Raw genomic sequence first — 283144 nt, 5'->3', positions numbered from 1 at the left:
TTATTAGGAGTGGGTCAACCATGCTGTTTGTGTCTTCCTGATGTGATGCATCAGGAAGTATACAGTACCATTGATGCAGCATTCTTTTTTTTTAAAATTTATTTATTTATTTAATATTTATTTTTGGCTGTGTTGGGTCTTTGTTGCTGCGCGTGGGCTTTTCTCTAGTTGCGGTGAGCTGAGGGCTACTCTTCCTTGCGGTGCGTGGGCTTCTCATTGCGGTGGCTTCTCTTGTTGCGGAGCACTGGCTCTAGGCGCGTGGGCTTCAGTAGTTGTAGCACATGGGCTCAGTAGTTGTGGCTCACTGTCTCTAGAGCGCAGACTCAGTAGTTGAGGCGCATGGGCTTAGTTGCTCCATGGCACGTGGGATCTTCCCGGACCAGGGCTCGAGCCCTTGTCCCCTGCATTGGCAGGCGGATTCTTAACTACTGCGCCACCAGGGAAGTCCCGATGCAGCATTCTTACCAAAAAAAAAAAAAAAAGGTGAGCTAGAATATAATCTAGCTGTTAGCACTACCTTCCATTTGACAAAAAATATGAGGAACAAATTAAATGAAACTATGACTATGCAAAAAGAATGTGGGACATGCTATAGCCCAACTAATAGGCCTCTTCCATAAGCAAATGCATAAAAAGGGGTGAGACTGCTGAAGTTTAAAATAGACTTCTGAAATATAACAACCAAATGTAATGTGTAAACCATGTTTGTTCCTAATTCAAGCCAACTGAAACTTTTTTTTAAAACAGGGATATTTGAATATGGATGTGGTATTAAGTGACACAAAAGAATTGTTCATTTTTTTTAGTGTGACAATGGCATTGCAGTTATGTAAGAAATTGCCTGTTATAACGCACGCACACTGAAATATGTTGGCATAACTAGTATCTCCAGCACAACATTGAATAAAAGGGGTAAGAGCAGATATCATTGACTGGTTACCAATCTTAGGTGGAAAGTTTTTTCACTATTAAATGTAATGTCAGCTATATGTTTTTTGTATATGCCCTTTATCAGTTTGAGGAAATTCCCTTTTCTTCTTAGTTTTTTTTCTTTTTTTTTCCCCCTCCTTCTTCATGAATAGGTATTGAATTTTGTTAAATGATTTTTTTGCATCAATTGCGATGATCATATGTGTTTTACTTTTTGGTCAGTATAGTAAACTATATTGATTGATTTTCAAATATAAAGTCCACTGTATTCCTGGGATGAAATTCACTGAGAAGTGATGTATTATCCTTTTTATACATCACTGTATTCGCTTGGTCAAACGTTTTTATATGTAGGTTCATGAAGATTGACGGGGTGTAGTTTTTGCTGAGTCATACAGTAATTGTATATTTAACTTTATGAAAACTCAGTTATCTGTTTAAAAGGTTAAACATGAGAAAAAGTCTTTTATATTCATCCTCGCGTTTACCGTTTCCAGCGCTCTTCACTTTTTGTGTGTGTAAATCCAACTTTTCTTCCGTCTAAAGAATTTTTTTAAATATCTGCTTTAGTGAGAGCTGGCTACTATGAATTCTCCCCAACCTTTGTCTGAACAAAGTCTTTACTTTGCTTTCCTTTTTGAAAGGTGTTTTCGCTTGGGTATAGGATTCGAAGCTGACAGTTCTTTTTCAATACTTTAATACTGACGCGGGCTGGGGCCTTTGGCAAGTCCCGACGAGAGAACCACAGAGCCGACCTCTGGGGCCTGCAAGGTGGCGGGACACCCCTGAGGGCACCACCCCTGGGCCAAGACCTCATTTTAGGGACCCCAGGGCAGCTCACGAGCCAAGCCGAGGGAGGCGGGGAGCCGCGGGCGTGGGGGAGAGGGGCGCCGCGCAGCCTTTCGCCGTACTTCCCTTGCCCCGCCCTCCGCGCGCTCCGCCCCCAACGCCGGTGGGCGGGGCCCGACCCCCTCCTTAAAGCGGTGGCCCACTTCGCGCGCGCGCGCGCGCGTGCCGGGCCTCGTGCTACGCTCGGCTGCGCTTCACTGGGTTATCGCAGGTCCCCCGCCGCCGCAGTGTCCCGGTTGCTGTCGCCCCCGCCGGCAGCCTCTGTCCCCCCGGGCCGGCCAGGTACCGTGCTGGGTGCCATGGAGATGGGGCTGCCGTGCGCCTCTTCCGGGAGTGCGGCCACACCGAGATAGACACGGCCCTAGCGTACGTCCGAGAGCATCCTGGCCGGCCTGGGGCTGGGGCTGGGCGGTGGCGACTGCAGAGGTAACTCCTGGCACCCGGACCCCGTCCCCCTTACCTTCCCCGAGCCATGCACCGGCCGAGGTCAGGACCGACAGCTTCACCCTCTGCCGGGGCGCCGACCTCCACTGGCCACCCCGCAGCTCTGTGAACACCCCGCTCCTCAGGCTCCGTGCACATCTAGCCCCGGACAGCCGGACAGTGCTTTGTCTTGACTCTTTTCCTCTCCTTTTCCCTCCCCTCAGCAACGTCCCAACCCTGGTCTAGCCTGGAACGACTTGGCTAGCCCCTCTCGGAGGGACTGAAAACGGAGTCTGGCGCTGTGCAGCCCCTGCCCCCTTCCCCTTCCCCGCAGGTGCCCGGTGCGGTCCTGATCTGCAGGAATCCTGCCCTTATCTCCCTGGCACTTCCTGGCATAGTCCCAGATCAGGCTTTGGAACCGGCGGGGATCTGCTTCCTCGTTGCTCTGGGCGGTGGACTGCTCCGTGGAGCTCCGGGTGCGCCGTTCAGTTGGCAGTGCCTCCCGCTTCACCAGGGTGGCCGCGCCTGGGAGCCGCAGGAGCTATAGGCAGTAGCTGGGATGGGAGAGTGGTGGTGGTATGGTGTCTAACTGCCCTCTCTGTGCCAGCCTCCGTCCGAGGCCATAGAGGGGAAATTGACACTAACCCACTCCAGGGAGCTCAGAGTCTAGAGACGGCTGGGGAGCCCAGAAGAGGGACCACTTCCTGGGAGGGGACACTGAAGAACACTCGGAAAACTGAACGTCAGACCTTGAAGAACTGCTAGTTTTCCAGGGGGAGTAAGAGGAGAAAGGGCATTCCCGGCTGCGCGGGTGGGCACAGTGAGTGTGCAAAGTGTGTGCAAAGACAATGAGATTTGGCAGTGCTGAGGGTGTTGGAACAGGCAGACGTAGCTAAGTGGAGGGTTTGTGTATGGGGGCAGAGGGACATCTGTCATCAGTCTGATGCCATCTGAAGTGTTTATAACGTGCCTCACAGGGACATAGTGAGGGCTCAGCAATATTAGCTGTTACTGTTATTAGTAGTAGTAGTAGTATCATTAGCACCATGTACCATCTTTTACTTTGAGGCTCCGCAGAGTGAAATGATTCACAGCACAGATCTGAAACAAAACGAGAATATGCATGCATCTCATATGCTATCTAGATCACCTGATGCCTCTCTGTGACAACTCTGGTCTTCTTTCTTTCTTTCTTTTTTTTAATTTTAATTTTTATTGAAGTCTAGTTGCTCTACAATGTTGTTAGTTTCAGGTGTACAGCAAAGTGATTTAGTCATACATATACATATATATGTATAACTAAATATGTATATACATATTCTTTTTCAGATTCCTTTCCATTATAGGTTATTACAAGATCTTGAGTGTAGTTCCCTGTGCTATACAGTAGGTCCTTGCTGGTTATCTGTTTTATATATATTAGTGTGTATATGTTAATCTGAAACTCCTAATTTATTCCAGCCCCTTCCCCCTTTGGTAACCATAAGTTCGTTTTCTGTCTGTGAGTCTATTTCTGTTTTGTAAATAAGTTCATTTGTATCATTTTTTTTAGATTCCACATATAAGCGGTATCATATTTGTCTTTGTCTGACTTACTTTGCTTAGTATGATAGTCTCTGGGTCCATCCATGTTGCTGTAAATGGCATTATTTCATTCTTTTTTATGGCTGAGTAATATTCCATTGCATATATGTACCACATCTTCTTTATCCATTCATCAGTTGATGGACATTTAGGTTGGTCTTATTTCTGATTGCTTTTTCTTCTCCAACTCCTCCTTCTCTTCCCTCCTTCAGGCTGGAACTAGCTGGGCCAAAGTTCTTAAATCTCAGATCTGAAGTTAACATCAAGAAGGGGTGAGGGCTGAGGGGGTGAGATGGTAGAAGGGAAAATTCCAATGAGTAGCCCTCCAACCCTCCAGCCTGCTCTCTCCCATCTCAAGGGGTCTGGCCTGCTGAGGCGACTCTCCAAGTGTGAGCCGTGCAGAGAACCTTCCCCTCACCTATCACTCCAGCCACCTGGGATTCTTTTTTTTTTAATATAAATTTATTTATTTTATTTATTTATTTTTGGCTGCATTGGGTCTTTGTTGCTGTGCGCAGGCTTTCTCTAGTTGCGGCGAGTGGGGGCTGCTCTTCGTTGCAGTGCGTGGGCTTCTCATTGCGGTGGCTTCTCTTGTTGCGGAGCTTGGGCTCTAGGCACGCGGACTTCAGTAGTTGTGGCACGTGGGCTCAGTAGTTGTGGCTCACGGGCTCTAGACCACAGGCTCAGTAGTTGTGGCACACGGGCTTAGTTGCTCTGCAGCATGTGGGATCTTCCCGGACTAGGGCTCGAGCCCATGTCCCCTGCATTGGCAGGTGGCTTCTTGACCACTGAGCCACCAGGGAAGCTCCCACCTGGGATTCTTCATGGGGGCGGGGAGAAAAGTATTTGATTAACTCACTCCTGACTCACACAGGTGGCACAACACCAGCCTTTTCTCAATGGGTTATTTCTCTGATGGAAATATCTTGCCTTTCCTTCCCTGGGGCCCCAGTTGAGGCCTCTTGCTCTCTTTCCTGAATTCCTGCCGCAGTCTCCTTGCCATTTGCCCTGTTTCCAGACCTGTCCCTGAGGTTTTTGTCTGTGCTTCATTCAGAGTCATCTTTCAAAACTGCAAAGCTGACAACTTAGCTCGCTGGCTGAAAAGTGTTCAGAGTCTCCCCGTGGCCCCCTGAAGTCAGATTCTAAGGGGTGCACTCAGGGCCCTTTGTATCCATCTGGTCTGTGGCCCCTTCTCTTGCCTTGTGTCCCCCGTGGACCTGGTGTTCTAGATCCATGAGATCGCAGGCATGGCTCCTCACACGCCACGTTCTTGCCTCTGGGTGGCCCCAGACTGCCCTTGGAGATTCAGATCCTAAGAAAGCCTTCCCTGAACTCCCAGGGCTCCTCTCCCACCTTGTGCTTACCCCGGCCTCACTTACTCTGTAGTGGCCCCTTAGACTGTGCGCCTTTGAGGGCAGGGATCCAGTGCTGGCCTTCCTCATCCAGCCCTTAGCACCGGGCGTGGCACACCCAGCTGCCTGGTAAATAGTCATCGTAATAACATTAGCAGCTCATAATGAGCAAATCTATCAAAGTTCTGATCAATCCTTGGAACCTCCCGACAAGATATCACTCTCAATTTACAGTTGAGGGGATTGAGGCTCAGAGAGGTTAAATAACTTGGTTAGGGTCACAGAGCTCGAATTGGCAGAGCTGGGGTGTGAACCCAGGTCTGTCTCTTAACCATTACACTAGACCCTCTCCAGCGTTTGGTAAACTGACTTGGACTTCCATTTCTCTCCTCCCAAAGTGAAAATCACCACCAAGGCCAATCCAGTGGGTGAAAAGTCTCTGAAGCCTCACAGCCTCTGGTCCCAGCTAGAGACGTCACTGAAGCAGCTGTAGTGCCCCCGAGTGGACCTCTTTTACCTACACCTGCCGGACCACGGCACCCCCATGGAAGAGACGCTGCGTGCCTGCCACCAGCTGCACCAGGAGGTGAGGGCGGCCCCCCTGTTCCCCTCCTTGGCCTGTCATTGCCTAGGAGAGTGGAGGCTCGAGGGCTGTCCCAGAGCAGAGCTGGGGACAGACCCCACTCCCAGGGTCCCCAGCCAGTCTCTCCTTCCTGGTGTTCTGGGCTGCAGTGGGTTCTGACCTTGGCCTCTCCCCCGCAGGGCAAGTTTGTGGAGCTTCGCCTCTCCAACTATGCCGCCTGGGAAGTGGCCGAGATCTGTACCCTGTGCAAGAGCAACAACTGGATCCTGCCCACCGTGTACCAGGTGAGGCCAGGGCTGCAGAGGCCTCTGTCTCCTGGGTGCCTGCTGATCCTGGGTCCTCTTGGCTCCCCCCTCCCCGTGCCCTCTCCATAGCAGCCATTCCCCTGCTCTACAGGCTGATGGCTCCCAGGTACCCTCAGCCTGGCAAACAGGCGCCTGCTCTCTCCAGCTCTGGCTCCCGTTCCTGCCTGCTTCTCGCTCTGCAGTCAGCCTGGAACACTCCTCCCTGCTCTCCCTGGAAGGAGTGCCCAGGTCTCACTTAGATGCCTCTTCCTCTGGAAGCCTTTCCTGACAGCCCAGAGGAGCCTGAGATCTCAGGTCCTCCTTTTCTCCTCCTCATTCACTCAGCAAATGTTTGTGCACCTACTTGCTGCCAGGCACTGGTCACAGAACTTACTAGCGTATTATGATTGTCTCTTTTGTTGAGTATGTTTGTTAACACTCTACCTCACTATTAAATCTCTGAGCGCAGCAGCTTTGTCCTTTGGCTTGTGGATGGAAATCCAATATCCAGGCCACAGGTGTTGCTCAGAAATGTTGGCTGAAGGAATGAATTTTCCTTGGGCATGAGCCCTCTCCACCAGCGCCACTAAGTATCTGCCTAATTGTTAAGGTCTGAACTGAGGTTCTCCACCGGAAAATGTGGGGTCCCATGCGCCCTCTCCAGCTGGCCCTTCTGCCTGCAGGGCATGTACAACGCCACCACCCGGCAAGTGGAGACGGAGCTCTTCCCCTGCCTCAGGACTGAGGTCCTACGCCTAAAACCCTTTGGCTGGTATGGGGTATGGGCTGCTGTGGGGACGGGCTCGCCCCGGGGTGGAAGGGTCTTCCTGGCCATGTTTCTGCCTGTTCCTGACCCTGGGGATGCCTGGTCCCAGACCTGGGAAGCAGGGAGGGGTTTGACAGGAGGCTGGGCTGGGTCCTCCATCCCTCCTGGGTCCCCCACCATCACCCCCACTTCCGGTCCAGAGCAGCCTCTGGGAGCAGTGCCAAGGGATCTGATTACAGCCTTCCCGCAGGGGGCCTGCTGACTGGCAAGTACAAGTATGGGGACAAGGATGGGAAACAACCTGTGGGCCACTTCTTTGGGACCAATTGGGCAGAGATCTACAGGAATCGGTGAGCTGGGGATGGGCTGCATCAGGGTGGGAGGTGGCATGGGTCCCCTTAGTCTGCAATGGGGAGTCCCTGGGGCTGCTTCCTTGGGGGCCAGGCCCTCCCCCTGTGCTCAGACCTTTGCCCCTGGATTCCCACAAGCTTTACTGAGAAATTTACCCCTAAAATTTTGCCAGTGTCTCTGGGGAGTGATTGGGGGCCTGGATTGGGAATGCGTAGTGCTCTGGACCTTCCACCAGGTCTGTAAGACTATGTCTTTTCCCTGGGAAGAGCCTACCCCCTGCCCACAGCGGGAGAAGAAACCTTGGACTGGAACTTGGGATTCCTGGGGCTTGATGCTGGCCTGTCACCTGGGGCAACTGGGTCTAAGTTTTGTAAACTCTTGGCAATAACACTGTCATCAACGTCTAAAGTTATAGTTGAACATCTGTTGGGACTAGCCTTCTTCCCTTCCTTTTTTTCACTTTTGCAAGTTTGAAAAAGTTATTAAAGTTATACATGCCCACAGCTAGAAGCAAGCCCTTTCCAAGTCACACTCCTCCAAGGTGATGCTTTTTAACTCCTACAGCTTTCCTTCCCTCTGGCATTTACTGTGAGATCTCTGATGCATACACTTTACTGCTATTCCTTAATTTATCAAATTTAGACATTATCTGTGGACTGCTGGAAAGTTCCTAATCTTTCAAGATTTATAGAAGCTGAGTTTCCAAGGCTCCACTGCTAGTTTTGTTGAAATGGCCCAGGACTTTTTAAAATTAATTAATTAATTTATTTATTTTTGGCTGCGTTGGGTCTTCGTTGCTGCACGTGGGCTTTCTCTAGTTGCGGCGAGCGGCGGCTACTCTTCGTTGCGGTGTACAGGCTTCTCATTGCGGTGGCTTCTCTTGCTGTGGAGCACTGGCTGTAGGTGCGCAGGCTCAGTAGTTGTGGCTCATGGGCTCTAGAGCGCAGGCTCAATAGTTGTGGCACACGGGCTTAGTTGCTCCACGGCATGTGCGATCTTCCCGGACCAGGGATCGAACCCGTGTTCCCTGCATTGGCAGGCGGATTCTTAACCACTGCACCGCCAGGGAAGTCCCCTGCCAGGGTTTCTGATTGTCTGGCCAGGTTTAGGAGCCATTGCCCTAAGCAGTGTCTCAAGGAGCTTGTCACACCACCAGCGCCTAGGCCTCACCCCTGGAGGATCTTGGTTGATGGTTTTCACCTCCTCTGCTCTACTTAGTTGACAGAGCACTGCAGGTCCATTATCTCCTTTACATTTTGCACTCACCGTGTGGGGCTCGCTCGGGGTGTTTCCTCACTGAGCAGATAAGCAAAGGCAGGTGACTGAGCCAAGGCCAGAGCTAGGACTGGAGCCAGGACTTGTCCTGTTTGTGACCCGGGGCACAAAGGTGTGGTGCTGTAGACACTCCTGGGTCCTGATTTGGGGAGTTGTATCGTTTGTATCCGGTGAGGACGTTCAATGCAAGGATCCTTGCCCACTGCATCCCCGCTGCTCCTACCACTGGGCTGAAATCACCCCGGTGAGGGGCCCAGAAACCCACATGCATTCTGCTGCTCAGGGAAACGAAACCTCCATTTGAGATGTTGGTCCCTCAGTGCCTCAGGGACCAGTGTCCTGCAGGAATCCCAGTGTCCTGACCCGTGCCACCCTCTCCACCCACCCAGCTTCTGGAAGCACTACTTCGAGGCTGTTGCCTTGGTAGGGAAGGCCCTGCAGGCTGCGTATGGCACCAGCGCCCCCAGCATGACTTCAGCCACCCTCTGGTGGAGGTACCACCACTCCCAGCTCCAGGTAGGAAGGAGGAAGTAGAAGAGAGGGCTGCATGATTATCTTGTGATTTCTGGATTACTCCTTTTCCTCTTCTGAAATGTCTCCATGGCCCAGGTCTTTTGGGTGGAATTCCTGTTCTTAGAGAAGTTTATTAAGTGTGACATTACAAACACTACTGGCCCTAGTAAGTATAATTATCCCAACTTTATGTATGAGTAAACTGGCTCAGAGGCCACTTCACCTAACTGTGGCTACATGAGATAGGGCAGAAGCTATGTGCGATGCTGAAACCTACATTTTTTCAGCATTAGCATTTATCTGTCTCTGGCTGCCTGCTCTGCAGAGGCCAACTCTGTGTCCATGGCAGGGCTGCCCTCTCCCTGCCATCATGCTTTCCCAACAACTTCCCCCAACTTGGGCATCACGTACTAATGGTGCCTCTTTCTTGAGCCCCTGTTAAGTGCTAGGCCTGAAGCAAAGTACTTTATGAAATTTTAGGGAATTCCCTGGCGGTCCAGTGGCTCTGCGCTTCCACTGCAGGGGGCATGGATTCGATCCCTGGTTGGGGAAACCAAGATCCTGCATGCTGCAAGACACGGCCAAAAAAAGAAAAAAAAATCCCACAACCACCCTGCAAAGTAAAGGAAGCCTGAAGCTTAGGGAGGTCACATGACTAACCCAAGCCCGCCCAGCTGCTGAGCGGCAGAGGGGAACTCAGATCTGCCTGCATGCGTCTAGGGAAGCAGGGCTTTAGAGCTGTTTGAAGGCAATTTAAGTTCTGTGCAGAATAATATAAGGTATAGACTTTGGATTGCAGGTCTTGGCAGGGGCAGGGCGGGAGGGTGTGTGTGTGACTGGGGTCACTGTGGTGCACTAGTGTGTTGACGTCTGGCCGTCTCCCCTTGCAGGGCGTTCAGGGGGACGCGGTCATCCTGGGCATGTCCAGCTTGGAGCAGCTAGAACAGACCTTGGTGGCCGCTGAGGGAGAGCCCCTAGAGCCGGCCGTCATGCAGGCCTTTGATCAGGCCTGGCACTTGTCTGCCCACGAATGTCCCAGCTACTTCCGCTCGGCCTAGTCCTGACTTGGGGTGGCAAAGGACCCACTTCATCTGTCTCGTCTTTTATCCTCTCACCCAGTCAGTTTTGACTTTAAGCTGCTTTATGTAGCTAGTTCTTTCCTCACAGTCCCAGGTCACAGACTGTCTCCTATGTTCTTGTTAATACTCCCAGCTGCCTTCATCATGTAAAAAGGCCCGGGCTGCATCTACTCAGGCGTTTCCTGTCTGAATAAAGAGGCACTAACCTGGCTGGAGCCCAGGCCCACAGTGAACCTGGTGAATCTGTTTCCTCTGCAGCCTGCAGGCTGTTTCTCGTCCTCCCACAGGCTTGGTGAGAAGGGGGCAGGAGTAGGGATTAGTCTTCAAAGGGCAGAGGTGGTGGGAGGGTCTCCCAGCCTCCTGCCCTGAACCCAGTGTGACCTCTCAACATTGGGGCTGCAGGTGGCCCTCACGCTTCTACACGCGACAGAAAAAGAGGGCCATACACCACGAGGTAGATTTTCTCTCGTTCAGAATTACCTCATTAAATACTTATAGACAGAACAATCTGGGCAAAAACCTACCACCTGGAGCCACCACCCAGAAGACTAAAACCTCCCAGGATGCAGTGGAATGTTTTTTACATTCATTCAGTTTCGGCAGTGGCTTTATTCTTGCTTTAGCCAACACCTCCTGTCTCCTGGTCACCCCCAAGTTTCTCGGCCCTGGTTTTGGGGGTTGGGGGTGGGAAAGAGAATAGAGAGTAGGGGTAGGAGAGTGGCAGGCAGAGTGCCTGTTTTCCTCAAACAAATCCCAGTTTCAAGCCAGGGGCGCCAAGGGCCAGAGTAAAGGAGAAGGCGGTTCCTCTTGTGCTCCCAGGGCCGCCCAGCCAGTGGTCACACAGCAACCAGTGCTGGAAACTGGCTTGAGGTGAACTAAGAATCCTGGGGGTCCAAACCAAAGCCCAAACCCAAGGGTTTTTCCCTAGAAAAGTCCCTTTTGCAGAAGACACCCTGCTGACAAAGTTGCATCATTTATAGAAGAATAGTCTGTCCCTGTCACCCTCCCTTGTGTGCATCCACAGCAAAATACACGGCTGCTCCCCCGAGAGGGCAGCGGCAGCCCCACACGGTCCAGTCCAGACAAGACCTGGAGCAGGCCCGGAGGTCCCGTCCCAAGTGCACGTCAGCTGTCGTCGTCTTCCTCTGATTCTCCTTCCGACTCGGGCGCGCTCTCTGGCAAGTCATCTCCCATCTGCTGGAAACTTCCGGACTGCGCGTCCCACACGTACTTGATGGTCACCTTGAATTCGGCCATTTCGTACCCGAAAAGCTTCTGCCAGAGGGAAAGGGACCCAAAGGTCAAGAGGAGCGAGTGGGGTCAGAGGAGTCTGCGGCCCCTCCCGCTGCAGCTGCGGACGCCCGGGGCGGGGGGAACTCACCAGGACGCGGGCCTGCTCCGGGGTCAGCACATCGCCCTCCTTGCACACCTCGTGGTCGGACAGCAGGGTCACCACACCTGCAGAGAAGGGGGCCCCCAGGCAGTTACTCTGGCACAGCGGCCTGTGCAGGGCCGCCCCCAGGCTTCCAGCAGCACCGGGGCAGGGGTTCACCAGTGAGCATTCAGCCGCCCAGGAGGGTTTGTGTGGGGCAGCAGCTCCTCCTCCCTTCCGTGCCCCCTAACTGCTGTATTCTAGCTGTAAGTTGCTATGCACATTCACCCCAACTGTCAGGCGGGCGCTTAGTCCTGTTTTCACATGAGAAAACGGAGGCTGGAGGAAACTGGGGCTGAGGGGGGGAGTTGTCTGGCTTGGAAACCTGCGCTCTCGGCCGCTCAGCTGTGACCTCTCAGCTCTGGGGACGCCCCTGTACCTTTCTTGAGGGCCGTGGGCAGGCCCAGCTGCCTGAGCTGTGGCTCCATGGAGTGCGGGAACTGCTCCAGGGGCCCCGGGTCCAGGCTCACGGTGAAAGTGGCTTTGTTCCCAGCTCGGGCGTAGTCTACTTCCGTGTATTTCGTGAACCACCTGAGGGGAAAGAGAAGGGGCAGGAGGGCAGGTTTCCGCCTGGGCCTCGCCTCACGTCCCTTCCTCCTCAGCTCAGCCTGGAGCTCTGAGCCTGGGAGAACAGAGACTCAGTAACAGGATTCCAGGAACCAGGAACCAGGTTTTACTCGGTGCCTCTACTGTACAAAGTCCTGGGCTATTCCCTCCCCGGAGACCTCGCCGACCTTTCCCTTCCCACCGCTCCTCCAGAGCACTTACTCGTTCACTTCCTCCTTAGTGCGATTGGTGAAAAGGAGACCAACTTCACCCCTCAACTTCTTGCTGACCTACAGAACCAAAGTGGGGCGGGGTCGGTCACATTAGAGCAGCGGTTCTCAACTGGGGACGATTTTGCCGGCCCCGCCCCCCTCATCTGGCAACACCTGGAGACATTTTTGGTCACAGCTGGAGGGGGGCAGCACTACTCTCTGGGTCTGGAGGTTAAAGGAGAACCGAGCTTCAAGCCGACCCCGGGCCAGATGGCTGCAGTGTGCATCATGTGACGGCAGTGGAGAAGGCAGCCTGGCCTCGGCCCCTCCCTGTGAGGGCCAGAGACTCACTTGATGCAGATTGTCTTTGTACTCGTCAGACGGGCTTCGACCCAGGGCCACCATCATCACTTTGTTTTTGCCAAAGAACATCCTACAGAGAAAAAGAGGGGTCTGTGAAGGAAGCGCCCCGCCCTGCCCTCACTTCAGTGCAAACCAGCTTCAGTCCCTGGAGCCCAAGCCAAGGCCCAGGCTGTTTTGTAGCAGAAGGTGTGGCCAGAGGCTGCACTCTTCCACGCAGCCCTGCTCACTTTGTCGCCAGCCCAGGGTCCCTCTCATTATTTTCCTGCACAGACCCTGAAACTCACATTCTGTCTCAGCACTGTGAGTGCGTCTGGATATGTGGAAGAGGCCTGTTCAATGGTCTGAACCAGAATGGGTGGGATGTTCCTTAAGGGACCAGACCCCAGGGTTCAGGGAGCCCCTTCTCCTGGAGAGGTCACCGCTCAACCCGCCCCCCACCCCCCCAACGCGAGACAAACTTTAACAGTTAAAAAGCGCCCTTCAGCGGGATGGGGGCGTGGCACTCTGTCTTTATTAAGGTGCCACCTGTGACCGAGGTCACTAACTGCCCCTGTGCTTTGCAAGCAGCCTGGCCCCTCCGCACTCAGGCCCTTCTCCCACTGCCCACTCACCGGCTGTGCTTCCAGGCACTGCGGACGTCCTTCAGCTTGCTGTTCCTCATGTTGGCCACGGAGAAGACGAAGAGGTACTTGTATGTGTCCACACATTTCCGAAGCTGCAGGACAATTCATGGGGCTCTGGAGTCCAACGGGCAGCAGAGGTTGGGCAGTATTCTGGCCTCAAGTGGGAAAGAGACTGCTCCAGGTCTCTTACAACTGTGGATGTTTAGAGCCTCTAACCTGGTTGTTTCCTCCTTGCCTCTGCTACTGAAGCCAGGATACTAAGGACAGGGGCTGCCCTGACGCAAAGCAGGCATGACGGCAAAGTGCGGGGGAAGCTGAGCCATGGGTCAAGAGCCCACCGTCTCCCCAGGTTTCCGACGTACGGTGGCCACCAGTGCAACCGACCACTTCTCTTTGCTTTGTCCAGTAATTGCTGACGATCTAGAAGCTTAGCTACACTAGGAAGGCTCCTGCTATATGGAGACATGTAAAGTCTTGTCATTTAGGCATAAGGGGAGGCGGCTCATGAGCCCTGCGGTGCCCACGTTGTTGGCTGCAGCCACGATGAAGTGGTCTCAAGGAAAATGGCATCTTTGTGCCGGAGGAAACTCCGCTCTCACCCAGCCTGCAGCCTGATGCAGTGCAGACAGTGGCTTGGTGCGTTTACCCACACCTGGTAACTCCCTGGCTTTTCTGACATCGGGCAGACTAACAAACCTCTGCAAGCTTCAGTTACCGGACTGCAAAACAGCGATAACATCCCCTCGCATCTACCTCACAGGGGTGCTTCACATGTGAAACAGTGCCGTGCAGGGCAGAGGAAGGGCTCAATCAAGCTAGAAACCATCACTATGGGAGTTTTTATTGGTGCTGCTGCTGGAGGAAAAAGGGCTGGATCAGCACCTTGGCTTTTTTTTTTTTCCAAACAGTATGTTTCCCTGACAAACAGCCCTACACCCACGTTTATAAACTAAATACAAGGTCTGGAAAAATAAAAAGAACACGCTCTTACCTCTTCTATCAAGTTCTGTTTCAGTTCCAAGCCTTTCTTAGCGGTTTTGGTGAGGGAGACTAATACAAAGAAGAAAAAGGGGAGATGATGAGAGACAAATCTGGATGTCCTGGAGACTCTTTCTTCCCCCCTTTGGTAGCCCAGCTGGACCAAGCCAATCTGAGAAAAGGTAGCACGGCTTTTGTGGCCACCACTTCTGGCATGCAAGGCTACTCCCAGGTCCCCAGAGTGCCTACTTGCTACTGTTCCCGAGCCTGAAGGTCCCTTCCCACCTTTCCTGTTACTCAGACAAACCAGGTATTCCTTAGCTCCCCTGAGGAGAAGTGAAAACCCCCTACTGAGGTGTGTGGGCTCTGGGGGCCCTGCCTGTGGCTGAGCTAGCTGCTGGCTGAGGCGCGTCCCTGTGCTGCTGTGGTACACAGAGACCATCTGTGGCTGCTCTGGGCTGGGGACTGTATCTCCTCTGCTACACGCTGTCTTGCAGTTTGGACCCATGGATGCAGCAACGCCTCTTTGGGGAGGGACAAGCACCTCTTCTCTAACAACAGCTGGGGCCCAATTTGCCCCTTAACCAGAAGGGTTTGGCATTTGCCAGATCTGACCAGGGCTCCCTCACAGAACCCAATCATTCCACAAACGATTAACAGAGCATCAAATGCAAAGCCCTGGGTCCCAGGAGGAGGCCACTTCTTATTCATCCTGCCTGGCACTCAGTCAGTCCCTCTTCACGAAGCACACATCTAGAAAGGTAATCACACCATTCAGGGGCAAGTGCAGCACAGGAGGGCAAACAAAATACAGCTGTCCATTTTCCAGCATTTCCACTGCTACAACTGTGGACCTAGCCAGCACCATGCTCTCTTGGATTACTGCTAGTCTCGCTGCTTCCACCCCTGCACACTGCCCCCACCTTCCCTGTCTATTCTCAACAAAGCAACTAGGGTGATCTTTCTAAAGTAAAGGTGAACCCCATCATTCCTCTGCTCGAGCTCTCTCCTCCCGTTTCACCTGCATGTGAAAGCCAATTCCTTGCAAAGGTCTTTCAAGCCGCACACACTCTGCCCAATTCCCTCTCCCTCCTTTTCTGCTCTGGCCACGCTGGCCTCTTGCCCCAGAACATGTCAAACGTGCTCCCGCTTCAGGGCCTTTGCCCTTCGTGTTCCCTCTCCTGGGACCACCACCCTTCCAGGTAACTCCATGGGTTGCTTATTTACTTTCTTCAAGTTCCTGCTCATTTGTCATCTCAACAGAGACCTTCTCTGGCCACACTGCACAAAAGAATATCAACTTCTTTTTCTCTCACTCTTACTCCATGGGACTTATCACTATCTGAATTTACTGATTCGATTTTCGGTACCTTGGGAGGATATACTTCCCATAACTAAAATATTAAGCTTGATGAGGGCTCTAGACCTTCCTTGTTGTAACTGCTGTATCCTTCAACGCCTAGAGAGTGCCAGGCCCCTCTCTAATTTGGTGAGTGAATGTGCTAGAGAGCCGGAGTGAGAGAGACCCACCATAGTAGAGGTAGTCAGGAATACTCTTTTAGGAGGTATCCTACGAACTGCCAACTGAGAAGGAGCCAGCCATACGAAGACCGGAGCACAAGCATGCCAGACAGAAGCAACTTTAAGTACACAACACCATGCTTAGGGATCAGTCTGGGTTGAGGGAAAGGCGGTAGGGTGGGGGGAGCGCGGAGAGCTAAGACAGATGGACTGAGGTAGGAAAAGGTGGGCCAAGGCGAGATCGGGCGCAGCCTGGGTGTTCAGAGGCTGTTCACCGACCAGCCGGCCTCGGAGAAACTCTGGAGGCCTGGCAAAGCAGTCTCCGCTCCCTGACCCGACCCGGCTCCAGCCCCCACCCCCGTGCTTCCCCCGCGAAGCCCCTACCGCAGGCGACAGCCAGCCCGCGAATTCCTCACCGGGTCCCAAGACCCCCTTTGCCCACCTTTCTTGTCGCGCTTGGATTTGGGCATCGCGCTGCAGCCACGTGCGGCGGAAGACGGTGCTGCCTATTAGGACCTCGGCGGCGCTGGGGCCTCTGGGACGGCCGTCGGGGGCTGCCCTTGCGCGTGCCTGACCCAATCTGCGCTGAGGCCCGCCTCTCCCTGCCCGGCCACCGCCTGCGCTCTCGAGTCTCCAGAGCGACTTCCTGCGCGGGCGGGGGATCCCAGAGTCCTGGGCGCCCCACCGAGAGCTCCGCGTGCGGTTCCCAACTCTATGGTCCCGCGGAGGCGGAGCCTGCGGCCCAGTGCATGCCGGGCCGGCGGCGGGCCGAGCCCGGGCTGCCATCATGGCGGCGGCGGTGGAGGCTTCACGATTCTGGCTCTGGGCTGCCCTGCTCATCCCTGCGGCCGCGGTCTACGAAGACCAAGTGGGCAAGTTTGATTGGTGCGTACGTGGGGGACCTATTCGGGAAATATTTTCCCACTACTTGTCTTCTGTCTAAAAGGATGGGGGGTGGTTACCATGCAGCACGGCCGGCTGCATAACTTGAGGGGCCCAGGGGAAAATGAAATGTGAGACCCCTTGTTCAAAAATTAAGAGTTTTAAGGTGGCGACGGCAGAGCATTAAACCGAGAGTTGGAGGCCCTTCTGAGCCAGTCCCTGTGCGACTGTACAGGTCGCAAGCCCGTGAAGCGGGCTCTGCCATCCGGGCATGCCTGAGGTTTTGGTCACAGGTCACTCTTCTCCTCCTCCATCAGGCCCCATTTCTGTGACTGTCAGGTTTCTGATCTACTAGGTGTCAGACGTCGACAGCCCTCAGTGAACGCCGTCTTTCCCCACCCCTCTAGCCCAACCCTGTCATGGGCTCAGAACAGGACCACCCAAGACTCACATCAGCCTTGAGGTGCCATTCATTCTTTCCCTCACTCACTGGCTCACTCATTCACTCTTCTTTCATTCACTAACTTTCATTCATTCACTCACTTTTCATTCAGTCTCTTATTCAGTCACTCATTCACACATTCAGTCGCTCATTCACTCACTCATTCATTCACTCACCCACCCCTTCCTTAAGGCCATGGAGTTGGCTCACTTTTGCTTGAATGTCAATTTGCCACTTAAGCATTGTGCAATCTTGGGAAAATGACTTAACCACTCTGTGCCTTGGTTTCTTTATCTGTAAAATGGGTTTACTAGTAGTCCATTACCTCTTTCAGTAGTTGTAAGGATGAAAAAGACAATTCTTTTAAATTACTCAACACAGTGCCTGGCTCACTGAGTACAATCAGTTTGTTACCAATAATTACTATTGAGGGAACACTTTATCCTTCCAAGCCCAGCTCCTCTGTGAAGTCTTTTCTGTATCAGACAAATTAATTCGCATGTTTGTTGAGTGCCTGTTGTGGGTCAACAATCATTCTAGGTGCTGTGGACACAGAGATGGAAAGGAGCTCAGTCTAGGGGGGGGCAGATATATAAGTTATGTGATATAAGACAGTGTGACAAATGCAACATGAGTCACATTTTTAATGATGTGGGCAGATGCTCACAATATAATATGTACAGCTGACTCTTGAACAACGCAGGGGCTGAGGGTGCTGACCTTCCCTGTGGTCAAAAATTGAGCATAACCTATGGTAAGCCCTCTGTATCTGCAGTTCTACATCCGCAGATTCAACCAACCACAGACTGTGTAGTTTTGTAGTATTTACTGTAGAAAACAACCAGCGTACATGTGGACTTGGGCAGTTCAAACCTGTGTTGTACGAGGGTTAACTGTATATATTACATATGTACAGCATGTGATTCCAATTTAGCAGAATCCTAGGTATATCCAATTTATAAATTGAGAAGTAAACAGAAGGAAATACACCAAAATGTTGAAAAGTTTATGGTTGAAGAAAAAAAGTTCATGGATGGTGGTATTTTAGGCATTTTTTCTTCTTTTTTATACCTTTATGTTTTCTACCAGAAGCAGGCATTACTTTTATAGTCCAGATAAAAGATAACAGCATTTTAAAAAAGAGCATGGGATTTAGACTAAGAAGTTCTTAATTTTGCATTCTAGTTCCGATAGTAATTTGTTGACCTCAACGGACTTTGGTTTACTCACCTGTAAAATGAGAGTGATATTATTTGTCCTATGTACTTCATAAAGTGTTCAGTAACTACAGTGAGATTAAAATATGTGGAAATGCAGATAGAAACTGTCAAATGTCATATAAACCTTTCTCTCTATACTAGTGTAGTTTCTTCTTTTTAAAAATAATTAGGCCAAACAACATAACAAGGGAAATTCAGTGTAAATGTCAGGTGTTTAATTTGCTAGAGGTTGTAATTCATGAACAGCAATATGCAACACACCTCCTCTGTACTTGGTAGTATGCCTCAGGAAGCTAAGTACTTTCACTTTATGCTTAGATTAGAGTGTTGAAAGCGATGGGGTATATTCCAAGGAAAGTATGCGTAATGAGTCAGATGGATCCTGAACATAGCGTGGGCTAGAACAGGCTGCAGAGAACAAAGGCCTGACCCTGATCTATCAAGTTTTGTAAGAATATTTGCATAATTTTTCTCCAAAGGTCAATGAAAATAGAAGGAGAAGTTGGATTGTATGCTCTTCTCTCATGTGTAATGTGAGTGTCTAGTCTCACTATTAATGAGTACAGAGAGGACTGTAATTTTGTTCTAGTGGGATTTAGGCCAGGTGCTCTTTTGGGTGTTCCTTATCTTGAGATAAACAAGTGCTTGCATTTAGAAGGAAGACTGTTGTATTTCTCATCGATTAGGGTGTATTCTCTCTTCTTCTTCCCATTGCCTGGAAATCTTGCTTTTGGTCAGATCTCTTCGTTAACAAACATTTCTCATGCGTCCTGAGATAGTTATGATGGTGATAACCTCATGTATTTGTGCAGTTGTCTTTTTCCAGAGCGTTTTGTGCAGTGATGGTTTTGGCCCCTTCCATTTCCCTGTACTCTTTCCTTTAGGAGACAGCAGTATGTTGGGAAACTCAAGTTTGCCTCCTTGGAATTTTCCCCTGGATCCAAGAAGTTGGTTGTGGCCACAGAGAAGAATGTGATTGCAGCATTGAATTCTCGAACTGGGGAGATCTGTGAGTGAACTGTGTAGAGGGGTAGCTGGGGATGGCGTGGCTGCCTGTAGTAGATCCAGGATGCCCTGTGGCTTGTGAAGGCTGCGTGGCTGATTCCCCACTTGGGGACAAGTTGGCCAAAGGTTGCATCTCTTACTGGATCCTGATCATTTTTTTTTGTTTTTTTTTTGTTTTTTGGTCTTGTCAGCTTTGAATATTTGACGTATTCCTATAACTGGCCTTTGAGTTTATTTCCTCAGCCCAAGTCCTGACTGTTCTTAAATAAGATATTGCTGCAAAAAAGGCGTTATTCTATTTTGCACTAGTTTTGGATGTGCCCCTCCCCCCCATTACTTATGTTGCTTTTATGGATGTTTGTAGGCATTAAAATCATGGAAATGTAATTTACAGCCACTACTTTTCTTGTGAGTCGTATGGATTTTGTACATTTTGTCATTGTCCGTTCATATGTTTGATGGGGTGGTGGTGGGGATGGGAAGTGCGGAGACCTCAGATTGGGACATTAGGGGCTCCCCTCATTAACCAGTGAGTGGGAGTGGATCATTGCCAGTTAGCTGTAATCCTTCCCTCCCTTGAAGTAAAATTGGGCACTTCTGTGCAAACGAAGGCCTCTTCGGTCCTCTCCTGCCTCGCTTCTTGGATGCCTTGTTGTGGTTCATAGTAACGTCGACTCTCCTGTCTCTCAGTGTGGCGCCATGTTGACAAGGGCACAGTGGAAGGGGCAGTGGATGCCATGCTGCTCTGTGGACAGGGTAGGTAGAGTCCTGCTTTGTCCCTATGATGGCGTCGGCTCCCTCTCCTCTTTCCTTGGTTCCTTCCTTTGTTCAGGGTCTGGTAGTGAATGGAGTAGGGGTGTTCCCAACAGGAAAGGACCGGCATAGTTTCTGTTTGCACTTATACATTAGAGGTGAGGCCACTGCTCACAGACCCTAGGAGGCTACAGACAGAGCATCAGTTTGGGAGATGATCTCACGTGGTTTTTTCTCTTCCAGATGCAATCACCGTGTCCAATGGAGGCCGGATCATGCGCTCCTGGGAGACTAACATCGGGGGCCTGAACTGGGAGATTACCTTAGACAGTGGCAGGTAGGGGGGAAGAAGCTGAATTTCATCTTGGTTTGGTTAAAGGCTTTGCTGGAACACAGATCTGCATAGGTGGCAACTCTGGGCCTTTTGGCTTTTTTCCCAGGGGGAAAAACCACTGAAGAGCCAGAGAGCATCAAACCCCCAGTTTTTGATGTTCTTGAGGTTATGGGACACATGTGCTTACTCAGCCAGCATTTACTGAGCACCTGTTAGATGCAGAGCTCTGTGCTGGGTGCAGTGTTCATTCTTGTATTGACTGCTTTTCCTAATCTCACCATGACACAAGAGCTTTGCAGTGTTCTAGGTATAAGGACGTGATATAACACATCTAGTGTTTTAATTTTATGTTTAAGAACAGTTGGAGCTACTGTTACATCTTTGTTAAAGTTGTTTAAATTATAGGGTTTACTTGCATTAGCTTATACATCTTCTGGTAGTAATTCACTTGGTAAGTACTTGGGGAGCCCCCAGGCAGTGGGAACCCACTTGTGAATGTGAGATAGTTTCCGTCATCAAGGAACTCATCATCAGTTGGGTGAGGCGGGCATGCAGCCCGCTAATGACAGAAATCTCTGATGGCTGCCACGGTAGAGGGTAGGCCTGGTTGCTGTGAGGTCCCAGGGGAAGGAGGGAACAACCCTTAGGAGATTCACAGGGTTTTCAGGGAAACAGTACAGCCAAGTGGCTGAAAGTACCGTCTCTCAAGTCAGCTAGTGGAAAGCAGAGCCAAGATTAGGATCCAGATGGATTTGACCCCAAAACCTGTTTCATTACCTACCGAGCTGTGGTGGTTGTGTTCCAGATTGTCCAGCCTGAGGCTCAGGAGGCTCTGGGCAGCGCTCACCCCGTCCCTGTGCTCAGTTTCCAGGCGCTTGGGCTGGTAGGCCTGCAGGAGTCGGTGAGGTACATTGCGGTCCTGAAGAAGACCACTCTTGCCCTCCATCACCTCTCCAGTGGGCACCTAAAGTGGGTGGAACATCTCCCGGAAAGGTAAGGCTGCCTTCCCCCCAGGTGACGGCTACCTCCTGCTCTCTACAAGCCCGCCTTTCTCCTTGGGGCTTGAAGCGTTTGCTTTGACTCAGGCTTACCTTAAGTTGGCATCCTGTGTAGCGTGTTGGGCTCACTAGCTCTAGGCCTGAATTCCAAGGCTGTGGCTGCCTCTGGAGTTTCCTTTGCAGTGAGGAGAAAACTCTCCATCTGGGCATGAGAGCCAGTCAAGCAAGGGGAGTGGCTCATTCGCTCACTCACTTTGGCAGGGACCCCAAACTCAAATTCCTATGGGGGGACTTCCCTGGTGGCACATTGGTTAAGAGTATGCCTGCCAATGCAGGGGACGCAGGTTCGAGCCCTGCTCCGGGAAGATCCCACATGCCGCGGAGCAACTAAGCCCGTGCGCCACAACTACTGAAGCCCGTGCGCCTAGAGCCCGTGCTTCACAACAAGAGAAGCCACCGCAATGAGAAGCCCGTGCACCACAGCAAAGAGTAGCCCCCGCGCACCACAGCTAGAGAAAGCTTAGCGCAGCAACAAAGACCCAATGCAGCCAAAAAAAAACAAAAATTACTATGGGGCCAGGTGTATAGCAATCATGAGCAAAGCAGGCCCTGTGGGGATTATGGGGAGCTGCAGTGTGCCTGGCCTACCTCGAGGGGGCAGCCTTACTCAGCTGATTGGTGCCCTGTAGGAACGTAAGTAGGCCTAGTGTTACTATGTCTCACTTTTTAAGAAAAAACTAGAAATCTTGTTCTTACATGTTAAATCTCAGGTCTAAATGTTGACAATGAATGCAAATTTTTTTTAAAAAGCTGTGAGCCAAACAAAACCGATTTGCGACTGCTAGTTTGTGACATCCTTGTGGCCTGGTTTTGGAAGACCCCTGAGGATACCCCTGTCCTGTGGCTAAAGCTGTTTCTCCCTGCTTTTCCTTCCCTCTCTCAGTGACAGCATCCATTACCAGATGGTGTATTCCTACGGCTCTGGGGTAGTGTGGGCCCTTGGAGTTGTTCCCTTCAGCCATGTGAACATTGTCAAGTTTAACGTGGAAGATGGAGAGATTGTTCAGCAGGTATGGTCTGGCTCGAGGAGCCTCGTGAACTGTGGAGGGGAATAGAGTCCTTCTTTGCCCTGGGGACCAGGGAATTCGGCTGGGTGGATGCAAAAGCCATTCATGGTCCCTGATTCTGGGCACTTGGAGGCTGCCTTCGGCTCATCAAGCATTTATTTAAAGCCCTCACATTTGCACATGGTGCTATCCTGGGGTGGCTAAAAAAATTGCATAGATCTGTTCATTGCCTGCAAGTATCTTATAAGATAATACTGTAAGGTTGTAATAGGAAGCCATGTATGACAACTATAGCAGAGAAATGCTTATCCGAAATGTCAAGTATTAAAAAGGATCTAGTATATTTTTCAAATGACCAGAAAGCCAATCCTGATTGTCTCCAGCTTCGGAGCTCTGGGAGGCTGGGTGGGATGGGGAGAACTCCTTCGGAACCCACCAGGAAGAACCTCTGAGCTTAGGCCCCCCAGTGGGATCCAGTGCTGACGTAGCTTATGAGCTGAGAGGGAAATGTGAAAATCCCCATGAGCCTCCTGTTCTGATGTCTTTCCTGCAGGTCAGGGTGTCGACTCCCTGGCTGCAAAGTCTCACCAGAGCCTGCGGTGTGGTGGATGAGGCGGTCCTGGTATGCCCTGACCCGAGCTCACGGTCCCTCCAGACCTTGGCCCTGGAGACGGAGTGGGAGTTGAGGCAGATCCCGCTGCAGGTGAGAGGACGCGTCCCCTGGTGCGAGGCATTGCTTTTGCTGCTTAGAAAAGCCTTTCTCCCAGTGTCGCTGCTTCCTTCCTGAGGCTTGGCAGCCCTTGGGAGGTCAGGCCTCTGGCTGAACTGGTATGAGAAGAAATGGGCCACTCTCCTCTTTGGATAACCTGAATGGGAGCTTCTGGAGCCACATGCCGTGGCCTCGTTACCCTCACTGGCAAAGTGGGGCAGAGGCTACCAGCCTGGGACGATCAGTGACTTGTCTGCTTCTGGCTCTTATCCTTTTTCTTCTTGTCTCCCAGTCTCTTGACCTAGAATTTGCAAGTGAATTCCAACCCCGGGTCCTGCCTACACAGCCCAACCCAGTGGATCCTACTCGGGCCCAGTTCTTCCTGCAGCTGTCTCCAAGCCACTATGCGCTGCTGCACTACCACCACGGCGTCCTGAGTCTGCTCAAAAACTTCCCACAGGTAACTGGAGGCAGCAGGGTTTGCTAGGATTCAGGAGGATCTAGCTGAGATATGGATGCTAGAAATCCCTGCCTTTGAATCTGGAGATATTTGCTCAAGCAAGAAGACATCTTTCCATGAGTGGTTTGAGAGGGGTTAGCCTTAGAGCAGAATTGGAATTTTTTCTTTTTTTTTTCTGAGAGTTACAGAGGATTTTTAGAGTAAAACTGGTGCCTTCCTAAGTCCACAGGAGAGTGGGCACGTTAATCAGAGGTTGCCTATAGATACTAAGAGCAGCATGGGATGCAGGATTCACCTGTGCCTGTGTTGGAGGTCGGCGAGAGGGCTGTGTTCAGCTGTGGCTGCAATGGGGCCCCCCTGCTCTCAAATGCCCTGGCCGTTATGCTCCAAAGTTGGGAGTATTTTCAACTCCAAGGCCAAGGGTCCTTCCTGTGGAGGTGACTTAGAGAAGGCTGCTGGCTAGGACAGGCCCTATGTAGGATCTGACACCTTGCTTTATCCGCAGACTGCCCTAGTGAGCTTTGCCACGACCGGGGAGAAGACGGTGGCTGCAGTCATGACCTGTCGGAATGAGGCGGTGAGTATCGGGAATAACAGCACGTGGGGTTGTCCTTCCTTATCTTTGCTAGGAGCCCTGAGAACCAAAAGTCTGGGCATATTCACCTAGTCAGTTTGAACCCGGGGGCAGGAGGCTGTTGAGCAATATCTCACCTCATCTGTAGGGCTTTCTGCACACCTTTGTCCCCAGGAATGGGACGACCTCATGTTCATCTGGGACTGTTCAGGGTTGTGTAGGCTTTGTGGGCAGAAATGGGAAATGGGATTTGCCTTCTTCCAAGGGCTGAGAAGACATAGAAGTGAAAGCTTCATTTTGGTGACCAGGAAGTGACCCTTTGGCTGAATTTTCTCCTTTTTTCCTTCTCTTTTCCCTAGCAGAAGCCTAGCAGTTCTGAAGATGGGTCAACGGGGAGCTTTTCGGAGAAGTCTGGTCCACAGGTAGGGTGTGGCGTTGGGCAGCATGCCAGACCAGAGACACAGGAGGCCCCCCAGTGAAGCTGAGGGAGCAACCAGGGCTGTGAGCTGGTCTCCTGGAGTTCTCAGCCTCAAACGGGCTTTTCTAAGTTCAGTAAATTAAACCATGTTTCTCTTGATCATTTTTAGTTGGGAGATTAGAAAGTAGAATCCCTAGAATCTGTTCTTAACTACTTTCTCCTCTGGCCTCCATCTCTCCATGTCTTGTGGGGTCCTGGCTGGTGGAGTTGAGTGGTAGTCTGAGCAGTTGCACTGAAGCAGAGTGTGGGACCCTGGCCAGAGGCTCCAGTTTCTGCTGTGGCTTCCATCTCCTAAGTGTTTCCCAAGGGGGTTGTGATTTCCCTGCCTACAGTCTTACTAACTCTTTGGGAAGTCTCTGCTACACTGTACTGGCTTCCTTCTGGAACAAGTATGTGTAGTGATTACAATTTTTTTTATTTACTCAGACACCTTATTTCTGCCTTAAGACTTAGCTTTTCTATTTTATGTCCCTTTGCGTACGTTTCCTCTCCTGGCCTGGGTCCTTCTCCAGGGTATTTGCTCCCCCCCTCCCCCCCCGCCCAGATTCTTGGACTTCCTTTTGGGGGATCCCTGTAGTTGACCCTTGCTGTCTGTACCCTAGGACTCGCTGGCTTGCTTCAACCAGACCTACACCATTAACCTCTACTTAATGGAGACAGGTCGGCGGCTGCTCGACACCACCATCACCTTTAGCCTGGAACAGAACGGCACTCGGCCAGAGCGGGTGAGTCGGGGCTTGTGGGCTTCTCAGCCTGGGGCTTTCTTTTGTTGGGGTCACTTCACAGCGATGGGTCCCAGAGTAGGATTCTCTGGACGTGGACTCTAGTTCTACCTGAGCCACTGACTGTGAATAACAGTAAAAGCAGGTACCATTTAAGCCAAGTCGTCAGTGAGCCGGGCTCCGCGCTACGCTTTTTTACCTACACACTGCTTGATTTAACCCTCTCAGCAGCCATGTGGTTATTACTGCCCTCGTTTTATAAGCGAGGCAAGTGTGCCTGGTGAGATTCAGGACCCTATCCAGAGTCGCTGCCCGACATTGCCTCTGTGCACGTTCAGTGGTGTTCCTCAGCCTCTCTGGGCTGTGGCTTCTTCGTCTCTAAAACGGAAAGTCTAATCCGGGCCTCCTGCTCGCTTTGTGGGGTGTTTTCGGTGCAAGATGAATGATGTGGTAGCCGAGAAGTACTCAGGTTCCTTCATGGAGAGGGCCTGAGCTAGCGCCTAGCACTGTTGCTGTGTCAGCTCCTAAGAATACGTGATGTCTAATTGGAGTCCAGGTAAGAGCTGTATTGTTTGGACATCCAGTAATGCCGTGACCTAGACTTCTGACAACTCCTCATGCTTTGAATCTTGGGGTCTGGTGCTCTGAGAGGCATCTGGATTCTTGCTGACTGCAGTGGGCTTGACTGTTTGGTTTATAGATGTACATCCAGGTCTTCCTGAAGAAGGATGACTCCGTGGGCTACCGGGCCTTGGTACAGACGGAGGATCACCTGCTACTTTTCCTGCAGCAGCTGGGTGAGTGGACCTCATCAACCCATTTTTTTTTAGGCCTGTCCATGAGTTCCATTCAGACTCTTTATTTGGGGCTGTGAACAGGCTTCTGGGAAAGATTCAAGTGGAGTGTATCCTGAATATTTTTTTCCAGAGCCATATGTCACCTGCCTTTGAAAAATTCCTTAGCATTCTTGGGAGACAGAACTTCCCTCACTTGACCTCCTGATTCCAGCCCCTTGCCCTGCCATTTCTCTTTTTGGCACAAGAGGTGTGGTGGTCCCTGAGTCACCGAGAAGAGTCCCTTCAGGGGACGAGGGAGGTGGGCCTGACTTTTGTAACCTTGGTTTCTGCAGCAGGGAGGGTGGTGTTGTGGAGCCGCGAGGAGTCCCTGGCCGAGGCCGTGTGCCTGGAGATGGTGGACCTCCCCCTGACGGGGGCGCAGGCCGAGCTGGAAGGGGAATTTGGCAAGAAGGCAGGTATGAACTGAGGGGGCTGGGAAGCAGAGCTGCCGGTGCGGGTGCTCTGGGACTGGGCTTGGTAGTCGCACCACAGGAGATGCTGTCTCACGTGTCCCTGGCTTCCTGGACTCACCTGTTTTGCCGGTCTGTTCTGAACTAGCTCTGTGACCAGTTTCTGGTGTGTTTGTGGCCCTCTGGTTTATGTAGCCGTTCTTCTATCTGAAAGGAGTGACCTGTGACTTCCTCTAGGGAAAGATGCTGATGAAAAAGAATCTTAACTTAGTGTAGTAATAGCTACCCTTGTCTGGGTACCTAAGATCTGCCAGGCACCATGTCAGGCACTATATACCCATTGTCCCCAAAGCAACAGCCACACCTTTCCAGAGAGCGTGACCGGGCTGGTCAGTTACTGTGGTAATAGGCCAGTGCCCTCTGAGACCAGCCATGGTCCCAGCACCCAGGATGAACTCGGTTCACTCTCCTCTGATTGAGTCCTGTCCCCTCCTCCCTCCATCCGTTCGTCTAGCTAGCCAGGTGGTGTTTACTGAGGGCCTGCTCTGGGCCAGGCACCCTGCTAGGCACTGCAGGTTTCTTAAACCGAGGATTAATTTGACTTTACTATTTATTTCCGCTGCCTGGATCCAGCCATTCAAGGTAAAACCTGCTTCCTGCTGCCTTTTTGCTCATTGCCTGCCCACACGGCTAGCTTTTGGTTAATTATTTATTTTCCCTGACTTGCATGAATGAGGTATATGCCGTGTGTGTGTGGACTGCTATGCCTGTGACTCATCCTGTTTGCCTCTCACTTCCCTTCCTTGAGCTGAGGTTAATGGAAAAGCGGATAAGCAAAGGCACCGCTCCTTTTCAGGGAGCACTTACCCTGTACCCCACCCCTTGGGAAATCCTGTATGTACATCATGTGGTCTAATCTTGGCAACAGCCCGATGGGTTACTTGCCATTTTACAGATGAGGAGCCAGAGGCTAAAAGGTTAAGTACATTTCTCCAGGTCATCCAGGTGGTAAGAAGTGGAGCTGGGATTTTAATCCAGGTCTGCCAGACTCCAGGGGCCATGCTTTTTACCATGCTACCTTGCTCTGGGGACCAGTCTAGTCTCTGGAGGAGACTTGAGGGTGGTAGCCTCATGGATGGAGGAAGGGGTGGAGTGAAAGAGAGCCCTGGGAATGGGTTGAGAGTAGGTTAGATGGGTGCAGACTAAACCGTTGACAGTGTAGGCCTAAAGCAGCGGGAAATGGAGGTGCCTGTCCGTGACACACACACACCTGCACCCTGGTACCCCCGCACCCCGCCCTCTTCCGGCTTTGTCATGGCGCCCGGAAGCCTCCCTCTGGCCGTTCTACACGTGGGGTTGTGGTGGAGTCATTCACAGCATGGCTGCATCCTGCATGGCTGACCCCTGCCCTCTTAGTCTCCTATTCCAAGATTTCAGGCCGGTGAAGTGCTGAGAGCCAGGTGAGTAGGTTTTGGGTTCCTGCATGGCTGTGTCTGAGTGTGAGACCGTTGGCGTCGCCACAGGACCGCCCCTGGGGCTTGTGGCCTTTGGCGTGGATGACTCGAGTGCTCCACAGAGGGAGAGGGCCCTCCTTAGGAAGAGGAGGTGCCCCCTTGCTGGAAACACCTGGTCTGATGAGTGAGCCTCAGCTGCGTTACCTTTCCCTTGACACCAGACGGCTTATTGGGCATGTTCCTGAAACGCCTCTCGTCCCAGCTCATCCTGCTGCAGGCATGGACCTCCCACCTCTGGAAAATGTTTTACGATGCTCGGAAGCCCCGGAGTCAGATTAAGAATGAGATCAACATTGACACCCTGGCCAGGGATGAATTCAACCTGCAGAAGATGATGGTGATGGTGACGGCCTCAGGCAAGGTGAGAGGGGCTTAAGCCAAACCTTCTGAGGTTTCGGGAGTGGGGAACAAAAAGCCTTTGGAAGGGGATCGCGCCGGTTCTAGTTTTCAAGGATAGAACTAGTTTTGGGGTTTACCTTTCTAGTAGTGAGCCAGGTATTTATTTTGCAGCTTTTTGGCATTGAGAGCAGCTCTGGCACCATCCTGTGGAAACAGTATCTCCCCAGCGTCAAGCCAGACTCCTCCTTTAAACTGATGGTCCAGAGGACTACTGCCCATTTCCCCCACCCCCCGCAGTGCACCCTCCTGGTGAAGGACAAGGTGAGGCCGCTACCTCTCATCTGAGCCAACGTGGGTGTGGTTTTTGGTGTTTTGTAACTTAAGTTCCTCCTAGGCCTTTGGAATTCTCTGAGAGTTAAAGGCAGGTAGTCAGGGCTTAGAGCTCTGTTTCTTCCTTTTTTGCCTGAGTGGAGGACCTTCCGGGGCCCATGTGGAAGTGACTGTAGGGTAGGTGTGATGTCACCAGGTCACTAGTAAGCCAGCTCCGCTTCTTCCCAGACACGGGCGGCTGTCGGTACCTGGATGGCTGTTTGCTCTTCTCCAGGTGGTGGAGGGCAGGACACAAAACTGTTTATGTCTCTGACTCCCGGGAGCAGATGGCTTTTTGCAGATTCATTCTGCCATCATCAGAAAGGGGACTTGCGGGGAGGGTGGGATGAATTGGGAGATTGGGGCTGACATACATACACTATTGATACTATGTATAAAATAGATAACTAATGAGAACCTACTGTATAGCACAGGGAACTCTGCTTAATGCTCTGTGGTGACCTAAATGGGAAGGAAATCCGAAAAAGAGGGAATGTATGTATACGTATAGCTGATTCACTTTGCCGTACAGTAGAAACTAACACAACATTGTAAAGCAACTATATTCCAATAAAAATTAAAAAAAAAAAAAAGGGACTTGGTAGATAGTCTCTGGAATGGCTGCCATGGGGTTGCTGAGTTGGTCCTTGACTTTTTTGCTTATTCCTCAGTGTGACCCATTCTTGCTTAGCTTTGGGGCTAGAGGCAGTTAAACTTTTTTTTTTTTTTTTTTTTTAAATTAATTAATTAATTAATTATTTTGGCTGCATTGGGTCTTCGTTGCTGCACGCGGGCTTTCTCCAGTTGCGGCGAGCGGGGGCTACTCTTCGTTGCGGTGCGTGGGCTTTTTATTGCGGTGGCTTCTCTTGTCACGGGGCACGGACTCTAGGCACACGGGCTTCAGTAGTTATGGCACATGGGCTCAGTAGTTGTGGCTTGTGGGCTCTAGAGCACAGGCTCAGTAGTTGTGACACCTGGGCTTTGTTGCTCCGTGGCATGTGGGATCTTCCCAGACCAGGGCTCGAACCCGTGTCCCCTGCATTGGCAGGCTGATTCTTAACCACTGCACCACCAGGGAAGTCCCAGAGGCAGTTAAACTTTTATCCTTTTGACACATCAGCCTTCAGACATTTTCACCTTTAGCCAAGACTTTATTTTCCGCAAGGAGGGCAAAGACTAGGGAATCTGCCGTAGCTGAGCTCAAGTCCCAGCGTTCCAGGTTTACCCCTAGGACTTGCATTCTTTTCACGTTGCTGGAGGCTGACCGTTTGCTTGCCCATTTCAGGAGACGGGAATGAGTTCGCTCTATGTCTTCAATCCCATTTTTGGGAAGTGGAGTCAGGTGGCCCCCCCAGTGCTGAAGCGCCCCATCTTGCAATCATTGCTTCTCCCCATCATGGATCAAGACTATGCCAAGGTGCTGCTGTTGATAGATGATGAGTACAAGGTATGCCGTCTGCAGAGTGGCTGCAGAACTGCCCAGCCTATCAGGTGTGGGAGCGGGGTGCTCAGACAGCCGCTCGAGGGCCCCAGATGGGAGCCGTCTGCTGTCAGCACTCATTTGGGCTTGAAGGGCATCTCTAAGCGACTCGATTGCTCTTTCTGCACTTGTGAAAACTCGGACTCTTAACAGAACTCAATTTAAGCCCTGATTGAGTTTAGTAGACTTTAATTCTTTTAAGATTTGCTGTTTCTTTTCTTAAGGCCCTCTTTAACAGGAAACAGTAATGAGTCTGGAGAAACTGTGCTTAGAGATTCCTTTTCCCTTAACTCTTTCCTGGGGTTTTCAAGGTCACAGCTTTCCCGGCCACTCGGAATGTCTTGCGACAGCTCCATGAGCTCGCCCCTTCCATCTTCTTCTATTTGGTGGACGCGGACCAGGGACGGCTGTGTGGCTATCGACTTCGAAAGGTAGGAGGGGGCATCCTGGCAGGCCCCTTTGTGGGAGGGGTGTAGATGTTTCCTCGTTATTTGGCTAAGGAGTGAATTATGCTATTCATTGTGTTGTAAACTTAGAGAGCATAATCCTGATGTCAAAGGCAGTCATTTTCATCTATTCCATGGCAGGCGCGGTTCTAGCTGCCGTGGAAGGAGCAGCGCACAACAGTCTCTGCCCCCGTGGAGCTTTCATTCCTCATCCCTCTCCTATAGCAGGGAGAAGCGGCGTTTTCTCCATTCTTAGAAGGGCGGGAGGTGGGAATGGTGATTGAACAATAGTACTTTCTATATGAAGATGGTGTTATTGATCCACTCTTATTTTTTTCTTTTCATTTTTCTTTTTTTTTATTTTTGGCTGCGTTGGGTCCTCGTTGCTGTGCGCGGGCTTTCTCAAGTTGAGGCGAGCGGTGGCTACTCTTTGTTGCGATGCGGTGGCTTCTCTGTTGCAGAGCACGGGCTCTAGGCGGCATGGGCTTCAGTAGTTGTGGCACGTGGGCTCAGTAGTTGTGGCTTGCAGGCTCTAGAGCGCAGGCTCAGTAGTTGTGGCGCACGGGCTTAGTTGCTCCGTGGCATGTGGGATCTTCTCGGACCAGGGCTCGAACCCATGTCCCCTGCATTGGCAGGCGGATTCTTAACCACTGCGCCACCAGGGAAGTCCCTATTGATCCACTCTTGATTGAATGTGCGCTTTGAATTTTATTTCTAGAAATGGGATCGACTTACTCTGATCCTGACATACTTGAGTCCAGTGCTTGCAAACAGTGATTCACACTGGCTCTGAAGTCCAGCTCTGAGCTTCACAAGGGCTGGCCTTGGCTCCGATAGCAGGGCTGTGTAGAGGGGTAATTTGTGGCGTACTCCCCAGAGGGCCCTCCCATCTTGTCTGTAAGGCCTTTGGAGGGACACCACAGCATAGAGGTTAAGAGCTTGGACCTGGCTGCTTGTGCGGGAAACCTAGTTTTATTTATCACTTACCCATTTTGTGTCCTTGGGCAGATGACTTCTCTCTGATCCTGTTTTCTCGTCTGTAAAACAAAATGGTAATAGTACTGTATCAGAGGGTTGTTGTGAGGAGTTGGCGAGTTGTTGTTGGGGAGTTGGTTTATGTAAGTCACATAAAGCAGTGCCTGCTACACAGTAAATGCCATCCAAGTTTTACCTGCTGCTGTTTAAAAAATGCAGTGTCCTTTCCTGACATTCTGTAACAGCTAATCTTTAGCATAAATAGCATAGGAAATGGTCTGTCCAGAAAACGTGCTGTTTACCCTGTGGGTGAAAAAATACTGTCCTTCTGAGTTGATGAAAAGGGGACCTTGAAAGAGACAGTTCTTTTTGGATAGAAGGACATGACTTGGAGTGTGGGTGTCATCGTAAAGATGGTGGGGGGATGGCAAAGGAGGCAGAGCTCACATGGGAAGTCAGCCATGTGAGGGGTGGTCTTCCAGTCTCTGACCTCCAGTGGGCTCACTGGTGACCTTGCTCTCTGGGAAGGTTTTAGTGAATTCTAATGTTTTCACAGGTGTCCTTGGTAACGGAGCCTTATATGTTCTTAATAAAAATTTTTATTATTTCAAAAACATTTAAATTTCAAAAAAATTTAACACATGAGTACGTTCTCACAGTATAAGATTAAACTGATACAGAGGTACAGGAGCAAGATGTGAACGGGCCCTTTCAGGCCCATTGCCAGCTGCTTCCCTGGATGGAATGCCTTTCAGTGGCCTGCATGCCTTCCCCTGTCCTGTCTCTGCCTCTGTGTCTATAGTGCTGGATAAACAGCTTACAGACCACACAGACATGCGCTTCACGTATATTCTTTCTTACCTGAAATGGAATTGACCTATATTTAACTAATAGGAAATCTGCTTTTTTCACTTTGTGTGTCTTCTACCTCATTATTTTGTTAAACCCATATCTTATTAAAATATAATACTGAGAAAAGCGCAAAATCCCGAGGTTACTGCTCAGTGGCCCTTCACAAAAGGAACACACATGTGTACACGGCAGTCACATCAGGAAGCAGTTTAGCACCAGCGCCCTGGGAAGCCCTTGTGCCCCTTTCCAGTCACTACCCCCACCCCCTCACCCCCCAGGGCTCCGTGTAATTCCACAGTGTGGATGTGTAATAATGCATTTAACCACACAGTTTTATTGGTTTCTTTTGACTGTAAAGAACGTTTCTTGTAATATTTTGAGGTCCCCGCCAGCTTAGTAATTCACTGCTGGCTCTGTGTACAGGGAACTTAGATTTTAGTAATAAGTGGTAAATTTTCTTTGAATTATTCTTACTCAGATAAACAATGGGATACTATTAAATATTCCTCTCCTTTCTCACTGGCTTTAGTATCTTTCCGTTTTTTGACAAGAAGTAGGGTTTATTGGTGACGTGAGTGAGGAGGGGCTGCTCCAAGGCTCCCATGAGTGCAGGGCCCGCCATGTGTACAGGGCGCCACAGATTAGGGGTGTACTTGACCGCACAGCCATCCGGGAGGAGCTGCTTTTCAGCCACCAAGTCTTCAAATTCATCTCTATTACACTTAGTAAAGCCATGCTTCTTGGAGATGTGGATCTTCTGGCAGCCAGGGAACTTGAACTTGGCTCCATGTTGGGCCTCAGTCACATGTTCCTTGTTCTGCAGCTTGGTGCAGATGGATATGACGACTTGGCTGGCCACTGGGCCCTGGGGCTTTCCTAAGGCACCTCGCAGGGCTGTCTGGAGCCTAGACTGGGGACAGCATGAGGTCAGACATGAATGTCCACTGGAGAGGACCGTCTCCCAGGTCCCCTCGGGCAGCCCAGACAAGCACCTGGTGCCTCCACTGCCCAGGAGGCTGCTGTTTGCAGCCGAAGCACACTGGGCTTTACTAGTTTTCTTACTTGAGCTGAGAGTTCCAAACTTCTTCCCAAAGTAGATCCGTATTGCTGCCTCTCTGGGAGCTCTGATCCCTGTTCCCTCCCGCACAGAGGCCCCAGCTGAACTGCAGGACGTGTCTAGCCACAGCTGTCGCGGGTCTAAGGGTACCTTCCTGATGACCAGTGCTGGCTCTTTTGCCCCACCCCAGGATCTCACCACTGAGCTGAGTTGGGAGCTAACCATTCCCCCGGAGGTGCAGCGCATCGTCCAGGTGAAGGGGAAGCGCAGCAGCGAGCACGTTCACTCGCAGGGCCGAGTGATGGGGGACCGAAGCGTGCTCTACAAGGTACGGCCAGCCATCTGGCGTAGCATAGAGAAGCACGGGGTGTAATTCTGGCTCTGGGATTTGGTGGCTGTGGGACCTTGAGTGAGTCATTTAATCCCTCTGAGCCTTAATTTACTGTCTGTGAAATGGGCATGATATGCTCTTCTCCTAGGATTGTTGTGATGATCACATGAGGCACTCATGCTTAGCATAGTGCCAGGCATATATGGCCACTACCCAGTAGATGTTAGCTGTTATTTTTAGTGGTAGTACTGATAGACCTTTCTGGGGTTAAACCTTAGTCGATCCATCAGAAACTCCATCTCTGTGATCCAACACTCTAGTTAGTGGTGAGGGCGGGGAGACGGAGAGGTGACTAGTCGGTTGCAGAGCTGTCCTATGAGGGAATGTAATCATTGTGGTGACGAACATGAATTACAGCCTCTGGCAGAGCAGAGACTGAGTTGGAGGAGGAGGCGTAATAGAACAGGGCAACACGACCAAGGAACTCGACAGGGCAGCCGCTTCACTAAGCGTGAGGCAGAGCGCAAGCCTCCAGTTGGACGGTCCAGGTTCAGACTTGCTGTTCATCGTGGGAAACTTGCTTAGGCTTCTTGAACTTCCCTTTTTTTTTTTTTTAATTTGGCCATGCCACGCAGCTTGCGGGATCTTAGTTCCCTGACCAGGGATTGAACCCGCGCCCTCGGCAGTGAAAGCGCGGAGTCTTAACCACTGGACCACCAGGGAATTCCCAGGAGTAGGGCTTTTTGGATTCATATTTGTTGTGGAGATTTTTTGCCTGCTTTGTTGAGACTAGACTATAGCGGGCCGAGGAGGGGAGCAGGCAGACAGGCTGCTGTGATAATCCAGGTGAGGTGATGGCGGCTTCAGCTGGGTTGGTTGGGGGAGGTGAGATGGGATCAGATTCTGGATACTTGTGAAGGTAGAACCAATAGGATATGCTGATGGATGGGGTGCTTGTATCTGTGTTAGAGAGAAAGGAGTCAAGGACGACTCAGAGGTCCCAGGTGTAAGACACTGACACTCGGGAGGCCTTGTGGGGAGCAGGTTTTATCAGGGGTAGAACAGGAGTTCAGTTTGGGGCATGTCAAGTTTGAGATGAGACACCAAAGAAGTGATACTGATATGGCGGTCCGTTAATCAAGTCTGGAGTTCAGGGAGAGGTCTGGCTTGGATATGTAAACTCAGGCGATGCCAGCACCTGTAGATGGTGTGAAAGCCACAAGATTGGCTGAGATCACCATGAGAGCGAGTGTAGACAGAAACGTCCAGAGACTGGGGAGTGGAGGAGGGACCCACAGACGGGGCTGAGAAGGAGTGGCCGAGACAGGCAGAAGGAAAACCAGGGCACGGGTGTCCTGGACGCCAGGTAGAGAAGGTGTCTCAAGAAGGGAGTGATCACCTGTGTCACCTGGTACTAGTCGCTCAAGTCAGATAAGAACTGAGACCCATCCATTGGTGTGGTGGTAGGAGGGCACTGGTGGAGAGTCATCGTGTTGCTGGACCCATGTCCTTCCATCACTGATTGGGTCGGCCCGGGTTGTATCTTGAGTTACCGTTTGCTTGCCTGTGACTTGAGCAAGTTGCTTAACTACTTCAAGACATTTCATCTGTGAAACGTGGATAGTGACAGCTATTTACAGGGTTGTTTACGGGATTCAATGAAATGATGGAGGCAAAGTCCCTGGCGTGGCCCCCAGCCTCCAGCAGACACTGAACGAGTGCAGCAATGAGGCCCTCTAAACAGGAAGCTCTTCCAACCAGAAAACCCTCTTCCTCTGTCAGCCGGAGAGCTCTGGGCCTGCCTCCCCGCCGCTCATGATATGCCGCTGTGGTTCTGAAGGAGCTTTCCTCTCCGTCTCCCCAGAGCCTGAACCCCAACCTGCTGGCTGTGGTGACAGAGAGCACAGATGTTCACCACGAGCGCACCTTCATCGGCATCTTCCTTGTGGACGGCGTCACCGGGCGCATCATCCACTCCTCCGTGCAGAGGAAGGCCAAGGGCCCCGTCCACATCGTGCACGCAGAGAACTGGGTGGTGGTAAGGCGTGGCGTGTGAACTCAGGGCACCCCCAGGGGCCTGACGTAGCATGAGAGTACGTGGCTGGTCTCCCTGCAGTCTAAATCCTTTCCTTGCCTATTGTTCCAGAAACCAGTTGCTACTTTGCGTTTTCATAGAATTCAAAACTCCTGGCTGGCAGCAGTGGGTGCTGGGTAGGGGGTTGGGCTCAGGAATCAGACTGCCTGTTCTTCCATTTCCTGACTGTACAACCTTGAACTAGTTACTGAAGCTTTCTGTGTTGTATTATATATGAAATAGGGGTAACAACAGTCACCTTTATTTGAGTTTAGAACAACGCCTGGCATGTAGTAAGCGCTCAGATGTTAGCTATTATTCTTCTGACTTCTAAGAATCTTGAGAATTCCTTTGTCTTGTGGTGAACTTGGATAGTCTAGGTACAGCTACCCTGAAGGTTAGTAAACTTGGTAGCAGGAAGGAAGCTAGGGTGCTGGTTGTTTCTTTTCTTCCTGGATGTGCCTTTGTATGTATGTTCCCCTTTCCAGCTGAACCAGCAGCTGAGCCCCAAGCAGCCCCCTCCTCTTCTCTCTGCAGTACCAGTACTGGAACACCAAGGCCCGGCGCAACGAGTTCACCGCGCTGGAGCTCTACGAGGGCACCGAGCAGTACAACGCCACGGCCTTCAGCTCCCTGGACCGCCCGCAGCTGCCCCAGGTCCTCCAGCAGTCCTACATCTTCCCCTCCGCCATCAGTGCCATGGAGGCCACCATCACCGAGCGGGGCATCACCAGCCGACACCTGCTCAGTGAGTGGCCGGGTCCCTTCAGGCAGCCGCACTGAAGGATGGAGCCGGGATCAGTGAGGAGGGCTTTATATCCGCAGAAAAATTTCCCTAGTCTGGCTTTGCCGTCCGTAAAAGAGCTGACACATCCCTCCTTGTCCTTGTTTCTGATGAACCACTTTCATGTCTCTGTTCTGTTTTCACCTCGTTTGGAAAGTTGAGCCCTGATACCATACCCAACAGGTAGCCTGTGCAGATGGGCTGCAGAAACTGGCAAGGTATTAGGGTCTCATCTTCATTAGTTCAAGTTCAGGACTCAACTAGACAGGTCGCTCTGTCTAGTTGATTTTACCAAAGACATTTGGGACTGTCAGATTTGACAGGCACTTGGTATTACTATTTTACCCTCAAATATGAGGAAGGCAGACTGCTTGGTAATTTCCCGAGTTTAATTCCCACCATTCCTGAAACCGCTGGGATCTCATGTTGCCCGGTCCTCCGGCTGCCCTCCCCCCACCCCCATCCCCCACCAGCGTCACTGCTTCAGCTGCCCATAGGCTCCTGTTTGGCTGACAGCGAGGAGACCTGCTTAGCTGGGGCGGGTATTGCTGGAGGAAAGGAGGAGGATGAAGAGATCCAAGTGGGTTTCCATGCTCTTCTCTTTCATCATTTCCCAGTTCTTGAGTCTAGCTCTTTATTTTCTGATGTCTCAGGATGATATGTGAAGAAACTCGTATCTTGAAAAGTGGGAACCTTCATTCAGACCCAGATGTATTGGATTATTGTTTTTGGCCATTTAAGGGAGCCTCAGTGACCCATTTTTTTGGTTTTAAACTCTATTTCAGTTTTTGTGATAAGGACATTTTTGTAAGTAGCCCTAATCGGGGATCAGGTCAGTGTGAACACTCACTTCTGTTGACTTGTTTCTGTGTATGTAGTTGGGCTGCCTTCCGGAGCAATTCTTTCCCTTCCTAAGGCCTTGCTGGATCCCCGCCGGCCCGAGATCCCAACAGAACAAAGCAGGTGAGACCCTTGTGGGTAGTGCTGAAGGCTGTGACCTTAAGGAACTTGGCATCTTGATTACGTCTGGTCCTTGGTCTGCTATGCACTGTCCTGCTCTGCTGGGGATGTGGCAGTGAACACATCTGCCCTCATGGAGCTTGCATTCCGGTGGGGGCGACGAGGTGGATAATAAATAAGATAAACAAGTGAAATAATGCTGTATTAGTGTGCTTGTAAATGGCAAGGAGAAAAAAACTAAGAAGGGGTGGGGTCTAGGAAGGGTGTGGAGCGGTGCAACTTGAGAGGGTGGCCTGGGAAAGCCCCTCAGAAAAGGTGACATTTGAGAAAAGACTTGAGGGAGGTAAGAAGCTGGCCTTGTGGATGTCGAAGGAGAATGTTCCAGGCAGAGGGAACAGCCGTCACAAGTGCCCTGAGATCATGTCTGGTAAGTTACAGGGAGGGCTGGAGGCCACTGCGGCTGGAGCAGCCAATGGTGGGGACACTGGGAAATGAGGTGAGGGAGGTGCTGGGGCCTGGGTCACATGGGAAGCCAATAGCTGTCGGTGTTCGTTTTCTTTTTTTTGGCTGCATTGGGTCTTTGTTGCTGCGCGCGAGCTTTCTCTAGTTGCGGCGAGCAGGGGTTACTCTTCGTTGTGGTGCGTGGGCTTCTCATTGCAGTGGCTTCTCTTGTTGCGGAGCACGGGCTCTAGGCGCGTGGGCTCAGTAGTTGTGGCACGTGGGCTGAGTAGTTGTGGCATGCGGGCTCTAGAGCGCAGGCTCAGCAGTTGTGGCACACGGTCTTAGTTGCTCTGCAGCATGTGGGATTTTCCTGGACCAGGGCTTGAACCCGTGTCCCCTGCATTGGCAGGTGGATTCTTAACCACTGCGCCACCAGGGAAGTCCTAGTTTTCATTTTTGTGTTTCCAGCCATCATCTCTGCGTATTTTCTTGCCTCCATCCCGAATTCTCTTCCCGGAGGGGTGTGAGGAGCTGTGGGCAGGGCGAGGAGGCAGTAGATGTGTCTTTGGACGTAGGGAAGGGAGGACGGTTTGGAGCGGGGGGAGGTTAAAGCTGGTGGACTGAGGTACTCTGGAGTGAAGAGCAGGAACTGGCCTACTGGCTCGATGTTTTGGTTTTAAAATGGCCCTTTCTTCCTCTAGTGTGAAATACTGGTCATCTGTGGTTTCGGTTTTTTTTTATTTATTTATTTATTTATTTATGGCTGTGTTGGGTCTTCGTTTCTGTGCGAGGGCTTTCTCTAGTTGCGGCAAATGGGGGCCACTCTTCATCTCGGTGCGCGGTGCGGGGCCTCTCACTATCGCGGCCTCTCTTGTTGCGGAGCACAGGCTCCAGACGCGCAGGCTCAGTAATTGCGGCTCACAGGCTTAGTTGCTCCGCGGCATGTGGGATCTTCCCAGACCAGGGCTCGAACCGGTGTCCCCTGCATTGGCAGGCAGATTCTCAACCACTGCACCACCAGGGAAGCCCTGGTTTCGTTTTTTTTTAGATTCAAAACGAGGTAGGAATCCAGATCTGTCTTACTCTCCATACAGCTTTTTTTCTTGCAGCCCTTCCTAACATTCCCTGATGCACATAGACCTTGGAAGAAGATATGAGGCTGATACGTGGCCTGGAAGCCTCCCAGGGCTCAAGGCAGCCAGGAGATCCCCTTACAGCAGTTTTGAATGCTGATCCTGGTTGATGTTTTGCAGAGAGGAGAACCTGATCCCGTACTCTCCAGACGTACAGATCCACGCAGAGCGGTTCATCAACTATAACCAGACAGTTTCTCGAATGCGAGGTATCTATACAGCTCCCTCGGGCCTGGAGTCCACTTGTTTGGTGAGTAGAGCCCCAGCCCGGCCTGTGCCACCTCGTCCACAGCCACCCTGCGCGACACCTGCTCTTTCTTTCACCCTTGGGAAAACAGCTGAAGGGTCTGTTTCCTTTGTGACCGGAGTTTGTGGTTGTGGCGGATCACTGGTGCCTTTCTTACGGATTTCTCATTCCCTCTGCCTTCCAGGTTGTGGCCTACGGTTTGGACATTTACCAAACTCGAGTCTACCCATCCAAACAGTTTGATGTCCTGAAGGACGACTATGACTATGTGCTAATCAGCAGCGTCCTCTTTGGTCTGGTCTTTGCCACCATGATCACTAAGAGACTGGCACAGGTGAAACTCCTGAATCGTGCCTGGCGGTAAAGACCTGAGACCCACTACCAGAGAGCAGAGAGCCCAGGGGAGTGAGGGTCAGGCAAGAAGCTGCAGCTGCAGTTTGACAGGTCAGGGGAGGATGTGTGTTGGACACTCATCTCAGTTAAGAGCTCTTTGGAAGAAGATGGGCTCTCGTGGAGACTCCTTTTGGGATACGTCGCATGCAGAGTCATTGGTGGTGGATGGAGGCTGAACTCACTCTCTCAGCCGAGATCTCAAAGCATCCTGATGGACTTTCCCCCGGAGTCCCAAGGCCATCGCCGTTTCCCTTCTGTGCCCATCCATGAATGTTGTGTTTTTTTTAAGACCTCCAACAGATTTTTCTCTTTTGTGAGGCCTGTTTAAATTGATGTTGGTTTGCCTTCTGTTTCCCGGGTGTATCTGGAAAGCCTTCTGATTGTTTCCCTGCTCCTTGCTTCAAAGTCAGAAGTGAACGCTTATTGACAACTCCACCTTATAGGTGCATTTGCTGTTTTACACTGGGGAGAAAGAAGAGCCATCCTTAGCTGAAGTTTGAGGACTGATGCAGCCTCTCATGGCTTCTCTCCAAAGTAACTTTGGGTCGAGGAGTCTATGTGTGTGTCGAAACTTGCCTCTCGTTTCATGCTCCCATTCATCAATGGGCCACCCAGTCTTAGATTCAGTTTATTGAAAGCCAAGTGCATAATACCATCTTGGTTTGTTGGTCATTGTCGTCCAAGCTTTTTGCCTCAGATATGTCGGAGCTGAGGCCTTTTCAATACTACTGAATTGTCTGAACCTTGAAGAGATTTCAAGGGAGGAAGGCAAATCTCCCTGTTTCACAGTCCCTCATAATCTCTGATTTCGCCCACAAGCTGGTCTAGCCATCTTAGAACCTAGGTAGAGAAAGTTGGTCTTTTTTAAGAACCTCATTATTTTTAGTTATAAATTAATGTATGGGTTACTCTACTTCTCTTAAAATGAGCAGATTTTAAATCTTATCTTTAAAAAAAGAAGAGAGAAAAGGGTAGGGGTAGGAAACTGGCATCTTGTGGGTAGCATTGTTGATTGGCTGGGCTGTTGTCTCTGCTACAAACTAAAGATGTCCTAAAAATTTTCCCTTGTTCATGGATTTGGGGAATGATGGCGTTTTTCTTTACTGTGAAGAATGAAATGTACAGAGAGCCCTGTTGGGAGAGAGATACGTTTAAGTGTTTGAATAAAGTGAGTGACGAATGACATTGTTCAGGTCCTTTTTTGTGGCTTTGGAACATCATATTGAGGCTACTTCTGCATTGGAGGGGGACAGAAAGCTGTGCAGAAATGGAGTGAGTGCAGTATTTTAATTGGGAAACATGCCAATTTAATGTAAGTGTTGTGTTATTTAAAAAAAATTTTTTCTTTCTGTGGTCATATGCTGGTGGTAGAGAAGGAAGAGAAGTGAGAATAATTTTACTTTAAAATAAAATTGTGAAATTGATTTTTAATGAATGAATGAACATCTGAGTATCTCCAGAAAAAACAGGCATCTATTCATCCTGACTCAAGGCATACATATTTTGTTTAAAGTGATCTGAGAGATGGGAATAAGTACAACTTAAAAAAATTCTGCCCTAGTTTTGAGAAAACCTGGCTGGAATTTTGCCTGTCCTAAATAAATGTGTGCAAGCTGCATCATTAACTATTACCTTGCTGCCTGCTCTGCTTACACGGCCCAATAAGTCTGCTAGATTCTAGTTTTCATTTACCCATGTATGTGCCAGAATCTGAAAGAACAAGCTGATGGGAGGGAAGTTATCTGCCTTTTCATAAAAGTCCCTCTATTTCAGCTTTAATCATAACTATTTTACTGAAAGTTACCTCAAAGCAGGCAGTTAAAATAGCTAATGCTAACAGCATGGTCAGATCTAAGTCTTCTTAGTTCTCAACCTTTCTTAATCTCAAAGCAGCACTTGCTTCTGACCAGCTATGCTCAGCCTCTACCCATGGCCTTTGACACTGCTTCCTCTCAGATCTCTGATGTGTTTTCTTTCTTTCTTTTTTTTTTTAAAGACACCAATTGTACTTGAACATTTGTTACTTTTTTTTTTTTTTTAATTAATTAATTTATTTATTTATGGCTGTGTTGGGTCTTCGTTTCTGTGCAAGGGCCTTCTCCGGTTGTGGCAAGGGGGGGGCCGCTCCTCATCGCGGTGCGCGAGCCTCTCACCATCGTGGCCTCTCTCGTTGCGGAGCACAGGCTCCAGACACGCAGGCTCAGCAGTTGTGGCTCACGGGCCCAGTTGCTCCGCAGCACGCGGGATCTTCCCAGACCAGGGCTCGAACCCGTGTCCCCCGCATCAGCAGGCAGACTCCCAACCACTGCGCCACCAGGGAAGCCCCTTTCTTTTTTTTGGCCGCGCCGCCTGCAGTGGAAGCGAGAAGTCCTAACCACTGGACTGCCAGGAATTCCTGTCTGATGTGTTTTCTTGTCCTCGTCTTTTTCTGTGTGTATCCCTAGAGCCATGTGTTTTCCCCTGCCTTCATTAAATAGGTTAATTTGGGCGCCCCCTGGAGTGTTTCACTTAGAGAAGTAAGTTCTTCAGTAGTTTTTAATGTCATTTTTTTATTAGTTTGGTCAGCACACAAGATCTTTTGGTGTAAAATTTTGCCATTGAATAGTATTTAATGATTCTCAGTCCCTGTTGGGAATAATGTAGAATGGTTTGTGGCTATTGCTGTAATTTCTCCTTAGCATTTGACTCTGGACAGTAATCAGTAATTGGGGAACGTGCGTGAATTAAATATAGAATTGTGGTTAGAATGTTCGGGATCAGTAAGGGCCTTTTTAAATTTTGATAATTTTTTTGGAAGAGGGGTTTAAGAAATAATGTGTTATGCCCCACTGATCCTCTTAAAATTATAACCTATTGATTTAACACCACTTTAAAAGTGGTGATACCTGCTCCCCTTCTCCCAGCAAAGAAATTCAGTGAGCAGGCTAATGTGCAGTTAATACAGTTTTATATATATTCCATCTTTTCTTCAAGCTTCTCCCAAGTCAATCCCTAGATGAAGCCAGACCAGCAGAGAACTAGCTGTGCATCTAGGTTGAATTTGAGGGGACAGTATTTTGTCATAGCCTATCCTTAGGAATGGATTTTAGAACTTGGTGCTGCATTTATTCTGTTAAGGACATTGTTTATCATATTATGCAGAGCACCAAAGAGAAATTTCCCTCTTGTCTTGGTATCAGGAATAGTTGTATCTCTTAAGTCACTTTAAAAAATCTTCTTTTCCTTGATTTTAAATAGAAAATGTACATTATTAAAAAAAAAAAGTTAAAATTCAAAAATTAATATGGACTAGTTCTAATATTGATTACCCGTAAGGGCACTGATAGTCCAAGCTTAATGTTCTTGTATACATACTCTTTCCTTTTTTTTTTTTAATTTTTATTTCTTGGTCGTGCCACAAGGCTTGCGGGATCTTAGTTCCCTGACCAGGGATTGAACCCGGGCCATGGCAGTGAAAGCCCTGAGTCCTAACCATTGGACTTCCAGGGAATTCCCTATACATACTCTTCCTTAACGGCATCATGCTATTCTGCTACTTGTTTTTTCAACTGATGCATCTTTTTTTTTAAAATTAATTTATTTATTTTTATGGCTGTGTTGGGTCTTCGTTTCTGTGCGAGGGCTTTCTCTAGTTGTGGCAAGCGGGGGGCCACTCTTCATCGCGGTGCGCGGGCCTCTCACTATCACGTCCCCTCTTGTTGCGGAGCACAGGCTCCAGACGCGCAGGCTCAGTAGTTGTGGCTCACGGGCCTAGTTGCTCTGCGGCATGTGGGATCTTCCCAGACCAGGGCTCGAACCCGTGTCCCCTGCGTTGGCAGGCAGATTCTCAACCACTGTGCCACCAGGGAAGCCCTCAACTAATGCATCTTAAACATCATGTATTTGTAGAGATTCCCTAAATCCTTTGTGGAACAAAGTATGATAGAAAAAAAATACTGAAGTCCTAACATCTGTATTAGAGACTTCAATGCAAGTCACCTAACCTCTCTGAGTGTGTTTTACCATTTGTGTGAGGGCATAGATTACATGGTCTGTAAGGTCTTTCAGCTTGGAAATTTCAGATTTGTAATTTCACTTCCTTTATAAATTGCCTTTTCTGGTAAGAGCATATTATGTAAACTACAAGTATCAGGATTATCCCAAGACTTATTTATAGATTTCTGTTCATTTAAATTTTGTTTTAAAGTCATGAATCTGTCTTTCTCTATATTCTTTACTTGGAATGCTTTCTTCCCTTCTCAAAATCTGGTTTGTCTGAAATCTAAACTCCATAAAGCCTTCCCTGTTGATTTTGGCTACCAAGGACCTCCGAGTTTCCTGGCTACTAACCACACAATTTCCTGAATGATGTATCCTAGCATTTTATTACTTCAGTCATTTTGTGTCTCCCAGGGATTGTCAGACTGTCTTCTGAATTCTCCACAATCTTAAGCATGAAGCTGCTACTTGACAAATAGTTCCCCAAATGGTTATACCTTCTTCATAGAAGCCTTAGGACATTTGTCCCTAGTTTCTTAAGTTTCTACAGTGCCTTTGGTGACTCAGTAAGGAATTCTTACATTGACTGAAATGCCAAGAGATAGTCCTACCCACCTTTCCCTGGTGTGCCTGGAGCTCTGACAAACCCTGCTTTACTACTTAAAAGAAATGCTCATAAGATCAATATGGGAAATGAGCTTCGTGGTACCGTAATTTCCATTTTAAAAAGGAGGGGCTTCCCTGGTGGCGCAGTGGTTGAGAATCTGCCTGCCAATGCAGGGGACACGGGTTCGAGCCCTGGTCTGGGAAGACCCCACATGCCACGGAGAAACTAGGCCCATGAGCCACAATTACTGAGCCTGCGCGTCTGGAGCCTGTGCTCCGCAACAAGAGAGGCCGCGATAGTGAAGAGGCCCGCGCACCGCGATGAAGAGTGGCCCCCACTTGCCACAACTAGAGAAAGCCCTCGCACAGAAACGAAGACCCAACACACCCAAAAATAAATAAATAAATTAAATAAATAAACCCAAAGTTTAAAAAAAAAAAAAAAAGGAAAAGTATTGGGCTTCCCTGGTGGCGCAGTGGTTAGGAATCCACCTGCCAATGCAGGGGACACGGGTTCAAGCCCTGGTCCGGGAAGATCCCACATGCCGCAGAGCGGCTAGGCCCGTGCGCCACAACTGCTGAGCCTGCATGCCACAACTACTGAAGCCCGCGTGCCTACAGCCCGTGCTCCGCGACAAGAGAAGCCTCTGCAATGAGAGGCCCGTGCACCGCAACGAAGAGTAGCCCCCGCTACTAGAGAAAGCCCGCACGCAGCAACAAAGACCCAACGCAGCCAAAAATAAATAAATAAATAAATATTTTAAAAAAGGAAAGGTATCTTTTTGGTATTATATGTATATGTACTTATATAAACAAACAAAATAAAAGAACTTTGATTACTCAGACTCAAAGTCCAAATAGGTTTTGGAAAACACTATTCTTTATAACAACTGCCTTAACATTCAAAAATTGACAATTATCATTCCATAATTAAAACAAGGTAGACAACATTGTGCACTTTTATTTTTGTAAAATGTAAACTGAGAAGTACCATCTACCTTTCAATAATGGAGATACTGGTACTTTGTATGCATGAACTGCTTCCATTTTTGCTGCTAAGTTCTTTATTTTAAAAGATTATAGAAGTTAAAAAAAATTTAAACAATGCCAAAAAAATTAAGGCGAGTCTCCCCTTCAAAACCTTCCTCAACCCTCTATTTCCTGGAGGTAACCACTGAACAATTTGTTTTGCATCTCTCCAGACCACATAATGTTCTGCAACTTGATTTTATCATGTCACATATCATGGAGAGCTTTCCATATTAGGAATATAGATCTCCCACACCCTTTTTTTAGTGGCCACAGGGTTGAAATTCTTTTTTTTAATTTTTATTGGAGTATAGTTGATTTACAATGTCATGTTAGTATCAGGTGTACAGCAAAGTGAATCAGTTATACATATACATATATCCACTCTTCTTTAGATTCTTTTCCCATATAGGCCATTACAGAGTACTGAGTAGAGTTCCCTGTGTTATACAGTAGGTCCTTATTAGTAATCTATTTTATATTAGTGTATATATGTCAATCCCAATCTCCCAGTTTATCCCTCCCTGCCCCCCGCCTTACTTCCTGGTAACTGTAAGTTTGTTTTCTACATCTGTGTCTCGATTTCTGTTTTGTAAATAAGTTCACTTGTACCTTTTTTTTTTAGATTCCACACATAAGTGATATCATATGATATTTGTCTTTCTCTGTCTGACTTACTTCACTCAGTATGACAATCTCTAGGTCCATCTATGTTGCTGCAAATGGCATTATTTTGTTCTTTTTTATGGCTGAGTAATATTCCTCTGTATATATGTACCATATCTTCTTTATCCATTCCTCTGTTGATGGACATTTAGGTTGCTTCCATGTCCTGGCTATTGTAAATAGTGCTGCAATGAACATTGGGGTGCATGTATCTTTTCGAATTATGGTTTTCTCCGGATGTATGCCCAGGAGTGGGATTGCTGGATCATATGATAGCTCTATTTTTAGTTTTTAAGGAAGTGCCATACTGTTCTCCATAGTGGCTGTACCAATTTACATTCCCAGCAACAGTATAGGAGGGTTCCCTTTTCTCCACACCCTCTCCAGCATTTATTGTTTGTAGTTTTTTGATGATGGCCATTCTGACCAGTGTGAGGTGATACCTCATTATAGTTTTGATTTGCATTTCTCTAATAATTAGTGATGTTGAGCATCTTTTCATGTGCTTTTTGGCCATCCATACGTCTTCTTTGGAGAAATGTCTATTTAGATCTTAAGCCCATTGTTTTTTGTTTGTTTGTTTGTTTTTGGTTGTGCTTGCCCCATGGCTTGCCGGATCTTAGTTCCCCAACTAGGGATTGAACCCACAACCTTAGCAGTGAAAGCATGGAGTCCTAACCACTGAACCACCAGGGAATTCTGTTCTGCCCATTTTTTTTTTAAATAAGTTTATTTATTTATTTATTTTTGGCTGTGTTGGGTCTTTGTTGCTGTGCGCAGGCTTTCTCTAGTTGCGGCGAGTGGGGGCTACTCTTTGTTGCGGTGCGCGGTCTTCTCATTGTGGTGGCTTCTTTTGTTGCAGAGCACGGGCTCTAGGCACACAGGGTTCAGTAGTTGTGGCTCGCGGGCTCTAGAGCACAGGCTCAGTAGTTGTGGCGCACGGGCTTAGTTGCTCGGCAGCATGTGGGATCTTCCCGGGCCAGGGCTCGAACCCGTGTCCCCTGCATTGGCAGGTGGATTCTTAACCACTGCGCCACCAGGGAAGTCCCTGTTCTGCCCATTTTTTGATTGGGTTGTTTTTTTGATATTGAGCTGCATGAGCTGTTTGTATATTTTGGAGATTAATCCCTTGTCGGTTGCTTTGTTTGCAAATATTTTCTCCCATTCTGAGGGCTGTCTTTTCATTTTGTTTGTTTTCCTTTGCTGCGCAAAACCTTTTAAGTTTGATTAGGTCCCATTTGCTTATTTTGTTTTAATTTTCATTACTCTAGGAGGTGGATTGAAAAAGATCTTGCTGTGATTTCTGTCACAGCGTTCTGCCTATGTTTTCCTGTAAGAGTTTTATAGTATCCAGCCTTATATTTAGGTCTTTAATCCATTTTAAGTTTATTTTTGTGTATGGTGTTAGGGAGTGTTCTAATTTCATTCGTTTACCTGTAGCTGTCCAGTTTTCACAGCACCACTTACTGAAGAGACTGTCTTTTCTCTGAAATTCTTAAGTATTATTCCATTAGGGATTTATTTTTTTCAATAAATTTATTTTATTTATTTATTTATTTGGCTGCTTTGGGTCTTTGTTGCTGTGCATGGGCTTTCTCTAGTTGCTGTGAGCAGGGGATACTCTTTGTTGCGGTGCGTGGGCTTCTCATTGTGGTGGCTTCTCTTGTTGCGGAGCACGGGCTCCAGGCACGCAGGCTTCAGTAGTTGTGGCATACGGGCTCAGCAGCTGTGGCTCATGGGCTCTCGAGCGCAGGCTCAGTAGTTGTGGTGCATGGGCTTCGTTGCTCCACGGCATGTGGGATCTTCCTGGATCAGGGCTCGAACCCGTGTTCCCTGAATTGGCAGGCGGATTCTTAACTACTGCGCCACCAGGGAAGTCCCACCATTAGGGACTTTTTAAAAAAAAATTAATTTATTTATTTATTTTTGGGTGTGTTGGGTCTTCGTTTCTGTGCGAGGGCCCTCTCTAGTTGTGGCGAGCGGGGGCCACTCTTCATCGCGGTGCGCGGGCCTCTCACTGTCGCGGCCTCTCTTGTTGCGGAGCACAGGCTCCAGACGCATAGGCTCAGTAGTTGTGGCTCACGGGCCTAGTTGCTCCGCGGCATGTGGGGTCTTCCCAGACCAGGGCTCGAACCCGTGTCCCCTGCATTGGCAGGCAGATTCTCAACCACTGTGCCACCAGGGAAGCCCAAGGGACTTTTATGAGATCAGTTGAATACTCTTTCAGGTAAGTCTCTCTTGTATTATTTAGACCATCCTTCCAGTAAGGGTTTATAATAACATAAAGAATGTGTACACCCACCTCCTCATTTTTTAAGGAGTTTGGGTGTGATGTCAGTTGAGACTGACCTTCAACCAAGAAGCCATTTTCCCACCAGTCCTGAGGCTTATCTAAATTTCTGATCTCTGATACTGGGAATGTGCCTATTCCGGGAGAGACTGAGCCCATTTAGGAAGGTGTCTTTATAAAATAACCACAGACTCATATTGAAGCACACTTTTTTTTTTTGGCCACGCTGTGCGGCTTGTGGGATCTCAGTTCCCCAACCAGGGATTGAACCTGTGCCCCCTGCAGTGGCAGCGTGGAGTCCTAACCACTGGACCGCCAGGGAATTCCCTGAAGCATACTGTTGACTCTAACATGCAATCCGAAAGAATGAAAGTTAAGAAAGCAAAAATACATGTCCAAGGCACACTCATATAAGCCCATCATACTTCTTTATAGTTTTGGTGATATTGTACATCCCACGTGCTGTGATAAGATAACCTAGACTAGAAGACTGATGACCAGAATGCCAGCTTATTGATGACAGTGAAGACTGTAAATGCAAAGAGGAATAGACTACTTATGTCTGGTAATTGAAATATATATTCTCTCCTATGAAAAAGCCTGGAAAATAAGTCAAAGTGCTATTATAAGTTTACTTGGTTATTGTGGACTTAGAATAGGGGTTGTGATATCCTATGCATGGTTTTTATCATAGATATATATCTGCAAGAGAGACCAGAATATTCACTTTCGCTGATCAGGACAGCCCTTCCTCATGCCCCAATAGTGCTAACGCATACAGTATAACCATTGGATTCCACTCTTCCTAGACTTTATGTACATTACTTTCTTTCTGTTAAGTGCCTGCCATATGTCATTATACTCATGATATACTAACCATGTTTTCCTAATCACAAAGTATTTACAATTTTTTTATTTTAACTTTTTGTTTTGATACAGTTTCAGACTTAGAGAAAGATTACAAGAGTCCTAAGAATTCTGATACCCTTCACTCGGATTCCCCAAATGTTAACATTTTCCACCTATTTGCTTTATCTTCCCTTCCCATCTCTCAATGTAGCTCTGCAATAGAGTACATAAAGCAGCATGCATTGTTTTTTTTAAATTGAAGTATAATTTACAATGTTTCAGATGTACAGCAAAGTGATTCAGTTATTTTTATACCTGTATATATATACATATATATATACTTTTTTTTCAGATTCTTTTCCATTATAGTTTTATGAGATACTGAATATAGTTCCCTGTGCTATATAGTAAATCTTTATCTATTTTATCCACCACATTGATCTTTAAACCATCCAGTTCAGCTACGGCTGCTTAATTTTTTTCTTTCATTGTATTTCCTGTAACGTGACTATATCATTTCTTGCTTTTATCAGTTTTAAAATTTATTTTAGTTCCTTGCCCAGCCACTTGGGCTTAGAAGAGAACTAGTATTTTAAGTCCCTCAGGTAATAATTTATAAAAATTACTATGTTTTAGTTTCTATCTTATTTTCTGGGCCAAAGTATTAGAAGCTTATGTTTCATCTAGAAGTCTTTTTTACTCCATTTATCCTGTTTCTTTCTTTTGTTATCTAAATTTAGAATGTGGATGCCACTCCAAATCTTTGTAGCAACACAAGAACCTCCAATAGTGAAATTAATGTGGTATTTATAATGGAAGGTCATTACCCTAGAATGCATTCTTCAAATCTATAAGCCAGAAATATTAAAAATATATCAAAAAAATGTTTAGGTACAGGTGCAAATCTCCCTGTGATAGTCTGCATTTGCCTTTTTTACTCTCTTTCGTACAGCTGCAGCAGATGGAGGGGGATGAAGGAGAGCAGGGTCATTTGATCTTTTATTATTTTCTGAAGCCTCTCCAAGAGAACCTTTGCAGATCAATTTTGCCCTTTGGGTAAAATAAATGTCCCAAGAGCCACTATAAAATGCTTGGTCTCCAGCCTTCTCCTTAGGGTTCTTTCTGTATCTTGTAATATGGGGATAGTTACTGTGTTACGGAAAGTTTTTTTTGCCCTTTCATCTTTCATCTTTTTTGTTTAAGGAAACTGCTGTTTTATTAACCCCTGATATAAGACACTAAAGGAAAATCCCTACTGTTATCACTGAAGCCATGTTTTCCTCCAAGACTGGCCTTGACTTGACTGAATTTTATTTCTAATGTAACATAGCTCTTTTCTTACGAAGAGTCTAGATTGATCACCAGGTACCAATTTATTTATCAGCATTACACCGGGAATAAAAGGCGCTCCTCCAAACCATGGGGGAGAATTTCAGGGCTTTCAGGATTTTCAAAACGTCTCCACAGTTCTTGTGAACATTTTTTGATTTGGGTGGACTGTGTGCCACAGGGCCTGGAGCTTGAAGTCATCCACCAAGAACTCACACACAAGAGGGCCCTCCAGGCACGCATACCTTTGCTTAAGTCAAACTGCTTTTCCCTCTTTGATCTGGAACCCAGATCATTTTTTATCGGCAAAAATATAGACATTATCCTGTGGATAAAAGTTCACATTCTTTCAGTTCAGAGTAATGATTGTAAACTTGATCAAAGAACTCGGGAGGAGGATGGATGCACAGAGCAAGCAATCAGTTTTTTTTTTTTTTCATTTCATTCAAGTTGATATTACAGTAGTACATCATTATACCACATAGTAAGAGCATTGTTGTAAAGAATATTAAATAAGTAGCACTCAGCAAAACAAGACAATAAGGCAAGGCTAGGATTTGGAGTTTAGGAGAGTTAATATTTCCTAAATTGAAGTTAGAGAAGTCCAGGAAATTGATAATTCTTAGGATAGTCTTATAGGAATGTGTGCCTTTAAGAAGTTTTTTTTAAAAAATTCTTTTCCATTATGTTTTATTACAGGATATTGAATATAGTTCCCTGTGCTATACAGACCTTGTTGTTCATCCATTCTATATATAATCGTTTGCATCTGCTAATTCCATCCCTCTCCCATACATCCTCCCCCTTGGCAACCACAGATCTGTTCTCTATGTCTGTGAGTCTGTTTCTACTTTGTGGATAAGTTCATTTATGTAATATTTTAGATTCCACATATAAGTGATATCATATGGTATTTGGCTTTCTTTTTGACTTCCTTCACTTAGTATGATAATCTCTCAGTCCATCCATGTTGCTGCAAATGGCATTATTTCATTCTTTTTTATGGCTGAGTAGTATTCCATTGTATAAAGAAGTTTTATTATTATTATTTTCAATTTTATTTATTTATTTATTTTTGGTTGTGTTGGGTCTCCGTTGCTGCATGCTGGCTTTCTCTAGTTGTGTCGAGTGGGGGCTACTCTTCGTTGCGGTGAGTGGGCTTCTCATTGTGGTGGCTTCTCTTGTTGTGGAGCATGGGCTCTAGGTGCGTGGGCTTCAGTAGCTGTGGCTCGCGGGCTCAGTAGTTGTGGCTCACAGGCTCTAGAGCACAGGCTCAGTAGTTGTGGCGCACGGGCTTAGTTGCTCCACGGCATGTGGGATCTTCCTGGACCAGGGCTTGAACCCATGTCCCCTGCATTGGCAGGTGGATTCTTAACCACTGCGCCTGCCAATGCAGGGGACACTTCCTTCTTTATAGGGAAGTTCCTATAAAGAAGTTTTTAACAAAGAATTAGAAAATATAAAGAACAACCAAACAGAATTGAAGAATACAATAACTGAAATGAAAAATACGCTAGAAGGAGTCAATAGTAGACTAAATGAGGCAGAAGAACGGATCAGTGAGCTGGAAGACAGAGCAGTGGAAATCACTGCCGCTGAAGAGAAAAATGAAAAAAGACTGAAAACAAATGACGACAGTTTAAGAGACCTCTGGGACAACACCAAGTGTGCTAATGTTTGCCTTATAGGGGTCCCAGGAGGAGAAGAGAGAGAGAAAGGGCCTGAGAAAATATTTGAAGAGATAATAGCTGAAAAGGTCCCTAACCTGGGAAAGGAAACAGTCACCCAAGTCCAGGAAGTGCAGAGAGTCCCATACAGGATTAAGCCACAGAGGAACACACCAAGACACACTGTAACCAAAATGGCAAAAATTAAAGAGAGAATATTAAAAGCAACAAATAACATATAAGGGAACTCCCATAAGGCTATCAGCTGATTTTTCAGCAGAAACTCTGCAGGCCAGAAGGGAGTGGCACAATACTTAAAAGTAATGAAGGAGAAAAACCTATGACTAAGCATACTCTACCCAGCAAGGTCCTCATTCAGAATTTTTTTTCTTTTTTTCAGGATTTTATTTTATTTTCTCCAGGCCTTATTGAGATATAGACCCACAGCACTGGGTAAATGTAAGGTGTACAGCATAATGATTTGACTTAAAATCATCAAAAAGGGATTATCACAATAAGTTTAGTGGACATCCATCGTCTCATATAGATACAAAATGAAAGAAAAAATATGTGTTTTTCCTTGTGATGAGAACTCTTAGGATTTATTCTCGTAAGAACTTTCATATATAACATACAGCAGTGTTAACTATATTTATCATTCTGAACTGATTCGGATTTGATGGAGAAATCAAAAGCTTTACAGACAAGCAAAAGCTAAAAGAATTCAGCACCATCACATCAAACCAGCTTTACAAAAAATGCTAAAGGAACTTCTCTAGGCGGAAAAGAAAAGGCCACAACCAGAAACAAGAAAATTACCGGATGAAAAGTTTACATTCTTTCTTTGCTAGTAGAAAAAGGGGGGAATGGAACGTTACCTGGCAAATAGCAAAAAGCGATGCAAACACGAGCTGGTAACATTACTAATGATGGTAATCAAAACATAAAAGGGATTTCAGCGCGAAGAAAGGACTGGTGATTACAATAATAGCGAGAGGTGGTGTGAGAAGGAGAAAGAGTTTTGCAAACTGAAGCGCTATACTTTAACTGTTGGGAGTGGGGGGTGGTCATCAGGGAAGTGAAGCAGGTGAGCGTGATTATGCTTCCACAGCCTCTTCTCGTCCTTAGCTTTCTTGAGCCGGGGCCATTATATTCGCCGATGCAGGTCTACTTCGCTGCCTTGGTCTAGTCAACTGAAACCAATTCCCAAACTCACCTCTCCGGAGTGCCCGAAAGCCACAGACCTCCCACCTTCGGGAACGACTCCCAGCCCGCTAGCGCGAAGCTTAACGCTCCCGCCCTCACCCGAAGGACTACGTCCTGCGCAGGCGCATCCCCTCGTTCTCGTCCCCACGCCGCGTCACGCTCCCCCTGCGAGAGCAGAGGGAGGCTGTCCTCGCGCGCTGCGTATTTTGCCTGGCGACTGCGTCGCGCAGTCTGACGCACCGATTGCGTCACTTCCGCCCCCTCCCGTGAGGAGGCGCTGGGCAGGTGGCAAGCCCCCGGAGGGAGCCGCAGTAGTACGACGGAAGATGGCGACGAGCGGCGGCGAAGAGGCGGCGGCTGCGGCGCCGGCGCCCGGAGCCCCGGCAACGGAGGCAGACACGACCCCGGGCTGGGAGGTGGCGGTGCGGCCCTTGCTATCCGCGTCCTATTCCGCCTTCGAGATGAAGGAGTTGCCGCAGCTGGTGGCCTCAGTCATCGAGAGGTACCGGGCGGCGTCCCCGGTCGGGCGGGAGCCGGGAGGGGGAGGGGAGGTCGTGCCAGAGGATCTGGACCCGCTGCCCGGCTATCTGCTGAGGCTCTGGGACCGCGGCCCTGGCCCCGGCTTCGGGGCTCCCCGGCCCTGGGAGACGAAGGCTTGTCTGGTGTTCTTCCGCCAACCCGGGTAAATCCTGTGCCTCAATTTCCCTCACGAGCAGAACTTTTGAGGACACCCTCTCGGGAGGGCGTGGCCGGGCTGGTTTCGGAGTAATTTTGAGATGCATCGACCTCGTAGGGGAATGTTCCCAGGGCTGCCCCCATGTTAAGGTCAAAGCGCTGATGAGTTTGCATTTCTCGTCCGCGCTCATCCCCCTAGCCTGGGCCCTTGCGGAGCCCGGGGTTTAAATTGGAGAGCTACCACATAATTTAATAACGGTCTCCCTGGTGCTGTAAACTACTTGGGGGCACGTGCTGTTTCTGTGACTGAAGCCACTAGTTATCATTGATGACTTTCTTTTCAGGTTGCACTTATGGTGTATTGCTATCGTAACGGTCTTTGATTAAAAACATTTCAGTGTTATTCTGAGAGGTCATTTTCCCACTGGAACCGTATACTCGCCCTCTCTCTCAATAAAATATCTTTAGTTATCAACGGGACTGTTTATTGGTTTGCTGTTACATGAATTTTTCTTTCTGAGATTCTTAGATTGTGAGAATTGTGTGCATACAAGGCCAGTGATATCACGGTGCCTGCCTTTTCCTGTCTTACCTTGCTCAGAGCAGTCTTTCATTAGTTTAATGGTACACCTGCCTTTAAAGCCAGTCTCACTTTCATTTTTCTAGCCAAACCTGACTTCAGCAACTTTCTGCAATTGCTAACTGGGTCATTTTAGCTTCATGCCAACAAGAGTATACCTACATGTTATCCAGAAGGTTAGAAATTGCCATTTATTACTCAAGGGAGGCCCATGGTTTGACACATTGTCTATTATAGTGTTTATTGTTAGGTTTGTGATACTTTGGATGAGGTTTAAAAAATAAATTAGAATAAAATAATGGTTTGGTTTGGGAAGTTCACAGTTAACTTTACAGATGGATTTTCCTATCTAATTATTAAGCCAAGAAGGTTCAGAAGATGTAAACAAATATCAAAGATACTGCTCTCAAATTATGTAGTCTCTTTATAACTGTTTTAAACATTTGGATTAGTGGTATTTTTCCCGAATTACACTTGTCGTGTTACTTAGAGTGGTCAGTGTTCCACTTTTTAGAACATTTGCTTTTATGTTTTTATGGACATGAGCTGAGTAGGTAATAAAGACATTTGTTGACACCCTGGCCCATACATCCAGTATTAAGGGCCCAGGCCTTTTAAACTGTAATAGTTAAGCAACTGCCTCCAACCTGTGGTAGGAACCAAAACCAGATATGTCAAGGTACGTTTGAATTTTGCCAAATAAGTGATAGTGGCCCCTCTTGCACTCTGTATAGCTAAGATAATCAAGGGTTGCCTGCGTTTATAGACACTAATAAGACCTCTTTTCATGGTTTGGAAAAGAAATCCAAACTGATGGCTGTTTAGTAACACATATTTTTATTGGAAGGCAAGATCCTTGAAGTCTCTGTTCTGGTTTTTGTGGCTCAGTCAACTTTGGAAAGCCTGTTATGTGTCCGCTTCAGGCTCTCTGAGAGCAGTATGATCTGAAGGTTGTGCTTACTGTCTGAGAGGTCATTTTCCCACAGAAACAGTTTTCTCTCTCTCTCTCCCTCCCTCCTTCCCTCCCTCCCGCTCTCAATAAAATATTTTCAGACTCTTGCAAATGGGACTGTTTATTGGTTTGCTGTTACATGGTTCTGTAATTTCCAGAAGAAATTTCCAGAAGAAATATCTGGCTTACAAGTTCTTTACAGTTAGAACAACTGAACATATCAAGTGTTCAGTTTGGTGTAGAGCAGAGGTCAGCACATTTTTTCTGTAAAGGATCAGAGTAAGTTTAACTTGCAGGCCATACGGTGTGTACACTAGTCATCTCCGCCATTGTATGGCGAAAGCAGCCATACACATTACATAAATAAATGGGTGTGGCTGTGTTCCAGAATCTTATTTATGGGCACAAATGTGAATTTCATATGATACTTACATGTCACAAAATGTTCTTCTGATTTTTTTTTTTTTCCAGCCATAAAGACACATGTAAAAACCATTCTTAAATATGGGCTGAACAGAGATAGGTGACTGGCTGGATTTGACCTGCAGGCCAACCCCTGGTTTAGAGCACAAAAATTAATACCCTTCTATCAGTATTCTGTTTCTCAAAAGTTTTATTTGCTTTTTCAAAAAAAAAAAAAAAAAAAGGGTGTCAGAATTGTGGAATTATTTCTTGAACATCAAGTTATGGCCACTGAGTATAGAACCAGGTCAGAGCCAGCACTGTACAGATGCTGTGGCGTGCTTCGCTTTGCAGGTAATCAAAGGTTTAGGTGCCTCGGCTGCTACTTTACCTCTGTTGTTGCCGCTCCCAGACAGTCCCGTGTTTCTTTCTGTGGTTATGCCTTCCATGCTTTTCTTCCTTCCCTCCAGGGACCTTCTGTTTTTCTGTTGCAGTCTGCTACTCTCTGCTTCCCTTTTCTTTTTCAACTCTTTTTTTTTTTTTTTTTCTTTTTGATGTCCTGGCTCCATCATGTCAGCTCTTAACTTCCTGTCCGGTGGCCTGCTCATCCATTGAATTCCTCCCTTTTTGACCTTTGGGGACGATGACACATGCCCTGAGAGACTCCTCCGCCATTCTACTTTCTGCCTCTATTCTTTCATACTTTTATAGTTGGAATTGACCTTTGGGTTTGAAGAAAAGGTAGAAGAAATAATTCCTAGATCCAGACCCTGTTGTTTTTTTTTTGGCTGCCCCGCGAGGCTTGCAGGATCTTAGTTCCCCAACCAGGGATTGAACCCGGGCTCTTGGCAGTGAAAGTGCAAAGTACTAACCACTGGACTGCCAGGGAATTCCCTGGACCCTGTTTGTTAAGTTTGACTTTGTAACCAAACTGAAACAAAGGAGGGATTAGCATGGATAAATTGGGAAGCATACTCTCAAAAGTGTCCTTAGATTTTTAAAGGAGAAAGATACCTGAGTTTACTTAAAGGGGACTTCATCTTCATTTCTGCTGCTTGTTGGTAGCATGTCTTTTAGTAGTAAAGATTGAAAATCTTTTAAACACCATTACTTTTCTAGACCAGAAATGAAGCTAGAACTAGCTTAATGGAGCACATGCCATATGTGCTTAATTGCTTAAAGTGTAGTTGCTGAATGTAGCCTTATATACTACCCAATACAGAATTCCTTTTTTTTTTTTTTAATATTTATTTATTTATTTGGCTGGGTCTTAGTTGTGGCACGGCGCACCAGATCTTTTTAGTTGCGGCACAGCGCACCGGATCTTTTTAGTTGCCACATGCAGGATCTAGTTCCCCGACCAGGGATCTAACCCGGGCCCCCTGCATTGGGAGCGCGGAGTCTTACCCACTGGACCACCAGGGAAGTCCCCAGAATTCCTTTCTTAACTCTGTGCAGGATATGTTGGTGAGAATGGTTCTCACTGAATAATTTGACTGAGTCTTTGTAGATTAAAAAAAAAGAAAAAAAAGCCTTTTTCCCCTGAGCCAGTCCTTCCTAGGCTGTCCTGCCTTTCCTAGTGATAAGCCTCCTTGAGTCCCTGCCTCCCAGCTATTTGATAAAATTTAGGCTGAGGAGACCTACTTGGGAAGGCAGAAGCTGTTACAACATCCCCATTAGATAATGCACAGTCATTTTCTAAAAATCTCTTAAGGGAGAAAGGGGTGTACTAGTGCCATCATCAGCTGAGTTCGTGATTGACCTACAGAAAGAAAGCCTGCCACCAAATATAAGTGTATATAGTTAGTTGTGAGATTAGGTAATGTTTCCATGTCTCAGTATTACATTCCCTGCAGGTTTGTGGAGAGTGTGAGGGATGTATGTGAAAACTTTCAGTTCTTTGGTTAACATGTATTAAGTACTCTGTGACACATAGCAGATGGTCAATAAACATATATTTTTTAAATGAATATAACTCATTAATGTATTTGTTATGCTTGTTTCATGATTCTAAGTATCTTGAAACAAGCATAATAGATTCTATACTTGGGAGTTTATGATTCTGATGAGGAGAAAGGGCTTTGTGGAGTTTCCACAGTTTACAACAAAGATATGAATAGTAATCTAAGAGGGAGAAGGAAGGTGAATCCTTAGTCTTTTATTTTGCCCCATCAGATTTTTCACCTCTTCCTAGAAAAACCCGGATAGTTCCAGACCCTGGCCAGTTCTTTTATACTTACATGTCAAATTGGACTTCCCTGACCAAATTGGACTTCTGCTTAGCTGCTGTTTCCCTTTATGCTCTGCATTGCATTTATTTTGTGTGGAATAAAGCCACTTCAGATTCCTTGTCTTTTCAGCAGTGTTTGAGGCTCTGTGATACTTCTGTTGCAGAGTTTGTTAGGTGAAGCAGACCTTTGAGGAAAATAGCTTGACTGCCTAGAGGAGAGATATTTTTACCTTGAAATTTCCTTATTTTTCTTCCTGTCATATTTGCCTTCAATTTCTGCATTCTTCCCCTTCCTACCTAACGTCTTGCCCTTTGTTCCATTTTTCCATTTCTTTGCCTCCTTTGGTGACTTGGTGTCTGTCAGGTTCTTGGGAAATGAGGGTGGGGTAAGGAATCGAGGCGGCACATCTTCATCAGGGACTCAAACACACTTGTTTCTTTAGAATCAAGAGATAACAACATTGTCCTTTGGGCCACATGTCCACCTGCCTACTCTCCCCTTTAAGTCTTTTTTTTTTTTTTAAAGAAGGCACTCTGATATATTTTCTTTTTCTTTTTCTTTTTTTGGCCGCAACGTGCGGCATGCGGGATCCCAGTTCCCTGACCAGGGATCTCACCCTCGCCCCCTGCATTGGAAGGGTGGAGTCTTAACCACTGGACCGCCAGGGAAGTGCCCCACCTTTAAGTCTTTTTAAAACTAATTTCCCTAGGTTTATCCTTACTTGTCCTAAGCAAATCGTAAGTTGAGCCTCAAGACTGCTCCATTTTTTTCTATTGCCAATGTCCATCTTCCCCCAAAGTGCGTTCTTTGTTCTTGATTGGAATAAAGCAGTTGTGTATTTCTAGGGCAGGAAGTAGGGTTTGTTAAATCATAATAGGGCAGCAGTGAACCAGGCAATTAAATGTGTTTACTCCTATATTTTGGATATATTTTGTTATCTGAATGGGAATGAAAGCAGCAGAATAAGTTCGTTCTTTGGGTAGGCAGTTTTTCTCTTAGTTTTGGTAAACATGTTCAGTTGAAAAATGTGGGGGTAAGCAGCTCTGAAACTTTGAAATAAAGCAGAGAAGGTAAATACTTAGTAAAATGGATCAGATTACAGGGTGGGGAAACCTTAGAACAATGAATGCATAAGTGTAAGGATGGGAGTGAAGGAACAGCTATTCATAGGAGGTGGAAGCAGGGGGTTGGGGACTTCTCTGCTGAATGTGATGTGACCCTCACCAGTGTGATGGCCCCTGAAGCTTTGAGTGTTGCTTGATGTTTTAAGGTTTTTGTTTCCTTCTTTTTGTCCATCTGACAACTAGGGAGAAATGATCCTTGATGGGCAGGGAGGTACTTGCACATCATAGGTGCTCCATCAGTATTTTTTCTTGGTGAAGGAGTTATTCCAAGATAAGGAACTGATCTTTGATAAACACCCGTTTATCCTTGATAAATCTCCAAATAGCAAAGTGTTTGCAGTGCCAGACTCTTAAGTGTTGTTTGAGGTGATTCATCACTCACAATGGCACCTTCCAAATGTTGAGCTTGTCTTTTTGGCTCCTGTGTTGATTTGGCAAGTGGATAGAGTGCTGACTCTGTTTACGTTTCCCTTCCTAGGCTGATAGTTCTGTTGGAGAATTAACTTACTGAGGAAACTGTTTAGCCACATTGCTCTCCTCTTTCCATTTAATAAGACATTTTAGTGTTTTCTTTGCCTTCTTGTTCCATGGGTTGCAATTAGCATCTGATTTGATAAAGAGAATGACATAAATGTATCCAGTTTTTAGACCTAGTTGGGCTCCAGATTTTCACTGAAGAGGCCATTTTCTCAGGTAAAGATAAGGGATGTGGTTAATAATCACTTTGTTGTGATCTAGCTGTATCCTGTGGGTGTGGGGAGGGGGATGGAGGACTCTGATACCTAAAGAATTTTGGATTTTATCACCCATCAGATGATTTCTTCCCTTGAGTTGTTGATTCTTTTTAAGTTACTGCATTATGGACTGGCCTTGTTTGGTCTTCAGAATGTGTTACTATAGTCTGTATTCCCACTAACAGTATTTTGAGTGCCCTGCTTTACCCCTCCTTTGGCCAGCTCATGGCATTATTAGCTTTGTCTTTGCCAGTCAGTAATACAGGACAAGATGGTATCCTGTTGTGTATTTACTTGTATTTAATTCTAAGTGAGTTTAAAAGTGTTTCCTGTTTATTAGCCTTTGCCACTTACTAAGCCTGGTACTTTGAACAAGGTACTTAGTTTTAACTCTCTAAGCTTCACTTTCTCAACTTGGATATAGGGATGATAACAGTGCCTACCAAGTAGGATTGCTACAAGGATTAAGTCAGGTAATGCCTGTAAAGGGGTAGGGTATCTGGCATATAGTAAGCACTAAGTAAATGTTGGCTGAATTATTTTCTTTGCAGTGAATCAGAAATCCTGCACCACGAGAAGCAGTATGAGCCATTCTACTCATCTTTTGTTGCACTTTCCACACACTATATCACAACAGTTTGTAGCCTCAGTAAGTATTCTATTCTTGTCATTCCCTTTTAAGGGCTCATGAATAGGGAAACTGTGTGTCCTCTTGTTACGGTGTCTGAACAAGTTGTTAATGAAGTCTGTATTTTCGTTGTAACCTGTTCACTCAAGAGTGGAGACAACTGTCAGTATGATAAGGCTCTGGAAGTTCCTTTACCGAGGCCAACCAAAAGGGATTAAAAAAACTATTTGGTTTGGACATCTATTTCATAACCATTAAGTTAACCTTCCTTGCCTTTTTAATCAAGAGCATTTTATTGATTTTACACATGTAATTATTAGTGTGCTAATTTTAGGGGGCAGAGTGGGTGGGATTGGGGGGTTAGGTGGGCACTGACCTGGGGTTAGCAGCCACTAACCAAGGCTCTATTCCTTATTTGGTTTTGGTGAGAAATTAAATTCTGCTTTTGTGTTCTCTGGTATGTGACTGGATTTCAACTTCAGTTCCCCATCTTTTAAACTTTTCTACCCCCAAACGTGACCAAGCCCTTTCTTTCCACTCTTTCTGAAATTTTGCATTTTCACTTTTCTTTCCAATCTTAACGCATATAGTTCTGAAGAATTTGAATTATTTTACTTAAATAGTTTGCTAAGCAAGCAAAGTGAAAGGAAGTTACAGGGTTGCTGAGTAATCTTTCGGTGTCTAGTGCTGTTTATTATAGGCATTGGCTACCACTGTAAGAATCACTTTTAGATTGGAGAAGCTTTGAGTAGGAAGCGCGTTGCAAAAAGGGAAAGGAGAGGTAGTGTAGTCTACTGGGTAAGAGCATGAACTTTAGAGCCAGACTTCCTGGATTTAACTCCAGCTTCGTGACTTTGGTCAAGTCATTTAACCTGTCTATGGTTTAATTTCCTTATCTGTTAAAAAAAAAAAAAGAAAGGAAGGGGGGTAACAATATTATCTACCCCATAGAATTGGTTTAGGGATTAAGTGGGTTAATATATTTGAAGTGCTTGGTACTTACTGTGATGTATTTCCTATTATAATTATCTTAATTTTTAGTAAATATAAATTGATCTAGAAGCAGTTGATGCTTATCAATGCCAAAATGCCTTTGTTTGCCTGTAGGGTTGTTGGTTCTAAATAATTATTCTCTTAGAATGATATTGGGAATGTTGGACGTACAGAGCTCAATACTTATTTGGTTTATTGACTGTGAGGCTGAAGTGAGTTATAGCAGTCTGAAGTTAAGTAAAGTTTATTCCTTTCTCAGTTCCCCGGAACCAACTTCAGTCTGTGGCAGCAGCCTGTAAAGTCCTGATTGAGTTTTCTCTCCTGCGTCTGGAGAATCCAGATGAGGCTTGTGCTGTGTCCCAGGTAAGAGTGATGGGCCCATTTCTGGCCCTTATTTTGTGGTAGGCTTGTGACTGACAAGTGGAATGATGGAGAAGGGATGGCATAGAGCAGGGGTTGGTAAACTTTTTCTGTAATAGGCCACATAGTAGATAATTTGCCAACCATCCAGTCCCTGTTACAGCTGATCTCTGCCTTTTAAACTCTGCCTTTGTAGTGTGAAAGCAGCCACAGACAATACGTAAGTGGATGAGCATAGCTGTGGTCCAGTCAACTTTATTTACAAAAATAGGCAGTGAGCTGAACTGGGGCTATGGTTTACCAACCCCTGTTATAGAGGGCTGCAGAGGCTTTTTCAAGGATTGCAAAGATATGCCTGTGGGGGCCAGGCAAGTGACGTAAAGTGAGTCAAGTATGCTGGCTGAGAAGGGTGCATGACCCAGCTATAAAGGGGCCAATCACTGTTTGGCTCCAGCTGACTGTTGCCGTACAGGAATGGCAACAGAGTTGCTCTGTCTTGTAAATTATTGAGAGACAGGAAATCTGGATTTGTATGTTAAATCTTCCATATTTTAAAAAGTTGGCCATAACTTCAAATTAAAACAACAACAACAACAACACTGAGAACGGTAAGACAAGCCTGCAAGCAGATACGGTCTGAGGACCATCAGGTTGTGAGCTCTGCTTTACTGTTTTTCCTAATTTGCAGTTCTTGGTATGAACCTAAATTTGGCCCTTTGCCAGCTAGAAGTCCCTAAAGAATAGACTCTTCTAAAAGGCATATTTGAATTTTTTTTTCTTCCAGAAACACTTGATTCTCCTCATCAAGGGCCTGTGCACTGGCTGTAGCCGATTAGACAGAACTGAAATTATCACATTTACAGCAATGATGAAATCGGCCAAGCTGCCACAAACAGTGAAGACACTGTCAGATGGTGAGTGTTCCTTCACCAGACTTGGTTTCTTGGCCAGTCCTCTGGCCAGCTATTTCCTCTTTTGCCTTCTAGTGGCACTCCCCTCATCCCTCTCTTGCTTTTATATTTTGTAGTGGAAGATCAGAAAGAGCTGGCTGCACCAGTAAGCCCAGAGCTGAAGCAGAAGGAGGTCCAGATGAATTTTTTGAACCAGCTGACATCAGTTTTTAACCCTAGAACTGTAGCGTCATCACCCGTAGGTCCACAGACTCCGGTGAGTTACTTCAGCCAAATGGCCTCATCCTGTGGGGTTTGTTAAGATGATAATACTAGGAAAAATAGCTAACAAATGTATTTTACATTTGTGATATAAAATGATGTACCTGCCTTTGGTACAAAGCTGAAGAATACAAACCAAAAATAAGTAACACCCCAATTCCTTCTGTTCACAGTTATTACTATTTTGAGGACCATTCTTCCAACATTTCTCAATGCAAGTAGACAAAGAGCATGTACTCCTTTCTGTAAAAGGCATCACTCTATACTAGTGAGAGAATGTATATATTATAAAGCTATATATTTTCCCCCTCCTCTTGGAAAAATGACTTGTATTTTCCCCAACATTAGAGAGGAATTTCCCCCTCATTAACTGGGGGGTCTGAAGAGTATCTGTGGAGCAGCTGTTTAGTTTGGATGGTTGATTCTATTCTGAACTTGAGGACAGCAATCAACAGATGATAGTATCTTGATGGGCCTTTCACATCCTTTGTTTCTCTTCAGGCGGAAGGAGAAAATGATGAGCAGTCATCCACAGATCAAGCCTCTGCTATCAAAACCAAGAATGTGTTCATAGCTCAGAATGTGGCTAGTCTTCAGGAGCTTGGTAAGACTCTTAATTGTCATCAGAAAGGTGGTTTCTCTGCTTTCAGAAATTCCTTAAGTGGAAGAAAATCAAGCAGCAGAGGCCTGTTTGTAAGGTTGAGCTTTTTCGTTAATTCAGGTGGCTCAGAGAAGCTGCTGCGTGTGTGTTTGAACCTGCCCTATTTCCTACGCTACATCAATCGGTTTCAAGATGCAGTGTTGGCCAATTCCTTCTTCATCATGCCTGCAACAGTAGCAGATGCCACTGCTGTTCGTAATGGGTAAGGTGCTCCAGGGCGCATATGCTTTGCGTTTTAATGCTGCTCTCAAAAAGAGAGAAACTGGTTAATTTTTATGGCATGCCGACTTTCTTTAACTATCAGATTATAGAAGCAGGTGACTCAAAGAGACACTTTTGTTAATCTTCTCTTATATTCCAGTTTTCATTCACTGGTGATTGATGTAACCATGGCATTGGATACCCTTTCTCTACCTGTGTTGGAACCTCTCAATCCTTCTCGTTTGCAAGATGTGACAGTCCTCAGCCTAAGTTGTTTGTATGCAGGTGAGCACTTGTTATATCTGATCTCATGTTCTCAGCCAAGGACAGTTACACTTTCTGGAAACCATGAGATCCTTCTGAGTACTCTCTCCCCCTTTACTTAGACCCTTCTCCCAAGGATCATCTAATATCTCACCTAGATGAAATGAGGTCTCAATGGGAATCTTGTAAATTCGCTTATTGTTCAACTGCTGCCATTGTGTTATGTGGATATTTGATTTCATAGTGTGTGCACATGGTAAGTGTCTGCTGTTTGAAAGCAAAATTCCAAGTGCTTTTGGGATATTGAGATGAGCAGTATGTAATCCCTGCCCTCAAGGAGCCTATACTCGAGCAATGGAGGATAGATAGGACCACAGAGTGTAATATAAAACAGGAGATGATAAAGGCGATAAGAGAAGTATAGAATATTATGGGCACACAGAGAAGGGAGAATTGAGTCTTGCTGTGGGAGCAGATTTGAGGAAGGATTCATAGAACAGGAGGTATCTGTTTATATTGATAAATGCAACGACTGTTATTCTTCATGCTGCCGCAAAATCCTCTCCCTTCCTGTTGATTATGCTGCCTTGGAAGTGGGGCCTGACAGCTGGTGTTTACTCTCTTTTAAGTTATTGTTACAGTGACTTTTTAACCCAAATCACTGATCCTTGATTCTAAATACCATAGTCCTGGTATGTCTTGGGAGGCATAACAATTTCCAACGTTTACTGGGTTCTGTGAGTGAGGGTATGAACAGTCTTGGAAACCTGACCTCGGGAGCACCAAGAAATTGCTGAAGTTAATCATCTCCGTACATTCTTTGAATGGCTTTATTGTAAACATCTGTGTGTAAACAGGAATGTAAAGATAAACGCGCTTTCAATTGGGGAAGGCAGTATTCACAAAGGAGTTCTGTTGATGTGTCTTGCAGGGCAGGTAGGATTTCAGTTTGGCTATCCCTAGGCAGAGGCAAAAGCAGGACCAAGAGTATCCTGGAATTTGGGGGAACATTGTGTGTGTGTGTGTGTGTGTGTGTGTGTGTGAGTTTAGTGGGTGTTGGACAGCTGGAAAGAAAGTACAACCCAATCACAGAGGGCTTAGAAATGCAGTCTAAGTCATTTGGACCATATCCTGTAGGCAGTAGAGACCATTAAAGATTTTGAAGTGTGCTATGATCTGAGCTATACTTTAGGAGCACATTGAAGCAGTAGTACCAGGCTGGAAGATCTGCTAGGAGGAATTTGTGGTCATTTGGGCAAGACAGGTGAAGGGCCTGAGCGAGAGCTGCAGCAGTGGGAATGGAAAGCTAAGGCAGCATGTGAGCAGGCGCTCTCTCCAAGCCCATTTCCAGTGTTTATTCCTAGTTCTCTATCTTTGATATTTGCATTTTTAAATTTGGGGTTTATTAATTTCAATTTTCAGGGAATTTCTTGAATATCACATGGATCTCAGTGTACTTAGTTGATAAGGATTAAAGAGTCCTTAAAAATTCTTAGCTGTTAAGGGAGTTCCCTGGCGGTCCAGCGGTTAGGACTCTGCACTCTCACTGCTGAGGGCGCCTGTTCAATCCCTGGTCGGGGAACTAAGATCCCGCATAAAAATTCTTAGTTGTTTAGAGAGCCCAGATTTGGTTTGTTATTGAAATTTGATCACTTGGGATTTGATTTAAAGAAAGGGATTTGGCCTTGATGTCTTTGAGAAATACTAAGTGTGGGATTGTTTTTTTTCCATCATCTTAAAAATTTTAAAAATATTTTAAAATTAATAATTTCATTTTTAAAGCAGTTTTAGGTTTGCAGAAAAATTGAGCAGATTGTACAGAGTTCCCATATACTCTCTCTCCGTTATATACAGTTTCCCTTATTATTAACAATTGCATTAATAGGATACATTTGTTGTAATTGATGAACCAATATTGATACATTATCGTTAACTGAAGTCCATAGTTTACTATGTTAGGGTTCCTTTTTTGTGTTGTACAGTTCTGTGGGTTTTGACAAATGCATAATGTCATGTAACCATCATCATTGTGTCATACAGAATATTTTCACTGCCCTACAAATTCCCTGTGTTCCACCTAGTGGTCCTTCTCCCCTACCCCTAACGCCAGTCCCTAGAATCCACTGATCTTTTACTGTCTCCATAGTTACCTTTTCCAGAATGTCATAGTTAGAATCAACTACATAGTATGTAGCCTTTTCAGACTGGCTTCTTTTGCCTGCAGGGGGTGGGGGGTTTCAGGACCCCCTGTGGATACGAAACTCCACGGATGCTCAAAGTCCCTTGTATAAAATGGTGTAGTACAGTCAGCCTCAGCATCTGCAGATTCGGCATCCACCGATCCCACCAGCTGCATCTCCAGATGCGGAACTGGGGATGTGGAGGGCCAGCTGCATGCATTTAAGGGTCCTCTGTGTCTTTTTGTGGCTTGGTAGCTCATCTCTTTATTGATGAATAATATTCCTTGTATCGATATACCACACCTTGTTCATTGATTCACCTATCAAAGGACATCTTGATTGCTTCCATTTGTTGGCAGTTATGACTAAAGCTACAATAAATATTTGTGTACAGGTTTTTGTGTGGATGGAAGTTTTCAGCTCATTTGGGTAAATACATAGGAGTGCGATTGTTGGATTGTATGGTAACACTGTGTTTAGTCTTGCCCTTATGGAATTTACTTTCAGTAATCAAATCATGGAATTGCTTGTAGGTGGGTTGTGTTTTTGTGTTTCAGTTTCTTGGAATGTGTGTATCTTTTCTTTTTCAGGTGTGAGTGTGGCAACTTGCATGGCCATCCTTCATGTGGGTAGTGCTCAGCAAGTGCGGACAGGGTCCACGAGCTCCAAAGAAGACGACTATGAGAGTGACGCAGCTACAATTGTCCAAAAATGTGTAAGCTACGCCTCTGGGGACACGGAACCTTGATTATTCACATGAGGGAATATGGCCAGTTCCACTTTCTTTCTTTTTAGAGGGAAGGACATGGAGTACTCTCCATACCTCTTCCCCTTGGGTAGTAGGTCTAAGAGGTAGGCCTTTAGCTTGTTTATTTGGCAGATTGGTTGGCTCTGCAGGAAACACTGCAACTTTGTGGTGGCAATGGACTTTGTGAAAGATGAGTCATTCAATCAGCAAATATATGTAAGGGCTTACTGTACTGTGTCAGTGTACTTTCAGTGGAGGCATACGATAGACACAAGACAGCTTCAGATAGTGATAAGTGGATTGGATGAACAAATGTGATAGAAAGTGATCTGATGTGGTCCTGGGTGTGTTGCTTTAGATTAGGTGGAGGGGACGCCTCTGAGAAGGTGACATGTGAGCTGAATGAAAAGACAGAGTCAACATCTTATGGAGGTCAAGGAAAGTGTGATGGAATTCTATCATTGGAAGTGGCTTGAGGATATTGATGTCTTCAAGCTAAATTGCTTTGGGTAGGATTTAGCATTTGTAATGAACTATGTCACCTTGCTCAGACTTTTGTGTATGTTTGATATTGGACAGCTCGAAATCTATGACATGATTGGACAAGCAATCAGCAATTCCCGCCGGGCTGGTGGTGAGGTAAGAAGTCTCTGCTATATTCCTGTCTTATATCTAGTCTGTAAGGTACGTAGCCTGTAAGATCTCTGTTTATATATATTTTTTGTGCCTTTTTCAATAGCACTATCAGAACTTCCAATTGCTGGGTGCCTGGTGTTTGTTAAACAGCCTTTTCCTCATATTGAACCTCAGTCCTACTGCCTTGGCTGATAAGGGGAAAGAGAAAGATCCGCTGGCTGCTCTCCGGGTCAGAGACATCCTTTCTCGTACAAAGGAGGGAGTGGGCTCTCCAAAGCTGGGGCCTGGAAAAGGGTATGTGTCCCCTTGACTGCTGCTCAGGTTTTGTTTTCCTGCCATTTTATATTGATGGGGAGCTAGTGTAACAACTCTCATCTCCACAGCAATAGAAAAATTTGCCTCCATCCAGTTGAATGTAACTACTAAGAGGATGATCATAGTTTACTATCTCTACATCATAGCTGTATGATTTTGGGTAAATCACTCATTCTCTCCAATCTTGTTTCCTTCTCTGTAAGAGGGAGGAAATATCTGTGTAATACATATTTTAGGAATTCTGTGAGGTTCAAATCAGAAAAAAAATGCTTCTATTTTGTAAAATGGGCTTGTTTGACTTGGAGTTGGTTACTCACTTGTGTGTTTAACCTGTAAAGTGAGGATTCTGTCAGGTCCTCCTGGCTTCCTGAAACATTTACTACTGTTTTGATGAAGTCTGGACAGAAACCCTTGCTTGCCAGGAAAGAAGTTAGAGATGTGACTTCTGTGTTGTTCAAGGTTTTATTTTCTAAGCCTAGGCATTTCTGGATTTTATTTATTTTTTCAGTCCCTACCATGTACCACTAGTCTCTATCCAGCCATTGAGGATAGAGCACTAATCAAAGCAATCTCCTTGCCTTTATAGAGTTTATTTTCTAACTGGAGCAACAGTGAACAAACATACTAGTAAGTTCATAATAGATTATCATATATGAGTGTTGTGAAGAAAAATAATCCAGAACAAGGAGTTAGGGAGTGTCAGGGGCTAGTATTTTAGTTAGCACGGTCAGGAAAGGGCTCTGAGAACAAGGTGTAGAAGTGAAGTGACAGATGAGCCATGCAAATATTTGGGGTAGAATTGTTCAGGTTTTGAGGTGGAAGTATGACTGGCATTTTTAAGGCTCAGCAAGGTCAGTATGTCTAGAATAGAGAAATCGAGGTGGGAGAGTGGTAGAAAATTCTGTCAGAGAGGTAGCCAGGGCCAGATCACTTAGGGCCAAGTGTAATCTGTAGGTGTTAGAGGGTTTGTGAGAGGGGAGTGACGTGATCTGAATTATTAGTGACTGGAGAACCCAGCTGTTCTATGGAGAATACACTGCAGGATCGTAAGACAAGGGGGAGAGAGAACAGTTAGGAGGCTCAAGCCTTACTCCGCACAAGCGATGAGGGGACTCGGAGTGGGTGGTAGTAAAGGCAGGGAGAAGAGGTCATGTCGGGATGTTTTGAAGGTACAGCTGACAGGATTTGCTGGTGGCTTGGAGGTTGAGTGTGAAAAATACGACATCAGAATTTTGTGGCATGAGTACCTGGGTTGTGTAATTTACTGAGATAGGGCACACCAGTTTATGAGTAGATTGGATGGCAGGAAGTCGAAGAAATGAATTTAATCTGGGCCATGCTGCTTTTGAGAGGACTGGCAGATCTTTCTGTGAGATGTTGAGTAGGCACTTGTGTATGTGAGTCTGGAGTTCAAGGAGGAAGTCGCATTCTGGACCTCATTCAGCAAATTATTCACTACTTTCTCTGTTCCAGGCTCTGTGTTAGTTCTGGAATGCTGTGATGAATAAAAAAAAATAGACACATTCCGAAGAGACAAGAAGTTATTCATGCAAATACATGTCAAATTGTATCTAGAGAGTATTATAATAGGGGCTTTTGACCTGGTTAGAGAAATCAAGGCAGGCTTCCCTGAGGAAGTGTTACTGAGCTGAAATCTGAAATAGACATTAGGGTGGTAGGAAGTAGACACTAAGCAAAATAGGGAGGTAATCATGTTCCAGAGAGAACAGTAGTTTGTGATTTTTGAGCATCTGCATGCTTGGCATTGTAAAGGGAAATGGGAGAATGCCAAAAGGTATATCCTTAGAAGTAGCAGAAACATTTGAAAAATGGCTGTAGTGTCTTGAGACTTAAAAGAATGCAAATACATTGTGTAGGTTGCAAACCATACGAAAGGAAAAAAATTGCCTGAAATTCTACCACCCCAATTGGTAAACGTTCTTCCAGACATTTTTCTGTGCTCATATGTTAAATGTACATGTTTATGAAAATAGGATCACTGTTACAAAATATCGTAGACATGTTTACAGTCTACGATACGATTATAGATTCTATGTTTTTAATGACTGATGGTATTCTACTGTATAAATACACTATAGTTAACTAATTAACTTATTGAACACTTATTTAGTGTGCTCCAAATTTCTTGTTTTGATAAACTGTGCTTTGATAAACCTTCTAAAACATAAATCTTTGTGAACTTGTTCAGTTATCCCCTTGGGGTAAATTTCTAGAAGTATAATTGTTAGGACAAAGGATATACTTACTTAAAAATTTGAAATTTTTGCTAAACTGCTCTAATATGCATTCCTAGCTGTTGTGTGTGCAAATGCCTCTTCCCCAGGTCCTGTTTGACAGTGGGAGTCATTAATCTTCATGTTTGCTAATCTTAGAGGAGAAAGATATTACTGTATTGCTCTTATTTGTATTTCATTGGTAACTAGTGTGATTGTGATCATTTTCACACTGTCTATATCCTTTGCCCCAGTTTTCTCTTTGGTATTTGTCCTTTCTTCTTATTGATTTACATGAGCTCATTGTATATTAGATATACTAACCCTTTGTCGTGTGGTCATTTGGACAGAAAGAGAAAGTTTTACTCAGATTTAATGTAAACCTTTGTTTTTATTCTCTTTGGTTTGTGTCCAGATATTTTGTAAAAGTTGCTGATTTTTAACCTTTTCTTCTCAAAAGAACGACTTTTTAAAAATTCAACCAACATTTAAATGTTAGTGTCTTCACATGACCCAATAGCTTTGAATTGATAGTTTAAATTCCAAAATTTCATGGATTTGGAAGAATTTCTTCTAGTCTTGAAGTTCTTAACCTGAAGCCTGTGGATCCTTAGGCAGTGTGTAGATGGGCTTCAGGGAGGTTGTGAGCTTCTGAAATTATATGCAAATTTTATGTGTTTTTGCAATTTTTTTTTTTTCTCCCTGGGGAAAGGTCCATAGATTCTGAAGTGGGTGTAGGACCTCAAAATGGCAAGATCCGTGGTTTCCGAGATTGTAATTTGTTGTGAGTTGTTAACGTTTGTGTTTCCTTTTTGCTTTGTGTAGGCATCAGGGATTTGGGGTGCTCTCAGTCATATTGGCAAACCATGCCGTCAAGCTGTTGACATCTCTCTTTCAAGACCTGCAGGTGGAGGCTCTGCACAAGGTGAGGGCTTGTCTTCCGAACCAGCGTATTGACTGTTGGCTCCCCTTCTGGCTAAGCTCGCTTGAGCCATCAGATCAGGTGGTTATTTCCTGCCGAGTCCTGACATTAATTCTCTTTTCATGTTGTTACCTTCAGGGTTGGGAGGCAGATGGCCCCCCTGCTGTCCTGAGCATTATGGCCCAGAGTACCTCCATACAGAGGATTCAACGGTTGATAGACTCTGTCCCACTGACAAACCTGCTGTTGACATTACTCTCAACTTCCTACAGAAAGGTGGGTGGGGTCATGCCATTGATAATTTGGAAGATCTTCTTATATAACCTCCTCAAAATGAATGAGACTGAAAAAAAAAAAAATGAATGAGACTGACTGTATGCCATGATCTTTATAAAGTCATAATTTGTGGTAATGGTTTTGAAGATGAGAAAAACTCTTAAATGGTTTCAAACATTTGAATTAGTTATTGATTATCAGCACTGTGGTCCATATGGCTACTTGGTGATTTGTGACAATTGGCATGCTGAAGCAAAAACATGGAGGACACTATGGAAACATTCCTTTTTCAGTTCTTGTCCACATCTCTGGTTTTGGAGTGCTTCTATAGGATAAGGCTATGAGAGTCCTGGAGGGAGCTATTAGGAGAAATACTTCTTGGATTTAGAGAAAAGAAGACACGGAAACAACTTTTCATGTGGCAAATGGGACGAGGTAGGATGGCTCCATTTTTGTGATCATCAATTACAGAAACCTCGCTATTTTCCTAGGCATGTGTCCTGCAGCGTCAGAGGAAGGGCTCCATGAGCAGCGATGCCAGCGCCTCTACTGACTCAAACACCTACTATGAGGATGATTTCAGCAGCACGGAGGAGGACAGCAGCCAAGGTAGACGCCCCTCTTTGCTCTCCCAGGGGATAAGCTACAGATTGCAGCAGGAAGTGTCCCTAGGAGCTTCCTGTAGCTTCCTAGTCACTGTTTGCTTTCACCTGCCCGGCATGGATCTTGACTGCATGTGCACTTAAAGGCGACATGTTATTCAAGAGTAAGCGGAGCTGTTGAAGATGAGTGATTAAAACTGCCGTCAGCAAAGCCCAGATTGCTTTTCGTTCCTTTCCCTCTGCAATCAGAATACATCTCAGCTGTTCATATGTCTTTTTGTGCTGACTCATTTTGGGAACTCTGCTCTGAGCTTTCCCAGTGAAACTCAAAAGGAAGGCTGTATGTGAGGTGTTGGGTTTGGCTGACGTCATAGATGTGTGGCTTGGGGAAGCATAGAGAAAGCAATGCCAGACTGCTGTGGTGAGCAACAGGGCAACACTAACATTCCCTCCTGCCTTGGTTTGGAGAGGGATTGAATAAGATAAATATCTCAGGTTCTTTCTAAGCAGGTTTGTGGGAGCAATGTGCAGAATTGCCAAAGGTACGATTCTTATCTGGGGGCTTATAGTTGGTAGACAAGTAAAACTCTGCTACTGAGAATGTTTGGCTTGCCGGTGAAATAAAATGAGGTGGTTTCTCTTCCTCCATTGGGTTCCTTTAAAAAAAATACTGGTTTTATTGAGGTATAATTTACATACAATAAAATACTCCCATTTTGCATATACATTTAGATGAGTTTTGACAAGTTTATGCAGCAGTGTAACTACCACCATGATCTGCAAACCTTGTGTTCCTTTTGACTCAGGCACTTTTACAAAGCAGATGTACTAAAAATTTTTTAAAAACGTGTTATTTTTGTTACTTTTCTCTTTCCCTGTTAGATGATGACAGTGAGCCTATTCTGGGGCAGTGGTTTGAAGAGACCATCTCCCCCAGTAAAGAGAAAGTGGCACCTCCGCCTCCTCCCCCACCCCCTCCGCTGGAGAGCTCACCTCGAGTTAAAAGCCCCAGTAAGCAGGCCTCTGGTGAGAAGGGCAACATTTTGGCTAGTCGCAAAGATCCTGAGTTGGTAAGAGTGGATTTCTGAGGTTAAGGGGGAGGGAGAAATGGGGAGAAGGGGTGTGAAAATCAGATCATTTGAACAAAAACATTTTGTAGGTTGGATAACTAATGTTTAAAGATATTTTTAGTTAGGACATAAGTGTATTGATTATATTTGATTAAATAACTCTTATACTCTCGGTGTTATTTCTCTCATTGAGGGTTAGTAACATAGCCTTTGGAGTTAGATAGAATCTACCACTTACTGGCTTTATGACTTTGGGCAAGAAACTGAATTTCTCCAAGCCTCAGTTTTGTCTCCTGTTGTATGGGAGTGATTGTACCTCTTCTAAGAGTGTTGTGAAGAATTAAAGAGCCCTTAGCCTAGGTCTGGTACATCGTAAGCGACTGCTAACTATTTGTTCAACCAGTATTTATTAATGATGTACTGTGTGTCAGCAGCCCCTCTTCTGAAGCTCTGTCAGTAAACAAGTCATATACAGTCTTTGCTTTCATACAGTTTAGTCTAGTCAAGGATGTGGATGGAAATTTAATTTTAATAGAGAAGTAAACAACTGGGAATTCCAAACACGTATAATGACAGTATAGGCTTCAGAATTGAATATATCAATAATATCTTAGAGCTGGACAAATACAGGACCTTAGAAGAATGAAATAAATGAGTTAATCTCTTTGGAAATCCTGTCATGCAACATTTCCTGAAGTCTGTTGTATTAAATTGGCATACCCTTTTCTGTAACTGGTAGAATCACATGGGAAAGACTATTATAACTTAGTCCCACTGTAGGTGATTTAAAATCTGATTTTTTAATTCATTGTGTTTATTGCATGAGACCTATGAGCATATTTTATTTTCTGTTTGTATTCAGGATTTGTAGGAGCTCTGGGCTTATGAACCTGCTCTGAGCTTTTCTGTGTTCTTTTTAGTTCTTAGGTCTGGCTTCCAACATTTTGAACTTCATCACCTCTTCCATGCTGAACTCTCGGAATAATTTTATCCGAAACTATCTGAGTGTATCTCTTTCAGAACACCATATGGCCACCCTGGCCAGTATCATTAAGGAGGTGGACAAAGATGGACTCAAGGGTCAGTAGACAGGATACGTGCCTGGCAGATTTTTTCCTAGTGGTGTTTGACCGTTGGCAGCGTGGTGCGATGCATCAGTTAGATGCTTGAATAGTTGGTTTTCCCATTTGTCTTCAAGGTGCATCAGATGAAGAGTTTGCTGCCGCTCTCTATCACTTCAACCACTCTCTGGTAACTTCTGACCTTCAGTCACCTAACCTGCAGGTTTGTGTGCACTACAACCGTTTAGGCCAAGAGCTCTCTACATCTGTACTCAGTAGGCTGCACTTGTTTCTATTGCTAAGGAAAAGTTTATCATGGGATCCCCTCCCTGGAAAGAGTGTTGAGAGACTATCCTAGTATGTCCTTCTGCCTTAATTAGGATCATTTTGAGAAAAAAAAAAATGTGTCCTTTATCCCTAAGTCACTTAGTAAGCTTAAAGAAAAGGAAAAACAACAAAAACAACTCCTGATGACTATCCTAGTAGAAAAGTAAATAGACAACAGAGCATTTTATAAAAAAAAAGAAAGAATGGCCAACAAACATAGGAAATGTTCAACATCATTAGTAATCTAAGAAATATAAATGAAAACGCGTGTCTTAAAGGATCAATCAAATTACAGGAGATGGATGCTCTCATATACGCTCTTACTTGCAAACCCACCACCGAAATAAAGTCTAGGATCTTGATTGTGGTTGTCTAAACCTTGTGGCTTTCTTTCCTCACTGAAGTAGTGGGTATCTGGAATCCTAAATCTTAAATTCCTCATTTCATTAGTTTCATATATGTATTTGTTTTTGCATTGAAGGGATACTTTAAAATTTAAAATTATTTGACTGTTTTTAGCAATGACATCATGTTCTGTGTAATTTTTTTCACTTAATATTGTTTAGTACTTTATTGCCAGAATTCATCTGTACTGTTGCATATTTTGTAGTTTTTGTTTTGACTGCTATATGATATTCCATCATGTTTGTGACTATACCAATTTATTCATCTCCCTTCTGCTCCTACTGATGGACATTTGGGTTGTGTCAGTCAGGTTTTATTGCTATTCCAGGTATTGCTATGATCTTTCTTGTACGTGTCCCCTGTATGTACCCTGTTACAAGTGAGTCTCTTGGGAATATAAGTTGGAGTAGAATTGACAGGTTGTAGAGTATGTGACCTTAAGCAGATAATGCCAAACTGCTCTCTGTAGTAGCTGCACCATGTTTTACTCTCACCAGCAGTGCGTCAGGGATACGTGGATTCATATTCTCTCCCAACATTTGACGATGTCCTAGTCTGATAATAACATGGTCAAAGTTAGTGGTTCTCAATCTTTAGTGTATATAAGGATTCCTGGGAAATTTGTTAAAACTGTGGATTCTTAGGTACTGTGACCACTCATCCCCCCCGCCCCCCCCATCAACCCCAGTAGAATTTAATTTGGTAGATCTCCAATAATTTGCCCTAAGATTGTTTTGAAAATTGTTTTGTTACTCTTAAGATTATTTCAGTGGATTCTCAGAATCAGAACACAATTCAAGGGCTTGCACTTGCCGCCAAAGGGACAAAATCCAGGAACCTGTTTCAAGAGGTTAAAATTGATTCTCACAATCCCAAGCTATTTGAGAAATTCTTAAACATTTCTTTTGTCGTTTAAAAGATAATTGTAAAACCTATTTATACTTACCTACTGTTACATGAAAAAATTTTTTTTGGCAGGAAAGGGAATATATAGAGTAGAAAAGTTGTTGACCTGTCTAAGGTGAAGAGAAGGAAATGCTTCAGTTAGTATATTGCCTGCAGTACCTTCTCAGACTATAGGGTCAGGGTGTCCTGCCAAAATTATTAGCGCCTTGCCCAGATCTGAGCAAGGAGGGAGGTTTCAAAGTTCATAGATTTGGCCTTTTCTTGTCTAAACTTGTCCAAATAATGGGGAAGAAATATTTTTCTCTAGAGAATAGGATTCTTAAGACTCCTGTAATGATATTGCCCTCTTAGCGTTTACAAATAATTACAGACCTTGTGTGGACATGCAACCTGGCTGCCCATAGCTACTGACTCTGCAGAGGAAATCCTCGGATCTCCTTTTTCAGTCCATTTCCAAACATGGAACTTTAAATTGTTCCCCCACATTTCATTGCTGTGAAGGATAGTCAGTGTAATCCATGTGCTGTTGAGTTCCCCTACCTTGGATATTGTTTCTTTGGAGTAATGTGCAAAGCTGCCTTAGCCAAGGTGCCTGACTTAGGTTGCAAGACACAGACAGTGCAATAAAATGTATTTTGCAGTAAAATGTATTTTGTTACTATTATTACTTAATATTATATTTAACATTGCATATAAAATTATAATAATAATACTATTACTATGGTGATCTAGGTTTATTCATAAGTATTCATTGACACTTAACTATGTGCCAGGTACTGTTATAGGGACTGAAGAAATAAAGATGACTTGAGTTAGCATGGGATTATGAGAAAAAGGGGACATAGGGTGTGGATAAAAGACCTATTGTAGAGATCATGGGAAATTATTTGAATGAGGTGAAGGACAAGGAAAGGAAGGAATTCAAGATATTGCCTAAATTTAAAACCCTTGAAACCCAAATGCGACTAGAAGGACGCTGTTGTCTTTAATAGAAATAGGGCGGTCAGGAAGGAGAGTTGGTTTGGGGGTAGGAGTGATACTGAGTACTCAGTGGCTCATTCTTCTAGGTTTAAGTCAACTCAGAGATTGTATTTACTCATGGGTCACATTTATTTATTTTTTCAGGTTTCTTTAAAAAAAATTTTTTTTTTAAATTGAAGTATAGTTGATTTACAGTGTTGTGTTAATTACTGCTGTACAGCAGAGTGATTCAGTTATACACATATATACATTCTTTTTTTTATATTCTTTTCCATTATGGTTTATCATAAGATACTGAATATAGTTCTCTGTACTATAGAGTAGGACCTTGTTGTTTACCCATTCTATATATAAAAGCTTACATCTGCTAACCCCAGCCTCCCACTTCATCCCTCCCCCAACCTCCTCCCCCTTGGCAGCCACCACTCTGTTCTCTATGTCTGTGATTCTGTTTCTGTTTCATAGATAGGTTCATTTGTGTCATATTTTAGATTCCACATACAAGTGATATCATATGGTATTTGGCTTTCTCTTTCTGACTTCACTTAGTATGATAGTCTCTAGTTGCATCCATGTTGCTGCAAATGGCATTATTTCATACATTTTTATGGCTGAGTAGTATTCCATTGTATATGTGTAGCACAGCTTCTTTATCCATTCATCTGTCGGTGGACATTTAGGTTGCTTCCATCTCTTGGCTACTGTGAATAGTGCTGCTATGAACATAGGGGTGCATGTATCTTTTTGAATTATAGTTTTGTCTGGATATATGCCCAGGAGTAGGATTGCTGGATCATATGGTAATTCTATTTTTAGTTTTCTGGGGAACCTCCATACTGTTTTCTACAGTGGCTGCACCAGCTTAAATTCTCATGGGTCACTTGTTTAGTTCACATTTTCTCAGAATGATCCTTTGGGTTCTTTAGGTACATGAGGCACAATTTGCCATTTTCTCTCTGTTTATAAAAACAAACAGGTCAGTGTCAGCTCTTCAACATGACTTTTAGTCCCATATAGTAGGCTAGCCATAGAGTCATTGTGCGGTCGAGAAAACTGTATACCTGAGTGTGAGGCTCTCCTTTAAGGAAGGAGTAAGCTGAAGGCAATTAGCAGATGCATCATCTATGTGATTATATTGTTTCCTTTGTCAGTATGTTGAATTTTATAGCCCTTTCAATCAAATGAGAAAAACAGTTTATATATTATCAGTGTTTTTCGTTTAAATAAATAGTCACCATTACTACTATTGAAAAAAATATCATCTTAAATACAATGAAATTTTGAGGTGCCGGTGGGATGAAGATGTCTAGAAAATAGTTGGAAATGTGAGTCTGAAATTTAGGAGTTAAGAAATTAAGATTGATAATACAGCTTTGGGATTATCCATTAAGAGGCAATTTGTTGAAGTGATGAGATACAATGAGATGGATTGTGGATAGCAAGAGAGATGAAGGCTGAGGCTGAAACCTCAGGAATGCCAGCGTTGAGGAGGAGTGGAGGAAAGGTAGCCGGAGGGTGGCAAGGAATGGGTCAGGCCAGGGTTTTGCTGTGCTGTGGCTCAGTTTCACTACTTCAGAAGTCAGTTCTTCTTCCTTAGAGCTAATAAGAGTTTGAGTGGTAGGGAAAAACTAGGTCCCTGAGGAATGTTAGCTCGTTTCTTAAGGTTCTGAGGCCTAAATAAACTGACCTAAAGACACAAATAACTGACATGAAACAAAAACTCCCTTAAAAAAGTGTGTAAATAACTTTATAAGGAATATACATTCATCATAATCCTTCCACGAAATTTATGATTTTAATTTTTCCATGTTTCCTTCTAGTCCCTGTCTGTATAGTGGCATAGTTTTACAGTTATTATCAGAACATTGATATATCACTTGGTTTCTGCTTTTTCAAATTTTACTATTATATATGTAATGTAATATATATAGAGTATGTTTTTATGTTTACCTTGGTCTTTACAGTTGCCACCATTATGGCTGCATGTCCCTTGATTTGTTTTTTTTATTACAGTAATGCTCCAGTTAACACTTCTGATATAGCTCAGGCATGTTTCTTTTTTTTTTGAGTTGTTTTCTTGAGTCAGGAATTGAGAAGTTAGTCATTATGGCTGTGTTGAGCATAGTGATGAAGAATGTAGGTTTTAGAGATAAACCTTGCTTCGGCACTTGGTAATCTTGTGGCTTTGGTCATGTTCTTAAGCCACTCTGAGCTCTGTTTCCCATATCAGTGAAGTGGAGCACACCCCACCTGACGTTGTAGCTCTGAGCATTTAGTGTGACGGTCTCTGTACAACAGTTAGCCTATGGTAACCCCCCAGTACCTGGGAACTACTCATGATATCTGTGACTTTTTGAATGTTTTCGAGGAATAGGGTCCTCTAGGATTTTTTTTTTTTAATAAATTTATTTGTTTTTTAATTTTTGGCTGCGTTGGGTCTTCCTTGCATGCGGGCTTTCTCTGGTTGCGGTGAGCGGGGGCTACTCTTCGTTGTGGTGTGTGGGCTTCTCATTGCGGTGCCTTCTCGTTGCGGAGCACACGGGCTCTAGTCACGTGGCCTTCAGTAGTTGTGGCTCGCGGGCTCTAGAGCGCAGGCTCAGTAGTTGTGGCATACGGGCTTAGTTGCTCTGCGGTATGTGGGATCTTCCTGGACCAGGGCTCAAACCCGTGTCCCCTGCATTGGCAGGTGGATTCTTAACCACTGCGCCACCAGGGAAGTCCCTCTCTGGGATGTTTTATAAGAATATAATTTAATTTGGCAGACTTCAAAATTTATCCTATATCCTGAGGTAACCATGATTTGAGTTTTCTGAAGCCAAGTGAGAAAGCAGGCTTTTATCTGGTTTTCCATTGGCATCCTGCTCAGCTTGTGTGTGTATTTGGGGAGATAAGTTGCAGCTTAGGTAACTGAGCGGAAAGTAAAGCTCATTTGAGAGACATGCCACAACTGGAGGCAAAGACAACCCTGATTAATTCTAGATGCCTTGACATCTTAGAGGCAAAATTTCTCTGCTAATACTGTTAATAGAAGCTGTTGGATTTATAAGTTGTTGGAAATCCCCCTTTGGATTGTTGTTTGTGGCATGTAACTGATTATGAAAGAAAAATGTTAGCTATTACAGTTGTTGAAAAAGTTTTCTTTCAAAGGCACAGTATCCATTGGAAACTTAAGATTCTGCTGTCTACATGCACGTCTCCTTTTTGGGGACCCCATTTCTGACACTAATTAACTATAGTTGTTAATGGGGTTAGATTAGTAATTTTTCCTTTATATTTTTCTCATGTGTTGAATGACCTTTTGCAGACTGTTTCTGAATTTGAATTTCTTTGTCTTCCTTTCTTTAAAGTATTCCTTTCAGTGTTAAAAAGTAACATTAGAGAGCATTAGTAATCTGTTGACTTCATCCCTTGCCTTTTTCCCTAATGGTCTCTTGTATGTCTTTCATGTTAGAATACACTGTTGCAGCAGCTGGGAGTGGCTCCTTTTTCTGAGGGCCCTTGGCCCTTGTACATTCATCCTCAAAGCCTGTCTGTGCTTTCACGCCTCCTGCTCATCTGGCAACATAAAGCCGGCGCTCAAGGTGACCCTGACGTCCCTGAATGCCTTAAAGTTTGGGACAGGTAAGGTAACTTAAATAGAAGCCCCACGGAGAAGGCTGCTTTTTAAAATTTGTTTGACTTATCTGTAGTTCATCTGTGGCTCTGGGATGGTACTCTGATGATAAGTTTCAAGTGGCAAGGGTGGATGGGTGTGTTTCCGATGGGATTTGAGAGGAGTTGTGCTGTTTAAAAAACAGAAGTATATAAACTACAGTCTGGAAATAGAATCTTCCTGTAGCACATGGGGGATTTGGTTGCAATTATGAGATAGAACCTGAATCCTGAACGTAACCAATTTTATCCTGACCTGGTTTTTTTTTGAAAGCGGGAACAACAGGGAAGCCAACTCTGTCTTTGGTTATTTTGCTTTCAACATGAAACCACTTAGAGTGACTTGCAGTCTTTTTTGGACAACTTTTAAAGAATTTTTTTACTTGGGGGAAGCTCACATTAATCATCTAAATCCTCTTTAGATGGACCTATATTTGCCATTTTTGTTTACATGGTTGGGAGTCTTCAAAGCAGTTTGTTTTCCTAAACGGCTTTGTTTTCCTCTTCACCATTCTATGATCAAATAGCTCTAATGCTGGATTTGAGAAACTATAAACCCCCTTGAATGCCAGATATGCACTATATTTTTCCTGGTGGAATCTTGCAAAAAGGCCGGAAGGTGGGGGCCAGGGGGAGGTGGGGAGCGAAACCCTTATTAAAATACAAATCTCTTTCCTAATAGCCAAAGGCAGTGGAAATAGTTGGCTACATTCATTCCTTTTTTGCATAAAAGCTTTTCTCACAGATTCTCTGAATAGTATAATTTTTTTATTGCTTTTTAAGTGCATTGAGTTAATTTTGACTGTTACCATGCAGTGATTTTTAACCTGTAATATAAATTCTCAAAACGAGAATTAAACTATAGAATCAAATCATAGGGAAAAAGTAACTGAATTGCTTCTATCTGCCCGGATTTATTAATTTAAAAAAATAGCCGCCTTTTGGAGAACTTGTAATTCTTTTCAGAATTGTCAGGAACGGCAGCGTGGGGGTTACTGCCACTGTGGCCGCAGTTAATGTTGCTGAAGGGTCTTGAAAATGTGTTTGTGGCCAAATCTGGCTTTTTTGTAGCCAAGATTTAGTTTTTATCTTCTCATTACATGTAGCTTCTTGTCTTCCTTAATTCGTTATCTTAATTTAAGAAGTTGGACTCTTCCGGCATTGGACATTGTCACTCTTGGGGGATGTTCTGACTTTTCCTCACCAGACATGTTCTCCTTTCCTCTGTGGTAGGTTTTTGTCAACAATGAAGCAGAATGCCCTGCAAGGGGTGGTGCCCAGTGAGACGGAAGATTTGAATGTAGAACACCTGCAGCTGCTCCTCCTCATTTTCCACAACTTCTCTGAGAAAGGCCGGCGGGACATATTGACCCTTTTTGTGCAGATCATCCAGGAGTTGAGTGCCAACATGGATGCCCAAACGCGCTCTGTGCCTCTCATCCTGGCTCGCCTGCTTTTGATCTTTGATTATCTGCTTCATCAGTACTCCAAAGCCCCTGTGTATCTGTTTGAGCAGGTACAGATGAACACGTTCTTTTTGCTTTACAGCTGTTACTGAGAGCGTAGTTATTCTCAAGTTACCATGCTCCAAACCAGAATGACCTCACTTTAGGGTTTAGGTGTTCATTGCGGTGTGTTTGAGTAGCCTTAGGTGACCCCTGGGACTTGTGTCTTTGCACCCACAGTTTATGTTTAGCCAGAAGCGATAGATGTAGATTATTTGATTTGATGCATTTGTTAAAATTGGCTCATAGGCTCTGTTCACAGGTGTCCTTCTTTGAACTACCCCACTTTACCTGTGTCGAGCACAGTGCCGTGCATGTCGGGCCTCAGTTAGTATTTACTAGTGGTTGAATGATGGTCGAGCAGTAAATTTTATGGGTTAGTAAATTCCTTTGTTGCAGGGATCCAAAATGAGGATGGAAGGGCCATTTAAGAATTCAGCGTTTCTTCAAATGTTTCATTGAACACTATTCCCTTTATACTCCAGCAAAAAGATGTTTCCCAAAAGAAGTCACAGAAAAATCTAAAATTTTGTTTTGGTTTATAAGTTTCCCAAACTTTGCTGTACCAATCTAATATCAGGCCTGGAGTGAGAAGCAGAATGATGACTGTGTATCTCTCTTAATTTGAGTATTTGTGTTTTAAAAGGTGCAGCATAACCTGCTTAGTCCTCCTTTTGGGTGGGTGAATGGATCCCAAGACAGCAACGGCCGCCGGGCGACCACCCCTCTCTATCATGGGTTCAAAGAAGTAGAAGAAAACTGGTCTAAGCATTTTTCATCAGGTCAGAAAGAAGATTGTCAATAAAAAACTGACTTGCTGATTTTCATTGGAGGGGTTGAATTTGGAGCTTGGGGCATCCTTGAGGATCTTTGGTCATCGGTTTAGTCTCCTTCCTGTGGGTGGCAGATACCTACAGATTCAAAACTCTTGCGGAAACAGACTCTCACATATCCTGCATCTATTTAAAAGCGAAAAACATTGAGGCACGAGAATTAGGAATCCTCTGGCCATAGAGTGCAGTATATGTATTCCTGCCACACTGGGTGATTGAATTAGTTTTCCCTTAGGGACATGGTTCTAACCCACAGGCTAATTTCTTTGGGTCAGGGTCTTCAGACAGTGGGAGCTGTGACATTCTCTCCAGTGTTTCTCACGTAGCAGTGGTCCATACTTTTCAGAAGGTGCCTCTTGTGTTCATTTTAGCATGTGTTTGCTTTCATCTGAGGATTGTTAGATGTAAAGTGTATTTGGTGGAAATGTTCATTAAGCTCTAGTATGAATTTATTATCATTGGGATCGCTTAGTAGTTAGTCCCTTTGATATTGGGGAAACAGCATTTAAGTTTAAGGCGGTCGGTCTAATGATACAATTTTGTTGATTAACTTGATGATTATAGAGCAGAAGTTAACTCCCAGAGCAGAAGTTTTCAACTGGGGATGATTGTGCTCCCCATCCCCAAAGGGGCCCTGGGGCCATGTCTGGAGACATATTTGGTTGTCACGACTGGGAGGGTGCTACTGGCAATCAATGGATAGAAGCCAGGATGGTGCTAAACATAGGACAGTTTCCCACAGCAGAGAATGATCTGGCCCAAAATGTCCATGCGTAGTGCCAAGGTTGGGAAACCCTTGTCCAAAGTGTTTTCTTTGTTTTTATGTTTCATATTTGTTAGGCTTGAGAATGAAACCATTCTTTCAGTAAGCACATTGTTTTTCAGATGCCGTCCCACAACCCAGATTCTACTGTGTCCTGTCCCCAGAAGCCTCAGAGGATGATTTGAACCGACTTGATTCTGTGGTACCAGGAATTTAAAAATCCCATTTTACATGTTGGTTAGATGGTCTCCACCAAAATCAGTCTATCAGGGGAAAGGGAATGACTTAACTTTTTGTAATGAGGGAATTTGGTCTATATTAGGATTTGAGCTTATTCTAAAAGGAAAGTGTTGTTTTGAGATTTATTCACTGGGTTCCAGTTTGGCTGTAGGGGATGTCCTTCCTGGCGGTTGACACCTCTGACACGTTATTCCTGAAGACTATATCTGTTAGCATTTTCACATGCAGCTATTTTAATGGACAAAATAGTTGCCTCATTCTAAAGCCTGCACTTGTGTGCTCACAATAATCCATAAACTGAGTTGGTCCCTAAGTGGGAATCATGCTGCAATGAGAAATTAATAACTATATTTGGAGTGAGCTATTTTCTCAATCCTGAGTTTAAGTGGTAGTGTATGGGTAGTAGGAAAAAGATATTTCAAAAAATAAGAAAAAACGATTGCCTTTCTTTCTTGATATTAGGCATGTGATGTTCTTTACTCCAAGCTTGTCAAGTATGATGAGCTCTACATTGCACTGACATCCCTACTGGCAGCTGGATCCCAGCTTGATACAGTCAGGAGAAAGGAAAACAAGAATGTAACAGCCCTGGTAAGACCGTGGAAACCTGGGCTAATTAAGAAGAGTTTGGGATATGTTTGATGATTGGGTAGCAGTCTACCAGAAATTTCCTTCTGGCATCTAGTCAGTTTATTGGATATCTGTTTGCAAAACTGACTAGATACTTCATTATTTCTATCTAGTTTGGGTGGTTATGTTCACCTTAGAGATAATTTTTTTATCATTTTTGCATTTTTTTGTTAACATTTAGAAGAATGTGACTTTGAGAGTAAGCATCACCTAAGTTCTGTATCTCCTGTGAATGCTGGTTGTTGTATGATATTGAAAGCCTCACACTTGAGCTTTTCCTGTGGTCCTGTGAATGTGTCTCGTGCCTGTAGAGCTCATAACAGCAATTAAGGCCACAGAAAGGGCCAGCTGATTGCGGGCGTGCTGAGGAGAATGTCTTGCTCTCTTTCAGTTACTTGGTGAATTACTGGGGAGCCAAAGTTGTCTCAGAATTGCTTTCTTGGCATGTGAAATGTGCAGAATATGGAACAAGTTTTATATAGATATAAAATGTGCGTTTTACTGTTTCCTGCTTTAGGTGTATTCTCTAGAAAGACCTGGTGAGCAGACTTGAGAGCCAAATCTCAGTTGAAGATTGGGACTCCACCCAGTTCTGCTTTGAAAATTGTATTTGGAACAATTCTTACTGTTAGGGAGCTGTTGAGGCAGTATCAAAAGCTTCTACCTCTGTGAGTGCTCTTTTTGCTTCTTCCAGGAGGCCTGTGCCCTTCAATATTACTTCTTGATACTGTGGAGGATTCTAGGGATTTTGCCACCATCAAAGACTTACATGAACCAGCTGGCCATGAACTCGCCAGAGATGAGTGAATGTGACATCCTACACACTCTGCGGTGGTCTTCCCGCCTCCGGATCAGCTCCTATGTCAACTGGATAAAGGTACCACAGGGCTTGCTGCTATGGAGTATTCAAAGCCAACATACTCTAATTCTAGGAACTTTTAAATTTAAGGCTGATGAAAGCCTTAGACACTGTCTGTATTGATCTCCTGAACACTTTTTTCTTGCTGTAAATAGGACCACCTTATCAAACAGGGAATGAAGGCTGAACATGCTGGTTCTCTCCTAGAACTGGCATCCAGCAAGTGCAGCTCAGTGAAATATGACGTTGAAATTGTAGAGGAATACTTTGCTCGACAGGTATGGAAGTTTGGGGTCCATAATGATGGAACTTGGCTTATGCCACAGTTTTTTTTTGCTACAACTAATTAATATCTTGTGTATTTTTAAAGATCTCGTCCTTCTGTAGCATCGACTGTACCACCATCTTGCAGCTCCATGAAGTTCCCAGTCTGCAGTCCATCTACACCCTCGATGCTGCTATCTCGAAGGTCCAGGTCTCTCTGGATGAACATTTTTCTAAGATGGCTGCCGAGACCGATCCTCATAAGTCATCTGAGATCACCAAGAACCTGCTTCCAGCCACACTGCAGCTCATTGACACCTACGCGTCATTCACGAGGTGTGACGGGCTGCCTGCCCAGAGATGTCGGAGATGGGGGAATGTAGATGCTTGGGTGGTTTACTTTCACCTTTAAATATTTTCTAGCATTTTTCTTGTAGAGTGCAAAGAAAGATAATGTAATTTTTCCAAACACTATCATTTCTGTTATTTACTAAGATGAAGCTTTTTAAATTTCATGGTATGTAGGTAGAGAAAAAATTTTCTTAATGAGTTAGAGAGTATTTTTAAAAAATATTTATTTATTTATTTGGTTGCGCCAGGTCTTAGTTGTGGCAGGCGGGCTCCTTAGTTGTGGCGTGCGAACACTTAGTTGCAGCATGCTTGTGGGGTCTAGTTCCCTGACCAGGATTGAACCTGGGCCCCCTGCATTGGGAGCACAGAGTCTTTACGGCGCCACCAGGGAAATCCCCTAGAGAGTATTTTGAAACCCAGCCCTTTCTATAATAAAGATTGCATATTACACACCCTGTAGACTTGCTTTGTTTATTCTGCATGATGTTTAAATATTTTAGAATTCATTTATAAAAATTGGGAATTTATTCACAAGTCAAGATTTCTGGCTTTTCTTCCTTTGGAAGAACTGGCAAAACTGGGCCTGTCTTCCCACATGACAGTAACAGACTGCAGCTAAGGACTGGCAGCTTCTCATTAGCCATTCTCACTGGGCCCCTTTAAGCTCATTTACTTTATCTGGTCCCTGTAGGATTTCACTGTTCAGTTCCTGTTTCATGGGGCGTTGATGGTGAAAGGGACTTAGATCGTTGTAAAACTTAACTAATGTCTTAGTGTGAATGCTTTGCAGTAGACAGAGGACTGTTGCTTGAGGCAAGATTTTAGAACGAATATGAGCAATAAACTTGAATGACAAGTGTGAGTGTTTGCTACGTGTCAAGTACTTTTCTAGGTGTTGGGGGTACAGTGGTAGCAAAGCTGACCGAGTCACTGCCCTTTGAGTGTGTCTAGGCTCTAATCTGGCCCATCAGGCTAAGACTTTCTAAACTGAGCTGTTAATACATGTTCCTGGGCAAATAAGTTTGGGAAGTGCTTTTTTTAAAAAAAGAAAAAATAATAATACTTCTCAGAGCCTTTAATATATACATTGCCAGTCTTCTGAGGCCAGGAAGAGTGTGGTAGATATGTCCTGGAATTGAGTTTTGTAAGCATTTCAGAGGATGGCATATTCTTTGGGAAACAATTACCCATTGTAATTCTCAGGAGACCCAACTGAGATAAAGGTTTTTCGATTTGTCTAGGGTTAGTTTTTCCTAACCAAAATGGCACTAGATTCCTTCAGCTTTGACATAACCCCCTATTTTTTTCTCCAGAGCCTATTTGCTGCAGAACTTTAATGAGGAGGGATCCACTGAAAAACCTTCCCAGGAGAAATTGCACGGCTTTGCTGCTGTTTTGGCTATTGGCTCTAGTAGGTGCAAGGCGAACACTCTGGGTAAGTGAATGTGCTTTTGAATAAGACTGTTAACACTAGTATGACTAGTAGTGCTATTTCTCTCCCTTTCTACCTGTCTACTGCATTTTTCATTTATTGGACTCTTTCTGAGTGTCAAGCATTGACATAAGTTTATCTGTTTTGATCTTCACAATAACCTTATCAGGTAAGTTTTGTTATTATCCCCCATTACTCATTAGGAAATTGAGGCTTAGAGAAGTTATTTGCCCAAATCCTACATCTTGCAAGTGGCAGAGCTGGGATCCAAACCAAGATAAGTTGGTTCCAAGGCATTAGGCTATTTCGCTGTTGGCAAAGACCTTTGTTCTTTTCATTTATAGAGATTAGGAAGACTAGCAAGCTACTGCTTAGTGCTTGGGAGAACTTCTTCCTTGTGTTACGAATGATCTAATAGAAATTTAGGATGGGGAATCAAAAGGACTTGAGCAGGGGCTTCCCTGGTGGTGCAGTGGTTGAGAATCTGCCTGCCAATGCAGGGGACATGGGTTCCATCCCTGGTCCGGGAAGATCCCACATGCCGTGGAGCAACTAAGCTCGTGTACCACAACTACTGAGCCTGTGCTCTAGAGCCCGTGAGCCACAACTACTGAGCCCGCGTGCCGCAACTACTGAAGCCCGCGCGCCTAGAGCCCGTGCTCCACAATGAGAGAAGCCACTGCAATGAGAAGCCCACGCACCGCAATGAAGAGTAGCCCCCGCTCGCCTCAACTAGAGAAAGCCCGTGTGCAGCGCAACGAAGACCCAACACAGCCAAAAAAATAAAATAAATAAATAAAATTAAAAAAAATAAAATATAAAAGGACTTGAGCAGGATTGGAGTTAAGTGCAATAGTTACCCTTTAAAATTTATAGGCATTTGTGTATTCCTGAATTTCAAGCTTCAAGGACCCTTATAATGTTCAGATATTCTCACTTTTAGAAATTCAATTCCATCACTTCTTTGAATACTGTTCTTAATGTGCATTAATGATCCCTGCCCTCAAGATTTGTGTTAAGGAGAAAAGAGATCAAAGTGATACCTATTCATAGAAGGTCTAGATGTTTAATAGTGACTTGTAGTGACTTGCTCTCACTTTGCATCTTTTATTCAGTTGTCTTCTTTACTTGCAAGATTAGAAAGTGAATACGATGGGAAGTGAAAACCTTACAATTGAGATTGTTAGCTGTTAAGCAATTAGCAAGTTCTTGGACGTAGTGCTGCTACTGAAATATCCATCTAAGCTATCTTAGTAATTGTTTTGACAGCCTGGGCTGTGGTGTGTTTCTCTCTGCATTTGGGCTTGGCTTTTAAAATGCTGCGTGTCGTTCTTTCTCTCTTTCTCTCTCACGATGATTCCTTGTCCTTTCTGTCTCCTCCAGGTCCAACACTGGTTCAGAATTTACCATCTTCAGTGCAGGCTGTGTGTGAATCCTGGAACAACATCAACACCAATGAGTTTCCAAACATTGGATCCTGGGTGAGTGTCTGTCTGTCCCAGGAATAGAAATTAGGAGCACTGTTCTGTTTCTGTGTTCTCTTCTTATTCTTTAGGCTTAAACTAGCTACCAAGAGATCTTAATATGCTGCAGTAGTACTTGCTATGGCTGAATCAATAATCAAGGCCTTGAATTACTCCAATGGTACTCATATGATCATTTTGCTAAGAATAAGAAGTCTGTTACTGGGTTATAGAATAACTGCTTTATTACAGTGGACCCTTGAACAATACAGGTTTGAACAGCATGGGTCCACTTACACACGATTTTTTCACTAAATCTGGACTGCAGTACTAAATGATCTGTGGTTGGTTGAATCTGTGGATGTGGAACTGCACATACGGGGGGCTGACTATAAAGTTGTACATGGATTTTTGACTGCACAGACAGTCAGCACCCCTAAACCCTGTGGTACTTAAGGGTCAACTACTAGGAGCCTCAGTTTCTTCATCTGCTAAATACTGGGATGTAAAGATTAAGGATATTAAATGTAAAGTGCCTAGCACATTATCTGTCACGTGAATTCTCAGTAAATGTTAACCGTTTCCTTTCCTTTTTAGGTTATATGTCAAGAACCTGCTCCTTTTGTCATACATAATTTTATGGTGTAGCTTTTAAGTTCTCTAGGCTTTTGGAAGGCTGTTGAGTCCTCTGTTAGTTTCCTTGATCTTTCTGTGTGCTCTGCTCAGATTACCTCTATTAACAGATTATTGCGTTATTACAGTTCTTTGGAAAAGCCAAGTGTTATAATCTAGTTATCCCTGCTTTGTAATCGTGACCTCTGTTTACATCCCCCAGAGCTATAGTGCAAGGATAATTAAGATATTTGTAATGTGGACCCAGATGCATTGTAAAATCCAGATCTTTCTCAGTTACTAGAGGCAAACAAACATAGTTTTAATGTTAAATATAATATATTCTAATTATTTGGAAAGTGGTATTGGGTATCTTAACTATGTACTAACTAAATTTTAGCTTAACTTTAACTTTTAAATTTTAACTCGACTTTGTGCTAACTAAAATTTGTTAACTGTTTCCTTTACTCCACCCCACTTTCCTTCCCAGGATGAATAAGAGTGTATACTGAATAGAGTCATTGTCTGTAAATCTCAGTGGGGTCTTCGGTTATGTCATCATGGTTTCTTTTTGCTCACGTAAGAATTTGGTCCTGGGAGATAGATGGTCTATCTGTTGATGTCTGCTTTGCCTCCTTTCAGCGCAATGCCTTTGCCAATGACACCATCCCTTCTGAGAGTTACATCAGTGCTGTGCAGGCTGCTCACCTGGGGACTCTTTGTGGCCAGAGTCTGCCCCTGGCTGCTTCCCTGAAGCACACCCTCCTCTCACTGGTCAGGTTGACCGGAGATCTTATAGTGTGAGTACCTTTTACGTAGCCCTAAGTGCTCTCTACTCCTGTATTCTGTCATGGCTAAGGGAAGACAATGAGAGTTTTAATAACTGTGTAATAATACTTTTTTGCCTGCTTCTACAGCAGAGAGAGCCTGTTGCCTTAGAGTATGAATGTTTACCTAGAATGATTTTTGGCTTAGATGTGAAGGGCAGCCGAGTACCTCCCCCCCTCCTTCTGTGTAGTATGTTTCAGAAAAGGCATGCTGGTTTTAAACCATATTGTGTTTTGGAGGTACTCTGGGTTTAAGTTTCAAGGTGACAATGATGTATTTGAAGTCTTCTCCAGATTCGTTGTGGAAGTTAGATGCTGCCATCATGGAGACTAAGGGCGAGCAGGCCAGTGGAGGGACTATTTTGTTTTCCTGTACATAGGTCACGGGTAAAGTCCTATATCTCATTGGCTTAAAAGTGATCCAGATTCCTGGGAATTCTTCTAGAAAGGTTGTCTGGGAGGGTTACTAGCTTAGGTTTCAGTTAATTTTCTTTTCTAAATATTATAAAATACATCTTACAGTATTAATTTAACATCTTAATAAGTGGACTTTTCACATGGAAATGATTTTAGCTTCTGATATAATAATGAGAAAGGAGACCATGAAGTTGCATGATTATACCTATGTAAAAAACAACTATCAAAGGAAAAAAGCCCTTCTCAGTAAATGAGTAGATTGCCCTCTCCTCCCCTCGCAGCTTTTGAGAGGAGTATATTCACTAATTTGCTTCTGTTTTCTTTGCTGAAGTTGGTCCGATGAGATGAACCCGCCACAGGTAATTCGGACCCTGCTTCCCCTTCTTCTGGAGTCGAGCACTGAGAGTGTTGCTGAGATCAGTAGCAACTCTCTGGAGCGCATCCTGGGCCCTGCAGAGTCTGATGAGTTCTTGGCTCGCGTTTATGAGAAACTAATCACTGGCTGTTACAACATTCTGGCTCATCATGCAGATCCCAATAGGTGAGCCTGACTGGGGAGAAGCCTCCGGTTCCTGTGACCTCCTGCTACCATCAATGAAATGTACCAACACTAGCTTCTTTATGTTGTTAATTTATAGATTATGATTGTGCTTTTTAACAGAAAGTTCTATACTTGTGTGCGTTTTGTGTTCTTGTGGACACACATGAAAGGTTACTTGGAATCTTCTTTTGTGATTAATTCTTAGGAATAAACATGCTGTAGTAGATGTGATGAAGTGTACAAAGGAGCATGATAAAATTTCTAGTATTTTTGTAACCATGCTTCTGAGATAGGTGTTCTGTGGAATTAGGTGGTCTCATAGCATTGTTTGACCTTGATAGTGTAGGCCATGTTGATGTAGGAGAGTCTTACAGAACAGTTGAATAAGTTACAGTTTTATCCCACTGAGAACTGTACAAATAAAGGGTTCCAGGTATTGGGATTTCCTGCCTTTTTGCTGTTGAGGAATCCAGGTTTTCATCAGGGGCTGCCTTTTCTTTTTCTCTCCCTCCCCACTTCTCTTTCGTCCCCCCTCCCCCCTTCAGTCTTTCCCTCCCTTCCTTCCTCTTTCTAACAGTTTGAAATAACAGCAGTGATTCTTGGAAGTCTTAGCCATCGACTACATCAGTTATCTCAGATTTTAGGAATTTTTAAATTTTATTTCAGTTTAATTCCTCGAAAATTTATTGAGCACCTACTGTATGCCAGGGTTTATGCTAAGCTTTGACAAAACAAAATTGAATATTGCCCTCAAAAGGTGTAGCCGTAAACAGGGCTTCCCTGGTGGCGCAGTGGTTGAGAGTCTGCCTGCCAATGAAGGGGACACGGGTTCAAGCCCTGGTCTGGGAAGATCCCACATGCTGCGGAGCAACAAAGCCTGTGAGCCACAACTACTGAGCCTGCGCGTCTGGAGCCTGTGCTCCTCAACAAGAGAGGCCGCGACAGTGAGAGGCCCGCGCACCGCGATGAAGAGTGGCCCCTGCTCGCTGCAACTAGAGAAAGCCCTCGCACAGAAATGAAGACCCAACGCAGCCAAAAATAAATAAAAAAAAAAAAAAAAAAAAAAAAAAAAAAGGTGTAGCCGTAAACAGACTTTGGATTTTTAAAGGTCAGGATTAGGAGGACATTGAAACAGCCCTTGTTTCTGGTAGTTAATTTTTCTTTTGGATTTTCAGTGGACTGGATGAATCCATCTTAGAGGAGTGTCTCCAATATTTGGAAAAGCAACTGGAAAGCAGCCAGGCTCGTAAAGCTATGGAGGAATTTTTCTCTGACAGGTGAGCTATGTTTTGTTCTCCTCGGTGAACATTTTTGAATTATCTCCTGGAAGTAGGGACCTGTCTATGTTGACTTCGGTGTTCTTTCTCAGGGAATTAAAAAGCCTGCTTAGGTGTTTGTACCTCTGGGAGGACTTTGGTTAACTGCTGACTCCTTGAGGTTATTGGTGGAGGGGTTGATTTCATGAACACCTGGCATTGTTGACTCACAAATGACCAGTTCCCCTAGAGAGGATGAGATTGTGAAGAAATAGAAACGGATGCGTTTTATGTGAGGCTTAATGTGATTCTTCCATTTTTACCCTCCTGCCTTTCAGTGGAGAACTTGTGCAGATCATGATGGCAACAGCCAATGAGAACCTCTCTGCTAAATTTTGTAACCGAGTTTTGAAATTCTTCACCAAACTCTTCCAGCTGAGTGAGTGACAGCTTTTAGTAATCTTCTTAAGGGAACTTTGATGTCCAGCTAATGACTGTGCCTATCTTCTGCCCAAGTATAACTATGGCATGAAAATGCTAACGTGGAGAGAATCCCTCAGAGATAGTTTGGAAGGAAGTCGAAAACTTCCTTGGAGTCTTTCCCCCTTTCCTGGCTCACAGTCTGCGCCTTCCTTCCTTTCCCCCTGCCCTCCTTCACTGACCTTCGCCTCTCGGTCTGTCTCCAGCTGAGAAGAGCCCTAACCCGAGCCTTCTGCATCTCTGTGGTTCCCTGGCACAGCTGGCTTGCGTGGAGCCTGTGCGTCTCCAGGCCTGGCTCACCCGCATGACTGCATCGCCCCCCAAAGATTCCGATCAGCTGGATGTGATCCAGGAGAACAGGCAGCTGCTACAGTTGTTGACCACGTACATTGTTCGGGAAAACAGGTAGGGCACCTGCATTTATTTCACATGTTCTAACGGCCCCAGAAATAAGGTGAGATCACTGCAGCTGTCTTCCTTTCAGGAATCAGTCGTGAGCATTTTCAGTGATTCCATAGCTCCCTCTCAATAGACTCAACGAATCTACTGGCTCTCCTTGATTTTTCCCATGGAAAAACTTTTGCAGTGACTTGGCTTGTCAGTTGTAACGGGGATGAATGTTTTGTGCTCTAGTAGCCCAAGTCCACAACTGGGCTTAGTGTGTATAGTCATGCATTTAATGTTTAAATTTAAACTCCTTAATTACTCTTATACATTTAGAAGTGTACAGTCAGATTCCTGTTGATTACTTACCAACTTGCTATTTCTTCTCTGTCAGCCAAGTCGGGGAAGGTGTGTGTGCTGTGCTGTTGGGCACCCTGATCCCCATGGCAACAGAGATGCTGGCCAACGGTGATGGGACTGGTTTCCCTGAACTCATGGTTGTGATGGCTACCCTGGCCAGTGCAGGTCAAGGTGCTGGCCATCTTCAGCTTCATAATGCTGCTGTGGACTGGCTGAGTAGATGGTAAGAGGGTGAAATTGGAGGAACGCATCTGTATGTTACAACATTGCTCTTAGAGAAAAGGGGGATAATTAATTACAGGCTATTTTCTGTAGCTCAGAGTGAGTATAAAAGAAATTTGAATCTCTACCTTTTTATTGGGGATTGAGGGAGTAGCCAGTAACTGTTCAGTTTAGATTTAATCTTCATTATTTTATTAGTAGGATTTTCTGTTCATTATTCCTGGGAGAAGTCTTGGGGAAAGTGTACCACCCGCCACTGATAGGAACAGAGCCCCCAACTTCTGATTAGCCACATAATTTTCTAAGAATGCCTTTGGTTCACAGTGTCCACAAATTGATGCGAGATATGTGAAGATGCTTCCTTTCTTTGATTCCTTAGATGATTTTGTGTGTTTCCTCCCCCCCCTTTTTTTTTCTTTGGGACAGCAAGAAATACCTGTCACAGAAGAATGTGGTTGAAAAACTGAATGCCAATGTAATGCATGGAAAGGTAAGACAAGTGAGGAGTGACAGCAGTCAGGGAGTGGTGATTCTTACCTTTGTGGCCAGGTGGAAGTCTCCTTCCTGTTGGTTTCTGGCCCTGGCTAGCCTACAGAGGATAAGGCCTATAATCTCAAAGGCCTAGAAGTGTGTAATTGCTAACTGCATGCCCTTAGGCCTCTTCTCGGTGGCAAGAAGTGATAGGAGGGAAATATTCTGGTAAACAGACATCCAACAGAGTCTTTCCTGAAACAGTGAATTACTGCTATTTTTAGGTATTGGCATGCTCTGGAAAATTGTCCCCTGCTCCTGCATTGGAACTGTGTGCTCTGAGTGTTATACGGAGTTACGGTCTACCTCCTCAGCTCCAGTCCAGATGCTAGAATTGTTTACTTTACCTGAAGGTTCAGGTCACTGTGCTGAGAAAAAGGGTGGAAACTGGTAGAAATCTTGCATTCAGGCATTTTCTCCCCCCACCCAACCCATGAACCTGACATGGTGGCTAAGAGCAGATAACTGGCCTCTGACCCACCACAGCACCATTCGTCTCTCCCTGCTTTCTTGCTGATCTTTATCCTTTCCACACTGAACTGTTATAGTGCAGAGTGAAGGAACTTAGAAATCTGAGGCTTTGATGCCAGACTTTTGGGTTTTTTTTAGGCAAGCACGAACTATCTGCAGTGATTTGCTGGAAAAATTTCCCCTTGATCTCTGAAGCTATTCCTCCCCTCCTGCATTAATTAAAAACCCAGTAATTTAAATATCTTTCACTAATGGTTAAAAAAAATGGTAACAGCAGGAAAATAGCCAATGAGAGCTTATTCATACTTTTAATATAGCCTTTTTTCTTGAGGTGTAATTGACATAGAATATTATATTAGTTTCAGATGTACAACATAATGATTTGATATTTGTTTTTATTGCAGAATGATCACAGTAAGTCTAGTTAATATCCATCACCATACGTAGTTAACAAAATTTGTTTTTTCTTGCAATGAGGACTTTTAAGACCTACTCTCTTCATAACTTTCAGATATGCATACAGTAGTATTTATTAACTCTAGTCACTGTGTTTGACATTACATCCCCATGACTTATTTATTTTATAACTGGAAGTTGGTACCTTTTGACCCCGATCACCCGTTTCACCCATCCTCCTACCCCCTGCCTCTGGCACCACCAGTCTGTTCTTTGTATCAATCTAGTTTTTTCTTGAATGATTTTTGTCTCCATTTCAACTTTTTTTTCTTGATTTCCATTGTACTTCATTTTATAAAATTTTTTAAAGAGTTGTCTTTGTGCTTAAGAAAGAATGAAACACACTGATTCAGTACAGTTTATTGACCAACTACATGTAGTCATAGTGCTAAGAGCTGAGGAAATAGATAATTAAAACATGTTGTTTTTCTTCTCTGCTTTTATACTATTCCTTTGATATTGAGCTTTATTGGGAAAAGCTTGAGAAAACACAGTTTACATAATAATCGACTATGGAGAACTGAAGTTTCCATGGTGTGGTGGTCTTCTCTTACAGCATGTGATAGTCCTGGAGTGCACCTGCCATATTATGTCTTACTTGGCTGATGTCACCAATGCCCTGAGCCAGAGTAACGGTCAAGGCCCAAGTCACCTCTCAGTGGATGGGGAAGAGCGGGCCATTGAAGTGGACTCAGACTGGGTGGAGGAGCTGGCAGTGGAAGAGGAAGACTCCCAGGCTGAGGATTCAGTAAGTAAAGTAACCACCACGGTCATGGCTGATCGGCACTTGCAGAGCTCACACTAACAATCCTTTGGCCCTCCCTTCTAGCCCCTGTGAGCTTCAGAACTCTTCCCAGTCCTTGTTGCTTTCTCACAGCTTACATGACTAATGCCAGACTGATTTTCCAGGCCTGCAGAGCAAGCTATAGGGCTCTAGTCTCCTAGGGGAAGGACCGTTTAATAAGCACATGTCTTCCTCCATCTAGAGGCACTTGTCCTACAGTTTCTTGGTTTCTGCATCCAAAATGGAGTTTCAAAGATGAGTTCTTCATGGGGATGGTGTGAGCTCCCTTGTAGAGAAAACATAAGATTTATTTTTTTCTTAGCCACAAAACCTTAAGGTCTCACCTGAAATTGCAGCATATTTATAGCCTGCAAGCTATCTCCAATTGGAGTAGGTTTCTACTGGTCATTTATGAGTCAGTGGTTTACTCTCCGTAGGGTGTGTTTTTATGGGTCCCTGTGTAGAAGGATATATTTCTGATTAAAACTATTATCTTTGAAGGATGAAGATTCTCTTTGCAATAAATTGTGCACTTTTACCATCACTCAGAAAGAATTCATGAACCAGCATTGGTAAGGGTAGTTTTTCGTTTTAGGTGAGGGTTTGCTGGGCCTTGATTGTTGGGACTTCTGGGCTCATTGGCTGGTTCTCATTCTTCGTAGGTACCACTGTCACACCTGCAAAATGGTTGATGGGGTGGGTGTGTGCACAGTATGTGCCAAGGTGTGCCACAAGGATCATGAGATTTCCTATGCCAAGTATGGATCCTTCTTCTGTGACTGTGGAGCCAAGGAAGATGGCAGCTGTCTGGTGAGAGATTGGAACATACTCTCGGCTATAAAGGGTGACTTGTTGGTGACACAAATGCTTAAGCCAAACTGGGAAATTCCCATGTCACCTTCATGGTGGCCTGGGTCTAGGACTAAGTTCTGGTTGTCATTGATTAGCTATATAGTCATGGCCTACGCACTTCACTTAGAATATTAGAACTTGCAATGTCCTTAGAGATCTTGCAGTTTTTTAAAGACCCCCTCCACAATTTCAAGACCTATTGCTATGAGTGGGTAAAGTACCAGATATTAGGTGAATACAATGAAGATCAGAATTCAGGCTTTTGGATATTCTTTAAATGGTTAGCCAGTGTCTCCTTTGGGTCAGATTTTCCTTCAGCATCTTAGGCAGTATTTCATCTATGCTTGTGGCAAGACTTGGGGCCTCTGACGTTTTCTTTCCCTAGGCTCTAGTGAAGCGAACTCCCAGCAGCGGCATGAGCTCCACCATGAAGGAGTCAGCATTTCAGAGTGAACCCAGAGTTTCAGAGAGTCTCGTGCGCCACACCAGCACCTCCCCGGCGGACAAGGCCAAAGTCACCATCAGCGACGGAAAGGTTGCCGATGAAGAGAAGCCCAAGAAGAGCAGCCTGTGCCGCACAGTGGAGGGCTGCCGGGAGGAGCTGCAGAACCAGGTGGGCTCCGCTGGCGCCCAGCATGGGGTCCAGAGCATGGAGCCTGGCCAGCTGGTCCACGAGTGGTCGGTGCGCCAGGCTCTCCTTGCAGCTCCACTGGTGGGCCTCGGGTTGTTTTCTCCTCCCTCTAAATTTACTGATTTCCACAGTGGAATATGAATAGTGTGTGTTGTCAGTCGCTGCTTCATAAGGAAGAATTTATGACTGAGAAGTGTTCGGGAAGTTTGTGGGAGGGTAAATTTTAGTTGTGTAACACTCTAGAGCACACTTTCTTGGTCAAGCTTCCTCATCTGAAGCACAGAATACAGAAAATGATTTGAGTGATTATTTTCTCAGTTTTCCTAAGGACGGTGCATAACTAGAGGTACTCTAGATGCACTGGGGAGAAGTTAACTAATTATACATGGTGGGTGCTTTCAAGCAGTAGGATATCGACGTGGGATCCCTGGTTTAGGAAGATTGCTCTAGGTTAGTAGCACAATAGCGTATTGACTGGAATCAAATCCAGTGTTATTGGAGAGAGTGAGATGAGGGCTAGAATATCAAACTGAAGTGAGGAAAGTGGGTTCTGGATTCTTCCTGTAGGTAGTTACTAGCAAGATTGTGATGATGAGCATGACCCATTATTTTTCTGTTTTTTTTTCACTTGTGTATTTGGATTTTTCTCAGGCCAATTTCTCCTTCGCTCCTCTCGTGTTAGACATGCTCAATTTCCTCATGGATGCCATTCAGACCAACTTTCAGCAGGCTTCAGCTGTGGGGAGCAGCAGCCGGGCTCAGCAGGCCCTCCGGGAGCTGCACACAGTGGACAAGGTGGTCGAGATGACAGACCAGCTGATGGTGAGTGTGTCAGCGTCGGGGAGTTAGGTGCCTGTGGGAACCAGCACGTTGACTGAGATGCCAAAGTGCGCTAGGTACTCTGAGGAATATCCTTAGAACGGTCAACCCCTGGCCATTCAGAACTTAGAATTTAAGGTACCGTGACATCCCGTGTGAAAATCAGCATATGAGGTGTGTCTTCCAGAGAAGGGAATCCAGAGGTCATTCGGACAAACCCAGTGAGTAAGTCTCCTTTTTAGTTCACATAAATATGTGAACCCCTGGATGTGAGGAACGACATTTGGGGGAAATTATAATAGTTAGAAATTTCTTCTGTATGTAAAATAGAAGACCTCCTTACTGTATCTTCTCCCTTAAGGTTCACCTTGTTTACAAAAATAATGCTTGTCCTCTTTGGCTTATAGCCAAAGATTACCTTTAGGTAATCTTCCTTTAATTCTTCCTATGACTTGGGTTGTAAGTTGTAAGACATTACCCACTTTACACCTGCTGCTTAGCACTGACTGTAGGGCCCCTGGCGTGGTCTGCCTGGAGTCTTTAGCAGCTGTGTAAAGTAGTAGAAAGTAAAGTGTCGGCATTTCTGGAAGGGAAGTGTGAAAATGAGTGAGGTACACAAATAGATCTCACAAGGTGACTGCTGTTAACGGAAGCATAATCACTTGGTAATACACACACATATATTCTGGTATTTTATTAAAAATCAGTCACAGTTGGGAATTCCCTGGTGGCCCAGTGGTTAGGACTTGGCACTTTCACTGCTGTGGCCTGGGTTCAATCCCTGGGCAGGGAACTAAGATCCTGCAAGCCATGTGGCGCAGCCAAAAAAACAAAAGGCGTTTTAACATTTTTTAAAAGTGAATACTTTGTATTAATTTAGCTTTATGCAACATTCACTGCGTTGTTCTTATTGGACTGACAATAATTTTGCTGAATTTACCTAACTGTCTGTGGATTAGAGATTGGAATCCATTGCTTTAATTAATTAATTAATTAATTAATTAATTAATTAATTTTTGGCTGCGTTGGGTCTTCGTTGCTGTGCTCGGGCTTTCTCTAGTTGCAGCGAGCGGGGACTGCTCTTCGTTGCGGTGCGCGGGCTTCTCATTCTCGTGGCTTCTCTTGTTGCGGAGCACGGGCTCTAGGTGCACGGGCTTCAGTAGTTGTGGCATGCGGGCTTCAGTAGTTGTGGCTTGTGGGCTCTAGAGTGCAGGCTCAGTAGTTGTGGCGCATGGGCTTAGTTGCTCCGAGGCATGTGGGATCTTCCTGGACCAGGGCTCAAACCCGTGTCCCCTGCATGGCAGGCGGATTCTTAACCACCGTGCCACCAGGGAAGCCCAGTCCCGTTGCTTTTGAATAACTAAATTGTGCAGTGTCTCAGTCACATGAATAGCATGTGTATGAATCCACTTGATCTTTTTTGCTTTATTACTGCCTTCTCTCTCTGCTTCCCTCTTTGCCAGGTTCCCACATTAGGTTCCCAGGAAGGTGCCTTTGAGAATGTTCGGATGAATTACAGTGGAGACCAGGGCCAGACTATTCGACAGCTAATCAGCGCCCATGTGCTCAGGAGGGTGGCTATGTGTGTGCTCTCCTCCCCTCATGGGCGCCGCCAGCATTTGGCTGTCAGCCATGAGAAAGGCAAGGTGGGTCCTCCAATTCCTTCCCTTTCATTTGAGGTCATGTTTGTCTTAGGTGCTGAGCAAAACAAATAGATGACTACACTCAGATTGGCCCTCAGGGAAAAAGTCTGTTGAGTTCCAGCAAAGCTTCAGGGGCAGAGCTCAGCAAACTTTTCTACGTGAACCCTGAGTTACTTTATTAGACTTAGGACCAGTGTGACTAGAACAGAGAGTCTAAATAGTTAATTCCCACTCTATTGTGGGAACCCCTAGGCGAAGGTAACGACTGGTGGTTTCCTAGGACACCGTGGCTCCCAGTCTTTCCCAGTTTGGCCACTCTGAGGACACAAGTGGGGAGAGAAGAGTCTTCATAGGAAGGCTCAGTGATCCTTATTTAGTTCTTTCCTGCCCTCCCAGCCCTCTAAGGGCACAAGGAAGTTTATCGTGTTTTATAGAACCAGGAGAGGTTGGAGGAGAGTATCCTAACTCACACTTTTCTATATTCTGACTTCTTCATTATCAGTAAAGTTGTTTTAATCACACCTTAAGTGAAAAACAAACCAGAGATTAAAATAGCTCTAAAATCCTTTCAAAAACATTCTCAGAGAAAATGAGAAGGGACAGTAGTATATGGGAATTGTTTAAATATTTTATGAACTGATTATACGAAGAGAAGTTGGTTTCTTTTGTCATCTCTAGAAGGAGGAAATGAAAGGCATTCCATTCTTTTAACCAGGGGATGTATGACTGATACTGGTCTTGGAGTTTCCTAAGAGACTTGCCCACAAAAAAAGCCTCCAAATCAGTAGCTCTAGTGAAGGAACGTTTTTTTAATTGCTCTGTGTTTTCTGAGAGGATCTGGGTTAAGAATAAATTGGTAATTATTCCTTTGCAGATCACTGTCCTGCAGCTCTCAGCTCTCCTGAAGCAAGCAGATTCCAGCAAAAGGAAGCTGACTCTGACCCGCCTGGCTTCTGCCCCAGTCCCCTTTACTGTGCTGAGCCTCACGGGGAATCCGTGCAAGGAGGACTACCTTGCTGTTTGTGGGCTGAAGGTAACAATCCTGATCCAGGTTTGGTTCTGTTAAGCTATGGATCCCAGTCACCTTCTCTCCCCTGTTTTCAGCACCACTTTCTCTTATTCATTGTTGAGATCAGAACTTAAAAGCCATTGGGAACACAAACGAAATCTCTGAATTTCTTCCAGATCTTCCAGATTTCTTTTGTATTGGAAATAATCTTTGTGTGTTCTTGACACTTGAACATGTTACTAGACAGTCTGAGTACTGTCTGGAGGCAGGGAATATTAGGGAAGAAAAGGCAGCGTTAGAACTCTGAAATTAATTACGCTACTTTCCAAATCATTTTTTAACCATTCTGTTCCTTCAACCATGTCCAGGACTGCCATGTGCTGACCTTCAGTAGCTCAGGCTCTGTGTCGGATCATTTGGTTTTGCACCCTCAGTTGGCAACAGGAAACTTCATCATCAAAGCCGTGTGGTTACCTGGTTCACAGACTGAGCTAGCAATCGTCACTGCAGATTTTGTCAAGGTATAGTTACAGCTCTTTGATGATCTCGTCCTAGAATGGTTTTGCTTTTAAATCCAGAATGCCTGATCTCCATTATATGTGCTTGCGTCTCTTAGAAATTAAAAATGAAAAATCCTAACATTTTGTTGCCTTTTGTTATGTTGTTGAGCAGGAGCTATCTGTGTGCAGGTAGCAGAAAATTGATTCTCGTTCAACACCCCCTGTGTCCAGTTCACAGCTGTTAATTACTGTACTTGGTATAGAATTTGTTGATGTGTATCTCTCCTCTGCTCATTCCTAAGAGGCAGTGAAAAGATACTTTATCATCTTGTGCTCATTGTCTAGTACTTATAGGTGCTTGCTGAGTGGAGAATGAGTGTTCATTCCTCACTGATTGCAGCTCTGTGGGTTCACCAGGATAGTTTGGGCATGGGACTGAAATGGATCTCCCTTATTTGATCTTTCTTCCTTCCATTCTGCAGATTTATGACCTGTCTGTTGATGCCTTGAGTCCAACCTTCTACTTTCTCCTGCCCAGCTCAAAGATAAGAGATGTTACCTTCCTCTTCAACGAAGAGGGAAAGAACATCATTGTTATAATGTCTTCGGCTGGGTACATCTATACCCAGCTCATGGAAGAGGCCAGCAGTGCCCAGCAGGGACCCTTCTATGTCACTAATGTGCTGGAAATAAACCACGAGGACCTGAAGGTTAGAGCACATGGCACTGTTCCCTTCTATGCCAGGTTTAATTAGCCTAGCAAGGCTTCTGTTGTTCGTTTCTCTTTTTTCTTCTAACTTTTCATCTAATAGCAAAAACTTTAGTTCTTTAGGACTAAACTTGAAGTTCCATTATTCTCTTGGTATTTTTAAGGTTTCCTGCGGGGATCTCATACTTCAAGAATGAGACCCCATAATCATGGTGTAAAATGAATGACCAGCCAGAGCAGAAGCTGGTGCCCCAGGCAGCCTGAGAAGTTAATGCGGATGTTGTGTGTCTGTTGTGACAGGACAGTAACAGCCAGGTGGCAGGTGGCGGTGTGTCTGTCTACTACTCGCACGTGTTGCAGATGCTGTTCTTCAGCTACTGCCAAGGCAGGTCGTTTGCAGCCACCATCAGTAGGACGACGCTGGAGGTGTTGCAGCTCTTCTCCATCAACATCAAGAGGTGGGGATGAGCACTTAACGTTGAATTTCCACAACGCCCATGTTCAGCAGGAGAGCTCCGCCCCTCGCAAGGGCTCGCCCTTCCCTGCTTGGTGTCTTTAAATCAAGCGGTGTCCAGTGTTGGTAGGTTGGGCGGCCTGCATGGTTTGTCTCCCACCATGGAGACCCCGAAGCTGTAACAGGTAGTTTGGGGAGCCACTGTCACTCATAAGGAAAAGCTAGGGTCAGGGTAGCAAATGTGATTTTAATTTGATTACTGAGTTTTGAGAAGAGAATGTAAGTTTCTCCTAGACACTCGTGCTGCTAAGATGCCCTTTAAGTTTCCCTCCTGGGGGGTTGATCAGTAAATAGAACATGGTGTCAGCAGATGGGGTGAGCTTGGAGCTTGGGGAGGTGGAGGCTGCCATCAGACTTGTAGGTGACAGGGGTGTGTGAGGTAGTGAGTGTTTTATTTAAGGAGGAGGCAGCAAAGTTTTAGGGTCTCTTCCCCTCTTTCTTACTGCCACTGAAAAGCACTTTGTCTCTGGCCTGTATTTTGTGAATTACCTGGTTTGAGATGAAATAAAATGGATACCATTCATACGTAGCTTGATGTGCTTGGAAATTCTTAAAAGGACAACGGGTCATCAGCCTTTGGCAGCTCCGTGGCCCTATGCAGTTGACAGCCTTACGCACATAGGGCCACCTATTCCCTCAGACAGTGGAACCCAGCAGCTGACTGAGATCCTAAACCAGGACTCCTGCTGGGGGCGCACATTGGGGTGTATGAGAGTATTTATGTGGCTCGGAATAAGACTGAGACTCGTGGGTAGTTTGAGTCCTTGGGTGGGTATATTGCTCTGAGAGTCCAGTTGTTCGTGAGGATGGCCTTTAGGTCAAGAAAAGAACTGTGAGATGGTGATTGACACCCTAACTGTGGCCACTTTTGTCGTCTGTAGTTCCAATGGTGGCAGTAAGACATCTCCTGCCCTTTGCCAGTGGTCTGAGGTGATGAACCACCCTGGCTTGGTGTGTTGTGTCCAGCAAACTACAGGAGTGCCCCTGGTAGTTATGGTGAAACCAGACACTTTCCTCATCCAGGAGATTAAGACTCTTCCTGCCAAAGCAAAGGTCAGTGCCCTGTTCTCCCATCACTTGAATAGACTGTGAACCTGCTCTATTTTTATATTTGTATGTCATGTCACTTTGCCAGCTCTTTCAATGGAGGCCTATAGAAGAATTTTCTCCTACACACCTTTTCTTTGGCAGCCTCAGCACCCCCTCAGTTGACCATGAATCCAGTTGCTTCTCTGCCTGTTTCTGTAGGTTCTGATCTATAGGTGCAGGAACTACCACTCCTCTGTCCCCTCCTCCTAGATCCAGGACATGGTCGCCATCAGGCACACGGCCTGCAATGAGCAGCAGCGGACAACGATGATCTTGCTGTGTGAGGATGGCAGCCTGCGCATCTACATGGCCAACGTGGAGAACACCTCCTACTGGCTTCAGCCCTCCCTGCAGCCCAGCAGTGTCATCAGCATAATGAAACCTGTTCGAAAGCGCAAAACAGCTACCATCAGTAAGGCCCCTCCTCAGAAGACTGGTAGGGGGCGGGGACTTAGAGTAGACCGTTGTAGATAGCCATGAAGAAACAGGGACTGTCCTGCTTGTGCGGCTCATAAAGGTAGAGGTTGTGCTAGCTAGTTTCTCAGAAGCAGAGTCAGGGTTCCTGAGGCCACTCACGGTCTGTGCACAGCAAGCACCTGTTGGCTGTCGACTTCAGGCAGCAGTTCCTAGGTGCCCAGGAAAGAATTCTCTCTTGGACCTGGTTTGAGATGGTTTCCTCTGGGTTTAAGAAAAATGGCTTCCCTGATGTGGTGTGCAGGATGGAACTGATTGAGGAGTAGATCCTTTGGCTGGTTCATTCTCGCCGACTGGTGTAGAAGCCGTCATAGGTGTCTGAGCTGGAAGTCTTTGCTCCTGAGTGATGGAGGAGGACTCTTCAGGGAGTGAAAGCTTGAATTTAGGAGTGAGTGACTCGGACTGAGCAAAGATCTTTACAGGATTCACCCCACCATCTGGAATTTGTTCTAGAGTCTATGTTTGAGATAATCATGCAGCTCATCCTCCTATAAAGAAATAGTTTCCTTTGTTTATTTTAAGTAAACCAGCTCTGAGAGAGCTGCTTGTTATTAAGTGTACCCAATACTGAGATAAGATTTCTTCGCCCCGCTAGGTTGTGTTGTGGTTGGGGATGATGACTGTTGGACAGCTGACCACGTGTAGGCGTCGTACTGATGCAAACCTTACAATCCCGAGTTGGCCTAGAAAGATGAGGGAGTGTACGTGTGAGCTTAGGAGCACAGAGGTGGTAGGGATCGCACTAATGTTGCTCCGTGGCAATCTGATGCTGTTCTCCACAGCAACTCGCACGTCTAGCCAAGTGACCTTCCCCATTGACTTCTTTGAACACAACCAGCAGCTGACAGATGTGGAGTTTGGTGGTAATGACCTCCTGCAGGTCTACAACGCACAACAGATAAAGCACCGGCTGAATTCCACTGGCATGTATGTGGCCAACACCAAGGTGAGGACTGACTGCACTGTGCTGGGTTCAGTCACTGGGTAGAAGGACTCAAGGACACATCTAGAAGGTTTGAGGACACATCTACTCTTAGAATGCAAGACTCACAGTCATTAACCCTTGATTCTAGTTTCATGGTCCCTAGAATTAATGAATATTCTCACGTCCACGCCAAAGGGCTCCTATTCCCGTGTTGTCAGTAGGGTTACTGTGCACAGGGCAGCAGGAGGTGGTTAATGCTGGGGAGAAAGAAGCCTGAAATTGAAGAGTCTACTCCCTGCTTCTGTTTTCCCATCCTTGGAAGAAAAGAAGTCAGTGCTGAGGAGTTAAAAAGGATAAAGGTCTTTTGTGGGCTCACACGTTGTGTCACTGTCACAGGAAGGATCGAAAGTTTGCCCTTAAGAACTTGTAATAATTTTATGATATGTGCCTCTTCTTCCTCCAGCCTGGTGGCTTCACCATTGAGATCAGTAACAACAACAGCACTATGGTGATGACAGGCATGCGGATCCAGATTGGGACCCAGGCGATTGAACGGGCCCCGTCGTATATCGAGATCTTTGGCAGAACCATGCAGCTTAACCTGAGTCGCTCGCGCTGGTTTGACTTCCCCTTCACCAGAGAAGAGGCCCTGCAGGCCGATAAGAAGCTGAACCTCTTCAGTGAGTCCCCAGCCCCTAGCGTAGACTGTATCCTTCTCGTTATGAATTCTGACTGGGTGGCCGCTTCTCTGTGGCTTTCCAGTATTCTAGGAACCCTCTGCTCTACTGATAGCTCTGTGGTCTCTGCCATCATGAAACTTTGAGCTTCGTTTGAGATATAAAGGAAACAAGATGACAGGAAAGGGATATACTCGAGAATGGGAGGGGTAAAGACAGGGTAAAACTCTGCTTCAGGGCTCACTTCTGTAGGTTTGGGTAGCCTTGCTGATGGGGCTGCCTGCGTGTTTGGGCAGAGAGGCAGCAAGATTAGCATGTGAAATCGCAAGGCTTTCTTAAGGCGCAGATGCAGGCCTCAGGGCACATGTCACTGAGAGATGTTTAGCAATGCCTTTAAACCCTCAGAGTACACATCCCTGAGCCTTTCATAAGGCAGGCAACTTTCCCTACCATTTACTGGCCACCTGTCTGAAACTTTTCCTTCCGGAAACAGTTGCTGTTGGTATTCATTCATGATGATGATCTGTGCTTTGAACAAAAGGAGTGTTTAGAGATCCCTGGGGGTGGAGTTGGGAGATACGGTACCCTGATAGCACCAGAGGATCCCTACACTGGTGCTTGGCGACTCTTCTTCTGAGTAGGAGACTTCATGGGCTTTTGGTCCATGGAACTGTTTCTACACGTATTCAGCATCTATACAAGATGAAAGTGCTACTGAAGTCTCAGGAGATAAAGTTCCTCTATGCCTGTGAAATCAGTGAGGCTTGCTACTTTGTCCAGACTAGTCTGGTCTTTGCTTTGGAGGTGGTGGTGGTAACCCTTCAGAGAATGTGCTTCCTAAAGGCTTGCTCTTGCTTACTGCAGTTGGGGCCTCGGTGGATCCAGCAGGTGTCACCATGATCGATGCTGTAAAAGTCTATGGCAAGACTAAGGAGCAGTTTGGCTGGCCTGATGAGCCCCCGGAAGAATTCCCTTCTGCCTCCGTCAGCAACATCTGTCCTTCAAACCTGAGCCAGAGCAATGGCACTGGAGACAGTGACTCAGCTGCCCCTACCACCACGAGTGGAACTGTCCTGGAGAGGTACCAGCACTGGCAGGGGCTGACTTCAGTTCTCACCGGTTCTCACTCTCCCAGCAGAACCTGTGTCTCGAGAGAGTGAGCCTCTAAGTGTCCCAAGTCTGGCCTGTGATTTTTTCAGGATTTCACTCAGTGTCTCCTTAGTGTGCAGACAGGCCTGGAGGCGGCTCAGAGCCATCTGACTCCCAAGGCTCTGCCTGGACCCTTCTGTCCCTTCCCTTCTCTTAATAAGCTCAGGTACCCTTTGGAGTAGCCAGAGGCTGCTGACCAGAAGATGCTTAAGCCAGTATTATAGATTAGGATCTAGTCTTGCTGAAGTTATAGGGAAAAATCTTCCCTTTCATTCCGATTTCATCGTCTTCTCATCTTCCTCTGCAGCAGCTACTTCATGTGGTAATAACACTGCGGGCAAGAGGCTGTCCCAGGCATCTTGTAGCAGTTCAGAGCCTCCTGAGGCTCCCCCCAGTGGCCGTCTTAAGCATTGCGCTTGGCTTCTTTGCGCTAGGGAGCTGCTGGTTTGCCATGGTAGATGCGGGATGTAAGATGTTCAGTTCTTACACTGTAAGTCGTAAGAATAGCCTGGCTTGGAATCACTGCCTCCTGCCAGCAGCCTCCCCACCCAACCCCTTTTCTCTCTCTTTCTCCGCCCCCCCCCCCCCACCCTATTCTTATATTGTTTGCTTAGGATGTATTTCCAGGTTTCTCTGAGCTTCACATTTTTTTCCTTTTTTTTTCTTTTGCTTCTCCCCCAAGTTCTGAAACTGAGTCCCTAACCAAGCTGGACCGGTTAGTATGCCCTCTTTCTTTTCTCTGCACGAGCGAGTGTGTGTCAGAGAGCGGTGTAACTGATGGCGTGGCTTTGCCTTGATTCCGCTTCTGTGGAAAAGTCCTCCTGCTTCTTTCTGTTCTGGTCATTGCATGGCTGCAGAGCTGTCCCGTGTCAAAGTGGAGAATGCGGAGGGTTGTACGTGCGTGCTTGGTGTCAGCCGCTTCAGACTCTTAGCCTCCCCTTCCTTACCCCATCCCTCTCTGCTTCCTCTCTACAGTGGATGAGAAGCGGGGAGGGGGCGCCAGGACAGTGGAAAAGTTCTACTGTCTGAAAAGCCACCAGAGAGCTTGTTCTGTCCACCGTGGTTTTATGTCCCAGGTCTCTCTTTCCTGGCTCTTTACTGCCTTCCTCTGCCCCTTGCCCTTTTTCTCTCCAGCTGCCTTCTCCACACTTTCCCCTCTCTGTCCAGAGCTTCAGCCCTCAGGATGTTGGTCTTTTTACTGTGCTGCATTAAACCCACAGGAGTGAGCCCTTGGGAGCGTGTCACTTGGTACCCTTCAGTGGTTGGGTTTCCTATCCTTCCCTTAGAGAAAATTGCCCAGTTTCCTAAAGGTGCTTTATAGGACCCTTTGAACGTTGGCAATTGGCGTGCACCTGAAAATACAGCTTGTTCTCTTCCCCGTACTTGGGGAACTCATACGAAGTGCCTTTGTGCATTTTCTTGGAGGTGTAAGTAAAATATAACCCCAGCTCTCCCAGTATAAGAAGATGGTTTTAACCTTTCCCTTTGTGTGTCCCCTTTGCCTACTGATCTATGGGGCACCTGAGCTTCGGGTCCCATTGCATCAAGACTGTTAAGCCCTTCTCAGTGATCCCTGCCACAGGCAGCAGGAGGAAGCACATTTATCCTCTTTGAGGAAGAAAAGCCCCGTCTTGGAGTTACGGATTATGAACATGGCCTCAGGTTGATCTCCGAGCAGGAGCCAGGTTTCTTCTGGCCTGTAACACAAGGAAACGATATGCATGGTGCCTGTGGCAGGTCTTATTGTGCTTTGATTTTGTGTTTGGCATTCATTAGCTGTCCCCAAGGTCCTCACGACTGTAGTCTGTGCAGGCTAAAGCACCAGGCAGAGAGAAGGGTTGTTGTTGTGCTCACACCAGCTTTTCTGTCTCCCTAGGCTGGTTGTGAGTTCTTTAGAAGCCCTGGAAAGCTGCTTTGCTGTTGGCCCAATCATCGAGAAGGCAAGTTACTTTTTTAAAGCACATGGGAGCTTTCTGAAGAGGCAGGAAGTCAGTGGAGTCATCAGAGGCCTTGAAGCCTTGCAGCTAAAGAACATTTATAGCATAATCTTGATTTGCAAAGATGATCCAGAGGAATCTTCAGCTTAAGGCCTTATGTCCTACTTTTGGGGGACCCATAGTGAGAGTGTTTTGTAGAATAGGATGAGTGCTGATTAAAGAACACTGTTCCGGGAGTCATGACCTTGGACTCTCTTTACCTGTGTTGTGGGAGGATTGTAATTTCTGAAATTCTTTGTTTTGCTCCTTGTGGTCCATGGAGCCTAACCTAGTCCTGGTGGCCGGGAAGGGAGGAGGGGGTGGGGGGCAGAGTGTGGGCAGTTTATCCTGCATGGATTTGGTGGGGTTAGTGACAACCCTGCTGTCTTCTGCATCAGGAGAGAAACAAGAATGCAGCTCAGGAGCTGGCCACTCTGCTGCTGTCCCTGCCAGCACCTGCCAGTGTCCAGCAGCAGTCCAAGAGCCTTCTGGCCAGCCTGCACACCAGCCGCTCAGCCTATCACAGCCACAAGGTAATCAGGGGTGCCTTCTGTCGAAGCGTAAGTTGTGGTACTGACAGGGAATCAAGCAAATTGGCTTTTTGGATGTAAAGCAAAGGCGTAGCAGAGTAAGGTGGGGAGAGGAGAGCGTTGAGATTAGACCCACACATCCTAAAGTTTCTTCTGAGAAATTAATGAATATCACTCAAAATGAGGACAAGCCAGTCATGGGCCACTGGTTTGCATTCATTTTGTTCTGTTACTCTAATAGGATCAGGAAGATTTAAGGAAGGGAGGGGAGGGATGCTTGGGTAGGGGTGGCTTCTCACTGGCAGAGTGGGGCGGGAAGTCACTCAGGAGGTCAGGGCTGCTGGCATGTGCACTCCTGCAGCTGTGCTGCAGCCCTCAGTGAGGTGTACTTGCTTGTGATGAATTTGGTAAGTGGTTGTTGGAGAGACTGAGGGGGAAATCTGGGGAGAGAGGGTTTCACCTATAAAAGTAAGTAGCGACTGAAGGCAGTAAGTTAGGGCAGTTTCTATAAATGGGAAAGATTGTCGACAGTTCAGATCCATGAGGAGGAAGCCACCAGCTCGGATGCCGTGGTTAGCTTTTGTGCCTCAAACCCAGAGAACTGAGAAATGTGAGTTTAACCTGCTGAACCTCTCAAGGAAAGGCGATTTTGGAAACATAGCTTTGGTATGAACCTGCAAAGAAATGACTTCCATAGGAAGGAGATCTGGGATGTTGTAACTCTGGAGAATCGGCTGGTATTTCTAGTTTTCCTATCATACTTTGATACTGATTTCATGGCTTTTGATTTTTTTTTTTTACACATCTTTAATGTTTTATTATATGAAGAAGTTGAACTGTGTTGGGCTGCTTTGAAGATTTGTTCCAGGTAGTCGACAGTAATTAGCCTGTTCTCTTGCGAGGAGGTAGCCATCCTGATGATCTGTCAGTTCCCCTCTCCTCTGTGCTTTAGTACCCAGGCCTTCCTTGCTTTTGGTTCATCCTCTGTGATTCTTTTGTTGTAGGATCAGGCCTTGCTGAGCAAAGCTGTGCAGTGTCTCAACACATCCAGCAAAGAAGGCAAGGATTTGGACCCTGAGGTCTTCCAGAGGCTGGTGATCACAGCTCGCTCCATTGCCATCATGCGCCCTAACAACCTTGTCCACTTTACGGAGTCAAAGCTGCCCCAGATGGAAACAGGTGAACTTGGCCTGTATGGCTGTGGTCCTGAAATCTGCTTACTACACCACCTTCTTTACTCTCTCATCTTCTTCTTCTTCTCACTGGCTTCTGACTGACTGCACACTCTGAGACAGGGATTTTACTCTCTTGTCTTTATATCTTGAAGGGCTTTTGACATTAGAATTGTATAGTTCTAAGTAAATGCTGTTTCCAGTGCTTACCCCTTGGATTGCTCTTGAGTTTATTTAGTGCTCTGGATATCAGATATAATCTGTCTCTGAATTTACTACCTCTTTAAGATCTTCAGGGTAAAGTTAAGCTTGTGCCCTGGTTGCTTTAAAGTTATAGGATCATGTCTTTTGCTTTCGTGCTGTACTTTTGCCAGTATTTTATTAATATCTGTAGCCTTTCTCAGTGCTTGATTCTATTTCCTCCTCTCTCCTCACATTGGCTGGGTACCAAACCTGCTTTGCTTTCATAAAATAGAGCTTATTGATGCCTTTACAGTTCTGTTATTTACATATTTCCATATGCTGTCATCATCCTGTTCCTCCTCTAGTACTATAATTCACGAATCATTCTAGAAAATTGCAGATGTTCCCCTAGCTTTTAGAAGTTGAACAGTTGCACCTGAGATCTCTGAATCTGCTGTAAGCTCCTGAATGCTCCCCTTCTACTTAATTCTAACATACGATGTTTTCTGTGATATTCCTTTCCCAGACTGTTTTTTTCCTAGATGTGCCTGCTGGAGTCTAGGGATAGTTGGCATATTGACTGGGGCCCCACTTGAAACTCCCTCCCCAGGCAAGCTTCCTTGACCTGAGTTAACCTTAAAACAAATTAAATTCCATCTTAGATTTACCGTCGTTAATAATTTTTTTTCCTCCTGCTTAGAAGGAGCGGATGAGGGGAGAGAACCTCAGAAGCAGTTGGAGGGAGACTGCTGTAGTTTCATCACCCAGCTGGTGAACCACTTCTGGAAACTCCATGCATCCAAACCCAAGAATGCCTTCTTGGCACCTGCCTGCCTGCCAGGTATCATGTTAAAAGGGATACTTGATAGTGAAGCCCGATGTAAGTTTTTTCTTGGAACAGATTGAACTCTTCACCTTTAGCCTTCATCATCCATCTCTTCCAGAGTGGATATTTAGTGAATATTTAGGAAACAGAAGCCTGTGAGATCAGTGTTCCTGATAGAGGAATTTAGCAGTGTAGCAGAGAAGTGGGACTTGCTTGTATCTCTCACGTCGGATTGAATACTTCACATAAAGAAGTGTGTGCGTGTGTATGCCCTTAGTGGTGTTTATAATTGTTTTTAAAAAAGTCTTTGAGGGGACTACCCTGGTGACGCAGTAGTTAAGAATCCGCCTGCCAGTGCAGGGGACACGGGTTTGATCCCTGGTCCGGGAAGATCCCACATGCCACGGAGCAACTAAGCCCATGCGCCACAACTACTAAGCCTGCGCTCTAGAGCCTGCGAGCCACAACTACTGAGCCCGTGTGCCACAACTACTGAAGCCCGCGTGCCTAGAGAGCATGCTCCGCAACAAGAGAAGCCACCGCAATGAGAAGCCCACTCGCTGCAACTAGAGAAAGCCCGCACGCAGCAACGAGGACCCAGTGCAGCCATAAACAAACAAACAAATAAATAAATTTATTTATTTAAAACAAAACCCAAAAAACATCATACTAGAGAATTATTTTATTTCTAAGCTACTGCTGCCTTTGGTATTTAACTTTTCACACTGTCTAAGGTTTTTAGGTGGAAGAGTAGTAAGGTTCTGAATAGCAATCTAGAAAAGTAGAAGGACCCCTGTTACTCATTTGTGTTTGGACATTGCTTGGGCAGTGAACCCAAAAGGCCTGTTAGGGTCATCTTTATCACCTAAGGTTTGGGGATAGTAGGGAACATTTAGACTCTGCTCAGCTCTTCACATTTCTCTGCCCTGTCTTTTGATATCCATAGAGAGTAGACACCTGTTTATTTCTGTGATGCAGGATATTTGGAAAGGCTTTTGGAGACAGTTTGGGAGATTTAGGAGACTATTAATAAAACAAATCACAAACAATGCCTACAGCCTACATTCTATGTGTGTGTTTTGTTTGTTTGTTTTTCTGTGTGTGCTTGTCATTTTCTTGTTAGCTTGACCTTTACATGGGCATAAGAATTTGTACTTTTGTCTTTGACTGTCAAGTAGTTGGAATTTTTTTCACCATCTGTTTCTCCCCTTTAGGCCTAACTCATATTGAAGCTACCGTTAATGCTCTGGTAGACATTATCCATGGCTACTGTACCTGTGAGCTGGACTGTATTAATACAGCATCCAAGATATACATGCAGATGCTATTGTGTCCTGTACGTATCATTACAACCCCAGATAATCCTTATCTGGGAATGTCTGGAAAAAATTTTTTTTATAAGTTTGCTAATTAATGAAATAAAACAGACTTAAAGGAGGGTAATGGGAATTAAGAATTTTACATATCAGTAAAGCCTTTAACATTTTACTCATTCCATGGAAAAGAAGGTTTGAAAAGGGAATGGACTTGGTTTGTTTTGTTCAGTGCTGAGTCCCCAGGGAATATACTGATGGTTGCTTCATAGTTAATGCTAAGTAAGTATTAATTAAATGAGTACCTGAATGAACATCATCAAGATCTATTTCCAGTGACTCTGGCACAGAAGCTAGTGTTGGAAGTACTGATTTTAGCACAGAGCTAAGTGACCCTGATCATCTGATGAAAAGCCAAAACCAATTTGTAGGCAGCCAAAGGGACTTCAGGGCCAAATGACCTGCCAGTCTATTACCAGGAACTAAGATACAAGAATGTAGCATATGGGGCTTATATATGCCAGGTTGGGGAAATGGGCTTAACTGCTGACCTGATTCAGCAGGTTGCAGGTGAGAGTAGGCAGATCTTCCACATGCATGTGATTGTCCAAGAAAGGAAAGTGTTTTATAGACAGTTTCATGAATAATATTAAAACCTAAGAATGATGGTTTCCTTTCAACCTCAGGATCCTGCTGTGAGCTTCTCTTGTAAACAAGCTCTAATTCGAGTCCTAAGGCCGAGGAACAAGCGGAGACATGTGACATTGCCCTCCTCCCCTCGAAGCAACACTCCAATGGGTAATGTGAGGTCTGGGTTTAGGCTTGTGCGAGTGTGGCGGGGGGAGAAGGGAAATAAAGCACTAGGACGTGCTGCTCATGTTGACGAAGGCCCTGGAGACTTTTGGTTATGTATCCATTGTTTTACGCTGCCTTATTCCATGAAGAATTGAAGGTGGTGTATAAAAAACGCATAGTAAGTAGAATAAAAAGAAGGAAAATGGAGGCCAGGGGAAAATAAAGGTACAATAGTAAAATCAAGCCAAGGACATAAAATCTACATCACAAAGTCCTACATGGCTGTTAAGTGAAGATCTTATTTTTGGCTGAAAACTTCCCAAAAGCCAGAGTGAAAATAAAATGAGAACAGTTCAAAAATCACAGTGACTGAAGAAAAAACCCGCCATTTTTCAGGAAATGAAAAATTTCCCCGCATGAAAGCTCTTACATTAAGGGTCCATTTTGTTGCCTAATGGGTAGTATCTTCAGCGGACTTACCTACAATAAGATTGACAGCAAATTTCACAAGAGATTTCCCTCTTGATACAGTTGGATACGAGTCAAGGACATAACATTTAACATTTTAGGAAAAGCAATTCTACCAATTGTCTAAATCTTAGCAGTAGTATATTGTGTAACTCTGGTTACTTGGTTTAGCTCAGAAGTTAAACTTCCAATGAAAGTCACATACATAGTTTAAATTTTATTTTAGTCACATGATGAAGAGTAAAAAGAAATATTTGAAATTAACTTACTAATAATCCAATATATCAAAAATATTATTTCAACACATAATATAAAAAATTATTAGTAAAATATTTTCCATTCTTAAAAAATTTTTTTGTACTGTCTTAAAAATCTAGTGCGGGGCGGTGGGTGGGAGGGAGGTCCAAGAGGGAGGGGATATAGGTATACATACAGCTGATTCACTTCATTGTATAGCAGAAACTAACAACATTGTAAAGCAATTATACTCCAATAATTAAAAAAAATCTAGCGTGTACTATATACACTAACATCACATCTCCATGTGGAGTAGCCACGTTGTAGCTAGTGGCTGTGGCTACTGTGTGGTCCAGTGCAGGTTTAGAGGAGCGCATGCAGCTTCACGACCTTCAGACAACCTTCCTTGAGTATCATTCATCTTAAGCTTTTGATGAGTCAGGCAACAATTTGTGCATCTTTTCTCTGTGGAGAAGCTAGAGTCCGGATAGTTTATGTTTCCAGTTAAGGTCATATCCACATACTTTTTCAGCCCATTGAGTGGAAGGCAAGGTCTCCATCCTTTTCTGATAATTAGGAGTCTAACCTGGGCTTCTCCCTTCTTAGAGGGCTTTTCCCCTTCATACAGAAGCTGGTCTGGGTAGGACCTGTAGTGCTGTGCTGGAAGAACCAGCTTTCATTCGATGGTTTCACATTTCAATTGGTTCTTCTCTTAATGATTATGTAGTGTGAAAATCTCACTGACCCAGTTGTTTTGGGGGAAAAAAAGTAAGATAACACTCCAGGCTGCCATGACAGATAATAGATAAACATTTCAATTGTATTATTTTCCCTGTCTTGTCCAGGGTCTCCTGAGGGTTGGCACAAGCTCATGGGACCTGCTGGTCTTAGATTTTTCTGCTTTATGGAATCCAAGGGTTTTTGTTTCTGTTTTCCTTCATCAGCTGGAAAAGACTTCTCCTAAGTGGAGCAGGCTGTCACTGCCAGCCCCACCTTCCCAGATCCTGCTAGGTCCAGGAAGCAAGAGAAAAAGGCCAGGCATGGCTCCCTGGAATTTATCTCTAAAGCACAGGGCACTAGCTGGTAGCTTGCTTGTCTTGGTTTTTGTTTGCTATGTAGCTTATCTTACCACACGCCGAGGGAGGAAAGAGCAAGCACCTTCAGGTGACTGGGGTTTCTTTGACTCAGGAGACAAGGATGATGATGACGATGATGACGCAGATGAGAAAATGCAGTCGTCAGGGATCCCGAATGGTGGTCACATCCGTCAGGAAAGCCAGGAACAGAGTGAGGTGGACCATGGAGATTTTGAGATGGTGGTGAGTCTCTGGCAGCAGGAGAGGGGAGGAGGAGCCTCAGAACTCTCCTCTAGCTCTTGTTCAGTGGACTTCCACAAGCTGCCGTTTACCGCGGGACACTGACAGAGCTTTCTCTCTGCAGTCTGAGTCGATGGTCCTGGAGACAGCTGAAAATGTCAACAATGGCAACCCCTCTCCCCTGGAGGCCCTGCTGGCAGGCGCAGAGGGCTTCCCCCCCATGCTGGACATCCCGCCTGATGCAGATGACGAGACCATGGTTGAACTAGCCATTGCCCTGAGCCTGCAGCAGGACCAGCAAGGTAGAAGGCAATGCCAGGAACACAGTGGCCCATTGGCCTTGTACAGGAAAGAGGGTTTGGCAGTTACTGATATCCAGCTGACTTAGCTCGTCCCCAGATTTGGGGAGAGGTTGATCTGGGTGAGAGCTGTTCAGAGATACAGGTGGAGAGTGAGAGGGATCATGGTGGGATTTTTAGTCTGGGAGCCAATCTCATAGTTTCTGTTAGTTTGGTCTTTTGGATTATTTCCTCCCAAATCTGTTAGATTCCTCCAGCCTGTGTCCTGCCTGAGCTGAAGGAAGGCTTCCACCATCTCTGTAACTAAATTTGGTGGGTGGACAGCAATGGCTGTTGAGTAACTTCCTCTAGGCCAGAGGGGGTCACACACTGGTGAGTTTAGACTCCTGAGGGCAGCAGGTGGCCAGGCGGCGCTGTGGATGGGGTCTGGAGGGGATGCTGTGCTCACTCTCCACTTGTTTCCCAGGCAGCAGCAGCAGTGCCCTGGGCCTGCAGAGCCTGGGGCTGTCCGGCCAGGCACCCAGCTCTTCCTCTCTGGACGCAGGAACCCTCTCTGACACCACAGCATCAGGTAACTGTCCACAGCAAGGAGCGCCGGCTCAGGGCCCCAGGACCCTCAGGCCTCGTTTCCAACGCTGTGAGAGTGTAATGGGCAGCTGCTTTGACAGGCCATTCTGGACTTCCTGCTTGTGCCTTTGCTCTAGAAATGCGGGTGTGGAAGGCATAGTGATGCAGCTTGGCAAAGGCATTCATGGCTCTGCTTCCCTACACTTTGCATGCTGCCTGGCTTCAGCTAATTCCCCAAGGAAAGGCCAAGAGAACAGCTTGCAGGTTGATCGGCTTTAGAGCTTAAATCACAGCTTTCAGGGTTCTTCACCAGAGTTCTAACATTTTAGACAGTTTCAAAAGGGAGACAAGAAATGGAGCTCAAACCTTTTAACTCTTTTCTCTTCATTTGCAAATAAAAGTGAAGCTACAAGAAGCTGAGTTACACTTCAGGTCAGCGTGGGATCTGAGCTTGGTGGGTAGGGTTTTTATGGACAATTCAAATGCATAGGAAATCTTCAGACCTCATTTTGTGTTTACTTTCAATCTCTTTTCCTAATCTGATAAGAAAAAAAATGTCCTGAGTGGAGAGTTGGACCAAATAGAGGAGGATGGAACATCTGAACAATCTACTGGAAAATCAGCCCCTGAGTAATTTAAGGGTTGATTGAGAGTTTTCAGACTGATGTGTCCCTCTATTTGTTTTCTTTTTTTTTTTTTTCTTTGTTTCTTGTTTTGGGCGTTTTATCCTGGATAGATAAGAAAGGGAGAAACTGGCTGTCCCCTGTCGCCTGCTGCCATGGCTTGTTGCTTTTCTTAGGTCTCTTTAGTTGCTGTCATTTCAGGCTTGGAGGTCACTGTTGTGCTGTGCCAGTTGTGTTCCTACTGTGCTCTGTGGCTGTCTTGGCTTTTCTCCCCCATGTATCTCATCCAGCATTTTCCTCCTGTCTCAGCTCAGCCCTGATCCTGGATGCTGTGGCTGTCTCTGAGGAATTTCCTTGCTTCATTATTAGCATCTGATGAGGATGATTAGGAAGTTTGAAATTTCCAAATGAGCTCCCCTCTGGACCATCTGATTAAAAAAACAGACAAGGTTGATTTGAGAGCTCATGATAAGTGATTTCCTAGCATAAGCATAAATTGATTGCAAAACAAATCTCATGAAAATTCAGAATCTATGCTTTTGAATGGTAATGGCTATTTTCCAATCTCAGCAGGTGTCAGTAACACCTAGACTGTGGTGACTGTGAAGCGTTTTAGCTAGAAAACTGAGTGTCCATGTCACAGATTCTTCTTGAATCTCTGCACTGTTTTACTTGCACTGTGATGTAACAGTGAAGGAAATGCCCAGTGAACTGGGTTTTCACTTCTGTCTAAGTACTGTTTGCAATGCACCATGTATAGCGTTTGTTCCTGTTAGTGATTAACCAGCAAAGCAAATCCTTCCCTTTTTTCTTTGACAACAGGATGTGTAAACTGCATTGTGTCTTCTGCACTATGTAGTTTGATGCTTTTGCCCCAAAGAGGGGTTTTTACCTGTAACAGCTCTCGTTACTCTCTCAGCTCCAGCCTCAGACGACGAGGGCAGCACAGCAGCAACTGATGGTTCCACCCTTCGGACCTCCCCTGCTGACCACGGTGGTAGTGTGGGCTCGGAGAGCGGGGGAAGTGCAGTGGACTCGGTGGCTGGCGAGCACAGTGGTAATACGGCTGGAGGTCCTGATATCCTTGGGCAGAGAGGGTGGGGACAAAATAGAAATCCCTGCCTGGGTCCTAGGATTGGTTTCAGCAAAGGGGAGTTTAATTATCTGTTAGTGGAAGAAAAAAATGACATACATAATCCCAAATCATGATTAGTTGAAAACAAGGATGGTATGACTTTGAAATCAGTCCTACGGTGGCTTTTGCTTCTTCTGTTGTGGAAGAGATTTTGGGCAGTCCCGTTGTTAATGATCTGGTATATTAATATAGCAGGCCATCTGTACTGGCTGGTGGGGGTTGGGCTTCTAGAATGAGGAAGCATGACAAGCCATTTTGGTTTGATCTTAAAAATCAGTCTCTGCTTAAAAATTGGATATGAAAATTTTTTGTGGAAGAGATATAGAGTAGCTGATAATTTCGAGATTCCCAAATCAGTATGTGTTTCTTCTGGAGTATGAGATGGAAATTTATCAACAGTTGAGATTAATTGTTCTTGTGGGTGGATCTTCTGTTCTTTGGGTACCCAGAGAGTCATTTAGTAATTTAGTCATTTAGTCCTGTGGGGCCGAAATCGTGAATTCAATCCTTATTGACCTTCACACAGAAGAAAAAAATTTTCTAAAGCTACCAGTCAGGTAATTGCTGACTTAAGAATGCACTGGATTCCACCGTGCTTTGGGAGTTGATTTGTACTTTTTAAAACATTTCCCTCTAGTATCTGGCCGGAGCAGTGCTTATGGTGATGCCACAGCAGAGGGGCATCCGGCTGGACCAGGAAGTGTCAGTTCAAGCACTGGCGCCATCAGCACCACCACCGGACATCAGGAAGGAGATGGCTCCGAGGGAGAAGGAGAAGGGGAAGGGGAAGGAGATGTCCACGCTAGCAACAGGTCAGGAGCTGGCCACTTGCACTCAAGAGGCTTTCCTAGGGGAGAAGGTTTAAAAACCTTAAGAAGTGTTCTAGGTCTGTCTTCTGGTCCTAATTAGAATTTCATCAAATCAATTGCAGAGAGAATAGAAAGTGGTTTCTTTCGTAGGGCCCGCCTGTATCCCTTAGTAAAAGGGATTGTCGTAAAAACACGTGTCCTCCTTAGTCAAATCTTTCTTGTTTCATCATTAACTGTACACTCATTTTGTAGCTTTCTCTTCATAAATGACACTGTTCTGGGCTCAAAAGTGATAGTTATTAAGTAAATACTAGAAATAACTGCTTGTTCAGCATGTTTATTAGGTAATAGAGAGATCAAACAGCAAATACAAGTTTATGACTAGAAATACCAGTGGTGGGGCATTTGGCAAATGGAAAGTAATCCATAAAATCCTAATCCAGCCCCCTGAAGAAATTCTGGTGGTATTTGGTACTGGATTGGTGGAGGAATGTATTCTTAACCAAAAGATGACTAGAGAAATAGAAGAGGAGGAAGAAAAGAAACCTAAGAATATACTCGTGATACAATGTTTGTTAAATTTGGTGAGGCCCATAGTTATCACATTAGTGCAGAAATCAGTATTTTGAACTGAATGATTTCTATCAGAAAAAGAGGTAACTGAACAGTCAGGCATCGGAGACATTTTGGGAGGGCATCAGTGAGTGTTTCCTCTATTCCCTGTGTCCTTCCACTTAAACTCTTGCAGCATCCCTTTGGGGAAGATGACCTCTGGCTCAGTTAACTGTTGATATTTTGATGGGATTTGTTTCTTAACTGCTTAACCTAAAAGGCATTTTCTACTTAATCTTTTTTTTTCCTCTTCATGTGATTTCTAGGTTAATTCCATGTGTTCAGATAATGTGATCTTTGTGATTTTTGGTTCTTTGAAGTTTATTTTTCAAAATATTTTTAATCCAGTTACCTTTGCTTTTTAATTGGAACAGTTAAGTTCATTTATAACTGATGTTAATTACTGATATATTTGAATTTATTTTGTGCTTCTTATTTGTTCTGCCTGTTTCCGTGTTTCTTTTTCTTTGTAGCCCTCTTGTGGGTTGATTTGCTCTTTTCTCATTCCCCCCTGCCCCAACTTTGCAAGTTTGGAGGTTGTTTACTCTGTTTCCAGTCTTTTAGTAGTTATACTAATCACTTCAACATGCATACTTAACCAAAACTAAAGTTAACTAAGAGCTATATCTTCTTCCTGAATGAGTACCTTAGAAGACTTTGCTCATTCTTATCAATTTAAGCTATTATATTTGTGTGTTTTAAGAAAAGTCTTTTTAAAGCTTTCAAGATATTATTGCTCTTTTATATAATTTATGTAGTCAGTGTCTGTTTAGATTTGCTCACACGTTTACCACTTTCTACGCCCATGTTTTCTTTGTGCATCTCAGACCTTCCATCTAGGATCATTTTCTTCTTGAAGTATGTCATTTAGATTTTCCTTTAGGGGAGGTCCCCTGCTTTCAAAATCTCAGGTTTTGTTAGTCTGGAAAATGTCTTTATTTAGCTTACATTTTGTGGATGTATTTTTGATGGGGATAGAATTTTGTGTTGATGGTTGTATCCTCCCAAAATTGAAAATGGTATCCATTGTTATTGCCAATGAGATGTCACCTGCTGTTACAATTATTGCTTCTTTGAAAACAGTGTCTTTACTGCTGCTCTTAAGATCTTTATCTTGTCACTGTTATTTGTAGTTTTACTGGGATAGGTTTAGGATGGATTTCTTTACATTTGTTCTGCTTGAATGTTTGGGTTAGTGTCTTTTATTAATTCTAGAAACTTCTCATTCATTAATCTCATTCAAATATCTCATTCATTAATCTCATTGGGCATTGCTTCTGCCTCATTTTCTGTTATTTCTCTTTCTGGGACTTAAATAGATGTTAGACCATCATATTCTCTTCTCCATGTATCTTAATATCTCTTTTCTTTCTTTTTTAAATTCCTCTGCTTAGTTATTTATAGTTTCCTAAGATTTATTCGAGTGACATTAGAAAACATCAAATACATAGTTATAAGTTTGGAAGATATATAACACTTCTACACTGAAAACTATAAAAGCTCATTGAGGGAAATTAAAGAAGATCTAAATAAATGAAGGGATATACCATGTTTATGGATTGAAAGACTCATTATTATAAAGATAACAATTGTCTTAACATTGATACAGGTTCAGTATAATCCCGGTCAAAAGTCTTAGCTGGCTTTATTTATGTGTCAAAACTGACAAGCTGATACTAACATTTATTTGGAAGAGCAAGGGACTAAGATTAGCTAAGGCAATATTGAAGAAAACCCACAAAATTAGAAGACTACACAACTGTAGCTTATAAAGCTGTGCTCAGTAAGACAGTGAGGATATTGGTGCAAGGACAGACAAAATAGATTAACAAAACAGACTAGCGTTCAGAAACAGATTCACACATACATAGTCAACTGATTTATGACACAGATGAGACTTCTGTACAGTGGAAGAAAGATGGTCTTTTCAATCAATGGCAATAGGTTGGTTGGAAATTAATATGGAATAAAATGAGTCTTGACCTGATCATACACAAAAATCAGTTGCTATGGATTTAAACACAAAAGGTGACACCGTACTGGTTTTAGAAGACAAAATATCTTCATAACTTAGGGTTGGCAAAGATTTCTTAAATAGGACACAAAAAGTATTAGCCAAAAGGAAAAAGATATATAAACTGGACTATATTTCAGCAGCTGATTCTTTTTTTCCTGCTTTTGTCTCAGCATCAGGATTTGAGTCAGCTAATTTTTCTTACAGACTCCTGGATGGGGAAAAAGTGGTACGGGGGGAAGTGGTATATTTGTTTACTTTTAAACTCAGGGTGTAGCCTTCTGTGTTTTTTTTATGAGATTCTCTTTGAAGACTCGCCTCACTTGGGGCAGATTCTAGGCCTCTTTTCCTAGTCCAGATGCCTTGTAAGGTCCTAGCAACCTGATGTACAAGTTGCCGTTAGAGCATCATAGCCTCAAGTTTTTGGATGCCCTGAAATCAGTCTCAGGGCTCTGCTTACCCCTCTGGATTTCTATCTTTACTCATTTTCTGGCCTAATAATTTCTTAATTGCTAGTGAGCTCATTATTGCTTTTATTTTGACCTTGTATTCTGTGATCTTTCTAAATTCACTTAAATTCTAATTATAGGTTTTGATAATTAGATTAATCCTAATTATGGGTTTGGTAATTAGATTAATTCTTATCACAGATTCTGCATGAACAGTCTTGTCTCCTGTAAATAATGACATTTAAGTTTTTTCCCTTCAATCTTTACACCTTTTAACTGTTTTCTCTTGCTTTATTGTATTGGGTAGGAGAGAAGTGGTGATGGTGGAAATCCTTACCTCATTCCCAGACACAGGAGAAAAGGTTTCCTACTTTACCATGAAGTATGATGTTAAGTGGAAGGTTTTCTGGGATATTCTTTATCAAATTAAGTTTTGCTACTAGTTTGCTGGGAGATATTTTATCTTGGGTTGGTTTTTGAAGCTTTCCAGTTGCTTTTGTGGCACTTAGTTGATTATATGTTTTTCTCCTTTATTCTGTTTAAGGTTGTAAATTACAGTAATTGATATTTTCCGTTATTAAACCAACCTTCTGGGGACACCTGATCGTGATGTCTTATCTTTTGTATCACTGGATTTGATTTGCTGATACTTTATTTAGGCCTGTAATTTTTCTTCTTTGAAATGTTTTTGTCAGGTATCGGTATTCATGTTATTCTGGCCTCATAAAGTAAGTGAGGACATGTTTCCCATTCTCTGTTCTCTACAAGAGTTTGTGTAAGATTGATTTTATTTCGTCTGAATTCTTGGAAAAATTTAGCCGTGAAGTCACCTGGGTCTCTAAGGGAAGACTTTCTTTAAGGGAAGACTTTCAACTATAGATTCATTCTTTAAATGACACAGAATTATTTCTTTTTCTTCATGTGTCAATTTTGGTATGTTGTGCTTTTCAAGGAATTCATTCATTTTACTGGGATAAAGTTGTTCATAATATATCTTATCATCCTTTTAATGTCTTTAGGATTTGTAGTGATATACCTTTTTTCATTTCTAGTATGGGTAACAAATATTTCCCCCCCCAAAAGTCAGTCTTGCTAGAAGTTATCAACTTTATTTACAAAGAACCAACGTTTGGCTTTGATTTTTCTCTGTTATATACCTACTTTCTATTTCATTTCCACTCTTGATTATTTCCTTTCTCTTCTTACTAACTTTTTTTGTTTTAGTATCTTATTTTTGGGGGAGGGGGATAATTTTCTGTTTTTTTTTTTTTTAGTGTCGTAAGATGGAAGGTTAAATCATTGATTTTAAACCTTTCTTTTTCAATACATATTTGAAGCTATATATTTCTCTCTAAAATTCCCTTTAACATTGCTTTGGCTGGAGCTCACATATTTTTATATGTTGTATTTTCATTGCTGTTCAGTTCAAAATGTTTTCTAAATTCTTTTGTAATTTAGTCTTTGGCCCATGGGATATTTAGAAATACGTTGCCAAATTTCCAAACATTTGGGGATTTTCTAATTATTTTTGTTATTGATTTACAGTTTAATTTACTGTGGTTGGGGAACATACTATGTGATTTCGATGCTTTGAAATTTCTTGAGACTCATTATTTCGAAAATGTTGTTATATCTTTTTAGGATTTTCATTTGTTTTTAGCTGGAGGGTCAATTTAGGTAACCTAGCCATATTGCTAATGAAATTCTCTAAAGTTGTTTTAAGTTAACTGTATTTTTCAGGAATAAGTTAATTAAAGAATTGTTAAGTAACTTATTGTTTTAAATAATAGAATAACTGAATTGGTTTTACTTTGTCACGAGGAGGAAATTGTAATTTTGGTACACTGTTTAATTTTTTTGTTAAGTTGCAAGAGTACTACTATCTTAAGAGTTTGAAAAGTCAGTAATCTGGCATGATCTTAGTCCAGATCCAGACTCTACTCATTATGTTGGCTTTTTCCTTTCTGTGTATATTCACATGCACGTTCTCCAAATCTGAGGATTTTAATCTGTCTCAGAACTTGTTATGTTTTATCCTAAAAGTATTAAGCTGCTGCTGTCATCTCATCTTTCATCACTTGTACCTTATCTGTTCCTGAGCAATTTTTATTCATTTGTAGTCCTCACACAGCTGGTCTAATTATTCGAAGATGCATGCCTGGGCTTTTGTGTATTACTATATTCTGAAGGTTGTTTAGCTCGTTCCTTCAAGTTCTTTTAGAAAAATTGTCATTTATTATTCAAGACTATTTTCATTCAGACTTTTATTATACTGAAAATATTCTGGATACCTGCTAGGATATGGAATGCATGAAAATCACACTTAAAAAATATGAAGGCATGTGGTTTCTTACACATGTAAAGTAAAATGAAGCAAAATGGTTTATTAATTTTGAGAGTGAATCCATTAATTGATTTAGCAAATGCACTGTTAGTCTGTGTAAGATTGTGTTAGGTGAGACTGCCAACCAACTTGTTGACAAGACCCTAATTAATTTTCATATTGGTCCTCTTGAATCAGCATATTCACTAGAGATCCAGAAACACATATTTGTTATACTACAGAAGCCCAGCTGTACATCTGCAGATGAAGAAGGCTAGGTAGTGGCCAACTGCATATATGGGAGAACTCACGGTTCTAGTATTGATGTTGAGATTGAATTTTATACTAGGAAAAATGATGACTAAGCTGTGAGAGGGCAAAGCAGTGACTGGCCTTCCTAAGGACTTGGGAAACAAGAAGAAGGGGCTAGGTCACTATACAATTGGGTGATGTAAAATTTGTAGACGGCAGAATTCCAGAAAATAATGCTTGGAGGCGGAATAGGGCCATGTGTTGGAAAAAGCCATAGAGCTTACTATTGAAGGTTTGGTTTGAATATTGAGAACAACCAGGACCTGGTTGCTTGAGAAATATTTTAACTTCCTGTAGTAAGTTTTCGGTACCATCAGTTGTATCTTGGAATAGTTTTGGTCCACTTTAACAGAGTGAGATTTTTCCTTCTATGTTACTGGTATACCAAAGGCATGTCTTAACAGTTTTTTTTTTTTAAATGCTAGGATTGTTCCTAAGAAGTAGCTTCCCTATTTACGTCAGTGGCAGGAGGAAAGAACTATATTCAGCTGGTTAGTGTTTGTGTATTAGCTCATGTTTCATGTATTTTCCCTCATCTTTTAGGCTGCACATGGTCCGTCTGATGCTGTTGGAGAGACTACTGCAAACTTTGCCCCAGTTACGAAGTGTTGGAGGTGTCCGGGCCATTCCATACATGCAGGTATCCCTCAGTTCACTTGGGTCTGTCACATCAAAGTTGGACCATCCTTAAGCATGCTCACAGCTCTCCTTCTGAGGCTCTGTAAGACTTGGTTTGGTATTAGGTTATAGAATAATGGAATGTAATTTTGAATTGCAAGTTATAGCCCTTCATTTTATAGATGAGAAGGCCGAGGATCAGAGAATGAAGTTAAAAAATTTCTACAGCTATCCAGGTAGTTATTGACAGAGCCAGGAACAAAAGTCTGCTCCAGAGATTCTTAGTGTCTAGTAACTCTTTATTAGTATTAGTAATAGAGTGTGGTCTGATAGCTATTCTCCCACTAGCTGCCTTCGTCTTAGGCAAAATTGTTCTTTAATTAGAATACCACAGTGCCATATCTTAAGCCACTTTGGTTGGATATAGTGTAGGCTAGTCAATTAGTTTTGCAGACTTTTTGCAGAACATTTTCTGTGATGGCCAAGGGTAACATATGCCATAATTTGACTCTTCTGACTCTGGACACTTCAACTTTGGTTACCTTAGGACTTAGAACCTTTTCATGGATTATTGTTATGCTTGACAGGGCAGTCAGGAAGACTGGGATTTCTTCTGAAACACCTTGTGTTTAGAATTGTTGTTCTTTAGGGAATTGGCTTTCATGTTTTCTCTCTCTGTTGATGTCCAGGTCATTCTGATGCTTACTACAGATCTGGATGGAGAAGATGAGAAAGACAAGGGGGCCCTGGACAACCTGCTCTCCCAGCTTATTGCTGAACTGGGCATGGATAAGAAGGTGAAATTTGAGAGTCATACTGTGTGAGAGGCAGGGATTGGCTGAGATCGGTTTTCAGTTTTTCATTCCTCTCTTAGAGGAGCTTCACCTAGTTTCAGGGGGTGACCCTCCACTGAGGGCTCCAGTTCTGTTGATTCATCAGAAACGTTTTTAGTGCCTGCTTTGGCCCTGGCATACTTTTGGCTCTGGCTATAAATGAGGAACAAGACCAAGTCCCTGCCCTCATGGACCTTTTGTAGCTCCACAAGGTAAAAACAATAAATTGGTTGTTTGTATCTTAACATGGCTTCCTAGGTGTATCAGGCTCTAGATCATCCACGTATAGACCACAAGTACATTGGAGCTTGTTTTTTCTCTGAGTCCATGTGAGGCAATCTTGTTGAGAGGACGCCTCAAGTTTAAAGTAAGTGTGGTCTTCTGGGCTCCGCCTCTGTCCGCAGGATGTCTCCAAGAAGAACGAACGCAGTGCCCTGAATGAGGTCCACCTGGTGGTGATGAGACTCCTGAGTGTCTTCATGTCCAGGACCAAATCCGGATCCAAGTCTTCCATATGCGAGGTATCTTGCTTTGGGCTAATGGGCGTGGGGAAAGGAACGAGGATTGTCTGGGTGGCGCTCGGACAGCAGGCAGAGGCCTCTGTTAGAGCCAGGCCGTCGTCGCTCGAGAGCAGTAAGATTCTAAGCTGCCACCGCTCAGGGGCAGAGCATCCACCTTTCTCGGGGTCCCTTCCAAGCTCTGATCTTTTCCAACAATCCCTCCACTGGGGGTGGTTAAAGCGTTTGGAAGTTCCATTATTGAAAAGCAGGAGACTGTTCTGCCAGGCGCAGAGTGGCCAAGAGGATTCCCCTCCTGTATGTTGCTATAAGGTATGGTAATAGAGCAGAGAGAAAGCAGTGGTGTGTGCTGGAAAGGAGATTAACACAAAGCAGAGAAGGTAGAAATGGAGGCTGAACTGCGTCCAGTCTTAATGAGCTTCTGAGCTGTGTGGGTGGCTGGGGTTTGCCAGGCTCTCCTAATGGTTTTATTTACAGTAGCTTTTCTCCCGCTTTTCTGTTCATGTGATCACTCACCCCATCTCCTTTGGAAGCTGGTTCTATGGAAAGAGCCCCTACTAGGAGAGTGGGGCTGCAAAGAAGTGCCTATAGTGGAAAGTTTTCTCTCTCTTTAACATAAATGGGCTTCTTTTCTAGCTGTCCAAGGAGAAAGAGAAAACCTCTTCCCTGCAGGTGGAAGGGTTATCTAATCCTGGCCTCCTTGGCCTCTGGCACATATGTGTAGGGAGATTAGAGTTGGGAACTGGTGTTTCTTTGTTTTCTCTTACCATGCTGGTGTTCAGAAGAGTGGGGGAAATGTTTGAGCTAGTCGGGAAACTTTTAACTCAAGAGAGTGACTCCCTCACTTCCGTGACAGCTACTCCTAAGGCTGTTGTGAGTGCGTTTCCTACCGCCAACACTCAGCTGAATGCCACACTGTGCTACAGGCCATTCTTAGCTTCTCCCTGGTTTTTCCCCAGTCATCTTCCCTCATCTCCAGTGCCACAGCAGCAGCCCTGCTGAGCTCTGGCGCTGTGGACTACTGCCTGCACGTGCTCAAGTCCCTGCTGGAGTACTGGAAGAGCCAGCAGAACGATGAGGAACCCGTGGCTACCAGCCAGCTGCTGAAACCACATACTACGTCATCCCCACCCGACATGAGCCCATTCTTCCTCCGCCAGTATGTGAAGGTGAGGTCCTTCCCCGGGCAGTGAACCACTCCTGTCCCTCATCCAGGGCACTGTCCTCTTCAGTCTCAGTGAGTAGCGCTGAAGGAGCCGAGGATGTCACATACTCCCCCTGCTGTTACAGGATGCCCTAGTTTAGAAGATGGGCTTTCTGGTCAGGTGAGTCCGGGAACGTGTCCCTCGGGAACAGGTGTTCCCACTTACCAGCCATGAAGCTTGGAGAAGTTCTGCCTAACCTTAGTAAGCCTCAGTTTGCACACCTGAAAAATGAGCATACACATAGTATCTGCTTTATAAAGTTGTTGTGAGCATTGGATGAGGTGATGTTTGTAAAGCGCAGTGCCTAACACATACCAGTGCTCAATAAATGTTAATTATTATTACCATTTCTGTTCCATTTGAGTCTGTGTAGTGGAGCATGATGGCCTGGGGTAGCTGTGCTTCTTATTGCATACTCAGGACTGCTTCGAATAGTATGGGAGTATAACAGGGCAAAAATTGTGAATCTGATCATGTCCTTCTCTTTGTGTAACCTTCTAGTGGTTTTCCATAACTTTTCAGCCAAAAAGTTCTTTGCCGATCCAGCTATCTACTTGATTCTCTACTTTATCAACTATAACACCCCTGCATGCAGCCCTGCTAATCTGTGCGTCTCTCCCAATGTACATGCTGTCCCTTCAGAAATTTTTTCCTCTCCTACATCCCTTCCTTCTCCTGTCTAGTTAATTCCTAGCCCTTCTTCAAGACCCAGCTCAAGTATTGGATCCTTCCCCAGCACACACTTTCCTGCTGTCTGAGTGAGATGGCCTTTCCCTGGGTCCCAGAGCACCCTGTGCACACATGTAGAGTCTTCCCCTCCAGACTATCAGCAAAGACCATATTTCATTTCTCTTCACACTCCCAGTGCTTGACATAGATCTGATAAACAACTGGTGATTGAATATGTGGGACACATGCCCCCAAACTCTCGCAGACTCTTCCTGGGGACCACACAGGCTGTAGCATAGCTGTTGTTTCCATTGTCCTCAATCTCTTGGTACCCCTGCCTCTGTGTGTGGGCCCAGGATCTCGACTGAGTTTAGTGATCTTTGACACCCCCTTGGTTACAGGAATATTTCTTGTTATCATGGAAAGCTTTGGTTCTAGGGAATGGAATACATCTCATAGAAAGTCAGAAATCCTTCTCCATTACAGTGTTTTCAATTTTTTCCTATTCTAATTTTTGTGTAAGCAGAGTAAAATCAATCCAGTGTCAAAAACCAGAGTGAAATGTTAGAACTTTTAAGAGCAGTGAGATCTGCCTCCACAATAAGCTTTGCATGTAATGAAATTGCCCCCGGGAGCCTGGGGTCTTCCTGGATCTGTAAACTAAACTATCAGTCGGTGAAGTCTCCAGCTTTGAAAGGTGCCATTTACCATCTTCAACGTGAGGTACTCCTAGTGAGCAATAGACCAGTCTTTTTCCTAACTGTGGTCAGGGGAAATTGTCAATCACAGGTTCTTATACAAATGTTCTTCTCCCAGGGCCATGCTGCTGATGTGTTTGAGGCCTATACTCAGCTTCTCACAGAGATGGTCCTGAGGCTGCCATACCAAATCAAAAAGATCGCTGACACCAATTCTCGAATCCCACCTCCTGTCTTTGATCATTCGTGGTTTTACTTTCTCTCAGAGGTAAGTGAAGGTCCCAGTCGAGGAGAGGACACACCGGCTGTGACTGCCTTTGTGGCTCCCTTGCATCCTAACCTGCATGTGGTGTTTCCCCCAGCAGAGTCCCTCCCGCCATTTAGGTCTTGCCCCTCCAGAGTGTACTATGTGGTGAAACTGTGGAAGATGTGTATCAGAGCAAGCCATCCACTTTAGTTTTTGATTCTCTACACTTACCTTCCCCCACATGTGGTGATAATGGACAAGTTTAATAGTTTGGACTCTGCCTGGAAAACAGAAAGTATACTAGTTAAATGAACTGAGAGATTTTAATACAGAGAATTGGTTAAACAGCCACTGAAGAACCAAAAAGATAAAAAGGGAACGTTGCGGTAGCACAGGGCTAGTAACTGCCAGCAGCAGCTGCCAGCGGCCCCCTGAACGCAGAGGAGAGGCTGGCGGGTCTGAGGAGGGTCTGCTGCTGCCCGTACCTCAGGAGCTCTGAAGGGTTGTGATGTGCTTGGTTCTGGAAGTTCTAAAAGAAGCCGGTGAACAGGGCCACCCGGACCTGGTTTGTCCTTGACTATTGAAGAGATGCTGGAGGCCGCTAGGGTGAAGGGCTGCTCCTGGGACGGCAGGCAGGTGGGAAGGAGCAAGTCCCTTCTCTCCCTCCTGCCTTTTGGTGTCCCTCCAGTGCTCCCCACTGGCAGAACCTAAGAGGGAACCAGCTGGCAAGAAACAGCGCAGTTAGCTTTAGTTCTGGACTGGACATCACAGAGCAGGGTATGGTGGGGTGGCTTTGGAGCTGAGAGAAAATAGCTGAATAACCTGCACAGCAAGCATGAGATTAACTCTGGGACGAAGAATGTTAGCAAACCGCAAATAGCCATTTCAAGTCATGTAGATGTAACAACGCAGCTTCTTCCCCGCCTCTTTTACCTGAAAGAGAGATTCTGAATGTTTTTTTTCTTTACACGTCCATTCTGGGTGGGCTGGAGTGGAGACCAGCCTCCTATAGATTCCTAAGTACTCCACGAGCGGTAGCAGGAATGTTACTAGTTTTTTCCCTTTTTGATGTTTTTCTTTCTATGCCTTTCTTTCTCCTGGTCCTTGTAAGGAATACTAAAGTTCACCAGAGGCTAGCTTGACTGCAAGGAAGTAGCTTGGTTTGTGTTACCAGTTTTTAGTAACAGCTCATGAAAAACCAAGGCGCCGTGGCTGGTACAGATACAGTTCCAGAGTCATTGACTCTTTGTGTCGTTTCTCCCCTCAAGTACCTGATGATCCAGCAAACTCCATTTGTGCGCCGGCAAGTCCGCAAACTTCTGCTCTTCATCTGTGGGTCAAAGGAGAAATACCGCCAGCTCCGGGATTTGCACACCCTCGACTCCCATGTGCGCGGGATCAAGAAGCTGCTGGAGGAGCAGGGGATCTTCCTCCGGGCAAGTGTGGTCACAGCCAGCTCTGGCTCCGCCCTGCAGTATGACACGCTCATCAGCCTGGTACGGCGGTGCTGGGGTGGTGTGGTAGGGCAGGGAGGGGCTGTGGGCGAGGCTCAGCCAAGTAGGTAAGAGGATGGAGCGGCACACACAGGGCTTTTCAGTATTTTGAGAACATCATGGCCAGGGTTGCGATCAGGGTAGATCCATGATACCCAACTGGGTGCTGTGCCACATGCAGTTGGCTTCAGGGTCTGCAATTGCCCCTCCCTGGTCCCACCCCCACCTGGCAGTGGTTCCTCTGTTGCGAGGAGGGGTGGCTTGGGCTTTTTACCAGTTTCATTTGCTCATGTCGTGGACAGGATCAACCCGAGATTTGTGCACCTCTCTTTTTTGTCCCTGAATACTAAAGAAATGATGTATTATCGCCTAAGATCAGTTGTTTGACTTTGAGGAGTAAATTGAATATATTGCATAGGAACATCTAGAAAGAACATCTTCAGTGTTAAAGACTCCTAATCCAGTGTTCTTACTATTATGCTTTTAGCAAGAAAAAAATAAACTGAATTGTAGTGTCTTAGGTCATGACCTACCTTTCCTGCTGCACTATTGAGTGGTCTGAAGAATCCCTGAAAACAAAAGGGCTTTGTGTGGTGGGACGTTGAATATAGGAGGCTCAGTGTTTGGGATTTGGTCCCAGGTTCACCGTGGCACCGATCAACCTTGCACAGAGGGCCAGGGTTTGTAGTCCAGAGCTCAGGTGATGACCCCTCAGGACAGCAGGTGTGGGTCATTTCTGGTGATTGGTTTCCATTTCAGATGGAGCACCTGAAAGCCTGTGCAGAGATTGCTGCCCAGCGAACCATCAACTGGCAGAAATTCTGCATCAAAGATGACTGTAAGCAGTGCTTCTCCTTTTGGTTGCTGTTATTCATTCATTCCTTCAAGAACTGTTCATTGAAGCCCACTATATGCCAAGCATTAAACTGGGTTCTAGAGATATAGCCATGAGCAAGATAGACAGAACTCTGCCCAGCAAAGAAGACAAGTAAAAACTTACAAGATTGCTCAGCGTCCATAGATAAAATGTGGGGTGCGGTGGGAGCACAAGGTAGGAGTATCTGACTTCCAGATTGTTGTGGTCAACTAAGGAGGAGAATCATCCTCTTCAAAAGAGTGGGGGCTGGGAGCCAGTCTCTGTGTAGTTGTTGCAGTACTTGTCAGACATTTCCAAAGAGGGTGTAAGTAAATTCTTCTGGGAACTTCCAGCAGAGAACCTGGACAACGGAGGTGGTGGGAGTAGGGCAGCCCTGGCGTCTGGAGCAGGTGCTCCCATTCTTGTGTGTGAGTCTCGCAGTTGTGTCAGAGCTGAGCCCCCGTCTCCTCTGCCTGCAGCTGTCCTGTACTTCCTCCTCCAAGTCAGCTTCCTGGTGGATGAGGGGGTGTCTCCGGTGCTGCTGCAGCTGCTCTCCTGTGCTCTGTGTGGCAGCAAAGTCCTCACTGCACTGGCGGCCTCGGCAGGGCCCTCCAGTGCTTCCTCCTCCTCCGCCCCTGGGGCCACCGGTTCTGGACAAGCCACAACACAGTCAAAGTCATCCACGAAGAAGAGTAAGAAAGAAGAAAAGGAAAAGGAGAAAGAGGGTAAGGGTCACCTTCTTGTCTCAGTGACCAGGGTCATGTGTTCTAATCTCTCTGAGAGCAGCACATGGTTCATTCTCTTCTTCTTCTTTTTTTTTTTTTATTAATTTGTATTGGAGTGTAGTTGCTTTACAACGTTGTGTTAGTTTCTTGCTGTACTGCAAAGTGAATCAGTCATATGTATACATATATCCCCTCTTTTTTAGATTTCCTTCCCATTTAGTTCACCACAGAGCATTGAGTAGAGTTCCCTGTGCTATACAGTAGGTTCTCATTAGTTGTCTGTTTTATACATAGTAGTGTATACATGTCAGTCCCAATCTCCCAGTTCATCGCATTCCCCCCTTCCCGCCTTGGTAACCATAAGTTTGTCATTCTCTTCTTCTGAAAGGGTTTTCATCCTGATTTACAGGGACCTAAAACCCAAATGCCCTCTAGTGTCTACTCTTGGTCTCATTTTCAGTTATGTTGAAGGTGACACCTTAAAGAGTGTGACTTCCATACCTAGTGTCTGTAACAGGAAAGGTCAAAGTGCACCAAACATTTTTACTAGGCCCAAGTTTCTTTTTCTGTGAAATAATAACACTTGCTTCGTGGAGAGATTGTCAGTGTTAAATGAAACTATGCTTATAAATGTGCCTTGTAAACTGGTAAATGCTCTACAAATGGACGCTATAGTGAGCTTTAGCTGCGTCCTTGCCATCAGAAAGGCAAAAGCTTTTTTCTGCGTTCCTGATTTTCATGGTCCTTGGAGGCCTGAGACAGGTGATTGGTGGAGAGCAGTGGAGGTTCACATTCCCCAATGAATTATTCAGATCCCTCTGTGCCGGTCTGTGGTAATGTTGACTGTTGTAGGTAGCAAACTTTTGAAAGGAAATTCCTTCTCCAGTGTGACTATCTTTGTCAGTGCCAGGCTTGTAGAGGTACTTTTTTTGGTAGGATTATTATATCTGGGGCTGACTTTTTGTCCCCCAGTAACCAACTGAAAGTTGTTTTCAAATCATAACCATTTTGGTGAAACATTAAAACATGGACAGAATTCCCTCTCTTTCCACCTGAGCACTGGCTGTAGGACCCTAGACCACTTGTTCCTACTTTTCAGCCCTTCAGTCCTGCTTTGATCTTGCAGGTGAGAGCTCAGGCAGCCAAGAGGACCAGCTGTGCACAGCTCTGGTGAACCAGCTGAACAAATTTGCAGATAAGGAGACCTTGGTCCAGTTTCTGCGTTGCTTCCTCTTAGAGTCCAATTCTTCCTCCGTGCGCTGGCAGGCCCACTGCCTGACACTGCATATCTACAGGTAGGATCCGGGGCTTAGTTTTAGCAGACTGTGTGGGTCTGGGACCAGAGTGGGTGATGTATCAACAGTTCTGTCTTGGCTCTATGTTACATACTCAAGGTTGTCCGTACTATCAGTGTTTACACCAGTCTGAATCCTCTTGACTATTACAGATTTCTTCATTGAGTTATCTGCTTTTTGGCTATTAAACTGATGTCAGAAGCAAGAGATGATCTGTTTTCCACTAAGAAGGCTATGTTTAGAAGTTTGTAAGATGACCAGGCTTGACTCTTTAGGGTAACAAAGCTCAGTTTCTGCCATTGAGAGATGTCAGATGATGGGAATAAATCACCTCCTGAAGACAGGAAAGGATCATGCTACATCTGTTAAGGTTGATTGTCAAAAGAACAGTAGAGCCATTCAAACTTAACTCATAGTTGTGGGGAAATAGATTCATCTCCAAAACGGTACCTGGGCCTTGTTGATAAATAAAGGAACCTCAGGGTTTTCTGCTGCTTATAATATGAACTGTCATTTATCTACAGAAACTCTAGCAAATCTCAACAGGAGCTCCTGCTAGATCTGATGTGGTCTATATGGCCAGAACTCCCAGCCTACGGTCGTAAGGCTGCTCAGTTTGTGGACCTACTAGGATATTTCTCCTTGAAAACCCCACAAACAGAGAAGAAGGTAACAGACGATCTACGGTCGGAGAGGCTAACTTGCCACATTTTAACCTTTTTTATCTTGTGTTAAGAAACGTTATGATCAACCCACATGGGAGTACATATATGAAATCTCTTTTAAATATATATTAAGCACTCTCAGTATGTATGCCACCTAGATAATATACACTAGCAAATAAGTATAGTCTGAATTTGGCTTAGCCAATAGAAGTAGATAAAGTGGGGAAGAAAATGCAACTCATTAAAGTTGCTTGGGAAAGATGCTCCTCTGGGTTTCCTGGCAGTCCTGATCACATATCCAACGTGTTTTTGCAATTAGATAACCATTTCATGGCTTCTCCATAATAATAAAATTTCTCTTCCTCCACAAGGTATAAAAAGAGGGGCTGTCACTAAGATCGTGGAAACTACTAAAGAAGATAGAATCCTTTAAATGACTAGGAGTTAGGCTCAGCTTTGTTTGATTCTGAATGAGGGCTGCTACTTCTAGGGTGGTATCAGCTAGAAAGCAGAGGAAAAAAGTCTTTGCCAGTAAGACTTTCCCTTGGGCTTTAATTCTGGTCCTATATTGACTTCTGTTTTCAGTTGAAAGAATATTCACAGAAGGCTGTGGAGATTCTTCGTACTCAAAACCACATTCTTACCAACCATCCCAACTCCAACATTTACAAGTGAGTTTTGTTCTGCTTTCTTCCTATTTGAAGCTCGGTCAACAGTCCAGTTGCTATTTCTACATGGATTGGCTCTTATTTATGAATCAATACGCTCCTGTCTAGTTGGTCTTTGAATCCCTCCCTTGTAGTTGGGGCCTTGTGCATAGAAGGTGCTCAAAATGCAACTGCTGAATTAGGGTTTGGTAAGCAATGATTTAAGAAGGTCTCTAGTTTTCAAGGGTCTAAGTGTAAATCACATAAGGCAAGTTTACAGAAATGGCTGCATTAAAAAAACAAAAACAAAAAAAACAACAACTTTGGAAGAGAGTGTTGGTTAAACTGTCAGTTTATTATTTCCCTGGTTTATTAGTGACTGTTCTTTTTTTTCCTCCGAACTTTATTGAGGTATAATTTACATACAACAAAATTTACACGTTACAAGTGTACAATTCAATGATTTTTAGTAAATTTAATTGTGACTCTTCTTTGAGTCAAATTTTAATGTAACATTTAGGATTCCTGTGACCTCAGAACAGCTCAGAAATAGGAAACGTCTAAGGTCACTCAGTTGAAATTCCCTTCCTGTGACTTAACTCTGTTGGGATTTCTCACATTTCCTTGTGTTCTCACTAGAGTGAAGCTTGCCTTGGGGAATATTGAGCCATGGTTTTCTCATGGCTTCTTTGTGAAGCTCCATGCTTTCTAAAATGAAAATCTCCTTATGCTAAGACTGCTTTCTTCCTTAGCACCTTGTCTGGCCTAGTGGAGTTTGATGGCTATTACCTGGAGAGTGATCCCTGCCTGGTGTGTAATAATCCAGAAGTGCCATTTTGTGTAAGTGACATCTTTAACATGGACAGTCCTGAGGCTTACAGGGCCAGTGGGTTTCTTGTTTTTAGAGATTGATTATTACTGTATAGGCATCCCTCTCCCAATGGTTGGTTGCAGTGGTATTAATCCTTACCTGCCCTGCTACCTTAAATAGAAACTTCATCCATGGATGAAGAGTGGGTTACGCTGATGAGTTTTGAAGGGGACAGGATGAGCCGTTAGCCTTGAACTAACACAGTGTTTTGTGTGTACTTTTGCATTTAGTATATCAAGCTGTCTTCCATTAAAGTGGACACGAGGTACACCACCACCCAGCAGGTTGTGAAGCTCATTGGCAGCCACACCATCAGCAAAGTGACGGTGAAAATTGGGGACCTGAAACGGACCAAGATGGTGCGGACTATCAACCTCTATTACAACAACCGAACCGTGCAGGCCATCGTGGAGCTGAAAAACAAGTACGGGCTTTTCAGACCTGGGGAGGGGCAGCAGGCTTACGAGGCTCAATACCGGTTGTTGCCTTCGATTGCTGGAATCAGGTAAAGCAGCACATTCCTAGAGGCCTAGTATGTCCTCTTGCCTACTTAGGTCATGGCTGAGGGACACAGGTGAAACACCAGTTCTTAAGGATGCTGACGAAAACTATTTTGAAGTTATGTCCTGTGGAGCCCTCAGGGTCTAAGATCTTCAACAGCCTGAAGGGAAGCTGAGTGAGGGGGACTCTAGGCTTCTCATACCCATGTTAACTAGAGTGGTTCTATTTTTAGATAGACTATTCTATATGGGAAGTAGTTGTTTCTTGGATTAAGACACTGTTCTCTTGTTCACAGAGCAGGCAGTGTTTCTCCAGGAGGTTCTCTAGTTTGAAGTCCTTCCATTTCTGCATGGTGCATTCCCTCTACATATGCTGATGTTGGATCTTTCTAGATTATCTCTCCCAACATCTGAATCAAGGCATGTTGTATATGGGCCAAAGAGGACACTAGCATGGGTTATAGTGTCAACTTTTACAGAGACAGACCACTTGTTGTTGAAGACTCAAGCATTTTTTTTGGGCAGGGAATATAAGTAGTTGCTACTTGAATGTTTAGACCTACAGGGAGTGCTGCTTTGTGCATAGAATGGAAGTATTGGTATTACTCTTAAGGTAGCATAAAGCTAGCATGTACCACATGAACAAATGGCCACAGGGGCTCTGCTTAAAGGAAGTTTTCTCTTTGTCCTTTGAAAAGCATAGTTAACACTGATGATCTGCAAGTAGAAGCTGCTCATTGGGATGACCCAGTCCCCTCTGGAGAAGGTGGATTTGATTTTCTGTTGTAGAGTCAGCGTAGCTGCTGGTAAAGACCTCAGACTCTGGAATGAGACTGTGGGTTCACATCCCTTGGAGAATTTACGTAGCCTCAGTTTCCTTAACTGTAAAATGGAGAGAAGTCCACTTTCAAGGTGTTATTTTAAGGATTAAATGTGTTAGTATATGTGAAGTGCTGAGAACAGAGCCTGACACATAATAAGTGCTTAGTAAATATTAGCTCTAATTGTATTAATATAATTACCTCTAAATTATCCCATGCCTTTACTCTTTCTGACTCTACTTGGCACTTGGTCTGGATCCTGGTATGTCCCTGTGCCTCTCTAAAGCAACCTGAGTTTTATCCTTCCAAGGTAGTTGTCTTGATAGGAACTCATGGCAGTTGTCATCATGGTACCTCTTGGGATTACAGGCTTCAGTGTGGCATACTTTTGGAGTAATATCTTCCCTTGATGTGCATTCCCTTGTTTTTCTGGAGTATCAAAAATTATCATATATAATGTCTTAAAGCATCTGTATGTTATACCCTTTTTTTTTTTTTAAGAGAGAAAGAATAGAGGAAACATATTTTTAAAATTAAGTTGCTTTTATTTGCCAGATTTCCTATCCTTAGAATAATGAATTAATGGCATTAGAAGAATAGGTAGGGACAGTCTTCTCTTCGTCTCATCAGACTGTCATTGCCGAGGGTCTTGTGAGAGGCTCTTAGGCCATCTGCCTGCCCCTCTGTCTGACACTGTCTCTCCTAGGCCAGCTCGCTGGCACAAAGCCAAGAAGGTTCAGCTGACCCCCGGGCAGACAGAGGTGAAGATTGACCTGCCTTTGCCAATAGTGGCTTCCAACCTGATGATTGAGTTTGCAGACTTCTATGAAAACTATCAGGCCTCCACGGAGACCCTGCAGTGCCCACGCTGTAGTGCCTCAGTCCCTGCCAACCCAGGGGTCTGCGGCAACTGTGGAGAGAACGTCTACCAGTGTCACAAATGCAGGTAAGTGAGTGGTTGTCACCCAGGCCAGGTACATTCCTTGTATTTTTCTGTAAGAGTCTCATTGTGCTCAATTTCATTGTGTGGTGCCCTCATAATAACTAGAGGATTATGGGTATGTAGAGTGCGGAGTTCAAGGATGGAAAAGGGGAAGAGTGGGGTGTGCGTGGGCGTGCGCGTGCACGTGAATTCACGTGACCATCCAGTGGTGGGTGGTGCTGGGGTCCCTAAGTTTGGTTCTGGGTCTCCCTTTCTTGTTACCTGGTTGCTTAAGTCATCCTCGCCTATTTGCTGCTGCCCCTCTGAGAGTCCCTGCAATAGTTTGCAGTGTATAGATGTGGCACGGTCCATCTCCTTTCCCTACAGATCCTCTGCTGCCCCCTGACCCAATCACTATGGTTTTTCAGATCCATCAACTATGATGAAAAGGACCCCTTCCTGTGCAATGCCTGTGGCTTCTGTAAATACGCTCGCTTCGACTTCATGCTCTATGCCAAGCCTTGCTGTGCAGTGGATCCCATTGAGAATGAAGAAGACCGGAAGAAGGTGAGGCCGCATCCGTCCGAGACTCAGGCAGGGCTTTGATCTGAGCTGTGGGCTGAGCTGATGCGGGGAACGTGCTTTCCCTTCTAGCTGTAGTCTTCTCAACTTGGCACTATTTTCAGGGCTCGGCTTTTGAGTGGCAACAAATAAGACAGATATATTGGAACACATGGTTTGTGTAGAATTTTGGAGACATGTTGTTAATGAAACTAGAATATCTCAAGGGACAAATGACAGGATTTGGAAAGGCAGATAGAACTTGGGTGACGTGCCCTGCATTTGTTCCACAGGCTGCTTCAAATTGCGGTTGCTGGCCTTCCCTCATTGTTGGCTTGTTCAGGGGCTCGTTCTCTGCCAGCATGATGTGGTGGGACTGGATGTGGGAGGACAGGGAAGAGGGGGGAACTGTCAGGATAGTCACTAGCAGCAGCAGCCTGGCAAAGCAAAAGAACACCTGGCTTTGGAGTCAGAAGGATGAAAGTTCCAGTACCACCTGTGCTTTTTAATACTGTGTGACCTGGCATAAGTCACTGCTCTCAGCATTGTTCATTTATACATATATCATATACGTTGTGTATTATTAAAAATAACATACCCGCCCCACAGGATTATTGTGAGGAATGGAAATAACGTATGAAACACAGTACCTGACCTAGAGGTCCCTGACCGATCACTCAGGGAAAATCTTCATGCTGACGAGCCTTCACGCACGCCCCTGTCTCTTCCTGTCTAGGCTGTTTCCAACATCAACACACTTCTGGACAAAGCTGATCGAGTGTATCACCAGCTGATGGGACATCGGCCACAGCTGGAGAACCTGCTCTGCAAAGTGAACGAGGCAGCTCCTGAAAAGCCGCAGGTAATCCAAAGCTGGAGGGACATTTGGAGAGGGTTCTGGATCAGAAGCAGAAAACTAGCCCCTGGGTGAGGCCATCTCATGGTGGAAGGCTGACAGCTTCCCTCTTGGTTGCAGGATGACTCGGGGACGGCTGGGGGCATCAGTTCCACCTCAGCCAGTGTGAACCGGTACATCCTGCAGTTGGCGCAGGAGTACTGTGGAGACTGCAAGAACTCTTTCGATGAACTCTCCAAAATCATCCAGGTAGAGAAACGGGAGCAGCTGGAGAGTGTGTTCTGTCGTGTGTTATCGACGTTGTTGTCAAAGCAGTTCTTTGCTCTCCCCCAGAAGCTCAGCTCCAGGGGTGCCCTTGCCCAGCCGCACAGCTTCTCACCCACAGCGGTTTTGGGTGCTTGGTAGAGAGCTGAGTTCATTCCAGAAAACAGAATAACGGAGATTATTATAGATGTGTTTTTCTTGACCATTCACAGCCCACGTTTTAGTAGAGGGGTTAACTGGTTTTAAAAAAATTGGATGCCAAGGTTTTGTTCCCGTTTTTTCTGATAGACGTGTTTGCAGGCTTGAAGGGTAGGGCACACCAACTCTAGTCAACCAGGGTGGGCCATACGGTGGATGGCATGTTACAGACCCCACCCCCATCGGAAGGAAGGCTGGCCGCAGACAAGAGGAGCCAGGGTCCTTGTCCCTTAAGTTGCTGGTGTGCCATCTTTGCTACACGTGCCTACGTTCCTGACTTTGTTCTTTGTGAGACAGTGTTACGTGGGAGTTAAGGGCATGGGCCTGCGATCAGAGGCTGAGTTCTAACTCTGCCACTTACCTTGGTCAAGCCAACCCCTCTAAGCTTGTTTCCTCCTCTATAAAATGGGGATAAAGTATCTAACTGGTAAGGTTATCAAGAGGGTTAAATTAGATAATGCATGTAAAGTGTTTTTTCAAACCAAAGCTGATTTCTAGTTAACTTCCTCTTTCTCTTTATTTTAATTGCTGATTTCTTTCTCCTTTGTCTTTTTTTTTTTTTTCCTTAGAAAGTTTTTGCTTCACGCAAAGAGTTGCTGGAATACGACCTGCAGCAGAGGGAAGCAGCCACCAAATCATCTAGGACCTCCGTGCAGCCCACCTTCACTGCCAGCCAGTACCGCGCCTTGTCCGTCCTGGGCTGTGGCCACACATCCTCCACCAAGTGCTACGGCTGTGCCTCTGCCGTCACAGAGCACTGTATCACCCTGCTCCGGGCCCTGGCCACCAACCCCGCCCTGAGGCACATCCTCGTCTCCCAGGGCCTCATCCGGGAACTCTTTGATTATAATCTTCGCAGAGGCTCTGCGGCCATGCGGGAGGAGGTCCGCCAGCTCATGTGCCTCCTGACCCGGTCAGAGCTTGCGCCATGGTGACGGGGGCCTGTCATGCCTGCTCGTGCTGGGGTGGAGGCGGCAGCGGTGCTGGGAGCACCAGAGGGTTCACAGAACTGTGCTTCTCCCTGCCAAACAGCTTCGCTAGCTTATAATAGAGAAAAAAACGGGAAGAGGTCCCAGGTATAGCTGAACAAACTTGGGGAGCATTTGAAGCCCAGGTTTCCGTGTAGATAGTATGTTCGTCTTTTATTTGGTTGGTACCAGTGTGGTTTCCTGAGGAAGCAGTTTCTGAGTTTTGGTGAGGGAGAAGGGTACAGCAGGGTACTTGGACTCAAAACTCACACAGAAGAAGACAGTTGGAGCAGTGGAGCCTAGGGATTAAGAGCTTGGATCTGGATCAGAAAGACCCAGTATCGGATATTTTGTACTATGTGCCTTGGACACATTTCTTAACTTCTCTGAGCCTAAGGTTTCCTTATCTGAGAAATACTGATAATGGCAAATATCTTAAAGGCTTGTGGTGAGGATAGACTAACATAATTCATTGCAAGTAATAAATCATATTTGTGGAGTACTTGGTCTGTGCCCATACAGTACCCATAGCTGGATTTAGATTATTTACTGAGTATGTTGCATAAGTTCTGGAACATGTTAGCTGGTTGGTAAGTATTACTTGCTGTATTATTTATTCACTCATCTAACAAATATTTACTGAGCATCTGCTGAATGCTAGGCACTGTTCTAAACTCTGAGGATACAGTGATAGATGAAACAAAGTCCCCGCACTCATTTAACTTACGTTCTAGAGGGGAGAAGGGCAGTAAACAGGTAATTACACACTACAGTGTCAGGAGATTAGATGTGAAGAGCGGTATAGCTGGGATGGCAACCCTGATTGCAGGTAGGGTTGCTGCGGAGGATAAAGTGGTCAAGGACGACCTCTGAGGGGTGATGCTTGAGCAAAGCCCTGTGTGAGGTGAGGGGGCAAGTCATGGAGATACCGAACGCGCGGGCTGCACACAGAGGAAATAGCAAGTGGCAGGAGGAGAGGCAGGGGTGTGCCCGGGGTGTGAGGGGCGGGGGCCACGAGGAGCGCTTGTGCATGGAGTGAAGGATACCAGTGGGGGAACAAAGGGGAGGGGATTTAGTGAGAGATCGCAGGGCCCGGATCCTATAGGGTCTTGTAGGTCATTATAAGGACTTGGATTTTATTCAAGACACGTTGGGAAGCAAGAAAGGGATGTGACTCGATTCGTGGGGTTTTTTAATTATTAAAAGATACATTATTACAAAGGGACATAGATGGGAAATGTGGATGCCTTGTGGGAAATGAAGTGAGGGCAGTTGGCGAAGATGAGGAAAGAGTTGTGGCCAAGGCTGAGAGTGGACACCTAGATTCTGGAGACTGACACACCAGGCAGCGGTCTGGGGACTGTGCAGCCTGGGGATGTGGGCTGGGGAGAAAATCCCCCCTATGTTAGTGCTGCTGTATTCTCAGTCAGCGTCTCCTCCCAGGAAAGGCGGCTGGGGCTGCCCTTTTTATTACACAGCAGGGTTTTGTGGGGCTAATGTGTCGTCTTGCTGATTTCCTTTTCTCTGGGCTCCTTCAAGTGCAAAGGAGGGACAGAGCCAATGGTGAATAACAGGACTCCTTTCTCTGCTTCCCCAGCGACAATCCAGAGGCCACCCAGCAGATGAACGACCTGATTATTGGCAAAGTCTCCACAGCCCTGAAGGGCCACTGGGCCAATCCTGATCTGGTGAGCAGGCTGGCCATCCCCTCACTCTCTGCCTTCATTCCCTCGGCTTCCTCCCTGCCGGTCTCGTTTGCAGAGACGAGAGGGAGGGAGGGAGCGGCACATTTGCAGAGCTCATGTCCCACAAAGATTTTCCCAGGTCAGAGTCAACCTCAGAGAGAAGAGAAATGAATGGTTGGCTGTGTGGAGGGTCTCCATCTCTCCATTGTCTCTCTGATGGTCCATCTGTGACCAGATGTTCTAATGCTGAGTCCCTGGGTCTGAGCATGGACGTGAGCCCTAGTCCTGGGATTGACCCTGCAGACCCTCCTCTACTCATGTCTCTTCCTGTTGGCCTTCTAGGCAAGTAGCCTTCAGTATGAAATGCTGTTGCTGACAGACTCTATCTCGAAGGAGGACAGCTGCTGGGAGCTCCGCTTACGCTGTGGTGAGTTTGGGGGACATCTGGTTAGCAGTTTGCCAGAGAAAGGAGAGGAGGCTTCAGGGCGCAGTCCTAGGCGCAGGGCGGGAGAGGGCAGGGGAAGCTGTGCTTGGGCAGCCTTGCCACGGCAGGCGTGATGTGTTCTGTGATCACGTGTGACTCTGCCTTTCCTTCCTCTGCCCAGCACTCAGCCTTTTCCTCATGGCCGTGAACATTAAGACTCCCGTGGTTGTTGAGAACATTACCCTCATGTGCCTGCGGATCTTGCAGAAGCTGATTAAACCACCTGCTCCCACCAGCAAGAAGAACAAGGTACGGGGCCAAGAGGGAGGGCGGGGCACAGTCCCCGGCCAGCACCTGCCCTGCCTCCAAGGGCCTCTGCTCACCTGAACTCGCTCTCCCTGGGTGGCACCAATGCTTCCTTTGCGGCAGTTCAGCAGAGATGGGTTAGGGTTTTTGAGAAGGAAGGTTTCTCAGAGGGAACTCAAGAGAAAAGCAAACACAAAAATACAAACGCGTAGAACAAAGTGGTTAGCCGTGGAGGACTGCCTCTTTCTCCGGTCACGTCAGATGACTCGCAGCTCCCAGAGGACACAGTGTTCTTTCCTACCCCTGTGCCTTTGTACATGCAGTTTTGCGCAGTGGTGGAAGTCCTGGGCTCTGAGGCAGACCTCTTGATTTCAAATCCCAGCTCTTGCATTCACTAGCACTGTGACTTGGGCACGTTATTTAATTTAGGTTGCTTGGTTACCCCATCTATAAAATGGGAATACAGTTTCTACCTGAAGTGTTGGGAAGAATAAATGACTTAATGCAGATCAAGTGCTCAGAGCAGTGTCTGGCCCATGTTAGTCCTTAATAAATGTTATTTGTAGCTGTATGGTGTCTCCTCTGCCTGGAATGCTCGCCTTCATTTTGTTAACTGCTCCTTCAATTAACCAGTTCTCTGCTAGGCTGGCTATGAGCTCCTCGAATCCAGGAACTGTCTTACTAAGATGTTTTTATGTCCAGTGCAGAGCGTGGTATCTAGCATTATTATAGCCGCTCAGCAAATCATTGTTAAGTGAATGAATAAAGCTAAGTTTTTAATCCTAAAATGGCCTAGCCACAGATGAACTTGCTTACACCAGTTGAGAACATGCGGGCTGTAATTCTTTCCCTCGGCCATGCCTGAGGCCGTCGGTGCCTCCTATCCATCTTTGTAGTCCTTGGGCCATTCTCCTTCCTGCTCCATCCTAATGGAATCCCTTGGTGGGAAACGAAGTCTTCATTGCAGGATTCTGAGTGGTAAGCAGTAGGGAGGAAGCTGGGCAATGAACAGTTTACTCTGTTTCCCTTTCCTGGTCTGCCCGGACAGTCCTCAGAAAAGAACCCCCTTCCTTCCCTTTGATGAAGGTTTACTTCCCCTCAGAGCTAAGTCTCAGCAAATAAAAATTGGTTCTTGATTGAAAAGAGGAACCTCATCCCCACGTAACTGTCATTTTTCCCACAGTGTGAGGTAAAAGATTTCCACAGGGTTCTTACTCTCAGAGCACTGAAGCCTCACATTTTGCTTAGTTTTAGCCTAGAGAGAGCAGCAGTTCTCAAAGTTTGGCTCATAGATAGATCCCTGGGTGTTCCCAAGACTCCCAGGGAATCTGTGAGGTCAACATTATTTTCATAATTACCCTAAGACGTGATTTGCCCTCTTCACTGTTTTGTGGCATTTGCGCTGATGGTGCCAAGTCAGTGATGGTGAGGCCACTGGAGCCTTAGCACGAAGAGGCTGTGGGCCCAGCTCCACTCAGAGCCGCGCTCTTCCCTGCCGTGCACTTTCGCTCTAGAGCGTCCCTGATGAAGCATCGCAGGTTAATTTTAGTAAATCTTGACTCCTGAGTGCTAATCTTTTTTTTTTTAATGATTTTTAAAAATTTATTTATTTATTTATTTATAGCTGCGTTGGATCCTTGTTGCTGCACGCGGGTTTTCTCTAGTTGCGGAGAGCGGGGGCTACTCTTCGTTGCGGTGCGCGGGCTTCTCATTGCGGTGGCTTCTCTTGTTGCGGAGCATGGACTCTAGTCACGTGGGTTTCAGGAGTTGTGGCTCGTGGGCTCTAGAGCGCAGGCTCAGTAGTTGTGGCGCCCGGGCTTTGTTGCTCTGCGGCATGTGGGATCTTCCCGGACCAGAGCTCGAACCTGTGTCCCCTGCATCGGCAGGCGGATTCTTAACCACTGCGCCACCAGGGAAGCCCAGCTAATCTTTTTAATATTCAGCAAGACAATGTGCGAGGCCCAGAGATAGTGCCCTGGCGCGCTGCACCACAGCGGTTGTCCTGGGGAAAAGCACTTGTGTGACTGCGCTGCAAGCTGAACCAGCTGCTTTTTTCATGGAATCCCGTTAGTGCTTGAAAGGAGGGCTGATGGGCAAATTGTGGTTGTTCAGAATCGGGTGTTTGGTAGACATTTTCTTAAAAAATGAATAAAGTGAGCTGGTCACTTAAAGAGGAATTGACGTAACTCATTGAACCAGTATTTTCCAAATGACTGGTACATGTTACCGAATCAGTGAGAGTAAATGATGAATTTTAGTGGAATGGAATATGAAACATTTATTGATTGGTTTCAGATTCCACATTCTAGCCAGTCTTTAAGAACCTGTAATTTGTTAAATTTTGGTTTAGTATCAAAGAAAAAATCCGCAATTAATTGAAAAACCTATTAAAATATTCTTTTTTCCAACTAAATATCTGTGTGAGTACTTCAGCTGACACAACATATCACAACAGTTTGAGCTCAGAAGCAGGTATAACAATCCAGCTGTCTTATTAAGGCAGTCTTTAAACAGTTTCAAAAATATAAAGCAGTGCAACTCCTTTCTCTAGATTATTTTTGTTTTGGAAAATATAAAAAATGTTATTTAGGTTGCCAGGTAATGGATTTATTCTTACTTTTAAATGAATTAATAAATATTTTAAGAATTGCTGAACCTTAATTTTTAATAGGTACATATTGATGGAGAGAGCTACCCACACAAGAACTCTTTGGAGTCAGTAATTTTCAAGAGTAATGGGGTCCTGAGGCCAAAAAGTTTGAGAACCCAGAGTCCTGGGGCTCTGCTGTGTAGGCTCCTTGGGATTAGTTATGGCTCTTTAAATTCTGGAGGCTGCTTAGTGACCCCTTGAAGATTTATGTTTGGGAAACTACAAATCAGCCTGGGGATAGGAATTAGTATATGTGGCTATAAGACTGTCTGCAGGAAACCGGTTACACTTTATCCTGCACAGTCAAAATCAGTGACCCTAAGCTCAGCATGGAGATGCTACTGCTAAATTGGATCAAAATGCTTTAAAGGAACACATAAGGGGCATAAAAGATACGAAGGTTGATCCTTCTGGTCTTCTTGCCTTTGCGTATGTCCCCTTGGGGTGCCAGTGCTATTGTATTGCAGCTGTGGCTCAGATGTGCCCTCAAGCTCTCTCACCTTGTCCGCTTTCCTCCTGCAGGATGTTCCTGTCGAGGCCCTTACCACAGTTAAGCCATACTGCAATGAGATCCATGCCCAGGCTCAGCTCTGGCTCAAGAGAGACCCCAAGGCATCCTATGAAGCCTGGAAGAAGTGTCTTCCTATCAGAGGTGTGTCTGTCTCTTCAAGACGTGAGAAATCGGTCATTCCTACCCCATCCCAGCAGCCCCACAATCCCCCCTTTTCTGTCCCTTTCTTCTCCTTACCTCTCCCTGCACCCTTTTGCCTGCCAGGGATCGATGGCAACGGGAAGTCCCCCAGCAAATCAGAACTCCGCCATCTCTATTTGACTGAGAAGTACGTGTGGCGGTGGAAGCAGTTCCTGAGTCGTCGGGGAAAGAGGACCTCCCCCTTGGATCTCAAGCTGGGCCACAACAACTGGCTGCGGCAAGTGAGTGACCGTCCCCTGGGCCCCTCGCCCTGCTGCGCTGGCCTCAGATCCCGAGCAGGGTGTTTCTGCTCCTCCCCACTTGTCTGCTCTGCTTTCTCTTCTTTCTCTTTGTTATTCTTGCTTCCTTTCACATAGGTAGAGGTTCTCGGTTGCCACCGCCAGCGTGGTGGACTGGCCGAAACAGAACTCTTTCCGCCTTCTCATCAAGCTCGTGATCTCTGCTCTCCCCCCTGACCACTGAACGGACCCGAGCCTCGGTGCCTGTCCTCCCCTTTCTCCTTCCACCTTTCATATCTTCTGCTGTCCTCTTCCTCTTTCCAGCTAATGTTCTTAAAGATTAAAGTAATTATATTTTAGAGAATTCATTTGTCCATTGGTTCATAACATAAATAACTGGTTTACATTAAATGTAAGTGTTCACTGTGTAGCTGTCCCCAAAATAGAATTGTAGATGTCTTTGCTAAGGAGAATACCTGCTTGTCTTTTTTCCTACTTCAGTCATCTTGGGTACATTCTCCAAAGTACTTGATGGAGAACATCTCCGTGAAGAAGGTGGCTCTTAGGCAGCCTCTTCAGCAGTCTGCAGCAGTCTGATCTTGTGTTAGCTGGTGATTTTTACCTTTAACCTTTCCTAGAGAGGTACTCAGAGGACTTCCTCTGGATGGGTGGCAGTTGACTGTGCCCTGCGGGGCCTGGTGAGAGGCTGTTAGTTGAGCCAGGGCTTCTGTCCATACCCCGCAGGTGCTCTTTACTCCCGCGACGCAGGCTGCACGGCAGGCAGCCTGTACCATCGTGGAAGCTCTGGCCACCATTCCCAGCCGCAAGCAGCAGGTCCTCGACCTCCTCACCAGGTACCATTTGAGAGTGGGATGGGCAGGGTGGTTGGACTTCATCTCGAGCCCTTCCCGCTTTCCCAGGGGAATCCATAGATCAGGGCGACTGGAGGCGCACCTGTGCTCTATAACTATCTTATTCCTTGTAGAAGACCACAGAAACAAAAAAGTTCTAAAAAGCTGAATTGTAGTGGTAGTGGTAGTAGCAGTGGTGGTGGTGGTGATAGAGCAGCAGAATTTCAGCAGCTAGTAATTTTTGAGATCTTATGAGCTTATAAATGCTTGGCATGCATTGCCTCATTTAATCCTTACCTGGGCTTAAAGTGGTTAATTAACTTGTCAACTGGAAGGCAAGATTTGAATCCAGGCAGTCTAATTCCAAAGCCCACATTATTGGCCACTAAACTCTGATAAACTTACCTTGTGAGTGACTCAATCACAACCATACTCATGCTGCCCCAATAACCGCCATTCATATTTTGGTGCTTTATTGTTCCAAACGTGTATAGTTTGTTGCACTGCATTCCCTGTTGTGGTCTCTTGAGCTTTCCCCAAGTGTGGGGAGTTCCCGAGTGGGGAGTTTGGGGCTTTCTCGCCCCACCCCCTTCCTTCCACGGAAGAGGGAGTGGAGGACAGCAGAGGCATGAAAGATGGAAGGGGCGAAGAGGGGCTGTTAGGCTGTTGTAGCTGTTTGAGTTCTCGCTCAGTGCCTGTCTCCCCACGGCAGTTACCTGGACGAGTTGAGCGTGGCCGGGGAGTGTGCCGCCGAGTACCTGGCGCTCTACCAGAAGCTCATCACTTCAGCTCACTGGAAAGTCTACCTGGCAGCTCGAGGAGTCCTGCCCTACGTGGGCAACCTCATCACCAAGGTACCTCCATCTCACGCAGCCCAGCAGAGCCCCTTTCCCTAGCTCTGCTTTCATTGTTCTCTTTCTCTGCGTGAACTTTGTGGTGTTCTTTTATGCCAAGAAGAAACATTTGTTGAAAATGCAGGTGTATCTTGCCTTATTGCACTTTATAGGTGACTGTGGGTTTTTTATAAATTGAAGGTTTGTGGCAACGCTGCATCAAGTAAGACTATCAGCGCCATTTTTCCAACAACATTATTTTTTAATTAAGGTATATACATTGTGTTTTTAGACATATGCTATTGCACACTTACTAGATTACAGTCGAGTGTAGACATGAGTTTTATATTCATGGGAAAAAACAAACAAATTTGTGTGACTTGCTTTATTGCAATAATCGCTTTATTGCAGTGGTCTGGAACTGAACCTGCAGTATTTCCGAGGTCTGCGTGTGGTACTTCTGTGACTTCATTGTGTTCATCAAGAGGATATGCAGTCTGTTGGGGTCACTTAGACTGTTCTCCATTTTTAAGCAGTCTCTTAACGTCATTGCAACTGTCCTTGGCTTCTTGGAAAGGAGTTCTGCAAAGGTTCAGCTTGAGAGAGCATTAGAATAAAAAGACGGTGCTGCCAGTTCCTGGACCAGTGTCGCTGGCAGTGCTGTCACACTAACTGTGCTTATTGTCCTGTTTAGGAAATAGCCCGCTTGTTGGCCCTGGAGGAGGCCACCCTGAGCACTGATCTGCAGCAGGGCTATGCCCTCAAAAGTCTCACAGGTAGAGAGAGCCTCCCAGCCCTTCCTTTAGGGCACCCTGGGTATAGTTTGGGGACTGACCCTTAGTTCCTTGGGTGCTGTGGTTGACTCTCTTCTCTCTCATGTTGACCACACTGCACTTTTAAGGTCTGCGTTTTTCTCCTCAGGGATGGCTTTACGTCTTTGAGCATCTGTTGGCTATTGACCAGTTCACATCATTGAGCGTGCCCCATGCCAAGCACAAAGATAGTGTTTCCCTGCTTTTGAGTTGCTCGTCATCTTTTGAGGATGAATTAAGCCTTCTTTGCTTAATTCTCATTCAGAACTCTTACAGCAACTTTTTCCTGTCCCCACAGGCCTTCTTTCCTCCTTCGTGGAGGTGGAATCCATCAAAAGGCACTTTAAAAGTCGCTTGGTGGGTACTGTGCTGAATGGATACCTGTGCTTGCGGAAGCTGGTGGTGCAGAGGACCAAGCTGATTGACGAGACCCAGGACATGCTGCTGGAGATGCTGGAGGACATGACCACAGGTAGCACCACCCAGCAGCCTACAGCCCGAGATTCCCATGTCCCTTCTGGCTCCACTTAGGTATACTGGTCTGATTTCCCCAACTTCCTCAGAGCCAGAGCAGGGGCAGCAAACATCTCCTCACATTCAAGGAAAGAAGGAGAAGAAATTTCCCTTGAGACTGTTGGTTCTTGGGGTTGTAAAATTCCAGAGCTGGCCTCAGTCAGTTGGGACTTATTTTATATTGGCTGTGCCACGTAGCTTGCGGGATCTTAGTTCCCCGACCAGGGACCGAACCCTTGCCCCCCCGCAGTGGAAGCGCAGAGTCCTAACCACTGCACCGCCAGGGAGTTCCCAGTTTGGACTTTTTATATTGAGCTCATAGTGCGGGAAGAGGTCAAAAGTTCTCATGTTGGTGCCTTTCATTGGTTCTGGAAGATTCTCAGCCATCATCTCTTCAGTTGCCTCTGCTCTATTCGTTTTCCTTGTCCTTGTGGAGCTCCAGTCTCACTCTGTCATCCCTATGTCTTCCTCTCTCTTTCATAATGTCCATCTCATTGTATCTTTATGCTGATTTTGGATAATGTCTTCCATCCTATACCGTGTCATTCAGTTCATTAATTTTTTTTTCACTCTGTTATCTTTTTAATCTACCCATTGAATTCTTGCAGTTCTGTGTAGATTTTATAGGCTCTAGTTTTTTACTGACATTTCCTACTCCTTTTATAATCTTTCAGCATAGCAAACTTATTTCTGTGTCTGATGATTCTAAAATTTGAAGTATTTATTGATCTAATTCTGTTGTTTGTTTTTCTGGCTCTTGCTTATGGTGCCTTAAATCTTTTTGCATTTTGTGATTTTTTTTGACGGTGAGCTCGTGTTTTGAGGGTTTATCTGTGGAAATTCTTCAGGACCCAAGTCAAAGGTGGGTTTTTCCAGAGAAGATTTGTAACCGCTTCTATGAGGCATCTCAGGGTACAGCCACCCCAGGGCCGCCTTCAACCAAGTTCTGACCTTAGATTTTTCAGACCTCCTAGATAGTTTGAGCCACAAACCCCTGTGAGGGACAGCTTGTTATGAGTTCTCAGAGGAGATTTTTTTTCCCCCTCTACTCAGTGCCGCATTTTGAGGGAAGACAATGTCCTTTCATTGATTTGCTTGGGGGAAAGGGAGAGTTATTTTTAGTTGACCCTTATACCAAAGATGTAGCTCTTTTGGGGTACCAGATTTACATGTATGTGTGTAGTGGGGTGGTTCCTGCCAGATTCTCCACCTTGGCAGATTTGGGGCTTTGTATCCAGCTCTCAGGTCCTGGCAGGTTATGGAAATGAAAGCTCATGGCAAAAATTCGCCTCAGTGCTTTGCTAACCACCCTGGGGTCTCGATTTTTCTTAATTTCAGGGGCTGTGGCTTTCTTTGCTAGTGTGGCAGTTCACTGATACCTTTTTATTCAGTATTTTAAATTGTTTTTAAGTGGAGGAGTGGAAAGTAGGTCAGGGGACATAGTCTGCTGTATTGCCAGACATGGAGGTCGTTCTGGTGCCACTTTCAGCTGTCTTGCTGAGCTGGTTTCTGACCTTGTCAACTGGACCCTTTTCAAGAGCATTGTTACAGTACTTGCATTTATGACTTGAAGTTTATCTCTTTCATTTATTAGAGGGCAATCTACTTAACCTTTTAGAATGAAACTGAAAACTATAACTTCTTTTTGATTTGACTGGCATACAGTTAGGATCATTATTTGACATTTTTGGGTACCTCTTTTGGGCAAGAGGATGCAAGGTTCTAATTCCCAGAGGGAGCAAGACGTGTGCACAGCTAACTGTGATGGTCTGTGTTGGCTTGGGTATTAAGGCTTTCAAAGGAATGTGGTCTGAGGATAAGAATCAGTCAGCTTCATGTTTCCAGTTGAAATACTGATATTGCCACATAGGACGTTTAAAGACTTGCTAGGCAGAAAGAATCTGTCAGTGACGGAACTTCATTTAAAGTCTCATCTTAGTTTCCGTGTGTGAAGCTCTTTCCTAACTGACTCGGCCCCACTGATTTCTGGTAGGTACAGAATCGGAAACCAAGGCTTTCATGGCCGTGTGCATTGAGACAGCCAAGCGCTACAATCTGGATGACTACCGGACTCCTGTCTTCATCTTTGAGAGGCTCTGCAGCATCATCTATCCTGTAAGCATAAGCAGGGGTGCTTCCCGTGGCTCTCGGGGTGTCAGCATGAGCCATTTCTCCATGAAACCGCTTGGTGATTCATTATAGTCATGGGTAATCTTACCAGCGGTGGCCCGTTCAGGCAGTGTTTTAGGAAGCGCCGCACGTAAAACAGAAGCAACCCCGTGATATTCCCGTTCCACCTGGGGGGAAATCTAAAGACCTTGCTTGGTCTCATTTTCTAGATTCAAAGTCAAAATCAATCTTTCTTTTTGAGCTAGGTCTAACCTCCCATTGCCCAAATCCTGGTATTAATCCAATATGCTGTGAAAGAAGCAACACTGAGCTAGGGCGTAAGGAAATTTTCACCCTCTTCCATCTTTCCCTGCCCACGTTTTGTGCACGCATGGATGCCTGTGTATTTGTTTCCGTAGCCTGAACTATATAGAAGCATGGTATGATCCAAAGATCCTCTCCTGTTACTGAGGAAGAATGAAGAACACCGGCATCGTCAGTTAATGATGAGAGATCAGTGGGGTTGGGCGTGCCTGAATATTGTATAATATAGAGAAGACCCTTTCCTTGACTGGAGGGTCACCAGGGACAAAGTCATCTGGCCCCAGATTGGTTGGCATCACATGAGACGAGCAGGAGGAGAGCCCTGTCTCCCCTCGTGTCACTAATCCAGCTTTCATGGGTCACTCCTCATCTGCTTATTTTGTTAGGCTTTCCCTTCTAATCTCCCCTTAAGTTTCAGAGAAGATGCTTGATATTTAAGGCTATTTGGATTTTTTGAATCACCTCTGAGCTTCTTATCCTTTATGTCTTTAAATGTGTAAGGGGCTGGATGAGTTTGGTGTGTTTTCCTCAGAGTGTCCGTGAGCAAGGTAGCGTGGTCTAAATCAAAAAAGGTCTCTGCCATCCCTCTGCATGTATATTTATGCCATCCCTTCCGCTGCTTCCTTCTCTCTGTCCTTTAGGAGGAGAATGAAGTCACTGAGTTCTTTGTGACCCTGGAGAAGGATCCCCAACAAGAAGACTTCTTACAGGGCAGGATGCCTGGGAACCCGTACAGCAGCAATGAGCCAGGCATTGGGCCACTCATGAGGGATATAAAGAACAAGATTTGCCAGGACTGTGACCTGGTGGCTCTCCTGGAGGATGATAGTGGAATGGAGGTAACAAGCACAGGACACCACTGTCATGGTTAGGGTTCCTTTCCCTCAGGAGCTGATTAACACTGGGCCTCTGTAAATGCAGGCTAAGGATCTCCACCTACCTACCCCACCTGGTGTTCAGGGTAATTACCTGTAAAGGGCTCTGCCCACTGCCTGGCATGTGGTAAGCAAATGGTTGGTGACTGTTGCTTGTCATGGCGCAGGCTTTTATTGTTCTTGTTGCTGTGGCAGAAGCTTCCCAGGGATTCCAAATTAATTAAGCTCCCTGAATACTGGCACTTTAGCCCCTGTGCAGATTTCTGGCCCTGTATCTGGTACCTTCTGGCAGACAACGCTAGGGTCTGGTGTTATCGTATACATGGTGAAAAGCATGTTGGTGAAATAGAGAAAATTGTCTTCTTTGGTGCTGAGCTGAAATGGATTCAGGATAGGAGAAGGTCCTCAGCAGTTTTTTAACCTGGAGTCCATGGTTTGGGTTAAAGCTGTTTGTAACCCCTGAACTTGTGCACAAAATTCTGTGTGTTGCGCACACATGTGCATTTTTTAGAGAGGGAGAGTCGATAGGTCCCTGTCGCACAGACATTATGCCATAAAGCGCCCTTTGATCTTGAAATTTACTTGCCTTACAGTTATTTCCAAATAACAGCCTCATTTTCTTTTCTGTTCAGCTTCTAGTGAACAATAAAATCATTAGTTTGGACCTTCCTGTGGCCGAGGTTTACAAGAAGGTCTGGTGTACCACGAATGAGGTATGTGCTTGTTTTCTTGCTTGGAGGTGTGGTTTGACTTGCAGGCTTGTGCTAGGAAGAGCCGTTGTTCATCGTCACTTGCCCAGCTGGTAGCAGCACGTAAGGACCTTTACTTCCCCTGTCGGTGTTGGTGTGGAGAAAACCGGTCACCTTGTCCTCCTTGTGAGGCAGCTTACTGGTGAGGGGAGAGGAGCTTCAGGAGGGGTGAGCGTTTCCTGGCCGTGCAGCCGGGCCGGGCAAAGTCTGAGGAAGCCCGGTGATGGGGAGGGCTGTCAAGAGTGGACACCTCTTGGGGCTTCCCTGGTGGCGCAGTGGTTTGAGAATCTGCCTGCCAATGCAGGGGACACGGGTTCGAGCCCTGGTCTGGGAAGATCCCACATGCCGCGGAGCAACTGGGCCCATGAGCCACAATTACTGAGCCTGCGCGTCTGGAGCCTGTGCTCCGCAACAAGAGAGGCCGCGATGGTGAGAGGCCCGCGCACCGCGATGAAGAGTGGTCCCCACTTGCCGCAACTAGAGAAAGCCCTCGCACAGAAACGAAGACTCAACACAGTCATAAATAAATAAATAAATAAATAAAAGAACGTGAATTTCTAAAAAAAAAAAAGAGTGGACACCTCTTGACTGAGATTAATCTCAGCTATTATGGGCTTGCTCACTTTTCAGAACATTTTCCAGTACTGTGTCGAGGAGCATAGTTTTTATTTTACTAGTTGGGAAATTGAGACTCAAAAGGCAGTTGTTCTGAAGGAGTGGAAAAGGGAAATGAAGGAAGCATGGCGCTGTGGTCCTTTTGGCCACCTCAGTACCATTTGTCCGCTTATAAAAGTCAGATATTCCACTTCCCCCCTCCCTCCTCTTTTATTAATCTCTCTCCTCTGTTCCTTCCTTTCCGATCTCACTGTCTCCTTCCTCTCCATTTCTTTCTCTCCTTCCCTTTCTTCTCTCTGTTAGGGGGATTTTTAATAAATGAATCAACTAAGTAATTGAATTACAGCAAACCTAGTGTACCAGTGAAGCACAGTGAACTTTGCTATACTTAGTCCCAAATATTTCTGTAGGGTTTAAGAAACTAAACTGGTAGTGTACTATTAGTACATTTTGGCCTTCAATTTGTTACATATTTTTGCTCCCTTCTTTTTTGTTCTCCCACTGTGCTGGGAATCCTGGTCAGTGTGTGTTGTTGGTCTACTGCCAGTTGGGTAGATACGGCACTGTTGGCAGAGGGACACACAGAAGACTCCTCCTTCCACTGCATCTTGTCACTGACATTTTAGCATCAAAACAACCATACAGATTTAATCCCTGATGCACCTAAAACATTAAGACCAAGCTTCTCTGGGCGCCCTTGTAAATGGTGGTATGGAAACCAAAGAATATACATTGTCAGCCTCCCCTTTTGAACCAGGAGGCAAGAAGTTGGGGATCACTTGTCCCTCCCATTAATGTGCTTAATCCACCAAGGGGTTCTTCTGGCAAAGTCCAGAGTTTGTGGCACCTTTTTATCCGGGCCTTCATCAGCTTCCCTTTTTACTTTATCCCCCATTTCCCTGATGAGCAGCCCATCTCTTCAGCTACAGACAAGGGTCTGTTTTCTGTGTCTCTCTCTTTCTGTCCATGGTCTAAGGCTGTCCCCTCTCTTAGTTCGCACTGGGCTTCCACAGCTGGAAATGCTCTGGGACCTGGCCTGACAGGTTCTCTCCCTCCAGGGTTTCGTCTCCTGAAGCTGAGCATGGCTTAGAGGCAGGCAGCTTGAATTAGTATGGTACCTGCTCTCCCACTTAATTTGCTAGAATGTGACTTTAAGCCTCCGTTTCTCACCTCCAAAATGAGGGTAATACTACGTGCGCTAGAGTGCCTAAGCTGGTACCTGGCGGAGAGTGAAGTCTCATGATCCTCCAGTTTAGGAAAGTTGCTGGAATCTTCTAATTTACCAGACTTATTTCTGGTCATTCTCTCAGGTTGTAGGTTTAGCTTGAGGAAATTTGGATGAATCCTCTCCTTGCTGTGGGGTTATATGAAGACCTCAGGATCTCCCTAGGCAAAGATTGGTGTATTCTGTTTTCTTGCTTTTGATTCCTGAGACTTGAATCGCAGCCCTTTGATCTAATTGACTTCCCTCGTCCTGATCCCTTGAGTAGTGGTCCCTATTGATTAGAGAGACTTTATACTCCTGAAGGAGGCACAGGCTTGGAAACAGAACTGGGCTTATAGCTGGATAAATTTGAACAAGCTGCGTAACCTTGTATAAAAGGATAATATAAAGTGCCCAATTAGCATAGGGCTTAGCGCAGAGTAAAAACAATAAATACTAGTTGTTGTAGTTATTACATAGTTTTAATGAAATTAAGTGAGGTAGTGTCTGTAAGATGCTTCACACAATTCCTGGCCTGTAGTAGACCTTAAATAAAATGAGCTTTCTTTCCGCTAAGTGAATTGTAGTGCACCTGGATTCTAGATTTTGTGGTTAAGACCCTGCAGAGAAATAGAAGTTGTCCACACCGCTGAAGCATTAAGCAAGATCAGGTGTCGAGTCCTTTGCATTTTCTGGGCCTGTTCACAAGCACATTTCTCCAACTCTGTCTGCTCAGGGAGAGCCCATGAGGATTGTTTACCGGATGCGGGGGCTGCTGGGCGACGCCACCGAGGAGTTTATCGAGTCCCTGGACTCCACCACGGGTACGGCCCTTCCCACAGACGCCGCTGCACGCTGGGTTTGAGGACTGGGAGCGCTGAGCAGCAGTTCACGTCCTGGGGCTTGGGGGCAGTCTGGGCAAATGCTCTCTCGTAATTCTGTTCAGAATTGAGGGGGGATTACTCCTCTGGCTGAGGAAAAACGCGGTTATCAGTGGCCCCGTTCAGATACCTCTGGGGCCGTGGCGGGGCTGGGGGAAGTGCCGCGAGCAACAAACGAGTGTTCAGGGCCTCTTATTTAGGGTTTTTGTTTTTGTTTTCTTTAGTGGTTGTAGTGCTTGTATTTTCACATACTTGAGTAAACAATTTTAAGTGACTTGAAACTTTAAAAAAAGTTACTAGGAGTGAGACAGTGAAGTTTGATATCCAATACTGACCCCTTTTATTGGCTATGTTCTTTAGTGGAGATACGGAAAAGGGAAGTAGCCACCGGCCTGGACGAGGGCTGTGCTTTATTCCCGTCTTCACCTCCATTTTTGCTTGGCTTCCCTTTTCTCCCAGATGAAGAAGAAGATGAAGAAGAAGTGTATAAGATGGCTGGTGTGATGGCCCAGTGTGAGGGCCTGGAATGCATGCTTAACAGACTGGCAGGGATCAAAGACTTCAAGCAGGGACGCCACCTTCTAACAGTGAGTTGGAGGCAGCGAGGTGGGAGAGGCCCCCATGGACAGAAGCTTGTGACCCCTGCCATTTAACCCTAGGCGGCAGCATGGTGCCGTGGACCAGTGCAAGCCAGTGAAGGACCTGACAGCTTCCTTGGCCCTCTCTACACTTTAGGCTCCCTCCCCCACTCCCCTCTTCCCTGCCGACTCCTCCCGAAAAACCAGTGTGATAGCAAGCCTTCTGCTATATTTCTTTAGTCACCTGTGGAACCAATGTCTAATTGTTTTTCCCCAGAAAACTGCACTTGTGTCAATTATTATTATTACTGCTTTTTAAAATGGATTTTGTAAGTAACTCCTTAATTTTTTGTAGGATTTTGTTTGGTTATTCATCCAACTATCTCATTAGGGAAGAGTAGAGGGTTCTAAAGGCACCATACATATTACACTATTGTTTTCACCTCCAGGGAACATGAGAACATACATCATTGTACCCATGTTTTCAATGAGCTACATGGTTCTGAGCTCCCATGGGCCATGAGCTTTGGGATCTTTCTGTTTACTGTTACTAGTTCAGAGTCTGAGTTAGTGCTGGCATTTGCCCCAAGACAACAGAGCATCACCTATTCCATGAGGAATCAGTGTCCCTGCCATAGTTTCAGAGACGGCAGAGATATATATACCCAGCCCACGGGAGCTACTGCTGGAGAACATTGCTGTTGAGATGCAAGCCTGACAGGAGAGCCCAGCCACCGTATCATGTCTTCTTAAGGAAACTTCGCTGTCCTCTGTATTTCAGCAGGAGTATCTGCTGATCGTACACGACCCCTCATGGACATTTCTTTCCTGCTTGTCCCCATGTCTTCACTCTCAGATGGTCTCATGGGTTTTGACTGGCTTTTCTTGTCAGGTGCTGCTGAAATTATTCAGTTACTGCGTGAAAGTGAAAGTCAACCGGCAACAGCTGGTCAAGCTGGAAATGAACACTTTGAATGTCATGCTGGGGACTCTCAACCTGGTAAAGAGTGTGGGCTGCAAAAGACAAAGAATGAGCCTCGGTGGGGGAAGTCCTGGGTGGGGGAAAGACATCTCACTTCTGGGCTCAAATGAAATGGATTTGTGGCCTTTTCAAGCCCTTCATCTGTCTAACTGATGGGCACAGAGGCTTGAATTATTCAGGCTGTTCCTTATCCTCCTGCTGGCTCACCCCGTGCTGCTGCCATGACACCCAAGAGCTTCCTTGTTTCTCCTGAATTCAGATCAGAAGCAAGAGGAAGTTGGTCCCTACACCAGTCCAGACTGCACCCCAATGGGAAAGTAGTGCCACTCACCTCAGGGCAACCAGAAAGGAACCAAAATGTCATTTTCACTGTCCTCAGAAACCCACACACTGCCTGTCTCTCCATGCATGTACATGCACTCACACACACACAGGCACAGAATTTCCAGAATGTAAGGCCACGAAGAACATCCTTGAGGAGCAGATCCCATGAGCAGTGAGTGGTTATGGCCTATCCCTAGAGTGACTGGGCCTCCTTCTCCTGCAGGCCCTGGTCGCTGAGCAAGAAAGCAAGGACAGTGGTGGTGCGGCTGTGGCCGAGCAGGTGCTTAGCATTATGGAGATCATTCTGGATGAGTCCAACGCTGAGCCCCTGAGTGAGGACAAGGTGAGTGGAGCCCAGTCTGTCCACCCACAGACATCGTCTCATTGCCAGCCACTGGCTTGTTTGTGTCTAGCTGTGTCAACCAAGAATGATTGAACCTGCCCAGCTCACGGTGACATCATTACGTTAAAGCCTGAAATCTGGATTCAGAGGAAACAAAGCTGGCTGTTCCAGTTGATAGACAAGGGCCTTAGTCCAACCCCTCAGTTCACAGTTGAGGAAGCTCCAAGCCCAGAGAGATGAAGTGAGCCGTTCGATATCATATAGTCAGTTACTGTACAGTTGGAGGCCTGGAACTCAGGTCTGCACCTCCCAGTTCAGTTTCTCTCCACTCAGCACACCCATGCATTCCTCTGTTCCTGCTGGTGTTGATGGTTTGGCTAGAGATACGACCAAATGAATACCAGGCAGCCTGCATTCTCTTGAGGGAGGGGAAGATTGTGTTGGTATATTTTGACCACCTGAGACTATTAACAGAGCCACCGCAGAAACTTAGAAACTAATTTATGAGGTAGAACTCACACTGTTGATTATTCCCCAGGAAGTGCTGAGACACTGTTCTTCTAGGGCTGCTTCTGATGGCTCTGATGGAAATGGATGACCTTTAAGGGCCAGATGCTGGCTGCAGACGAAGTCCCGACCTTATTAGTGGGCCTCCCGTCCTCTCTCCTACTGCAGGGCAACCTCCTCCTGACGGGTGACAAAGATCAACTCGTGATGCTCTTGGACCAGATCAATAGCACCTTTGTTCGCTCCAACCCTAGCGTGCTCCAGGGCCTGCTTCGCATCATCCCATACCTTTCCTTTGGGGAGGTGGAGAAAATGCAGATCTTGGTGGAGCGGTTCAAACCATACTGCAGCTTTGACAAGTATGTTGCTTAGATTTCAGACAGCTAAACGAGAGTCCCCGTGAAAACCCTGAACTAGTTCTGTGAGCCTAAGGAAGAATCACCTGAGTTTCTATTAGATTTTTGTGTGCTAGTCTGGCCTTTAAGGGGCTTGGTCTAACTGGGGAGGCAAAAAGTAAAATACATTGTGTTAAAGTAGCACCTGGTGAGGCAGAGAAGGAGAAGTGGTTGGTGACATGGGAAGGGGATATGACAAGCTGGAGGGAGTCACGTGTGCAAAAGCATGAAAATGCAAGAGGGGGTTGGGAGTTAGGGGAGCGTGGCAGGAGCCAGATGAGAAGGGTCTTTATGTCATGCTCAGGAGTTTAGACTTGATCCTATAGGCCATTGAAGATTGTCAACCAAGAAAAGGACGTGATCAGCTTTTGTTCCTCCTTTCACACTCTCAGGGTCTTTGCTCTTTCCTCCTAGGTATGATGAAGATCACAGTGGCGACGATAAAGTCTTCCTGGACTGCTTCTGTAAAATCGCAGCTGGCATCAAGAACAACAGCAATGGGCATCAGCTGAAGGATCTGATTCTCCAGAAGGGAATCACCCAGAATGCACTTGACTATATGAAAAAGCACATTCCCAGTGCCAAGAAGTAAGCAGCACCTCTGTGAGAGGGGCTGCTTTCCTTCCCCTCTTTCTGGTTCCTTTTCTCCTTCATCATCTTGGCATCCCTCTGCCTTCCTTGGGGTCTCCCTCCCCTTCTGGAAACTATCAAGGTGACCATGCAGCCCTTGGGGCTGTGGGAAAGGATGGCAGTTTGTTGGTTTCTGTTCCGAGGACTCACTTCTATCTGGTTTCTCAGCTGAGTTGGGTGGTCCTTTGTGATTCTTTATGGTACGCTTGTAGGGTCACATCTAAACAAGCCAGAATCAACAGCCGGTTTCTAGGTGGCCTTTGCTTCTCTGGCCTGCTCATAAGCCTCTCTCTGCTTTGCAGTTTGGATGCTGACATCTGGAAAAAGTTTTTGTCTCGCCCAGCCCTGCCGTTTATTTTGAGACTTCTTCGGGGGCTGGCCATGCAGCACCCTGCCACCCAGGTGAGTAACCAGCATGCACGTGGGCCTTATTCTAGAGCAGGACACATCATGTGAGGGAACCACACCCTCTCTCCTCATCTGCCACAACTGAGTGAAGGTAACCACCTTGATTAGCCTTGAGGTGGGAGTTGCCCTAATATATAAGACTCCCAGGGTAGAAGGACTCTCAGAAGTCATCTGGTTCATCTCTCTGTGTGCAGAAAGGATTAAGTTACATTTGTGATTTCCTCATTCAACTCATTCTTATGTGGGGCTTCTTTATCTCACGGCTTAGCTGAGCAGCAGTTGTGAGGGTGTGGCTGGCCAGAGGGTAAAAGAGTTTCGATTTCTGGCTGTAGTCCCTGGGACATTTGTAATGCCATCCCTACCATTTCCTGCTCTGCCCCAGGCAGCCGAAAACTTGGTTCTCAGGGAGGCCCAACCCTGTCCGCTGTGTTGCTTGTTCCTGATAGTCACTGGGCTGAGGTATCTGTTACTCTCACAAACCCTAATTGGCCCAGACAGGTGGCCAGTCTGGATTTGTTTTTTTAATTAAACTTTTTATTTTGAGATTATTGTAGATTTACACGCAGTTGTTAAGCAATAATACAGAGACGTTGTGCGTACCCATTACTTAGTTTCTCTCAATGGGAACACCTTGCAAAACTGTAGGAAATTATCACAGCCAGGATATTGACGTCCATGCAGTCAAGATTCGGGACCGTTTCCTTACCGCAGGGATCCCTCTTCTTGTCCTTTTTATTTATTTATTTATTTATTTGGCTGCGTTGGGTCTTCGTTGCTGCGCGCGGGCTTTCTCTAGTTGCGGCGAGCGGGGGCTACTCTTCGTTGCGGTGCGCGGGCTTCTCATTGCGGTGGCTTCTCTTGTTGTGGAGCACGGGCTCTAGGCGTGCAGGCTTTAGTAGTTGTGGTGTGTGGGCTCAGTAGTTGTGGCTCGCGGGCTCTAGAGCGCAGGCTCAGTAGCTGTGGCACATGGGCTTAGTTGCTCCGCGGCATGTGGGATCTTCCCGGACCAGGGCTCGAACCCGTGTTCCCTGCGTTGGCAGGCGGATCCTTAACCGCTGTGCCACCAGGGAAGCCCCTGTCCTTTTACAGCCACATCCACCTGCCCTGGCAACCACTGATCTGTTTTCCATCCGTGTAATTTTGTCCTGTCAAGAATGTTGTATACTAAGTGGAATCATAAAGCATGTAACCTTTGGGGATTGGCTTTGTTCACTCAGCATAACTTTTTGGCGGTTCGTCCTGGTCGTTGTCTGTATTAGTCGTTTGTTCCTTCTTGCTGCTGAGAAGTGTCCACGGCGGGGGCTTCACCGTGACCCGTTTAACCATCACCCATTAAAGGGCGTCTGGGTTGTTGCCGTTTTGAGGCTGCTGTGGATAAAGCGGCTGTGAATGTTCGCGTGCAGGTTTTTGTGTGAGTAAGTTTCCATTTCTTTGGGGTAAATGCCCAAGACTGCAGTCACTGGCTTGTGTAGTAGTTGCATTATTTTGTTTTACAAGAAACTGCCAAACTGTTTTCTAGAGTGGCTGCACCACTTTACATTCCCATTGGCAGGGTGTGAGTGGTCCGCTTTATCTGCATCCTCGCCAGCATTTGGTGGTGTTTCAGCCATGCTGATAGACGTAGAGTGATGTCTCGTGGTTTTAATTTGTTTTCTCTAATGGATAATGACACTCACTGCACATCTTTTCATGTCTTTCATCTGTCTGTCTGCTTCAGTGAAATGTATGTTCATATTTTTTGCCCATTTTCTAGTAGTATTGTTTGTTTTTTCAATGTTGAGTTTTGAGAGTCCTCGGGGCTGCATTTTTTGGTTGTTGTTTAGAGCCATTTATCTTGAGTATAGTTCCACGTTCTCATTTAGTGATCTGTTCTGATAACTCATTCCAAAAATGTGGTTAATTGGCTACAGTAAAGGTTCTTCCATATGTCTCACTCAGATAACTACAGTTCTCAACTTTTGTTCAGTTCAGTGGAAATAGTCATAATTACTACATCTTATGGATAATTCTTCCTACATAAGAGTTTTCACTTTTTTTTTCCCCCTATCCTTGTAACATCTTTATTTTGAATGTGGATAAATCAAGGGACAGAATTGTCATTTGGCCAGTGGCAACACATTGACCTGAGAACTCAGGTCAGTGGATTCCATGCTTATTCTTAGTTACTAAATTGAATTCTTTCTTAAAAACAAGGCTTCATCTAGTTAGATACTTGGCATTCATACTTCTGATCATTCACTTCTCTTTTAGCACGTATTTGTTGGCATTCATACTTGGCATTCCTACTTCTGACCATTCACTTCTCTTTTAGCACGTATTTGTGTAGTGCCTGTCGTGTACCTGTGCTGCGCTAGGTTGAGGCAACGTTGGCAGATGAGACAGTCACAGCTCCCTCTGGGAGCTTACTGTCTGGTGGAAGATAGAGCCAAGGACATAGTGATAACAGAGCAGGGGGTAAATGCAGTGTGGAAGGGGTCAAAGGGAAGGGGATTTCTGAGAGGAGAATAGGGCGCCCGCAGAGGCTCAGAGGTGAGAGAGCTTAAAGCATCCCAGGAATTGAAAGCAGTTGCATTGGAGGTGAGACATGGCAAGAGCTGGCACTGGAGATGTAAGCATGGGTCCACATCACATGCCCCACAGAGAAGAGTGTGGATTGTCTCCTGGGGGTTGTGCCCCTGGCCGTACCCTAGAGGATGAATTGGATGGAGGTGACAAGGGAGGTGGGAAGAAGAGTTGGCAGGCTTTTATTGTGATCTAGGTGAGAGGCCATGGCGGCTGAACTCCAGTTAGTGAGGTGGACAGGGAATGGATTCGACAGAGATCTAGGAGGTGGAATAAATGGGATTTGGAGATGGATTGCACGTGGGCAGTGAAGAAGCTGGGTGAAGCAAGAACTCCGTTCAGTATCTGGACTGAGTGACGGGAGTGGTGGTGCCATTGAAAGAGATGGGGAACTAGGAGGTTTGGGAGTGAGTGAGGGGGAGGAGAGTCTGTGATGTTAGATTATTAGTGTGTGGTCTGTCCTCCTAACTAGAGTGTAAGCCTCAGGAGGGTAGGAGCTTCACATGCACGTGTACACACACGTGCACACAGTAAACAGCCCGAATGTTAAGTCTAGGGGACCCGTGGAATATTCCGTAGGCAGTTGAACTACGAGTTCAGTGTTGAGGAGCATGAGACGAGAGATAGCCTGTCATTTCGCTGAGGTATGAAGTGGACGCGTACCTGCTGTGAAAATAGATCTATGAGCTAGTGAGTGACCTGAGCTGAGTGCTGAGCTTTCACATTGCAAGTTGGCTTTGTTGTTTTCGATTTATTGTCAACTGTGTGGTAACTGGCATCAGCTCCCCAGTGATGGGGTGGTGCAGATTTCGCAGTGAGCTCCCCTGGAGAGCTTTTGCAGATTTCCCCTGCCTTCAGAGTTGTGATGTTCTCCCGCCCCTGTGGATAGTGTGGTGCTGTCGTGTAGCAGCTGCCAGCATTTTTAAGCACAGGAGGTTTTTGTTTACACCTATTTCTTTCTCAGTTTTTTCTTATCCCCACTCCCACGTGTAGTTGTACGTCTGGAATCCCTAGGTTGAGAAAACTGCTGTGCTCCTGGGTTTGGTGGACGCAGATGAAGAACTTAGCACAGCCCCCGTGAACATCAAGGGCCTTCTTTGCTTGGTGTGGTTGCTGAGTTCACCACTGAGGCCTCATCAGGTGCTGCTTCGCCAGGGACTCTTATCTGCACCCTTCTCACTCACTGTGCTGAGCGCTTTACATATGGCATCTGATTTAATCATCACGGTGGCCCTGGCCTGCCCCCATTTTATAGACAGGGTTATGGAGACTGAAGAGCGTGGTGACTAGTCAGAGGTTGGTGGCAGAGCCTAACCTCCATTTGTCCGAATCTCTTGAAGTGTAAAATCAGAGGATCTGATTGAAACCAAGCAGATGACATGAGATTGTGCACATTTTTTAAACCTTTAAGCTCCTGAGAAGAACACTTGTTTACATAATTGGAGGCCTTCATCTCTCTGGTCCCTTCTTGACAGGTTCTGATCGGAACCGACTCCATCACAAACCTGCATAAACTGGAGCAGGTGTCCAGCGATGAGGGCATTGGGACCCTGGCAGAGAACCTGCTGGAGGCGCTGCGGGAACACCCTGATGTAAACAAGAAGATAGACGCGGCCCGCAGGGAGACCCGGGCCGAGAAGAAGCGCATGGCCATGGCCATGAGGCAGAAGGCTCTGGGCACGCTGGGCATGACGGTACAGCCACGCCCGGGTCCCCGCATTCTTGCCTAGCCTGTGGCACAGTCATCTGTGCTCTGGGGTTTCAGAGCTGGGGTTGGGGATGGTGAAGGTGAAGGCTGTGGGCAGGGGGTCGGTGTACTGGGCACCGCGCTAGATGCTTCACCTTCTTTCATCTTCCCGACAACCCTTAGATATGTGACTATCATTGTTCTGCTATACAGATGAGGCTCAGAGGTTAAATGACTTAACAAGTTCGCAGAAGCATTAAAAATGATGATTATCATTGTTTATCAAGGATTTACTATATGCCAGGCACTGTGCTTAGGCAGCTTCCTTGTAAGATTGTATTTAAGCCCTCATGTGCTTCTAAGAGGTTGATTTTATACCCATCTTTCAGATGAACTAATTGAGGCTGAGAGGTGAAGTAAATCGGCCAAGGCACGTAACTAATAAGTGACTGACAGGCGTTTGAACCTGGGTCTGTTGGACAAGAAGGGCTCTGTGCTCTTCTCACTGTCTTACCTTGGAGGAGGCAGAGGTCCTATGAGAGCCTTCTCTAGACCAGCGAACTTGAGTGTCAGCAGTTTTAAAACTCCCGTGGGAACAGTAAATGAATCATGCTGCAACAGCCCTTGGCAGCCGAGAGTTGATCTTGCTGGCACAAAGAAAGGGGGCTTCTTTGTTGGCAAATGGCAACTTGCCAGGGTTCTAGCTGGATGGTTTCCTCTGCTTCAGTGGTTCCTGTAGGAAGAGAATAGCAGGAGAATCTGGGTCTTTACCCTCATTAGAAGCCAACTAAGGAGATTTCCTTTCAGTGCAGCAGTCCTTTTCATGTATGTGGAAGGTCAGCCCTGTGCCTGCGTGTCCCCAAGCTGCAGTGGGAGGGTGCGTGGAAATTCCCGTCTGACATGCCACCTGGGGTTCCCCTTACAGACCAATGAGAAGGGCCAGGTTGTGACCAAGACGGCGCTCCTGAAGCAGATGGAGGAGCTGATTGAGGAGCCGGGCCTCACGTGCTGCATCTGCAGGGAGGGGTACAAGTTCCAGGTACGGCTGCAGGCTTTCGGTCAGTCCCAAGGGCCCAAGGGCCTGGTGGCCTCCCTCGCCTGAGGCCTTTTTGTTCTTAGGCCAGAGTCAAGGCTCGTATCTTAGGGCCAGCTGTCCTCTCTAAAGGTGGGAAGGCAGACTGATCTGAACGGTAGTCTTCATCGTCATCAACAGCTACCACTCACTGGGTCCCTTCTGTGTGCCAGGCCCTGTGCCCAGAGCCTTTATGTAAACTGGGTAATTTTATCTTTAAACCCGTAAAAAGCCCTAACTTATGGATGAGAAAACAAAGTTCATGTAGCAGAGCCAGAGTTCTAGCCCAGGCTTTTCTGACTTCAGACCTGGGGCTTTTAAACACATCATGCTGCTTCCATATTCAGATAACCTGGGGAGAAGGTCAGGACCTTGGCTTTCTGGGCTCCACCAAACTCGATTTAACACCCAAAAGGAGCAGAACAGCAAGTGACCAGTTTGCTCCCCTGAAGGCCTAAAAGGCATCCCTCTTCCTCTCCAGCTTGAATTTATTACTTAGCACCCAAGCCTGTTGAAGGGCCACTACCCTGGGCCACAAGCCCTATAAGTCCTGCTGTGACACAGGCTCCTTGGAGCTTTCTGGTCAGTTTTGAAAAACAAGTGACTTAACAAGAAGGCACTTTATTCTTCATTTTCAGATAAAAGAAGCAAAAAGGAAGGGACCGTTCGGGCTCGCATTTCTGCCCTTCTGTCTCGCAGCAGCCACTTTATTCCAGTTGCTCCCCACAACCCTCATTTCACTGGGGCTCTGCCCAGCCAGGTGCTTAACCAGGAGACTGAGGGGCTCACCATCACCCCCTTTACTGAATGCATCCCTTCCTAGGATCATAGACCCTCGGGGCCCCTCTGCTCTGCTTCACCTCCTTTCACAGCCTGCCTTGGAGTTTCACCTCTCCTCCTCTTTATGTTATCTTTGCAGCCCACCAAGGTCCTGGGCATTTATACCTTCACCAAGCGGGTAGCCTTAGAGGAGATGGAGAACAAGCCCCGGAAACAGCAGGGCTACAGCACCGTGTCCCACTTCAACATCGTGCACTACGATTGCCACCTGGCTGCCGTCAGGTGGGCCTGGCTCTTGCGGGGTGGCTCCTTCCTTAGGCCTCCCCTTGCATGTGCTTCGGTTCTAGCCCTGTGCGACTTCAGGGGAGCGGGCAGCTCGCCAGAGGCCCTGGACTGGGAGGGGGTGGGACTGCCACTCCTGAGGCTTTAATTCTGCTCCTTAGGCTCTGCGAAGTATGGTGTCCTACCTTCAGCCATACAGGCCCAAGTGCCATTCCTGCCATATGATCTGGAAAAGATACTTGGCTTTTGGCTCAAGGCTGGTGAGAGCAGCCTTGCTTACTGGAGGCGGTGAAGCCGGCATTTACCATCGTGGTTACAAACGGCTGCTCCTCTCTGTAGAGTCAGGCACACGGGCCAGCACTTCGTTAGTGTCAGCAAACCCTCCTCCACCCCCGCGTGCCCAGGTGCCTGGTTGCCAGATTAATTCCAGCAGTCGCTTGTCCCTGCTCTCCTCCCAATCCAGGCTGGCTCGAGGCCGGGAAGAGTGGGAAAGTGCCGCCCTTCAGAACGCCAACACTAAGTGCAACGGGCTCCTTCCCGTCTGGGGGCCCCATGTCCCTGAGTCAGCTTTTGCCACCTGTCTGGCAAGGTGAGTGTGGAGCATCTTGCATGGTAGAAAAGAGAGGATTCCCAGGAGATGGGGGAAGATCAGCTGTCAGCCCGGCCCCGGGGAAGCCATCTCCTGTCACCTTCATCAGGAATCCATGTCTGTCTTTGCTTCCTGACAGGGGAGCCCGTCCGGAAGAGAGGGGACTCTGCTGGGAGAAGCCAGCACCCTCAGCGTCTGGGGCCCCAGGTGGAATCTCTGGTTATCTGCTACCTCTCCTCCTTTGCTGATCTTAGGACACAAAACACAGCACCCCTGACTTGGTCCTCGAGGCCAAAATTTCCCAGAGTTCACTTCTATTTCTCTGAGGTTTAAATAATGAAAATAGCTTGATGGCGTGGGGAATATCGGGCTCCTTTCAAAGCCTCCCTTGTCCTAAAATCCAGAGTAGGGTAGTGAAACCTTCTGTGAGGTCCTCATCTCTTGCAGATGCCTTGTGCAGTGGTGCCCCACCCCAAGTCCTATTGTAAAGCTCAGGGATGAAAAGGTACTTACCATAAACCAGGCACTTGGCAGTAGTAATGATGAAAGTCATGTTGGGCAGCATGTTGAACTGCTTACCGTGTGTTGTTATTATACACATTCTACAGATGAAGAAACTGAGGCACAGACTTAATCAGGGGCAGAGTCCAGGTGGTCGGTGATGTACATTGACATAGGAAAACCTTTTATTTGGAGGTTGAGGAGATGATTCTTATGGATAGATCACCTTGTCAGTCAAAATGAATAAATTCTACATTTCTTCTCCCAAAATGCACTTCCAGATGTGGTCACAATATGTCCTATGACATTAGGCCATCAAGAAATGCCCCCTGCCCGCCGCCCCCAAACCGGCGCGTTCTCCTCAAAGCTTGGAGAGCATCGCGTTCAGTCACAGCAGAAACAAAAGTGTGCTCTGCTCTTGTCTTCCCCCCAGCCCAGCCCTTGTCCTTGACTCCCCCTTTCATTCTCTATCCGTCTGTGTAACCTTCACAGCCATCAGGCCGAAGGGGGGCTCTGCCTTCCCAGCTGGGTCTTCACCAGGGAGCTTGCTTCCACTTCACCACCTGTTCTCTTCTCCCAGGCACAATACTTACCTCCAGGAGTGCACGGGCCAGCGGGAGCCCACGTACCAGCTCAACATCCACGACATCAAGCTGCTGTTCCTGCGCTTCGCCATGGAGCAGTCCTTCAGCGCGGACACTGGAGGGGGCGGCCGGGAGAGCAACATCCACCTGATCCCGTACATCGTCCACACCGTGCTTTACGTCCTGAACACGTCAGTACCGCGCGTCTCGGGGCAGCACTGGCTGACCCGCCCCATGTTCCTCTGCCCAACAAGCTCTCCCGGCTTTTCTGTAGCCGCTCTAGTTAGTTCTAGAACAAATGTCTGGCCCCAGGCAGCCTTTACCGAAGTAGGAATGTTCATCTGCGCCTCTTTGGAATCACACAGAATAAAGAGCACGGTGGCTTCCTTTTCCAAAACTGTCTCATCTACCAGCACGGGCAGCCAAGGGCTGCCTCCTTGGACTGACCTTCAGCCCAGAGGGGAACAGGAAGCGGGAGAGGCCAGATCATCGAAGCTTCTACTTCAGTGTAGCTGCTACTTGCAAGACTGTTCCCTTGGATGGGGGAGGCCATGGGGTCAGGGCTGCACACAGTCACTGTCAAAGGCACACAGGCTGTTCCAGGTGAGCGTTTCACAGCTGCAGGGTGTGGCAGGACCAAGGACCTGGACTTGCTATCCCTGTTTCTTCTTCAGTGAGTGAGGCTTCTGGCAGCTGTGAGGGGGAAGGTGTTGTTGAAGATTATTTGGGAAAGTCAACTGAGAAGGAAGGTAGCCCAGAAAAAAAAAACAGATTTGTATCTTCATCTGTATGTACGTTGTGGAGCAGTTCGGAAACACTAAGGGGGTAGAGAATAGTCTTTCGTTCTACCCTAGATTTAAAAAGCAAACTAAGAGGTTTAATATACTTTAGCTCTTAGATTTGATTTAAATGGTTTGGTGCTTTTAGGCCCCATCTTCTAGCGAGAGTCTTACACATCTGTGGGGCAGAGTGCTGACAGGTTGAAAGGCTGTGTACAGTCCCCCCAAGGCAGCTGCAGTTCAGTTTAGGCAACAGAACAATTTGTCTCTTCTCCTTTCTGGTCTTCAACAAAGTGATTTTCTCCTTCCCTCCCATTTCCTTGTGAGATAAAAGGCTGACCTGGAGACCGCAGGCTTCATTGTTACCAGGAGGCACTGGCGGGTCTCCACCGGTCGTTACATCATCTGCTCGGCTGTTTAGACTGTCAGAAGAAACACCTGCGTCATTGACAGCACGAACGTTCCCATTATCCAGACTGTGCTTCAGGCCTGAGCAGTGCTGATTGCTGGTGTCCGTGGGGCCTTTGACAGAGCCGTTGCCTCTTGTTGGCAGCAGTGAGGTGGAGGGGGCTGCCCCAGTCTCCGGGGAGCAAAGCGGACCCAGAGAGGCCACATGATTTGTCCAGCAGAACAGAGCCGGTGGCTTCAGATGTCACTGTGTCTCTCAAATGCCAGACACTCGTAACTCATGCTTAGTTTCCTTAGTTGGGGAGGGAGCGGGCTGTGTCCTGATGGTCTCGGTCAGGTAGAGGCTGAGCCGGAAGCTGCACGAGGAGGCACTGTTTCCCAGCCACAGCCTGCTTCCCTCACCGGTTCACGCTGGTGTGAGCTTGGTCACGGTGGGCGGGGGGGGGGGCGGTGCTGGTTGAGCAGGGATCGCTGCCTTTGGTGGGACATTTGTATATGAAGGCGAATATGTCACACACAGCACGAGCCAGCGCAGAGTGGAGCGGGTCCTGCGATGGCACAAACCTTCTGATTTCCAGTTCTGGACACTCCAGTCTAGTGTAGCCGCCTGTTCCATCCATGTTCATCCATGGAGCAGAAGGGTGCCTGGTGTCCCCGTACCATCCCCCCTGCTTTCCCACAGTCCAGTGCCTGGCAGTGCCATGTGCAGACCTGGTAACTTTGATTCAGCCGCTACGAGTGTTGTGTTTTTATTTCCCATCAGGGAATTAGGATGGGGCATCAAGCACTCTTGGCCTGAGAGCACCATCCAGGTCGTAAGGAGAGAGTGTAGCCAGAAATATGTGATAAGGAAGTGATCTCTCAGTGCCCGTCTAGTGACCTGTCGAAGCTTCATTGCAGGGGGAGGGTGGAGAGTCCACGCTGGGAAGGCTCTGGAGCCAGATTGCCTGGGTCAGAGCCCAGTTCCTTCACTCCCCACTGTGTGGCTTTGGGCAGAATATTTACTTTCTCTGTGCTGTAGTTTCCCCTTCTGTAACGTTGGGAGAGTACCCATCTCATCGGGTTATTGTGAGGATTAAATGAGATAATCCGTGGAAAGCTCTTAGAACGTGCTTGGCGTTAAAGTTGATAATCACCATTGTTGCTGCAGTTCAGGCAAAAGCGAGAACGAGAAGCAGTGCTCGCTGGCAGGAATCTGTTCTAATGGAGGAGAGAGGACACAGACACATGAAAGAACACACCAGAATAGCCTAGGAAGGGCACCGGCTGCAAATGCCGTGTGAACAGTTAGCTGTACTGGGACTCGTGGAGTCGGGGAGTGTGGGCTGTGGGCTCAGAGACTCTGGGTTCGCTGACTGGTTTGGTGACTTTGGTTGTGTCACTTCACTCCCCGGGCCTTCAGATACCCTGGTAAAGAGGTGCCGACTGTCACCTTCCAGAGTTGTCGGGACACGTGGATGGCGGAGTGTTTGTGAATGTGCCGGACACACGTGCAATTGGAATTGTGCGGAGCTGGGCTGGGGGGCGGGGGACGAGGAAGATGCCCCCGAGAAGGACTGGGGCCGGGCTGGGGGTGCCCCGCTTGGAGAGGAGGTGGGAGGGACGGTGGAGGACGGGTGGGGGGTTCCGTGAGCCGAGCGCTCAGGAAACTTAAAAGAAGACGGGAGATTGAGCAAGCCTCCTCCCCTCTTGCTGCTGGTGCCCTGCTTCTGCCCTGGTTTCATGGTGCTCCTTTTGTTCCAGAACCCGAGCAACTTCCCGAGAGGAGAAGAATCTCCAGGGCTTTCTGGAGCAGCCCAAGGAGAAGTGGGTGGAGAGTGCCTTTGAAGTGGACGGGCCCCACTATTTCACTGTCCTAGCCCTCCACGTCCTGCCCCCCGAGAAGTGGCGAGCCATACGCGTGGAAATCCTGCGGCGGCTGCTGGTGACCTCTCAGGCCCGGGCAGTGGCTCCGGGGGGAGCCACCAGGTCAGTGCTTGCTTCGGGAAGTGCCTGCTTCAGGGAGCCATCTCCTGGGCCGCCTGTCGCCCGGACTCTGTAACCACTGTGGGTAAAAGCTGCCTGCGGCATGCAGGTGCTGAGTGGAGGCGCCTCGCTTGACTCGGTAATGGAGCCTGAGCCTTCCCGGCCGGTCACACCAAGAGTCGAGGCCTGACGCCGCCGGGTGCCTGCCCCTCTGGGTCAGGTGTTCAGGCACTAGAAGTGTGGAGCCAGGCTTACCCCTGGGAAGTGCCCTCAGAGAGGGAGCCAGCCAGGCACAGGGCGAGACTTCTCAGGAGAAGGGTTAGGGCCGGCAGGCGGTTGAGACAGGTTGCCAGGTGTTCCGAATCTTGCTGGTCTGCGCATAAACTAGCAAAGCTTCCTCGGGGCTGTGCTCGGGGATGTTCTTTTCTGGTATTAAAAGCTCCCCATCTCCCTCCTTGGTCACATTCCTATCCCGTCTGCCCCGCATTCCATGAGCCTTTTTTCTTTCTCTGCTGTTGGTGTGGACACCTCCCTAAGAAGGAAGGCATTTCAGGAAGGAAGTGGTCTTTGTTTTCACGACCCCGTGCTGTGATTTGGGTCAGCTGGGAGGTGTCTTGAGGCAAACAACTGCAAACAACAACAGCGAGAAGCCCTTTGCGGCGAGTGTGCAGATTGCCACACGCCGAGTGGACTTCTTGGCGCTACTCTTGGCCTGTGGTGGCCCCGAGCAGTCTGCCCTCCCTGGGCTACAGAGTAAGCTATGAGCTGTCAGCTTGCTTCTGCCCTTGAGGGAAACCAGCTTCACTTTGGGAAGGTCTGTCCTCGTGTGTCTGCTTTCGCTAGGATCTGAGGGGACGTTTCCAACAAGGGTGCAGGGGAGGAGCTTTTAGGCCCCTGATAATGACAGACCAAGTGGAAGCAGCCTTGGCCTGAATTTGCACACCTGGTGTCTCCACCTCCGTCAGCTCTGATTTATCAGGTCACTAGTGGTAGGCGCCTCGTGGCCCGGGGAGACCAGGTTGGAGCTCTGCTGTTGGATCCAGCCGGTGCCAGCCTCTGTGTAGAGCAGGAGGGGGCCGGTCTTGTTAGAGTCCTACCTAGCCCCTGCCCCCATTCCAAACGTAGCACTTTCCAGTGTTAACCAAGAGTCTGAAGCATTAATAGTTAACTAGCTGCTAGGAATCAAAAGTTAGATCTGGAAGATGCTAAGTTGTTGATAAGCCAGGCTCGGCCTGTGTCCATAGCACGTAACGTGGCTATTTACTGGGCACAGGCTCTCGGTGACAGGTGTGAGATCTGAACCCACAGGAGCTGTGTTGCTTTCAGTTAGGAGACTGGAATTCATTACTGTCCCAGGCAGTTAAGGAAAAGCTGATTTGGTCACAGCTTAATTAGGAAATCCAGTGTGAGCTGCACTCATGAGTTGCCATTTCCTCTGTAGCAGTTTAGTCACCTTTACTAATTAACCTGAAATAATTAAGTTGGGCAGAGCCACCCCAGATTCCTGCCACCAACGCGAAAGAGCTGCAAGAAGGAGCAGCCCTGGTGGGGTGTCGGGGTGTGAGCAGGGCGCCCCGGAAGCAGGGTGGCAGAGTGCTGGCCATCAGCACGGTGTTGGACACCCTCTGAGGAGGGACATTTAGAGGGTGACCTCCCGGTGGTTGGGGCAGTGCCGCTGGCAGCAGGCTTCGTCCTCAGCCCATTATGGGGTGGGGGCAGCAGCAGGTACACAAAAATCTAGGAGTTTGCACAAGAGAAGTTGCTCTCTTCTGTGGGTTTTACATTCAGGAAAAAAGATTCTTCTGCCAGGAACTTGCAAGTATTTAAGCCTGGGACTTTCCTAGGCTTCCGTCATAGCCTTTTCTGTTTCCTTGTCTGCCAGCGCACAGAGTTGCAGAGAAAGAATTCTCATCCTCGTCCACAGGCCCACCTCGCAGTAGTTTTCCCTTTCGGCTGCAGCATCCTCATGCGTGGCGGTCGGGGAGGAGGTGGGCGCTTTGGAGATGTTGGGGTCGGGGAGGGTACGGGTAGCATACCTTAGCGAACAGAATTGTCTCATTTTATTATTTTACTTTACTTTGGTTAATAACTTAAACATTGACTGAATGTAGGTGTGGTTGGCCTGTCTCATGCTAGGTAGTCCCTTCACTTGAGGCCCATACAGTGTAGTTGTAGCTTCTAAATGAATAACATCTATGCTTGTCTGATGTTCATGATTCTAGCGTATATAAACACATGGTGCGTGCATCCACACACATTTTAATACTAAGTTCTGGTCCCTTTGGTATGGGCTCTGTTCCAAGGTGTAGAATCTCCACGACAAGGGTTTATCTAGCCTTTACTTATTACAGATATGAAGGCAGTTTGCAGACAAAACCTCTCCTAGACCTTGGGCTGTAGAAACCCAAGCACTGGCTTGGGTTTCTACAGTCCTAGCACCGGCACGTCACTCACCGTGCAGGGGGGGTGCTGGTCGTTCTGTACTTCACGGTGGCTCTACCTGCTGTAGTCAATCCTCAGACCAGGAGCGTCTGCCGAGAAGGCGGTGGACGCTGTTGTCAGTGACGGCCCTCCGTGTTCCAAGGGCCTGGCCGCTCTCTAATCCCGAACTGAATCACTGGATTAAGTAGCAGCGATGCTGGTCAGAAACGAAGGGGCGCGGTGAGCTCCGGGATTAGCCCGGGATTTCGGAGGTGTTGGGCCGGCTGTGGCTCCCATCCGAGACATCACTGTTGTCCGACGCCAGGTGTCCACCAGCTTGCTGGTTTGAACACGGCACGCGGTTGGCAGATTACTGTGTGAGACTGGTTTAGGCCTGCTGGCTGCTGGTAAAAACTCTCCAAGTGGGAATGTGAAGACTGAAGAGAACCTTGTTTCCTCCCTCATTTATTAGGTCCCGTCAAGTCCGAGAGTGCGTGTGGGGGCTAAACACAGGGAAACACGGGACTCTGCGGCGACTCTTTAAGGCAGTAGCCTTTTGGCTGCCGTGTTGCAACTTACGTCTCCCTCTTTCCCGTTTTCCCTGGCTTAGCAGAGTCGCTACTAAAGATGACTCTGTCACGCAGCGTCTTGTGGTGAATAAACCGCTGGGTCCCAGGGCTTCAGAAGCTCTGACCCGTGGCTGCTTTCCTCTGAGAAGATGGCAAGTGGCTGGAGCTGAGTGACGCTCAGTGCCCGCGACTCTTCCCCTGTTCCCAGAATGCTTGGCTCTGTCCTTGTGAGTGTCCTCCCGGGGTCTTCACGGACATGGGGTTTGGTTTTATTTTCCAGGCTGACAGACAAGGCGGTGAAGGACTACTCTGCTTATCGCTCTTCCCTTCTCTTTTGGGCCCTCGTTGATCTCATTTATAACATGTTTAAGGTAAGGAGGCCGCTGGGAGTGTGGCCGGGTTTGGCAGGGGCGTAGACGTCTGTGCTTGTGGCTCTGACCCTGCCTCGGCAGCCGACTCTTCCGCCAGCCTCCCCCGAGAAACAGGCCGACCCGCCGTGGGGAGGGGTTTACCCTCTAGCTCTGACCCCTGCGTCTGTGACTGCATTTGTAGCCGTGACCGCTCCTGTGACCCGGTCTCAGGCTGCTGCAGACCCTCTTCTACAGGCAGCTCTCCCCCCGCTCCACCCCGAGTCACCCTCTGTTTGCTCTCGTCCCCTCTGTTTGGATCAACTCTGTTGCCCTGTGTGAGTGTAACTTATTCCAGCCCAGTTTATAATAGGGACGCTCCTCTCAGCCTTGAGAGAATCAGAGGGTTTGGGGTGGTTCCTTTCATCATCTAAATGAAACAGCTCAATTAAAGTATGTTGACAAGTCCCTCTTCTTGGGGAAATGCCGATGGTGGAGGGGATGGGGAGGAAAGAACGCATCGCCTCTCGAAGCTTGTAGGTTCATGTGACATGTGCTTAGGAGAGGGGCTGTGAGAGGAATGAAGTGAAATTTTGTTGTTCCTGGAAGCAGAACACATCCTCCAGGGAAAACTTGGATGTGTATGGGCGGGCTCTCTTCTTCCCTGCCTGACCTGAGCGACCCGCCCGGCCTGTGTGTCCTGTTGCTTCTCGTAGAAGGTGCCGACCAGCAACACGGAGGGCGGCTGGTCCTGCTCTCTCGCGGAGTACATCCGCCACAACGACATGCCCATCCACGAAGCTGCCGACAAGGCCCTGAAGGCCTTCCAGGAGGAGTTCATGCCAGTGGAGACCTTCTCAGAGTTCCTCGACGCCGCTGGTCAGTGTCAAGGTTTTTCGTCTTTCACAGATCTTAGTGGGGCTGGCATTGCTTTCATCTTCACGCACAGGAAAAAACAGGCGAGAACCAGCCTGTGGGCCACCACCGAGGGGTCTGGGAGAGATGTGTACATACCCGGTCCCTGGTAACAAGATGCGGCTGTGACGTGTGGCTCACTTCACCCCAGGTGCTGTGTTCCTCATGCACGCGCTTTCCCAGTCCACAGGGCAGCCCTGTGTGCGGTGGAGCTGTGGCTATCCCCATTTTACAGATGGGGTAACTGAGGCTTTGAAGATTAAACAAGTTCCCAGTGGGGCATAGCTGGAAAATCACTGGAGCCCCTTTTGGTTTCCTGGCTTCTTATGACAGTTCAGAGTATTAACATGGAGCTTTCCTGTCTTCCTCCTGCCTTTCGGGGACTGAGACATCTTATGTCACAGCTGCCCCCGGGGAGGTGTGGAAGATTTCAGCTCTGATTCTTAAGATAAATAGTAAATATCAAAAGAGAGCAAAGAACATCTCTGCTAGTAGGGATAGGGCAGTGCTTTGAACTGCTGTCACATGAGACATCCTCAGACAGTTCCTCATCCCCCAGCTGGTAAAAATGAAGTCACTGTTCTCTCCTGTGTATAGGTTCGTTATACAACAAATTTGTCATCCTAATTGCAGACACATTAAAATTTGTTTGGATTTCATAACCAAGCATCAGGTGACAGCAGGGGGAGGTGACTTGGGCCAGTGCTGGGAAATCAACCCAGAATTAAAAGTCCCGTGCCCTCTGAGGGTGTGGGCACTGCAGTCCAGCCCCCCCATCACCACCGTCCTTTCCAAGGTAGGGCTCCCAGAGCCAAAGCAGGGGGAGCCTCACCTGCCTAACTCTTCTGTGAGCTTGTTTCCTTTTCCCTGACGGCAATTTTGTCAAGTGTGAAGAGCAAGAAAAAATCTCCCCAGATCCCACTATCAAGGGAAGGTCGCCACTAGCATTTTCTAGTCTGTCCTCTGGGCACTAAACCCTCAAACGTTCGGAGTGATGCTCAGTGTGAATTCCTCTTTCTTCCCGGATGGAGCTTCCCCAAAGCTCCAGGCCTGTCTTCCAATTTGGCCGTTTGTTGCAGTGGCCTCAGTGGAAGCCATACTGGACGGGCCTTTGCTGGTCTGGTGCCTCCCCCATTACCTATCGGTCAGGGGTTGCCACCGCTCACCCCAGTTTCTTTGTTAACTTCACTAGATGCTCCCATGGGTGTCCTTTCAGCCTAGACATTTTACCTTGGCTACCCTCCTTGCTTTCTTCAGGAAGTGACCCCGACTGAGAGCACGTAGCCTGTGTGTCTGTGTCCTCAGGGCCCAGTGCCTTACCTGTCACCCAGGGGTCTGGTGAATGTCTACAAAGACTGTCAATATGAATGTCAAAGTCCGAGGAAGAGGCGGGCAGGGGAAGGAAGGTATTCACCTCTGTTCAGGGCTTTGCATCAGCCCTGGAGCAGGGACGAGCAGGGACAGGTCAGGCGGGAGGCCTCTGCCGCCTTCCACTAGAGCGCAGGTGTTTACGGCATGGCTTTATTGCTTTGTTCAAACTGGTAGGAAATTTCAGAACATCTGACACACCCTACTCAAATGCAAGGACGAAAACACCTTCCAAACCAGCAGGAGCTGATGGGGGCCACTCTTCCTGCATTAGCCCAGACTTCAGTTGGAGTGTTGCCCCGCCTCGGGGTTAACGACCCTGCATTGGTCAAATGAGAGCCCTGCTTGTGAGGGAGGGACGGGGCCGCAGGGGACCTGATGCTGATTGAGCGAGCACCTTCTGTGCCCTGGGCACTTTCACATAACTGGCCTCATCTAATCCCCAGGGTGATGTGACAAGGACTTGTCACTGTCCCCATTTGGCAGTGGAGGAAACTGGAGCTTCTGAGCTCTGGCAGCTTGCTTCAGGCCCTGGACTAGGGGTTGGGTTCTTTTACCCTACCCTGTTCCTCCCAGCCCTCGAGGGCAGTGGGGTTAGCCTTTGTTTGGCCCCAGGTCCCTCTGGGAATCTGCTGAAGGCTGTAGACACTCTCTCCAGAGGACCCCCCTCCATTGCGCACTGAGTTTCAGTGGACTTACAGGCCCCTGCAGGGTCCATGGACCCGGGTTTAGCACCTCCGCTCTGGGGAGATCGTGAGCTGGCCGCTGCCACTTTAAACGCCTTTAATCCTGCCGCGGCGCCAGGTGTCGGAGCCCAGCTCCCCTCCCAGGACGAGAGTGTTTGCTTGGTGACTGTCTCCGCGGTCATCGCCGGTCTCCCGTGAGCAGCTGTGTCCGAGCTTGTCAGAGCACAGCGTGTTCTCCGCGTGGATGTGGCCTCCGTGACTCAGGGGCTGGGGGCTGTGAGGGCCGCTGCTAAGCAGTCCCTGCCTGTTTTCCAGGTCTCTTGTCAGAAATCACTGATCCGGAGAGCTTCCTGAAGGACCTGTTGAACTCAGTCCCCTGAGCACCACACGGAAACGGCGGTCGACAGAGATGGAAGCTAGCCTGCCTCTGTGTTCTCCCCTCCTGTGTGTGATTTCCGCCACGGGTTGCTGCGTCATTGCTCCATCATTGCTCCTCCCTCCTCCCTCCCTCACTTTTCTTGGAGTGGCTTGGGGATTTTAGGCTTCCTGTTTTATCTCGTGTGTGTGGTGCACTAGCTATGAAGTTGTCTGTAACCCAAGCCGTCGAAGGACCTGTACATACCTAGGAGCCACGAGTTGTCCTGGCCAACTGAATACTTGAGTGTGCACATCTTGAGAAATAAACAAATGACTTAATACACATTGAAAAGGAAGGTGTTGCCTGTGCTTGAACCCCTCCTTAGTGACACTGGCCAAATACTTCTCCTTGACTGCACAGCCCTTTCCGGCGTCAGTAGGGAAGCCTGCGTGTATGACATTCACTGTCTCTTGGCGCCAAATGGAGCCTGTCTGTTCTCGGCCAGCAAGTCGGGGCACCGCATTTGACAGCTATGATCTTTCCTGAAACAAACGCCTTGACTTCTCAATCTTTGGCCTTAAGAGCTGGAGCCCAAAGACATGTGATTTTCTAGTCCTCTGCCAAAGGCCGGCTCAGCGCAGTCGGGCACTGGTCTTTCTACAGCAGAGGCATTTGACAGTCCCCTGTTAACTTCAAATGGGAAATCTTTTGGCGACTTCTCTTCAGTGTTGCCATGTTGGGAGAGGGCCTGGGGCAGACTTTGAGTGGCTGCCCTTTACTGAGCGCCTTCTCTCTGCCAGGCCCGTGTGTGTGTGTGTGTAATTATTTCTAGTCTTTCTAACAGCCCTGCAAGAAAGGGCCTATGAACCAGCATCACTTGCTCAAGGCCACCCAGCCAGTAGCTGCCAGAGCTGAGGTTTGCGCCTCCGAAGTCGTGTCCTGAACCACTGTGGCAGCTGCCTCTGGGGGCCTTGAGGCCTGCTTCCCCGCGTTCATGGGCAGCAGCCCTCTTAGCGAGGCAGCAGGACTCCCACGAGCCTCTCCCCAGATTGTAGGGCAAGGCTAACCCAGACACGGCCCCGTGGGGAGGAAGAGCCTGATAGTGGCTGTCTCCTTCACTTCCCTGTGGGCCACTCCGCCACCTGCTTTCCCGAGTGACAGTCTCCCCTATCTTGATGTCCAGTTTATGTGGCTCACTCCTCAGGCCAGACCATTTGGGACAGAAGGGGCCTCTAGGTCCCTTTAGAAGACTGCCAGAGCCAGGACTTAGTGTCTCTTCCCCGGAGCCCCTGACCGGGCAGCCGCAAGCAGGAGTGAGTGTCGTGCTTGGGCTTTAGCCAGAGAGACAAGGGCAATTTGTTGCAAGAGCCCAGCCGGAGGGACTTACCTGGAGGTCCAGTGGGTAAGACTTCGCCTTCCAGTGCAGGGGGTGCAGGTTCGATCCCTGGTGGGGGAGCTAAGATCCCACATGCCTCGCGGCCAAAAAAACAAAACATAAAACAGAAGCAATATTGTAACAAATTCAATGAAGACTTTAAGAATGGTCCACATCAAAAAAATCTTTAAAAAAAAAACCCCAGCTAGAGGCAGGCAGGCCCTGGCAGCCGAGAACGTGTGTGTGCCGAGTGCATGGGAGTGCACGGTGGTGTGGGTGGGCGACGGGGCTTTCTGAGGGACAGACGGGCTCGAGGGAGGGGGCAGCGGCGTCTAACTCCTTCATTCAGATCCCAGCTCCACCACCCTGGGTGTCTCCACAGTCTCCTCATCTGTAAAATGGGAATGTCGGTATCTACGGGGTCGGGTGGTTGCCAGGTTTAATGCGAGTTTACTTGGTTGCCGTGTAGTAAGGAAATGGCTGCTCTTATTACTGATGAATTCATTTGCAGTCCACAGAATCTTGGCTTTTTCTTTAACGAAGCTCCGCGTCTCAGGTGAGGTCCAAATAAGTCCAGCTTTGAAGGTGGATGACGGACCTTGGTCTCAGGCACACTTGCGTCTCACACTGAGCACAGCAAGTTCATTCCCTCTCGCAGGTCCATCATCTCCCGCTTTCTGGTCGTCTCCCAGGGACATCCCAGGTCCATGTTACCATGCGGAGTTGCTGTTACGTAACATCCTAGCAGGGAATAGATTGGAACAGCGTCATCTGGGACAGCAAAGGCAGCGGGGAGAGTAGGGGAGGGTGCGGGGTAAACAGGTGGGGCTGTCCCTGCCTGCGGGTGGTGGGCACTGATGTAGGCTGAGCCGCGCTCATGGCAAAGCCTCGGGGCCTCACGCTTTGACCGAGGGCATTCAGAAGCTTCACCGCGGCTTGGTTCCTTGGGCCTGCAAGGCTGAGGTCTCCGAAGCTCATGACAAGGTGTTCACTTCTTTTTCTCTGCCCTTCATTTTTTGGTTTCTTGCAAAGTCCTCAGAATTTTGGCCCCAGCCCAGTCGCATCAAGTCTCTTGTTTTCATGGTCACAGCTTTTCCTGGTATGTACCCCTGGTGCTTCCCAGTGCCTGCCGCAGTTGCAGGCAGGTTGCAGACACGGTGGCCGTACAGGCCTGTGACGGGTCGCAGAGCGGTGCCCTCGACAGAGCTTGGGCAGGAGTGGAAGCTGGTCCAGGGCAAGAACTCGGCCTCCCCCAGCCTGCGTCCCCTGACAGCACCAACGGACATCGGGCAGAAAAGCAGTTAGTCCCTTCCTGTCCCGAGCCATTTTCTGGGCTAATTGCTTCTTGGGTCCTTGTCTTTCTCAACAGGCAACCCCGTTGGGGGTGTTCAGATGGTTCCAGACTGGCCACACCTGATGATGGCCTCCCCCGCACACCTGCCCTCTGCCCACCAGGCTGCTCAACTCGGGGGTGGGGTGGGGCCCTGGGAACCAGGGCTCCGTCCGGGGAAAGGGCTTGGGGTCAGATTTGGGTTCAGAGCTGGCTGTGCAGCCTCAGACCAAACCCTTTACCTCTCCGGGCCTCAGTTTCTCCACGTGTGAGATGAGCACACCTCATCGGGGGTTAACCAAGGGAGCGCTTACGCAGCCCGCGGCTCAGAAGAGGCTCTGGAAACGTAAACTGTTGGGGTTATGAACGAGGCAGCCCAAGAAGGGCTTTCACAGGCCTGGGTGGGGTTCCATCCACAGCAGGGCTCCTACAGTGACAAGAGCTGTTTGAAGGTAGTGAGTCTTCTGTCACTGGAGATACCCGGGCAGAGGCCGGGTCTTAACCACAGACGTGCCACATGGAGGTGACGGAGGGCGGGGGGTGCTGATATCAAAAGTCACTTCCAACTCTAAGGCCGGGGCAGCGGGTGGGAAGTCCAGGGGCTTTGGAGTCAGACAGTCCTGGGTTCTGATTCTGGCTCCTCTACGCCTGGCAGGCCCTGCAGGCCTCAGTAGGTCCCCCGTAAAGGCCGTGAGCAGTGCTGCCTCACAGGATAAACGTGACCATGTTTGCAAAGCGCCCAGCTCAGCGTAGGTGCCAAACACTTGTGGGTTCTGAGAAGCGTCTCGCTGATGTGGGAACGAGGCTTCTGCGGAGCCTTTCATGGAGTCCTGCTGAGAGCCCCCGCCCTGCCCCCCGCCCTTGACTCTGGCTGTCCCCCGCCCTTGACTCTGGCTGTCCCCCAGCGGGTGGGGCAGGGCTGCAGGGAGAGTGGCTGGCTCATGGGCTTCTCAGAGTCTGAAGGGAACCTGGGGGAGGCAGCAGACCAGAGGAGAGAGCACCCACCTTCCCGGGGTCCCCTCCCACAGCTCTGGAGGGGCTTTCTCCCAGAGAAAGGGGAGATGCTGGGGCAGCGTGAACCTGATGGGCAGGTCAGGCGCGGCCCCCGCCTTGCTCCCCTCGGTGCTGCGCTGTGCTGCCCCCGGCCTGGCTTGGGAGAGGACAGGATGCACCCACGTGCGTGGAGGTTTCCATCTCATTAACTCCTGGGGAGGTGGAGGGTGGACGGAGACCTGTCCAATGAGCCACTCTGCGGGGAAGCCGAGGCCGGGGAGGGACGGGGACTTGCACAGGCTCCTGGGTATCAGCACCGCGGGGCATGCAGCCTCGCTGAGAAGCCGGTGGACGTGCCGCTCAGAGGAGGCCCCAGACGCTTCCCCACATGGTCCTAAGCAGCCGAAATGTGCCTCGCTCCGCGGAACGAAATGTGCCTCGCTCCGCGGAAAGTGCTCACGGGGTGTTTGAGCCTCACAGCCGCCCTACGAGGTTGGCACTAGTATCCTCCCCATTTTCCAGGTGATGAAACCGAAGCCGCCCCGTCAGAAGTGGCCGAGCAGGGATTTGAGTCCAAGTCCACCTGAGGCCACAGTCCACAGCCGTCATCTCTTTGCCACCTCGTCTCTGTGCTTATCCCAGCTGGACGCTCTCTTGGAAACATCTGGACTTGAGTGGCCGGGACTGTGGGGGGCAAACAGGAAAAGCTCCTTAGTGTCCCAGAGGCTGACCTGGCTGAAAGCGGCAAATTGGTTCAGGGAGGGTGTCCGGGGGTGAGACAGATCTGGCTGCTTTTGTACCACCTGAGAGCCAGGATAGTTTGTACATTTTTTTTTTTTTTAACTTTTTGGGTTTATTTATTTATTTATGGCTGTGTTGGGTCTTTGTTTCTGTGCGAGGGCTTTCTCTACTTGCGGCAAGCGGGGGCCACTCTTCATCGCGGTGCGCGGGCCTCTCACTCTCGCGGCCTCTCTTGTTGCGGAGCACAGGCTCCAGACGCGCAGGCTCAGTAGTTGTGGCTCACGGGCCTAGTTGCTCCGCGGCATGTGGGATCTTCCCAGACCAGCGCTCGAACCCGCGTCCCCCGCATTGGCAGGCAGACTCTCAACCACTGCGCCACCAGGGAAGCCCAGTTTGTACATTTTTAAAGGGTTGGAAGAAAAACACAGAATATGCAACAGAGACCGTATGTGGCTCATAGAGCCTGAAATGTGACTCTCCGGCTCTTTGCAGAAAACGTTTACTGAGTCCTGTTTTGGAAGAGGGATCCACAGTGGGTTACAGTGAAGAGAGACACAGACTGGGGGCCACTGCCGCCCCCCCATCAGCTGTTTGAAGTCGCTAAAGTTCCCCATGCCATCTTGTGCCTGTAGTTACACTGCCACGTGTAGATTTACAGCAGAACCCCGCAGGCTGACCCCCTGCTTGCGCTCGGTACCACCTGCTGAAGACAGTGCTGGAGGTGAAACAAACGCTGTGACCAGTGACTAGGGTGCTGGTGTCGCCGTGGGACGTGGAGCGGATGAGGGGCTCATGGCTGTGAGTGACAGAGGTCCGATGCGAACCGGCCTGAGCGGTTAAGGGGACCTACCGTCTCACCCAACAAACCCAGAGGGGGACCCAGGAGTGGCCGATCCGGGGTCTCCGAGCGAGCACATCTTGGGCCTTGTCCGTCGGCTCTGCTCCCAGGCGGCTACCCTCCAGGTCCGACAGGGCTACTGCCCCCGGGGGTCCCTGTATCGCTTCCCGCCTGGCCTGACCACACCAGAGAAAGATGCGGCCTGCTGATCCCTGCACCAGAGCCTCGGGAAACCTCTCCCGGAAGTCCCCAGGGGTTCCCCCTCGCGTCTCATGGGCCGAAGATGGGTCCCTCACCCATCTCTGTGCCAGTCCCTGTCAGGAGACGAGACAGCCCAGCTTGGCTCAGACAAAAGTGTCCCTCCCTGGGGCTGGACAGGGCAGGGACATGAGTGCTCCTGGGGCCCCCCCCGAGCCAGAGGCAGGGGCGGGAGTGCTGTGCAGTGGGCAGCGACAGTGTCCTAGCCCACCCCGGGCGCTCCCAGCACCCCTCCCTCACTTCGTCTGGTGCCTGTGCCCCGCGGCCGCTCCCACCCCCGCCGGCCCCCAACTAGTTCCCACATTGATCCTGTTTCTTTGCATCCCTGGCTCTGGTTTCAAAGTCTGGGCAGGCTGCAGGGAGGCTGGGAAAGCAAGGGCCTGCACAGCCTTTGTGGGGATTGAGGCAGGGCGCCCAAGACTTACAGGTGGGTTCAGATGAATCAGAGGCCAAAAACAAGGACAGCTGTTTTCCCCCAGGTGGCGGGCCTGGGAAATGGGGGAGTTTGTGTTACAGGGAAGCTTTGGTGTCCGTAGACCTGGGGTCTCGTCCCAGCCCCGCCAGTCACCACCCCCTTGCTGGCGGTGCTTTCTCCCTGGACAGTTAGTTGGTTGTCAGGCTCTGGACTGGCAGCTCTACCTACGTCTGCTCGTTTCATCCCCACAGCTCCCTGTGACATCCAAACGACTCTCTTCATTTCTTAGGGAGCCTGAAGCTCATACAGTTTGGGGGGCGGGAACTCTGAGAAAAGACAAAAATATCTTACTTTTGCAAACTGCTTAACACACACGAGCAAGTGAACCCGTTGCTGGGGCCCCTCCCGGAGCCTTGGGGGTATCTTGGAAGCTTAAGCTCCCTTGGCTTCCAGGTAAATCAGCCTGTGCTCAGAGAGGTGGGGTGACTAGTCCTGGGTCCCTCAGCTCACGAGGAAGATTTGACCTGAGTTCCTGGGAAAACTGCCCTCTTCTTGTCCTCACTTTTTCAATCTTGCCACATTCTCAAGGTGAGCTGGGCCGGGTGACATGGTGCTCTGTCTGGCTTTGGGGTGGGGCAGTTAGAAATCCCAGGCTTGGACCTTCAGAATCACCTTGGGAGCTTGTCAAGAATACATGTCCCTAGGCCTGAAGCCCCCCCAGATACAGCTTTAGTGGGTCTGAGGCAGGGCCTGGGAATCTGTATTTTAATAGGTTCCCCTGATGAGGCTGATGCAGTCACCCCCTTTGGGGACACACTGCCCCGGGACAACTCTTCTGCCCCTGTCACCTCTGTGTCTGGCTCTCTGCCAGTCTGGGCCTGGCACTATGGCTGAGGTCCGTGTTAATACACCATGGGCTGAGCAGGCCTCATTTCTCAGGTATGCAAGTAGCAGCCCCAAGAACAATACCCTGTTTTAATCATTACAGCTCCAAGCCCGTCTGGTAATTTGCTGCTTCTTTTATTGCAGTAGCAAGCTCTGGCTTGGGAACAGGGGGCAGAGCTCTGTGCTTTCATCCCAGCCTTTCCAAACACCTGCACAGGGGGCCTGTGGGAGAGCAGGAGAGACACCTAACACCTGGACAATCCAGGAGGGCTTCCTGGGGGGGAGTGGCTGCGGGCTGTCCACCAGCAGGACCCAGAAAGGGGCTGGAATTTGGCGCAGGGCTGGGGATATAATGATAGACACACGGGGTGGACACCATCCATGCCCTCGTGGTCTCACAGTCTGTTAGAGACCAAAAAGTAGAGAAATGGCTGCACCCAGAGGGGCAAATTGTTGTGGTCCAGAGGTGCCCCAGCTCAGCTGCAGTGGGGGCAGGGGTCAGAGCAGGCTTCCTGGGAGGAGATGACGTCTCCGCTGAGCCGTGAGGGTGAGCAGAGGTGGGCCAGGTGAAGGGGGTGGGGGTGGGATGGGTGGACGAGTTTTCTGGTCAGAAGGAAGAGCACGTGCAAAGACCAGTGAGGCTGGAGGCGTAAATGGGGCCTCGTCAGCCAGGCTGAGGGGTCGGACCCTATCTGAAGAGTCATGTGTTGCAGATGATTATTTTTTTCCAAAGGCGGCCGTAACACTCTCTCCCATCTCGCTTGCTCTTCTTTCAACATGACCTTGACATTCCTCCCATCCAGTGCTGAGGTCTGTGTCCCCTTCCTTCGACCCTGGGTGGAACTTTCTGGGTATATGGTGGAGCTTTGTGTATGACACTCTGTGATCTCCAAAGTTAGGTCACAAAAATGCTTTTCCATCTTGCTCTCTCGGGATATTTACTCTTTGAACCTGGCTGCCATGCTCTGAGGAAGCCCTCTCTTGGAGAGACCACGTGTAAGTGGTCCAGGCAACAGCCCTGCTGAGGTCCCGCTGACAGCCAGCATCAGCAGCCAGGCATGTGAACAAAGACTTCTCCAGATGACTCCAGCCCCACCCAGCCTTCGAGTTTTCCCAGCTGAGGTCCCAAACATCATGGAGTCAAGGCATCCCCGATAGGCCCTGTCTGTTCTTTTTTTTTTTTTTTTAATTTTTATTTATTTATTTATTTATTTATTTATGGCTGTGTTGGGTCTTCGTTTCTGTGCGAGGGCTTTTTCTAGTTATGGCAAGTGGGGGCCATTCTTCATCGCGGTGCACGGACCCCTCATTATTGCGGCCTCTATTGTTGCGGAGCACAGGCTCCAGACGCGCAGGCTCAGTAATTGTGGCTCACGGGCCTAGTCGCTCCGCGGCATATGGGATCCTCCCAGACCAGGGCTCGAACCCGTGTCCCCTGCATTGGCAGGCAGACTCTCAACCACTGCACCACCAGGGAAGCCCGGCCCTGTCTGTTCTTGACCTACAGACTCTGAGCATAATAAAGTGGTGGTTTTATGCCACTAAGTTTTGGGTAGTTTGGCAAAGATGGTGAACTGCCAATGGAGGCAACTTGGTGGATGGTTGCTCTGGAGAGTTCACCGGGTCTGCAGTGTGGAGAGTGGGTGGGGAGGGCTGAGGCTGGAGACAGGGGGGACCTGTTAGTGAAATAAACAAAATTTGAAACTCCAGCACCAAGACCATGTTTGCCCAACCCCCATCAGTGTGGGAACTCCGGCCACACCGTGCCAAATGACCGTTCAGCCTCCGCCCGCACACTCAGGCCTCACCAGGCTGCCCTGTCTTTTGTCCCTCAGCTCCGAGTGTCACAGTGTTCTTTCTTGGGTCAAGTCGACATCTGCGCCCCTGAAGCATCCCTGTGTTGACATTGCTCTGTCCTCAGAATTCCCATGCAATCCTTCTCTCCCATTCTCTCCTTCAAGGATTTGGTGATGGTGACCATCTATTCTTCTGTAGAATTAGCAGCTGTAGTTGTGTCAACTGCTCCTCTCATGGTTTGAGTTGCAGACCTGGGTTTTTTTTGTTTTTTTTTTAAACTTTGTCCTCATAGAATTTTTTTTTTAATTAATTAATTAATTAATTTTTGGCTGTGTTGGGTCTTCGTTTCTGTGCGAGGGCTTTCTCCATTTGCGGCGAGCGGGGGCCACTCTTCATCGCGGTGCACGGGCCTCTCACTGTCGCGGCCTCTCTTGTTGTGGAGCACGGGCTCCAGACGCGCAGGCTCAGTAGCTGTGGCTCACGGGCCTCGTTGCTCCGCGGCATGTGGGATCCTCCCAGACCAGGGCTCGAACCCGTGTCCCCTGCATTGGCAGGCAGACTCTCAACCACGGCGCCACCAGGGAAGCCCCCAGACCTGGGTTTAAGTGGAGGCTCCATCACATCCAGCTGAGTGGCGAGGGCTCACTTCCCCAAGTCTCAAGGTTCTCTTCAAGGACATGGCTGACAATAGTGCCTGCCTCCTATCTCTGTATAGAGGGTGACGTGAGTTAATAAGGCATTTAGCGCAGGGCAGGGGCTCAGTCAATGTCAGCTCATACAGTGGGACCTAACCCTTACTGCCTCTTGTGGCTGCCGTCAAAAGCAATTGAGCCAAAAGGAAGGAAAAAGCTTTACACCCTGTGAATTGCCAGGGAGGGACGGGGGCATGGCTGTCACTCTTTTATTATTATTTTGAAACAACTCAACATTGACCTAACCTGCTGCTGGGGACCAGGCAGGCGTAAGGAGGTGAGGGCCATCCTTCAGAGAACACAGGGAGGGCACTGTCCTCTGTAGTCAAAGGCGGCTCTGTTCATGGCTGTCATCCTCTCTCCCCCAGCCTGGCTCCTGGCTGAGTGGCCCACGGTGGGTGAAGGCTCTGACGGCGCCATCCCCATGCCTACCATTTCCTCGTGAGGGTGAGGTCATGGTCAGCAGCAGGTGCTTTCTGAAAGGGCTGAGGGTGCTGAGGGGCTGGGGCGATCGTGGGAATGGGGTTCACAAATCCCTAGTCTCGCCTTTGTATACCAGGACCCTGGGGTTGCCACCTCACCATGTCCAGGGTTCCCTGGATGTAACCTGGACAGTTCAACCAACCTGGATCGTGTGCCGGGAGTGGTGCTGGGCTCATGTTGACTCAGGTGGCTTGGGCTGCCAGCGATGGAGGGGACAATGGGGCTCCTGGAGCCCCCAGGGGGAAAGGTAGGGACTGGAGGCTGAGGGTCCTGGCCCTTCCTCCACTTCAACCACAGCATGTCCAGTTGGATCTGGTTCATATATTGGAGTTCCACATAAGACTTTGAAAAAAAGTTTAAAAAAACAAAACAAAACTAAGTCAAGATTTTAAAACATTTACTCTAGTCCACTGAGCCTAGAGAGGGGAATGGATTGCCCAGGTCACATGACCAGGCAGTAGCAGAAATGGAACCAGAACCTGATGGAGTAGAGATTTGCTCTCTGCCTCCCCAAGCATCCATCTCCCCTTTACCATTTCCCATTCTGGGCAGGGGATGCAAGACTAGAGCATGTGATTCACACTAAGCCAATCAGTGTGTTCCATTTCTCTGGCCACAGGGATTGGCTCAGGAGTGAACATGTGACCAAAGCAGGCCCAATCAGAGTGAATCTCAGGACTTGGGGCTGGGAATGCTGGGACTGAGATGCTTTCTCCGTCCTACTCAGGGTGATGAGGGGGAGCCCCCTTCCGCCAGGACTGAGCCAGTCACGAGAGGAGCCAGCTCTGCCGCAGGAAGGGGGAAGATGCACAAAAAGTGGGCCCTTGGTGATTTTTAGACCAGTTGTATCCAGCGTCACCTGCTGCCAGACTCTTGGGCCTCTTCATTGTTTGGGCCAGCTTGAATCAGATCTTCAAGTTCAGCTACACAACACTGCAACTGAAAGCATCTTCCTGTGCAGGTGTCTGTTCCCAGGCCTGGGATATTGCCATGACCACCGGGTGCGTGCAAGGTCATGGCCCTTTGACCTCTGAGCCCCTCCTCCAGGTTGCTGTCATACCCCACCCTCTGAAGATGCTGGTAGTGGAACCCGGACAGGTATCCACGAGTTCCTGGCTCGGCCCTTGGAACCGGTGGGGCTGCCTTTCTCACCGAGGGCCCCCCTGCCCACCCCACCAACCCCCCCCCCCCGCCATCAGCAAGCCCCAGGCACTTCAGACCCTGAATCATCCACCTTCAGAGGCCTCCGCACCAGAGCTATGAGGAAGACCCTTCTCAGCTGAATTCCCCTCTCAGCCTCTGACTGGGAGCGGCACAAGGAAAGCTCAGAAGGGGCTGCCTCCTAGCTGGTCATGACCCAGCTGTGCCCCAGGTGTTTGGAGGTCACCCGGGGGCTCTTCTCCACTTGAGGGCAACAGCAACAATCTATTACATGCCTACTGTGTTCCAGGTGTTCTGCCAGGAGCCTTCAGGGCAGTCCTTTGCTAAATCCTCACCACCTCCTGAGGAGGCCAGCAGTGTGGACCTGGGGTTCAGCATAGGGACTCTGGAGCCAGGTGGCCCGGGTTTGAATCCTAGCAATACTACATACTAGCTGTGTGACCTTGGGCAAGTTACTTAACCTCTCTGTGCCTCAGCTCTCCTATAAAATTGGGATGCTGCATGTTAGACTCTTGAATGAGAAGTCAATACACATAAAGGGCTTAGAACAAAAATGCCTGGCCCATGGTAGGTGCTGTATAATGTTAGCTATTATTGTTACTATTCCCATTTTACAGATGGCAAAACTGAGGCTCAGAGAGGAAGAATAACTTGCCCTGAGCACACAGCTGAGTAAGCCAGGTCTGTGTCATTCCAGAATCAATGACCCATTTTATTGCCACTTGAAGTAACTCCCTAAATGTGTTACTTGAATGGTTTTCTGCAACTGGGACCAGCCAGGGCCTTGTGCTTCAACAGGGGGCAAATGTATAAAGAATGTATACGGAATCTAGCCTGACCTTTACTCCAGTCACATAATTTTAGAGGAGACCCTAACGATTATCTATATCTGAGCTTCCAATATGGTAGCCACTAACCATGAGGCCGTTGAGCCCTGGGTATGTAGTTGGTCTAAATGCTCTGAGTGTAAAATACACCCTGGATTTTGAAGGCTTAGCACAAAGAATGTAAAATCTCCTTAATTTTTTTTTTCACCGTGGCTTGCGGCACACAAGATCTTAATTCCCTGACCAGGGATCAAACCCGTGCCTCCTGCAGTGGAAGTGTGGAGTCTTAACCACTGGGCCACCAGGGAAGTCCCTCCTAATACTTTTTTATATTGACTACATGTTGAAGATATTTTGGCTATATTAGGGTAAATAACATATTATTGAAACTAATTTCACCTGTTCATTTTTACTTTTTTATGTGGCTGCTAGAACATTTATGACTCACATTGTATTTCTATTGGACCATGCAGATCTAGACTATTATTCCATTTTACAGATGAGGAAAATGAGACCCAGAGGTGTGATTTGCTTTAGGGTTTTTGTTGGTGGAGCTGAGCCTCCAAAGCTCCACTCCAGGGCTCATCCTAGGAATGCCAGTTGCTTCAGGAGGTGAGAGTTGAGCTGGGCTGCACAAGGAGACTTTTGCCACAAAGATCTTTTCTCCTTGCCACGGTGGCTCTGTTCTTTCCCCCACCAGTTGCGCCCTTTCCCACCTGCACCCCCTCCATACTCACAACCTGCCACAGCCCTCTGCCCAGACCACAATGTCGAAGAATTGCCCAATCCAGGGATTTCTGAGAGCCCCGTGATCCACCCTGTCTGCCTGCAGGAAACATTGGCTGAACTGTTCTAGACAGAAAACCCACCTCTGCTTTCAAAGACCGCCTGGGATGGAGGCTCTATCATCATACTTCTCACTTTGCTCGCTGTGGACTCCAGCATTCTCTCATTGAAGTCTTCCTGGTGTCTAACCCACACCCCTCATGCTGCCTCCTTCCCCTGGGGCTGTCTCCTGGGGGTTTTCTCAAAGACTGGCTGGGGGTGGAGGTTATGGAAAACCAGGCTGGAACATCTGGATGGGATGAGCTCTTGGCAGAGGGAGCCACTGCTGGTCTCTGTGACGGTGGCTGCTCACGCCCTCTGTCTCTCTCTCTAAGCGTCCTAGAGGTAAAATAGCAGTGAGCTCACCCTGTGGTCTCCAGAGCCCTCATATTTGGGAGCCCAAAGCTCACTGTCACCTCATCCCTTCCCAGGAAGAAAAAAGCCACTTTCTAGTAGCATGATGGAGACAACGGTGTGGGGCACTGGCTTTCGAACATTTTGATCACGACTCACCGTAAGAAATATATTTTTCATCGCCACTTTGCATACACCACACACACACCTGAAACAAAAGTTTTATGAAACCAGCCTTCCCTTACTATATGCACTATTTTTTAAAAACTCTTTTCCACCTTATTCTATTAAAAAATGCTGCTCAGGAGCCACTAAATCGATTTCACAGTCCACAAGTGGGTAACAACCTGCAGATTGAAAAATGCTGATTGAAGTGAACAAGAACTCAGGCTCTGGAGGTGGATTTGTCTGTGCCTTGTTTCTGTTTGTAAAGGGAACATGATGATCCTGAATTTGCAGGGCTGCTGTGAGGGCTGAGAATAAAGGAGGGAAGGCAGCTGGCATAGAGTAGGGGCACAGGAAACAGGGTTCTGTTGTTATTGCTGCACAGGTGTACCCATTCGGGAGGTTAGGGAAGGTGGGGCCGTCGGCTCTGGGCTATGGTTTGGGAATGCCAAGGATGGGTGTGTTTCCCTATCGGCAGGATCTCACCTATCTCATCACTAGATAGTCATTCCTTCAGACTGACTTCAGGCAGGACTAAATCGCCCTGCCCAACTTGGCTCCTTTTCTGTGTTAAGTGCACCCTGCTACAGGTGTGACTCGGGTCCCCAGTACTTTGGAAAAATGAGTTTGTCAGACTCTCCCAGCCCTGAGGGACAAGAGGGAAGGAAAACTGGGGCAAGGAGTGTGTCTGGAATGTGTGCATTTAGAAGTTGGTGGGACACCTGGAAGGTCTTTCTGGACACCTAGACATAATCCCTGGCCTGTGCCTCACCCCCACCCCCTGCCCTGCCCCGCCAGCCCCAATATCCCAACGAAGAGACAGTCTGGGGTGTGGGTCTGGCTTCACCACCCACAAGCTGAGTGGTCTCAGATAAGTCTCCTCACTTCTCTGAGCCCCAGTTTCCTCATCTGCAATACTGTGGTTGTACTCCCGACCTCACTGGTGAGATTTCCATGAAATAGTGCCTATAAAATATGTCACACCATTGCTGGCACACAGTAGGACCCAATGCATCTTAGTTTCCTCTTTCCAACCCATCTTCCCTCCCTACATACTACCTAAAAGCCAACTCTTGGGAAAAGATCTGCCTCATGAGGCAGTGAGCTCCCCATCACTGGAAGTATTCCCCCTCCCCCCGCAAAAGAGGCTGGAGAACCGACAGAGTCATTGTAGAAGAGATTGGGACAATCCTGGTTTGGGGCACTGAGTAGGTGCTTTATACATGTCTGTTGAATAAATAATTGTGATTCCTGTATTGGGAAGGAGGTTGTTCTAGAACACTGCTGAAACTTGGCTACATATCAGAATCCCTAGGGAATTTAAAACACATGAATGCCTGGATTTTACCCCCATGGATTCTGAAGTGTAGTTTGGGCATTAATATTTTTAAAAGATCATCATTTTCCAGGTGATCCCATGTGCAGCTACGTTTGAGAACTGGGACGCCAAGTTTCCTTCTAAGTCCAAGATGGTAAATATGTGTTATAAGGTCATTTACACTTTAGTATAATAAATTTAGTATAATAATAAATACCAAATTTAGTGTAGTATGTTGTTCCCACATGGTACAAGTTATCTTGTGCACTGTGTGATATATATAGTAAATGGTTTAAAAAATGTGATATCAGAGTTCAGCTGGATTTTATTTATAAGAAGCAGAAAGTATTCAGATGCGTCAGCTAAGTCTTGATGCTGAGGGCTAATGGTCCATCGGCATCCACGTTAAGTGGGGCAAGTGGGTTCGCTAAGCACACCCTGGACGCAGAAACTTCTGGGACTACAGAATTAAAACAGGAACCTCCAGTTTGATGGGAGAGGCCTAGCCCCTGACTCAGGGAGTTCCAGTCTGATGGGGGAGGCACAGCCCTTGCCCCCAGGAGGCTCTTAGAGATAGCCTTCTTTGCTCTCAACTTCATCCAGTGTTTTCCAGTTTATAAAGTATTTTTCTATCTAGCATCCTCAGTAAGTGATTGGTCTAATGAGGCGACAATCCTTCCACCCTTGGGGAACTTTCTGTAGAATTCCTCTCTCCAGTATTCCCAGGCTGATGGAAGACACGACTACTGAGTGTCCTTAGGGAGTCCTTGTTCTGATGCCTCCCAGAGTCCCCCCCGCTCTGGTGTCTGGGCGGGGGACAAGGAGGCCAGTTGCTGTGCCCTGGGAACCCACCGGGGCTACTGTGAGAGTTGGCAGCTCCACGGTGCCTTTAGCATGCCCAGTTGTAATCATCTCCTTCCCTAAAACAAGAGCTCCTAATGGGCAGGGACTCTGCATTAGTTTTCTCTGGATCCCCAGAAGGTTTGCTGACTGATGGATGGACCAAATGAATGAATGAATGAATGAATGAATTAGGGCAGCCGGGGGGTTGCACTCGGACCCTCATCATGGTAGTGACCCTGCTCCTTTGCCCTGGACAGCCTAGAAGCCCTCCTGCCCCCTCCTTAGAGTCCCTGAGTTTCCAAAGAGGATTGCACACACCTGTGCAGGGTGGATTGTTCCATCAGCTTTGTAAAAATATGCCAGAGACCTGGTGGAGCCCTGAGGCCCCTAGGAAAGGGTCCCACCTCTGCCAACAGGGATGCCGTGCACTTCTCAGTGGGAATCACGCGGAACCCAAGAATGGGAGGGGTGATGGGGTGGCCTCTTCCTTCATGGGGGGCCCCACGCCTCTCCTCTCCTCTGTACAGAAAACCGCACCTAGAAAGAGATAAAAGGGAAATGCATCGAAATAAAATAGCAATTGTCCTGGGAAGGGCTGGGGGTGGAGGTAACATGATTACTTCTCTGTAGTTTCCAAAATTCCCAGGCACGACCTTGATAATGAAGCAAACCTGCATAATTTCATAGTCCTGTGCAAAATCTCCCCTGGTTGTCCCCACATGGCCCTGCCCATCCCCTTGGGCTTAGTTTAATTTCTTGAGATTCACTGGAATTTGCTCCAGGCACTGCCAGTGAGCTGCCCATGGCTGCCCTATTCCCTGGTTGGTCTGAACTCTTCCGGGGGTGGGGGTCGGGGGTCCATTCCTTTCCCTGGTTGCTGGCACAGGGTCTATGCCAGGAATCAGCTCAAAAGAGCCACAGGGGTTACCTAATAAATGTCACTATCTGACTGCTACTCCCAAGGAGGGCTTCAACGATTCCAGTTTGCTCAGATCCTGGTGAAAGGAAAAGAGGGCAAAAGTTTCCCGCCCACTCTCATCTTGCAAATTCTCTCACCACCAAAATGGGTTTGGGCTTGTGTCTCCACTTGGGCCCCAAGATCTTTCTCTGCTTCATTAATCCATTCATTCTTTCATTCACCCGTATGTTCAACATCAGACCACGCTCATCAGATCTATGGTGGATGGTCTAGTGTCACCATGACCGTCTCTTGTCTGGCCTTGCTCACTGGTTTTCCTTTCTTGCCTCCTTAGACTGTTCTCTCCCAGAAAGATTCAGGGTACACCTCCTCCTCTGTGCCAGGTCCCATTCAAGGCCTAGAGGCCAAATATTAAATCAAGAAGACTCTAGCTTGAAGGAAAGCATCATCTGGTCAGGAAGAGAGATGGGCAAATGGATAATCCGGGTAAAATGTGTTAAGGAAAAGAATGAGCAGGGAGGAATGGCCCGCCAGAGTCTTCCAGGGTGCCCAGGAGGATCGGCCGGGGAAGGGAGAGAGGAAAGCCAGTCTGAGCCAGGGGACATCAGAGCTGGTGGGCTGGTTCTCGGGCTACCACCACCACCGGGGTCGTTCTTCCCTCTTCCCCCTCCCTCCTGCCCCTCACCTCCTCCCGGAACCACTGTACCATGTCAGCAGGTGGGGGCAAAGTGAGAAAGGGAATTCTCAGCAGCCCACATGGGTGAAAGTTTGCTGTGTCCTAAAACTTGGTGCTAAAGTCAGATGTGGGGGATTATCTGTGAGCCTCAACGATCCTGGCTTTATTGTAATCTCTCTATCTTGTCTTGTCGCGGGGAGTTGATGTGATTATCCACGGTGTTGCTTTGGGCAGGACTTCAGCATTGCAGAGAAACAGACCCCTTTGCCCTTCTCCATCCCCCTCTCCTCCTGCCCCTGGGTTAAGGGAGCCGATCCAGTGGGACAAAACACATTAGCTGTCTGCAGAAGCTGCTGATGGAAATCCTCCACCGTCAGGTGACCTGCTTCCCAGAAGGATTCGTTTGTCTTTCAAAGAAGAAATAAACAGAAACTGATTCTTACACCCTATGGCGAGCCCCCGTTCCCAGAAGGCACTGACTGGGAGTTCTGTGCAGAATCACAATGCTGAGCTCTGGGGAGGGGTCTAGAAACCCTAGCTGATGTGACCTGAGTTAGGACCAAGTGGAAAGAAGTCACAGTGCAGTAGGGAGGGGGCTGGGATTATGGCCAAGTCTCTTGGCTCCTGGTGACTACCTGTTGGCAAAATCTAATGTTTAGCCTGGTTTGGGCTCACAGTTGGAAGGACTTGGGGTTGACCAGAGACCCCAGGAGTCCTGATCCTGGGTACAATGAGGATACCCCTTCCTGAGCAGGTCTTTGGGGAAACGAGGTGGCAGGATGCCCAGTAGGCCCCTACGCTGGGACCCCCCTCATGCCAGGCCTGGGGCCCATAAAGTTCTTGGCCTAGGACTGAGCCGCCCTGGAGATATCTGGGCTTGTGGCGGGGTTTTGCCAGAGAGGTCTGAAAACATGATCGCCTATGTGATTTTCGGGTCCCAGTGCAAAGTGAAAACGTGGACCCCTGTCCCAAAGTAATTAAGAACTTCAGGATGACTAACACAGGACATGATACCAAGCACGGGCCCTTCTGAGCACACGGCCCTGTGCACAGTTTCCACGCCCCCAAAACCCACTGTATTCTTTTCTTAGGGCTGCTGGAACAAAGTCCCACAAACCAGGTGGCTTTCAATAAGACACGTGCTGTCTCCCAGGTCTGGAGGCTAGAAGTGTTGGCAGGGTTGGTTCCTTCCGGGGATCTGGGGGAGAATCTGTCCCAGGCCTCGTCCCCAGCTTCTGGGGTCTCGCCGGCAGTCTGTGGCTTCCCTTGGCTGTAGCAGCCTCATCCTGATCTCCATCTTCACATGTTGTCCTCTCCTGTGTGTCTCCCTATGTCTTTCATCTGAGTGTGCCAGTTTCTGTGTCCAAACTTCCTCTCTTTAGAAGGCCACCAGGGACTTCCCTAGTGGCACAGTGGTTGGAACCCGCCTGACAATGCAGGGGACACGGGTTCAAGCCCTGGTCCGGGAAGATCCCACATGCCGTGAAGCAACTAAGCCCGTGTGCCAAAACTACTGAGCCTGAGCTCTAGAGCCTGTGAGCCACAACTACTGAGCCCGCGTGCTGCAACTACTGAAGCCCGCGTGCCTAGAGCCCGTGCTCTGCAACAAGGGAAGCCACCGCAATGAGAAGCCCGCGCACCGCAGCGAAGAGTAGCCCCCGCTCACCGCCTGCACGCAGCAACGAAGACCCAGTGTAGCCAAAAATAAATAAGTAAAATAAATAAAAAAAAAAAAAAAAGAAGGCCACCAGTTGTGTTGGATTAGGGCCCACCCTAAAGACCCCATTTTAACTTGCTTACCTCTGCAAACACCCTGTTTCCAAAGGTCATATTCCGAGATACTGGGGGTTAGTACTTCGGCATCTCTTTTTTGGGAAGACACAATTCAACCCATAACACTGGCCCTGCCGGAAGGTCGCCTCTGGTTCAGCTCAGCTGGCGGATATTAACTGACTTGTCTGTGCCCGGCTCCCTCCTGGGGCAGGTGAAGCTGGATGAACTTCCTGTCCCCATGGAACCTCCTGGCAGGAGACAAAGTGGCCCCCAGGACCTGGTGGCCGGCAGGCCTCTGCCCTGTCTTTAAGGGCTGGGGGTTCCCCATGTGACTCTCCTGGGAGCACAGACCCTGTCTACCTCCCAGCTCCGTCTGTGTAACCCAGTGTAACCCAGTCATCACCTGACGGCTGCCAGCTCTGTTGCTGTAGTCCCTGCCCTGCATCCTCACTGCTCATCCTGTAAGGGGACTCTGCAAAGCAGCCATTGCCTGAGAGTGACAACTGATGTGTCCCTTTGTCCAAAAGGACAGTGTCCTGTGCTACCACTCAACTAACCATTAACCTCGAGTTCCCCCTCCTCTTTCCCAATCTCAGTTTCTTCACCTTAATATCGGGTCACCAGGACCCGCCTCATGGTTCTGTTGTGAGCTCTGGGGATTGTGTGTGTCGGAAGCTCCCAACAGAGCCTGGAGCGCTGGGGAACACGTAAGAGACAGCAGCTTGGAACCCCATTCTCCGATATATTGGGGGGAAAGCCAGAATGTGCCTCGGAGGACCAGAGGGCTTGCAAATGCCCCCACTTCGGGAAGGGGGCTGACGCGTTTGGGGGGTGGCAGGTTGCAGGGGCGGGAGGATGAACCTGAAGGGCAGGCAGTGTCCTTGGAGTGGGCTGGGTTCAGGGCCCTGTACCTGACATACACTTGGGGCTCTTGCTTTTGGCTCAAACCAGGGATGGTGTCATCCATTCTTTCTGAATGATCGTTAATTACCTCTGAGAAAAAGTGCCAGCTCTAAGGTTTGAGGCTTTTCCCTCCTATTTCTTTTCTTTCTCTTAATGAGTGTGATGGGATCATCAGAGCCCTGTGAGAGGGAAGCTCTTGCCTTTTTAGGGCAAGGCATCTCCCCTTCGTTGACTCATCCACCCCACTTTCTGGCCCCCAAGCGTGCACCTTGCCTGTTCAAATCATCCCAGGCACCGCCCCTCCCTGGAAGGCTGGCCCCCACCTTCGTGTTTGCGGGGCTGAGTCATCAGTGAAGTCACCCCTTGGCTGGGTTCTCAGACAAGCACCTTCTTGCCTCGGATGCTGTGTTCCCACTGGCTCCCCGCTGCACCCCGGTTCCACCCCGGCTGGTGTGCAGGCCGTGGGCCGGGACCCTGGGCTGGCGGTCGGTGAGCGGAGCTGGGCCCCAGGCCCATCAGGCCCCGCTGGCTTTCATCTGGCCCTTAACCCAACTGCTGTCGGCTGAAGGCTGCCTCTGGGCCCGGCCCCAGTGTGGGCACTGGGATCTGAAGATGAGAAGACCCTGTGCCTGCGGGGCCGGGAGGAATGTGCACATAGAGATTTCCACTCATTGAACTATTTGTGCCAGACTCTGTCGGTGCACTGAGGGGTCAACACCCGACTGCCCTGGAGGTCAGGGACGGTGATTCTGGAAATGAGTCTTGAAGGCTGTATCGGAGGCTGCCAGAAAATGGGAGGGGACACATCAGAGGGAACAGCATCAATCAGAGGGAACGGCATGTGCAAAGGTCCAGAGACACGTTTGGGGGAGCCAAAGCAGTTTTTGTGATGGAAGAGATGAAGGGGGAGGTGGCAGGACCTGGACAGTGGTGGGCTCTCTGTCACACCAACGAGCTCAAACCAGGGCACTGGGGACCACAGAAGGGTCTGAAGCATGGGAGTGACATGACCAGGATCAGGTTTTAGGCAGTGATGCCGGTAGCAAGGTGGGAAGGGTGGACAGAGGGTGGAGACAGGTGGCAGGAAGCCCAGTTGGCAGCTGGCAAGATAGTCCAGGGAAGGTAAGAGAGTTCTGGACCAGGATCGGGCAGGGGGACAGAGAGGAGGGTCGGGTTCCTGTGAACTCAGGGCCCCTGGTCCCTGGAAGCAGCGTTGCCTTTTGCAGCTGGTGGTGCCCTTTCCTCATTTCTGGCCTCGGTGCCCCTTCTCCATGACATCTTCCTGTAGGTTGGCCCGTCGGCGCAGCTCCCCTTACATCATGTGACCTAAAGCACGTTCAGGTCCACCCTCTGGTCTGTGTCTCCCACCTGCCCTCCTGTGCATTGAGGGAAGTGTGGGGCATCCCCGAGATGGACGCGGGCTCTGGCAAGCAGAGGCTGAGAGGTTCCCCAGAACTCCTGCTCCTAAGAGGTGGTGGACCCTACAACAGGTCTCTTAACTCCTAGCCCTGGGCTCTCCCCCTTCGCTGAAGCAACCCCCTCCCTTGGGTACCTACTGTCTGCACAGTGGGATACAGGCTTCTGAGTCAGATGGCACAGGTGCAGGTCTGGGGTTTCCTACTCCCGGACTGTGTGACCCTGGGCAAGTAACCTGACTGCTCTGTGCTTTAGGTCCCTTACCTGTAAAGTGGGGATATTCTCATTGGGTGGATGTGAGATTGAAATGAGGTCATGAAGCCTGTGCATGGTCGATACATGAAACGATGTGTTATCATTGTGATCGAAGCCCCCGGCCACCCCCCCCCCCCTTTGCTGGCCTACAAATATCGGAGCATCTTAGGATGTGCGGAGGACGCCCCTCTCCTGACCTCCAGGGGCATGTCTGCCAGGGCATCAAACACCCACCTGGAAAGTGAGGAACTGTCCCTCCAGGAGTTTCTAAATAGCGGCTGCCCTCATGCAGGACAAACGTCTGGTGACTGGCCGAGCCAGTGTCGCCTGCCTGAAGACCCATCCAAATGCTCAGCGGCTAAAGGCTGCTGTATCGCCTGCACCCGGCTCCCAGCAAATGGGCTCCCTGTTCAGTCTGACTGCGTCTGCTCTCGAAATCAGCCTTGGGGTCAAAGCAGGCGCCTGTCTGTGCTTCCATTTCTCTGCTCCCCCAGCCCTCACCACAGAGAAGTGGGATAAGTACGTAATAAAATCATCAGCGAGAAATGTTTCTCCGTGTCTGCTGTAGGAGGGGTGCCTGGTAGCCAGGCACTAAGATCTGTCCCCTCATTAGCCTTTTCATCTCTTTTAATAAACTGAATGAGGGTTTGGAGGCAGCAACTCATCTGCCCTCAATAAATATACCAAAGAGATCGTTAGACTCATACAGTGCAGTGCAACACGGCCACAAACGCGACATCCTCCACCTGTATTCAGCAGCGTGGAGCTAGACCCACATTATTTTGTTAAATGAAAAAGCCAGTTATTAAACAGCAATGTAAGAACATAATCCTATTTTGGCAAAATATACATAATGCACATGCCCAGAAGGAGTCTAGAGACAAACACACCAAAAAGTTTGGCAGTGGCTATTTCTGGAAGGAGAGTTTTAGGGTGATGTCCACTTTCTTATCTGTATGTTTGTGGGTTATCTAGAATTGGGGATTTTGTGCAGCTCATGAGCTGAGAATGACTGCTACATTTTTACAGAGAATTAAGAACAAACAGACAAAAATCAGAAGACTATGCTGTAGAGAGAATATGTGAGCCACAAAACCTAAATTATTTAGGGCCCTTTACAGAAAAAGTTCACCAGCCTTTGGTCTAGAAAAAAAAAAAAAAAAAATTAACATGAGCATGTATTACTGCTATAAAAGTAAAAGCAGCAAGTTTTCCTTTTTGGGAGGTAGTAAATTTCCCCTTAGCAAACAGATGCATCTAGAATAATTTCTTTCTATTCGATAACACACCTATGGGTTGGGTACCAGCCTAGACTCCTCCCTCCCTCCTCCTTCACTCCTTCTCTCCCTCCTTCCTTCCCTTCCCCGCTCCCTTTCATCTATCTCCCTCTTTCCCTGCTCCCTCTTTTCCATCTGCCAACTTTTCCTGAGCACCTTCTATGTCCCAGAGGCTCACAATCCAGGGGGGGAGACAGACCCAGGATCAAGTCACCACGACCCTTTGGCCTGATGCCACAGTGTACCTGCGGGCCTTCCCGGGCAAGGGGTCATGGGCTGGGGGCTGGGAGCACTGGCTTTGCCCAGGATGGCAAAGGTGCTCCAAGGAGGACTTCACTTGGGGTCTCCTACGATCACCCAGGACCCAGGACAGGCCCTCAGAAAGGTGATTCAAAACACCAGGCCACCTTGGCTAGAGTCCCCCGGATCAAGGCGACCAGGGGTGGTTTGGGGACCAAGAAGGGGTTTGTTGGAGGATTTCAAGAGTCGAAAGTCAATACGTGGAAAACAGAAGTGGAATCTTGAGGTGGCAGGAGACCTGCCTGGCCAAAGAGCAGATGAAATGGGGCTTGGAAAGGCTTTTGGGGGCAGCAGAAGGTTGTGACCGGGGGTAGGGGTGGGGGGATCCCCTCGGGGAGCAGGCAGTGGATGTCAGGCGAGGAGCTGGGCTTTGTCCTGGAGCGATGGGGAGCCCCTCAGGGGTCTGTGGAGTGAGGACGGATGTGGGCAGCCTCACGTGGGCCGGGTGGTATGGGGCGGGGCCGGAGGCAGGGAGGCCAGAAGGCTGTCGCAGTCACAACCCGCTCCCCCCGCCCCGGCCCGGCTTGCTGCAGCTGTGCCCAGCAGGCCCACGCCTCCCTCCTGCCCGCTCTCCCATCAACTCCGTCAAACCAGTAGAAGGATTGGGAAATGACTGTGGGGCAGGGGTGGGAAGTTCCCAGGGACACCTCTTCCTTCCTCTTAGTTTCTGATCTAACTTTCAGCACATCTTTCTAGCCTTAGTCACACTCGAGATGATTGTGCCCGTCCTTAGCACCAGGGGAACTAAGGCAGGGGGCCAAGCTAGCTGGGGGCTCTCACCGCACACTGCCCACCTGCTGCTCCCTTTCCTGGTTCTGGGATTTAGGGAATAAGCCAAACGAGCAGGCCAGGCCCAGCCTCATGGCACCGGGATTTCTGAACACCTCTTAGCTAGTTGTGGTACTGGGCTCAGGCCAGGCAGACCACGGTTGGAATCCCAGCTCTGCCTCTCTGTGTGACCCTGGGCAAGTCACTCCCCCTCTCTGGACCTCAGTTGCCTTATCCTTAAAAATTACTCACCATATAAGAATCAAAGGCTGTAACGCCCACAAATTACAGAGTAGGCTTGCAATCAACATTCCTTCCCTCCTTTGCAGGCTTATAAGGAAACTAGGTGAAGCATAGGCTCTGCCATCAGGGGGTTGTTACCTGTGGAGCCAGGACAAAGCACACTGAGACAATTAGACACAATAATGGAGCTGAATAACATCATAAGATGTTGCCCTGCCCTAGGACACGCGGCAGTTTGTACCTCAGACCTCTGTGGCTCTTTTGCGGCATTGCTCACACAGGGCTTCTGTTCAGTTGCTTGAACACACCAGGTCCTGCCACAGGGTCTTTGCATAGGTGGTTTTCTCCACCTGCAATGCTCTCCTTCTTTTTTTTTTTTTTTTTTTTTCTCCTTCTTGCTATCTACCTCTGCCCCTACCCCACCGAGATCAAGGAACTCTCTAGGCAAGATTAAATTTTAATACACTTTAATTAAAAAAGAAATGACAGCCACCTGGCACTTGGGTGGGCAGGAAGAGGAGGAAGAGTGCCAGTCTGATGTCCTCACTATCTCAGCTCTGAGGAGGCACCTTGCTTCCCTGGAGGGCTGGCATCTCCCGGAAAGGGTTGATGGCTCCCTTCTCCGTGTGCCTGAAGAACTTGGAACTCTTGTGAAGCCTCGCCACATTGCTTTGCAATGACTGGGTCACATGCCTTTCTGCCCCACTGGACCGGGTGCCGTCTCCATGGCAGCTCATCTTCCCAGTCAATCTTGCCCAGGAGGCTGGCAGTTTGTAGCACACAGATGTCAACCCAAATGTGAATTATGGATCAGAGCATCGCTCCTGGTTCCCACAGTTCTTAACTCCACAACAAATTTCTTGGCTCCTGTTTTTTTTTCCCACAGCTTTACTGAGGTATAATTTGCATTCCATACATTTCACCCGTTTTAAGCATACAGTTCAATGAATTTTGGTAAATATATACACTTGTGCATCCACACCCATAATCAAGGTTTAGCATACTTCTGGCACTGCCAACATTCCCTCGTATCTCTTTGCAGTACATCTCCAGCCCCAGGTAACCACTGACGTGATTTCTTTCACTGTAGTTTTGCTTTTCATAGCATTTCATATCAAGGAAATCGGATAGTATGTGGTCTTTTGTGTCTGGCTTTCTTTGCTTACTATAACGTCTTTGAGGTTCCTCCACATTGTAGCACATATCAGTGTTTTATTTTCCTTTTAATTACTAAATGGTATTCCATAACATGGATGTATACATTTTTGTTCAACATTCTCCTGTTGGAGGACGTTTAGGTTGGATCCATTTCTTTGGATATTATGAATAATACTGCTGTGATCATTGGCATACAAATATTTGTGTGGACGTCTGTTTTCAATTTGCTTAGGTAGATATTTAGGGCTAGAATTACTAGATCATGAGATAAAATGCTTTTTAGGAAGCCCGTCAAGCAGTTTGTCTAAGTGGCTGTACCATTATGCATTCCCACAAGCAATGCACAGGGTACCAGTTTCCCTATATCCTCACCATCATCCCCAAACTTTCCTTGCTCCTTTGTATGTTCCATTATAGTTTTCACCTCAAAATTTGATTTGGGTCTTTTAAAATTGACATCTAACTCTATATTATTAGTTGCAAGCGTACAATATAACCTGGTATAGTCAGGTGTTTTGGTTTGTTTTTAATCTTACCCATTCTAATGGGTGCGTAAGGGTACAATGTTGAATAGAAGTGGTGAGAGCAGACATCCTTGTTTTGTTCCTGGTTTGAGGTAGCGAGCATTGTCTTTCACCATTAAACGTGATGCTAGCTGTGGGTTTTTCACAGATGCTCTTTATTACATTGAGGAAGTTCCCTTCTATTCTAGTTTGCTGAGAGTTTTTATTGTGCATAAATGCTGAAAATGCTTTTCCTGCATCTACTGAGGTGATTATATGATTTTCCTCCTGTGATAATATGGTGTAATATATTTACTGATGCTTGGATGTTATGCTAACCTTGCATTCTGAGATGAACCTCAGACAACCATGATGTATTATCCTTTGTATATATTTCTGGGTTTGATTTGTTAATACTTTAAAAATATTTTTGTATCCATGTCCATGAGAAATATCTATATCTATAGGATTTTTTTTCTTGTGATTTCTTTGTCTGGCTTTGCTATCAGGATAATACTAGGCTCATGAAATGAATTGGGAAATGCTTCTTGTATTTTCTGAGTTTCTGCAGAATTGGTAGTATTTCTCCCTTACGTATTTGATTAGGATTCACCAGTGAAAGTCATCTGGGCCTGGCCTTTTCTTTGTGGGAAGGTTTTAAATTACCAATTCAAATTTTTTCATTCATATAGGTATATTAAGATCTTCTCTTTCTTCTTGAGTCAGTTTTGGTAATTTTTATCTTTGGAGAAATTTGTCCATTTCCTTTACGTTTTCAAATTTCTTGGCATAAAGTTCATAATATTCTCTTGCTGTCCTTTTTCTTCTCTTGTTTATATTTATTCCATAACAGATTTACTGAGCCATAATTAACATACAATAAACTACATATTTTAGGGGGTATAATTTTATACATTTTGACATATATATACACTAGTGAAACCTTTACCACATCAAGATGAGAACAAATCCACCACCCCAGAAGTTTCCTGTGTCCCTTTGTATATTCCATTATAGTTTTCATCTCATAAAATTTGACTTGAGTCTTTTTGAATTTTGAGGTATAATTGAGATATAACATTATATTAGTTACAGGTATACAATGTAATGATTCAATATTATATATATTGCAAATTGATCATCACAAGTCTAGTCAACATCCATCACCCTACATAGTTACAATTTTTTCTCTTGTGATGAGAGCATTTAAGATTTAATCTATTGGGCTTCCCTGGTGGCGCAGTGGTTGAGAATCTGCCTGCTAATGCAGGGGACACGGGTTCGAGCCCTGGTCTGGGAAGATCCCACATGCCACGGAGCAGCTGGGCCCGTGAGCCACAACTACTGAGCCTGCGCATCTGGAGCCTGTGCCCCGCAACGGGAGGGGCCGCGATAGTGAAAGGCCCGCGCACCGCGATGAAGAGCGGTCCCCGCACCGCGATGAAGAGTGGCCCCCGCTTGCCGCAACTAGAGAAAGCCCTCGCACAAACCGAAGACCCAACACAGCCAAAAATAAATAAAAAAAAAAAAAAAAAAAAAGATTTAATCTATTAACAAATTTGAAATATGCAGTACAGTATTATTCACTACAGTCACCCTGCTGTGCATCTTTTTTAGATCTTCCAGTTTATACTGGAAATTTTAGTTTCATTGATTTTCTTGTTTCTATTTTATTAATTTCTGCTCTTCCCTTTATTACTTCCATTCTTGTACTTAATTTGGGTTTAATTTCTTCTCCTTTTCTAGCTTCTTAGTATGGAAACTTAGATAATTATTTTTTATACCTTTTTTTCCCTAATATAAGCATTTAAATATATAAATTTCCCTCTAAGCACTGCTTTAATTAAACCCTGCACATTTTGATATGTTTTTAAAATTTTCCTTCAGGTCCAGATATTTTTCTAATTTCCTTTGTGATGTCTTTTTTTGAGCATGAGTTATTTAGAAGCGTGTTGTTTAACTTCTATGTATTTAATGGGGGAGTGTTCCCACATTTCTTTCTGCATTAATTTCTACTTTAATTCTTTTGTGTTTAAGGAGTATACTCTGTATGATTTCAATCCTTTTAAACATGCTGAGACTTAATTTTGGCCCAATACTTGGTATATTCTGGTGAAGGCTCCAAGTACACTTTAAAAGAATGTATATTCTGCTTTTTGTTAGGTGGAGTCTTATAAAGGTCAATTAGGTAAATTTTCTTGATAGTGTTACTCAAATGTTCTGTATCCTTCCTGATTTTCTGACTACTTTTTCTATCAATTACAGAGAGGAGTATTAAAATCTTCATGTATTTTGGGCCATTTTTATCATAGACATATACATTTATAATTGTTATATCCTTATGCCATATTGACCTTGTAGTCATTATGAAATGTTCTTCTTTGTCTACAGTAATAATCTTTATCTTAAAGCCTGTTTTGTTTGTTATTAATATGACCAGTCCAGCCCTCTCATGGTTTTGTTTGCATGGTATATCCTTTTCTATCCTTTTACTTTCTTGTACACAGCATATAGTTGGATCTTGCTTTTTAATCCAGTCTAAGACACCTCTGCCTTTTGAAGACACCTCTGCCTTTTGAAGGGAGATTTAGTTCATTCACATTTAATGTATTACTGATGTGGTTAGAGTTGGTCTGCAATTTTGCTGTTTGTTTTCTACTTGTTTCATCTCTTGTTGTTCCTGTTCCTTATATATTGCCTTCTTTGTGTTAAACAAATCTTTTTTTTATTGAAGTATAATTGATTTGAAATGTTGTGTTAATTTCTGTTGTATAGCCAAGTGATTCAGTTATACATATATATACATTCTTTTTTTATATTCTTTTCCATTATGGTTTATCACAGGATATTGAATATAGTTCCCTGTTCTATACAGTAGGATCTTGTTTATCCATTCTGCATATAACAGTTTACATCTGCCAACCCCAACCTCCCACTCCATCCCTCCCTCCCACACCCCGCCTTGGCAACCACAAGTCTGTTCTCTATGTCTGTGAGTCTGTTTCTGTTTTGTAGATAGGTTCATTTGTGTCCTATTTTAGATTCCACGTATAAGTGATATCATATGGTATTTGTCCTTCTCTTTCTGACTTACTTCACTTAGTATGATAATCTCTAGGTCCATCCATGTTGCTGCAAATGGCATTATGTCACTCTTTTTTATTGCTGAGTAGTATTCCATTGTATACATGTACCACATCTTCTTTATCCATTCATCTGTTAGTGGACATTTAGGTTGTTTCTATGTCTTGGCTATTGTAAACAGCGCTGCAGTGAACACTGGGGTGCATGTATCCTTTCTCTGGATATACGCCCAGGAGTGGGGTTGCTGGATCATATGGTAGCTCTATTTTTAGTTTTTTAAGGAACCTGCATACTGTTCTCCATAGGCTGCACCAACTTACATTCCCACCAACAGTGTAGGAGGGTTCCCTTTCTCCACACCCTCTCCAGAATTTGTTATTTGTAGACTTTTTAATGTTGGCCATTCTGACTGGTGTGAGGTGGTACCTCATAGTTTTGATTTGCATTTCTCTAATAATTAGCAATGTTGATCATTTTTCATGTGTCCATTGGCCATATGTATTTCTTCTTTGGAGAAATGTCTATTAGGTCTTCTGCCCATTTTTCGATTGGGTTGTTCGTTTTTTTGTTATTGAGTTGTATGTGCTGTTTGCATATTTTGGAAATTAAGCCCTTGTCAGTCCCATTGTTTGCAAATATTTTCTCCCATTCCATAGGTTGTTTTTTCGTTTTGTTTATGGTTACCTTTGCTGTGCAAAAGCTTGTAAGTTTGATTAGGTCCCATTTGTTTATTTTTGTTTTTATTTCTAGTGCCTTGGGAGACTGACCTAAGGAAACATTGGTACGATTTATGTCAGAGAATGTTTTGCCTATGATCTCTTCTAGGAGTTTCATGGTGTCACGTCTTATGTTTAAGTCTTTAAGCCATTTTGAGTTTACTTTTGTGTATGGTGTGAGGGTTTGTTCTAACTTCACTGATTTACATGTGGCTGTCCAACTTTCCCAACACCACTTGCTGAAGAGACTGTCTTTTTCCCATTGTATATTCTTGCCTCCTTTGTTGAAGATTAATTGACCATAGGTGTGTTGGTTTATTTCTGGGCTCTCTATTCTGTTCCATTGATCCATATGTCTGTTTTTGTGCCAATACCATGCTGTTTTGATTACTGGAGCTTTGTAGAATTGTCTGAAGTCTGTGAGGGTTATGCCTCCTGCTTTGTTCTTTTTCGTCAGGATTGCTTTGGCAATTCTGAGTCTTTTATGGTTCCATATAAATTTTAAGATTATATGTTCTAGTTCTGTCAAAAATGTCATGGGTAATTTGATAGGTATTGCATTAAATCTGTAGATTGCCTTGGGTAGTATGGCCATTTGAACAATATATAAATTTTTTTTTTTAAATGTAAGATTTTTTTTTAAATTAATTAATTATTTTTTTTGGCTGGGTTGGGTCTTTGTTTCTGTGCGAGGGCTTTCTCTAGTTGCGGCAAGCGGGGGCCACTCTTCATCGTGGTGCGCCGGCCACTCACTATCGCGGCCTCTCTTGTTGTGGAGCACAGGCTCCAGACGCGCAGGCTCCGTAGTTGTGGCTCATGGGCCCAGTTGCTCCGCGGCATGTGGGATCTTCCCAGACCAGGGCTTGAACCTGTGTCCCCTGCATTGGCAGGCAGACTCTCAACCACTGTGCCACCAGGGAAGCCCTATAAATATTTCTTTAAATAGATTTTTTTTTTAAAGCCAACCACTTTTATTATCATTCTTGTATTTTATAGGTCAAAAAAAAAAAAAAAAAAAGAGGAACGTAGCAAACGCGTCAGGTTGTATAAAAAAAATGCAGGTTTGTGCATGTTGCTCTATTTACACCTGGGAGCAGGTCCTCCCCTCCTTCAGGCCCAGCAGCTGCCCTCGTCCAAGGCCCCTTTGCAGATGCAGCCCTGGGCACACTTGGCATAGCTCACGGGGCAGCAGGAGCAGCAGCTCTTCTTGCAGGAGGTGCGTTTGCACTCTTTGCATTTGCAGGAGCCGGTACACGTGCAGGATCCACCTGCGGCACAGGAGCAGTTGGGATCCATGGCGAGAGGAAGCGGAGGCTGGGGTCCACAGACTGCAGTACGGAAGATGGCAAGGACGTCGAGGGGGCGTACTTAAATAGATCTTTACTGGAGTATAATTGCTTCACAGTACTGTGTTAGTTTCTGCTGTACACCAAAGCTAATCAGCCATATGCCTACAAATGTCCCCATATCCCCTCCCTCTTGAGCCTCCCTCCCACCCTCCCTATCCCAACCCTCTAGGTCATCGCAAAGCACCGAGCTGATCTCCCTGTGCTATGCTGCTGCTTCCCACTAGCTAAGTATTTTCCATTCGGTAGTGTACGTATGTCGATGCTACTCTCACTTTACCCCAGCTTCACCCTCCCACCCCGTGTCCTGAAGTCCATTCTCTATGTCTCGCTCTTTATTCCTGCCCTGTAACTAGGTTCATCAGTACCATTTTTTTTTTCATTTTAACAATATTAATTCTTCCAGTCCAAGAGCATGGGATATCTTTCTGTTTCTTTGAATCATCTTCAATTTCCTTTATTAATGTTTTATAGTTCTCAGCATATCAGTCTTTCACCTCCTTGGTCAGGTTTATTCCTAAGTATTATATTTTTTTGTGTGTGCAATTTTAAAAGGTTTTTTTTTTTTTACATTCCCTTTCTGATATTGCATTGTTAGTGTTAAGAAATGCAACGAGTATTTCTATATGTTAATCTTGTATCCTGCTACCTTGATTAATTTGTTTATCAATTCTAGTAGTTTTTGTGTGGAGTCTTTAGGGCTTTTCTTTTTATTTTTTTAAAAATTTTATTTATTTATTTATTTATTTATTTATTTATGGCTTTGTCGGGTCTTCGTTTCTGTGCGAGGGCTTTCTCTAGCTGTGGCGGGTGGGGGCTACTCTTTGTTGCAGTGCGCAGGCTTCTCATTGTCGTGGCTTCTCTTGTTGTGGAGCACGGGCTCTAGGTGCATGAGCTTCAGTAGTTGTGGCATGCAGGCTCAGTAGTTGTGGTTTGTGGGCTCCAGAGCGCAGGCTCAGTAGCTGTGGTGCATGGGCTTAGTTGCTCCATAGCATGTGGGATCTTCCCAGAGCAGGAATCGAACCTGTGTCCCCTACACTGGCAGGCAGATTCTTAACCACTGCACCACCAGGGAAGTCCCAGGGTTTTTCTGTATATAGCATCATGTCATCTGCATACAATGACAATTTTACCTCTTCCCTTTCAATTTGGATGCCTTTTATTTCGTTTTCTTGGCTAATTGCTGGGGCTAGGACTTCTAATACTATGTTGAATAGAAGTGGTGAGAGTGGGCATCCTTGTCTTGTTCTGGATTTGAGCAAGAAAGCTTTCAGTTTTTCACCATTGAGTTTTAAATTGGTTGTAGGTTTGTCATAAGTAGCTTTTACTATGTTGAGATATGTTCACTCTGTACCCACTAACAAATCTTTTAAAATGCATGATTTTAATTCTCTTTTTTTTGATATTTTTGTAGGTTTTTAGCGATTTCTCTAGGCATTGCAGTATACACTTTTACCTTACCACAATCTAATACAAATGAATAATGACTAACTTTCACCAAATTTGCAGCATCATAGTTCAATTACCCACCTTTCTTTGTGCTATTGTTGTCACATATATTACACCTATATGTGTTACAAACCTAGATACACAGTGTAATAATTTTTGCTTTAAACAGTCATATATCTTTTAAATAAATTAATAAAACAAAAGAAAAAATATATCACACAGTTACCAATTTCAGTGCTCTTAATTCCAGCATGTGTATTTGGATCACTGCAGGTATCATTTCCCTTTAGTTAAAAGTTTTTATTCAGTTTTCCTTTAGTTTTTATTGTAATGCAGATCTTCTAGCAACAAATTTGCTCAGTGTTTATTTATCTGTAGATGTCTTTATTTCACCCTTATTTTGAAGGATAATTTTACTGTATAGAGAATTCTTTGTTGACAAGATTTTTCCTCAGCACTTTGAATATGTCATTCCAATGTTTTCTGGCCTCCATTATTTCTGGTGAGAACTCAGCTGCCTATCATATCGCTGTTCCTCAATATGTGATATGTGTCTTTTTTCTCTTGCTGCTTTCAAGATTTTATCTTTGTCTTTGAGCAGTGTGGCTATGATGTATCTAGGTGTGATTCTCTGTGTATTTATCCTTCTTGTTGAGTTTCTTGGATCTTTTAGCCAATGTTTTCACCAAATTTGGGGAGATTTTGGCCATTATACTTCAAATATTTTTCTCCCCGCTTATCTCTTTTCTCTCTTGGGGCTATAGTGAAACATATGTCGCAGTGCTTGATACTGTCCTGAAGATTTCTGAGATTCTGTTGATGTTTCCTCAGTCTTTTCCCTCAAACTGTGTTTTTCAGTTTGGAGAATTTCTACTGATTTATCTATCAAGTTCACTGTTTCTTTCTTCTGTTACCTCACATTTGATATTGAGCCCATCTGGTGGATTTAAACTTTTTTTTCCAGTTACTGTACTTTTTAGCTCTAGAATTTCTATTTGATTTTAAACTAGTTTATAGTTCTCTGTTGAGAGTTTCTATTTATTCACTCTCACTTAGTGTATTTTCCTTTAATTCTTTGAATACACAGTCCTGCAATTCTTTGGACATATTTATAATATATTTTTTTAGCTTTCAAAAAATCTATATTCAACATCTGGTCCCACTTAGAGTCAATTCCTAGTGACTGCTTTTCTTTTTTTCCCTCGATATGGGTCACCTTTCCTGTTTCTTTGCCTGTACAGTAATTTTTGGTTGAAAACCTGACATTGTAGATAATACATTGTGGCAACAACTCTAGATTATTTTGTTTTTCTGAGGTTGTTGATTTTTCTGTTTTAGTAGGCAATTAACTTGCCTGGACCTGAGCTGCAAACTCTGTCTCTCCCACAGCATGAAGCTACTGATCTTTCTGCTCATTTTAATTTTTTTTTTTCTATTTTAGCTTGGCTCCCTAGGGCTCTCCCCTGTTTCTGAATAGTTCAGGGTCAGCCAATGAGTGGGCATAGGTTATGCTCAGACACCTCAAGCCAATAAGGATTTAACCCTTTGCAACCTGAACTCTGGGTGGGTTGAGCAGCTCATTCAAAGGTTCCAGTTTCAGGCATGCTAAGAAGAAGAGGGAGAAAGTTTTTAAGTGTCCCAGGGTTTCCATTTTCTCTGGGTTCTCTGGGTTCTCCTACATTTATGCTTAGTTTAGCATTCAGCTGAAGATGTGTGAAGAATTTGTTGTCTTAACCCTTCTGTGGTATATTAGTCAGGGTTTGCCAGAGAAACAGAACAGTGGGATGTATAGATATAAATATAAAGAGGAGATTATTATTTTTTTAAACACCTTTATTAGAGTATAATTGCTTTATAATGGTGGGTTAGTTTCTGCTTTATAACAAAGTGAATCAGCTATACATATACATATATCCCCATATCAAGAGGAGATTTATTATAGGAATTGGCTCACCCAAGTATGGAGGCTGAGAAGTCCCATAGTCTGCCATCTGCTAGCTGGAGAACCAGGGAAGCCAGTGTAATTTCAGCCCAAGTCCGAAGGCCTGAGAATCAGGGGGCCAATGGTTTAAGTCCTGGTCTGAGTCCAAAGGCCTAAGAACAAGGGATGCTGATGTCTAAGGGCAGGAGAAGATGGATGTCCCAGCTCAAGCACAGAGAGCAAATTCACCCTTCCTCTGCCTTTTTGTTCTCTTCGGGCCCTCAGTGGATTGGATGATGCCCACCTGCATTGTTGAGGGTTATCTTCTTTACTTAGTCTACAGATTCAAATGCTGCTAATCTCTTCTGGAAGCACCCTCATAGACACACCCAGAAATAATGTTTTACTAGCTTTTTTGGCATCCCTTAGCCCAGTCAAGTTGAAATATAAATTAATCATCATATACGGCTCTCTCATTTTCAATATCTCCCTGTTAAATATGCCACCTTTGAACCATGTCCATCATCTTTGGCCAGTGAAGCTGTGAGTTTTTGCTGCCCTTGCTGGAGAGATCTGACACCCCCAGGCATAAAGGCCAAGAATTCAGCCTCTGCCCTCTGCAGCAGTTTTTCTTGAATAAAGATTTTTCAAGTTGTTACCTGCCTTTGGTCATTTTCCAGTGCTCTGTTAGAATAATTTTGTCTAGTTTTATGCTTGTTTTTTGTGGAAGAAAATTGCTCTATGTTCTCATGAGGGCAGTACTGGAAATCTTTCCCTTTGTAATTTTTCAGGATTGTATTTTATTATCCATCTACATAAGTTTACCATAAACATTTAGAAAATAAGATAGCTTTCTCAAATCACTCATAATCTATTGCCAGAGATAATAATTGGTAACATTATAGATACATCCTTTTATATCTTTTCAAACATATACATTTTGGGCTTCCCTGGTGGCGCAGTGGTTAAGAATCCACCTGCCAATGTAAGGGACACGGGATCGAGCCCTGGCTTGGGAAGATCCCACATGCCGTGGAGCAACTAAGCCCGTGAGCCACAACTACTGAGCCTGAGCTCTAGAGCCCGCAAGCCACAACTACTGAGCCCACATGCTGCAACTACTGAAGCCTGCATGCCTAGAGCCCGTGCTCCACAACAAGAGAAGCCACGACGATGAGAAGCACCACAACAAAGAACAGCCCCTGCTCACCGCAACTAAAGAAAGCCCGCGAGCAGCAACAAAGCCCCAACACAGCCAAAAATAAATAAATAAATAATTTAATTAATTAAAAAAAAGAAAGAGCCCTTCTCTTTAAAAAAAAAAAAATATATATATATATATATATATACATTTTAAAATGGGATAATTCGATATATGCTTTTTATGGGGGTAAAATACACATAACACAAAGTTTGCCATTTTAACCGTTTTGAAGCATACAGCTCTGTGGCATCAAGTACATTCACATTTTGTGCAACCATCACCACCACCCACCTCTAGAAATTTTTCATCTTCCCCAACTGAAACTGTGTACCCAGGGAGTTCCCTGGTGGTCCAGTGGTTAGGACTTGGCACTTTCACTGCTGTGGCCTGGGTTTGATCCCTGGTCAGGGAACTAAGATCCCACAAGCTGCCGGCAGAGCCAAAAAACAACAACAACAAAACAAAACAAAACGACTGTGTACCCATTAAACAACAACTCTCCATTTCTTCCTCCCTCAGCCTCAGGCAAACACCGTTCTACAGTACTTTCTGACTCTCTGAATTTGACTACTCTTAAGCACCTCATATATGTAGGCTCATACAGTATTTGTCCTTTTTTTAAAAAATTTATTTATTTTATTTATTTATTTTTGGCTGCGTTGGGTCTTCATTGCTGTGCCCGGGCTCTCTCTAGTTGCAGTGCATGGGCTTCTCATTGCGGTGGCTTCTCTTGTTGTGGAGCACGGGCTCTAGGCATGCAGACTTCAGTAGTTGTGGCACGAGGGCTCAATAATTGTGTCTTGCGGGCTCTAGAGCACAGGCTCAGTAGTTGCGGCTCACGGGCTTAGTTGCTCCGCGGCATGTGGGATCTTCCCGGACCAGGGCTCGAACCCGTGTCCCATGCATTGGCAGGCGGATTCTTAACCACTGCACCACCAGGGAAGTCCCCAGTATTTGTCCTTTTTTTAAAAAATATTTTTATTTTTGGGTGTGTTGGGTCTTCGTTGCTGCACGCAGGCTACTCTTCGTTGCGGTGCATGGGCTTCTCACTGCAGTGGCTTCTCTTGTTGCGGAGCGCGGGCTCTAGGCACGCAGGCTTCAGTAGTTGTGGCACACGGGCTCAGTAGTTGTGGTGCGTGTGGTGCGTGGGCTCAGTAGTTGTGGCGCACAGTTTAGTTGCTCCGCGGCATGTGGGATCTTCCTGGACCAGGGATTGAACCCGTGTCCCCCTGCATTGGAAGGCAGATTCTTATCCACTGCGCCACCAGGGAAGCCCAGTATTTGTCTTTTTGTCACTGGTTTCTTTCACTTAGCGTGATGTCCTCAGTGTTCATCCATCTTGTAGCATGTGTCAGAATTTCCATCCTGTTTAGGCTGAATAATAATATTCCATTGTATGTATATATCACATTTTGTTTATCCATTCATCTTGGGGTTGCTTCCACCTTTTGGCTATTGCGAATAATGCTGCTATTACATATATCTGTTCCATTTCTTTTGGATATATACCCAAAGAGGAATTGCTGGATCACATGATCATTCTGTTTAATTTTTTGAGGAATTGCTGTAATGTTTTCCACAGCAGCTGCATCAACAATATGCAAGGGTTCCAATTTCTCTACATCCTCACCAACACTTGTTATCTTTCGTTTTAGTTTTTCATAATAGCTATCCTAATGAGTGTGCAGTGGTATCTCATTATAGTTTCGACTGGCATTTCCCTTATGATGAGTGATGTTGAGCATTCTTCATGTGCTTATTGGCCACTAGTATATCTTCTTTGGAGAAATGTCTATTCAAGTCCTTTGTCCATTTAAAAATCAGGTTGATTTTTTTGTGGGTGCTGTTGAGTTGTAGGAGTTTATTTATTTATTTATTTAAAATTGAGGCAACATTAATTAGTTTTAGTTGTGCAACATAATGATTCAATATTTGTATACATTATGAAGATCACCACAAGTCTAGTTAACATCTGTCACCTTATATAGTAACGAAATTTTTTTTTTTCTCATGATGAGAGCTTTTTACTCTCAGCAATTTTCAAATATGCAATTCAGTGCTGTTAACTATAGTCACCATGCTGTACATCACATCCCCATGACTTTTTTATTTTATAACTGGAAGTTTGTACCTTTTGACCCATCTCACTCATTTATCCCACCCTCTACCCCTGCCTCTGGCAACCACCAATCTGTTCTATCAACAAGTTTCTTTTTTTGTTTTTGTTTTAGATTCCACATATAAGTGATATCATATGGTATTTCTCTTTCTCTGACTTATTTTATGTAGCATAATGCCCTCAAGTTCCATCCATGTTGTTGCAAATGACAAGATTTCATTCTTTTTTATGACTGAGTAATATTCCACTGTATATATATATGTGTGTGTGTGTGTATGTGTGTATATATATATAAAACACTTTTTTACATTATTCATCCATTGATGGACACTTAGGTTGTTTCCATATCTTGGCTATTGTGAATAATGCTACAATGAACATGGAGGTGCATATATCTTTTTCAGTTACTGTTTTGATTTTCTTAAGATAAATACACAGTAGTGGAATTGCTGGATCATTTGATAGTTCTATTTTTAATATTTTGAGGACCCTCCATACTGTTCTCCGTAGTGGCTCCACCAATTTACATTCCTACCAACAGTGCTTGAGGGTTCCCTTTTCTCCACATCCTCACTGACACTTGTTATTTCTTGTCTTTTTGATGATAGCCATTCTAACAGGTGTGAGGTAATATCTCATTGTGGTTTTAATTTGAATTTCCCTGATGATTAGTGATGTTGAGCATCTTTTCACGTACCTGTTCGTCATCTGTATGATTCTTTGGAAAAATATTCAGTTCCTCCTCCCATTTTTAAATTGGATTGTTTGCTTTTTTGCTGTTGAGTTGCATGAGTTGTTTGTATATTTTAGATATTAACCTCTTATCAGATATATGCTCTATAAATATTTTCTCCCATTCAGTAGATTACTTTTTCATTTGTTGATAATTTCCTTTGAGAGACTTTTATTTTGGCTTTTGTTGCTTTTGTTTTTGGTGTCAGATTAATAAAATGATCATCAAGACCTATGTCATTGAGCTTCCTGAGGAGTTCTTTGTATATTCTGGATATTAATCCCTTATTAGATATATAACTGGCAAATATTTTCTTCCATTCTATGTACTGTCTTTTCACTCTGTTAATAGAGTCCTTTGATGCATGAAAGTTTTAAATTTTGATGAAGTCCAACTTACCTATTTTTTCTTTTGTTGCCTGTGCTTTTGGTTTCATATCCAAGAAATCATTGCCAAATCCAATGTCATGAAGGCTTTCCCCTATATTTTCTTCTAAGAGTCTTATAGTTTGAGTTGTGACATTTAGGTTTTTGATCTATTTTCAGTTAATTTTTGTATATAGTGTAAGGTAAGGGTCCAACTTAATCAATCAATCAGTCAATCAATTATTTGGCATGTGGATATCCAGTTTTCCCACTACCATTTGCTGAAAAGACCATACTTAACTTATTGGATGGTCTTGGCACCCTTGTTGAAAATTATTTGCCCATATATGCAAGGATTTATTTCTGGGCTCTCTGTTGGTCTATATGTCTGTCTTTATGCCAGTATCATACTATTTTGATTACTGTAGCTTTATAGTAAGTTTTGAAATCAAGAACTGTGAGACCTCCAACTTTGTACTTCTTTTCCAAGGTTGATTTGGCTATTCAGAATCCCTTAAGATTTCATGTGAACTTTAGGATAGATTTTTCTGTTTCTGCAAAAAAATGTTGTTTGGATTTTGATAGGAATTGCATTGAATCTGTAGACGATATATACGTTTTTTAAACTATCTTTTTTCAATGAAATGCTATGAATATATGAACAAAACATCAGGAATATCTTTTATGTTCATAATATACTTCAAAAACATCATTTTAAGGGCTGCATAGTATTCTACCGTGTGGATATACTCTAATTTATTTAATCACATTTTATTGTTTGGTATTTAGGCTATTTCCCATTTTTGATATTATAAAGAATACATGATAACTATCTTTGTACCATTATCTTTTCACACGTGGCCTTTTCCTGGGGGGCGGTTATCACTGAGTTTTAACTATAGAGAGTACATTGACATGAGAAATGTTTTTCTTGGAACCCCTCCGTTTTACAAACGAAAAACCAAAGGCTCCCAAAGCATCAGTGATTTGTGAATGGTCATACACCTAGCTATGGCTGGGCTTGAATTCTGGCTCCACCACTAATGAGCTAGATGAGTTTAGGCAACTACCTTAACCTCCCCTCACGGATAAAATGGAAGTAACAACAACAACAAAAAACAAAGTGGGGGAAGTAACAATACTCAGCTTATAAGGCAAATGAGTTAGCTCAGAGCCCAGCATAAATTAGACATTCAGTAAATACTTCTCCCTCTCTTTCTTCTTAGCATGCCTGAAATTAGAACCCAGGATCTTTCTTTTTTTTAAAAAAATATTTTGTTGCAGTGGTTTTTTTATTTTTTAAATCAATTTATTTATTTTATTTTTGGCTGCATTGGGTCTTCATTGCTGCGCGCAGGCTTTCTCTAGTTGCGGTGCGCGGGCTTCTCATTGCAGTGGCTTCTCTTGTTGCAGAGCATGGGCTCTAGGTGCACAGGCTTCAGTAGTTGTGGCTCGCAGGTTCTAGAGTGCAGGCTCAGTAGTTGTGGCGCATGGGCTTAGTTGCTGTGCGGCATGTGGGATCTTCCCCCCACCAGGGCTCGAACCTGTGTCTCCTGCGTTGGCAGGCAGATTCTTAACCACTGTGCCACCAGGGAAGCCCAAACCCAGCATCTTTCTTAATCTAATCTTTCTGTTACTGCAGCAGAGACCTGAGATACTTTCTAATCCCATAGTCTCACTTGAAAGGAAGGGAAAAACCCTTTCTCCTCCTAAACCACAATTCTTATTACCTTCATTAACTAACTAATATCTATATAAATTATATAACCTTTATGTGTTATATGTATTTCTATTAATTTATATCTTATGTAACATAAAATTATAGTTTATATTAATTATTTACCAGGCACTGTTCTAAGCACTTTATGAATGTTAATTCATTTCATACTTTCTAGCAGGGAAAGTGGAAATCAGCTTGGACTGAGAAACTGCAAATCTGGTCAGCCGCTTGTTAGTCTGGAATGACAGACCTGGGTAAAGCCAGCTGCAGGGGAACCAGGAAACCATTCTCCTACAGCAATAGACACTGCAGTTGTAAAATGTCATAACTCACTTCTGTAAGTGACAACTGCTTTCTTACTGAGATACAGCTCTTTGAAAATCATCAACTACCAAAAACTTTGCTGCTTGAGATTTTATCAGTAGGAAGTTTGGAGAAGGATGGAATGTAAGAAGCAAACATCCCTTTCTTGCCCTGAGGGTCTAAGTCACTTTGACACAGAGAAGCAGACCTGATTTCCAACCCTAGTGCAGGGCTTCCCATAAGGGATTTCTGAACACAACATTCCACATCTATCTTAATTTTGTAGTTTCCAAGGAAACAGGACTCTGGGTCAACGTTGCAGCCCAGACCTGATGTCAATCCCTTTAAACACAGCCCTGCTTTGCTGTGAGGCTATCGAAACACTGCTTCATTTAAATTCCACCCGAATGCCATGCTACTCTAAAGCTCTACAGTAACCTTATCTTTTCCTCTGTTTGGTTCCTTTGCTGTGTGTTCTGCCTCATTGCAGTGGGTTGATAAATCTGACTTTGTCAGATTAAGGGCCTGTCCTGGGTCTTAGCTTGATTGGTTTGGGACACAACTTTTAAGCCTCAACTCCAAGGATGCCCACGAGAAACCTGGGTTGCATGTCACCCCAGTCCAGGGCTTCCCAAACCTGAGCTTGTATCAGAATCACCCAGAGAACCTGGCAAAGCACAGATTGCTGGCTCCCACCTCCCAGGGCCTCTGATTCAGTAGGTCCGGGTGGGAACCCTAGAAGTTGCATTTCTAGCAAATTGCCAGGTGATGCTGATGCTGCTGATTCCAAGGGACCACACTTTGGAGACACTGGCCTAACTCACCTGCATCACCTGCACATAACAGCATTGTAAGGATCAAGTGACAAGCGTATGAAGAACTCAATTCAGGATTGGGGATATAGTAAGTGCTCGATAAATGTAAGCTATTCCTGCAGTTTTTTTTGTTGTTGTTATGTGTATTTTTTTTTTTTAATTGAAAGTTACTGCTTTTCCTTTTTTAAAAAAATTTATTTATTTTATTATTTTTGGCTGTGTTGGGTCTTCGTTTCTGTGCGAGGGCTTTCTCTAGTTGCGGTGAGCGGGGGCCACTCTTCATCGCGGTGCGCGGGCCTCTCACTATCGCGGCCTCTCTTGTTGCGGAGCACAGGCTCCAGACGCGCAGGCTCAGTAGCTGTGGCTCACGGGCCCAGTTGCTCCGCGGCATGTGGGATCTTCCCAGGCCGGGGCTCGAACCCGTGTCCCCTGAATTGGCAGGCAGATTCTCAACCCCTGCGCCACCGGGGAAGCCCGTTACGTGTATTTTTTAAATTGAAGTATAGTTAATTTACAATGTTGTGTTAGTTTCAGGTGTACAGCAAAGTGACTCAGTTATACATATATATACATATATATATATAGTTTTTTTTCAGACTCTTTTCTCTTATAGGTTATTACAAAATATTGAGTATAGTTCTCAGTGCTATACAGTAGGTCCTTGTTGGTTATCTATTTATTCCTGCTATTTTTAAATGAACTACTCAGATTCTCACATAATCCACTCACGCATCCATTCTTCCTCTGAGAGCTCACAGTCTGGGGGCAGATAGACAACCAATTCATTACAACACAAGGCAGAATGAAATAAGCTCCTTGTGTAGATGTTAAAAGCATAACTTCAGAGTCATATTGTAAATATGCCACTGTGTGTATTTCCCCCCACTGAGTATATTTATCCTGAACATTTCACCATGTCATTATTAGAAAACCTTCCAAACCAGAAATATTAACTTAAGCTTATGCTGAATTTCTGTTTAACCATTCTATTGTTGGACGTTTAATTTCTTCCAAGTGTTGCTAATATAAATAACTCTCCTATGAAGATCTTTGTATCTAAGCTGTTTGTCAGAATCACAGATGACTTTCAGAAAGAGGCCTAAAATGAGGAAATAGTTGGGGCAAAGGGCATGAATTTTTAAAAATTTCCCACTAGCTATCGTCAAATTTCTTTCCATCTTGGAATTGAAAGGTTGCTGGTTAAAGCTTCTAGATGGCAACATCTGTGCTCCTTTCATAAGAGTTCCATGATTCTAAAGCACCAGGCAAAGATTACGGGGGTCCCAGCAACAGATTCAGTATATGTTCACCGTCAGCCTTTGCCTTTCACTGCTTTTTGCTGAGACTGAATGAGTGTGTTGGCCTGGATTCTCCCAGCATCTTCTACCCCTTTCTTCCTTGGTTAGAGGGCAGTCTTGGGCCAGTGTTTGCAGTGACATGAGGGCCTTATTTCAGCTTCCTTTACCCAGTCCCTAATGGTGCATGAATTGTTTTATGGGTTTTCAGTGAAGTGTGGAATGATGGGAGGGAAACCATTTCCTGGTGACCTTTATTTAACCCACGGCTTGGCTGAAATTTGAATAAACTGAGGCAGGTGATAAGAGAGCATGAAATGGCTAAATCTATGGTCAGCCTTCATTTAAAGTAAATTGCTCTTCAAAGGGAGTAGCACCTTCACCACCATCCCCAAGGACCACCAGCCTTACCTGTGAATAGAGCATCCCTGTGGGCACTCGGCGCCACCTGTTCAGTCCTGTCCTTGCTTCTAAGGACTCATGTCAACCCCATGGGAGAAACCTCCAGATACCCCCAGCCCACGTTTGCTCTCTCCACCCCTGAGAGCTGCACCGGGGTCTGAGCTCTTTGCATACCTTGTCTCAATACTCACACCTATTGGTAGCCCATTTCACAGCTGAGAAAACTGGGGCTCGGAGCAGAGTGAGAACTTGCCCGAAGGAGAAAGTAGGAGAGCTGGAGTTGGAAGTCAGGTTGCCTGTGTCCTGAGGCTGGACTGGCTGCCGCATGTTGTCTGTGGATCACGTGCCCTGCCCAGAGTCTTTTCCCACTGCCCATTGCTTACATCACGTTTGGAGCCCTTGTCCATGCGTCTGTCCTGTTTTATTATCATCATCTCCTAATCTGGATGCCTGACTTGCTATTCTCTGGGTAACCCTACCTCAGCACAGGGCGGGCACGGCATGGGTACCCAGAGGTGCTTGGGGATGTCCTTCCCTTTCCTTCCTTCCTCCATCCCTCTATTCCCAGAAGGAATAATTTTGGTCAAGAAAATATATCCAGGAGGGGGAAACGTCTTCATTTCCACTTTTGTAGTTCAACTTTTTGTTTTAATTAATTAATTAATTAATTAATTATTTTGGGACTTCCCAGATGGTCCAGTGGTTAAGACTCCATAATTCCACTGCAGGGGGCACAGGTTTGATCCCTGGTTGGGGAACTAAGGTCCCACATGCCATGCAATGTGGCCAAAAAAAAAAAAAAAAAAATTAATTTGAAGTATAATTTATCTACAATGTCATGTTAGTTTCAGGTGTACAGCAAAGTGATTCAGTTATACATATATATATATATGCATATATATATTCTTTTCAGATTCTTTTCTCTTATAGGTTACTACAAAATATTGAGTATAGTTCTCTCAACTTTTTTTTAGAGAGAGACTCAAGTTATCTAAATAATCCTTCCCCTAAACCCACTACGATCTTAAAGAAAGCAATAACAATTCTAGGTAGTTCAATGTCTAATATTCATAAATGTTGACTGAACAATTTCAGCTCCCACAGGAGACACCAGGAGATGCATGTAGCAAGCACCATTCCCCCCCTGCCCTTCTTTTTTCCTTCCTTAGGTATTTACTGTGTGGTCTCCCTGTGCTAGATACCGGCTGGAGACACAGTGGTGAAGTAGATGGCCCTGGCTCTCTTGGCCATCCCCGTGGGTCAGGATGCAGGCGCTCACGGTCAAGGATGGCCCAATAGGAGGTCTCTGTTCAGCATTTTCTCTTTTTCCAGCTTTATATAGTTATACTTGACAAGTAAAATTGTAAGATAGTTGAAGTGTACATCATGATTATTTAATATACATGCCCATTGTGAAAGGATCCCCCCTATCTAGTTAATTAACACATCCATCACTATACATATATAAAATTTTTTTGATGAGAACATTTAAGTTCTACTCTCAGCAAATTTCAGTTATATAATACAGTCTTATCAACTATAGTCACAATGCTACACCTTAGATCCTCAGGCCTTATTCAACTTAGAGCTGAAAGTCTGTACCCCTTTAGCAACCTTTCTCTATTTCCCTCACCTCCTGGCCCCTGGCAACCGCTTTTCTATTCTCTGTTTCTATGAGTTGGAGTTTTGTTTCGTTTTTTTTTTTTTTTAAGATTCCACATATAAGTGATACCATGCAGTATCTGTCTTTCTCTCTCTGGCTTATTTCACTTAGCATAAAGCCCTCAAAGTCCATCCATGTTGTCACAAATGACGGGATTTCCTTCTTCCTCATGGCTGAATAATATTCCATGGTAATATATATACCACATCTTTATCTATTCATCTGATGATGGACACTTGTGTTGTTTCCATATCTTGGCTGTTACGAATAATGCTGCAATGAACAAAGGACTTCAGATATCTCTTTGAAATCTTGTTTACAGTTCCTTTGAATTTATACCCAGAAGTGGAATTGCTGGATCTTATGGTAGCTCTATTTTTAATGTTTTGAGAAACCTCCATACTGTTGTCCACAGTGGCTACACCTGTTTACATTCCCACCAACAGTACAAGAGGGTTCCCTTTCCTCCATATCCTGGCCACTACTTGTTATCGCTTATCTTTGTTGTTGTTTTTAAAAAATATTTATTTATTTATTTGGCTGCACTGGGTCTTAGTTGCACCATGTGGGATCTTCGTTGTAGCATGTAGGATCTAGTTCCCTGACCAGGGATCGAACCCGGGCCCCCTGCATTGGGAGCTCAGAGTCTTAACCACTGGAGTTCCTCTTGTCTTTTGATAATAGCCATTCTGACAGGTGTGAAGTGATGCCTCATTGTGGGTTTGATTTGCATTTCCCTGATGATGTCATGCTGAATACATTTTGGCCATTTGTATGCCTTCTTTGGAAAAATGTCTACTCAGGGCCTCTGCCCATTTAAAAAAAATTATTTTATTGAAGTAAGGTTGATTTACAATGTTGTGTTAATTTCTGTTGTATAGTAAAGTGATTCAGTTATACACACACACACACACACACATATATATATACATTCTTTTTCATATTCTTTTCCATTATGGTTTATCACAGGATATTGAATATAGTTCTCTATGCTACACAGTAGGACCTTATTGTTTATCCATTCTACATATAATAGTTTGTATCTGCTAAACTCCCAATCCAACCCTCCCCCATCCCCCCTCTCCCTTGGCAACCACAAGTCTGTTCTCTATGTCTATGAGTCTATTTCTGTTTTGTGGATAAGTTCATTTGTGTCATATTTTAGATTCCACATATAAGCGATATCATACTGAATTTGTCTTTCTCTGTCTGACTTACTTCACTGTAGGTCCATCCAGGTTGCTGAAAATTCTGCCCATTTTTTAATCGGATTGTTTGGTGTTTGGTGTTTTGTTTTTTTTTTTGCTATTGAGTTGCATCAGTTCTTTATATATTTTAAATGTAATCCCTTATCAGATACATGATTTGCAAATATTTCCTTCTGTTCCATAGGTTGCCTTTTCATTTTGTTGATGGTTTCCTTTGCTGTGCAGAAGCTTTTTATTTTGATGTAGTCCCAGTTGTTTATTTTTGCTTTTGTGGCCTTTGTTTTTGGTGTCAAATCCACAAAATCATTCCCATGACTGACATCAAGGAGCTTACCCACCATGTTTACTTGTAGGCAATGTATTCTCTCTTTTTTAAAAAAATTTTATTCTAATTATTATTATTATTTTATATTTATTTATTTTTGGCTGCGTTGGGTCTTCGTTGCTGCACACGGGCTTTCTCTAGTTGCGGCGAGCGGGGGCTGCTCTTCGGTGTGGTGTGCAGCCTTCTTGTTGCCCTGGCTTCTCTTGTTGCGGAGCACAGGCTCTAGGCATGCAGGTTTCAGTAGTTGTGGCTCACGGGCTTAGTTGCTCCACGACATGTGGGATCTTCCCGGACCAGGGCTCGAACCCGTGTCCCCTGCATTGGCAGGCGGATTCTTAACCACTGGGCCACCAGGGAAGTCCTGGCAACATATTCTCTATAAGACAAATATTGCAGAGATCCAGGACCTGAATTTTCTTCTGCTCTCAGAATGAAATGGCAGGAACCATGGCCAAGGTGTGATTTATTCTTTGGCAGCCACCCAAGGATCCCCCTGACCCTCTCCAGCTAGCACCTGCTGGCCCCGTGCATTTTGTGTCCTGTGGAAGGCCGGTGCTGAGTTTAGCTGGGCTCACACTGGCCTCCCATGGAAAACTGCTGTTCTGTGCATTGGGCTGATGTTTTCTATCACTAAAATCGAACCGTGATAGTGCTTTTTCAAATCACAGAAAAATAAAATGAATATTTTTCGTTATACGTTTTTCCATACCTACTGCCTTTGGTCCACACCATCACTGAGTAGATGATGGTGTCTGAGTTTGCCCCAAATTAAGTTTCATCCACTGATATTTCGTAATGTCTCTGCAAAGCCACTTGAACCCTTTTGGGAAGTGCTGGCCTGGAGCATCCAAGCCAGAAGCTGCGCTCGGGGACTGCAGGCTCGGTGCTGGTTCCCACCTTTCCTGCGTCTTTGGCCCCGTTAGGTCCATGCTCTCCCCACCCTCACCCCTGTGCTCCAGGCATGCTGACCTTCTCCCAGGCCTGGGACAAACCTCAGTTCTGCACCTCTGCGGGGCCTCTGCTCCCAGCTTCTCTCTGCCTGGGAGATGCCTCGTCATATTTTCCATCTCCCACTCCATCATCACTCCTTCTGGAGGTCTCCCCTGTCCCACCCCTGCACACCCCAGACTGGGTCACCGTATAGCTCAGTTCTCATCATGGCTGTATTTTAATATGCATTTATGGGATCATTTGATTCTTGTCTGTCTTCTCCACCAGAATGTGACTCTTCCAAGGGCAGAGAGTGGGAACCGTGTGTGTGTGTGTGTGTGTGTGTGTAAGAGAGAATACATGTATTTGTGCACACATGTGTTACCTTACTGTAATTTCCACGGTCCTCACCATAGTGTTTGCACATGTCAAGCACTCAGTAAATATGTATTGAGTGGATGAGTGCGTGGTGCGGTGTATTTCTTTAGAATCCTTCCAGCAGTAGTGACCTCATTTTGTCAACAGAGAAACTGAGGCCCAGAGATGTGACTTGCATTGGCCAAGTTCCCACAGCCAGAAAGGGGCCGAGCTGAGACTTGAAGCCAGGCCTCTGACTCAGCCCAGTGCCCTTTCTACTACTCTCGGCTGCCAGCTTCCCTCGAGGTTTGGCAAGTTAAACACAAGCAAAGCGTTCAGAGGAAATTTACCGCAAGGCAGAGTGTTTACTAGCGATGACCTCACCTCCGTGGCAGTGAAAGGGCAGAAAAGAGCTGAAAAGAAAATACCCTTCCAGTGAATGAGCTGGGCCGGCCGGGCCCCAGCTGACTCATGAAAAATGTTTCACTATATAAGGATTTCTCTGCTCCCCCGAGCCCCCCGCCCCGGGTGTGCCTTTTGCCCTGAGTCCAGGTCTGGGAGGGGGCAGGTTGTCGGGTTCCCAGCTTGAAGCCCCAGCTCTGACAGCCGTGCTTCCAGGGCCCCTTCCCTCCCCCGCTAGTGTGTGTTTTCTCCTCTGTCTGGAACCTGTCTCTCCAGCCTTGTGTATAAACAGGCTTGTGATAATAGCACCCACCTAAGTTTCGGTGGGTCTGGCTGCCAACTGCTCCTCGGACATCTGGCCCCCACAAAACCTTAGCTGGTTGGGTCTGGGAGTCCGAGGGTAAGTAGGTACCTCCTGGGTCTCCAGTGCTCATGAAACCTCGCTACATTCATCACCAGCCCCTGTTCGTTTGTCCTTTCTTTGTTGCCACCCTGCACCCCTCCATGTCTTTGTCCTTGAAGTCATCGAGGGGGCCTGGTCTCAGTGGCCAGTGCCATCTGTAGGAATATGGAGATTCTTGCCAAGCGCTGTTTTCCAAAGCTCCCCCGCTCCCCACTGGGTCCATGGTCCTGTGTTTCTGCAGAAGGTGAGCAAAGGCTGCTCTCACCACTCCGCTCACACCTTGGTCCTTGCAGACAGCACTCCTGCCCCCTGCCCGGGAACCTCTTCACAGGGGACGCACACGGTGCCACTGCCTGATCCCATGCTCCCTCCTCTTCGAAATGGCATTTCTGACCACGAGCCATCCATACAGATCAATGCCCCTGCCCTGCCTGCTCTCACCGGCCAACCCAACAGACAGTCCTGAGCTGTGTTTTGATTCTCGGCAGTGAAGACTGTGACCACCCCCAGCCACTTCCATGCACACCTGATACTTCTCATGATCACCTGGGAATTATCACCCACCCATTTTAGAGATGGAGAAGCTGAGGCTCAGAATGGTGAGAAATCTGCCAAAATCTCACCACCGAGAGGGATGGGGACGGCATGGGAGAGGGCCTCTCACATCCCACTCTCCTGTGTTCATCAACTGGGCACGATGCCGTCCCTCTGACCTGCCTGCTGCAGAGACACACATCCAGGATCAGACACAGAGCAACCTGCAAGGAAAGCCTTAGGCATACAGGAGGGCGATTCCAGGAATTCCCAGCACCTGCCAGCAACTGACGGAAATAGTTGGGGGGTGACATCACACATCGGCAGCCTATTGATTGCCTTGATAGGCAGGTGTTTGTGTTCTGTCAGAAGTGGATAACAATTCAGCCAAAGGCTGAGGGTTAGAAAGGGGAAGGAAGTGTGGATTTTAACCCAAGGCCACAAGCTCTCAGAGGTGGGAGAGAGGACCGATGGGAGCTGGAGCTGTGAACCAGCCACCCCCCCCACTCAGCCAGTGTCCGCCGCCCTGCTCCCCTGGGCCACGAACAGGCTGTGGCACTGGCGTCAGGTTAAGAGAGCTGGGTTCCACCCCACTGCTGCCATTTCCTGGCTGTGGGCCTCGGGCAAGTCCCTTCCTCTGCCTGAGTCTTGTATTCTCATCTGTAAAATGAGACTGTCAACCCCCTACTTCATAAGGGGGTTGGGAAGATCACATGAGATAAGCCAGGTAAAGGGCTTTGCATGGAGTGGATGCTTGATAAATGTAGATTTCCCATCTCTTTCCACCACATGGAATATCAGCGCTAGATGAACCCTAGGTTTGAACCCCACCTCTATCATTTCCTGGCTGTTCAGCCTGGAGAAAGTAATTTCCCCTCCCCGAACCCCACTCCGTCTGCAGGAATGGGGATGATGAGGGCTACACAGTAGGGTTTGGAGCAAGGGTCCAATATTATAATGGTAGCTAACGTTAATCAAGCTCTTAGCTAAGTGCCAGGGGTCTGGATTGGGGTCTGAGGTTCTGCACTTCCAACAAGCTCTGGGTGGTACTGATGCTGCTGACCAAGGGACCACACTTTGAGTAGTGAGGTGACAGATGAAAGTCAATGGGATCATGGGACTGGGGAGAGGGAGTGGGTGAAGCACAGGCACATGCTGGAAGACTTTTTTTTTTTTTTAATTTATTTTTATTTTATTTTAGTTTTGGTTGTGTTGGGTCTTCGTTGCTGCGTGCAGGTTTTTCTCTATTTGCGGCGAGTGGGGGCTGCTCTTTGTTGCGGTGCGTGGGCTCTAGGCACACGGGCTTCAGCAGTTGTGGCACACGGGCTCAGTAGTTGTGGCACACGGGCTCAGTAGTTGTGGCACACGGGCTTAGTTGCTCCGTGGCATGTGGGATCCTCCCGGACCAGGGATCGAACCCGTGTCCCCTGCACTGGCAGGCAGATTCTTAACCACTGCGCCACCAGGGAAGCCCTGGAAGACTTTTTAGTGGGCTGTTGCCTTCAGGAGGCCACTGTTTTGAGAACAACTAAAGATGATCTGGCAATTAACTAAATATATTATTGCTGGGAGGTGGGGAATCAGTTCTTGGCCCCTGGGTGCCCTAGTGCAGGGAGGAGACTGACGAGTACCTGTTATAACCCAAACCGTAAGAACTCTGGTTGCCCAAGCACGGGCCCCCAGGGGTTCCGGGACAGAACCCTCATCCAGGCTAGGGGTCACGCAGGCTGACTGAAGGTGAGGGCCCTCCAGCTGGGTGTCCAAGGATGGGGAGGACTCAGCCAGGTGGAGGAGGGGGAGGGCAGTGTCCAGGGGAGGAAATTGCCCAGGCTTGGGGGGCAGGGAGAGCTGGGGTCACAGCTCTGTCATTGACACTCTGGGTCACTGTCATGCTGTGTGACCTCATCAAGGGACGTCGCCTCTCTGGGCCTCAGCTTCCTCTTCTGTCAGGTGGAGGTGATGCTTCCTATCTCTAGTGCTTTGGGGAAGGAGAAGGTAAAAAGGGGCAGATTCGGGCCATGTCTGGCTTCCAGCAGCTGGCCAACCACTGTGACATCCTTCTCCTGGTAACACAGAAATTCACCGTCTGAGCATAGGGGACCTGGTCTCCCAGGAGCCTCCTTGGGTGGGGAGCCGCTGCCCTTCGGCGCTCCACACGGCTCCCCCCATCCCAACAAGCAGGCTCTCAGGCGAGGACAGGGAGCGTGCCAGTGTCCCAGGGAGACTGGTTTTATCAGAGCCTCAGACCTTAAACCCCTCATCACTGCCTGGCAAGAAACCAGAGACCTGGCTGAGATAACAGGGCTGTTATCATGGTAAACAGACCCTCCCGGGCTAAAGAGGGAAGAATAGAACAGCCTCTGTTTGTCCTCCCCTGGCATGTCACCCAGCAGCATCCGACCTCGAAGATGGCTTGACTCAGCTGCAGTGACCCAGGGCTGACCTGACTTCTGAGCTGCCCCTCCGTGCCCACCCTCCTCCAGCCCACTTCTCACCCCCATCCCAACTGGCTTGTCTATGTGCTTCCTTCTCCCTCTCAAGTTTATCTATTTCCCCAGAAGCACAGCACAGTGTGGTAGAAAAGGGCTTGGGAATTGGCATCGGATCTGGGCTGGAATCTCTGGGATCCAATTCTTTGGGTGGATTGCTTACCCCTAAGATGACCAAATGTCCCAGTTTGCCTGGGACTGAGGGGCTCCTGAGACGTGGGACTTTCCATTGTAAAACAGGGAGGGTTCCAGGAAAATTGGAGTTAGTCAGTCTCTTTACCTCTCTGAGCCTCAATTTGCTCAGTTTGCTTGTAAAACGAGGATAATTATCTCTGTTGGGGGGATTAAACAGGATAATGCGAGGAAGCATGTAGCACATGGTGAGTTGTCGATGATGGTGTCAGTTACTTCTCTGCCTGGAGGAAATCGCAGGGCTTCGACCTCGAATTTCTCACCCCCCTTATTCCCATGACCTTTTCAAATTGACATAGAAGCAGATCTGGGGTCGTGTCTGCATTTAAGAAATCATTAAACCTGTATGTGGTGCTTTTGCTCAAAATGCCTTTTGATTGACAAGGCTAAAGCAATGAACAGAGGAGGCTTAGTAAAGAAGTAAAGAGAGACAAACTGGAAACCAGCAGGCCAGGCCCACTTTGAATCTGCGATTAACTTGTTTTGTGACCTTTCACAAATCTCTTTGCCTCTCTGGGCCTCAGTTTTCCCATCTACAAAATGGAGGGTTGGACTGCTTGGTCTCTAAATGCAGCCACCAGCTCTAACGCTCTATGATCCTGTGGTACAGATGTTCGTTACCCTGCACACTGTAATGGAGGAGGTATTGAGGATGGGGCAGTTAGGTTGGTGCCTGTAAAAGGCTGAGGAGGAAGTGAAACGGTATTCCTCCTCAGGTGGGACCTAAACCCAGCTGCACTTCAGACTGGGACTTGAACCCATAATCCCTGGCATAGGAGGGGACTCAAACCCACTGTCTTTTAATTGAAACCACTCACTTGGTGCCAGAACTTACTGAAGCTCAGGTTCTTTTGTCTCAGCACAGAAGAAATTCAGTGTGAGGTAAAGCGATGGGTAAAGAGTAAGTTTATTAGCGCAGGATGCTTGTGAGAGATTCAAGCAGGCAGGCAAGGGACCGCAGCCCCGAGAACAAAGAGGGATACATTTTTCCAATCAAAGAAAAAGTGGAGGGCCTCCCTAGTGGCGTAGTGGTTAAGAATCTGCCTGCCAATGCAGGGGACACGGGTTCGATTGGCAGGGGACACGGGTTCGAGCCCTAGTCCGGGAAGATCCCACATGCCACGGAGCAACTAAGCCTGTGCGCCACAACTACTGAGCCTGTGCTCTAGAGCCCACAAGCCACAACTACTGAGCTCATGGGCCACAACTACTGAAGCCCACGCGCCTAGAGCCCGTGCTCTGCAACAAGAGAAGACACCACGATGAGAAGCCCATGCACCGCAACGAAGACCCAACACAGCCAAAAATAAATAAATAGATTTATTTAGGAAAAAAACAAAAGTGGGGAGGGGAGAAGATATGTTCTAACCGGGAGTGTCATGGCACCATGTAAATCATATGTATATTAGCAGAAAAGTGGTGACCTATACTAAAATATGGTAATTCATCTCAGGTTTTGGTATAATGTCCCCTTTCACCTAGATTTTTCCCCTTTCACCTAGTTTTTTCCCCTTTCACCTATTATTTCTGTTTAGACTACATGCAGAGATGCTACTCTTCAAAGACCATTAACTTCCTGACTTCATGTAACAAGATTCAGACCCCATATCTATTGTCTTGTGTTTTAACTATCAGGGTTTGTGGCTTGAGTGTGCCTGGTGCTTGGATGCACCTGGTCTTCCTTCTAGGTAGAGTAGATTGTTGCTAGGTTACTGGATTCTTTCCTTTAGTGGTCATTAGCTTACAACAGTCTCCCAGACTCCCTCAAAATTCCGTCTCTGTCTTTAATCCCCTAGTGAGACTCCTAAACTATCTAATTATCCTCCTCTATCCCTATCGTTAGGAACCAAGATTTTGGCACCTTCTTAAGCACCAACTAAAATTTGGAAAATAGTGCAAAGTGGAAAATGACTAAAGCATCTTATAGACAGAGCAGTTGGTTGATGTCTGCAAAGCAGACTGGGCAAGGTCTCATGACGCCAGGCCACTGGACATTTGTTTACTCCCTCCTCTGTTTAACTGTTCATTTATTTCTTCCTTCCTTCCTCCCTTTGTTCACTCATTCTTTCACTGAGTGATTCACATAGTGATTGATAGCCTGGATTCTGAAGCTGATTTACCTGGGTTCAAATCCCAGCTCTGTTAATTATTATGTGACCTCAGCAAGTTACTGGACTTCTCCATGCCTCTGTCTCGTCATCTGTAAAATGGACACAACAGAAGTACCCACCTCATGGGGTGGTTTTCATGTTAAATTTCTTAAACCAGCACCTGGCGTTGACAAAGTGCAACATACATGTTTGCTATTACTGTTTATTCTTTCACCACTTACTAAGAGAGAATTCTGAGGCAGGCATTGGGCTGGGCAACCACCAGAGATTCAGATCTGGAGGACAATCCCCAACCTTGAGGAGGTCACAAAGAGATAAACCGGCAATTATCAAGTCATGTGGTTAGTGTTGCCGTGTTGTGTAGGTTAGCACAGGGCAGTAGGGGAACAAAGAGGAGAGGCACCCAGCCTGGGTGGGCCGGGCTCAAGAGCCGGTGTGTGCCCAGGAAGGCTTCCTGGCAGAGATGTCACCCGATCTGGGTCTTCAGATACAGGTACATATTAACCAGGAGGTGAAGAAGGTGGGGTGATGGGAACCTCTGGCAGAGGAAACGGCTTGTGCAAAGGCTTGGAGGGGAGAATATGGATGTTTATGGAACAGATGTGGTTTGCTGTGGCTTGCTGGGGTGTGGGTAGGTGGTCAAAGAAGCCAGAAGAGCAGCAAAGCCTTAACTATGCTGAACATTCCAGGAATGCTAAACAGTTAGTATTTTATCAGCTAGGCCAGTGTCCCCAGATTTTAGGATCATGCTGCAAATAAACACATGCAAAAACATCTCCATTATATGGAGATTTATTTATGAATCAATTATATACATGTACTGCCACACAAATACATCGTGTACATTATAAGACACACAAAAATACAAGCATTTAATTGGATTGTTTGTTTTTTGACTATTGAATTGTATGAGTTCTTTATATATTTTGGATATCAGCCTCTCATCAGATACGTGATTTGCAGATATCTTCTCCCATTTAGTAGATTGCCTTTTCATTTTGTGCATGGTTTCATTTGCTAAGCAAAAGCTTTTTAGTTTGATGTAGCCCCACTTGTTTATTTCTGCCTTTGTGGCCTTTGCTTTTGGTGCCAAATCATCACCAAGACCAACGTCAAGAAACTTACTGCCTATGTTTTCTTCTAGGGGTTTTATGGCTTTAGGTCTTACATTCAATTCTTCCTTTTTTTCTTGTGAGTAATTGCTTAGTATAATTTAATGGTTATAATATTTTGGAAAGAATTGCCAGCAAAGATCACTTTTTAAGGCACCTAGTTTAAAAAATAACTAAGGCAACAATGAAAATCATGTAATAAAACACGTAAAGTTAAAACCAGAACTTCAAATCATTCATCCTACGTTTGGGTCTTTAATCTACTCTGAGTTAAGTTTTGTGTAAGACAGTGGCCCTGTTTCATTCTTTTGCGTGTGGCTGTCCAGATTCCCCAACAGAAATAAAAAGAATACATATACATAGAAATCCTGGTACTTTCTCTCCCTTGCACCAATGGCTGCTCTTGTGTATCTCTTGAAATGCATCTCCCTTACCCCACTTTGAAGCTCACTACTCTATCCTATGGGATGCATCAAAGGATGGCACATGGAAGAGAGTGGATTTTTACATTTAAAAGGCCATTTTGACATTGATACATGCTGGAATCCCTGAAGTCGTTAAAATGAAGATAAAGTTGTATATTACTAACATTGAAACGTGCTACTATATTAAGCTACTATATTGCAGGGTGACAATTGCAGGGTGCAGGATCTTCAGTGCTAAAACTGGGACTGTCCCGAGCAAACCGGGTTACCCTAGGAGCATGTCTAGAACAATCCTATCTTGTAAAGAATATAAATGAATGTTCAGAAAAGAGTTGGAAGGCTGTTCATCCAAAATATTAACAGTGGGTGGTAGTGGTGGGTTGATGGGAAATTACAATTAGCCCTTACTTCTTCTTATTAAGTAATGTATTTTGGTTTTTGCTTACCTGTATTAGATATTTTCTGTTGAGAAATATGCATTATTATGTGAATTTTAAAACGTGAAACAGATGAAAGTTAAGACTGCTTTAGCAAGCAGGGCATAGCACAGAGGGAGGTAGAATAAGGCAGAAGGCCTGGGGCAAGTTAGAGACAGAGAATAAGGTGAGAAGTGAGAAGGGGCTTGGACTTGGCAGCGGTGATGAGGAAGGGAAGAAAAGAGGGTTCAAGTGATTAGTGAGAGAAAAAGACTCAGTAGGACTCTGTGACTACTAAACTGTGGGGACTGAAGGAAAGGCAGGAGTTTCGACTACCTGCAAGTTTCTGAGTGGTGCCGTTGACTAAGATGGATAATTCAGGAGAAACAGAAGTTTTGAGATGGAGGGATAAAGATGCGAGCTCTAGGGGGCTGGTATTACACTGTTGGCTTGATTTTGGACATATTGATTTGTCTATAGGACCCCCAGGAGGAAGTGTAAGAGTGGAATTTTATCACAGGAGCTCAGGGAACTAGCTATTTACTGACCAGTTTCTTGACTTGAGTCACTATTACCAGCACCCTCCCTTTGAAAAGTCATCCAGACCTTCAACAACATGCTCTACCGGCCTAGAAGTCCCTTCTGACTCATGACCTGGTTTGAAAGGAGTTGTTAGGTTTTAAGACGCACTGCAGTAATCCACTGCTATCACTTGTAAGCGCCAAAGATAACTCATTTGCATTATACGGAAAGTTTCTCTTCTCTATCTTTTAGCAAAAAAAACCCCAGAAACAAAACAAAGAAACAAACAAAACTTGTATACCCCTTTATCTTCTTTTTTCCCCTCCAGCATCAGTGCAGTGATTGCATCTCTTTTAAATATATTGAGACTTATTGTATGGCCCAGTATTTGGTGTCTCTTGGTGTGCCCTTGAAGATAATGTGTATTCCACTGTTGGGTGGAGTGTTGTACAAATGTCCATTAGGTCAAGCTGGTTGGCAGCGTTGCTCAAGTCTTCTATATTCTTGCTGACTTTCTGTCTACTTGTTCTATCAATGATGAGGGTGTTGAAATTTCCAGCTCTCGTTGTGGATTTTTCTATTTCTCCTTTCAGTTTTTGTTTCATGTATTTTCGAACCTCTGTTATTAGGCACATATATATTTAGGAGTCATATATCCTCTTGATTCATTGATCAATTTCTCATTCATTAATATCTCAATCTCTGGTAAAATCCCTTGTACTGAAGGCCTGCTTTGTCTGAGTTTAGACAATTTACATTTAATGTAATTATCGATATAGTGGAGTTTAAATCTACTGTCCTGCTATGTGCTTTCTATTTGTCCCATCTCTTCTTTGTTCCTTTGTTTCCCCTTGCTTGGCTTCTTTTGGATTATATATATTTTTATAATCCCATTTTATTTTCACTCTTTCTTTTCTTTTTCTTTTTTTTTTTTTTGGCTGCGCAGCTTGTGGGGTCTCAGTTCCCTGACCAGGGATTGAACCTGGGCCGTGGTAGTGAAAGCCCAGAATCCTAACCATTAGGTCACCAGGGAAATCCCTATTTTCTATTTTAGTGCTTGCTTTAGGGTTAATTATATGCATCTTTAACTTATCACATAATATTTGCATACTTTACATATTTATTAGTCAGGGTTCAACCAGAGAAACAGAACCACTGGGAGTGATATATAACAAGGGATTTATTATAGGAATTTGACCTTATGCAATTATATGGAGCTGGCTAAACAGTCTCTAAAAGGCTATTTTCTTTGTGTCTGGTCCTGGTATATTACTGGCAGTGAAGGGAAAGAAATTGGGAAGGGGAGATGGATTCAAAGTGGGGGAAGAGTGGAGGAGAACAGGAACAAACCAGCACCCACACGTCATCTCTCACTCCTTCCAAGATGCCATCTTCAGTGATGTGACTGACCTAGACGAGAAACTGGGGCTTCTCATCATGAAGCTGAAACACACCTGGGCCAGGGATCAGAGAAACTGCCGGATGATCCAGCAGGAGCCGGAGGGGCTGTGGGCTCAGCTGCTGCCTCATGATGACAAGGTGACCCAGCCGTTAAGTGACAGTGTATGCGAGCTGCACCTGGTGTCCCTACGCCAACTTTTTGAGTAACAAAACAAAAAAAAGCAAGTGGCTACTGCTTTACTGTACCTTGCAGATGTTGTATAAAATGTCTCTAGTGACCTATGCTAACTTGGAACTATACAGGGAAAGATATTCTGGGAAATATAGTTCCAGCTTAGCTGAGTTGACACAATATAAATCCACTTTAACAGAGAGTGTAAGAAACTTTATAACAGTATATTTCCATTGCCCATTCTGTCCTTTGTGTGCTAGTGTTACCATACATTTTGCTTTTACATATATTGTAAACAGTAATACACTGTTATTACTTTTGCTTATCTTTTAAAGAAATCAACAAATGAGGGAAGAAAGGACCTTCCTATTTTCTCACATGTTTATCATCCCTGGTGCTCTTTATTCCTTTGTTTAGTTCAAATTTCCATCCAGTATAATTTCCTGTCACCCAAAGATCTTCCTTTACTATTTCGTGTAGTGCAGGTCTGCTGGTGACAAATTCTCTCAGCTTTTGTTCTCCTTGTCTGAAGAAGTTTTTATTTCTCTTTCATTGTTTAAAGGGTATTGTTGCTAGCCATAGAATTTTAGGTTGACAGTTTTTTGTTTTTGTTTTTCCTTTCAGTGCTTCAGAGAGTTTCCATTGTCTCCTGCTTGCATAGTTTCTGATGAGAATTCTTTTAGTTCTTATCAGTTTTTCTCTGTATGTGACATGTCTTTTTTCTCTGTTTACTTTTAAGATTGTCTTATCACTGGTTTTCAGCAATTTGATTATGATGTATCTTGGTGTGGGGTTTTTATGTTTATCCTGATTGGGGTTTGTGGGGATTCTTTTTTTATAAATTTATTTATTTATTTATTTTTGGCTGTGTTGGGTCGTCATTTCTGTGCGAGGGCTTTCTCCAGTTGTGGCGAGCGGGGGCCACTCTTCATCGCGGTGCGCGGGCCTCTCACTGTCGCGGCCTCTCCCGTTGCGGAGCACAGGCTCCAGACGCGCAGGCTCAGTAGTTGTGGCTCACGGGCTTAGTTGCTCTGCGGCATGTGGGATCCTCCCAGACCAGGGCTCGAACCCGTGTCCCCTGCATTGGCAGGCAGACTCCCAACCACTGCGCCACCAGGGAAGCCCCTGTGGGGATTCTTGGATCTGTGGGTTTATAGTTTTTCTCAAATTTAGAAAATTTCCAGCCATTATTTCTTCAAATATATTTTATGTTTCTTCCTTCCTTCCTTCCTTCCTTCCTTCCTTCCTTCCTTCCTTCCTTCCTTCCTTCCTTCGTTCCTTGCTGCCTTCCTTCCTTCCTTCATTCCTTCTTTCTTTCTTTCGTACTTGCTTTCTTTCTTACTTGCTTTCTTCCTCTCTCTCTCTCCTCTCCTTCTTGGACTTCAACTACACATATGTTAGACCATTTGATGTCGTATCACAGATGTCTAAGCTCTGTTGATTTTTTCCCATCTTTTTTTGTCCCTGTGCTTCAGTTTAGGTACATTATATTGCTATATTGACCTTTTGGGTCAATTATCTTTTCTTCTGCAGTGTCTAATCTGCTGTAAATCTCATTCAATAAACTTTTCATTTTAGATAGTATATTTCTCATCTCTAGATGTTCTACTTGATTCTTTTTTATATCTTCCATTTCTCTACTCATTATGATTATATTTTTCTTTAAATACTTGTAGTTATAATAACACTTTAACATCTTTGTATCTAGTTCCATCATCTCTGTCATTTCTGGGTCCATTTTTACTGATTGATTTCTCTTCTGGTTATGGGTCACAGTTTCCTGCTTTTGGGCATATCTAGCAGTTTCTGACTGGATGCTGGACATTATGGATGTTATATAGTTGAGTGTCTCAATTTTGTTGTCTTAAAGAATGTTGGGCTTTGTTGTAACATGCAGCTTGGTTTCTTGAGCACCATCTTTATCCCTTTGAAGCCTGTTTTCAAACTTTGCTATATCTGGTCTGGACTAGCCTTCACTCTAGGGAGAGCTCAGCCTACAGCTAAGACACGACCTCTACAAAGTTTCCACTGAATGTTTGAGGTTTTTACTGAGTTTTCACTACTCTGGCTGGTTGCAACTCAAATGTCTCCTGACTTGTGTGAGTTCTGGGAATTGTTCTGCTTGCAGCTTTAATTTTTTAGTTTTGCCCTGTCTCAGGGAATTTTACCCTAGTACTCAGCAACAACTCTAGAAGGGCCCATGCAGATTTATGGAGCTCATTTTCTGCACAATTTCCTCCTTTCCGGAACTTTGCCATACAACTCTAGCTGTGTCCCTGGACACCAATCTCCAAATGCTCAGTTCAGCAAGATTACTATATAATTCTTGGGATCCCTCTCCTTGGACCATGGTCTGGAATATGACTCCAGGCAGAAAACCAGGACAATCAGCACTCCCACCCCACCCCCGACCCCTTCATTTGTTTCTCTTCTCTTAGTGATCACATCCTGTCACGCTTGTTTTTCATGGTATTTTGAAATACAGTTGTTTCATGTATTTTGTCCAGTTTTCTAGTTGTTTAGGGTAGGGTGGGAAGGTAAGTCTAATCCTTGTTATTGCATCGCAATCAGAAGCAGAAGTCAGGAACTGATATAAAGAAAATCTCTCGGGCTTCCCTGGTGGCGCAGTGGTTGAGAATCTGCCTGCCAATGCAGGGGACACGGGTTCGAGCCCTGGCCTGGGAAGATCCCACATGCCGCGGAGCAACTGGGCCCGTGCGCCACAACTACTGAGCCTGCGCGTCTGGAGCCTGTGCTCCGCAACGGGAGAGGCCGCGACAGTGAGAGGCCCGCGCACCGCGATGAAGAGGGGCCCCCGCTTGCCACAGCTAGAGAAAGCCCTCGCACAGAAACGAAGACCCAACACAGCCATAAATAAATAAATTAATTAATTAAAAAAAAAAATCTCTCTAGTGGCTCAGTTTAAATGTTACCCCTCTCTCATGAAGCCTTTCTTAATTTGTGTCTCTTCTGTGTTTATCGCCATCACACTCTGCCTTGACTTATAATTACGTACATATGTAACTGTCTCAGTGGATTATGAGGGCCTCAAAGGTGGGCACAGAGTCTTGTCTTAGTAACTTCTCTGACCCTAGCATGTGATGGGCCCTTGGGAAGTGAGGCAGGATTACCTTGTGTAGCTTGACAGTGAACTGAAGTGACCCCGATGAGGCAATGGGCATCCCAGTGTGAAACCCAGGAAGGCCGGCTCTCTCCCCTGTGTAATCACCACTAGGCGTACTCCCAGGTAAGATCATTAGGGTGTACAATTCTCCCTTATTAGGCAGGGGACTGAGGGATTGGTGAAAAGAATCCAAGCCTGCCCAGACTTGCCAAACACATCATCCTGACCTTAGAGCTCACAAAGCCTCAGATCTTGACACAACGGAGGGGCTTGACCACAGGTGCTCTGACAGAGTGATGACCCCCCAGAGTGAGGCTAGGCCAATCCCCAAGGGGCAGGTCCCTGGGCCGAGTGTCCAGGACCTCAGGGCGCTACTGTTCTTGCCCACATTCCCTGGCAGTGGAGCAAGGATGGGAAGTGGTGATGTCTGTGTCCCAGCCCTAGATCTGTGACCGTGATCAGCTGACTCAGTTCCCCCACCTGCAAAATGAAGCCTCAGACAGGATGGACTTTTCCTGCTCTAAAGAGCTGGGTTCTGGCAGCTGATGGGTTGATAGTCCCGGAAGTCTCTGGTTCCCCGAGGTGGTGATTCTAGGCTTTTAATAATTGATGATTCTGGGACACTGGCTTTCTGTGGCTCTGTGATTAGAACAGTTTGTAGCTCTCGAACAATCCATGACGCTGTGACCCTACCCTTCCGTGGTGTCGATTCTATGACACTCTGTTGTGCAGCTCTGCAGCCCTGGAGCGTCCACGGCATTGACCTTCATCAGCAGCCATGGCCTTGGTGTGCTAGGACCCAGCTGTCTGTCTGTTCAGGGACTTAAACCTGCCCCTCGTTCATTGTTCCCAGAGTCAATAACTCCGAGTGATTCACTTACAGGAGCCAGAGAGAAACAGAGGTGCAGGGAATGCCAGCCCGGCTGCGCTTGGATTGAAAGGGCTGAATTGTCTGCCTGCCTGAGAGAGGCTTTGTGGTTGGCTGTCTGGTGAGGGCCTGGCAGGGCCAGGCAGCCCCACACCATGCCCATACCGGAGAGAGGTCTGCCCTCCCAGCCCACTATCTGGCATTCGGCTTCCCTGATTGATAAGCCTGTGTCCCAGCAGGAGGGGTGAGCAGGAGGGCAGGTGGGGCCATTGCTGATTCCTGGGGCTACCTGAGCCTGGGCTTGTGCCTGTCTGGCCAACCCTGGGTAAGACCCCTGTTTCTCTGCCTGGATTCCAGCCTGACCCCATCTGGGGGCCTCCGTGCAGCTCGCAGAAGTCCTCCGGGCCTGGTTACCTGACTGAGACCTCTGAGTACATCCCATGGAATGTCTGTTTCCATCTCATTTCCCTTTAAACGGGGATCTGGATGCTGCGCCCCAGCTTGCTGGCCTGTGGATTAGAGGCAAACCCTTGGCAGTCCTATAATCTCGTCCCTGACCCGTGGCTGCCTTAAGGTCAGTTTCCAATACACAGGGACAGGCTGGAGGAGAAGGGACGAGGGATTTGAAGTGACCCCCACTCTGCCACCTGTTCCTGGGTGACACCTCATGTCCCCTCTCTGTGCTGCAGCCTCTTTTTTTTTCTTTTTTAAAGTTTTCTCCCGGGAGCTGTCGAGGACGGAGAGCACATCCTCTCCCAGTGAGAGCAAGAAAGAATCTGCTCTTTATTTTATGTTTTTAAATATTTATTTATTTATTTGGCTGCGCCGGGTCTTAGTTGCAGCATGTGAACTCTTCGTTGCAGCATGCGGGATCTAGTTCCCTGACCAGGGATCAAACCCAGGTCCCCTGCATCGCTAGCGCGGAGTCTTAACCACTAGACCACCAGGGAAGTCCCGCTGCAACCTCTTTAACCTGTAAAATGGAAGTGTGGTGCCGCCCTCATGGTGGCCATGGTTCTCACCACGTGAGCGTGTGTGTGCCAAGCGCTCTGGGGACTAAGGGTTGGTTACTGTTGTGCAAACAACAGGGTTGGTTCTCCAGGAGCCCGTGTGAGCCCGCTTCCGGCACCACACACGCCATACAGGAGTCTCCAGCCTCCGGGGAGAACGTTTGGTGGGTCCTGCCTCTCCTGGAGGGAGTCACACATGCATGTGCACACAGGACAGGTTGATGACCAGGAGATCACTGCCACTGCTGAGCTGGCCCCCTGGCTTAGGCCACCCCGCCCCCCACCCCGGCGATTCAGCGCTCCCAGGAGAATGCTGTCACCATGTCCCACGTGGCACCGGTCATGTGGAGGAGGAGGAGGTCACGTTCTCCTCTGCGCAGTTGCCCCCCCCCCCCACCCCCGCGGCCACTGCCGCAGGAGCCGCTCCAGCTCCAACTCCTCCCAATAAGCAGGGCCACCGAAGCTCTGCCCCGTCACTTATATCCCATCCAACTCAGTTTTGTCATTTTTCTAACCAAGGAGGATCGGTGAGAAAGAAATCCCTCATTCAGGGATTTGAAAGCAAGGGATTGAGATGTTTCCCCTGACGACAGATTTCTGGCTGCAGGGGTGTTGCTGGTTTGGGGGTGTCGACGAAAATAATCAGGAAACAACCTATAAATAGAAAAAGAGTTTTATTTGAGCCAAACTGAGGACTATAGCCTGGGAGACAGCCTCTCAGGTAACTCTGAGGAACGGCTCCGGAGAAGCATGGTTTTCAGCACAGTTTTATGTCAGAACAAAGAACATCAAACAAGTCAGGGATACATTCCTTCAAGCTTTCAAAAAAAACCCAGATCAGCACATACACACTGAGTCAGTACCCTCTTGGCACCTGGGAAGGAGGTCTTACCATTGAAGAAGTACCAGCATTGGCATCCCAGGAAGGGAGGCATTTAATCTTTATTTTTAACATGGACATTCTTTCTTTTTTTTTAATTGAGGTATAGTTGATTTACAATGTTGTGTTAATTTCTGCTGTACAGCAAAGTGATTCAGTTATATATATATATAAAACTCCCCCTTGGCAACCACAAGTCTGTTCTCTAAAATGGACATTCTTTGCTTCTGGTCAATGTGCCCTTTTCTTTAATAATTAAAGCAGATACACAATGTTTGTATGATAGGCCTCAAACAGGCTGTGTTAGCTAGCATGAAATTCACGTTAACTCATGTATAAGCCAGAATGACTTTCCATACCTCAATATGTGAAAATTTCTTTTATCAGGGGTGTATCTATAAAGATGCCCTCTAGTTTTCTGGCTACAAAGCTCCCATGTTTCCAGTTCTTGAGAGTCAGGTCAGTGGCAAAGCCAGCAGGGATGAGCAGGGCTCCAGGTGGCCGTGTGGCCGAGCCTGCGAGCAGGTTTTTCCATTCCACCAGTGACCTGGGGTCACCCTGGTGGCCTGGTCATGCCCTCGCTTGTTGGCCTGCAGGGTCCCGCAGGAAAGGGCGTGCTTTTGTGCAGCTGCCATTCTTGCCTGAGCCCTCTTTTGACCTCTAGGGTCAAACAGCCGCTGTTAGTTGCTGAAAATGGTTCTCTTTTTACGTATTTTCTTGTGGGTGCACGCGCACACACATACACACACCATGGCTCCCTTTCTGTCTCTGAAATTGATGAACAGGTTGAAGGCCAGTTCTTCAGGGTCATCGCGGAACTCCCTGTTGCGCTGGTGTTCTTGGCCGTCTTGCAGGTTACCTTGGCAACGTGCACATTGCTTTTTTGGCTTTCATTGTACAGCCAGTACTATAAATTTTCTGTTTTGAGTTTTGTAACTTTGTGGCATTTTAGATAATGTTGTGATTGTACTTTGTTGTGTAGAGTAAAAGGACTATGTTGAATAAACCTAGGATTAGAGTGCAAAAGTAAAATAAAATAATGCCATTTGTAGCAACATGAATGAACCTAGAGATTATCATACTAAGTGAAGTAAGTCAGACAGAGAAAGACAAATATGATACGATACCAGTTATATGTGGAATCTAAAAAAAAAATGAACTTATTTACAAAACAGAAACGGACTCACAGACTTTGAAAACAAACATATGGTTACCAAAGGGGAAAGGGCGGGGGGATAAATTAGGAGTTTGGGATTAACAAATACACACTACTACATATAAAATAGATAAACAACAAGGACCTACTGTATAGCGCAGGGAACTCTACTCAATATTCTGTAACAACCTGTATGGGCAAAGAATCTGAAAAAGAATGGATATATGTATATGTAAAACTGAATCACTTTGCTGTACACCTGAAACTAACACAACATTGTAAATCAACTATACTCCCAAATAAAATACAAATTAAATTTAAAAAAATAGAATAAAATAAGGAAAGTAATGGTGATTCCCCTGCTAGGGTTGCTGTGAGGCCTGAGTATAATCAGGTGTAGCCCTGAGTGACCAACTCTGTAGATGGCAGCTCTAGGGTTGAGGTGAAGGTCATAGGAATCAGGTGACCTGTTTGAATCTCAGTTTAGACACTCGTTGGCCAAGGGGCCTTGGGCAAACCTTTTCTGCCTCAATTTCCTCTTCTGTCAAATGGGGCTAATAGGGACATTGTGAAGATTAAATTTTTTAAAATGTGGATCATGTAGCACAAGGCCTGGCGCATGGTTGACCTCAGTTAATGGAGCCAATAGTATTATTAAATATTCCTTGTGGGACTTCCCTGGTGGCACAGTGGTTAAGAATCCGCCTGCCAAGGCAGGGGACATGGGTTCAATCCTTGGTTCGGGAAGATCCCACATGCCACAGCTAAGCCCGTGCACCACAACTACTGAAGCCTGCGTGCCTGGAGCCCGTGCTTTGCAGCAAGAGAAGCCACCGCAATGAGAAGCCCGTGCACCGCAACGAAGAGTAGCCCCTGCTCGCCGCAACTAGAGAAAGCCCACAGGCAGCAACAATAACCAATGCAGCCAAAAATAATTAAATAAATAAATTTATTAAAAAAAAAAAAATTCCTCGTGATATCTGAGGACCCAGCACACCTGGACTTCATTCATGAACTTCCCAGGGAAATACATGTCCCTGGGAGGTGTGCAAGATGCCCTTGGGGAAAGACTCTGGCCACAGACCAGATAGGGCTGTATGTTGGAGCTTGGGATTTCTTTATATGGAAGGAGGCCGAGTGTCCTGCACCCCTTGCCCAGTTGGCTCCACCGGAATTTCTAGATTCCTAAGTCATTGGTGAAGGAGGCACCTCTCCTTGCCCCTGGAGTTTCCTGGGAAGGGTTTGGTCTCTGTTTGGGTGCCTTGTTATGGGGTTTCCATGGGGCTGCTGGAGCTTGGCAATTGCATTGACCTTGGCTGCAACACCTCTGGTACCAAAGCTGGTTCACCTTGAAGGGTGAGGAGGAGAGAGAAGGAGGGTGCTGCCAGCTCTGGGCCAAGGATGGAAAAGCCTGTAATGAATCAGCGTTGCTGGGCTCAGGATGAGCAAGACGAGAGGCCCGTCCAGGACCCTGTCCTTCTGAGCGCTTCGCCTTTCTGACTCTGAGGCCAGCTTTCTGTTCCTTCTCTGTTCCAGTTCCAAGGTCTAGGCCTCCCAAAGGCTCTGAGAGTGAATGTGGGCACGGTACCCAGGCTCCAAAAGCATGCAGTCATTCCCTTATTCATTCATTCAAGATTTCACTGAAATTTGTCTATTACATGCCAGGCCCTGCACTGGCAAGTCCACAGTTGCGGACTTGCCCTCAAGCAGCCTACAGTCTATAGGAGCTGGTAAAATGATAAAACAACAGAAACAGCAGTGTTATGAAAACTTTTTTGTGTATTTGTGGCATAGACCCTTTTAAGAATATGATGGAAGTGAAGAAACTTCTCTCCAGAAAATGTAATAAGCACATGCATATGAAATTTTACCTACAGTCTTAGGATGTTCATGGGTTCGCCTGACACCCATTCGAGAACCCAGAGCAAGAGTTTCTGAATCATAATGGGAAAATAGCTGAGAGAGCCAAGCAGGATGCTGTTGAAGTGCAAAGCTAAGGGATGTTTCTTAGTCTAGGAATACAAGAAAGACTTCCTGAAGGAATTCACAATTATTCATTCAACAAGCATTTATTGAGCACTGACAAAATGCCATCCGTTCGTGATATACCACTGGATAAGAGAAGCAAGGTTCCTGCTCTTCTGGAGATCACGGTCTAGTGGGGAGAGACAAAGATAGACACAGAATGTCTGGAGGTGATGGGGAGACTGCTTTAGGGAAAGTGCCAGCGAGAAGGAACAGTTCATGGAAAGGGTCTAAGGGTTTCATTGTGAGGTTAGTGGGAAACCATTTTTCTCTTTAAGTTTAAATTTTAAAACCTGCATAAATGGAAGCAGTATGCACATGTCTTTTTATGGCTGCTTTTTTTCATCCAATGAACCTTGATAGATGTTGAATGAACTTAGCTAATTTGTTTTCAATGCTATATAGAATTATATGGGCACATGTATATCATATTTTATTTATCCATTCTCATATTGATAGACATTAGGTTGCATTCTGTTTTTTACTATTACAACTGATTCTGAAATGGGGGATTAATGGGTTTGTGCATTTCCAACATTATAAGAAGTTGCCAGATGGTTCCCTAAAGTTGGCATCCAAATTTATATTCCCACTAGCAGAGTCTGAAAGTTCCCATTTCTTTATATCCTTGCCAGCGGTTGGTACTGTCAGCCTTTTAAAAATTTGACAGTGTTTTTGGTATAAAATGGTAACTCGTTTTAATTTGCATTTCCATGATTGCTAGTGAGGTTAAACATGTAACTTTGTATTTATTGGCTCTTGGAGTTTCTTATGAATCGTCTGTTCATATCCCTTGCCCATTTTTCAACATGGCTGTCTTTCCCTTTTTTTTTTTTTTAACATTCTTATTGGAGTATAATTGCTTTACAATGTTGTGTTAGTTTCTGCTGTATAACAACGTGAATCAGCTATACGTATACATATATCCCCATATCCCCTCCCTGGGTTACTAATCCATCATCTTTCATAAATGTTGCAAATGTCTTCTCCCACGCTGCTTCCTGGAGGGTTTTAAGAAAAGGAGTGAAGTGATCTGATTTACATTTTTAAAATTTCACTGCCTATGGTGTGAAGAATAGATCCGGGTGATAGCCATGAGTGGATGCAGGGAAACCAGTTAAGAGGTCATTATAATAGTGGTCCAGGGATGGATGATGGTGGCCTGGACCAGGGTGGTAGAAGAGGAAATGGAGAAAAGTGGACGGTTGCAGAGTACGTTTTGGAGGTACAGCTGACAGAACTTGGTGATAGATTGGATGTGGGGAGAGAAGAAAGGATAGGAATCAGGATGACTCTTAGGTTTTTGGCTGAGCAACTGGGTGGATTGTGGCGCCATTGACCGTGATGGAGAATGGCAGGTGAAGAAACAGGTTTAGGCTGAGAGTGGGGGAATAAACATTTCTGTTTTCAACAAGTTAATCTTGAGACAGCCTGTAGATATCCAAGTGGTTAAATCAAGTAGGTAGTTGGATCTATGAGTCTGCAGTTCAGGGGAAACAGCCAGGGTTAGAGATAAACATTTGGGAGTCAGCAACACGTGGATGGAATTTAAAGTCACAAGAGCTGATAAGATGGAAACGACAAGGGATCCCCCGATGAGCCTCAGCATAGCCAACATTTGGAGGTTGAACAGAGGTGGAGAATCAATAAAGTAGACTTTCCCTAGAAGATACACTCCATGGGGCAGGGTTTTGTTCTGTTGACTGCCTAGGACCTAGCATAAGGCTTAGCAAGTAGTAGGCTCTTAGTAAAGATTTGCTGAAGGAACGCATGAAAGAATAAAGGAATGAATGAAGAGATTGAGAAGGAATGGTCAACGAGGTAGGAGGAGGAGAATAAGGTATCATGGAAGCCGAGAGAAAGGTTTCAAGAATGTGGGAATGGTCAATTGTGTGGAATGTTGTCAAAAAGTTGCATAGGAGATAGGTGGAGAAGTGACCATTGGATTTGCCAACACAGAGGTCATCAGTGACCTTGTAAGAGTAGCTGAGACTTGAAAGATGAGAAGTTTGCCAGGTCCTATGGGGCAGGGGGCAGAGTGGGGGTGGGGAGTGAGAGAGAGAAGATTTTCCAAGCAGTGGGAAATGCAGGGATATGAAAATGCAGGAAGACAAGTGGGCTGGCTCATGTCACTACAAGTTATTCCAGCTGATAGGAGGGTGAAATTGGCCTCAAGAGAAGAGGCTGGGAGTATGGGAAAGCCGAGCTTAGGAGGAGGGTGAGGGCAGCCCAGCGGTTTTAGAACACGATCACTTGAGCTGGGGTTAACCCTAACCCTAAACCTAACCCTAACCCTAGCCCTAACCGATGTTATTCAAGATTCCAGGGTCAGAATTCCGATTCAAACTGGTTTAAGCAAGAAGGAATTATTTTTTCCCAGGGATAGATCCTGACTTCAGATACAAGACTTGGTCTCTCTCCTGGTTCTCCTTTTCTCTGTGTTGGCCTCCTTGTCAGGCAGGCTGTTCTCTCGCAGCGGGCAGGATGGTCGCCTGCAGGTCTAGGCTTCCATCCTACTCCCTCTGCAATCCCAGGGACAACGCTGGGCTCATTGCCGATCTTTCAATCAAATGGAGTCTCATTGGCACTGACTGGTGGTCATGTGTCATTCCTGAGCCAATCACTGTGGTCAAGGAGAGGCGCTCTTCTCTGATTGGCCAGACTTGGTCATATGCCCATCCCTATAGCTGGGGACGAAGATGAGTCTACCCAAGGCAATTTTCCTTCGGAAAGTCAAGGTGCCAACAGAAGAATGGGGTGAGGAGTATGATGCTGGACAAACAAACCTAGAATTCAATGATTACCCAGCATAGAAGTCTGTTGTTTTGCAGAATGTTAGAATATTTTAAAAAAGGAAGTACTTTTAGAGATGCCCTAATCCAGTGCTGTCCAAAAGAAGTAGAATGTAAGCCACAGATGCAACTTTAAGTTTTCTAGTGCCCACATTAAAAACGAAAAAGAGAAACAGGTGAAATTAATTTTCATAGTATATTTTGTTTAACCCATTGGATCTAAAATATTATCATTTCAGTATATAATCAATATAAAAAGTGTTAATGAGATACTTTGTATTCTTTTTTCATAGTAAGTCTTAAAAACCTGTATTTTATACTTACAGCACATCTTAGTCCAAATGTTAAAATTTCTTCAGAAATACTTCATCTCTGTTTAGATTTTATCAAATTTACAATGGAATTGGAACATTAGTCAACTCTAGCTGTCAGCCTGACCAGAGACATTATTTATAATTCAGCCATTTAAGATACACCTGTACTCAAAAAGTCTTGTATGTTTTTTTAAAATTTTATTTTTCAGGTGAAGAAAAATACATTCGAAGATCGCCACGTCAAAAACAAAAAACAAAAACAAAAATCCCTTTGTTCCAAATGTACCTAACAATTCTCCAGTGACTGTGTATCAGTTTTAAAATTCATATTAATTAAAAATAAATAAAATCTCAAATTCAGTTCCTCAGTCTCACTAGCCGCATTTCACGTGAGTGGCTACCGTATTGGGTAGCGCAGCCCTAATCCAGTAAGTTCACTTGAGGGAGAGGGAAGTAAGGTCCAGAGAGAAGAGTAGTCTGGCCAAGGGCACTGAGCTGAGCGGGAGCAGGACCAGGTCTCCTGACTCTGTCGGGGCTGTTCTACTCCACTTCGACAAATGCCCTGTTTCGAGCAGGTCACTGAACACCAATCCCAGAAGCAGCAATTTTGGAAGTGGAGTCGGAGACAGAAGCCTTTTCTTGCTCCCCACTTCTCATCAGTGAGCGTCCCAGCCGGCAGAAGGCAGAGCCTCTGGTAGTAAGAGTCCAAATTCTTGCTCAGACTGTAAACTTCTTAGTGTTCCTTTATCTTACGTTCATCTTGTCTGTGGTCATCTCCACCACCGGATGATGAATGTCTGTAGAATGACTGCATAAATTACTGAGCCCCCACTGTGTTCTAAGCACCGCAACCAGCTTTAGGGACACCGAGATGATGCTGGCCCGGCTCCTGCCCTCAAGGAGCTCACCATCTCGCCCGGGGACGACAGAGCGGTAAACACACCATTTAGGGTGCCCACAGGGTGGTGTGGGCAGTGCTTGTGGGAGCGGCACATCACGTGCCTCGTGTATGGAAACACCAGCAAACAGCCTCCGGGCTGGTTGAGTTCTTGGGAAAATTTGTTGGGAGTCCACACCTGGTACCGCTGGGTGTTGGGCCTCAGCCTGTGGGTGTGGAGGTGTTTGGGTACCAGCCCAAAGTCTAGGAAGGGTTGTTTTGGTTGTTGGTGTTTGGAACTGAGAGGGGCTATTGTTAGGTGATGTCTCAGCTTGTTGGTGAGTGGTGTTGTCTTGGGACCATAGGGAGGGTATTACCATCAATTAACATCACTTCGTTGATGAGGACATCGCTTCATCTCGTCACTGAGCACCCACAGCAACATCCTTCTCTCTCTCTCTCTGTCTCTCACACACACACACACACACACACACACACACACACATGCACACGCACACGAACAGCTACACAATTTAATTTGCAGAGCCCAGTGCACAACGAAAACGCAGGGTCTTTTGTTCAAAAATTACGAATTTCAAGATGGCAACATCGAAGCAGAGCATTAACCAAGTGTAGGTCCCTTGTGCGCCCTGGGCCTGTGTGACTGCACAGGTCATGCGGCCGGGCAGCCAACCCTCCCCACTACGCAAACACACAAGGTCCCTGCTGTTGGCATTAGACTCGTGCCTTCCCTTCTCCTCACCCTCTGTGAACGAGGTGAAAAGCGTGTCAACTACTGCCAAGATTCGAGATGTGTTACCTCATGTCATCCGTCAACATCCAGATGTAGACAGTGACTGTCCTGCCCACTTTACAGACGAGGAAGTAGAGATGCAGAGGCGGGCCTGGCCCTGGAACCCGGAACTTAGCTGAGGCCGGGGCTTGGGCTCGTGCCCCTGTACCACCACCTCTCCTCCTAAGAGGAATAAGCTGCCTCATTCTTGGAGTCCTTCCTGATTTTTTTCTAATATTCTTTTCCTCTGAAGAAAATAGGGAACCTGGTAGAATAACGGAATCATCAAATTCCTCTAGCCATGTGGGGTCACTCTTCCCTTCAGTGAGTCCCCACCATGGGGACCTGTGGTGTCCCCACCTGGCCCGAATCGCCACGGATTCGCACGGGGGTGTCTCTGAGTCGTCTCCTGCAGCTGTCCTTGTCTCTCCATCCCCATGTGGACTCAGAAGTAGCCCGTCTTCCTTTAACTTCTCAAGGTGCCACTCACCTGAGCAGCACAGGCTTTTACTGAGATTTGGGGTCATGGAGAGAATTGCATCACAGAACAGCAAACAGTTGGGAGATACCATTAGATGCTCATCCCATTAGCCATCTCTGGGCCCCCATTGCCTCCCAGGGCTCCTTCCTGAGTGAGGTTTCCCTCGAGTACCTCCTTACTTCTCCTGTTTTCCTCCCTGGTTCCTAGGCTGCCTCTCTTACCTCTTTCTTGTATGCCCATCCATCCCTCCATCCATCCATGCATTCATTCCTCACCAAGCATCTAGTATTATCAGGCACTGTGTTTGATGCTAAGATACAAGGAAGAAACGGTGGACAAGTCTCTACCCTCATGGGCTCCCAGTCTGGTGGGAAGATGGACCTGAAATATTGGAAACAAACACACAGATTAACTTCTACATTTTAGTTGTGACAGGTGCCATGAAGGCAAACATGGAAAATAAGAACAAGATGGGGCAGAGCCATTTTAGACTGCATGGCATTTAAGCTAAGACCTGAAAGATGAGCGGGGGCCAGCAATGGAAGAAGAATGTCCCTGATAGAGGGAGCAACATGGGCAGGGACCCTGAGATATGGAGGAGCTGGGGGATCTATGTGGAGTAGAGAGGGACCCAGCGTGTCTGGATGGTAGTGAGCAAGGGGGAGAGCAGAGGAGATGAAGTCAGAGGGGGGGTCAGATGGTGCGGGGCTCTGCAGCCATGGAAAAGGCCTGGGATGTAATTCCCAGTCCAGTAGGAGCCTTTTGAGCGTGGGAGCGATGGGATCTGAATTACATTTGAAGAAAGATTAATCTGGCTGTTGGGTGGAGAATGAACAGGATTGAAAGGACAAGAGTGGAAGTGGGGGACAATTGCAGACAATTTCAGGGTTCATGTGATGGATGAGGATGGCTGGGTCTGGAATGGTGGTGATTAAGTTAGAAGAGGCGGACAGATTTGACATTTATTTTGGAGGCAGACCAATAGTCCGTGCATAGTGTTTGGAGATGGAAGATGATTCCTACATTTCTGGGACCTCCCCTCTCATCTATAGCCCCACTGGCACTCCTTGTCCAGCCTTCAGACATGTGACCCCAGCCACCCAGGGCACTGAGCACAAAACTGTGTTCCTAGGTATTCGAGATGGGGAGAAAGGCTGGTGGACCCCTTGGAGGGTGTTAAAGATCTAGTCAAGTATCAGATGCTGGAGGTTGAACAGAATGACCTTTGATAACCCTATTTTCTTCCTGATTATTAAAGTAATACACAAAAAATTTAAAAGATTGATGATGATGTCATATGTGGGCAAAGAGCAGGTACCTTAAATATCATTAGTGGGAAAATCAAAGGTAAGTCATTTTTTGGAATGTACTTTGGGGTTATCTATTTAAATTTAAAATGTGTGTGACCACAGACTTCCTTAGAACCTCCTCTAGAGAAAGAGTATGTACCTGCAAGCTTGGATGAGGATTTTCACTGTGTCAGTGTTTGTATAGCAGAAACTGTAAACAATCTAAATATCCATCAGTTATGGATAGGTAGACAAACTGTGGCCCATCCACGTAGATACCATGCAGCAGTTAAAATAATTGAGGTAGATCTCCTTATACCAACATGAAAAGATCTTCTAGGTCTGCGGGTAAGTGAAAAAAAAAAACAAGCAAGTTACATATCAGTACAGTACATACATTATAATATCAGATATGTAAAGAAAGAAAAAACCCTAAAGAATGCTGTCCATTTCTAAATGTACACACACATCTATGCAAAATGCATAGGAAAAAGACTCAAAGGAATGACATTAAACTCGTAACAGTGGTCACTGATGGGAGATGATGGACACTAGGGCGGGTGGTGGTTAAAGACGGTGCTGCCCTTATGTGTTTTGCTTGACTATTTCACCCCGAATCTATTCTCGTGCATTACTGGTGTAATTAAAAAGTTAAAGCTAAAACTAATATATATTCATTGCAAAGCCTCTGAAAGTAACAGCTATGCAAATGAAGGGGAAAATACGTATATTAAATACATCCCAAAGATAACCATTATTAAGATCTTACTACACATGCTTCTGAATCTTTTCTATATTTTCCTATGCTTCAAAAATAAAAATAAATAAAACAGTATATTAAATATACTGTTTTACGACCTGCTTTTTAAATACTATATTGTGTCTCTCTATGTCAGTAAATATTCTCTCAAGTTTTTTTTTTTACTTTTTATATATTTTATTTATTTATTTATATTGAAGTATAGCTGATTTACATTATTGTGTTAGTTTCAGGTGTACAGAAACGTGATGCAGTTATACATAGGTGTATATACATGTATATATTTCAGATTCTTTTCCCGTATAGGTTATTACAGATTATTGAGTACAGTTCCCTGTGCTATACAGTAGGTCCTTATTAGTTATCTATTTTATATATAGTAGTGTGTATATGTTGAACCCAATCTCCTAATTTATTCCTCACCTCCCTTTCCCCTTTGGTAACCATGAGTTTGTTTTCTATGTCTGTGGGTCTGTTTCTGTTTCGTATAAAAGTTCATTTGTATCATTTTTTTTTTTAGATTCCACATATAAGTGATATCATATGATATTTGTTTCTCTGTCTGTCAAGCCAAGTTCTTTTTTAATGGATGCACTTAATGTTCTATGCTGCTCACATTTACCATCATGCATTTAAATCCCCTGTGGTTGACACATAGCTCACTTATATGTTTTCTTTATTATCTACAACCTTGTAAGTGCATCTTTATACAGCTGTCCAGTTGTTTATTTAGGATCATTTTATTTGGAAACTATGTGGGATGAAGCTATTTTAAAGCTTTTGATATGTAATGCCCAGCCACCTTCCATAAATGGGAACCCATTGCAGACTGCACAAGGCAGCATGTTCCAGACAGGTCCTCTTTGCCTCAAGGCTTTTCAAGAGCAGTTTCTTATCCAAAGAGAATCAGTGGCGTTTCTCTCATAGGAGACCTTCAGAGAAAGAAGCGATATGTCTGGTCCAGGTTGGTCTTCAGAGGTAGAGCTGCCCAGATAACCTTTTTTTTTTTTTTTTAATTTAATTAATTAATTTATTTATTTATGGCTGTGTTGAGTCTTAGTTTCTGTGCGAGGGCTTTCTCTAGTTGTGGCAAGTGGGGGCCACTCTTCATCACGGTGCGCGGGCCTCTCACTATGGCGGCCTCTCTTGTTGCGGAGCACAGGCTCCAGACGCGCAGGCTCAGTAGTTGTGGCGCACGGGCCCAGCTGCTCCGCGGCATGTGGGATCTTCCCAGACCAGGGCTCGAACCCGTGTCCCCTGCATTGGCAGGCAGATTCTTAACTGCTGCGCCACCAGGGAAGCCCCAGATAACCTTTTGAAGTCCCTTCCACAACTGATCTGAGGTTCCAATAACAAGAAGACAAACCATGCAAGCTGCATCAAGGTTAACTTTGACATCTGGCTGTGAAGGCTAAAGCCCCTGGGAGGATCTTCAAAGACTCTGCCATCTGAGAGCCCCGGTCAGGAGTCAGGCTCCCTGGAGGCCCACAAAGACAGGGTTCCAGTGTGGATTTGCTGCACTTTCCAAAGGTAGCCACCTCAAAAGGTGTGTATACCTCCCCAGATAAGATGCTGGGCATTTTTAAGAGGCAAGGAGGAAGTCATGTGATAGAAGGGTTCTATGGTGAGCCCCAAAGGTGACCAGTAAACTCTGAGTTTTCCCAAGAGCTAGAGCAGCCTTGACCCATGAGTTATGGTGTCTGCGCCTGGCTCTCAGGGCAGGCTTGAGGAAGGCTCCTCCAGCAAATCCTTGATTCTCCACCCTTTATACAACCTCTCCACCCACCTTTCTTCAGGCCAGTGCACACAGCACATTGATGGAAATAACCATCACGTGACCCAAACGTGGCATAAGGAGCAACCACCACCCCTGCAACCCCCAACTGCTTCTCCTCTACTGGTCCCTGCTTGGTTTTCTGTAAATACTAAGTGTAATAAGAAATACAATGTGGGAATTCCCTGGTGGTCCAGTGGTTAGGAATCGGCGCTTTCACTTCTGTGGCCCGGGTTCAGTCCCTGGACGGGGAGCCAGGATCCTGTAAGCCGTGCCGCGCCACCAGAAAGAAATACAATGAAATCATAGGGTCATTATTGACTCTCTCACCCTCCCATTCAATCACTCTAAGCTGCAAAGATCTTTCAAATATATTCCTTTTCCCCTATTCCCATGGCCATCGCCCGGTGCCAAACCCTCATCACTGCAATAGGAGTGAACACTTATATAGACCTTATCACGGGCTAGGCATTGTCTTAAGCATTTTGACATTTGTGATTTCACTTAATACTCACAGGACTCCACAGAGGCAAAGCCTCATGGCCGGTCTCCCCTCTCCAGTTTCTCTCTTTGGAGTCCACATCATCCTCATGGTTGCCAGGGAGTATGGGTGCCCATGTGTGGTAGTTTCAGAAATAAACAAATGGGACCTAATGAGACTTCAAAGCTTTTGCACAGCAAAGGAAACTATAAACAAGATGAAAAGACAACCCTCAGAATGGGAGAAAATATTTGCAAACGAATCAATGGACAAAGGATTAATCTCTAAAACAGCTCATGCAGCTCAATATCAAAAAAAACAAACAACACAATCAAAAAATGGGCAGAAGACCTAAATAGACATTTCTCCAAAGAAGACATACAGATGGCCAAGAGGCACATGACAAGCTGCTCAATATCACTAATTATTAGAGAAGTGCAAGTCAAAACTACGATGAGGTATCACCTCACACCAGTCAGAATGGCCATCATCAAAAAATCTACAAACGATAAACGCTGGAGAGGGTGTGGAGAAAAGGGAACCCTCTTGCACTGTTGGTGGGAATGTAAATTGATACAGCCGCTATGGAGAACAATATGGAGGTTCTTTAAAAAACTAAAAATAGAGCTACCATACAACCCAGAAATCCCACTCCTGGGCATATACCCAGAGAAAACCATAATTCAAAAAGACACATGCACCCCAATGTTCATTGCAGCACTATTTACAATAGCTAGGTCATGGAAGCAACCTAAATGCCCATCGACAGATGAATGGATAAAGAAGATGTGATATATATATACAACGGAATATTACTCAGCTATAAAAAGGAACGAAACTGGGTCCTTTGTAGAGACGTGGATGGACCTAGAGACTGTCATACAGAGTGAAGTAAGTCAGAAAGAGAAAAACAAATATCGTATAATAATGCATATATGTGGAATCTAGAAAAATGGTACAGATGAACCAGTTTGCAGGACAGAGATAGAGACACAGATGTAGAGAACAAATGTATGGACACCAAGGGGGGAAAGTGGGGGGGGGGGGGTGGGATGAACTGGGAGATTGGGATTGACATATATACACTAATATGTATAAAATAGATAACTAATAAGAACCTGCTGTGTAGCACAGGGAACTCTACTTCACGTCTCTGTACATTAGAAACAAACACAACATTGTAAAACAACTATACCCCAATTAAAAAAAAAATTTTTGTTGTTGTTTTTTTGGCTGCGCCACTCGGCATGCGGGATCTCAGTTCCCTGACCAGGGACTGAACCCTGGCCCTCAGCAGTGGAAGCGTGGACCCCTAACCACTGGACCATCAGGGAATTCCCTGCATTTCCTTTTTTAAATTAAGAACATTTCATCCATGTAAAACATATAAGTGAAATAATAATAATACATTCATATACCCACCATCTTACTTAGGAGAGCTGACATTATTAATTCCTGAAGCTTCCCAATGTCTCTCCTTGAGCTCTGCATGTCCCTCCCATCTGGAGGCAATAACCTGAATTTTGTATTTATCATTCCTTTGTCCTTTTCTTTATAGTTTTCTCACAGATGGATGCGGTCCTGAACGATATACTGTCTAGTTTCGCATGTCTTTGAACTTTGGAGAAATGGAATTGGACTGTCTGAGTTTTCCGACAGCACGTTTGTTTTCGATCTACATTTTGTTTCTGAAATTCACCCATATTGTTGAGTAGTGCTGTTGTGCATGCATTTTCGCTGCCATAATGCACTCTTCTGTGTGAATAAACCAAAGATCACCGATCCATTCTCCTCTTGATGGACATAGGGCTGCTGCAATCAATATTTATTGCATCCCCTGATGCACATGTGTAAGAGTTTCTAGGTGAGGCACACGGAATAGAAATGCTGGGTTGGAAGCTATGTGCATCTGAACTTGACCGGACAATGCCAAGTTGCTTTCCAAAGCGGCCGTGTGAACTAACAACACTCCCACAAGTGGTGTACAGAGCTTTCATTGTTCCATAACCCTGACAACACTTGGTGTTGTCAGACATTAACACAGGTGCCAACCTGGTAGGTGTAAATTGGCATATTATGGAGGTTTTAGGTTTGCATTTCCCTGATTCCTAATGAGAGTAAATGTTTATTGACAATACTTGTTTCCTTGTCTGTGCAACGTTTGGCTACGTTTCTAGTCTTTTTCTGCTGTGTCATCTTTTTCTCATTGATTCTTTAAGAGCTTTTTATATATACTGATCCTAATCTTTTGTAAATTATATGCCTTTCAAGTAGCGTTTCCCAATCTGTGGCTTATCTTTTCACTTTCTAAATGGTGTGCTTTGGTGAACAGAAATTCTTATTCTTAACATAGTGGAATTTATTGATGCTTTCCTGTGTGGTCTGTGCTTTTTGTGTCTTTTTAAGGAAATCCTTCCTTCCCCTGAGGACATAGTTTCCTGTATCTTCTTCTAAAAGTTTTGCCTTGCACGTTTAGGTCTTTAGCCAACTGGAATTGATTTTATATAAATAAGGATCTAATTTCAGGTTTTTTTCCATATGGATAAGCAACTGTTCTAGCCCTACTTATTGAATAGTTCATCTTCTGCATTATTTTTAAAACCACCTCTTCTCTAGATCACATTTCCATTATGCTTGAGTCTGTTTCTGGACTCTCTAGTCTGATCCAGTGGCCTATGTGTCTATCTCTGAGCCAAAACCACACTACTCCAATTACTAATGCTTTAAAATGTCTTAATGATCACTTTATATTGTGTGTATTGATACCTGGTAGGCCAAGCCCTACTCCTTGTAATTCTTCAGGAAAGTCTTGGCTCCTTTTGGCCCTTTGTCCTTATAAATTACAGAAAGAGATTGTCAAATGGCATGAACACCTGGTTGGGATTTTATTTGGAACTGCACTGAATGGTAAATTAATTTCTGCAGATATTATATTTTATATAGTTAACATTGGTTTATATTTACCTGCATGGTGGTCCTTTTTTTCATGGTTCTATCTTGCAGTTTTGACCTTACACCTGGAATCATTTTCCTTTGACCTGAGATACATTTTTTAAAGTTCCCTTGGTGAAAGTTTTTTAAAATTTTTCATTGGAGTATGGTTGATTTACAATGTTGTGTTAGTTTCACGTGTACAGCAAAGTGAATCAGTTATACATATATATCTCTCTATTCCTTTGCAGATTCTTTTCCCATATAGGTTATTACAGAATATTGAGTAGAGTTCCCTGTGCTATACAGTAGGTCCTTATTAGTTATCTACTTTATATATAGTAGTGTGTATATGTTAATCCCAATCTCCTAATATATCACTTCCCTCCACGTTTCCCCTTTGGTAACCATAAGTTTGATTTTGAGATCTGTGAGTCTGTTTCTGTTTTGTAAGTAGTTCATTTGTACCATTGTTTTATTAGATTCCACATATAAGTGATATCATATGATATTTGTCTTCCTCTGCTTGACTTACTCTTGGTGAAAATTTATTGGTGGTCAAGACACCCAGTATTGGTTTGTTTGAAAATTTTGTCCTTGCTCTTGAAAGATAGTTTTGCTGGGTACACAATCTTAGTGACAATTATTTTCACTATGGGACAATTATTTGGCCCTTTGAAAATATGATTCCACTGTCTTCCAGCCATAGTTGTTAACATTGAAAAGTTAGCTGCCCTTGAATCCTTGTTTCTTGGTTAATCATCTGTTGTTTCCCTCTCTGACTGTATTTTCTCTTTGACCATGCTCTTCTCCAGGTGCATTATATTATACATACATGTGAACTTAAGCTTTGAGCTTACTTGAGATTTACTGTGCTTCTTGACTATGATTCATGTATTTCATCAATTCTGAAAAATTCTTACTGTTATCTGTTCAATCATTGCTTCTTTCCCATTGTATTAGTGTTCTCTGGCTGCTGTAACAACTTACCACAAACTTGGTGGCTTAAAACAACAGAAATTTATTCTTTCACAGTTCTGGAGGCCAAAAGTCCTAAATCAGTACGATTGAGCTGCTATCAGGGTGTCAGCAGGGCCATGCTTCCTCTGGAGGCTGTAGGAGGGGGTACCTTCCTTGTCTCTTCCAGGCTCTGGAGGCTGCTAACCCTCCTTGGCTTGTGGCAGCATCACTCCTGTCTTCAAGGGCAGCATCTTCAAATCTACCTCTGTTTTGTCTTCATGTAGACTTCTCTGTGTGTTGTCAAATCTCCCTCTACCTCCCTTTTATAAGGATACAGGTAATTGCATTTAGGGACCTTGGATAATCTACCCTGATCTCCTCATCCTCGACTCTTAACTGAATCACATCTGCAAAGACCTTTTTTTTTTTTTTTTTTCCATATATGGTAACATTCACAAGTTCCAGGTGTTAAGACATGGATATCTTTTGGGGGGCCATTTTTCAGCCTACTTCACTGAGCTCCAATGAGATGTATGTTACACCCTCCCACTCTGTCCTCCAAGTCTTTAGGGTTTTTTTTCCTGTAGTTTATAATTTTATCTCTCTGTGCTACATTCTAGATAGTTTCTTCAAATATATCTTCAGTTTCCCAAGTTACCTTTTCAGCCTTAAATGATCTGCTATGTAATCCAGCTGTTGATTTTTTTAGAATTAATTAATTAGTTAATTAATTAATTTATTTTTGGCTGTGTTGGGTCTTTGTTGCTGCACGCGGGCTTTCCATAGTTGCGGCGAGTGGGGGCTACTCTTCATTGTGGTACACGGGCTTCTCATTGAAGTGGCTTCTCTTGTTGTGGAGAATGGGCTCTAGGCTCATGGCCTTCAGTAGTTGTGGCACAGGGGCTCAGTAATTGTGGCTTGTGGGCTCTAGAGCGCAGGCTCAGTAGTTGTGGCGCATCGTCTTAGTTGCTCCGCGGCATGCGGGATCTTCCCAGACCGGGAATCAAACCCATGTCCCCTGCATTGGCAGGTGGATTCTTAACCACTGCGCCACCAGGGAAGTGCCAACCATTGATTTTTAAATTTCATTTAATGTATTTTTCATTCCTAGAAGTTCTATTGGGTTCTTTTTCAAAACTCCATGGTCATTTTTATAATCTCTTGCTCCATGTTCAGTTTGACTCTTTTGAATTGATTCAATTCTTTAAATTGAATGTGGCTAGAGAAAAATACGTAACCCTTTTGAGAAACTGTGCTGTGAAAATGATCAGAGAAACGGGCCAGTTGCTGGAGGAGATGTAGGGTCAAAAAAAAAAAAAAAGGTTGAGAAATTACTTCAAGGTAAGAAAGAGATTTGTATGGTGATGAGAATGACCCAGCAGACAGGGGCCGGCTGATGGGGCAATGTCCTTGTATAGAGGAGAATAGACAAGTCCAACGCACAGAGGGAGTAAAGGGGCTCGGGTATGGGCTGGAGAGTTCACTTGATGGTCACAGTGGGAATGCAGAGCAGAGTCACATAGGTTGGAATGAAGTGATGGGTGGATGTGGGCCATCTCTTCTGGTTGCTTCTGCTTCCTTAGTACATAGGAAGGAATGTCATTAAGCTGAGAAGGAGGATGGGGAAGAGATGCCTGAGCTTTGAGAGAGGGAAGGTGTGAAACGCTCATCTAGGAGAGTATGAGAGTTGAATCGGTTGGGAAGTGGAATGGGATGGGCTGGCAGCCACAAAATACCCCGTGGAGAGAAGTGGGCTGAATTTGATGAGACTGATCACCAGGGTTGTATTTTTCTAAAGCACAAATTTGACTGTGTCCATCCCCAGCTTAAAACCCTTATTCACTCTCCCTGCTCTAAACTCCTTTGTATGGCAAGGTCCTCCATGACCGCAGGTTTACCAGATCCCAATTATGCCCTTTACAACCAACAGCCCAGAGCAGCTTGCAGTTCCCCCAAACAGATTTTGCACCTCTCTGCCATGGCTCTTGCTTTTTCCACTGCTTGGAATGCCCTTCCTGCCTATGCCCTCCTATGGGGAGTCTGTCCACAACGTCTGCTTCCTGCCCCTCACCCCACCATCCCCTGTACAGACTTTTCTCATCTGTTACAGCTCCTATAAAACTTCACTGGCTCTCAGTCATTTATGGTTCTGCCTCATCCACCCCATCAAGGGCACAGCCAATGTCCTGTCCTTTCTGTGTCCCTGGTGTCCTGCACCAAGCAGGAGTTAAGACAGTGTCTGCCGAGAGGATTGACCGAGGGCTTCTAGAGGAGAGCTGGGTCAGGCCAGCAGGGGTGGTACCCAGAGTGCCATTAGTGGAATCACTGGACTGTGGAGAAGAAATCGGAACAGTGGCCAGGAAGCCGAGCCAAGGCCTGAGGTCAGGAGAAAGTAGGCCACACTCTCAAGTGGAGGGCTGAGAGGGAGACGGATGGAGAGGCTGTGGGAGTGAGGGGGAAAGGGATGGTGCGGGGGCGGAGCCGCGTGGTCCAGGACACACGTCTTTGAACACTGAGCTCCTGGCAGAGTGACTCTGCTGTCACCTGGTCCTCATGCTGGGGAGGGGCACAGGCTGCTGCGAAGTCCTTTTCTCTCTGGGGATCATAGACTTCTAAAGGAAGGAGAGATGTGAGGAGTCCCCCAGCCCCTTCATTTTCAAAGAACCAAACATTCCACTCCCAACAAGCGCCAAACAGCCTGTAGGGAATAAGGTCAAATGCGGATCTGCAGGTGGCCTGCAGTGAGGCCAAGGGCGGAGCTTAGGGGTCAGGCTGCCTGTCTCCCCAACAAGCTGTGGTGCTGTGGGCTAGCTGCTCTGCCTGAGCCTCAGTCCTCTCATCTGTAAAAGGGGGATGATGAAGAAGACACAAAACCCAATTAAAAAATAGGCAAAGGATTTGAATAGACATACGTCCAAAGAAGATGGACAAATGGCCAATGAGCACAAGAAAAACTGCTCAACATCCTTAGTCCTTAGGAAAATGCAAACCACAACCACAGTGAGATACAACTCACACCCACTGGACAATAACAAGTGTTGACAAGGGTGTGCAGAGTTGAAACCCGGGTGCGTTGCTGGTGGGAATGTGAAATGGAGCAGTTGCTTTGGAAAAGCAATTTCTCAAAATAGTAAACATAGAGCTAGCATATGACCCAGCGATTCCACCCTTAGTTATCTGCTTAAGAAAAATGAAAACATACATCCACCCCAAAACTTGTATGTGAATATTCATAGCAGCATTATTCATAATGGCCCAAAATGGAAACAATTCAAATGTCCTTCATCTGGTGGATATAGAAGCAAAATGTGGTATTTCTATTCCGTAGAATACTATTTGAAAATTTAAAAAAGATTGAAATATTGAAACATCTACAATATGGACGAACCTCAAAAACATGCTAAATGAAAGATGCTAGCCTCAAACGATGACACGTTGTATGATTCCATGTATATGAAATGTCCAGAACAGACAAATCTATAAAGACATAAAATAGATTCATGAATGCCTAGGGCTGGTGGGAGGTGCTGTTTGTGGGGAAGCGGGGAGCGACTGTAAATGGACAATGTTCTAACATTAGATTGTGGTGATGGTAGCCCAACTCTGCAAATATAATAAAATACATTGAATTGCACCCTTCAAATGGGTGAATCTTGTGGTATGTGAATTACATCTCAGTGAAGCTATTTAAAAAGAGGAGGGAAACAGTGATGTCTGCTCTGCAAGGTTGTTGTGGGGATTGAGTGAGAAACCGTGTATATGGTACCCGAGTGCCTGGAGCATAATAGCAGGTGCTCGTAGCAGATGCAGTGGATGCCTCCATAGACCCGCATCCTCACTACTCCACAGCGCTCTGACCCCACTTCCGGCCACTGCCCCTCCAGGTCTTCACCTGGGGGCTTTCTCATGCCGCATCTGTAGTAGGCGTGAAGTGCTGGGGAATTCACAGCTCCCTGCCCCCAAGATACACTAGATGATAGACAGGAGTTAGTGCATAGAGACCCCAGATTTCTCAGCTTGGATTCTACACCGGCTCCAGAATTTCCCCGTTGGGATTGAGCTCTAGCTGCCTGCTACTACCTCCCCATTTCCTGCTCATTTCCCCACTCTCCTACTGGCATTTCCTGGGATCACCTCCCCAGTAAACTACGTGTTTAGGTACATGAATCCTTGTATTGGGTCAGCTTTTAGGGGTGCCCTGTCCAAGGCAGTGCTTCCCAGCACTGTGATTATGGTCCCACTGAGGCTGATCCAGTCTCCTGACCCAGCTGGCCCATCTCCATCTGCTCCCAGTGTGCTGTACAGCCCTGGGCTCTCTACTCTACTCCACTTTGAGGAGGGAAGACTTTCCCTGGAAGGAGCTGAGGCCCAGGGAAGTAAAGAGAGGGACCCAAGGATTCTCCAGGTAATGATAACTAGGTGGATTGAAGATTATTTGGCGCCTGGCACTACGTGCAAAGCACTGCCCATGTATTATTTAATCCTCACAGCAGCTCCGTGCTTCGTTTGACTGAGTTGAAAACTGAGGCTCAGAGAGGTGAAGTGACTTGCCCAAGGTCACACAGTGTTTAAGTTGTGATATTTGAATTTGAACCCAGGGCCTGAGCTCTTGGCCATGGTACTACCCTGCTTTTCTTGGAGCCCTGCTAAGCAGCTGACCCACCTCCTTTCCATTTAGACTTATGGGGACTCTGGTTTAGGGGAGGTTTTGGTTTGCTCTGCCTGCTGTCGCATTGGCCCTGAGCCCAGCTGTAAGAACACCATTCAGATGTGTCTTTGGTTGGCTGGTTTTTTTTTTTTTTTTTTTAACAGATTTATGGTGGGGGGAGCCCACTCTCAAGAGAGAGCCCGGGTGCTGGACGGGGAACAAGGACGCTGGTGTGGCCTTCTTTGAGGTCCCAGTGACTCATGAACAAGGCAAGTGTCAGTTTCCTGGCCCATAAACCAAGTTTATGGGGTACTCTCTTCGGATTTGCAAGGGGCTGGAAGGGCTGTTGTGGAGATAGCTCTCAGGGTGGCCCTGGGGAGCCTGGGGCCTGCAGCCCTGGATTTTGGGTCAGGGACTGCTGTGAGAAAGCAGACTTACACCTGGGCAGGCTGAGTGCCACCCCTGGGGCCAGTTTGCTTTGATCAGCTGGGAGCACGGATGGGAGAGGAACTGAGGAGGAGGAAGGTGGAGAGAACTCACTTTTACTGAGCACCTAACCCCGATCTGCTGTATCGGGCACAGGACAGTCATGGAGACAAAAGCCGGTACCCGCTCTTGCAGAACCCCCATCACTTGGAGGGCAGGGAAACAAAGAAACTGACGATCACAACCACAGCGCAGTAGTAACATCAGACGATGATGAGCCTCCTGTAGGTAGAGGCTTCCCAGGCTTTATCTCATCCAATCCCCACACCGACACCAGGCGCAACCTACTGTCACTGCCCCCATTTTACGGGCGAAGCAGCTGAGGCAGAGCAAGGCTCATTCACTTGTGCAATGACACAGAACTAGAGCTGAGAAGAACCAGATTTGACCCCCAGCTGTCTGGCTCCAGAGTCTGCAGGCTAAGCCTCCCCTTCTACTGCCTCACCAGGGGCAGGGGGCATGCGGGAGCCCAAGGGAGGGAAAGGTCTCCTCTGTTGGGGTGGGAGTGGGGTACGCAGCGGTCTCCATACTGATGTCTGGTTGTGGCTTTGAAGGACGGGTAGGAGTTAGGTGCAGAAAGGACAGGGAGGGTGTTCTGTCAGAAGGAATAGCCTGTGTATAGGTAGGGAGGCTTGAGCTAGCATGATGGGTGTGGGGAATTACAAGTGGTTCAGTACTGCTGGAGCATAAAGCAGAAGCAGGGGAGAGGTGAGGTGAGGTCATACATAGACCAGGAGCAAGGCGTGGAAGACCTGTCTTGTTCTGCTATATCATTAGGACTTTGTATAAGACACAGTCCCTGCCCTCCAGGGCCTTTCCTGAGCTTGCGGAGATGAGCCACATCATCAGGAAATGATGAATAATCCACCACCATGCAGGGACCAGTGTGGGGAGGGCAAAGGAGGGAGGTCTGCCCTGGGTCCAGGAGGGATGGGCCGTGGGGGAGACTTCCTAGAGGAGAAGCCATTTTGCTGGGTTTAATAACAAGAAGAGGTGTCGGAACAAAGGTGCAGAGGCTGGAAAGAAAGTACCAGGTTTATCTGGGGGACAAGAAGAAGATGAAGGGGTGGAAGAAAGATCAGCAAAGCATATGTGATGTTCAGCCCTGCCCACCAAATGCCCCTTTGGAGTCTGACCTGGGTTCAAATTCCGACTTGCTGCTGACTGGCTGTGTGACCTTGGGCAAGTCCCTAAACCTCTCTGAGCCTCAGTTACCTTCTCACCTGTGAACTGGATGGAAACAAATGATGAGGGATTGACTCACTCTGGTACCATTACCAAGATCTTGGCCATGTCAGCCAACCACCTTCACCAGGGGTCAGAAAACTTTTTCTCTAAAATATCAAATAATAAATATTTTAAACATTGTGGGCTATTTGGTCTCTGTTGCAACTACTTAACTCTGCCACTGTAGCGTGAGAACAGCCATAGACAAAACATAAATCAATAAACATGGGTGTGTGCCAATTAAACTTTGTTTCTGGACCCTGAAATTTGAATTTCATATATTTGTCACGTGTCACAAAATATCCTTCGTTTTTTGATTCTCCACTCCCTTCCCCAGCTATTTAAAAACGTAAAAACAGGGCTTCCCTTGTGGTGCAGTGGTTGGGAATCCGCCTGGCAATGCAGGGGACATGGGTTCGAGCCTTGGCCCAGGAAGATCTCACATGCCGTGGAGCAACTAAACCTGTGCGCCACAACTACTGAGCCCGCATGCCACAACTACTGAAGCCTGTGCACCTAGATCCCGTGCTCTGCAACAAGAGAAGCCACTGCAATGAGAAACCGCGCACCACACTGAAGAGTAGCCCCCGCTCACTGCAACTAGAGAAAGCTCGCGTGCAGCAACGAAGACCCAACGCAGCCAAAAATAAATAAATAAATAAATAAATAAATAAATAAATAAGTAGCTCATGAACCATACAAAAACAGGCAGTGGGACAGATTTCGCATGCCGGCCACATTTGCAGACCCCTGACCCAGACTATTATTTCTTTAGTACTTTCTTTAGATTCACTTTGTCCTACTTAAATAAATTCATTTGAAAAGGAAACTTTACATCACACCAACACCACTTAACATGAATAGAAAGTGACCATGAAAATAACATCAAAAAGCAAACTAGGGACTTCCCTTATGGCGCAGTGGTTAAGAATCCGCCTGCCAATGCAGGGGACACGGGTTTGAGCCCTGGCCTGGGAAGATCCCACATGCCGCAGACCAGCTAAGCCTGTGCGCCACAACTACTGAAGCCCAAGCACCTAGAGCCCGTGCTCCGCAACAAGAGAAGCCACCGCAGTGAGAGGCCTGCACACCGCAACGAAGAGTATCCCCTGCTCGCCGCAACTAGAGAAAGCCCACATGCAGCAACAAAGACCCAACACAGCCAAAAATAAATAAATTTAAAAAAAAAAAAAAAAAAGCAAAGTAGCGTAATTAAATTTTCACATGATCCAGCCCAAGGCCCAAACCTGGGGCCTGTTCTGTGTGCATTAAAGAGACATAGAGTGGTGTTAGGGACAAATAGAACAAGACAGACTTTCTCCTGGTCAAATTCAGGAAAAAAATATGGAAAAGGAATGAACAAGAGGGTATCTCATTATATAAGTCAGTGTTTAATGCTGCATCTTGTACGGCCTAACATCCTCCTGTGGGAGGCGACATTGATGTAATCCCAGAATTGCCAGTATGGTGCCTGGCTGTGGTACTCTAGACCGCTCATGGAGGCATGGTGTCCTGAGTTCTAACTGGGGTCTTTTACTATAAGGGGAGGAAAAACGCTGTCTCTGATCTGCCAGTGGGGCGTGAGTCAACCTTTATAAGTGTTTTGAAATCACCTGTTTCAATCAATGACAAGGTGATGGCCAGTGCAGGGAGTTATTATTGTTAATAAAATACTAGTCAAAATAACGGCGATGAATTCAGGCTGATGACAGGTTAGTGCCCAAAGGTCTCTGAGCATTGAAAAGCATCACTAAAATAATAATTAAAATTGCAGCAAGGGTGAGTCAAGGTCATGAAAGCAACTTAGGCGCAGTGGAAAAGGCAACAGAGAAAAGACTCGGCATCCCACCTGCCCCTCCAGGCAGAGGCCCACAGTGGGGCTGCAGAAGGCTCGTGAAGATGAGATAGTCAGGCTGTTGGGATTTGTGAGGCCCCAAATGAGATGATGACTTTTGATGTGGGGCCTCTCACTGGGGGTTCCTGGACCTCAGTGGCCTCATCTGAGAAATGCAGATAATAACACTTTACGTGCAGGAGAAAGAGGGCCGGAGCAGATGAGCCCTTGCGGTCGTGTTCCTGTGCTGTCAGTTCTTCCCTGATGTGAGACTCAAATCCTGGTGCTCTGGTCATTTCACCGGCCAGGTGCTCTCCACCTGGGAGAAAATATTTAACTCAGGGGTTGCAAACTTGCTACCTGGGGGCCAAATCTGGCCCCCTTAGGTGTGTTTTCTCTCACTGGTGAAGTTAAAATTTAAAAAACAACATAATAGTACATATTATGAAGTCATAAAAACAGGCAGAAACATACACAGTACATAATTACACAGCTCAGTGAACTGTCACATAGCAAACAGCTGTGTAACCACCAGCCAGGCCAAGAAAGAGAGCGTGGCATGGCAGGCCCCCCCAGGACCCCCTCGTGTCTCCTCCAATCACTTGACACCATTTAAACATTTTTTTAGTTTGACCATGTGATATCTTATTTTCTGACACCAAATTATGTGGGTTCTTTTTCACACCAATTTTTCAGCATCAACTAAGTGTTCAACAATTCAGTTCAGTTCTGACACTAACTACTTGGAATTAGCACAGACCCCACAAGTTAAGGGCTCAATCCCACAAGACTGCACCCCACTTCAGACACCAATCACAAGTCCTGGGGGCCACCTGTACTTCTCACCAACTGGCTATAAATCCATGGGTAGCCATAACCCCCTCCCTAGGTTTGATGCTCACTAGAACAGCTCACAGAACTCAGGAAACACGTTACTTACATTTACTGGTTGTTATAAAGGACACAATTCAGGAACAGCCAAGTGGAAGAGATGCACAGGTTAAGGTTATGGGCATAGGTTGATGAGCATGGGGCTTCCTTGCCCCCTCAGGGGTGCCACCTTCCAGCAACTCAATGTGTTCACCAGCTCAGAAGCTCTCTGAACATGCTGTTTAGGGTTTTTTATGGAGGTTTCATTATCTCGGTGTGATTGATTAAGTCACTGGCCATTGGTGATTGAACTCAATTTCCAGCCCCCGTTTCTTTGGGGAGGCGGAGCTGAAAGTCCCAACCCTCTAATCTTTCTGGCCACCAGCACCCATCCTGAAACTATCTAGGGCTCCCCCTCCATGAGTCGTCTCATTACTGTACAAAAGGCAGTAAATTACAGGGTTTTAGAAGCTCCTGGTTTAGGAACCAGGAACCGTGGATAAAGAACAAATACTTATTTTTTATTATACCGCAGACAATCTTCAAGCAGGAGCAGGTAGGCTTTCTACTTTGCCACAGACCCCACCAACCCTTATTGTCTTGCACTGCCCAATTCACAGATTTGTGTTGCCTGCTCAGCCTCTGTAGGTATTTGGAGTGATGATCCCTGCTTAACAGATGCTCTTTGTCTTAATAATAATAGAAACAGTAGTTGTCGTCATCCTCACCATCCTCATTATCTAATAATAATAATAATAAAGTAGCTATCAATTGTTGGGTGTTTATAATATTCCAGGGACTGTACTGAGCACATCAGATACAGTATCTTGTTTAATCTTTACAGAAATCTTTCCAAGTAGACTCTTCAACTCTCCATTTTTTCAAATAAGGAAACAAAGGATCAGAGAATTTGAGTGCATTTCCCAAGGTAACACAGCAAATAGGGAAGCTGATTGAGCCTGGACGTTGAAGTGGGATGGGGTCATGTGGGGAGTGGGACCAGGTCTAATTCTTGGGGAACAGCTTTGTGTTGTGGGAATGGCACAGGTTTGGGGGTCAGATAAGCCTGGGTTTCAACCTTCAGGCCACCACCCTGGACAAGTTATGCAGTCTTCCAGGCCTCAGGCTCCCTATCTATAACTTGGGCACAATGACAGCCACCTCACACAGTCACTGTTAGGACTGAGTGAGATAAATGCTGGGTAGAAACTCCATAAATGATTCTTCACCGCAACCAGCCTAAGCAGAGGGATTGCTGGAAACCGGGGATCCCCATGGATCCATCCCATCTCTGCCTCCTTCAAGACCAAGTTCAAGGCCACCTCCTCCAGGAAGCCTACCCAGGTTCCCAGCAGCCCCATTGTCCTTGTCTTTACTTTCAAGTTCCCCAGGACTGTGGTTTCTGGGACAACATCCCATCCCGCACCTGCTGCCCCTCCCAGCCTGGTGTTTGCATTTTCTCCGCTGAATGGCTTTGACCTCCCGGAGCACTCTGGACCTTGTCATTCATCACTTTTGACCCTCTGTGGGTGTCATTGGTGGGCCTGCCTGATCCCCTCCCTGGGCAGTGGAGGCTCCTTGAGGGCAGGGGTCCGGGGGAGAGTAGACAGTAGGGTCTTGAAGACCCTCTCTCACCCCATGCCTGCTCTGGGGCTCAGCAGAGGGCATGCCTGTTGGTGGTGGACTTTGGTGGGTCTCTTGTCCCTTCTTGGCAAGGAAATGTATGGGGATGACGTTTCTTTTGCTAGAGAATATACTGGGGGTTACACACCTCTCTCATTTCACCTCCCCCAAGTTTTTTTCAGATGGTATATTAAATTTTTTTATTTTGGTAAACTATACATAACATAAAATTTACCATTTGAGCCATTTTAAGTGTACAGTTCAGCGGTATTTAAGTACATTTACAATATTGTGCAACTATGACCACCATCCATTTCCAGAACTTTTTCATCATCCCAAACCGAAACCCTCTACCCATTAAATAATAACTCCTCGTACCCCTCCCTCTAGTCCCTCCTGACCACTCTTCCACTTTCTGTCTCTATGAATTTGCCTATTCTAGATACCTCACATAAGTGGAATCATGCAATGTTTATCCTTTTGTGTCTGGCTTATTTCACTTGGCCTAATGTTTTCTAGGTTCATCCGTGTGGTAGCATGTGTCAGAATTTCCCTTCTTTTTATGGCTGAGTAATATCCCATTGGATGTCTGTACCACATTTTGTTTATTCATTCATCTGTAGATGGACACTTGTGTTGTTTCCACCTTTTGGCTATTGTGAATAACGCTGCTCTGAGCATTGATGTACAGTATGTGTTTTAGTCCCTGCTTTCAATTCCTGGGTATATATTCCTAGGAACGGAACTGCTGGTAATTCTATGTTTAACTTCTTGAGAAACTACTAAACTGTTTTCCATCATGTCTGCACCATTTTACACTCCACCAGCGGTGCATGAGGGTTCCAATTTCTCTACATCCTGGTCAACACTTGTTATTTCTACCCCCTCCCCCCCTTTTTTTTGATGATAGCCAGCCTTGTGGGTATGATGTGGTATATCATGTGGTAACACTATAATTTTTTTTTTTTAATTTTTATTTATTTATTTATTTATTTTTGGCTGTGTTGGGTGTTCGTTTCTGTGCGAGGGCTTTCTCTAGTTGCGGCAGGCGGGGGTCACTCTTCATCGCGGTGCGCGGGCCTCTCCCTATCGCGGCCTCTCTTGTCACAGAGCACAAGCTCCAGACGTGCAGGCTCAGTAGTTGTGACTCACGGGCCTAGTTGCTCCGCGGCATGTGGGATTCTCCCAGACCAGGGCTCGAACCCATGTCCCCTGCACTGGCAGGCAGATTCTCAACCACTGCGCCACCAGGGAAGCCCAAGTAACACTATAATTTTAAGGGTAGCTCTTATAGCCCCATTTTATAGTGTGGAAAACTAAGGCTTGGAGAAGTTAAATAACTTGAGGTCACATACTTGTGCTATAGGGAAGAACCTTTGTATTCTATTACAAGTTAATCACTAAAGGGATGTTGCCTATAAGCTTAAATTATACATAATGGCCCATCTCTGAGAACCCTGCCTCCCAGGTAAAGACATTAAGCTCAAATACCTTTGTTTAGCTCACAGGAAACATCCTGACCAGGCCTACCTGTGAACGACTCCAGAGGCTGACCGGAGCCAGGAAATGTTTGACTTTACTCCCTCGCCTTTTAGTGTAAAAGAAGCCTGAATTCTAACTCAGGCAAGATGGTTCTTTGGGACACGAGTCCACCGTCTTCTCGGTTTGCTGGCTTTCCGAATAAAGTCGCTATTCCTGGCCCCAACAACTCGTCTCTTGATTTATTGTCCTGTCATGCGGTGAGCAGTACCAGCTTGGACTTGGTAACACTTGGATCTGGGATTTGAACCGGGGGGTTACAAAGCTCACTGTCTTCCCACTATCCCCACCACCCGACTTGAATTCCTTGAGAGTAGGGGTTGTGCCTTCCTGTTCCTTTGTGGACACCAAGAAGGCAGGGAATTCTATCATAGAACCACTGAATTGTGGGGGAATTGAAAGGTCCTTGGCGATTGCCTATTCCAACCCCTCACTTTTCAGCTGGGAAGGCTGAGGCCCAGAGAGGGGCGATTCACACTTGAGTGAGCAGCAGGACAGAAACAGGTGTCACAAGCCCTGGGCCTTGACCCTGTGTCCTACTGGCTCCCGCAGAGGCGTCCAGCTTTCCCACTCCTGAGTGTTGTCTCTCCAGATGCTCGCCACCCTCTTGTCTGACCCATGGCATGGCTGTGCACAGGGAGGCGGGTCTGGACTCCAGGTCAGGTGACCAATGTCTGGGTCACAGGGTATGAGCTGTGCCTCCCCAAAGCCTCCTCCAAAACAGACGTCAATCCTGCCTGTGGGCCAGGTGGTTTGAACCTCCCCGACAGGTAGGAGTGGTGGCTAACCTTGAATGGGACCACCAGAGGAGGGCGGAGATCTGGAGGCTCCTGACAACTGGCCAGACTAGCTCTTTCCCCCAGACGACCCCAGTGGTTGTCTCCACAGGAGACCAGAAGGTCCCGAGGATGGATTCCAGCCCAATGGCAGAGGCTTGCCTCGGCTGCACGGGAGGTGGGGACCGTCTGACTTTGGGAAACCAGGGGATAAAGGGAGGGGTCTGTCCATCCACTGTATCGGGGGTTGTGCAAGTCAAAGGGACAGACTGTGGGGTTAGAGAAAGAATATGGGTTTTGGCTTTTTACGGCCCGAGTTGCAGTCCTGGCTGGACCACAAGTTAGCTGTGTGACGTTTGCAAGTCATTTGAGCTTCCTGGGCCTTGGTTTCCTCATCTGTAAAATGGGGATGTGAGCATGTGCTCATAGCATCACATGAGGATTAGATGATTTCCTGTGTGAATAAAGCTGAGGGAAGTGAGTGCCTGATCTTTAACAACTGCTTGGCAAGGTGAGATATGATTAATCGCCATTTTCTGCCTGATCTTGAGCTGCTAGGACTGGGCTGGGTGAGGAGTTAAATGTTAGAGTTATGCCCGAAGTGACCTTTCCTCCCAGTTTAGGCTCTCCTGGGAGAGGTTCTTCCCCTTCCCTCCAAGGCCCCTCTGACCCCTGATTCTCCATCTCTCACTGTTACCTGTGACACCATCTCCTTCCTCTTTGCAAAAGGTCGGCAGATGGAAACCAGTGGTGTTCCTGCTCCTCCCGGGGATGTTTTCATTTCAAGGGGTCCTTTAAAACCCCTGACAGCAAGGATCAGGCTCTGATGACTTCAGAAGTCTTTGCGGTGCAAAATAATATTAATAACAATAATGGCCACTTATTAACCACCTATCGTGTGCCAGACGTTGCTCTGAATCCCTTATGTGCTTTCCCTTATTTAATTGTCACAACAAAAGCATGAGGTTGGGACTTGTATTGTCACCCCACTTTATAGATGAAGAAAGTAAGGCACAGAGAACTTAAGTAAGTTGTCCCATGTCACACAGTAAGTGGCAGAGAAGGGACGCAAACCCAGGCAGCCTGGCTTCAGAGCCCACTACAGCCTCTATTTAACCGAGCACTCAGTGTGCACCAGGCATGTTTTCAAGATGCTTTATACACATGATTGTCTCTACTTTCTCTGTCTGGCAATACGCTGGATTTCTCTTTTAACCCTCACACCAGCCCTATGATGTAGATATTATTGCCTCTGATTTAAAGGTGGGAAAACGGAGGCCTGGAGAGAGAATTGTTTTCTGTTGCCTCTCCTGCTGTTGCAATATTACTTATAAAGCAAGTTTAGAATCAGAAGCTGCTTTGTCTTGAACACCCCTCCCAGCCAGGAATGGTGGGAGTGTCAGAAGTGGGAGGGAAGGCATTGGCTTTAGAGCCAGAGGTTAGGATCCCATCTCCACTATCGCTAGCTTCACAGCTCTGGGAAAATCCCAGAGCCTTGTAGAGGCTGGATATTTTCGTGAGTACAATGGCAGAAGTTATGCCCACCTCAAGGGCCATTGTGAGCCCAAAATGAGATAAGATGCTCAGAATAGAAGGTACATAGTAGGTGCTAACCAAATTGTTTCGTTGCCCCTAAAGCTACATCTTTTGCTCCATGTCCTCATAACATTTTGCTTGGTCCCACTTACTAGAGGTGAACTAGTGTCTAGTTATTCAGGGACCTGGGCCTGGAAATTTCTTGATGTCAAAGGCCACATCCCATGCATCTTTAGATCTTCCACTTGGCCCAGTGCTTTTTATGTTATGCAATAACTTTTTTTTCAAAGGAAAATAGCTTTGTTATTTTTCTCCTTTTAAAAGTAATAAGTGCTCATTTTAAAATGGGGAAAGAATTTGGCTTTGTCAAATGATGTGAGGCTTAAATGAGGTGATGGTGGTGTCGTCCTTACCGTTGTGGCTTGTAACTGTTATTATATATGTTATATATGTTATATATATATATATATATATATATATGTTATTATTATTCAGAAAACACAGAAAGGTAGGTAAAAGAACAAAAACCATCAGCTGACCTTTTGGATGTCCTTACAGATTTTTTTCCTATGTCTATACACGCAGACAAACCCACAGACATAAGATGAATACTTTAAAAGTGGGGTTTTATAGTTTTTTTTTCATTTTCTAATGGAAGTATAGTTGATGTACAATGTTACATAAGCTACAGGTGTACAACATAGTGATTCACAATTTTTAAAGGTTACAGTTACTACAAAATATTGGCTATATTCCCTTGCTGTAGCTTACTTATTTTATACATAATAGTTCATACCTGTTACTCCCCTACACCTGTCTTGTCCCTCCCCGCTTCCCTCTCCCCCACTGGCAACCACTAGTTTGTTCTCTGTATCTGGGAGTCTGTTTATTTTTTGTTATATTCACTAGTTTGTTTTATTTTTTAGATTCCACATATAAGTGATACGGTTTTACAGTGTTTTACAGTCTGCTTTTTCACTGCAGTGATAACTGGAGGACCTCTTTCTAAGCCAATGAAGATAAGTGTGTATTATCCTTAGGATCGCTTGAGTATGACTTCTTATGGATGTGCCGTGACGTACGTAATCAATCCCCAGTTGCTGGACACCGAGGTGATGCCTATCCTCTGAGTTGGGCTGGAAGGTGCAGGGCAGGTGTAGACCGAGGAAGCCTCTGGCTGGCTGAGGTCTCTGCAGTTACGAAATAGCCATCGGGGAAGTCACCAAGAAGGCTGATGTGGTGACTTCTAAATTTAGTTATTTATTTATTTTTGGCTGTGTTGGGTCTTCGTTTCTGTGCGAGGGCTTTCTCTAGTTGCGGCAAGCGGGGGCCACTTTTCATCGCGGTGCGCGGGCCTCTCACTATCGTGGCCTCTCTTGTTGCGGAGCACAAGCTCCAGACGTGCAGGCTCAGTAGTTGTGGCTCACGGGTCCAGTTGCTCCACAGCATGTGGGATCTTCCCAGACTGGGGCTCGAACCCGTGTCCCCTGCACTGGCAGGCAGATTCTCAACCACTGCGTGATGTGGTGACTTCTGTGGCGAGTAATTTCAAACTTGCGTTAAGGACAATTCGGGAGCTGGTCCTGTTACCAGAGTCTGGGATGAGTTCAGACGCATTCCTCCTTTTCATGGCGCTGGAAGCGGCAGGCCTACTGGGAAGAAGGGCTTTGACTCACTCCTTGCTGGCAGTCACCTCCTGGGAGGCGGGAGGCGTCCCCACTGCTGGGATGTCTGTTTCAGCAGAAATAGGACCATGAGGTCACAGAGGACCTGCCTGTCTTCCTCTGAGGGATTTCCCTGACACGTGAACGTCTGTTTGCAAACCAGAAATCAGAGGTGAGGTACGTGGGGATTTACCTAGCTCACCTCCTAATGGAAGCAAAGCAAGCCAGTAGAGAAGCAGGAGGGTCCCCACGGGGTAAGGACTCCCCTGTCAGGCCTGCCTTGTAGTTTCTGGAACTCCCAGGGCCTCCCTGGCAACAATCCGCACATCCTGGTCCCCCATGAAGCTGCAGGGCCCTCTCTCACCCTGAGGTTGGTGTGGATTTTGCAGTATCCAAGCAGGACCCGGCTTAAGGTTTCGGACCTTTGATCTCCAGGCCCTGGAGCCGGGCAAAGAATCTAGCTTCTCCTCTCCAAGCTTCAGTTTCTCCATCTGTAAAAGGGGAATGAGGTCCTTCCCTCAAATTGACGAGGTCTGGATAGAATGAGATAACCCATGTGAGGCACTTATACGATGCCTGGCACACAAACTATTCCTGCTGGAACTGATCTGAGCAGGACAGCGTGAGGAATAAGTGAAATGCCACGTGTGAAGCAGAGAGAAGACTCTCAGTGCCTGTTGGTTCTTGAGGTCAGGGGCCCATCTCTTTGGACAGAGACGGACATGTCGCATCACGCAGCTGAGCCCTTTGTAGAGCTTTCCGACGATGAGAAGAGCGAGGCCTGAGAGGTCATCTCCTCTGAGAGAGGGCTGTGGCCTTTAGAGTGACCTCAGAGAGCCATCCCCCTCTGCCAGGCTCCCTCCCAGGAACTTAATAGCATTTCCTTTAGCCCCTACCACAACCCTATAGGGCAGAGGTTTCATTCCTATTTTATAGATGGGGAAACTGAGGCTCAGAGAGGTCCTGTATCACACATCCAGTAAGGAGCCATCTTGTTAAGCTCTGGGCTCGAAATTGATTAGGGCACATCAAAGAGAGAGGCCCTGCGTCCTTGGGGCTGGACTTCTGGCTGCACTGGCAGAGGGTGAGTGGCCTGGGACTGGGGCGACAGGGTATGGCTTCTCCTTCCCAAGGAGCTCTGGGTCAGATAGATGGTGTCCTTCCCTCCCTCAAGGAGCCCTCCCTTCCTGAGATGAGGGAGACGAGGAATTGGTGGGAATGCTACAGACAAATGAATCTACAACGGGGAAGAGCAAGAGGTCCCTACCTATCCTGGTTTTGGGGGTGCAGAGTTGTTCTGGGGGAAGTGCTACCCTGCACCCTAATCCTAACCCTAACCCTTAAAATAAAAAAGGACTGACTATGCTAAATATTTTTTTTTAATGGAAGTATAGTTGATTTACAATATTGTGTTAGTTTCAGGTGTACAGCAATGTGATTTTTTAATGGATTTTTTTCAGATTATTTTCCATTATAGGTTATTACAAGTTATTGAATATAGTTCCCTGTGTTATACAGTAAATCCTACTTGTTTATCTCTGACTGTACTAAATATTAGCTGGGATTTGGAGCAATCAGAACTCTCATACGCTGCTGAGGGGGGTGTACATTTACAGAGCCAACTTGGAAAACTGTTTGGCAGGATCTGCTAACTCTAAACATACACATATCCTGTGACACAGCAATCCCGTCCCTTGATTTCCACCCAAGAAGAACAAGTGCTATGTTCACCTAAAGACAGAGATGAGAAGGCTCACAGCAGCTTTACTCCAAATAGCCCCAAACTAGAAACCACCCAAATGTCCATCCGTGGTAGAATGGACAAATACATTGTGACGTGTTCATAGCATGTAATACTACCCAGCAAAGAAGAAGAACAGAATGCTGCCGCACTCAAATACATGGATGGATCTCTTACAGATAAGATTGAGCAAAAGAAGTAAAAAATTTACTGTCTGATTCCGTGTACATGAGGCTAGAAAGGAATCCATGGTGGGAAAAGTCAGAACCTGATCACCTTTGGGAGGTGTCTCTGAATGGGGTCACCAGGGAGACTTCTGTGTGTGGGAAATGAGCTGGGTGTGGAGTACCCTGGGGTGTGCATACGTAGAAATTCGTTGAGCCATGCACAGAATATTTGCTGAACGTACATTATCCCTTAATGCAAAGTCAAAACAAGACAGCCAATGAAGAAGGAGACTGCTACCAAAGCCAAGATTTGGAGGATAAGTAAGTGCTAGCTAGCGAGAAGGGGACCAGTGTCCCTGGAGGTGGAACCAGCATGTGCAAAGGCCCAGAGGCAGGAGTGCGTGGTGTTGCTTCTCATCGTGGCTCTGGGCTCATCTGATGATGCTCATGCCCCTCGCTTCTCTGTGCCCCTTTCTACTCGAAGGCCGCCACTGTGGAACAGGGTGGCAGAACTCACTTCAGTGGCTCACTTCTCAGATCAATATTTGACTGTTCCATCTTCGGGTTGTTGAGGAAGAGGCTGGAGCCGGAGCAGGACGGATGGGACTTGGAGTTCAAAGTTGGGTTCAGAGCTCAACTGTGCCATGAATTGTGTGTTTTGGGGTAGGCCCTTCACTCCCTAAGCCTCAGGCTCCCCATCTGTAAGACGGGTCTTTAACATGTAGAGTTTCAGTGACAGAGTCAGAGTAGAGAAGATGTTTAACAGATGCCAGTCATGTGGAAATGAAGGAATAAGGCCTGAAAGCAAGGGCCTCCCCAAATTTGTGGCTCCCCCTAAAATGATCCAGCATGACCCTGCTTAGGCTTCTGCAACCCTCAGCCTTGACTTCCTGCCTCGTGGAGCTCAAACCACTCCCTAGAACGGTGTCTGGCAGGGTGCTGAGGAATGTTGACTCATGACAGCTGGTGCTTAATATATGGTCAGGTGCTGCTTTCAGCTCTGTGGACTTGTTTCATCCTCACGGTAACCCCATGAACTACTACCATCCCATTTTACAGAGGGAGAAACTGAGGCACAGAGCAGTTGAGTAACTTGCCCACAGTCACACAGTTAATTGATTGAACCTGGACCTGCATCCCCTGCTCGTAACCACACTGCCATACAGCCCAGCTGGCCTTCATGAGAGAGGCCTGCGGAGGCCTGGAGAAGGTGCCGGAAGCAACCAGGGCTCCCCCAAGGCTGCTGACCAAGATCAGGGATGTCCAGGCAGCCAGGACACTCTGGCGCCCTGACATCGGTGAAACCCATGCCCTTTACGAGGAAGGCAAACCCACCCAGAATAATTGTTGAGCCACCAGGTGGCTTAAGCCGCCTGTAAGCCTGCAGATGTCCAGGAGGGATGAGGCTGGGCAACATGCTGCCGAAGTCACCCTTTCTGCCAGCTTTTTTTTTTTTTTTGACTGTTTTTATTGTCATTATTGTTTTTGGGGAGGTGAGATGGGCCATCTCAAGAATTTCCCTGTGCCTTGTAAAGGATTAATTTTCACCTGTAGCATTATGGGGGACTAATAACCACTACCTTTCCTCTGTGCCATCATGTTTTATTGCTTTCTTTCATTTCACCATGAAGAAACCTGATGGGAATATTCTAGAAACTGCAGCCTGGGGGGTGGGGATGGGGGACTCAGGGGGAGGGCAGTTCATTCTCCCTGGCAACAGGACTGGGCTCAGATGCCAGAGAGGGCCACTGGGTGTGGGATCATGGGAGACACTTATTTTTACCCCTGCTTCTTAAGACATTTATGGGCTTTTCACACTGGCATAAGCAAAAAGAATGAAAAAAAAATTATGGTGATAATAGCTAATATTTATTGAGCATTTACTTCATGCTGACTTTATATGCATTATCTCATTTAACCCTTACAACCACCCTCCAGGGTAACTACTCTTATTAGTCCTATTTCCAGATGAGGAACTGATATGCAGAAAAGTAAAGTAAATAAGGTAATGAAAAATTCAATCTACCAAAATTTTAAAAGAGATTGGCAATAGAAAGGAAGGTCCTACCAATGCCATAATGTGGATGAACTTCAAAAACATGATGCTTAGTGAAAGAAGCCAGACACGAGGGATCACATATTGTATGATTCCATTTATAGGGAATGTCCACAAAAGGCAAATCTAAAGAGACAGAAAGTAGATTAGTGGTTGCCCAGGGCAGGAGGTGGAAACAAGGAGTAACAGTAAATGGCATGAGAGATCATACCGGGAGAGGTGACATAGTCTAAAGCTGATTTATAGTGATAGCTGTGCAACTTGGTTAATGTACTAAAAACCGTTGAAGTGGGTGGATTGTATGATATGTAAAAAAATGCCTCAATAAAGTTGTCAAACCAAGAAATGTAATTAAAATGTGGAAATCTAACATTTATTGAACACCTCTTAGGCACTTTACAGGAATTTTTTCCAGTGCCAACAGCTCATTCAGTTGTTTACCTAAACTCATCTTTGTTGAGCACCTATTATGTGCCAGGCACCATGCCAGAACATGGGGGTACAGTGGTGAACTGGACCTGGTTCATGTTCAAGATCTCTGCCCTGCTGGAAATCACAGTCTAGCAGGCGTTGGGGGGTAGGGCGGGGGTGGGGTGGAGATGACAATGAAAAAGCCAGCAATGGCAAGAGAGTGTACCTGGGGCTGTCATGTTGTAGGCATGGTGCTGGTATAGCCCAGAGGAAGCAACCCCATTCAGACCTGGCAGGTGCTGGGAGGACAGGGAGGCTGGGGCCTGAAGGATGAGGGGGTAGTTAGCTGGTGAAATGGCAGAGGGGTAGAGTGGGGAAAATGAAAGTTGTTTGACCATTCATTCATTCATTCATTCTTTTGTTCATTCATTCAGTAACTGTTTATTGAGAGCCTGCCAGGGGCCTGGCACTTTGACAGGGCAGGTGGCAGAGGCAGAGGGTATAAAGGCCTTGTGGGTGAAGTCATACCCATTTCACTGATGGGCCTCAGAGAGGCAAAGTGACTTGCCAGTTTACACAGCTGGAGCAGAGATACAAACCTAAGCCAACTTTTGTTCAAAAGCCCATCTCTGGAAGAAGAGGCCAGGCAGGTCAGACACACCGCTGTGAATCTGAGGGCCACGGGTAGGTATCCTGCTAAGAAAACCCATCCTTGATCAGCAAGTGGAGGCTGGCATCCTTCCTGGGGATATTCCTTTGTCTGTTGGAACAACCCCTCCCCCCACCTGGTGAGGACCCATCTGTAGCCCCTTTGGATTATTGATGGGGGAGGTGAGGGTACCCAGGGCTGAAGGGAAGGGACCACTGATTTCACTGTCTGGCTTGGGGTGGTACTGAGCATTGGACAGGGAGTGAGGGCCAGAATTCTAGACCAGACTTTGCCACTAATTATCTGGGGCTAGTCCCCACCCCTCTCTGGGCCTCAATTCTCTTGTCTCTAAAATGGGAGCATTGGGCTTGCTGCACTCTGAGCTCTTTCTGGCTGAGATTGATGACCACGACTTCTGGCTATAGAAGTCTCAGGAACTATATGGGCTGGAAGAAGGGTGACCAACTCATCCCGGTTTGCCTGGAAGTTTCTGGGTTTTAGCATTGAAAGCCCCACATCAAGGAAAACTCCTCGATCCTGGGCAAATGGGGACAGTTGGTCACTCTAGCTGCAAGGGCATTAGGCTGGCCTCCCCTCTCATCTTGCCCACAAAGAGCAAGATACATAGCATCTCGTTTTTGCACCTATGTGGCCACAGAACTACTTTCTAGCCATTTTGTTTGTACAAATCATGTTTCTAGGACTCAGTTGAAAAGCCCTTCAAGTCCAGGTACCACTTCCTCCATTTCCTTCGGATCTCCTGGCCTTGCTCAGCCATCTCTTCCTGGTCAGGCTTCCCTCCCCTGCACTTCTTCCCCCGTCTCAGGATGGTCCGTTGGGTTGTCTGTCTCCATTAGCTCCCCCAGGGCTCCTGGAGCTCTTGCATTGCTCACGGCTGTTTCTCTAGTGTTAGGCCAGGGTCTGGGCTAAAGCAGGAGCTCAAAAAATAATCTTGGAATGTCTGGGTCTCTCCAGGCCCAGGACAGGGCTGGGTGCCTCCCACCCCACCCCACCCCTCCAGGAGGGCTTCACACTCCAATTCCAGAGCAATGCTGTTGGCAGGACAGATCCTTCAGAGAAAAGACAGCAGGGAACCACTCCCCAGGTGTGGCTTCTTAACCCTTTCTGTGGGTTAAGGTCCCTTAGGCATCTGGTGAAGCCTGTGGATCCACCTCATAATAATTTTTTAAAAATTGCATTCGGACAACAGTGAAAACAATTTTACTAAAATACAGCTATCAAAGTACTAAAAAATTTTGTGATATAGTAACATGTGTTAATACATTAAGTAAGATTTATTGGTGAGTCGAATATGATCTTAATTTCAGAGTGTGGTAGCTTAAATGATACTTTGAGATATATAGAAACTGAAGGTGATGTGAAAATACCTGTGATTTCTATTAGTGACAAAATCACAGGGACTTCTACTTGTTGCCTGCATTCATGATCAAGGGAAATGCTGAATGCCATTTAGGGATTAGTGAAAATAAAGATATAATTTTTGTCCATGGCATGGACCTCTCAGAATTCTATCCTCATCCCCTCCAGGGTCCGTGAACTCCTGTTTTAAGGCAAAGGGTTTTGATTCTTTAGGTTAGATAAACAAGAAAATCACCAAGAGAGGAGAGAACAAAGAGTGAAGAGCAGTGACCACATTGGGTTGGGTTAAAAGAAATGTTTCAAGACAGGTGAGTTTCAGCTTGGAATGTTGGAAAGGTGAGCCTATTTTCGGAAGGGAGCAAGGAACTGGGGTTGAGGGAAGGAAACCTAGGGAGGGTTTGCTCCTGTGACTGAATCAAAAACAGCCGACTAACATCACAGCCACGACCTCACCCCAGAGCATGCCTGTGTCTCCTTTGTGTCTCTTCTGTCACTGAGAACACCAAGCCATTGTCCCTGTGAGACAGGGTACCTGCCCGCAAGCTTACTCACAAAGAAATGGAACAAACACAAAAGTTAATAACAAGACAAAAATTAAGTTGCAATTCAAAAAATGCAGCCTGAAGAATGTGGAACATGCCACATATCTGGTTATGTGCACACAGTGCAAGCCGC

At 46.2% G+C, this 283144-nt stretch overlaps 3 protein-coding genes, 1 long non-coding RNA gene and 3 pseudogenes across 13 annotated transcripts; 3 read left to right on the top strand and 4 right to left on the bottom strand.

Annotated features, from left to right (window-relative positions):
• The first annotated feature begins 813 nt into the window (after positions 1 to 813).
• On the top strand, positions 814 to 10222 carry LOC137760517 (aflatoxin B1 aldehyde reductase member 3-like; annotated as a pseudogene).
• Positions 10223 to 10578: 356 nt separating this feature from the next.
• MRTO4 (MRT4 homolog, ribosome maturation factor) lies at positions 10579 to 16373 on the bottom strand. Of its 2 annotated transcripts, XM_068539040.1 has the most exons (8): positions 16107 to 16373; positions 14157 to 14215; positions 13154 to 13257; positions 12531 to 12612; positions 12190 to 12257; positions 11801 to 11952; positions 11371 to 11447; positions 10579 to 11264 (listed from the first exon to the last, which is right to left on the bottom strand). In XM_068539040.1, exons 1-8 carry the CDS (start codon positions 16132 to 16134, stop codon positions 11115 to 11117), a joined length of 720 nt encoding a protein of 239 aa, XP_068395141.1. In that variant the 5' UTR covers positions 16135 to 16373; the 3' UTR covers positions 10579 to 11114. The 2 variants fall into 2 exon arrangements, with proteins under 2 accessions (XP_068395141.1, XP_068395142.1); XM_068539041.1 differs by lacking the exon at positions 16107 to 16373 and having other exon boundaries at positions 13154 to 13320.
• A 17-nt stretch (positions 16374 to 16390) lies between these two features.
• EMC1 (ER membrane protein complex subunit 1) lies at positions 16391 to 41134 on the top strand. Of its 3 annotated transcripts, none has more exons than XM_068539039.1 (23): positions 16391 to 16549; positions 19093 to 19217; positions 19904 to 19969; positions 20210 to 20303; positions 21165 to 21293; positions 22242 to 22368; positions 22919 to 23068; positions 23367 to 23534; positions 24040 to 24111; positions 24468 to 24530; positions 25189 to 25311; positions 26009 to 26105; positions 26441 to 26560; positions 28230 to 28429; positions 28579 to 28728; positions 30062 to 30223; positions 30568 to 30687; positions 33777 to 33914; positions 35782 to 35955; positions 36529 to 36739; positions 37654 to 37738; positions 39430 to 39559; positions 39741 to 41134. In XM_068539039.1, the coding sequence occupies exons 1-23, from the start codon at positions 16452 to 16454 to the stop codon at positions 39918 to 39920; spliced, it is 2982 nt and encodes a 993-aa protein (XP_068395140.1). In that variant the 5' UTR covers positions 16391 to 16451; the 3' UTR covers positions 39921 to 41134. The 3 variants fall into 3 exon arrangements, with proteins under 3 accessions (XP_068395140.1, XP_068395138.1, XP_068395139.1); XM_068539037.1 differs by having other exon boundaries at positions 16392 to 16549; positions 26438 to 26560; XM_068539038.1 differs by having other exon boundaries at positions 16394 to 16549; positions 24471 to 24530; positions 26438 to 26560.
• LOC137763173 (small nucleolar RNA SNORA70) lies at positions 33482 to 33599 on the bottom strand (annotated as a pseudogene).
• Positions 41135 to 51226: 10092 nt separating the features above from the next.
• LOC137760863 (uncharacterized) lies at positions 51227 to 53696 on the bottom strand. The gene is made up of 3 exons (XR_011073375.1): positions 53580 to 53696; positions 52462 to 52546; positions 51227 to 52121 (listed from the first exon to the last, which is right to left on the bottom strand). It is a non-coding gene; the product is annotated as an uncharacterized lncRNA (long non-coding RNA).
• A 144-nt stretch (positions 53697 to 53840) lies between these two features.
• On the top strand, positions 53841 to 180073 carry UBR4 (ubiquitin protein ligase E3 component n-recognin 4). Of its 7 annotated transcripts, none has more exons than XM_068539030.1 (107): positions 53841 to 54071; positions 60819 to 60916; positions 62148 to 62251; positions 63033 to 63162; positions 63276 to 63415; positions 63922 to 64024; positions 64142 to 64283; positions 64443 to 64567; positions 67317 to 67441; positions 68054 to 68113; positions 68214 to 68404; positions 71485 to 71584; positions 71720 to 71857; positions 72349 to 72466; positions 73342 to 73529; positions 74450 to 74609; positions 74728 to 74813; positions 80661 to 80830; positions 82094 to 82376; positions 83012 to 83147; positions 84084 to 84163; positions 84664 to 84792; positions 85526 to 85708; positions 85846 to 85968; positions 86061 to 86290; positions 87619 to 87740; positions 89121 to 89218; positions 90455 to 90612; positions 91388 to 91597; positions 92773 to 92874; positions 93192 to 93292; positions 93540 to 93738; positions 94112 to 94300; positions 94726 to 94789; positions 96314 to 96505; positions 97043 to 97113; positions 97204 to 97351; positions 97779 to 98006; positions 98676 to 98846; positions 100307 to 100489; positions 101361 to 101519; positions 101864 to 102016; positions 102478 to 102705; positions 103005 to 103162; positions 104100 to 104271; positions 104518 to 104719; positions 105564 to 105727; positions 106170 to 106386; positions 107248 to 107464; positions 108215 to 108247; positions 109409 to 109472; positions 109907 to 110041; positions 111043 to 111217; positions 112097 to 112234; positions 113434 to 113555; positions 114219 to 114330; positions 116221 to 116351; positions 116473 to 116650; positions 117114 to 117218; positions 118739 to 118894; positions 119610 to 119784; positions 126035 to 126131; positions 126799 to 126906; positions 127347 to 127463; positions 128420 to 128629; positions 130151 to 130300; positions 131548 to 131775; positions 132532 to 132610; positions 133108 to 133353; positions 134480 to 134648; positions 135173 to 135317; positions 135899 to 135984; positions 136713 to 136800; positions 137062 to 137255; positions 138859 to 139098; positions 139503 to 139641; positions 140372 to 140497; positions 140612 to 140740; positions 141523 to 141866; positions 143519 to 143609; positions 143949 to 144033; positions 144212 to 144339; positions 147509 to 147638; positions 147762 to 147919; positions 148661 to 148770; positions 149480 to 149621; positions 150295 to 150376; positions 150711 to 150884; positions 152919 to 153040; positions 154000 to 154197; positions 154866 to 154946; positions 157538 to 157625; positions 158142 to 158269; positions 159153 to 159260; positions 159790 to 159909; positions 160585 to 160775; positions 161226 to 161399; positions 161744 to 161843; positions 165887 to 166105; positions 167024 to 167137; positions 168090 to 168232; positions 168696 to 168821; positions 169903 to 170097; positions 172837 to 173061; positions 176329 to 176419; positions 177112 to 177274; positions 179680 to 180073. In XM_068539030.1, the coding sequence occupies exons 1-107, from the start codon at positions 53896 to 53898 to the stop codon at positions 179742 to 179744; spliced, it is 15594 nt and encodes a 5197-aa protein (XP_068395131.1). In that variant the 5' UTR covers positions 53841 to 53895; the 3' UTR covers positions 179745 to 180073. The 7 variants fall into 7 exon arrangements, with proteins under 7 accessions (XP_068395131.1, XP_068395133.1, XP_068395132.1 ...); XM_068539032.1 differs by having other exon boundaries at positions 112094 to 112234; positions 118763 to 118894; XM_068539031.1 differs by having other exon boundaries at positions 112094 to 112234; positions 118757 to 118894.
• A 30050-nt stretch (positions 180074 to 210123) lies between these two features.
• On the bottom strand, positions 210124 to 210309 carry LOC137760862 (metallothionein-1A pseudogene; annotated as a pseudogene).
• Between the last annotated feature and the right edge of the window lie 72835 nt (positions 210310 to 283144).

This window comes from Eschrichtius robustus, chromosome 3 (assembly GCF_028021215.1).
Source record: "Eschrichtius robustus isolate mEscRob2 chromosome 3, mEscRob2.pri, whole genome shotgun sequence".
Classification (NCBI taxonomy): Eukaryota; Metazoa; Chordata; class Mammalia; order Artiodactyla; family Eschrichtiidae; genus Eschrichtius; species Eschrichtius robustus.
Note: the sequence above shows the minus strand (reverse complement) of the source record. Positions and strands in the feature narration are given on the sequence as shown.

Coding starts and splice junctions, on each gene's coding strand:
- EMC1 (XM_068539037.1), top strand. CDS start 16,452: ATGGCGGCGGCGGTGGAGGCTTCACGATTCTGGCTCTGGGCTGCCCTG. Junction 22,369..22,918: donor ATGGAGAGATTGTTCAGCAG/GTATGGTCTGGC, acceptor TCTTTCCTGCAG/GTCAGGGTGTCGACTCCCTG. Junction 23,535..24,039: donor TGCTCAAAAACTTCCCACAG/GTAACTGGAGGC, acceptor CTTTATCCGCAG/ACTGCCCTAGTGAGCTTTGC.
- MRTO4 (XM_068539040.1), bottom strand. CDS start 16,134: ATGCCCAAATCCAAGCGCGACAAGAAAG. Junction 12,613..13,153: donor AGTGCCTGGAAGCACAGCCG/GTGAGTGGGCAG, acceptor TTTTCTCTGTAG/GATGTTCTTTGGCAAAAACA. Junction 11,448..11,800: donor GCCCACGGCCCTCAAGAAAG/GTACAGGGGCGT, acceptor CCTTCTCTGCAG/GTGTGGTGACCCTGCTGTCC.
- UBR4 (XM_068539029.1), top strand. CDS start 53,896: ATGGCGACGAGCGGCGGCGAAGAGGCGGCGGCTGCGGCGCCGGCGCCC. Junction 68,405..71,484: donor AAGCTGGGGCCTGGAAAAGG/GTATGTGTCCCC, acceptor TGCTTTGTGTAG/GCATCAGGGATTTGGGGTGC. Junction 118,895..119,609: donor GGTGGCTGGCGAGCACAGTG/GTAATACGGCTG, acceptor ATTTCCCTCTAG/TATCTGGCCGGAGCAGTGCT.